General features: G+C 39.6%; 25 protein-coding genes, 1 long non-coding RNA gene and 1 pseudogene across 36 annotated transcripts; 15 read left to right on the top strand and 12 right to left on the bottom strand.

Moving 5' to 3' along the window:
• The first annotated feature begins 1,630 nt into the window (after positions 1 to 1,630).
• Positions 1,631 to 11,431, top strand: LOC110058338 (CD151 antigen-like). The gene is made up of 8 exons (XM_089288764.1): positions 1,631 to 1,771; positions 1,861 to 1,952; positions 4,665 to 4,856; positions 5,175 to 5,249; positions 6,591 to 6,695; positions 7,360 to 7,515; positions 8,244 to 8,327; positions 9,583 to 11,431. Exons 2-8 carry the CDS (start codon positions 1,884 to 1,886, stop codon positions 9,640 to 9,642), a joined length of 741 nt encoding a protein of 246 aa, XP_089144890.1. The 5' UTR covers positions 1,631 to 1,771; positions 1,861 to 1,883; the 3' UTR covers positions 9,643 to 11,431.
• Positions 11,432 to 12,838: 1,407 nt separating this feature from the next.
• Positions 12,839 to 64,722, bottom strand: LOC110058477 (TNF receptor-associated factor 6-like). Of its 2 annotated transcripts, none has more exons than XM_089288763.1 (8): positions 64,616 to 64,722; positions 44,363 to 44,414; positions 29,237 to 29,344; positions 28,635 to 28,796; positions 27,883 to 27,957; positions 26,249 to 26,326; positions 25,389 to 25,741; positions 12,839 to 22,068 (listed from the first exon to the last, which is right to left on the bottom strand). In XM_089288763.1, the coding sequence occupies exons 1-8, from the start codon at positions 64,705 to 64,707 to the stop codon at positions 21,561 to 21,563; spliced, it is 1,428 nt and encodes a 475-aa protein (XP_089144889.1). In that variant the 5' UTR covers positions 64,708 to 64,722; the 3' UTR covers positions 12,839 to 21,560. The 2 variants fall into 2 exon arrangements, with proteins under 2 accessions (XP_089144889.1, XP_089144888.1); XM_089288762.1 differs by lacking the exon at positions 64,616 to 64,722 and adding an exon at positions 46,720 to 47,056.
• On the top strand, positions 33,071 to 35,027 carry LOC149111614 (uncharacterized; annotated as a pseudogene).
• LOC149111613 (G2/M phase-specific E3 ubiquitin-protein ligase-like) lies at positions 35,031 to 36,343 on the bottom strand. The gene is made up of 2 exons (XM_089288766.1): positions 36,134 to 36,343; positions 35,031 to 35,772 (listed from the first exon to the last, which is right to left on the bottom strand). Exons 1-2 carry the CDS (start codon positions 36,249 to 36,251, stop codon positions 35,534 to 35,536), a joined length of 357 nt encoding a protein of 118 aa, XP_089144892.1. The 5' UTR covers positions 36,252 to 36,343; the 3' UTR covers positions 35,031 to 35,533.
• A 3,191-nt stretch (positions 64,723 to 67,913) lies between the features above and the next one.
• On the top strand, positions 67,914 to 78,052 carry LOC149111612 (uncharacterized). Its single transcript, XR_016207225.1, has 3 exons — positions 67,914 to 68,234; positions 72,061 to 72,140; positions 75,125 to 78,052. It is a non-coding gene; the product is annotated as an uncharacterized LOC149111612 (long non-coding RNA).
• Positions 78,053 to 82,117: 4,065 nt separating this feature from the next.
• On the bottom strand, positions 82,118 to 95,520 carry LOC110058478 (cytochrome P450 4F11-like). Its single transcript, XM_089289997.1, has 14 exons — positions 95,190 to 95,520; positions 92,363 to 92,552; positions 91,114 to 91,241; positions 90,338 to 90,456; positions 89,987 to 90,049; positions 89,006 to 89,138; positions 88,165 to 88,242; positions 87,751 to 87,838; positions 86,346 to 86,448; positions 85,712 to 85,842; positions 85,361 to 85,425; positions 84,754 to 84,836; positions 83,736 to 83,801; positions 82,118 to 83,208 (listed from the first exon to the last, which is right to left on the bottom strand). The coding sequence occupies exons 1-14, from the start codon at positions 95,346 to 95,348 to the stop codon at positions 83,091 to 83,093; spliced, it is 1,524 nt and encodes a 507-aa protein (XP_089146123.1). The 5' UTR covers positions 95,349 to 95,520; the 3' UTR covers positions 82,118 to 83,090.
• Positions 95,521 to 98,400: 2,880 nt separating this feature from the next.
• Positions 98,401 to 100,496, top strand: LOC110058385 (uncharacterized). Of its 2 annotated transcripts, XM_089290643.1 has the most exons (3): positions 98,401 to 98,524; positions 99,132 to 99,327; positions 100,298 to 100,496. In XM_089290643.1, exons 1-3 carry the CDS (start codon positions 98,486 to 98,488, stop codon positions 100,360 to 100,362), a joined length of 300 nt encoding a protein of 99 aa, XP_089146769.1. In that variant the 5' UTR covers positions 98,401 to 98,485; the 3' UTR covers positions 100,363 to 100,496. The 2 variants fall into 2 exon arrangements, with proteins under 2 accessions (XP_089146769.1, XP_020620693.2); XM_020765034.2 differs by lacking the exon at positions 100,298 to 100,496 and having other exon boundaries at positions 98,403 to 98,524; positions 99,132 to 100,106.
• A 2,406-nt stretch (positions 100,497 to 102,902) lies between these two features.
• Positions 102,903 to 106,387, bottom strand: LOC149111611 (uncharacterized). Of its 2 annotated transcripts, none has more exons than XM_089289208.1 (3): positions 106,157 to 106,387; positions 104,967 to 104,995; positions 102,903 to 104,298 (listed from the first exon to the last, which is right to left on the bottom strand). In XM_089289208.1, exons 1-3 carry the CDS (start codon positions 106,296 to 106,298, stop codon positions 104,140 to 104,142), a joined length of 330 nt encoding a protein of 109 aa, XP_089145334.1. In that variant the 5' UTR covers positions 106,299 to 106,387; the 3' UTR covers positions 102,903 to 104,139. The 2 variants fall into 2 exon arrangements, with proteins under 2 accessions (XP_089145334.1, XP_089145333.1); XM_089289207.1 differs by having other exon boundaries at positions 104,967 to 105,025; positions 106,157 to 106,379.
• Positions 106,355 to 111,701, top strand: LOC149111610 (thymidylate synthase-like). Its single transcript, XM_089289204.1, has 8 exons — positions 106,355 to 106,414; positions 107,407 to 107,591; positions 108,376 to 108,588; positions 109,014 to 109,205; positions 109,985 to 110,085; positions 110,817 to 110,891; positions 110,982 to 111,053; positions 111,377 to 111,701. Exons 2-8 carry the CDS (start codon positions 107,435 to 107,437, stop codon positions 111,512 to 111,514), a joined length of 948 nt encoding a protein of 315 aa, XP_089145330.1. The 5' UTR covers positions 106,355 to 106,414; positions 107,407 to 107,434; the 3' UTR covers positions 111,515 to 111,701.
• A 311-nt stretch (positions 111,702 to 112,012) lies between these two features.
• On the top strand, positions 112,013 to 116,003 carry LOC149111609 (electron transfer flavoprotein regulatory factor 1-like). 2 transcript variants are annotated; one of them, XM_089289206.1, is made up of 3 exons: positions 112,013 to 112,171; positions 113,627 to 113,699; positions 113,959 to 116,003. In XM_089289206.1, the coding sequence occupies exons 2-3, from the start codon at positions 113,649 to 113,651 to the stop codon at positions 114,172 to 114,174; spliced, it is 267 nt and encodes an 88-aa protein (XP_089145332.1). In that variant the 5' UTR covers positions 112,013 to 112,171; positions 113,627 to 113,648; the 3' UTR covers positions 114,175 to 116,003. The 2 variants fall into 2 exon arrangements, with proteins under 2 accessions (XP_089145332.1, XP_089145331.1); XM_089289205.1 differs by having other exon boundaries at positions 113,611 to 113,699.
• A 5,070-nt stretch (positions 116,004 to 121,073) lies between these two features.
• On the top strand, positions 121,074 to 123,881 carry LOC110058506 (uncharacterized). The gene is made up of 3 exons (XM_020765157.2): positions 121,074 to 122,229; positions 122,922 to 123,066; positions 123,387 to 123,881. The coding sequence occupies exons 1-3, from the start codon at positions 121,086 to 121,088 to the stop codon at positions 123,544 to 123,546; spliced, it is 1,449 nt and encodes a 482-aa protein (XP_020620816.2). The 5' UTR covers positions 121,074 to 121,085; the 3' UTR covers positions 123,547 to 123,881.
• Positions 123,882 to 125,404: 1,523 nt separating this feature from the next.
• LOC110058395 (uncharacterized) lies at positions 125,405 to 131,768 on the top strand. 2 transcript variants are annotated; one of them, XM_020765046.2, is made up of 5 exons: positions 125,405 to 126,364; positions 127,028 to 127,180; positions 129,206 to 130,358; positions 131,071 to 131,215; positions 131,290 to 131,768. In XM_020765046.2, the coding sequence occupies exons 2-5, from the start codon at positions 127,103 to 127,105 to the stop codon at positions 131,525 to 131,527; spliced, it is 1,614 nt and encodes a 537-aa protein (XP_020620705.1). In that variant the 5' UTR covers positions 125,405 to 126,364; positions 127,028 to 127,102; the 3' UTR covers positions 131,528 to 131,768. The 2 variants fall into 2 exon arrangements, with proteins under 2 accessions (XP_020620705.1, XP_089144867.1); XM_089288741.1 differs by lacking the exon at positions 125,405 to 126,364 and adding an exon at positions 128,445 to 128,619 and having other exon boundaries at positions 127,121 to 127,180.
• Positions 131,769 to 133,032: 1,264 nt separating this feature from the next.
• Positions 133,033 to 140,388, bottom strand: LOC110058309 (uncharacterized). Of its 3 annotated transcripts, none has more exons than XM_020764940.2 (3): positions 140,268 to 140,388; positions 136,726 to 138,084; positions 133,033 to 134,630 (listed from the first exon to the last, which is right to left on the bottom strand). In XM_020764940.2, exons 2-3 carry the CDS (start codon positions 138,057 to 138,059, stop codon positions 134,396 to 134,398), a joined length of 1,569 nt encoding a protein of 522 aa, XP_020620599.1. In that variant the 5' UTR covers positions 138,060 to 138,084; positions 140,268 to 140,388; the 3' UTR covers positions 133,033 to 134,395. The 3 variants fall into 3 exon arrangements, with proteins under 3 accessions (XP_020620599.1, XP_089144868.1, XP_020620600.1); XM_089288742.1 differs by having other exon boundaries at positions 140,297 to 140,375; XM_020764941.2 differs by having other exon boundaries at positions 140,201 to 140,275.
• Positions 140,389 to 144,226: 3,838 nt separating this feature from the next.
• Positions 144,227 to 152,945, bottom strand: LOC110058322 (protein kinase C and casein kinase substrate in neurons protein 2-like). Its single transcript, XM_020764962.2, has 4 exons — positions 152,015 to 152,945; positions 149,306 to 149,426; positions 146,427 to 146,560; positions 144,227 to 146,191 (listed from the first exon to the last, which is right to left on the bottom strand). Exons 1-4 carry the CDS (start codon positions 152,815 to 152,817, stop codon positions 145,918 to 145,920), a joined length of 1,332 nt encoding a protein of 443 aa, XP_020620621.2. The 5' UTR covers positions 152,818 to 152,945; the 3' UTR covers positions 144,227 to 145,917.
• Positions 146,571 to 149,299, bottom strand: LOC149111608 (uncharacterized). Its single transcript, XM_089288744.1, has one exon. The coding sequence runs from the start codon at positions 148,091 to 148,093 to the stop codon at positions 147,677 to 147,679; it is 417 nt and encodes a 138-aa protein (XP_089144870.1). The 5' UTR covers positions 148,094 to 149,299; the 3' UTR covers positions 146,571 to 147,676.
• A 1,031-nt stretch (positions 152,946 to 153,976) lies between the features above and the next one.
• LOC110058321 (uncharacterized) lies at positions 153,977 to 159,838 on the top strand. The gene has a single exon (XM_020764961.2). The coding sequence runs from the start codon at positions 154,249 to 154,251 to the stop codon at positions 157,066 to 157,068; it is 2,820 nt and encodes a 939-aa protein (XP_020620620.1). The 5' UTR covers positions 153,977 to 154,248; the 3' UTR covers positions 157,069 to 159,838.
• A 986-nt stretch (positions 159,839 to 160,824) lies between these two features.
• Positions 160,825 to 176,367, top strand: LOC110058482 (apoptotic protease-activating factor 1-like). The gene is made up of 21 exons (XM_089288739.1): positions 160,825 to 161,275; positions 162,327 to 162,650; positions 163,750 to 164,636; positions 165,126 to 165,318; positions 165,793 to 165,986; positions 166,384 to 166,568; positions 166,662 to 166,791; positions 167,077 to 167,202; positions 167,802 to 167,927; positions 168,077 to 168,202; positions 169,106 to 169,231; positions 169,626 to 169,748; positions 169,859 to 169,984; positions 170,184 to 170,303; positions 170,491 to 170,616; positions 171,129 to 171,254; positions 171,824 to 171,952; positions 172,115 to 172,243; positions 173,085 to 173,210; positions 173,323 to 173,442; positions 173,860 to 176,367. The coding sequence occupies exons 1-21, from the start codon at positions 160,954 to 160,956 to the stop codon at positions 174,010 to 174,012; spliced, it is 4,017 nt and encodes a 1,338-aa protein (XP_089144865.1). The 5' UTR covers positions 160,825 to 160,953; the 3' UTR covers positions 174,013 to 176,367.
• A 774-nt stretch (positions 176,368 to 177,141) lies between these two features.
• Positions 177,142 to 179,883, bottom strand: LOC110058353 (small ribosomal subunit protein eS10-like). The gene is made up of 6 exons (XM_089288743.1): positions 179,796 to 179,883; positions 179,351 to 179,495; positions 178,658 to 178,730; positions 178,322 to 178,423; positions 177,673 to 177,794; positions 177,142 to 177,277 (listed from the first exon to the last, which is right to left on the bottom strand). Exons 1-6 carry the CDS (start codon positions 179,858 to 179,860, stop codon positions 177,194 to 177,196), a joined length of 591 nt encoding a protein of 196 aa, XP_089144869.1. The 5' UTR covers positions 179,861 to 179,883; the 3' UTR covers positions 177,142 to 177,193.
• A 1,316-nt stretch (positions 179,884 to 181,199) lies between these two features.
• Positions 181,200 to 182,683, bottom strand: LOC110058307 (ARL14 effector protein-like). Its single transcript, XM_020764938.2, has one exon. It carries the CDS (start codon positions 182,375 to 182,377, stop codon positions 181,817 to 181,819), a length of 561 nt encoding a protein of 186 aa, XP_020620597.1. The 5' UTR covers positions 182,378 to 182,683; the 3' UTR covers positions 181,200 to 181,816.
• Positions 182,684 to 182,851: 168 nt separating this feature from the next.
• LOC110058308 (uncharacterized) lies at positions 182,852 to 184,200 on the top strand. Its single transcript, XM_020764939.2, has 3 exons — positions 182,852 to 183,013; positions 183,113 to 183,169; positions 183,304 to 184,200. The coding sequence occupies exons 1-3, from the start codon at positions 182,978 to 182,980 to the stop codon at positions 183,556 to 183,558; spliced, it is 348 nt and encodes a 115-aa protein (XP_020620598.1). The 5' UTR covers positions 182,852 to 182,977; the 3' UTR covers positions 183,559 to 184,200.
• Positions 184,201 to 185,826: 1,626 nt separating this feature from the next.
• LOC110058483 (condensin-2 complex subunit H2-like) lies at positions 185,827 to 196,713 on the bottom strand. The gene is made up of 23 exons (XM_089288740.1): positions 196,467 to 196,713; positions 196,121 to 196,222; positions 195,771 to 195,826; positions 195,567 to 195,642; positions 195,064 to 195,138; positions 194,752 to 194,828; positions 194,295 to 194,334; positions 193,829 to 193,943; positions 193,181 to 193,264; positions 192,853 to 192,965; positions 192,448 to 192,519; positions 191,750 to 191,819; positions 191,551 to 191,670; positions 191,293 to 191,349; positions 190,736 to 190,806; positions 190,228 to 190,312; positions 189,850 to 189,960; positions 189,158 to 189,222; positions 188,925 to 189,026; positions 188,375 to 188,435; positions 188,128 to 188,168; positions 187,796 to 187,840; positions 185,827 to 187,044 (listed from the first exon to the last, which is right to left on the bottom strand). Exons 1-23 carry the CDS (start codon positions 196,599 to 196,601, stop codon positions 186,910 to 186,912), a joined length of 1,908 nt encoding a protein of 635 aa, XP_089144866.1. The 5' UTR covers positions 196,602 to 196,713; the 3' UTR covers positions 185,827 to 186,909.
• Positions 196,714 to 197,640: 927 nt separating this feature from the next.
• On the bottom strand, positions 197,641 to 214,390 carry LOC110058342 (lipase maturation factor 2-like). Of its 4 annotated transcripts, none has more exons than XM_089289022.1 (23): positions 214,034 to 214,390; positions 212,991 to 213,041; positions 212,697 to 212,813; positions 211,888 to 212,093; positions 211,761 to 211,789; positions 211,353 to 211,466; positions 208,062 to 208,212; positions 207,452 to 207,525; positions 207,179 to 207,257; positions 206,545 to 206,713; positions 205,580 to 205,678; positions 205,409 to 205,492; positions 204,393 to 204,629; positions 204,016 to 204,121; positions 203,525 to 203,624; positions 202,874 to 202,989; positions 201,881 to 201,950; positions 201,737 to 201,791; positions 200,228 to 200,465; positions 199,596 to 199,710; positions 199,120 to 199,289; positions 198,412 to 198,691; positions 197,641 to 198,042 (listed from the first exon to the last, which is right to left on the bottom strand). In XM_089289022.1, exons 1-23 carry the CDS (start codon positions 214,143 to 214,145, stop codon positions 198,031 to 198,033), a joined length of 2,784 nt encoding a protein of 927 aa, XP_089145148.1. In that variant the 5' UTR covers positions 214,146 to 214,390; the 3' UTR covers positions 197,641 to 198,030. The 4 variants fall into 4 exon arrangements, with proteins under 4 accessions (XP_089145148.1, XP_089145149.1, XP_089145147.1 ...); XM_089289023.1 differs by having other exon boundaries at positions 205,409 to 205,498; positions 205,586 to 205,678; XM_089289021.1 differs by having other exon boundaries at positions 205,409 to 205,498; positions 214,034 to 214,387.
• On the top strand, positions 214,343 to 229,414 carry LOC110058344 (lipase maturation factor 2-like). Its single transcript, XM_020764989.2, has 18 exons — positions 214,343 to 214,510; positions 214,602 to 214,652; positions 215,355 to 215,557; positions 215,825 to 215,853; positions 216,092 to 216,175; positions 216,415 to 216,562; positions 216,821 to 216,894; positions 217,576 to 217,654; positions 218,458 to 218,581; positions 218,940 to 219,095; positions 219,880 to 219,985; positions 220,159 to 220,255; positions 222,065 to 222,180; positions 226,519 to 226,588; positions 227,013 to 227,067; positions 227,395 to 227,641; positions 228,001 to 228,109; positions 228,520 to 229,414. Exons 1-18 carry the CDS (start codon positions 214,378 to 214,380, stop codon positions 228,685 to 228,687), a joined length of 2,049 nt encoding a protein of 682 aa, XP_020620648.2. The 5' UTR covers positions 214,343 to 214,377; the 3' UTR covers positions 228,688 to 229,414.
• Positions 229,415 to 230,193: 779 nt separating this feature from the next.
• On the top strand, positions 230,194 to 245,144 carry LOC110058280 (tetratricopeptide repeat protein 17-like). The gene is made up of 15 exons (XM_020764901.2): positions 230,194 to 230,412; positions 232,368 to 232,630; positions 233,194 to 233,416; positions 234,226 to 234,335; positions 235,182 to 235,329; positions 235,816 to 235,955; positions 236,124 to 236,322; positions 236,643 to 238,384; positions 239,030 to 239,135; positions 240,043 to 240,096; positions 240,439 to 240,516; positions 241,310 to 241,429; positions 241,804 to 241,890; positions 242,197 to 242,253; positions 242,860 to 245,144. The coding sequence occupies exons 1-15, from the start codon at positions 230,296 to 230,298 to the stop codon at positions 243,025 to 243,027; spliced, it is 3,612 nt and encodes a 1,203-aa protein (XP_020620560.2). The 5' UTR covers positions 230,194 to 230,295; the 3' UTR covers positions 243,028 to 245,144.
• An 87-nt stretch (positions 245,145 to 245,231) lies between these two features.
• LOC110058281 (uncharacterized) lies at positions 245,232 to 249,253 on the top strand. The gene is made up of 2 exons (XM_020764902.2): positions 245,232 to 245,640; positions 246,465 to 249,253. The coding sequence occupies exons 1-2, from the start codon at positions 245,438 to 245,440 to the stop codon at positions 247,351 to 247,353; spliced, it is 1,092 nt and encodes a 363-aa protein (XP_020620561.2). The 5' UTR covers positions 245,232 to 245,437; the 3' UTR covers positions 247,354 to 249,253.
• Positions 249,254 to 250,405: 1,152 nt separating this feature from the next.
• On the top strand, positions 250,406 to 258,003 carry LOC110058282 (uncharacterized). Its single transcript, XM_020764903.2, has 2 exons — positions 250,406 to 250,902; positions 257,041 to 258,003. Exons 1-2 carry the CDS (start codon positions 250,700 to 250,702, stop codon positions 257,858 to 257,860), a joined length of 1,023 nt encoding a protein of 340 aa, XP_020620562.2. The 5' UTR covers positions 250,406 to 250,699; the 3' UTR covers positions 257,861 to 258,003.
• Positions 258,004 to 258,651: 648 nt separating this feature from the next.
• LOC110058323 (uncharacterized) lies at positions 258,652 to 274,713 on the bottom strand. Its single transcript, XM_020764963.2, has 9 exons — positions 273,457 to 274,713; positions 272,511 to 273,179; positions 265,790 to 265,909; positions 265,107 to 265,232; positions 263,539 to 264,003; positions 262,648 to 262,809; positions 261,908 to 262,261; positions 260,872 to 260,951; positions 258,652 to 260,539 (listed from the first exon to the last, which is right to left on the bottom strand). Exons 1-9 carry the CDS (start codon positions 273,515 to 273,517, stop codon positions 260,378 to 260,380), a joined length of 2,199 nt encoding a protein of 732 aa, XP_020620622.1. The 5' UTR covers positions 273,518 to 274,713; the 3' UTR covers positions 258,652 to 260,377.
• Positions 274,714 to 282,479: the final 7,766 nt, after the last annotated feature.

Raw genomic sequence — 282,479 nt, 5'->3', positions numbered from 1 at the left:
TGGAAGCCTCAAGAGTTGAAGAATACACCGACGAGTAATTAACACAAATTCTATTAAGCCATTACGTATGTCAAGTAGTGTCTCAACTGGAGTGCGCTCCATAAAGCCTGGCATAAAGGAAACTAAGAGCTTTGGAGAAGCTTTATACTGTACTGTAAATTTTCGGACGCTTAAAATTTCGGACGGTTTTATTTTCGGACACTTATTTTGTCCGAAATTAAAATCGTCCGAAATTTGTTGTTAGTGATGTATCTAGTACCTAACTTACATCTGCCACAGGGTGTTAAGCAGAAGGGTCTGACCTTCGCGTTTCTTGGTGCTTAAAATTCCAGTTCCAACCCCGTCCTCAGTGGCTCTCACCTTGGAGTGCTTTTCTGTTGCAAAATGTTCCTTTACTTCTCCCTGTTCCCGCACCTTGGAAATCCTGCTTTCCGCTCTATCTTCTTCCACCGCCAATAGAATTCCCCTACCCTTACCACCGGATGTCTGAGCAAACGTCCTGTTTTCTAAGAGTATAATGGGGTAATCAGGATCAGTTCATTAGAATTCTTAAAAAAAGAGATATTGCCGGTAATGGTGGTTTCAATCAGGACATTGTCTCTCCTTGATCTAGTTTTTCTTCTTACTCGTACGTACAGGAATTACGTCCGGGCACAGTAGAACCTTTTTAGAGGTAGGAACGGGGCACAAGCGCGACAAGACAACCGTACAAAATCAATACATGGTCAGACAGACAGTTGATGAAAAGAAAGAAAATCAACAACTAAAGGAAACTATCCTCGCGTACCAACAAATTTTTAGAACTAACTTTAAAAACAGAAATATAATATTTAGCGAACCGATAATAATTACATGTATTTTGCAGTCGCTATCATTACAATACCAAGGAAACTCTTTATTTCCTCCGACATTGTGTACTTTTGAACTAGAATCGGATGTTTGTGTCAAAGAAAACCATCTGATTTAGCCATTATTCTTTTAAATCTTTCACCTTGCCTGAGATAAGCTAGAACAGGATTCCCGCGCGAAAATAAATAAACAGCCGAACAACGAACTTTTTGTCATGGAACAGAACATGTTCAGAAGCTTGTTCAGGCAGTGTTTACATTCTCACTTGTTAGCTAGCTACTAATCGAGACACAAGTTTATCTTAATATTGACCTCGTAACGCTGATAAAATTAAAGCAAAATTTTCGTAAGCTGAATTAACCCACAAGTTATTTCTGATATGATTAAAAGATGTCTCAATGTGGCTTGAATCGCGCTGTGTAAACACACATGAAACCTTGCGACCGCTTGAGGTGATAATAAGTGATCGAAAATCAGTGCTTTTTCTATCCGCATGTCGTTTTCTTTTCTTTGAACAAATCTTCAGCTTAAAATTGCTGTTAAAGAAATAGCATGCCCGCAGAGTGCTAGCTTTGAACCTTAATTCAGTTTCACCTGCCCTGGCCATTCGCCTCACTAATAGCCGGCCATCTGTCAAATGAGAAAAGAGTAGAAGCAGGCCTGCTGTCAACACATCATTGTCATGAAGTGATTTGATTGGTCGAGAAGTAAACCAAATGTTAAGATCAGACGATTGTCAATCAAATAGTATGTTAATTTCCACTTTGTACAGAAGACGAAAATTTATGCAGGTTCGAAAGGAAAAAAAGAAAACATCCACTGAACGTAATCTTTCTCTGAAGCTGGGAGGTGGCCGTGACGAGAAGGCGAGAGACTGCGAGTGAGAGAGATCGCGTTTGTGGTATTTAGAGTTAGTTGAAAGGTAAAACATCACAGATTATTTATGTCATCTGTGGTCCGATTGGGAGAGATCGATCGCTTGTATCTCATTTGATCTTTATTTTGTTTAAGGGTTAAAAAAGAACCGTCTTAAAATGGCGGGGCTCGATTGCGGCAGAAATTGTCTGAAGTTCCTGCTCTGTGTCTTCAACTTAGTGTTTTGGGTAAGTAAAGCATCTAATTTTTTGGACCTTTTTTCACTTCTTAACTGACTTGACTTTTTGTCTAAGTAATAACGTTTTGTTTTCATTTCTGAAAATCGAACAAAAAAACCTGGTTTCGGCTTTTGCATCGCTGTATGCGGCACTAACCACTCATTAATGTTTAAGCGTCTTGCCACCCGACGTAAATTTCTACGGCCTCTACTTAATTGAGATCAACGCTGTGACTGTATTTCAACGGCAATATGGATGAAGGGCAAACTTTTCTTGAAAATTTCTATATTTTTTTTTTCTGAGGAAACAATTATTTCTAGGTGTTGTGATTTGCTTCACTGGGTAAATTATAGTAGTTCAAGTATTCAAAATTTGGCATTTTATTTCTTTTGAAGTAATTTTAAGCTTTTAATCAGACAAGAAGAAGCTCGGCGCTGACTTTTACCTTTTACCTTGGAGAGAACTCATCGGCAAATTTGCGGCTTAAAAAATAAATTATACCTAGGAGATTTGCAAGTTCATGATCTTAAGCCATAAATTTTTGCTTTCCATTTTAATTTTATTATAGAGAGGTTCCTTGCCGCTTTGCTGTTACGCGCAAAGAAATAGGAAAGGGAGCTCAGCCGCCATATTTAATTTTTGCTTCCTTCTTTCAAGAAACGACATATGTTTTTATTTCCGGCCTTGAATAGAATTTAAATTTTTTTTTTCAAGCAAGAAAATACATTTAGAATTTTATCAGCGATAAAGGTCAATGAAAAGGGGAAGAGTTTCGTCCTGCTCGTCGGAAAAGGTGCAATTTTTACAAGGAAATAAAGTGAGTTCTCGAAAGCTTCCCTTTTAAGCTTTTTGACAAGTGCGAGCGATAAAGAATAGGGAAGTGTCATGGAGGCTTCTTATTTTCTTTTAAAAATAGGTAGTGATTGAAAACACATGAAAAAGGACGAGACTACAAAAGAATCTTTAAGCATCTAACGCAAAAAACCTGAAGTTCATGACCCAGTAGACAAATCCCGTATTGCAGACTGACAGGGAGTATATTCAGCGGTCAAGATATTTCATTAATTATCCTGCTAGCGGCAGTGACCAGGACAGCGAGTTACTTCAAGAAAAATGTCAACTTCAGTTACACTCGAGAAAATTTTTTTTCTTATTGCCTCAATTGTTTTAAATGGTTGGGGTTTTTTCAGTATCTTTTTCTTTACTGTCTACTGTCCAGATATTCTTTTGTAGCAGGAGCCCATGATGGGCTTCTGTTTGTAGGCAATGTCCCTATCGAAAAGCCAATGAAACTTTAAGCTTTGAATTTCTGTATGTGTGATTCATTATAGATTCGTTTATATGAATCAAAATAGATGGAAAAATTGAAACAACAACGGTAAATAAGTGCCAGATCACATTTTTGTTATAATTATATTCATATTTTGTATTCTATTTGATCTCGGTGGTCGGGAAAATGAGCGATAAGCAATCTCAAACAAGGCTGATATTTGCTCAGGGTTTCTACATTAGAATTATTAGCAATAATACTCTTGTGCTCGTGTTGTCGCCCAGATGTTCATTTCCTGCTTGGGCTCTAATTATTATTTTACCGGCCGCAAATTTTTGTATCTATCTCTAAGCTACCCTCAAAACGCCGTTGTCATTTAGTGCATCAAAAGATAGATTTCCCAGATATGGAATTGTTGTAAAGAAGGGATTAGCGACTTTTCTCGCCGTCAAAGGCTTAGATCTGTCGTCATCCAATCTTAGGGCTGTGCAATCTCACTCCCAGGGAACGCGATCCGTTCCGTCGGCTGGATAAATGCGTAAGTGTGCCCTGGACACAAGTTTGAGGTGGAGCTATGGAATCACAAGGCACTTGTGTAGGTTGCAAAAAGCGATTAAAGATAAAAAAAAATCCATTAGACTTTGTACGTATAACGGAAAAGAATGCATGTGACAACCAAAAACAATATATGTTTTATCTTATCATCGATTTCGGTTTGTGGTTGGAGAGAAAAAAAAATATGATTATGAGTGTGTAATGTATTGTGACTTTAGAATCCTGCTCAAAAATTAATTTTATTTTTATCGAAGATATTTTCTTCTTTTGGTCGTTTTTCGCTTTTACTGTTTTTAAACTGTAATTAGCCTTGAAAAACCGACTGAAGGAGAACGGAATATAACTGGTTAGTCCCGTTTTGGAATTTTACCATTGTCGAACAACCCCTGTCCTCGGCATTTTTAGCCATCTTGTTAAAGTATTATTTCGAGCGCAAATTTATCGTCGTTAATGTAGCTACTAATGATCCCAGATACTTAACACCGCAAATTAGGCCGGTCCAGGTTGTGCTCGTAAAATGTTGGAAGGTTGCTCACTGGAATGTCAAAAAGGTGGCTACCTAAATTTCGTGATGTTTTTATATAAACGTTAATTAAAACTTTATTTTTTGTTCTTCACAATAATTGCTAACATCCGTCAAGAAAAATAGTTTGAAACTTAGCTTTAAAGAGTTGCTCGTAAACATGGCTGAAAATGTTTAAGGGTACTCTTAAGTCCAACGGAACAAACCACATGATTCATTTGATGTTTTGCCGAACGTTGTTGAGTGACAGGTCATGTGTTCAACTTCAAAAAGTTGATAAACAGTCAAGAAATTCGAATTTGTTAAAGTATATCCAAGCAAAGAAGAGCCCAGTTTTTTGACGATAAAACTCTTTGGTTATTCTTGTTTCCAGGCCGCAGGTATTGCAGTCATGTCTGTGGGGATCTTTGCACGAGTAAGTGCCAATAACTACGAGGGACTGATGGACCAAACTGGCTTCAAGTCTGCCGCCAACATTCTGATAGCCGCGGGAGCCCTGGTAATGATCATCGGAGCTATCGGATGTTGTGGAGTGATGAAAGAGAATAAATGGCTGCTTCTTTTGGTAAGATGTAAATTAGCTTAGGTTTAGATTTGGCTTATAATAGACGGATCGAAACTTATTACAACCGACCAATGATTGCTAACAAACTTTACACGAGTCTTACAGCCGATAACATCATGGCTAAACTGACCAATCACTTTCAACGGACCAAATTTATAACATCATCCACTAACTAACACAATCCATTCACTTGATTCTGAAGACGACCATGGACGATCATACAAGATGAACTACGGTTTATAACATTGTTGGGCTTCTTGTTTTGTTTGTTGTCCTGTTTTGATTCTTTGTGCTCTTTTTCTTTAATATTTAATGCAGTATTCGTTCCTGGTGCTGATGATTTTCATTTTGGAGATCGCGTCTGGAATCATGGCCTATGCTCAAAGAGACAAGGTAATCACAAACCCTAGATGCACCTTTTAACTATCAAAACCGAAATGTTATTTTTCACAAGTACATATATGAAGTCATATCAAGAGATAGTGATATCTTCCGAGTGCGGGTCGATAAATATATGCTGCCCGAGGCGGCCTCGGGCAGCATTTTCAAGACCTCGGTCACAGTTTTTCACTCTACGGACCGACCCTAAGCCGGCAAATAACATGTTTATTTTTTTTCCTGCAGTGAATTGGTTTTACAGATTACAAATGGGTTTGTTTACGCAACTTTGTCATTGAATCGGCTTGCGCGCCGTCTACTAACGATTTGTATAAAGCTCCTGGCAACGATCGAATAACTCAGATAGTAGACAGAGAAAGATGTATTAAAGAACAGATTTTTTTCGAACTACTTTATGTTAGTTGCATTTATTTCACCAGTTAAGTTCTCCAGAATTGTTTTTGCGGTGTGAAATTTCGTGCGAAGTTTGAAGTTTTACTACAAAAACAATTTCTGTCAGTAGTTGCAATTGAATGGCAGAAAGCGAGGAAATTCGTTAAGTGTATTCCACAGAAATTCTCCTAAATACAGCAACGATCAGAGAGGTAAACTCGCCATTACAGCGCCAAGCTACAAACAACCAAGCAAACTCTCAAAACTTCAAAACACTCAATTGAATTTACTTACAGTGACTTTCCTTGCCATTCTAAAGTGAACAAAGATAAACTTGCGTTGACTAATCGTCGATGGACGTGTAAAAAAGGCAAAAGATTAACGATTACCGCTAACTTTTAGGAGCGAAATTTAGGCAGCGAAGAAAAAATCCGGCCCGTGGGCCGTATCGTAAAAAGCTGGACCGGTCACGTGCGTATGATTAGCCAATCAAATTCGAGGATTTAGGGATCCGGCCGGCTCAGATGCTTGAGAAAAAAATAACATTTATACCATGCCATAGAAAATACAGCCAATCAGAATACAAAAAAGCCGTTGTATTCTTGACGGTTTTACACCGAACCTTCCCATCATGCACTGCGTTGATAGTGTTGGCCACTGTATTTTCAATGGCAAGGTATGAAATAGTTATGAAATACTTCCTCGTGGTATATCATGGAATATCCCACTTGTCACTTGTAATTTCTTAATTGGTGTGCACACTCGCCTAAAGGCTCGTGTGTATAGCGAGAAAATATTAGTGACTGGTGCGATATTCCATGGTATACCACTCGACAGAGTTGAATAACTAGTATGTATTTCATGGAAAAAACTATTCAACACCGTTCAAATGACGAGCTCTGATTGGTATTAGACAATCTCTCACTTCAGCGCTTACATAACGACTTATTATGGTTGTTTTAGGTTATCAGCAAGATAGAAAGCATGGTGAACAGCGCTATCACGAAGGACTACGGACAGACAGATCACGAGAAATTAACCAAGGCCATTGATAAGGCACAACAAGATGTGAGCGGTCAAGTTGTACTTTAAAATTAATTGATAATAAATGAGCAGGTAGATTATTTCAGCCGTGTAAATATCTGAGAAGATGATTTTTCTGCCATAAGAATTCCGAAGAATTCCGATTTCTCCAAGCTGGAGAATTGCTTACCATGTATGCCTGTGTCTCTGAACAGAAGAAGCATCCCCTATACTGAAATTAATTTGTGGTTAAAATGAAGATCGTCTGGTATACAGGTTAAATTCTGTATATTCTGACTGAAACGTGGAGGCGCAGTGACCTCATGGTTAGTACGCTCGACTCCGGATCGAGCGGTCCGGGTTCGTGCCCTGGTCGGAGACATTGTGCTGTGTTCTCGGGCAAGACACGTAACTCTCACAGTGCCTCTCTCCACCCGGGTGTATAAATGGGTACCAGCGAATTTAATGCTGGGGGCAACCCTGCGATGAACTACTCAGCTCGTATCCAGACTTCACCTTACAATCACAATATTCTTATTATTTCATTTCTTACCCATAGAGTTTATAGTTTCGTTCTTGATACTAAATTTCGGTAGTTCGATGTGTCCCGATATTGAAAAGATGGAGAGACCGGCCCTTTCACAAAGCAGAAAGATGGCTAAAGATGTTTTAACAAGATAATGATGATTTTTTGTTCTTTGCTGGACAGTTGAAGTGCTGTGGTGTTTCGGGTCCGTCTGACTGGAAAAACTCATCATGGTACAAGAACAGTGAAAAAAAATCTGAACTTTACCCCGAGTCCTGCTGCAAAAACCAAGTTCCAAATTGTAGTGCGTCGCCCAAAAGTGAAGACATCTATCAAGAAGTGAGTATGACAACAATTATTTCCTCCGTTGCAGACTACGGTGAAACGGCCACTCGTGAAAGCTGCTTGCATAGTCTACACTCCTACAGAACATAGAAATGATATCATAAAATGCGTAAATAGTGATACAGTAAAATCCGTGTATAAGAACCTGTTAGGCTAAAATTTCCCAGTTTAGCATCCCTCACATAAAAACCATGCTAGGCTAAAATCTCAATACAGGTTCTTATTCTCAAAATATAGAGTTTTAAATATAAAATATAACTCAGATTACTGTTAATTTGTGAGGCATCAGGGTGGAGTTATTTTCTGACTGTGGCTTCTGCGTGTCAAGAGAAATGTGTGAAAGATTCAATATAAAGGCTACACAGATGAATACAAGTTGTTGCTTTTTTTAAAAAAAATTAAGAACCTGATTAAGAACCTTAGCCTAATTTCACAGTAAGCACCATTTATATGAGGAACTATGAGGGCTAACTAGAAAAAACTTAGGTCTATGGACTTTAGGGGTGCATATGATAGAAACAATGTTGTCAGCACGCAAAGTTTGACCTGGTCTGCCATCTACAGCGTCATCAGTTTTTGTTTGCTTATTTGAGCAGACCTTGGGAAAGGTTTGTATTAAGATCTATTCCACTCACCTTTCTTTGGTGCACAGGAAAGAATTTTATTAATTTAACGTTCAACATAAACTGGAGAGCAAAATCTTCTAATTTGTTTGCTTTTAGGGTTGTTCCAAAGCACTACAAGATTTTGTGAAAGGGAAAATGGCTGTCATTGGAGGAATAGGTGTTGGAATCGCCATTTTGCAGGTAGGTTTGCCATCCTTTTTAGCCTAACTAGCATTTTATTTTTTCTGTTTCAGTTACCTCGAAGCTGAAATCAAATCAGTCGCATTGTAGATAAGGAGCCAATAATAAGCATAAGACTAAGAATGAGACCGAGACTAAGACAAAAACTGAGCATGAGAATGAGAATAAGAATGCAAATGACACTAAGCATGAGATTGAGGCTGAGCCCGAGAATGAAAATGAGGATGAGACTGAGCATAAGACTAAGAAAGTTAGCACGAGACTGAGACCAAGACTGGGCATGAGACTGAGACTGATAATGAGCCTGAGAATGAGACCAGGACTAAGAATGAGCCTGAGAATGAGACCAACACTGAGAATGAGCCTGACAATGAGACCAAGACTGATAATGAGCCTGAAAATAAGACCAAGACTAAGAATGAGCCTGAGAATGAGACCGAGAATGAGACCAAGACTGAGAATGATCCTGAGAATGAGACCAAGACTGAGAATGATCCTGAGAATGAGACCAAGACTGAGAATGAGCCTGAGAATGAGACCAAGACTGATAATGAGCCTGAGAATGAGGAGACTGAGAATGAGACCAAGCCTGAGAATGAGCCTGAGAATGAGACCAAGACTGAGAAGGAGACTGAGACCGGGATTGAGCATGGGACTGAGAATAAGAATGAAGACAAATTCAGACATTGCAATATCAAAATAAAACGATTTATGCAAAATCCAAATTTTGCAACTGTTTTTGACTGAGTATATGGAGGGCCTCCAGGGGTTTTAGAGAACAAGGGGACATGATCATTTATTTCATGGGACAAAGGGATATTTATGGGGTTAATTTGAGGAAACAAGGAATATCTCTACTATTATAGGGAACTTTGACAAAACATTTTAGGGAAGAACGGAATTTATTATTAGGGGACAACGGAGAAAAATAAAATTTTCATGGAATCAAGGGAATATACATTACTATGGCATAAATCCAAGGGCAGCACTGGAACCGTTTATGTGAAAAATTAGTAACGACGCTTCACAGAGAAACACGTACAGATGGATCTATGAAAAAGTGAAACCTTGGCCAGATCTTATGCAGAAGAGCTACAAGATTAAAATTATTTCCCTGATATCCCAAGTTAACAATTCACGATGATCCAGTTTTTTGATATCCAAAACTGTTTCCCCAAATGTCTCCCCAAATTCAATCTGGTGGCAGGAAAACTTGGTCACTCTGTTGACAGTTTCTTCTTTCTTATCTTTGCAGATTCTCGGTGTTGTGTTTGCCATTTGTCTGTTCCGCTCCATTGGCTACGAGAAGATATAATTTAAGATCGTTTATTAGGGATAGGTGACATATCTGAAGAGGTAATATGGGGAAATTTGTCTGTTGCCGGATAACAGGCACGGAAGTTATTTTGTTTTTGGCCGAGTGTGGCTGTAATGAATTAGAAAAGCGTTTGACCTGTTTTAATCGTGTTAACCCTTTCTACGATACCTCAGTACCTTTATGCTGCCTCAGTGCCTGCTTTACTCTGAATGAACATCAGTCCACGCCTAGTACCCAGGGGTTTTCTATCCTGGCTGGTCATGACGTCAAGAATATTTGTGACGGCGCACGACTAACTCGTTTCCCGGATCTTGTTCGCCAAAGAGAAAATGCCAAGGGTCTAGGCCGGACATTAATAAAATCTTGCATGATGAATGTGAAGTGCCTGTTCAAAAGGGATTTTTAAAATTTATTTATTTTATTTTTTTTTCGAGGCTTTCCCCTTGTACTTCAAGGGGAGCTCTTTAATTCTTAAATACTGTAGTAAAACTCAAATGGCAAAATGAAGACTGTATCATTTCCTAAACGCTATTCCCAGTCGGGGTAACAAGTGCCGGATTAAAACCCCTCGAGCCGTCCACGATAATAACATTCATTGAAGCTTTAATCGATTTGACCCACCAACCAACGAGGCAGCAGAATCATTCTGCCTTGAGCTGACCGATGTGTTGACCCACTTGTGTTGTAAGTGTGCCTTCTTTAACAAGACTTAATTATCGCATGTTCAACTGAATAACACCTGTTCTATGCAACATAATGCATGCTGGTGAGGCAGTTTTCGGTGACTGTTCTCGTTAGCTTAATGGCACTTCTTTCCCCGATTGCAGCTAATGAAGGGTATGGGGTGGGGGAGGGGGGGGTTGTAGGGGACATTGGAAAGATTTGTTTTCAGTCCACTGAGGTGACTGAAAATCGGTCATTAATGGAAGAGAACTGGGAACTAAAATTCTGGACAAGCTTACTATAGTTCATTTTCTTCCCCTCAAGAAATAACCTTCTATTAAGTTTTAATTTCTTGAAATATCTTTTCAACAGTTGCAACAGTTGTAACTCGTCCCCAAGCTCCTTCCTATCACATGAGGAAGGACAGGGGACTGAAGCGTCCTGGACACGACTCTGTAGGGTGTCATGTTCAGTTCATTGAAAAAAATCCTAGACGAGCAACTTTCTATCTGTATGTGACACAAAGGAATTGCGTTTCTTTTACCTTCAGAAACTACGTATTTAAAAGCTGTACACTAGTTGATCTTTACTTCTTTTGATTTCTACGGCTGCACTGTGAATGCAAGACGAAGGACAGATGCAAATACTGTAATATTGACAGGTTAAAATTGACCGTATAAATCAAACTTAGCTGGGCATTCACGCTGGTCCTCTTTGGAACACAGAGTAAAGTAGAGGAAGAGGATCCTTAGTGTTTTAGTGTTTGCCATCAACAAGCGCTGCGATTTTGATTTTCCCTTATGGTTGTCGTTATCTCGTAGTATTGCAGTAGAACTCGGCTGTCTCGAACTCAAACCAATCTTGGACATACTTTTTCAGTCACTATCAGCTATCTCGAACCTCGCCATTCGTTTCCCCCTTAACTTCAGAGTTCGAGGTAGCGGAGTTTTCATCGCATCCTAAATCGTTACAGAAAGTATGGAGCTTTTTTCAAGTGCACTGTAACCTCGCAAAGTAGGCGTCCAACCGTTGTCCGTTGCACCTTGCCTATTTTGGTGAATTTCTCCTGCCTAGAAACATCACAAATTTAATAAAGCACTAACCGTATGTGTAGGGCAAACAAGTGTTGTCACTGTTTCAAGACTACTGTAACTGTTAAATTATAATTAATACCCGCAAGCGCGGGCACGAGCTATTTACATTTTTTTTTTTTACAATAACCCAAATACCTGGTTACACCGTTTCCTACAATAAATCTCTTCACTTCGGTCACAGTAGTTAAAACCAGCCTCGATTGTGGCGTCTACCTACGACAAAACTAAAATACATACCAGTTACGCAACGCTTTCGAGTGGTATACCACGCATAGGCGTGCGGACAACTTCGGACTTGGGGGTGCGGTGACCTTATTGCCCGAAAAATTTACGCAATGCCCGAATGCGTGAGTGTTGAAATAGGGATGCAAACGCAGTCAAATTGAATGAAAAACAAAAACGTTCACAATTCCCACATCTAATGAAACTGCTATAATTCCAAAACTAATTATATTCAAAGCTTACAGAATCAATCAATCAAACTGATCATACTCTATCATGATCTATCACCAGTCTCAATCCGAGTAAAATCTAAAACTTATTAAAAAGAAAAGTTGTAAAAAGGTAACCAACTACAGTCGAACCTCCCGTGGTCGCTTACGAGAGCTTAGACCAAAATGGGTCAAAATTTTTCCTCATTAGAATATGGTAACTGCCGAGGCTTAACCCATGCACCATTGTCGATGCAATGTTTTTTCGTGTAAAAGTCAATTTCGAGAAAAAAATCTGGTTCTTCCCACTGAGAAATTTCGGTTTTTTGTACTAACCAGGAATACGATGTTACGCCACCTTATTATCCATTTTTCGCTCCATTATCTGTCAAGTGGTTGCTTACAGGAGGTTAAAAACAAAGGAAAATTTCAAACTTTTAGCTCTAAAAGTGGTCGCGGTCGCTTATGACAGGTGGTCGCTTACAAGAGGTTCCAAATATGGTATTTGACTTGGAAACTTTTGGTATTTGGGAAAACTGGTTGCTGAGGAGAGGCGGTCGCAACCGGAGGTTCAACTGTAGAAACTTAATTTACGCGTTTTGGAAATCACGCCAACAGCAACACTTTGTAATGTTTTCTCTCAAGTGTCGTTGCCCGAATCATGAGCGTTTTACCCGAAAAATCACACCATTTCCATAGCTGGGGGGACTGCAGCCCCCCTCTCCCTCCCCCCTCCAGCTCGTACGCCTATGGTAGATACCATGGAATATCCCATGAGTCACTTGAATTTTCACGGTCTTCACGAAATTGCACCGATAGTCAGATACTCCAGCAAGTGCTGATCGGGAAAAACTACCGAAATAAATCTGAGAGCGAGGCGTCCGGAGAAGCACCAGATTTTGGGTCGGTAGTTTTTCTAAAGGGTCCTTTTCACTTCTCGCTCGAAGACGAGGAAAGGTGGGAGTGCTGTAAGTATAAACAGCAATGAAAAGGAAGCACACAGAGTACACTGACAGTGCATCATTTGTATTTTTAAACATTACACACAATCAGTACACTGTATTTTTAAACATTACACACAAACAGTGCATTGTATTTTAAAACATTACACACAAACAGTCCATTGTATTTTTAAACGTTACACAGAAGCCAATCTAGAGCATGGTCGGAAAAATAAAGAAACTTTTACAAAGACTAAGGTCCACTGTTAAAGACTAAAGGTCACGTAAAATATATAATCACAATGCGTCACATAAACTGACATACCTATAACTAGCAATGCGCATGCCACAATACTTATTTTTGGATATCGTTAAAACATTCGAAACGTCACGTTATTTTACACTGTACAAAATACTGTTAAGTCTGTTTAATTAATGTGGAGAAAAGTTCCTCCTGGTAGGACAGTTATCCACCTCCCGTGAGTTATGTTTGGCCCAGCATTACACACAAACAGTGCATTGTACTTTTAAACGTTACATAGAAGCCAATCTAGAGCATGGTTGGAAAAATAAAGAAACGTTTACAAAGACTAAGGTCTACGGTTAAAGACTAAGGTTCCGTAAAATATATAATTACAATGCATCACATATACTGCCATACCTATAACTAGTAATGCGCATACTACTATACATATTGATATAGTGAATATATTCAGTCCCGTTATTTTATACTGCACAAAACGCTAAATTCTGTAATGTGGAGAAAAGTTCCCCTTGAACGGTTATCCACCCCCCAGTGAGCTATGTTTCGCCGAGCGTTTACTTGACCGAAAACCTTGTCCGTCGTGACCGAACTCGTGCTGTTGTCCCGACTTGGAACTGTTAGGCGAGTGCTTACACGGATAAACCTTGGCATTACCCCCAAGGTCACCTGCCTCCAAAAGGAGTTTTTACGATAACTGCAGAAATTCTCGCGCACTCATTGGCTAATTTTCATTCTCAATAATCGGACAGACACATGAATTCATTACTTCTGCGATGCGACGAGCGAGAGCTGACAGTTTGACAATTTGTTATCGTAAACTGAAAAACAAATTGATGTCCGTTTTTCATGCGTTTGTCCTATCATGAATTTCGCCAGAATATCGTCAGAGTATCGCGTCGTGGATCCACAACCTATGACGAAATTCATGATCAATAACAAGAGAGACGCATGAAAAACTGACGTCAATTTGTTAAATTGAAGCCAACTTTGTAATTTTTACTGCAACAGTTTTCTGCTAATAACATGGAAATGAATAAGACGTTTCTCGTCCGGGGAAGCTGCGTATATACCCTCCACCAAGGACAACTTTTCTCCATATAAAAAGCATTAAATCAACAGGTTCGTCTTTCTCTTTAGATTGATTCGCTCTTTGTAATCACGAAGTTATTCATTCATTTTTTTGTGTCCTTTGTTCTTGTTGTCTTTTTTCTTGTGTGGCTTTCTTTTTTGTCACTTGTAGTATAACGCAAGCTACTGATTTAAACTTGATTGCCATTTACTACTTTATATCCAATTTTTTTTGTTTTTCCACAAATTGATGGAAGCCGTCGATTGGAAATAGCAATGTGAAAGAAAAAAAATTGTTTTACATTACAGGAATAACATTCACTTATATTTATAACGACAATAAAAAGTCGTGAATCTACATCTCACCGCAGGGTCTTCAAGACGCGCGGTGGGTTAATGTTAGAGCACTGGACACCGGATCCAGCGGTCGGGGTCCAAACCCTGGCACGGTCATTGCGTTCTGTTCTCGAGCGAGACATTCTCAAAACTTTCCGTGGCTCTGTCCACATATTTATATAAATGGGTACCGGCGAATTATATGCTGGGTTAACCCTGCGATGGAGTAGAATTCTCTTATAGACTTCATATTGTTTCTTAGCAAACGATAGTGTAATAATGAATAAAACGCACGCATTAGCACCTAGCATCAACTTACTCATTTACAGCACAACACTAACACAATGGTTCACAACACAACGATCTTTGACATTTTGCTGTTCATGTGTGGCGTATATGTCAGAGCGTTCTGCGGGAGGCTCCATTTTGCACCATTGGCACCTGCTTGGATTTTGCACAAGGTTGCAATTCTCCAACGACAAACGTATAATTATACATACTGTGATACAAAACGGTAACTGTTTTAAACCATTCAAACACTAAATCGTTCCGAAGAAATGTGTTACTATATGTTCATAAATTATTCTTTTTAAGTACTAACAATAAGCCCACGAACGGGCTAAACTCACTAAGGGGAAATTCTGCTACACTAAGACTCTTCTATTATTTAGGTTTTTGTTTAAATTGAGCAAAACAATGCTACACTACATGTACTTTTCACTTTCCATTACGCCAAATTACAACTAAGATTTCTTAAATTACTGAAACGAAAGAAAAAAATTAAGGTTAGTAATATTAAAAAAAGTACATTTTGTCGAACAACTGCAATGAATTAAGGTTGAATATCTGAATCCGATTCCAGATAATACGAACTATATAGGATCTCGCATAAGTGTGACCATCAGAAAACCAGGCAGCTCAAATCATCGATTTCGCTCTAACTTGGCACAAATGTTGGGTTTGGCGAGTGAATGTGGCAAAAACGTAGGTCAAAACATTTTATTCCCTTCAAACGGGGGATCCCCTGCAAAAATGCCATTTGACACTGATTTATACATACTTAGTTAGCCATCTTTGGTTTGGTATTTCCACCACAACAAAAGCCTTGTGAAAATGAAATCCACTGGGTCAGGTTCAACAGCTATCAGGGTTCTGTCCTCGTGTACCGGTTCACAAGAACCGATACAAAAGACCCAACAATGTTCAGCAGCTAAACAAAGGTTCGCAAAGAAAGGAGTACAATGGTTATTCCCTCTGTGTACCGGTACACCAGGACACAACCGCTATCAGTCTAAAAGCACAGATATTCATGTCAACTAGACGAGTTGATTTCTGTCCGTGGCTTCATCCTATGTAAGGTGCATATTTCGTAGTGTTGTGAATAGCCTTTAATTAATTGATGGCAAATATCTGCAATGGGCCCTGAAAACCACATACACATTATTCTAATAAGGAAAGTGAAAGAAATCAGTAAAGATCTAAAGAAAAAAGCCATAAGACATTTGGGGACTTCAATATTTTTTCTGTTCTGACTTGCTGTTTACATAGTAGGTTTTTCTTGTTTCCATTCTATTTACACCTGAAGACATAAGTTGAGGGAGCTTGTGAGTTGAATATTCGGCCGCAGTACTTATATCGATATCGAGAGAATGCCTCAAGATATTGCTCCGAAAATATTTGAAAGAGGTGTCTCAAGTGCTTTTTTTCGCCGAATTTTTACTCGTAATCGCCACAATCATTCACTCATCAAACCCAACATTTGTGCCAAGTTTGAGCGAAATCGGTCATTTGAACCGTTTCACCTCCTGCCTGGTCCTCTCGTGGAAACTCTTAAAAGCTCTATTTTTAACACTACGATTCTGCATTTTATTAATGTTAAATAAAATTCCCTTCGTCTATTTTCCTTACAAAAGCCTTTTGGCACTCAAATGTTGATCATTCAATTGCAGGTTGCCAGTTTGAAACAGGACCGAAATTTCTTTTTTTACATCTAGAATACCGTTGGTGAACTATCGTAGCGAACCTTGTTTAAAGTTCCAACGAGTTCGATTTTCTTTGAAACATAGGAAGTTCGAGATCCCGATCGATGGAGTTAACGAAAACTGAACGCAATTTTAATAGGCCAGTGGCCTTTGTTTCATTTTAATTTGCACATTTTGTAATCTATGCGTCAGTCATCTGTTCGAGCTAAATGTCATCTTGGAATACGTTTTATTACTGATTTGATAGGATCACCAGCACCTAGGAAAGCACTATGAATTATTGTTGCAGCGTAATGTTTTCCCCGTCTCCTGAACAAGTTCTTGACTAGATCTTTTGTTTGTTAGCTCATGGAACCCTCATTCCATTGTACACATTCACACTGCATCGGCAATTATAAACAGCCTCTTGTTAAACACCCGACAATTTTAAGAATACTACGCACGTCCTTCTCCAGCCAGTTCTTTCGCAATACCAAGACTTTGGTTGTGGTACTTTATAGCTCTTTCAAATCATCAAGACTATCAAAAACGTTGCCAATATTGCCATAAACAGCTACTTCTCCTGCCCTGCTCCCCAGTTCTTTGGCAATAATAAGACTTTGGTTGTGGTACTTCTTATACCTCATTTAGACTCTGGTATTGCATTGCCAAGACTACCATAAGCACGTCCTTCTCCAGCCCTGTTGTCAATGCTAAGACTGCATTTCTTTGGGATGATCTGGTTCAGGATCAGTGATCCAAGATAACTCGGATCATGGTGCATCAAAGGAACCGATGAATCCGTGACCAGAGATTCTTCTGTTTCTTTGATGGATCATGATCTGAGTGATCTTGGATCAATGATCTGGATCCAGATCACTCCAAAGGAACGTACTCCAAGACTTTGGTTATGGTACTTCATGGCTCGTTTTAAATCACCCAGACTCCAAAAAGCATTGCGGAGACTGTCATTAGAAAGTCCTTCTTCAGCCCTGTCCCCCAGTTCTCTGGCGATGTTAAGATCTTTGTTGTGGTACTTTTGGCTTTTAGAATCTACCCCGGCTGAAATAAATACGAATCCTAACCTCCCAGCTGTAATTGTTAAATGAACTTTTTCCAGTGACAAAAGGCTCATTGTTGAAGCTAAAATTCCGCGCTTGACAAAAACGGCTCATGGTGTGTAAGTTTCATGTGTACATTTTATGTTTGCGCAACATCACAAGCTCACTTCCCCCCGCCGGGGGAGGGGGGGAGGGTTACATATGAAAGAGTCGGGGATGCTTGTTGGAAAATTTGAATTAAACCCCTAAGAGATCGATCTGGGCGTGGCCAAAGGTTTTTTTTGTACCCCTAAAAGATACCATGTTAAACACAGACAAATGAAAAATACAGTGATTTAAAGACGAACTCTTGAAACTCCGTATTAGAGCAAGAATCAAATAACAAGCTTGTGAATATTTTTAGCCGTGATCAAATAATCGTTTTGTGTCACCCGCCAAGTTTCGTCTTACACTCTTGTAAAACAATGGACAAAGACATTTTGTTAGTCTTCTTTAGGTATTGATGTTATAGAAAACTTTGATTATATGAATCGAGTAACTAACTTACGTTGCGTTAAGTTGTTTTCTGTAAACAGTGTGCAATAATAAAAACCTGAAAATTGAAACGAATTAAAAATATACATATTTTTAACTCTATATTTTTCTATTTCTTCGTGTACAACCCTAAACGAGACCTTCACGGCTAAATATAATGGCGTTTTGCCTAGAACACCCTACGTGAGACTAAATTCCGAAATTTACACCCCTAAGCGAAACGACGAGCATCCCCACCCCTTTCATATGCGAGTCACCTCCCCTCGGGCACTTTCCATCGTGGTCCAATTGACAGAGTTGGTAATGTAGACTCCCAGGCAGATATTTCTGGAACGTGATCCCCTTCAGAAAGGTGATGCACAATGTGTACGGGTAAGATGGCGGCTGGGACGTGGACATCATGTAGCAGATGTAGCTTTTATTTGATTTGTTTTCCTCAAGGTGTTGCTTTTCTTTTATTTACACTCCAGAGGAACTTGACAGCAACAGGGTATATTTGAGCCTTGTTCATCCGGTATGTGAATACGGAACCGCTGCCTGGTCCCCTCACAAGCAGAAAGACATCAACTGTGTGGAGTCTGGTCAGCGTCGCGCGGCACGTTTTATGATGATAACAATCCTGGGGTTGCAAGACTTAGTGACGTAGAAGGATCTCTGACTTGACAATGTTTTTTTAAGATCAAGATCGGCAATGTTAGGATCCCATTCCCAAATGACTTAAGCGGGTCCGACTTTAATACGCTCATAATACGACCATAATACGCGAGCTAATATGCAGCATCCATTCCAAATGAAGTCCAACGTTTTTCGTCTCGTGTTAATGCTCATAGGTACTCTTTTTTGTTCAGAACTGTCCCGGCTGTTCAGAACTGTGATTGGCTGCTTCTGAGATGACGTTCTACTCTAGAACACACCCTTTCAGTTTCATAACGATCTGGGATGTTTTGGTTCCTGATTTTGCAGTTTACACCCCGCTAACGTTGGCGAATCCGAAAAAACAAAACAAAACAAAACAACACTTCCTGCTTTCATCGCGTCTGTGAAGATTTAATGGTATTTTGTGAACGCCTATGAATCGCAATACAATGAATTCTGAAATTTATATGAATGAAGCCGGAAAAATATACTATAATGTAAATGTAGACTGAAAAAAAAAAAAAAAAAACCGAAAAATGTTCCAAAAGTGCCGCGACAATCGTTCCAAATCGAGGTTGTGATTGGCAACTTATGAAAAAACGGCAAAAAAAAAAGGGAAAAGGGAAAAAGTATTACCCTCTACATTTCGAGTGTTCCCTTGTAAGAAGTAGGTCACAGTGGCCAATTATCATGATTGCAATCAACTAGATAGCAAAAGCTTCGCAAAGATTATCATAACGTCCTTCTTAAGACATGTACCCATTTCATTTCTGTGGCTACTTTACGATAAGGGATGTACCAGAAAATCAAGACCTTGACAAACACTGGAAATCACTTTGTATTACGCTTCCTTCAGTTGGCAATTTGAAGATGTAGAATGTGACAATGGCTTGAAGTCACTGAGGCTGTGGAATTAACTGCTAAGCAAGCAGGTGCAGAATTGTTTCCAACTTCTTCGGCAATTCTTAGACCAGGGCTGAGCATGTTTTACCGAGATTACAAAGAATTCCACGACATCCGGACCTGAATATCAACAAGAATTTCGCAAGCACTGGGAAGATTTCCATACGATCTCCCTTCCTCAACTTTGTCTCCCATTCATTTGGCAATTCTTTTTTCCGTGTCTTGCTTGAAATTACTTCGGTTGTCACCTGTCTTTCACTTTCTGTGTCAGTTGTCAAATGCAGGTTTCGTCAAAATCACTGGTTGGGAAATGCATTGAATTTCTCACCGTATAATATATTTTCTCACTTGGTGGATTGGTGATAGTAGCTCCTATCAATCAGCAGCTGTTACGTATCAGGCTGGATTATTTTTCATTTCGTGACTAACCGTGTATCAAGGAAAGTACTGAAGAATGCAAACCAGATTAATTCACTTGAGGCGACTTATACCCAGGAAATTTGGTGTGTACAATTTCTTCTTGTCTTAGGTCATAGGTTATGCTATTTTGTAGTTCACGTACGTTAGACCGGAATTTCTACTATGTTTAGTCTTTGTAACCTTCTCGTGCATGCTATCGTTCCAGTAATAAGTTTTAATTTAAGTCGACCGCACTTTCTACGCTATGGCCGGGGAAGTAAACTTAACAAATCGAATGTGGTTTAGCGTGGTCTGTACCCTTATCGACAACGATACGCGTCATCAAAGAGGTCACTCGTGAGTCCACAACATTTTGACCACTGTGATGACGCGTATCGTTGTCGATAAGAGTACAGACCACGCTAAACCACATTTCGATTTGTTTTTTACCACAATGACAACGTCAAAGAAAATGTTTTTTTCAGAGCGCGAGCAGAAAAAGGCATTGCGTGACACATTGACGCGAGCAGCGTTGTCCGGACACTTATCGACAACGGCAACTTAGCCAATCAGATTGCGAGATTAGTAGCAATTGTGGTAAAAAAAAGTTATTAACTAGTGGCAGAGACTAGGTCATCTTTCTAGGTAATATAGTGATGTGTATAAAAACGATAACTTCACCGATTAATTATCAGATTAATTAAGACTCGCGCGTGGTCTAGCATTTACAGTCATTTTACTTTGACTCCGCAGGAGTAGAACAATTCCTCTTTGTTATCTCGATTGCCATCACAATTTCCCCAAACCCAAACTAGTATTGACTTTTAGGTAGCTAGTCTCTTACGTAATCAGCATTTAAAGGACAAAAATTCAAAATTCTTGAACAACGAAGAAAAACAAAAAAGGTGATAAGTAAACAGCGACAGCCTGGGCGGGTGTGGCGGCTGAAAACTTAATTTGCTACGTTGAAAAGACAACTGGAAAGGAAATATATTTCCTTTCAAGTCATCTTCGCCTTGTGTCATAACGCTACCTCTGCCGCTTAATCGGAACACTTTTCCGACTTCTTTCAATTCAAAAGTTAGCGTTAACCTCTTTGATTTAAATTTGAATCATTATTTTTACTAGCGACCTGCACTTCACGTTCTCGTCACCTACAAAAGTCGCTTTAATTTGTCATAACGCTACCTCTGCCGCTTAAACGGAACACTTTTCCGACTTCTTTCAATTCAAAAATTAGCGTTAACCTCTTTGATTTAAATTTGCATCATTATTTTTACTAGCGACCTGCACTTCACGTTCTCGTCACCAACAAAAGTCGCTTTAATTCTCGCTGGTCCCAGGCGATCACTGTTCTTTAACGTAAACAATTAAACGTTATGACTAGCTACAAGTCAAAACATAATTAGCATTATAATTCCACTAAATAACAAACCTTAAATTAATTGTATTCTTATGTGGATGGAGAAATGATCATTTATGACAAGAAGAGTAGAGTGTAGACCAGAATGAGGAAATCCACTCGTAAACACGTTTTGATAACAAACATAACAAACACGCTGTGATGACAAGGACGCCATCCTTGTCATGAAGGGTCCTCTCTGCATCCGCACCAGAACATAATTAATGAAAGATCTGTATGCGGACCAACATGGTATTGTTCTTCACATACTGCGGCTCACGGATCTGTTCTATTGGAGCAAATTCTACATACCCATAACCTTTGTAATTACGTGGGGCTGTTGGCCTTTGAAATGCCAAGAGGTTGGGTTTAGCTACAAGGGTTTCACTGATGTGTTGGCGGTACTCAGCACCATCAGACTGATCCATGATGGACAGAGCAATCCTTCCAGTGAAGGGCCATTCCAAGATGGTATCGTAATCACCCTGCATCATATGAACAAAGAGTGCAACGTGTTTACCCACTCCGCTGTCCACGCCATTCAGATTGATCCGCATACAGAGCTTGTACCCATACAGGTTGGTGTAGAAGGCAGGGCTATGTATTGCTGTCATGACTCCATTGATAGCATCTTGGCGGCACTGTCGATAATTTTCTATCCTCCATATGTATGATCCGTTGCAGACACGTCCCTCGTACTCCAACAGTCTGGTTTCATAGCGGTTAAACCTGAGAAATGACAAAGCCAAAAACATTACATACCACTTCGTGCTCAACATTTGGTCAACTGTTTGACCAAATGTCACCAAGATTAACATGATACCAAACCACTGTTTATGATTTGATCGACATCACCGAGGCGTTTTCTACCTCTGTGGTCTTAGTGGTTTCGTTTTATGTGACAGTTAAATGCATGGCTTTGGCTTTTCTGCTTCTGAGACCAACGAGATCGCATACTAAGATCGACTTGGTCAGCCTGGGTGATTCTATTCTCCCAAAAACTTACTTCAGTTCAGTCCGACCGAAATTTCACCAGTCCGCGTCTAATCAGTCCATGTTTTACGAGTCCACGTTTCACTAGTACGCGTTTTACCAGTCCGCGTTTTATTAGTCCGTGCTTTACTAGTCCTCGTTTTATTAGTCCGCATATTACCAGTCCATGTTTTACCAGCCCGCGTTTTACTAGTCCGCGCTTAACCAGTGCGTGTTTTACTAGTCCTCGTTTTATTAGTCCTCATTTTACTAGTCCGCGTTTCACTAGTCCTCGTTTTACTAGTCCGTGTTTTACTAGTCCGTGTTTACTAGTCCTCGTTCTACTAGTCCGTGTTTGACCGGTCCGCGTTTAACCAGTCCGTATTTTACTAGTCCGCGTTTTAGTAGTCCGTATTTTACTAGTCCGCGTTTTACTAGTCCGCGTTTTACTAATCCGCGTTTCACTACTCCGCGTTTTACTAGTCCGTGTTTTACTAGTCCGTGTTTACTAGTCCTCGTTTTACTAGTCCGCGTTTGACCGGTCCGCGTTTAACCAGTCCGTATTTTCGCAGTCCGTATTTTACTAGTCCGCGTTTTAGTAGTCCGTATTTCACTAGTCCGCGTTTTACTAGTCCGCGTTTGACCGGTCCGCGTTTAACCAGTCCGTATTTTCGCAGTCCATATTTTACTAGTCCGCGTTTTAGTAGCCCGTATTTTACTAGTCCGCGTTTTAGTAGTCCGTATTTCACTAGTCCGCGTTTCACTAGTCCTCGTTTTACTAGTCCATATTTTACTAGTCTGTGTTTTACTAGTCCGCGTTTTACCAGTTCATGTTTTACTAGTCCACGTCTTACCAGTCCGTGTTTTATTAGTCCGCATTTTACTAGTCCGTGTTTTACTAGTCCTCATTTTACTAGTCCATGTTTTACTAGTCCGTGTTTTACCAGTCCGCGTTTTACTAGTCCTCATTTTACTAGTCCGTGTTTTACTAGTCCGTGTTTTACCAGTCCGCGTTTTACCAGTCCTCGTTTTACTAGTCCGCGTTTTAGTAGTCCGTGTCTTACTAGTCCTCGTTTTACCAGTCCTCATTTTACTAGTCCGCGTTTTAGTAGTCCATGTTTTACTAGTCCTCATTTTACCAGTCCATATTTTATCAGTCCCGTTTTACTATTCTTCATTTCACCAGTCCGTGTTTTACTAGTCCGTGTTTTACCAGTCCTCATTTTACTAGTTCTCTTTTTATTAGTCCTCATTTTACTAGTCCGCGTTTTACCAGTGCGTGTCTTATTACCCCGAGTTTTACTAGTCCAGTCCAGTCCAGTCCAGTTTAGTCTGCAAAATACAGTATGTGTTTGGTTTCCCTTAGGAAACCAGCCAAAGATGTTTGTCTGATTAACATGATTTTTTTTTCGTTTCACTTACAAATGCAGAACAAAGATATTTCTTTGACTCAGACGTGGGTTTCCTGTTTTAATCTGTTTTGGTAATTGTGCAGCAACGTCTCTTGCACACATCATGCTCATACTACAGCTACATGTACCTACCTTGATGGACATCTTTACTCTACTGCATGTAAACTGAGGTCATGTCCAGCAGCGATGCAAATTTATTGGAACAGAAGAAAGTGTTTGCACAACTTCCACAGGATTGGTTTGGTACCCCCAACATGGCCGCCGTTTCATTGTTTTGGAACACCAATATGGCTGCCGTGACGTCATGTGCATACATTCTATTCTTACGTGAAACCTTTTACCATGCAAACTTCAATAAAACACAAAACCAATATAGAGTGGATGTTTTCATCAAAGCGAAAGAAGATGGCCACTAGTGAACGGCCTTGTCTGTCTTCTGTTCAGAACTATGGTTGAGTAAACTTGTGTTATTTCTTGCTTGATATGGAATGATTATCTTCCAAATATTTTTCGTTTGGAAACTTCTTCCTTTCCTTTTTCATTGTTATACACGTAATACGCTACCGGGTCATTGACCCGAGACCCGTCGCTTATTTGGAACACTGTTTCACTCTGACTGGTATCACGTTTTATGGGTTATTAGACATCAATCAGATTAAAAATCGGAATCTGAAGAACTAGTTGTTTTCTCTCATCAAGATGGTTGCTTTAAAGGACTAAACGAGTGTACATCCATCCAAGGGTAGGATCAGAGTATTCCACCTGTCTGTCTTGCAAGGGCTATCACACCTATCTGCCCCTGACCGAGTAAATGAATTGAGCAAGTTTGGAGACGAGCACCAAATGCTTCTTACGTGACAATACAAGTGAATATATGAAAGATCATATATTTGAACTGCGGAGAAAGATATGAAGACACGATTGACCATCGCAGTAAGTGACAATGTTGTTAACTCGTCCCCTTACCACGTCCTCTCTTGGAAAGCGGTTTCTTGAATAATTATTTTCTAATGCAGTTTCGAAAGTCACTTGCCCAAAAGCAAATTCTTAGTGCTGTCAAATGTCGTTTTTACAATAACTGTCTACTTTCTCGCGCGCTGATTGGCTCATTTTTATCATCAATAAAAGTACAGACAGATAACATTTTAATTCATGCAAACTTTCAAGTTCAACTTTCAACCGTCAAACTATGGACTTTTTTAAGTAGCCAATCGAAATGGGAGAAAAGCTATTGACAATGTTCGCATCATTTTGAATAAAATTCACATATCTTTGTTTACGGCAAGTTTACGGCGTCTTTCCCCCTCATTTATTCCCGGCATTTGACCATTTCGGGGTCTTGTTGTTGTTGCTGTTTTTTTTTTTTTTTTTTTAAATACACACCACTTACATATACAATTTACAGGGGTCTTGTTGTTGTAAAAAACAAATTGATGTCAGTATTTTATGAGTCTGTCCTCTTATTGATGATAAATTTCGTCAAAACATTGTCCAAGTTTACCGCGGAGCCACTTTGAAAATGTTATGCCGCAATTTATCATCAATAAGAGGACAGGCGTATAAAAAAACTGAAGTCAATTTGTTAAATAATGACACGATGATTGTTTACCTTTTTACTTCGCCAAAGCAACATGCATTCCTGTCCTAATTATAGACTGGACTTACCGAAGGGTGAGTTCTTGTACTGGTCTCTCTTGCCTGATACGTGCTTCCTCTACCTGACGCTCCAGATGATTTACTGTATTACTAAGAACAGTGATAATACGTCTCAGCTCGTCTATTTCATTTCGCTGATGCTGGGTCCTGGTTGACAACTCATTGAAAAATCCTTCCTGGCTGGCTTGCTCTTGAGGAGAAGATTCTATTCCACCCCTTACACGTCTTACTGGAGCACCTCTGTGCCTTGGAGCCTCTTCATCTCCTGACTCAGGTAACATGTTACCAAGTTTCTTTGCCATGTCCATGACATGGCTGGCCATTTTCTCCTGAACATGTTTGTTGACGTCCGATCGCAATCCCTAACAAAGTCAATGAAAAGATGCCTTTAGGGCCAATTTAGATGGTACAACGTCAGCGTATGTAACAAGTTAAGGACAACTCTGCCTGTTAAACTGAAAGAAACAAAGATATCAAATAAACATAATACGATTAAATATCCATTGAACTTGTGCGAGGCAGACCAGTTGGATATTTACAAGCATGACCGAGCAATTGAAATAGGGTCTACTAAGAAACAACTCTAACTTAGTGGTCAGAGCAGGACTTGAACCCGAAACCTCGGGATTTCAAGTCCAACGACCTAACCACTTGGCCACGCTGACTCCCTGTACTTTTCTTGTACGACAAGAAGAGCGTAATACGAATCTGAAAATATTTCAAACAAGATTTGGAACTCTTCATACACAGTATTAAATCATTGTATGCTACGAGTCTTTACAGATCGGTTTGCATCTCACTGAAAAATTCATACACGTTTAGGTTTGCACACCTCACTCTACAAAGTACAGTCAATATAAACGGCTTACCTCAAATCTACATCCCACTATGACAAATGGACATTTGATTTCCACCACTGGGCATTCTTTCTCCAAATGCTCCTTCAGCTAAAAAAACATAAGGTAACATGTGTCACAATTTTAAAGTCACCAATCTCTGCAAGTCTCATGACTTCCAAGATCAAGTCTGCATACAAGCCAAGTGGCCCAAACGGCCGGCGCTTATCTCCGGTTTCAGTAACATGAAGTGACCAGGAGTATTTCTACTCCCCCTGGATGGGATGCTAGACAATTGCAGGGTTACCCCCAGCACTGAAATCGCTGTTACCCATTTATTCACCTGGGTGAAGAGAGGCACTATGAGAGTAACATGGCTTGCCCAACAACACAACAAGATGACCCTGGCCAGGGCTCAAACCCGGAGGTGAGTGCACTAACAATGAGCTACCACTCTGCCACCATGACTTGCAAGGAATACAGCAAACTATCAATTATGGGATATACAGTGAACTAAATATCATGCAACACACCGATTTGTCACACCCATTATTGAAACACTATTCTGATCACATAGGGTTGTATTATATGATTATTCTCACACACTGCTGGGAGCCATGCCAAGCTGAACCAAGCAGCCTGACCTTTATTAACATAACAACATAGCTGACTTACAACGACAAACGGCACAAAAAAGGTGGCTAGATAATAAATTCACTGCAAATTAATACACTCTAAAAATACTTCACAGGTGGGCGGGTGAGGCATGTCAAGCAATGGCGGCTGGCAAAACAAAAACTGAACCTTGTACAAGCCAAGTGACCCAAAACCCCCCTACACTTGTACTCAGACTCCCAGCCGTATGCGAGAAAAACGTTTTCCACTTCATTCGTTCCTCAACCAGCAAAAGCCACACTTTTCTTTAATTATATATATCAACTTAGTTATTTGTCTTCCCCTTTTGTCTCTCTCTCTTTTTTTTTTTCTTCTGCTGTTGCTTTTCTTTTGTACAATCCAATTTTAGCGTAATCTTCTCCTTGTTTTATCTGCAAATTAATATTTTTGCATTGCAGGTGAATTTATAGCCAATCTTAAATGTAAGTAAACTCTTGACCAATTTTTGTATAGCTAGTAGTGATGTAAATAGGAGTGTAAAGTAGGAGTTATAGCCCCAGTTAATGGTACATGTTAATTTCACTATTTGTTTTGTTTTGTTTGTTTGTTTGCTGTACATCAGAACATAATAAATAAATAAGTAAATAAATTAAGAAGGGAAAAAAGTAAAACAATGTAAGTACTTAATTATATTATAAGTAGAATATTGTGCATTTATTAGTGAAAGTAACCTGTAGAGTAGGCAATATAAGGTATGAAATTGTAAGCGACTAGTATTGCAAGGATGTAAATAGTGTACTGTAAATCAAGTATTGCAATGTGAGTGGTGTAAATAATGTAATTTTGTAGAGTAAATCATGTGATTAGCTATACTTATGCTGTATAAGTTGGTTGGATTTTAGGATTCCATACAATTTTTCTTCTTTTTTTGCATCATTTTAAATAACTGAAATTTGAATTTTTTGACTGAATTTGGAACCTAACATTTTCACAGGGGAAAGGGTTTAAGTCTCTAATATACCAGTAAATATAAAGATGACCCAAAAACTTGCCTTATCTCTTGGTATGTTCTCTTTTCCACACTTGTCACATTGCTGTGGGTATTTGGGACAGTCTTGATAGTGATTCTAATAGATAAGGACCATTCAACAAAATCCAATTTTAGGGTAAATTTAAAATGGCAACACAGCACTTTTACAACTACAGTAGTAACTTGCATGGGAAAGTGAACTTGGGTAGCTTAAAGGTAAATGTAGTGACTGATGATTTTTCCTATCCTGCTATGATGACTGGATTTCTGAAACCGTTGTTAATGAAAAGTTCCTTCCTTTGCATAATGTGAGTAGCCGACCTTGATTTGACACACATAGAAGCCTTAAAACCACTCTAAGCAATGAAAAAAAGTAAAAGGGTACAAAAAAGAAAATCTATAAGAGAGAGGAAAGAAGACAGATATTCCTTTTCAGTTGCACTACCTACTTTGGAGTATTTGATGACAAAAAGCAATTGCCCACCAGCAGAAGCAGTGTTACAAAAGCTTGATCCTCAATCACAAAGATCTAACATTGAAGACTGAACGCCTGGAAGAGGCTAAACATTACCTTGTTCCTTGTACAAGTTGTCATACATTTCTTTTATGTCAAATCTGAAAATCTGGTGATACATCAAGACAACATCTTCTTGAAACAGATGATTATTATTCTCAATTGTTGTCTTCTTCACAAGGTAGTGATATTGTATGGAGAGACTTGATGTTGATTACTCTCAAGACCCAAACGGTTATTATAAAAAATTTAACACAAACCTCCAGTGCATTCCAAAGCTCAAGTTCCTTGCAATATTTACAAGGAACTCTCCTGAGAGGGCAATCCTTTTCCATATGTCGTTGAAGATCTTTCCTCTGTAGTTGCTTTCCACACTTATTGGGGCAGTCTTCATCAACAAATGGACACTCATTCACATGATCCTATATCATGAAAATGTCTACTCTTAGTACAGTATTATCACTTTGAATAGCATTAATTAACTCTGAAGATAAAAATGAAATGAAGATGTTATTATTGGAGTTTTACATGCACACTGTAAAGGCAATTTAATCAATTACAAATTAAGCCCCCAAAAAAAGACTTCAGGGCTTCAATGTTCAGGATTTCAACCTGTGAGCACTTTAACTGCAATGTTCTAACAACTGAGTTACAGTGTCAAGGCCCATACAGCAAGAGCAGGCCAAGTTATTGAGTTCATCTTTACTCATGTATGGAATGAATTATAGAATGAATGATGCGAACTGCGAACGTTCAAAATTATGAAGCAAGCATGTGACCATTGCAAACAATTGTAAATAGACATTGCTATTACAACTGTGATGGTCACATATACTTAAGGTTCCACTTTTATGATTTTTACCTCTAACTTGCTAAGGGGTCCCTTCCACAGGCAGCCATGCTGTTTCTTCATGCGACAAAAAACTTCGTGAGACAACATTTCGCGTTTTGCAAAATTATCTGGATAGAGCTATAATTGGAAAAAGACATCAAATAGGTCAAAGAAACCATGCAGATGATGAGATAATGTTTCCTGAATGAATTTGCAAGTTACATGTATTACCTCATTGACACCTGTGTCAGCTGTAACCAGCTGCGCAAAACACCCCAAACACCCTGCCATAGCTGGCTGTAAAAAGCACACGTTGACAAATGCCCTTTCACTCTCGCCTTGGAGAGTTTGTGGTGTTCCTATTGTTCTACTGTTAATAAGAGCAAATAAACCAATCAAAATATGTTTTGTGTGCATATTTTAAGAGACTTCTAGGGTTCCTAGAAAGCAAGGTTTTGTCTATATCTTGTGTGATCAAATTGTGCAAGACATGATGGCACATCGTTGCCCAAATCCTTCAAGTTTCCAAGGTATTGTTTTTGTTCATAATGCAGAAAATTACAACTTCTGGGCTTAAGGTCATTCCCCAGTACTGCATTGCGCATCCTTACTGTGCATAATTTATGGCATCATTAGCGCGCGTTCGTGTACATGCACATTGAAAACATGCCGGATTTGCCTTGATATTGAGTTCTGTCAGTTGAAAAATGGCTATAGCTCACTAACGAACTCGGGCACCCCAAATTTTTTTCCAGTCATTTTAATCAACTAATCATTAGCTTTGCGTGACAAAAGACTGATCTGATTTCTATGTTGAAAATTGAATAAATAATGAAAATGGCAGCTGCACTGTAGTCTTTTCTATTTTAAAGTTTGATAGCCGTGGCAAGCAATTTGGTTCCAATATTTTAACAAGGATTCAGCTGTCTGTCAAAATCAAACTTCAAAAAGTTTATTTGTGTCCAACACAAGTATTGACTGTAGTTTGAGGCGTGTTTTCATGTGTCTGGGCTCACAAAGAGTTTACAATAACTTGGAATGCGTTCTTGTAATTAGCATTAAATAACGCTAAAATGGGACATTTTCAATGCCTCACTGCTCCTTGAAGAGCGTGGGCACCCCCCTGTTTTATTGTTTGTAATTAAAGTTCTCATATGATAAATATTGACTGGATGAAGTTTGAACAAAAATCTATGTGCAGTTTTATTTCAGGGGAATTACCTTAAAATGGAAAGAAGAAACACCATGAAACAAGGTTTAAGAGACACTAAACAGGACACAATGGGGTAGAGAGTAATATAAAAACCTTGCTACATGTAGTAAAGAATACCTGGAGGATTTTTGGTGTACTTTCAACTCTCATCTGGGGTGGGGTGTGTGCAATTACCGATATGGGCAACACCATAAAGTAACTTACAAAAGGCAAAAATTTTTGCAGCATTTGCTATTGTTCTATAACATTTAGTAATGTTTTATTTTGGTTGCAATGGTCACAAAAAGAATATGTTCAAAGTCTTTTAGTACTATTTGCTGAACCAGGAAAAAATTGCATGACAATAGGAAATTAAGTTAAAAAATAAATTACTTGTGGGTATTTTATCCTTTATCATATAACTGAGCACAATACTTCATTGTGATTGGCTGAGTGTAAGCCACTTTTTCATTCATTTTAAATTTGCACTACAGTGTAAATTGATGCTCCATTCATAATTTTCTCAGTCACAAAGTAAAGGAATAATCACATGAAAGCTCGAGCAATTGAAGTGCTACCACGATCAAATTTTCATCCCTTGAATTCTTAGGCGTATCACAGAGAATTCCACGAAAGATTAGAAATGCCATAATTTTACCACTTGCATTCCAGAGATATTTAAGTTTATTATTATATCCTTGTTGGATCATGCCGATGAGGAATGTCTCAACCACTGGCAAGTATCAAAATGAAACACCAAAGGTGGCCAGAAAACCTTTAATATTGTTGCTTGATGTCATCACTTGGCTAATTTGCATAGTTTAAAAAATTGAATATTTATCTCTGAAACGAAAAGAAATACCGTAAACCACTCTATACAACTTCGTAAGAGGATTTGAATGGGCTAATAGAAGGAGAGCTGGAACTTATATCAGGGGGGAATTATGAGCAGAATGAAAAGACCGTTTTGAAATGAGCTAAAGCAGCGTTGATCAAAATACATTTTTCGTATACTGGTTTTCAATGAAGTGTTAAAACATCATGTAGTAAACCAAATTCATTTCATTTTAAACTAGAGGGGTTTATGTTTGGAAGGGCTTATAATCAGAAGTAATACTTTGTTTAGGCTAGAAGGGGCTATAAGCGGGGGGCTTATAAGTAGGAGGGGCTTATAAGCAGCAGTTTATGGTATTTGAAAATAGTAAACAGCATTTTTCTTCTCGCACAGTATACCTGTTTGTGTTTAAAATTTCTTAGATAAGAAAGATGTAAATTTCATGATAGTAGCACTTAAAAGATTTATACTACTTGAGGTATTTGAAATTTTTTTTGACTTACACTCACCTCAAGGCTCATGCCATTTTTGAGAGAAATTTCAAATATCACTTGCAGTGTAAATCTGTAATAATATTGCATTTGCAATCATACAATTACCAATACCAATCAAATCAGCAGGATAACCTTTGTTGGGACGCATAATCATTCAGCTGCAGGAGATCAAAATCTCACAATTCTAATATTAAATGTGTTTTTGACTATTTTTATAGAAAATACGCAATATGAGTAATAAATGTTGTAAAATGTTGTTAAATAATCATACTTCTACAAATGACTAACAAAGTACCATGTCTTTGCCTAATGAATGAGTAATTTTGCAACAAATTTGAACATAACAAATATGTGATTACAAGTTCATAATGAATAAGTGCATAATGGATCTCACAAATGAAACCTGGTTTAATCAACAAATCTGCGTTGCAGATAACTAGCAGCAACAAATTTTCATGATACAGTACCGCTCAGAAGCGCACCAAAATTTGCGCTAGCATGAAGGGGTTAACGTGCGCGCACGTTTTGCTACGCTTTGACTTCATCTTGTAGCGCGTTAAAGTAAACGCATTAGTATGTATGAGCTTGGTTACTTTGTGAAAGAAAGTTAACGACCTTTTCTAAAGACATTCGGTATGAATATGATGTGTTTTCAAGGAGCAGACAAGTCTTATTTCTTTCACACCAACTGAATATTGCGGCGGTTACATACATACAATTTTATTCTGAGTCATTCAACCACGAATAAAGTGATTTGTATTTCGAGAAATCAGCTTATAAAGATAACCAGATAATTATGGGGCGCCGTTTGTAAAAAAATTATTTAGCTTAATTTTATCATTTGTTTTCGTTGTTTACTAAATAAAGTTTTGTGATATGAAATCATGTACTTATGATTTGATATAATAAATTACTATTTTAAATCATGGGTTTATGATTTGATATAATAAATCCTGATTTCAAATCATGTGTTCATGGTTTGATATAATAAATCCTGGTTTCATATCATGCATCTATGATTTGATATAATAAATTCTGATTTCAAATCATGTGTTCATGGTTTGATATAATAAATCCTGGTTTCATATCATGCGTCTATGATTTGATATAATAAATTCTGATTTCAAATCATGTGTTCATGGTTTGATATAATAAATCCTGGTTTCATATCATGCGTCTATGATTTGAAATCACGACTTCATGATTTAAATTAAACTTTCACATTTGATATCAGTGAAATCATGATTTAACTTAATAAGTATGATTTAACTTAATACATAATCCGCGCGAGCGAGGACATGTGACAAGTCACATGATCATCTGTTGCGCGGGAAAACACAAACATGTCGGATGAACTTTCAAGGTCAAAAACTTCTGCCGTACCCCAGGCAGTTCAAAGGGCCGTCGATGAGGCTCTATCGCGTCTTCCAAGTCAGGCAGTCACTTCAACAAGTTCAAGCTCCACCTCAAGCTCGACCTCGATCTCCACATCGAGCTCAAATTCAAATTCTCAAGAGGTACGTACATGTGCTGGCCGGCAAACAGTCATTGTGTTCCTCTGAAATCTAGTGTGTTATTTAATACTGAATATTTAGCCATTTTCAATTTTCCTGACTTACTGTATTTTTTGATGCTGGTTCCTGTGGTTTGCATGTTGTTCCAGCAGCTCTATAAAAGTTGCGTTTTGAACAGAAATCCCCCGTCTTTTACACATTGTATTTTCTCACCGCTGCGTGACTTTGTTGATAGTCGCTTCAACCACCTGAAACGAAACCTTAGCTTGTCATATCGAACTTCCGGTTTCACTTTATTTAGTGTTTATTTATATGGGGAAAGCTTACAAGGTAGATCAGTAACAATTGTTTACCACCGTTTCAGGACATGGTACCTTGTTCTGTGTCAACGGCTAGTCATGGAGAGCAACCTCATTCGTTAAATGAAGGCACCAGGTGAAATATCTTTCATTAATGAACACTGTTTAATGTACATGTATACGATATAAAAATGTAAGTATGAAATTGGACACTGCTGGACTCCACTTTGAAGAAATTACGTAACAACAGGTATCTACTGAGTAACTATGGATACCGATTTCGGTTCTCACCCAGTGAACGCTTTCAGCGCTCTAAGTGTGCCTTTTGTAATCTTTTATTACAGCCATCAGAGAAGAGCTGGTAGGCCACAAAAGACAATATCCAAGGAACTCTTGGAGAATCGTCTGATGTTGAAAGTCCCCATTTCGGGAGTGGCAAGTTTTTTTGAGGTATCGCGGCCATTCGTTTACAAAGCAATTCGGGATTACGGCATAGAGTATAGAAAATTTACCGATTTATCGGATTCTCGACTGGAGGAGATAGTGGCGTCCATTGAAGAGAATCATCCACGTGCTGGTGAAGTGATGTTACAGGGTCATTTACGAGCGCAGGGTTTGCATGTACAGCTATACATCAGAGTGATCCCATGGGTGCAGAGGCAAGATGAAGACCACCCATTTGTCGACGTGTCTATTCAGTTCCATGCCCAAATTATTTATGGCACATAGACGGTAATCATAAGCTAATTAGGTGGCGAATGGTTCTCCATCATGCCGTCGATGGCTTCAGTCGCCTCATTGTTTTTTCCCGCTGTTCAGCAAATAACAGGGCTGCAACCGTGCTATCTCTATACCAAGATGCAATACGACAATACCGACGTCCGTTCAGAGTCAGAACAGATCATGGGGGGGGGAAATGTCGCTCTCTGGAACGACATGGTAAATGCCTGGGGCGAAGAAGCCAGACCCGTTGTCGTCGGCAGCTCCGTACATAACCAGCGCATCGAACGCCACAATCGAGCTGTTAACGAGCAAGTGTTTAATGGATTCAAACAAGAATTTTATGACCTAGAGAGGGAGGGAATTTTGGATCCTTTAAACGAGACAGACATGTTTTGTCTACAGTACATATACCTGCCAAGAATAAACAGGAGACTGACAGAATTCACTGATGCTCATAACAATCATGCCGTGTCAACAGAGAGGAACAATTCTCCGGCTCAGTTGTTTTGGTTAAATCTCCATCTTACTGCCTTCAGAGGAGGCAGGTCTTCTGACGATGCTTGGTGTGGTATGAACGTCCGAGATTTGATGTCAAGTCAAACTCTTCCACACGTGCAAGTTCCTGATACAAGTAATCCTCTTAGCAACGATTCTTACCTTCGACTGCAGCGTAATGTGGACCCTCTCTCCTCAGCAAAGAACTATACCGCTGTGCTGTGCAAATGGTGGGAGAAATGATGCAACAACAAGACAGCAATGACTAAACGTGATTTAGATAACAATTTATTTTACTGTGCATTTTTATTCTGGGTTGTAACAGAGCAAACCCGAGGTGACCATTAGTCAAAGCTCGTAGCATTAACTTCACTATAACTGAAGCTTTAAAACCAACTGCAAACCGAACGCCATCAAGGGCAAGTGTTTCTGAGACTTAGCAGGGGGTAGGAGAGGGGAAAAAGTCTCCCCAATTAATGGTTACGTCTAATGTCCCTAGTTAAAGAATTCGCGTCCCTCCCTCCCTCCCCCTCACAGCCCTCTGGGCTCAATAGCATTAAAAACAGCAATTTTCTATAATAAAGCTTAATTTCAGGTGCCGTAAAAACAGCTCCGCAAAACTGACACTTGTCACAAGAATGAACTCAACATAGTAAATTCATAACAGTGATACAACAATTAACTGCAATTATTACATATATCAAAATATTATTTCAAATTTAAACACGCACATTTCTTGTTGATTAATAAAAATAATATAACCAAAGTGTACTGTTCAAGCGTATCCAAAGCATGGGGAATTTTTAATCGCAAAATCCATCTTTCGTTTGAATTCTTCATACTCTGAATAGCAGACAGGAATCCTAATAGTATTGGCGCACGTATTGGCCATTGCAAAGGGCTCATCATCTAAGAACGTTATGGTGGTGGGTTCATCAAATCCCAGTGGTGGTGGTCTGCTTGCCCCAGTCACGAACACCAGCACTTCTTCGATGGAAGCTTCCGCGTCGTTAGCTGCAGGAAAGTAATTCATTAGAAGGGATTGTATATTGTTCGTTAATAACAGAATGGGGAAATTGTCAAGGAAACAACTTTTCCGGGGCTGGGTATTCCCCTGTGTAAGTCTTTTAGGTATGTGTCGCCCCAAAGGGTATGGGCTTTTGAACCGTTTTGGTCTGAAGACGGATATAAATTTAGACCATTATGGTCTCAACGTTCAACGGAACGAGAGCGAACTAGTGCTCACTAGTGTAACTGCAAACATATCTCTTCACTTAGGCTAAGTAAGGAGAAAGAATGCATAATTTGTAGTAATAATTTAATTTAGGTGTATTGCAACGTTGCAAGCAATTTACTATATTGTGTGGTAACTTACCTTCACAGTCTTGGAGATAATCTCTCCAGTACACAATTGCCCTCTGCTGGGCTATGTAACGGTTTGACCTTGGTTCGGCATATTCGATGTGGAACAAGGCGTCCACCATAGCCGCCATTAGGAGTTTGTCGGAGCGACACAGGCACTTTGTGAATTCTTTGGGATTTTATTTTATTTTTTCGTATACCCCCAGTGTGCACAAACCATTTATCAGTTCTTCCAAAAGGTATCGCGAACTATCCAAAAGGACGTGGCGAGAAATTATTTTTGCGAAGTGGTCCTTTTCACCGGTGTTTGTTGCTTGTGTCTTGGACCCTAGCGCAAGCAAAATTTCCTGAACATGGACATCCTGTAAAACTGCGTTGAGCTCTTCTATGTCGTTTGCGGTTGCTATCTAAAAAGTGAATAGAACCAAAGCTGTTACTTAATCATAATTTCAAGAGTAATAGTGGTCCTTTGCTTCAAAGAGTGCCAATTAAGTGTCACAAGTGGTGCTTTGCGGAGACAGTTCGATATTGTAGTTGTACAGCATTAGTTAACCTTTGACAGGGAGTCCGACAACCGATCGTCATGGATGTCGTTGACGTCTGCCTTAGTGAAGTCGACACCGTGTGCTATGGCGTGGTACAGAGTTGGGCTCAGGAAGCTGCCACCGGGGCCCCCGTGTACAAGTGACCAGGCCAAAATTACACCCACAAGGCGATAGTGTCCCTTTTCCCTTGCTAGAAAAATGGGTTAATTAGTTACCTTCACGCAATACATGCATATAAAGCCAAAGTAGTAGAACTACTTGTACGTTGTGATTTACCGTTTGAGTTGGGCACGAGAACGCATCTATCTGCTGGTCCACCAAAAACCCCTGAATGTTCATTTGCTGCCTTTACCAGCAAACGATGAAATTCCCTGCGAGGTCCACCGATGTCAACGGCACCTTCGCTGTTCCCAAAATCGTCCGCGAAACAGACGGAAATGATTGCGCCTGGACTGAAACGTTTCCTCTGCAAACATCGGCAGGAATCTTCCCAGATGTGACCGTGCCTAACATTGACTATGGTTCTCCCCTCATTATTGACTCGAGCTGTTCTTAACTCCTGCAGTATTTCCTCCAGGTCTCGTCCAGGATTGCTGTCTCTGTGACGTATTGAAAGACCAGCCATGATAATTATCACATTAATCACGAAAATAATCAACATGAAAAAAATCACCAGGCATACATAATAGCCATTTGTAGTCAAAATATCAAATGTAATATAATCACGGACTTCAGTCTCCATAATAACGACATGGTCCGTATGTTAAGAGAATTACCTTGCGCTGAGCTCCCGTGCAAGCAGTACGTCCCATTGGTACTCCTCTTCCTCGTCACTGAGGTTTGGAAAAGGGTCGTCGTTCAGTAGTGTGACATAAGAGCTGCGTTAACAAAAGCAACATTTACCAAAGTAAATCGATAGGCGCACAAAAAAACTACCTCGTTTTATCGTCGCTTAACTACCTAGGAGTGTCAAAAATAGATCGATGCCCAATTGTGAGTGGCGGCAAAGAAATTCGATGATACCTATTTGCTAATTGTACAGAGATCGAACGCTGTTTCAATTTTGTAATGTTTGAATGAAGAACCACTTTCCGTGCCAGTCAGAAAAGGTGGAACAATAGAATTATTTCGGTGTATTTTTCCTTGAAAAAAAAATTCAAACAGAGGAAGGGGGAGAAGCGTTGCGTGACGACCGTAATAATGGCTGTGGAGGAGACTAATTAATCTCAGGTTTGATTGGTTTTCTCTCATGGGCAAATACAAGACCCAGAAATAATTGTGCAATAATCCTACGCATTTGCGCGTGTTTGAAAATGATATATTTACCTGTAAGAACCCGGCTCACTTTGACTTGTAGTGCTTGTAGTGCTTCCGCCTCCTGTGGTACTTGTTGTGTCTAAAGTACTTTCAGTACGTGCATCACTTATCGTGCTCATAGAACTTGAAGTGCTTGCAGGGCTTGCTGTGCTTGTGGTACCGGAAGTGTCCCGTGTACTTGTCGTATCTGAAATTTCCAACTGAGATGGCAAATCAGGCATACTGTTGTATATGGTAAGCTGGTATGGGTCATCCTAAAGTTGAGAAAAGGAGAAACGTGGTAAGAAACCATAGTGTTTGATATGGACATTCCAGGTATACTACTTAGTACAAGAGAGTGTTTACTACCTTCTTTTCTATTTATTTTTGGGTTTTGTGTCAAGTATGACAGGAACATTACTGAAACTCTTTTACCTAAAATCGCCATGCTCAAAAACACAATACAATTTGTTTCCGGGTGGAGTCAAAGAAGAAAGAAGTAAGAATAGTAACCTACATTTTCACCTGGCCACATCAATGGAAGTCTCTTTGCCATTATGTATAGAGATCCCTGTGAGCACAGAGAGACAACCTCGGGAGCATTCCATTGAAAAGAACTCGACGTTTGTGGGACTGTTAACTTTTTGGTTCCTGCCATAGTACTGAGGGAAAAGAAAAACGGTGAACAAAGCCATCAGTCAATTAGACACACATCTGACAGTTGTTAAGAACACCAAACCTAGTCTGCGAACGCAGACGGATTCCCGGTCGTTGTTTCACACAACCACAGTAAATCCGTCTACTTTCGCAGGCTACACAAAACCTAGTGAGTGTGGTACCTCAAATAGATATAAGGCAATACTTCGCCCTGAGACAGGCCAAACGCAGAGGCGAAAACGCTGCTGACTTCTGCCTCTACTTGTGCAGCTTGCCATACAGAGTGTAATGCTATTTTCCCAATAAGGCCCATTTCCGCTAGTTTCGACCTTTTCTCTCCGCGAGGAATCGGAATGAGGACATTGTCGCCCAGTTCATGAGGAAGGCAGATGATGTCCTTGTTATAAATTTTCACTGGCCTCGGTGTATTACTCTTTTTTCGTTTAGTTGGTGGCGGCAGACATCCTCACGCGCCACGAAAAACGGTCGGTAGTGGAGATCGTCTCTCCAATGCTGTAGTCCTCCCATTCTACAGATGAACAACCTAAATGTCATTCGCCTTTTTAAACATGCAATGAAACCTTTGTTCACCTTATGTGTGACGTAATTCAAAACAGCAAGACAGTTTCTTTAAGAGTAACCTAATATCATCAATGGTTGCTGTGAGGGTTCGTTTCAACTCGTCGAAGAGCGATAACCTGGCGACTATCAACAAAGTCACGCAACGGTGAGAAAATACAATGTGTAAAAGACGGGGGATTTCTGTTCAAAACGCAGCTTTTATAGAGCTGCTGGAACAACATGCAAACCACAGGAACCAGCATCAAAAAATACAGTAAGTCAGGAAAATTGAAAATGGTTAAATATTCAGTATTGAATAACACACTAGATTTCAGAGGAACACAATGACTGTTTGCCGGCCAGCACATGTACGTACCTCTTGAGAATTTGAATTTGAGCTCGATGTGGAGATCGAGGTCGAGCTTGAGGTGGAGCTTGAACTTGTTGAAGTGACTCCCTGACTTGGAAGATGCGATAGAGCCTCATCGACGGCCCTTTGAACTGCCTGGGATACGGCAGAAGCAATTGACCTTGAAAGTTCATCCGACATGTTTGTGTTTTCCCGCGCAATAGATGATCATGTGACTTGTCACATGTCCTCGCTCGCGCGGATTATGTATTAAGTTAAATCATACTTATTAAGTTAAATCATGATTTCACTGATATCAAATGCGAAAGTTTAATTTAAATCATGAAGTCGTGATTTCAAATCATAGACGCATGATATGAAACCAGGATTTATTATATCAAACCATGAACACATGATTTGAAATCAGAATTTATTATATCAAATCATAGACGCATGATATGAAACCAGGATTTATTATATCAAACCATGAACACATGATTTGAAATCAGGATTTATTATATCAAATCATAAACCCATGATTTAAAATAGTAATTTATTATATCAAATCATAAATACATGATTTCATATCACAAAACTTTATTTAGTAAATAACGAAAACAAATGATAAAATTAAACTAAATAATTTTTTTACAAACGACGTCCTATAGATAATGGGGCTTTCAAACGGCGCTGTAAAAGAGACAACAATCAGACGACACCGGGAAGTTTCTAATTCTTTTGTACTGGATCAAGATCATAGAATCGATCGTTATCGTTACTTACCATCTCGCTTTAACTCATTCATTCGTGAAAATATGTTCTGCAGTTTCGAATAAAACAACATTATTAGAAATAACGCTTTCAAACAATGCGGTAGGATGAATTTTTTTTTACCGACACCAGACAAGACAACTGACGAGACCAACAAATGTTTACTCCTCTCGTGCAGCTGTTATCAACTTCCATGATGTTCGCACAAACTAGAGTCGTTACACACGCGATTTGTTCTGATGCATTCCATCACTAATAAGATATTTCATCCTTTCAAACAAACAGGCCCTTCAAGTTCGAGGTATCTAGTAGGCGGTGTGATAAAGAAGTTTTCGCGACGCTTGAAATTAGGCCGTAAAATGCCGCGTAAACAAGTTATTTCAAGATGAAAATTCAAAATAAAAACTTGGCGCATCATTGGAAGCAACGCAACAATAATATTCCAATTCCAATCTTGTTTATTTATTTTGCCGCTTTTGTCGCTCGTCTGGCGGAAAGTAAAATTCAACGGTTGGTTTATGATATCTCCTCTCAAAGCGCGCGTGTCCCCAAGTCCCAGATAAGCTAGAAAACAGCTGGTGGAACAAAATTGTTTTGAATCCTTGTGCTCTACAATAACGCTGAAAAAAAGGAAATATCAAGGCATCAAACATCTCCTGTAAAACTATCCGCCTTCACATTTGCAAGAGACGCTGTGTATAAACACTGCAATGGACGTTACAATTTTCGTTCACGGCTATTTTAATCCTGGAAAGAAATTTGATCGGGGTAGACTTTGATCACGTGCCAGGTAACCACTTCTAAACTGTGAGTCACGCGTCACGCAATCAACAAAACAACGCTTAAAAATTATAATTTTCGTCAAACTTGATTACCCATGTGCCTAAAATTTACTCGTTTCAATCTTTATCAAAACTTAAGTTGGAGGACGGCTTACCTGGACTCTTGCCCGTGGGCAAGTGTGGAGAGAAAGTTTATTCTTCCCCAAGAGGAAAATCTACTTGTCCTGGACGACCGGACGGTGTTTTTTTTTTTAGCCCTGTCTTTTCCTCCTCACGTAAGTTATAACTATCCAGTTTTTGAGTGCCGGGTTAAGTGAAATCGTCTAGCTTTCAATCTGTTGTTTATTTTGTTGACGTATATGTCGTTATTTCCATCCAATACGAAGACATTTTTTGGTGAGTATGAATGCCACGCTTGGTTTGAAAACAGAGCTTATACGCGTGAACGAGTTCAAATTTTCACGCGAACTAGCGATAGTTTGATGCAAAAGTGTTCGAATTTGTTGTCATCTTGTCAACATCAGAGCGCCTTATTTCCCTAGAAAAGGTACAAAGCTGTATTTTCCAACTGCGCTTGTTAATTCGCCGTGTTTTGATTTGAATTTCGCTTAGCATGAAATTAACATAAACTAGTAGTAATCAAAGATTATGAGAGTGCGTTCGACGCCTTCACTTTAATATATATACCTTAAATAAACGGTTTCACTAGCTGACTTTCAACCTCTGTCTATTGCTAAAATCAACGTTTTACATCAACAACCGAGGTTTTACAGACAGATATACTGTATATATTGCAATTTTTAATGTAAACGTTTACTATATATATCTTCTTGTTTCTTTTGTTTTTTGTTTTTGTTTTTTTAAGTACAATTTTATGAATAGCTGTATTTTATATGTAAATGCTGATCGCCAGTTAATACCAGTGATCCAGTGATCACTGATTGGCCTTTCAGGATAAATAAAGTCTTTTATTTTATTTATCTATATACCATAGTGTCAAAGTCCAAGGTACTAACTATGATTTGTTGATTCGTTGCATGACAGCGCCAGTTTCCGTACACTTCGTGCTACATAGTCTCGCATTAACTGGTAATGTTTAAGCGCAATAGTTAATTTGAAAAAGTATATTTTATATACATTATGCTAAGCTGGAAGTAGCCTCTTCCAGGCGTTCAGTTAGTTGGGGCGCAGCACGAAAATCAGCGCGCAGCGTGCGGTGATGAAGCGAAAGAACGCCTGTGGGCAAACTTAACAAAAGGTCCTTCCGCCAACTTATAGACCGCCTACAGTACTTAGAGACTTTAAAACATATCTTGCAATAGACATGAGTCTTAACAACGTATAAACACCGCATGGCAAATCACAGAGGTGTCAAACTCTACAAAGCGAAAGGTCGATATACCGAAAACAGAACGGCAAATGTACAGATGTCACGAACTGTATTTACACACAATCTCTCACTTTCCGGTTCTTTACGGCTTTTTCGTCAATACCTATTGCCGTTCTTGCAACTCTAAATTTGTTCAACTGTTCAACTTGGTCTTTGATTATGGCCTGGAGAGCTAGACAAACCACTATGATCGTGGAGACGGCGCCGGGCCCTTCGCGCTCGTTCTCGCGCTTCGCGCGCACTCGTGTATATGTATCGCGCTAGAGCCCGCTAATCCACCTGTTCCGCAGCTAGTAGCTTTTCCATTCATAGGAGAGCGTGCTGTTTATCACAGATTTGCACACCGCGTCACTCGTTGAAAGGCCTCTGACCGCCGCCATATCGCATATCTCATCTGCGTCAGTAATGCTCGAGTGTTGACGAAATCTGTCAAAATACACCAATCAATTCCCTCAGATTTCGATAATTGCTACCATCGATGCGTTTATATTCACCAATATCCAACGCTGAGAGCACAAAATAGCGAAGCCCACGGCGACTGAATGGAAAGAAGTCAACGAAAGATACAGCGCAAAGACGAGCTTACATGCTCACATGTTCACCACGTCTTATCACATGTCATCACGTCTTAGTATTAAACAGTACCAGTTTACTGGCCGTGACATGACCCTGCAAAAATCAAGCGGGGTGGCCATTTTGGTGTCCTTTACAGGAGTTTTTCTGCATATAACCGTGCACAGGCAAACCAACTCTGGAAAGCCACAGGCCAAAATTAGGCTTGCGTTCCTCGAACGCAATCACGCATTTGTTTGAGCTGGAGTCCTGCTTTGTTCGCCATAGCAATGCATCACAAAAGAATATTGTTATGAAGAGCAAAGGCTAACACATTGGCAAAAGATGCGCAGGCCATTTTAACGTGTTAAGGGTGCGTTAAGAACGCGCGTGCGATGTTCGCTTAGTTCTCAGCGCTACTGTACGTAAAAAATTTGTTCAATGTTTTGACTAGACTGACAGGGAGTGAGCAGCCAAAAATTTGGAATATTTTTCTTCAAACAGTATTACTACTCAAGTTAGGAATTACAGAGGGTGGGTTACACTTAACAAAATATAGAATTTTCAACTTGGGTTTCAAATCTAGTGTCTTCTAGCATCTTCCATAATTCTTTGTAGTTAATCAAGACCTGTCTAATAATTTTAATATATTATAACTTTTACAAGTACAGTGTACTGTCTAACACGGATCACAAAAAAGTTGACCCAAAATGTCCCGGCCTGATCAATCAAACGTTTGGTAATCAAATCCAATCAAACTTCAATCATTTGATTGATTTCAATTGGGTTCAGCACTCAGACACAATGAAACACACCAAAACACCTAGCCAAGCAAGCACAATCAAATATTTCTGATAATCAAACCCTTATTCACTTGAATACTTTCAGACTCTTGCAGTTTAATTGGGTTCGATTACCAAACATTCGATACGCTAAGACTGCACACATCAAAATGCAGTCTTAATGGAGGTTTCAGTTGTCCGGTAGTTTTGTGACATTATTTGCATCACAAAAGCAGTTTCATTTGCTATGCTTTCAATGCTTTGTGGTATTATCTTCTACCTCTTATAAATCAAATTTTCAATTTCTTACAACAACGAAGATCACCTTTAATGAAATGTACACAGCTTATCAATATTTTTCCTTTTTTTTGTTGAACAAAATTGAACCAATTGAGTTTTAGTGCTTCGATTGAGTCCTGTAATTTATTGAACCCACCAAAACGTTTGAGTTCAATTGTGTAGGATTGCTGAACCAATCACAAAACAATCAAATGATTCAAGTTTGACTGATTTGTTGTTCAGTTTAGTTTGAATTAGGCCAAGAAAAGTTTACTAACCTGTGATTCACTTAAACGCTCATTATCTACTGGGCACTTAGGACCAGCATCCCTAAAGAAGTTTAATAAAAAGTAAATATTACCAGGTGAGCGTAGAGGAAGGTATCTGAAAAATATAACCCTTATAAGCCATAACAAATATGATCAACATCTAAAAAAAACAATGTGAAGATGTGTAAATAGATATTTTGTCTGGCAGCTTTCCCTGTATGCAGCTTATTTGGTAGGAAAATGATTTTTACTTTCTTGCCTCCCTGTAGCGCACCCGAAACTGAAAAATAAAATCTCCTTCAGTTTCTAGGCCGGGGAAAGGGCTGGATAAACAAGAGTAAGCACTGTAACAGCATGTGTAGCCCTCAGTTTGTTTTCTATTTTACTTTTATATAATCAGTCAAATTGTTCTCACATTTTGATCACAAAAACTACAATTTTGAGAAAACATTTTCAGTTTCAAGAGCTGCATGCAAGTGATCACTGCCTATTTACAATTAGTAGAATTCTACTAGTATACTAATGGAAATGCTGCAATCTGATTGACTGAGCTACTCATATACTATCAGTCATTAGAGTGCAGTGGCTGTCGGTCGTCCACAAAATGCAATGTTTTTATAGTTTTTCTGAAGTTTTGGGACAAAGTTTACATGTAAATGAATAATTAAATTCCTAAGACTAAAAGAAGCACATTAGCGGTTTCTTGACTTTAAAAACTTGAAATTATTGAAACAATTGAAAATTTACCAAGGACAATTCAATGCGCACGATTGTGTTAAAGCGTAAAGTTCAATAATTCGTAGAAAAATAATTAGAAACCATTATTTGCGTTTATTTCAGTCAGAAGTCTACTAAAACAATTAGATTATTCGTTCTCGATTTCTATGAGGCGATAGTTGATTCAGCCTGCGGCCTCATCAACTATCACCTCATATAAATCTCGAGCTCATAATCTAATTGTTAAATAGAAAACAATTATAGAACCAATCAGATTTGCGGATCTACAACAGAAGAAAGCTGAGTGGCTACTAAAAACAGATAGCTTCCCTGTTACTGGGCATCTGTTCAGTAATACATCACAGAAAACATCAAATGTGATCAATTACTGAACAGATGCATGGCAAAATGGAATCTATTTGTTAAGCTGATGTTCTTGTTCTTTAACTGCTGCCACCAAAAAAGGACAAAAATGAGACTGCTGTTTCAAAGGAATGCTGTTTGAATGACAATAGCATACTTTTGACTTAGAATACTTAGAATTTTTTCTGCATCAGGAAATATTTTGGTTTGGGGCCCTTTTCGTATTATTCTCCAGGTTTCTTAACAATGAAGGCTGTAAACCAACCCATTGTAGTTCCAAGGGTCCGTGACCTTAAAATGTCAAAAACATACCAGTATGTCAAGAACACTACACAGCAAGCTTGCAAGTGATAGTTACCTTCAGATGCATCTAAGCATGAACAAGTCACCAAAACACAACCTTATTGGGTATTAAACATCACACAATTTGTCATCCATCATTTGAAGTTTGGCTGATAAGTTTGGCAGTTGGTATTGTTTCATGGAGTGGTCAAAATGTTTTCATTATCACATTCAAAATTTCAAACCAGAAACATGGAAAAAGAAAATCCTTCTTTGAGCATTCATTCACTTACATGTATTTGCTGCAACCATTTTGAAAATAATGTAAATGACACATTTGTGTGACTTGATTCTGTTTTAATGCATTACTGCTTTTTATAAACACTTCTTTAGTAAAGGCTTTTATAACCAACAGCAAGGGGGACAGATGACGAAGCCTTGCCAAACAAGGACAGTGCAGATTGCAGCAATCTCTAGATCCATGGTTTCTCACTTGTGATTGAGCCTTTATTACACAACCATACCTTGTTTTACAAACCATATTCAAGCTGTCATGAAATAACGAGCTTCAGAGAAAGCCTGACATGACAAGGTAATAACGGGCTGGGACGTGTGTACTTACACCTTAATAACGATGTAGGCATGCACTATGTTTCAAACACAGAAGCATGCTTTCTGCACACCATAAGGTAGAAAATTCTATGTTCGAAACATGTTTAAGCTTACTTTAAGCTCGTATCTGTTAAAAGTGAAAGTAGTCTGGAGTGTGGATGTATAACATGGATAAAAGGAAGCACGAACAAATCTAGTCGTATTCAGAACTTTTCAACATCTTTCTTTTAAGTTTGCTCTTGACAACATCTACAAGTGAGTTTTCAAATTAAACTGATCCAGTAGACCAACGCTCACAAGACTTTTATGTGAAAATTCAATATGCGGTAATGCGTGGGTGGTTTCTGAGAAAGACTCAAATTCCGGTTAATCTTTCTACGTCTAAAACTTACCTTATAGAACGTACAATGCAGCCTCTACAGAATCTGTGGCCGCAACTCGTTTGCACGGGTTCTCGCAGCCCCAGAAGACAAATAGGACATTCATATTTACTTTCCAACGGTGGATCAAAGTACTCGTCGTAACCTTCAGACCGTGGTTCTTCGTGTGATGAAAAATGAAGCTCACTTGTTAATAGACTTATAGAACTTGGGTCGAGTGAGCTTTCACGTGAAAAAGGAGAGGACTGTTCTCCCAGAGAGAAAGAACGAGACATAGTTATAGTTCATAATAACGTGCACAATAAAACGCAGGTAACAACTGTAAAAGAGTCGAAAAGGGACAGTCCCCTATCCCAGCATGCACTACTGCGCGTTTACCCACAGTTCCTCAATCGAAACCGAAAGTGCTTCGTAAGCGGGAAAAACCCCACGGGATGAGGTGGTATTAAAACGTTTTTTTGTTCATTATTCCCGATTAACAACGTGACAAAGAAGTAATAAATCTACATTATAAAAGTTTGTATATATAAAAGATTTGTGTATATCAAAAGATTTGTAAAAGTGAAAGTTCTCGAGCGTCATCATCATAAGCTTTATATTTATACACGGTATAAAATTCATACAAAATATGCTTTTCCATCAAGCCGTGTCTCCTAGATATAAAAGTTACAATTTATGAGTAATCTACCACGAGCACTATTTCTACTAATAGAACTTATACAACTTATACTAATACTAAAACTAGTACTACTAATTACACATTTATAGAGAGCGGCGAAAATCGAGCCTATCACATAATAGCCAGATATTAAAAAAGATCACGTACATATGTAGTCTCCTCCGCAGCCGTTATTAGGGTTGTCACGGAGAAGCGTTGCGTGACGACCCTAATAACGGCTGCAGAGGAGACTAGTACATGTGTTTTGTGGTAAATACCAGAAGCACCTGGCTAACGTCGACATATGCAAAGTGTATAAAAGTATGTTATCCCATTTCATGTTTTTCAGTTTTTACCGAGATGCCAACCTAGCTAAATAAATCGAAATCCAGGAGATCGCCAATTTTACCTTCTGGACCCTACAATTCTGATCATATACATGTAGTGGCCATCTTAACAATAACTGTTCTCTTTGGTAACAACACACGACGCAGAAAATCTTCGATCTACATAAACGAAAAAAAAAAAAAATTCGGCAAGCGAAGATAGTCGAGCGTGGTGGGATACCCTTTTTTACCTCCCCTGACCGCTCTTGGCTAGCTCTGCCAACCTGTTTTCCCTTCCGCCCATAACTGAATCGGGAGCCTGTTCACAGGCTAACGCAGACATTCCCATGGCTACGAAAGATTGCAGGTGAGTTAACGATTGTGGGTTGAATGTATTCTCGTTCCCAGAGCCGCCTGTCTATCTGAGCCGGCGAGGCCTTGGTACGAGGAAGAGATGGCTCTTAGGAAAAAGTACAGTTTTCAGGAAGTTTAAAACCGGCTTAAGGGGAAAAGGATGAAATTGTCTATAACGAAACGCTTGTATGCTACTTCCGTCCAGAATTTTTTTTAATATCTGTAAGTGTTGTAATCGAACGATTTTAGCTAAAAATCAGAAATCAACCCCCGTTAAGGCCGCCGCACACTAGTCGATTTTTTGTCGGCCGACAAAAAATCTTCACTTCGGGTAGTGTGCGGTGAATTCAGACAAGTCTGCGACAAGATCAGGGCTTGTCGGGCGATATCTGACGGTGCTAGAACTCAAAACGTCTTGTCGGGCCTTGTCGGCTAGTCAGTGCGGTGGACAAAGACAATTTGTCGGGGCTCGCGCGCGTCTCAACCAATTAGGAAATGTCAAGAGTCACGTCAGTGCAATAGGCGCCATCTTGATTTTGGATGACTCGGCCCCAAGCCTCAACGCGATTAGTGGCGATAAAAAATCGGCAGTGAGCGGCAAGCTGATTGCCCGATAAATTTTAACCCGATTTGACCCCGAAAAAAAATCGGCTAGTGTGCGGCAGCCTTTAGTGGGTTGAGCGTAGCTGGTTGCGGGACGTCCCAAAAAACGGCTGCGTAGGAGAGCGACTAGACAGACTAAGGCCATGCGGACTGTTAAACTAGAATGGGTTGAAAGTTTGTTTCAAAATGAATGTGTTTTGCAAAAAGAGACAGGACGACTGCGAAACAGCAAATAAAATTTTCACAGCTTGTTCTATGATCAGTTTTGATTCCCGTCGGGGAACAAGAAGAAACAAAACTCACAGTTTCCCTTGTTGTTGTGCACACGATAAAATGTTGAACGCATTTGTTTTGTTTTAAGCTTGTTTAAGACATTGCGTTGCAATGATGTCAAGAACGAAGTCACGCTTTCATTTTAGCCACAAACAGCATTTACTATTCTATTGTGAAGTCAGCATTTTTTGCCTGTTATATTTGGTTTGAATGAAAATTTTAGACGCCACGACGGCGGAAAACGGATGTTCTGTTGAGTCAGATGTCAGAGAAAAGACGTAAAAGAACTACTTGGTGTTTTACCCACGCTTATTGGCAGCTTCGCCCACTTGAATTTTATCACGTCGCATTAAGTCATTCAGCGCGACAGAGATGGTCAAACACTTACGGGGCAATGTAATTCAGCATTTGCGCACGTACTGATGTATAAAATATAAATACTTATTTTACGTGCGAGAGCGGCTTTGCGGCTCACAAATAAATATATCCGGACGGATTGCGTATGTAGGCAAGTTCAACTTGGCAATTGTTTTTAAAATTCACGTTCGTTCGGCCGTAAAAATTTAGTGTCACTAGAGAAAGCACACTGTCATGAAGACTGTGCTAGAAATCATGCACACTCGCGTAATTAATTAAAAACTTCTTAGTATATTCAAGAGGCGTCTATTCAAGTTACTTACATTGCGCTATATCTATCACCAGTAATTCATTTTAACTAAACTGATTAAATTACATGTAAGCTAATAACCTTTATGTGTATTATCTATGTTTTAGAATTTAATACATGTGTTTTTAAGTTCTTCCCTGTTGGCACCCTATTTGCATGTAGATATTTATATATTTTTGATGCAAATAAAGTTGTTATAAATTAAAAAGATTATTACCTGCAGTTAGGGCTTGTGTACCTTTTGCTATCGGTTTATACTCAGCTTCTGAGTCATACATGAGTCAAGATCCCACTGCGGAAAGCCACTTCAATTTCTTATTACGCAAAATCTATGACCCGAACGGATGAAATAGTAACATTCGACTTTCCCGGTTTCGAAATAAAAACACCTTGAGTTCGAAGCATCATTTTCTTAATAAATCTTTAATTTTTCCCTTTTTAAATATGAAACATGTAAAGCCCGGTCCAAGATGTGGATGTTACATGTAAAGATAGTGAAAAAATATCACGATTTTATTTTCAAAAACTCTGTATGCGATAGAATATAAGCGTTCTTTATGGGTTAAGTGATGTTTTGGGGGACTATAAATAAGGTCAACAAACCGTGGTTAGTGAAACTGGGTAACTTTCGGTTGGTTGGGTTCTAACTGAATTAACAGTTAGTTATCTTCTCGGCCTTTAAAACTAAACTAATTCAGTTTTATATGGGACAAATAATATAAATTTCAAGATTCTCAGTAGGCCTTTCCAAAAATATCTGGATATTTTTGGGGGATATTTAGAAGTTTCTGAGATACTTAGAAAATATTAAGATATATAAACAATAGCCTCCATTTGGGGCGAAAATAGGCTTGGATATTTGTCCGTGGACATTATCTGTTCCCAGAAGCGAACAGTGAGCTTCGAGGAACAGATAATGTCTAAGGACAAATATCCGAGCATATTTTCGCCCCAAATGGAGGTTAGTGTGTTTGTTATCCTTCAAATATTTTTCGCAATACGCGCAGTTTCGAAAATTGGGAAATATTCTCGGATATTCCCCAGTTTTGGCTCGGGAATATTCGGTTACGTGACGCGTTTAGACCAATCGCGCGCGAGCGAAAATATTTGATGGATTATTATTAGAAATATTTAGGGGTATTGAGAAATATTTATAGTTTTTTGGTTTAGCCCTGTGTTTTCCTCGCTATTTTCTTAAAACAATACTCAGTTCTATGCCAGAAACAATCTAATTCAGTGATCGATTTCCCACTTGAAAAATGTTTTTCATATATATCACAAAAAGCGCTAAACCAGCAATTATTTCCCAAAATTGCAGCTATTGGTAATGTCGAAATGCCTGAATCTTCCTCCCCGACTCCTACTACTGCAAGAAAATTTTGGCCTCAGGGATTCAAAGTCGGTTTATTTTTAAAACAATCATGAGTAAGAGATATTTAGAGGGCTTTCCGAGATATTTAGAAATGTTTGAGTGACGTATTTAGACTTTTCTTTTGGAGAATTTCCGCCGGAAAGATGTTTAGGTGATTTCACGTGATCTTTGTGGAGGGGCCTATAATTCTCAGATTCTGATAAGCCACCATGTCCGGAGAAACTATGCAGCTGTCTCCAGCCGTGGGTGTTTCGGTGCGCCCGCGATCGGAGAGGATCATGGGCGCACCGAAACACCCACGGCTGGAGACTGAGCCTATTGTTGTAGAGCCTCCCACGCAGACGTCTGGCAAGACTGACTAACATTGTAAGGAGACCTTGTTTATTCAGCAGTTGCAGCCAGCATTAAGTGCCAATGTCAGCAGCGAAAAGCCCTTACTTAATATATTAGGAAAGCTTTTCCATTGTGTCACTTTACAGACAGTTTCCGTTTGAAACGTCTTAAATTTCTACTGCAAATGTTTTCTCTCTAGGTTCCAGACCCCCATTGATACAGTATAAATAGCTTTCCAAAAAAATTTAACGGTTATACTTTTAAAAATGTATGTCGACTAGCATACGAAACGTCAAGTTCATAAAATGCATGTTTTTAAAATGTTTATCACCACTGTTTGTTTTATATTTTTAATCACGCTACGGTGGCCGAAGACCAAGAGTTTATTCAGGGTTTCTAAAGCTCACCTTGTAGAGCGTAAAAGTTTTCTCTTTCAAGTCTGCACTCGCCAAAATTTAACAAGAGAGCTAAAAAATCCAGTATCACGATTCCACCACAATAATTATGTGAATAAATACGCGTGGGCGGTTGGCATTTCTGAGTGACCTGGGTGTAAAATCAAATTCTGGTTAATCTTTCTACTTTTAAAATTTACCTTATAGAACGTACAATGTAGCCTCTACAGAATCTGCAACTCTTTTGCATGGGTTCTCGCAGCCCCAAAGGTCAAATTCACACTTGCTTTCCAACGGCAGATCAAAGTATTTATCATATAGCCCTCAGTCCTTGGTTGTTCTATTGGTTTAGTAACAAGTGAGCTTCGTTTATTGTCGATAATAAAAGAAATTCACCTGCTACCAACCCAACAGAGCTTGGGTCGAATGAGCCTTCAAGTGAAAGCAGAGAAGGCTGTTCCTCCAACGAATACTGCACTAGACATCACTTAACAGTTGAGTTTTAAGATACATTGTGCTGACTCATCACATTATTTAAACCCACGCTATAGATTCTGCCGGAAGTGTTCCACAAGCAACAAAATGTTAGGAGGACAGGCCCCTCTCCCATAATGCAAACTACGAAAAAACGAGACAGAGTACGTCAGCTCGTCATTGCCCATATATGGTCAGTACTAGATCCATGGTTTCTCATTTGTGATTGAACCTTAGTTTATTGCACAACTTTACCACAGAGTTCCTTGCTACCAAAGTAGCATTTCCTTGTCCGCAAGCCTTATCATTGACGCTGCCATGAAATAATGAGCTGACATGACATGGTAACAACGGCCTGGGACGTGTATACTTACACCTTAATAACAATGTACGCATGCACTATGTTTCAAAAACAGAATCGTGCTTTCCCTATGTCACCGATGTGAAAAATATGCGTGGGCGGTTACAAATGAAAGGCTCAAATTAATCTTTCTACTTCTAAAACGTACGTTATAAGAACGTACAACGCAGCGTCTACAGAATCTGTGGCCGCAACTTACAACATGCATGGATAAACACAGAAGTACAAGTACGAACAAAGCTAGTCATGTTCACAATTTTTCAATATCTTTCTTTAAAGTTTGCACTTGATAACATCTACTAGTGAGTTGTCAAATTAAACTGATCCAGTAGACCAACGCTCACAAGACTTTTATGTGAATAAATATGCGCGGGCGGTTGGAAATTCTGAGAAAATACCCAAATTCTGATTCCGGTTAATCTTTCTACTTTTAAAACTTACCTTATAGAACGTACAAGCAGCCTCCACAGATTTCTGTGGCTGCGACTTGTTTGCATGGGGTTCTCACGGGGCCAGATGACAAATAGGACATTCATATACGTCCTCAGGAACTCTCAGACCTTGGTTCTTCGTGTGACAATAAACGAAGCTCACTTGTTAATGGACTGATATAACTTGGGTCGAATGAGCCTTCACGTGAAATCAGAGAAGACTGTTCCTCCAACGAAAAGAAACTAGACATCAGTTAAGAGTTAAGATGCATTGCGCTGCCCTCATCACCTTATTTAAACCCACGCCTTTAGATTCTCCTGAAAGTGCCACAAGGGGCACAAGTTAGGGACAGTACGGAAAAAAGCATGAGGCCAAGTACGTCAGAGTTGCCCCAGAGGAGGTCTGTCACCAATCCCATAATACCACGTTTTCGCTTATTTTCGGCTTGTTTTTCAAGATGGCCGCCGAATAGTAGGCTATATTTTTCCACTTTGCGGCACTTTTCACGGTGAGACAAGGCTTTTTTCTGTCTTTCTTATTCCCAGTGCATGCAGGTTTGCATTGAGGTGGTTAGACTGGGCTAGAGTGCCCATTGTGATGTGGTCACGGATTGTTGTGATTCTCTAGCCTGCGTGTAGCCGTACCCACCCCCCAACGGAAGGGAGGGAACGTCTACCGTTCCCTCCTTTCAGTTTTTCCTCAGGGGGTGGGTTAGGCTACACGTAGGCTAGTGATTCTCTTGTTACACAAAGATGCATGCTTTCAAAACAGACACTTTGACTGAACAGGGGTTTGAGCAAGCAGGAAGTTTAAATATTCTACTTGAAAAAGGTACTATTTTTTAAGAGAACATTTATGAGGAAGGTCTGAAGGAATATTACTATCTTTAGTTTCTAATAACTCATGTAGCCCCACAAAATTAGAAAAACTATAACAGTTGGATCTCAAGTAATAATTATTAATAACATCGTTCCCAAATTGCAAACATCGTAATGTTCAGCAATTGATGGAAGACAGTCACTGACCTGGGCTTCACTTAAATGCTCCTTATCTTGTACGCGGGACATTTGGAACCAGCTCACCTTACTGCAAGGCATGTTTAAAAAAACAATGTACGTGGAAAAATTTTCGGCGCGAACGGTAATGCGGGTCGGTACATTTCGCTGACATCTAGTCCTTGGACTACCCCGATGGACCTGGTCCATGGACTACTTGAATGGACTACCCATTGACTACCCAAAATGAATCACCCTGAAGTTTGTGGCAAACATAAATGTAACGATGTTAGAACGCGAACAAAAGATGTGATCGATTGACAAACGCAATTACGGAACACTTGCGATGAAACAGATTTAATCCCCAACTGGACCTTTGTCACAAAATATTACAACCGAAATAAAGGAAATGAGTTGCTTTTCTCGTTCGGGACCGCAAATGATCCCGGACCGCAAATGATCCCGACCAAATATATGGAATGGCATGGATTTATTTGAGAGGAAGGTGAAAACATATTTTTAAAAAAAGTCACACACAAAAAAATGTTTTATCATGTTAAAAGAAATATTCCACACTTGCTATTTTTGGTTTTCGAAGGCTATTGACTTAGAAAAACAGTCTACGTTTCTCCCCGAGAAGTTCGGGGGAGGAGCGCGGGCTCTTTTCCCGAACAGCGGCTGGTAATAGAGCCTACAGTGTGTGGGGTTATGTGAATGTGGTGCGCCGAAATTTTGCCTTTACGAGTTCTCCTTCCTTCTCTCCCAGAGAAATAACGTGACTTGAGCCCACGATCCAACCGTTAAACCAGTAACTGGTCAGTGGTCAACTTTGAATAACACGCAACCTCGGTGATCTCTAAACCTAAGCCTGCGATATAGTCACGCGATACTGGTAAGCGGATAGCTTATGACAGCTGTCAATTAACAATAGCGTGGACGCCCAAAATCAGACATGTAGCTATGGTAATGGTGCTACTTACTTAGTTTTCAAGGTATTGGCGTACGGCGTACGGACGGACGGACGAACGGACAGTCACGTGACAACCAAAATTTTTCAGATGGATGGGTTACCAAATTTTCTAAGGTATGGGGCACCGCTCACGCGCCTTCGACGCGCAGGAGCTCCGCTATAAGACTCTAGTTTCTAGAAAGCTGGAATAGACGATGTTGGGGACAAACTACATTCAAGTCAGTTTGATTACTGCAACAGGATTGAAAACTCCAAGATTGTATTTTTCACAATACAGCTATTTCGCTGCAATACAGTGAAATATACTCGCAGTTGCTCTAAATTTTAGTCCAGTAAAAGTAAGATTAAATCCTAAGCGATTTTTCATCAGCAAATCGAATGTTAACTAGGTGACTGACAATCAAGCAACAAAAATCGAGTACCATCGACTTATCTTGCCTAGTTCCTGTGCGGTTTTCTCTCATGATCAGGCCTTCGTGGTCAATTGATCTCGTTGACGTAGGCAACAACTTATCGACAAGCTTTCCAATGACCGATTTGTAATCGATCCGCCCTGGTGAAAAGCAACTAATAGACACAAGACTTATGTGATTTGTGAATTTCTGGAAGAAAATCGTTAAAAGTAGCTTAAAGTAAGTTTACATGTGAGATGTGAATTTTGTCAAAATTTAAGCGAGAAACCGGATCACAACTCTTCGCCCATCCCCCTCTTATTAGCCTCTGCTTTCAAAATGTACCACACAACATGCTATTGATTGAAAGAGCGGCACTGCTTACATCCGCTTTCAGTGTTACGTCCATAGCGTGTTACGTGTTACAGTGCATCTCTAATGAACTAGTTGTACCTATCAGTAAGTGCCAACGAGTGAATTGAGTTAGTAAACAAGAGTCGATTGAATTTTGTAATATTTATTTGGGATACTTCTAGAATAACAGGTGTTAAAATCAATTTCTTTTAGTTAATGTTTCAACTTATTGCTGTAATTGAACACAAGATTGCTTATTTTTCAACTCGGTGAGTGAACAAAACGCTAAACAATTTTTTCTGTATTTTTAAAAATTCATACTTGTCACACTTCCAGTTTATCAGGTGTTAAAATCAATTTCTTTTCCTTCGTTAAGCGACTATTTTGGTAAGTACTTAAGTAATTTGCCTACCATTCTGCTTTATGAGGCGTATACATCTTGTATTTGTTGTGAGTGAATCGTGCAATTGTTAAAGCTGAACAAGACCCGAGTTGTTTCCTGGAATAAATTCGAGTGTTGTTTATTTGATTCCGGGTAACGCTCAGGATCTGTTCGCCATCCGTTCGACGAATTATTTCGGTAAGTAGTTTGTCTGACATTCTGCTTTTTGAAGGTGAATGTAACTTGAATTTGCTGCGATTGAATCGCATAATTGGAAAGCCTCATTCAGGTGTTTATTCGAGCGAAAGCGCTCTTTGAGAGTAAATTTCAATCCACGTGTTGACAGAGCCAAAGACGCCCAAATCGAACCAACGAGTTCACTTCTGACGACCTCTGAGCAAAGTTCTTGAAATTAAAAGAAAGTTCAAACCAAACATATACCATTAATCACTCAAAAACTTACCGCGACTCACGGAATTGATTTCAAATAATCCTTTAAAAACACGTTCAAATTAAACAAACAACATTGATAATCTTCGTCATATTACATGCAAGCTTGTTTTACACTGTTCTCTGCTCAACACTTTTGTCTCCGTGAAAACGCGTTAAATCGAAGTTACATGCACCTCATCGATCCTTTACTAACTTATTTCAATTTACATTCACCTTTAAAAAGCAGACGCTATGTCTCTATGTCCGGCAGCCGGACAGGTTTTTCAAATAATCTGTGTCCGAATCCGGAAGGCCGCCGGCCGATTGCCGTGGCGCAGTGGTAATAGGTATCGCTTGCCAGCCGGTGACCCGGGTTCGATTCCTCTTGGGGTCGCCTGTCATAGAGTTCTTTTTACGTTGTTTTACTTTTCAAAAAAACAGTCTCACTGTCGGACACAGAGTATTTTAAAAAACCTGTCCGGCTGCCGGACATGTAGCCACAGCGAAAAGCAGAATGTCAAACAAACTACTTACCGAAACAATTCGTCGAACGGATGGCCAACAAATCCTGAGCGTTACTCTGGATCAAATAAACAACACTCGAATTCATTCCAGAAAACAACTCGGGTCTTGTTCAGCTTTAACAATTGTACGATTCAATCACAACAAATCGAAGATGTATACGCCTCAAAAACCAAACTGGTAGTCAAAATAGTCGCTCAACGAGGTTCCGCACGCAGGAGAGCTGGACAAATATCGAAGCCTCGCACGTCACAAAGAAAAATAGTGTTCTGATTGGTTCGCATCCAAACGTTATCTTGATTTCAATAAACTTTCTCTCAATATGTGTAATAAACTATTGGATACTCTATTTCAACCCATACTTTTATACGGATCCGAAATCTGGGGAGCATATGATAGCATAAACCTCAAAAAATGGGAAAAAGACCCTGTGGAAAGACTTCATACACAGTTTTACAAATATTACATCGGCCGCAACAGAAGAGCACCAAATATTGCTGCTCGAAACGAAACAGGACGGTTGTCATAAAAATTTAATATTCTTCCAAGAATTATTAAATTTTGGCTACATCTTGTCTCTCTCCCAGAAGATAGCGTTGCCAAACAATTTGCCAATCAACTGGCAAATGAAGCAAAGTCCTCTTTCATGTTAACAGTCAATGAAATCATCAAAAATTATTTAGATGACCAAAACCATCGGCATAATATAAACACACACAATTACAATGAACAAATCATCAAACATAATTTACAAAAACTAAAATGTCACATCTCAAATGATATGAAAAGACACCAAATGGAGATAATTCGGTCTAACAGAAAGTTGAATTTCTACTGTTGTAATTTGTTTCGTTTTTTAAATTTTTTTTTATTTAGCGATTCTGTATTTAGGTAACACCATCTATATGGGAATACCAATAAATTGTTGTTGTTGTTGTTGTTGTTGTTGTTGTTGTTGGTTCCTGCGATATATCGACAACATCCGGCTACATCCTAGCCTGCGAACGCAGACGTATTTCCGGCAGTCACTTGCGGAACCAAGTGACAGCCGGAAATACGTCTGCGTTCGCAGGCTAGCTACATCCTAATATGGCCAAAAAAATATCACTGACGGAACCGAATTACACGAAAATCGAATTGAAAGATCTGAGAATTTTTTTGCATAGCCATCAAACTACGCACGGCTCTATATCCTGCCGCCTCGACAGGCTCGCGTTTTTCGCTCGTCTGTCTCGTTGGCAATGAGTAATTCCACAGAGAATTTGAACATAACAAATATGTGATTGTTCATGATGAATAAATGCAATATGGATCTCGCAAATGAAACCTGTGTTTCTAATCAACAAATTTGCATTGCAGATAACTAGCAGCAACATATTTTATATGATACGTAAAAAATTTGTTCAATGTTTTGACTAGACAGGGTGTGAGCAGCCAAATATTTGGAATATTTTCCTTCAAACAGTATTATTACTTAAGTTAGGAAATTACAGAGGGATGGTTACACTTAACAAAATATAGAATTTTCAACTGGGGTTTCAACTATGGTGTCTTCTAGCGTCTTCCATAATTTGTTCTTAATCAAGACTTGACTCATAGTAATAACCTAAACTATATGCTAATGCTAATGCCTAGGTTTAGCCGGGGGAAGGGGAGGGGATGGGCTGTGCTAGAATTGACTGATGCATTACCACGAGAATTATCAAATCCAGTATCACGATTCCACCACAATGAATGGAAAAATTATGTGAATAAATACGCCTTGGCAGTTGGCATTTTCTGAGTGTAAAATCAAATTCTGGTTAATCTTGTTCTACCTCTAAAACTTACCCCATAGAACATACAATGCAGCCTTTACAGAATCTGTGCCATAACTCGTTTGCATGGGTTCTCGCAACCCCAGAGGGCAAATAGGACATTCATATTTACTTCCCAACGGCGGATAAAAGTATTCGTCATAACCGTCAGACCTTGGTTCTTCTATTAGTTTAATAACAAGTGAGCTTCGTTTATTGTCGATAATATACGAAGCTCGCTTGTTACTAAACCAATAAAGCTTGGGTCGAATGAGCCTTCACGTGAAAACAGAGGAGCCTGTTCCTCAACGAAAACTGAGCGAGACATCAGTTAGGATGCATTGAGCTGACTCATCACATTAGTTAAGCCCACGCCTTTAGATTCTGCCGAAAGTTCTTCAACAAGCTAAGCAACAAAATGTTAGGAGGACAGTCATCTATCCCATAATGCAAATTAAACAGTGTTTAACTGGAAAATACACCACCCGTAAAATTCATACGAAACCACATCCGGGACTTTTCCATATCCTCACCAGTGAAGATATCTATTACTTCGCTCTATCATGTTTGACCCTTCAACTGTACTTAAATTTGTTGGTGTATGATCGAAACATCTTTGGATCTTCCTCGAAAGTCTTCGGCAATCTTCGGTATCAATTTGAGGAAATTGTTCGGAAACGCTTCTACTTCATCAAGGAGGCTGAATAGATGACTTACAATAATCTCATCAACAGCTTGTCGGCTAAAGTTATGGGAGAAAGGAGCAGCGCTGAGAAAGGCCGAAGCGAGAAACATATATATCTTATTGCGGCCTGCAGAACATGATAGGTGGTTTTCCGAACTGCAGCAAATGGGAGAGTTTGAAATTAAATTGAAAAAGCTCGAAGTGTGAATTTAATATTCACTTGAAATGTTTTGATTCAGTCTCTCAACAACCCGCAAATTTGACATAAACCCGCGTTGCACCGTAAGATTTTAAACTTTCTCCGTTATTTTTCACTCTTTTTATAAACTAACTTTGCTTATGTCTGCCATCATTTCTCATTCATTTCACTTTAACATGCAGCCCATTGTATTAACAATGTGTTTAGATCTTGATGTGCTTTTAAACTACGCTACGTTTTAACTATGCTGCGTTTCCGTCATGATCCGGCGCTCCACAGTGCGGGATCTCGAAGAATAAGTCCCGCGAACCAGTAAATAAACCTTTGCGCAAACTTCGTCTGGTTTGGTTACGCTGACTGTACCATAAAATTCAGACGTTTGATTTCAGCCTGACAGCTTTTGGGCAACTTTGTAGCAATTTTGGTCAAAATCAAACAGAATTGATGACGCCAAAAACTACATGTATTTTCGAAATGGACCGTAGTACATTGCTAGGTTCTAAGAAATTCGTCCGTCGTTTTCCGAGAATTCGTCGTCGTTTTCCGGGTGTCAGTAACCCCTCAGGCTGAATATTGCATATATTCCGTCTCGCTAGAATGCTTTTTAACACATGGATAAGTTTATGCAGCAAACAGCATACAATTAGTTTGCGTTTGTTTTATGAATAAATCTGAAGTGGCCCTAAGAAAATTTGCTGTTGCAGAAACAAAGTTATCACAAATACTCTCTTGAAATTATATTACATCACATCTTTCAGAACACACACTTAATTGACTCAACAGGGGTTTGAGCAAACAGTAAGTTTGAATATTCACCTCCAAAAAGGTACGAGTTTTCAAGAGAAAATTTATGAGGGAGGTCTAATATTTAAGAAAATAAGAAACATTCATATCAGTTAAGTTTCCAATAACTCATCTAGCACCACAAAATTTGACTGAAAAACTAGAACTGTTGGATCTCAAGTAACAATTATTATAATATCGTTTCCAAATTACATACATCCTAACGTTTAACGCTAGTTATCTTTTACGCGGGACATTTGGAACCAACTTCCTGAAAAAGTGCAGGAAGGACAATGCAGCAATGTTAAAAGAAGGCCTCGCCATCTAAAATTAATGTACGCAATCCCAAAAGACATTGATAAAACATTCATACTTGCTTTCCAACGGCGGATCAAAGGATTCAGAAAAAAACGTTATTTACTTAAAGTTATTTAAACTATTGTCAACAACTAAATTCAAGGCAATTCAATTCTTTTATTTACACTATATAGGACATTTAGCTACATTTTATAGGTAAAGTAATGACAATAGAAAAAAAAGTTAATAAATCTAAAGCCATAAGAAGATAAAATTTATATGTGAGCGGTGGCTAAAGTAGCAAAAGCTTTCTGGTTGGCGATGGCCATGGCCAAGTAAATGGCAGCAAGAAAGTTAATTCAGTGAAGCTCTGTATAGATCTACATACACTACATAACAACATACATGCACTACATTCACACTAACAGTTACCTTACAGAACGTACAATGCAGCCTCCACAGGATCTGTGGCCACAACTTGTTTGCACTGGCTCTCACAGCCCCAGAAGACAAATCGGGCACTCGTATTTACTTCCCAACGGCAGATCAAACTATTCGTCATAACCCTCAGACCTTGGTTCTTCTATTAGTTTAGCAACAAGTGAGCTTCTTTTATTGTCGATAATAAACGAAGCTCACTTCTTACTAAACCAATAAAGCCTGGGTCGAATGAAAACAGAGAAGGCTGTTCCTCCAACGAAAAGAAACGAGACATAGTTCTCATGCATCGTTCTGATTAATCATTTTCTTCTAGCCGTTGTTCAAGCTCAAGCACGCTTTTGAGATTCCGAAACTTCCCGCAATGGGACAGTCCCCTATCCCACAATGCAAAGCAGCACGGAGCAATTTCCTCTAAGAGACGCAGCTGCATGGAATGATGATACAGTAATAACCGATTTGCCGGTTGTCGTCATTTGACTACAACTACTAGAATTCCTTTCGTTTTCCCTTTATTACTTAAATTTTGAATTCCCAGTGGGGCTTAAATAACAATTGCCCTAATTAGCACAAGAAACAGAAATAGTGAAGAGTTCTGGGAGTTGTAGTCAAATGACGCCATCATGCAAATCGCCTGTTGTATCATCAGAACAAGACAGTTGGTGTAGGCGCAGGCGCGATGCTTACGGCGCGCCCTCTGGCAATTGCAGCCGGTTTGCTTTGCCCGAAAGTGTATTAGTAGTACAACGAAATTCGTACAATTCTCAGCTTTTCAACTTTTCTCTTTAATTTTTTGCACTCGCCAAAATTTACCAAGAGAGTTATGAAATTCAGTATCGCGATTCCTCCACAATAAATGGAAAAATTATGTGAATAAATACGCGTGGGCGGTTGGCATTCGTGAGTGATCTAAGTGTAAAATCAAATTCTGGTTAATCTTTCTACTTCCAAAACTTACCTCATAGAACGTACAAAGCAGCCTCTACAGAATCTGTGGCCAGGAGACATGGAAAAAGAAAGTCCTTCTTTGAACATCCATTCACACTTGCTTGTATTTGTTGCAACCATTTTGAAAATACTGTAAATGACATATTTGTGTGACTAATGGCTTGTCTCTGCTTTTAACCAATAGCAGAGGAGACAGATGATAACAAAAATGCCACTTCATGATATGTACTCGTCAAAGTGCAATATACTACACTCAAATCATCCCAATTTGAATTCCGTGGGTCACACTTACAATATAGAAAGACGACCATACTCCTTGCCAGCCACACCACTTTGTGAACATTAAAACACAAACACCCTCCATCATCCACACAATCATGTAATGACGCTCAGATGGGACAGTGTAGATTGCAATTTCTAGATCCGTGGTTTCTTATTCGTATCATTCTCTAGGTTTCTTAACAATAAGGTCTGTGAACCAACCTAGTTCCCAGGCTCTGTGAACTTAAAATGTCAAAAACATGCCGGTATATCAAGAGCACTATACAGCTGAAGATACCTTTAGATGCATCTAAGCATGAAAATGTCACCAAAACATTACCTTCTTTGGTATTAAAATCACACGATTTGTCATCCATCATTTGAGGTTTGGCTGATCATAACTTTGGCAGTTGGTATTGTTTCATCGAGTGGTCAAATTGTTTTCAATAATCACAGTCAATTGCCACGATAACAAAAGACACTCATCACTACATGTATCTTCGAAATAGACCGTAGTACATTGTTAGTTTCTAAGAAGTTCGTCGTCATTTTCCGCGTGTCAGTAACCCCTCGGGCTAAATTTTGCATATATTCCGTCTCGCTAGAATGCTTAATAAAAAAAGGAAAAATTAATGCTGTGAACATCCATCCACACTTGCATGTATTTGTTGCAACCATTTTGAAAATACTGTAAAGACATATTTGTGCGACTGATGACTCATCTCTGCTTTAAACCAACAGCAGGAGACAGATGATGACTCAGCCTTACCAAACAAAACAATATAGATATGGACAGTATAGATTGCTGCAATCTCTAGATCCATGGTTTCTCATTTGTGATTGAACCTTTATTACACAATTTTACCACAAAGTTCCTTGCTAGCAAAGGGGTATTTCCTTGTCCACAAGCCATATTCAAGCTGTCACGAAATAACGAGCTGTACACTTACACCTTAATAACAACGTACGCATGCACTATGTTTCAACACATGCTTTCCCTATGTTACTGATGTGAAAAATATGCGTGGGCGTTTGGAATTGAAGGACTCAAATTCCGGTTAATCTTTCTAGTTCAAAAACTTACCTTATAAGAAAGAATAATGCAGCCTCTACAGAATCTGTGGCCGCAACTTACAACATGGATAAACACAGGAAGTACACGTACGAACAAAGCTAGTCGTATTCACAATTTTTCAACATCTTTCTTTAAAGTTTGCACTTGGCAACATCTACTGGTGAGTTATCAAATCAAACTGGTCCAGTAGACTAACGCTCACAAGACTTTTATGTCAATAAATATGCGTGGGCGCTTAGAATAACTGAGTGACCTATCTGTAAAATCAAATTCTGGTTAATCTTTCTACTTCAAAAACTTACCTCATAGATTGTACAATGCAGCCTCTACAGAATCTGTGGCCAGAAACATGAAAAAAGAAAGTCCTTCTTTGAACATCCATTCACACTTGCTTGTATTTGTTGCAACCATTTTGAAAGTACTGCAAAGACATATCTGTGTGACTAATGGCTCATCTCCGCTTTTAACCAACAGCAGAGGAGACGGAGGACGACGCAGCCTTACCAAACAAAGCAATATAGATGGGGACTGTGTAGATTGCTGCAATCTCTAGATCCATAGTTCCTCATTTGTGATTGAACCTTTATTAATCAACTTTACCACAGAGTCCCTTGCTACCAAAGGGGCATTTCCTTGTCCACAAGCTATGTTCAAGCTGTCATGAAATAACGAGCTGACATGACATGGTAACAACGGTCTGGGACGTGTGTACTTAATAACAATGTACGTATGCACTATGTTTCAAACACAGAAGCATAGTTTCCCTATGTCACTGATGTGAAAAACATGCGTGGGCGGTTGGAATCGAAAGACTCATATCCCGGTTAATCTTTCTACTTCTAAAACGTACGTTATAAAAACATACAATGCAGCCTCTACAGAATCTGTGGCCGGAAGTTACAACATGGATAAAAGGAAGTACACGTACGAATAAAGCTAGTTGTATTCACAATTTTTCAACATCTTTCTTTACAGCTTGCACTTGACAACATCTACTAGTGAGTTATCAAATTAAACTGATCAGGTAGACCAACGCTCACAAGACTTTTATGTGAATAAATATGCGTGGGTGGTTGGAACTTCTGAGAAAATGCTCAAATTCCCGTTAATCTTTCTACTTTTAAGACTTACCTTATAGAACGTACAATGCAGCCTCTACAGAATCTGTGGCCCCAACCAGGAGCCATAATGGCTCCTGTTTGAGGGCCAAAAGCATCAAGCATTTCGGGAATTTCGGACGCCTTTTCCCCGCGCTACATCCGCAAAAATCCTCGCAGCATGTACGCGCGTGTGCCGCACATGATGGCGTAATTTGTTCTAAAAATAGAAAAATTGTCCCATATCGTAGGGACAGCTCAAATACTAGAAGTAGCGCGCGCTTACGGTCTCCGTCCCCGATTATAGCTCCTGCCCCAACTCGTTTGCACGAATTCTCGCAGCCCTAAAAGACAAATAGGATATTTATATTTACTTTCCAACGATGGATCAAAATATTCATCATAACCCTCAGTCCTTGTTTAATCTATTAGTTTAGTAACAGGTGAGCAGAGCTTCGTTTATCGTCGATAACAAACGACGCTCACTTGCTACCAAACCAATAGAGCTTGGGTAGAGTGAAAACAGAGAAGTTTGTTCGTCCGACAAAAGGGAACGAGACATCTCGTGCATTGTGCTGATTAAGATGATTTCCGCAGAACATTCGAGCAATAATGGAAAAAATTAGGTTACCAAAAAAACCTCATGGCATGGTAATATTTTGAATACAGTTACTGAAGAAGAACTCATCGAGACTTAAGCTCTCAAGCTGACCACTTGAACGCTACAAAAACGGATTTTATGTTGATCGGCTCCAGGCAAAGTTTCCTCTGTTTCCTCTGAAATCACTTGAAGAATGTATCAATGAAAATCTAACGTGGCATTCCCACATTGATAAACTGTGTAAAACGTTTGCCTCTGCAATTGGAGCCATAAAGCGAGTTAAGCCATTTGTGCCTCGATCTACCCTACTCTGCATATACAATTCACTAGTTCAACCTCACTTTGATTACTGCAGCCTAGTCTGGGGTAATTGTGGCAAAACATTATCTAACAAGCTACAAAAACTACAAAACCACGCTGCACGAGTAATCTAGATTTAGGCCAGCCTAAAAGCGTAGCTCCTGGGTCGGATTGTTCAGAGCCCGATTAAGCTAACAACCCAGGAAAAGGTAGAATTTTGATTTGAGTTTTGAAACTTTGCGGTGAGGTTTTGTGTATATTGTTTGGCCTTCTGTTTTGAGTTTTTATAATCACCATATACACTAAACAAAGATGCAAAAAACATTTGTATAAAAAAAAGTTATAATTCGGTTAACTTTTAATCCTAGGTTAGCGTTAACCGGCTTCCGAACAATTCTGCCCTGTTTTCAACAAGTTAACCTGATATGAGCCCGCGATCCAATCGAAAATTAGCACTTGTTCAGCGGTCAACTTCAAAAAAACACGTGATCTCGATAAGCTGTAAACTTGAGCCCGCGATATGGTCACGTGATACTGGTCAGCGGATACCTTGATTTGACAGGTGTCAGTTTATTATAACATGGATGACCAGTATTAAAGAAGTACACGGTAAACCAAGGCTGCATGTTTCTGTCAACCTAAAAGCCGAGCTCCAGCGGCCCGAAGGGCCGCCAAGCGGAACCCCATACTCATATAGGAGAGAAAAGGAAACCCATGAGTTGATTTTCTCATGGTTATCATGGCTAGCGGTATTGCTCGTGGGCGCGTGCGCACGACGGCGGCGACGGTGGCGCGCAACACGGCGGCCATACTCCAAATAATCTTCATCGGGCTATGACGCTGACGTCGATTCCTTGTTTCACAAACTCAGCTGAAAAGACTTGCAATCTCAATCTCAATCTCAATCTCTAGTTCCCGAATATCTCACTTCTAAATTTGTAATGCGAAATGAATCAAATTATGCTATGAGGGACTCGGTTAACAAACTTGTTGTCCCCTTTCCGAGAACTAACTAAATAAAAATAGTTTTAGTTACTGCGGCGCAACCCTTTGGAACAGCTGACCCTGTGACATTAGAGAGTTTGGTTCATTAAATCAATTTAAACGCTTTCTCTGGCATTCATGGAAATCAGGTTTATAAGTAGAATATTGTTGCAAGTTAATATAATATTAGGATTAGAATTTTAGGTTTAGGATCTTAGACACTTTATTGGAATTTATTGTACCTGATAAATTTTCACCGTGTATAAATAATGATTCAAGATTAAAAGAAGATACTCAAATTCCGGTTAATCTTTCTACTTATAAACCTTACCTTACAGAACTTACAATGCAGCCTCTAAAGAATCTGTGACCACAACTCGTTTGCACGGGTTCTCGCAGCCCCAGAAGACAAATAGGACATTCATACTTTCTTTCCAACGGCGGATCAAAGTATTCGTCATAACCCTCAGACCTTGGTTCTTCCATTAGTTTAAAAACAAGTGAGCTTCGTTTATTGTCGATAACGATAATAAACGACGCTCACCTGCTACCAAACCAATAGAGCTTGGGTAGAATGAAAACAGAGAAGTTTGTTCCTCCAACGAAAAGGAACGCGGACATAGCTGTCGTGCATTGTTCTGATTAATCATTTTCTTTCAGCCGTTGTTCAAGCTCAGTCAAGCACGCTTTTCACTCGTGAAGGGAAGTATAAACGTTAGAACCCGGTAATACTATGCTATTTGTCTTTAATTACAGTGTTAAGGGAGGCTTGAAATTATTCGTTTTCGTTAGCCTCTTCCGTCAGGGACCGGACTTGATCTAGCTTCTGGGATATATTGTATTTATATTATTTTTTGTTGTCCCTTTTCCTTTTACAAAACTCGTTTATCTACCGTAGTTACGGCGGTTATATTTATCAATTATGCTCGATCCAACAACATACAAATTTCTATCGTTAAATGTGAGAGGTTTAAAAAATATCTTTCTTTAAAGCTTTCACTTAGCAACATCTACTTGTGAGTTATCAAATTACACTGATCTTAGTGATCTAGTAAACCAACGCTCACAAGACTTTTATGTGAATAAATATGCGTTGCCGTTGGAATTTCTGAGAAACAATCAAATTAATTCCGGTTACTTTCTTCTTCTAAAACTTACCTTATAGAAGGTACAATACAGCATCTACAGAATGTGTGGCCCCAACTCGTTTGCACGCGTTCACGCAGCCCCAAAAGCCCCAACGGTGGATCAAAGTATTCGGCATAACCTTCAGACAGTGTGATAAGAAACGAAGCTCACTTGTCAATGGACCGATAGAACTTGGGTCGAATGAGCCTTCACGTACAAACAGAGAAGGCTGTTCTTCCAACGAAATAGTTAAAAGATCAATTCTATTTCCAACAGGTTGACGAAAAGACAACCTCCTGACCAGCCTCCTAGCACATGGCAACGTGGCAGTCAATGCGCATGCTTGGCTTAAACTCTTGTCTTCTTTTTTTTTTTCAGCTGTAACATGGCAGACGAAGTTGTGTGAAATATGTCGGCTGCTGACAGTCGGAGAAAATTTCTGGGTGTTCTGAGGCATGATAGACCTTCGGACATCATGTTTTGGGCGAACGAACGAAAACTGCCTGCTCCTGAACCGGGTCCTGAATCGAAAATATGCGTTTACAGCAAAATTCATCTAACTTACTCGTGATTGGAATTGTTGGTCATTGCTTTCGGCAAGTAAATCAAGAGAAAAATACGAGACCACACAACACCAAAGGTAAGGAAGTGGTATTTTCTTTAAGGTGGCCGAACACAGTTTTTGATACCTGTGTTTCATTTACCTTTATCTCTAAAACCCTTGATCCTTTGGTCGCCAAAAATAGTAGCAAGCATGTTAACAACGCAAGCTTCGGTTTTTGGACAGTTAAGCTGACGTATATGCCGTTGCCATGGCAACATGAATAAATATAAACAGGCCTGTAAAATCGGTTTTGTTTATTTGCAGAAAATCAAGGCAGTAGATTTTCTTTATAATTTGCATGCAACAAGCTTGTAACAATGCTCACAAGCTAACACTATTTTAATAATAATTCAACAGACAGATCTTAAATTATCCCTTGTTGAAGGCTGACTGGAATATCTAGAATTTCCTCTGTTAAAGTTCAAATTTTTTTCAATACTCCAGTTACTTATTTCCTAAAATATTTTTGTGCGAAATTTCGTGAAATTCTAATGAGTGGTTCTTAAGAGATAGGTGTATTTCCGAGAAAACTATTCCGCATTCAATCGCACTTTTTCAACTTACCAAGCATGCACTGCATTTAACTGGTAAAAAAGAAAAATCTGAGAATTGCAGGGTTCTTGGCATGGTTTGCTTTTCTAACATACCTTTGTAATAAAAGACTAACGCCATCAATACACTGCGTTTAATTATGAAGAAAAATAGTACAGATAGTGCGGGCTTTGATCAAATAAAATGATTGCTGTACTGATGCCATGTTTGGTTTTTGTGATCCTTGTGCGTGCGCTGAATTGCATCAGCAAGAGCGCGGGCGAAAACTGTGTTTGGCCACCTTAATTTACAGAATCATAATACTCGCTGACCCTAACAACATCTTGATTTTACAATACTGGGCCACTTAGCTTATTAACACCCTTAACACTTCTAAGAACGAAACTTGTAGAAACAAAAGGAACCATTTAAATTTAATGAGATGCAAATGAGTAACCCGGTATTCTGCTTTTTTTTCTACTTTTTAAAATTGTGATTCACACTACTTACAACACTGGTACATCTACTTACCCAATTTACAACAGTAATACAACTACTTACACTACTTACACTTCTTAACAATACAATGCAATTACAGATGCTAATTACAATACTACAATTTGCACAACTTACTCTACAAAACAAAACAATTACCTCTTTATCTTACAATACTAACGCTTACACTACTTACAATATAATACTATTACTGATGCTTCCTACATTCGTATTAAAACCATAGTAGTAAAACACTAATAACTGATTTTGCCACTGAGACTGATTATATATGTTAAATTGAATCAAATTAATTCAAATTTCACATTTTTCAGCCTTTCATTACAAAGATAGCACTGACTTCAATTCAAGAAAATTGAAAGTTTTTTCCAACATTTTGCAAGAATAATAATATTTTTGAGTTTGCACAACTAAAATCCTAAACTTCTGGGTTAGGTTTGGGCTTGTATTTGGGGGAAGATCATAGTCCTTAAATAGTAGCTGTATGCTCATTGTTGAACCATGCAGGAACTTTTTTGAAAGACGTTTAGGCCAGCAGGACACTCCAGAAATGCATGTTCCAAGGAATCAGGGTATTTACAGAAAAAACAATCTTCATTATCGGATATTTTGAACCTCTTAAGCTCCTTTTTGGTCACTAAAATACAGTGTAATAATTTAAAGGAGAATTGTCTAAATTTGTTGTCGCCCGAGAGGTGAGGTATATTTTTGAATAAGTTTTTTCATTAATCTTCTTCGCCAGAGTAATGTTTGACCCAAGACTTGACGGGTCAAGGTGTAACCTCTGATTTTTCTTGGAACTGAAGGTAGTAGTCTTTACATTTCATTTTAGAAATTAAGAAGAACCAATTTTTCAGTCGAAAAGTAAAAATTGTCAGAATTATCGGGAACAGAATCGTAGCATAGAAGCGTAGAAGCCACCTTGGATTTGAGGTTTGGTGGAATGGATGCAAGGATTTGAAATATTGTAGATTAGATTTTGACCATAACCCTAACTGGGTATAGGGCCAGAAGATTATCATTAGGAGTTAGGCAAGCAGTTGTGCTGTTCCCCATGTAACATTGCTTGTTAGAATTTCCGGTTTCCGTAATCGATAATTTTTTACGGGATGGGGGGATTGGCCCCATGCCCAAACCCCAACCTGGAGGGCCTGGGTTTTCTGTCAGGGTGTCCTTCCCTTAGCCACAATATCCTGTTATTTGAAAGGCGCCGGATACCCGCCTTTTGCCGTTGTCGCTCTGCTGCAGTACAACTGCATTACTGGGGTTATGACGAGGACATGCGACAGCCGACTTGGTGGCAGAGCCTTTGACATGGTGGGCATTTCCTGGCATTTGCGAAGTACACCTGGTGGCCCCAGTGCACTCCACCAGGGCCCCTTACCACCCTTCAACCCTGCTGACATATTGTACCTTTGATTAAATTCTTTAAAAGTAAGAAATTTACCATTTTCGTTTAAAATATCTTGAATGTAATAAATTCCATTTTTGGGCCACCTCTTCCAAAAAAGCAATTTGCCTTCAATGGTTATGTCTTGGTTATTCCAAAGAATAAGGTCACTTTTGTAGCCATCTTGGTTGACCTGGAGTAATTCCTTAAAGTAATCTAGCTTTTCTAAGTAGGATAACGATACACTTTTGTCTAACTTCTTTGTATTGTAACTGCACTTGAGTAAGAAGTTGAGAGCTCCATACTTTTCGAAAAAAGCATTTGGAATACATGTAGCTTTCCAAGCATCACTGGAGAGTTTTTTTTCTAACAGTCTACTGATCCAGCTTAAACGGAGTGCTTTAACTGTTATGTCAAAATTTGGACAATTAAGACCACCTTTTCTCATTTCTTGAAAAAGAACATCTCTTTTAATTTTATCTTTTTTGTTTTGCCATAAAAAATTAAAAAGTTTCGTTTGGACTCTTTAAATACAGTGGAACCCCAGTAATACGGACACCAAAGGGACACACAGAAGTGTCCGCATTATCTGGGTGTCCGCATTAAGCGGGCTAATTTAAGAGAAAATATATGACCTTTTTAGTGTTCAGGACAGAAAAAACTGTCCATTAAAAGCAAGTCTCCTTATTAAGCGGGTGTCCTTAGAGCAGGGTTGTACTGTAACTTCTTGTGGAACACTTAACATCAAGGCTGTATATACCAATTTTGAGATTCCTAACGTTTTAGCAAGTAGGGTTCTTCCCATGAGAGTGAGGTCATGAGACAACCAAATGTTTAATTTGGTTTCCATCTTTTGGATTTCTAGGAAGAAATTTAGGTTATTGCTTTTATCACTGACATGTAAAATGTGTGTTCCTAAGATTTTAACTGGATCAATGGAAACATTCATTTCAAGGGGTTTAGTTTTACTGTTTTTCAATGAGCCTATCCATAGAGCCTTTGTCTTTTCGCTGTTTAGCTTTAAACCTGAGATATCGCCAAACTTCCCCAATACCGACATACTTTCATGCAAAGACGAGATGTCCTCACATATTAATGTAGTGTCATCAGCGAATTGACTTAGTTTAGCTTCACAAGAATAAGGTAGTTCAATAGCTGTAATTTTAGCATTTTGATGTATTTTTTGTGCCAGAATTTCTACGCATAGGATGAATAATAAGGGACTCAGAGGGCATCCTTGCTTTACGCCTCTTGACACCCGCAAATAGTTAGTAGGCCCGGTATCCTACAATCTAGCCCAACATTTTATATAATAGCTAACCGCAAGCCTAAATTGCTATTTTTAAGCAGTTTTAAGCCTGCACTCAATTTAAAAGTACAGTAAATGTGCCAAAAAATGATATTTTGTTCTTGTTTTTCATATTTCAGACCAAAAATCAAAAATGTTTTCCAAGTCTTAAAGAATAAGAGACTTTAAAAATGGAAAATTTTATACTTATTGAAAGCGGGTAAGTCTCAAAGGGATTATATTGTTTCGGCTATTGTTTAGTTAAACAAAGAACTCTATGCATAATAAATGTATGCATGTTGTACGGAAATCTTGCCTTGTCGTTAATATTCCTAAGTCCACTGTGGAATGTAGTTTACTGAAATGTTTTAGTACTTACACTGTGTCCCTGTACCTGTTATAAAGGATTTGGCTAATTATCTCTCATGCTCATGTCTTGTGTCATTGAGGTGATTCCTCAGTATTACATTGCGCATCCCTACTGTGCACGATTTTTGTGTCATTAGTGTGTCCACGTGAACACACAAAGTAAGAGATTTCCATCAAGCTAAGCCCGACAGCGAAATAAATTCTTGTTTTCTCTTAAACAACAATAATTCATTGCCTTTCCTCTGAATGAGTAAGAAAATTTTAACGTTAGGTAAAAAAATACTGCCAAAAATGTTTACTTACCCTTTCACTCGTAACTGAACCTTACCACCCCTAGAAGACATACGCTAGAAAGACTTTTTGTTAACTCTGATCCAAGATGTACATTTTTGCCAAGAAACACATTATTATCAAATTGTTCCTTTTAGGCCCAGTTCAGACATCGTGCTTTTGCCGTGCCAAACTAAATTCAGGAATTAAGTTCGACGAAAGCACGGCAGAAGCACGGAATCTGAATCAAACTTTTGAATTAAGTGCGGCAAGCAATTAAGTTCAACAAACTCTGCCGTGCTACATGACTCTGGCACAGCAGCGATTCAAACATCGTGCTTCTGCCGCGCCAAACAAAATTCATAAATTACATTAATGTATTTTGGCAAGATTGCGTTACCATGGGGAGTTAGGAGGAGAACTGTTACGAGGCATCAGTATAACCTGAATTTGGTTTGAATCTGGCACGACGTCTGAATCAGAGTTGTCTTTCTGCCGTGCCATAGTCAAACCTAATTGCAATTTAGTTCGGCACGACAGAAGCACGATGTCTGAACTGGGCCTAAGATGCTGCAATGTATCTATTGGGACTTTTTAATATTAACTCCATGTGTTTGGCCACTGATACCCCGAAATGTAGCGGCATTCAGAAAAAGAAAAATGCACTTAATGGGTACCATTGCACAGATATTTAACGCACCTTTGACGAGCTATGACTCCTAAACAAGCACCACACCAGATGTTTTTTATCACACATTTCAAATACCTGCATTATTAGGAACAACCACAAAAATTTTGAAAAAATTCTAACATCAAGTGTTATTTCTAGGGCATCACCTTAACAGGTTCGAGCTTGCTGACTACGACTTGTTACAAAAAACTTAGGAGATCTGCATCTATTAAAGACTCTCTGTTGACCAGTATGCATTCTGCGTCTCGGCTTGAATTTTGTATGATATGAAAACCTCCAGTTTGCAATGTATTATAGTAGCTGTTTCAAACTGTGATAATCTGATTGATGCAACTTGATTTTTAAACAGCTATCGTTCTTCATTGACAGTTTCGACTTTGCATCTTTTAGACAGGGTGATTATTTTAGGAGAACATGTGGTAGTAAATTGTCTGTTGTGTATTCTAGAAGGTAAACAACAGCCAATATGATAACAGTAGCAAAGCAACAGCTGGTATGATGTGATGTGCAAAGAACCCCGGTGGGAGGTTTAGACTGTACCTCCAGCTCTTTAAGAGAATTACCTGAGACAATCTGTCCAGGATCGGTGGAGAAACAGTAGGGAGGATGTACTTGGATACAAGACAAAGTACTCCTGCCTGCTGCAGCAAGGGACAGTGATTTGATTTTATTTTCCTTTGCATTGTTAACTTCACAAAAAGCTGTTGCATTGCTTTTAAATTCATCCTATTTTAGGTTAATGTTGGCAAGATGTCTTGAAATTCATATTAATGGAAAGTTCTTTCTTTGCCGTGTTTTTTTTTAATGACTGTATTCTAAGCAAAGTAAGTACATATATATGCTTGTGAAAGAAAATAGAAAATAGAAAAGTTGTTTCAATTCTCAGTATGGCACCAACAATGTACAGAGGCAGGAACTTTTGTCGCCTCAAGACGCGAGGTCAGAATTTCAAAATACATTAGTTCTAAGCCAAATAGCATCTGAAGCAAACATATTATACCTGTTTTTACCAGTAAATTAAATTTGAGGCCGCCAAATGCCCCAAATCTTTCCATTTTTCTGATGCTTTGTTCAGCAACAAAATCAAAACAAAAACAAACACTTGTAATGCATGCCATTCAACAGAGTTCATAAGAATTAGACAATCTGATGATGATGAGGGTAAACAAACGTTTTTATTTTTTTGTTGCGTGAGAATCCTCAAGCACAGGCAGACCCCTCTATGTGTTCATGCTTAATAGTATTTGTTTATATGAGATAAACAGAATCTATGAGGGTTATGAGTAAAGCTCTGAAAATTGCATATCTATAAAATTATTTTTGCCTTCCTGGGCCATCTGAAGTGTCTTTTTACAAAATTACTTTTGGCTGGAGACCGGTAAGACGAGAGAGGGAGTCGATTATTGTTTCGTTTAACTTTATTGGGATATTCAGACTGAGATGTGATTTAGATATGCAATTTTCAGAGTGTCATTCATAACCCTCATAGATTCTGTTCGTTTCATGTAAACAGTTATAAACCACGAACACAAAGAGTGGTCTGCCTGTGCCTCAAGTGGCAAGAATCTTCTTGTTGTACTTCCATGATTTAAATTTCCCAGAACTTTACAACGCTGGCAAAGTGGTTTTAAGAGGTATTCACAATGAGATTGGGGTCTCCTTCAGATGGTTGAAAGAAGTTTTATAGTCTTGAATGCTCTACACAGTGTTGTATACATTAATATAAACAGGGATACCAAGTTAATAACATTGCTTCTTGCAATGTTGTGGGCATTGAAAGGGTGAAGCCAAAGTATAGCTTATTTTTAGTTAGCATTTTCCCCTCTTTTTACACAGTTAGGTTTCAGATTTTCATCGCTCTCCTCTCTTTTCAGGATTCAATACTCTCTGGCTGGGTACAGTGTGGCCATGTGCGTCAACTTGAAGAACTTTTTTTCATGGATGAAATGAATGTCATGATCCTCTTTTGAGAGGATACTAAATGGTGTGTCCCCTTTCATAGAAAGAATTCAAATAAGACAGATTAAATAATATTCACATAATTAAGGTACTGAATGCATGGAACAAGTATTCCAGGATCCCCTAGTAATAAATAAAAGAAAATGTTCGCAGACAGAAAGGGAAAACTACCCTGATAAAATATTTGACAAAATTTATCTATAATGGTGTTACTGAGTCAATTTATCATAGCCTGTGTATCTTTTACAATCATTGACAAGATAACAAGAACAGAAACAACTGGCAGAAACATTTTGGGCTTTACAACTTTCTTTGTTAGTTTATGACACCGGAAGAAGCTAAGCCCAGAGTAGCAGCATAAAACCCTCGAGATCCAGTCTTATTGTAGCGTCGGCATTATGATGAAGGGAAATAAACAACAGAGTCAGTGTTCTAGTAATTTCAATTATTTGTATTAGAAAACAAACATAAGAATAGATCTCGGGAGTAGGCCAAAAGGAAAATATAATCTAGCTAGCATGCTGAAGATGAACATCTCGTGTTATTCCAGGTATTGTTTTACACAATAACAGAGCCATCATTGAATAGTCTAGGTGGCTATTGTCAATTTTTTTAAAATTGATAACAACTGGTATTCCTGAAGACAGGAATTATCCATTGTTATCAATTTTTGCCAATCGATAGCAATCAATAAAGAAATGTTTCTGTGAAGGGATTGAATAATGCTCATTATAATCCATCAAATATTTTCACTCAGGCATGATTGGTCTAAATGCGTCACGTGACTGAATATTTCCCAACTAAAACTGGGGAATATCCAAGAGATATTCCCCAATTTTCAAAACAGCGTGTGTTGTGAAAAATATTTGAATGATAATTAATACATTAGCCTCTATTTGGAGCAAAAACATGCTCGCATATTTGTCCTTGGAGTTTATGTGTTCCTCAAAGCTCACAGTTTTCCTCAAGATATGCTCTTGGAAAACTGTTTGCTTCTCGGAACAGAATCTCTGCGGACAAATACCCAAGCATATTTTTGTGCCAAATGGAAGCTATTGTTTATTTAGGGAGAGATAATGAAACACCAAGATCACTGAGTGTGTATATACTAAAACCAGTTATCCTTGTTATAAGTAGTTATAATTTTGGAGCTTCAAATCTCTAAGTTAAGTTTCACTCAGATAAACATTTTGCTGAGACATGTCTGATCTGAATAATTTACCAAAATGTGAATTGTGGTGCCAGAAAATAACCATATCCACCTCAAGGGAGGTCAATGGAAACTCTGAAGGCAAAGTTGGGTGAGGTAGGAATTCAAAGATTAAAATTTTGAAAAGGAAAGTATGAAGGTGAACTGGGATTTTCAGTGGGGTGTTTGGAGGGAGGGGTTCAATCCAAATGCTTCATCCTGCTGCTATGAGCCCTTGTTACTTCAGCGATGTTGATAGAGATTTGAATGTCTTCCATTTCTGTAACAGTCTTAATTTTTAAGGTAGTGGGCTATCAGCCCACAGCCCAACACCCAACCTGAAGGACAAGGTGGTCACACTTTGTCTGGTCCTTACCCATTAACCTGCTCCACATGGGTGACCCTATCAGAAGAACGAGACTTTGGCTAAAGTAGCTTAAAGGGTCATGGAGACAAACCATCCCACCACAATAAGATGGTGAACCCTTATGATGGTTGGAGGGATTGGAGTAAAAAAAATTGGTGACAGGGTCTGCAAGGGTGTGGATTTCATCTGGAACAGCACTGTATGAAAAAGTAGTATTCCATTGAGGTGTAGGCTACTGTACCTTCTAATACAGTACTCACCTAGTATCTAGGAGAGATGATGGATGGCAGACAGTCAGGCTTTTAGCCAGATGGGTGTCCAGGCGTTCTGTGGACAGCCACTTTGTAAAGAAAATTGTTTTATTTTTCATATGTTGCCTTATAAATTGCTTATTTGAGCAGGCCCAAAGCATATTTAGATGCCCACTTTTCAATTTCTGGCTAAAGGCCTGTATACAGTATTTGCTTGGAACAAGACTTACCCTGTTTCAGACCTGCCTTAAGATATATAGATTTAGCCAAGCCTAAAAGCAGAGCTCCTGAACCTGGCTTGAGCCTGCAATCCAATCAAAAACCTGTACCTGGGTGGCGGTCAACTTCAAAAAAACATAAGACCTCGATGAGCTCTGAACATGAGCCCGCAATATGGTCACGTGATACTGGTCAGCAGATACCTTGTTTTGACAGGTATCAACTGAATGTAACATGGATGCTCAATATCAAAGATGTACGCTGTAAACACCCCCCAAATTCTGAGGGAAAAGCCTTGGGAAGTAGGTTGTTGCAGGGTGGAAATGTCTAAGTGACTTAGCTCCTTCATATTTATCGGATTATTTTATTACAAATCGCACTATTCACACTTATAAGACAAGACAAAGGAACAACATTCGCCTACTGAACCCTAAGTTAGCGTTAGGGAAAAACACTTTTAGATTTTCAGGCATGGTTCTTTTTAATGATTTACCCACATCAGTAAAAGAAGCCACGTCGCTTTCCATTTTTAAGAACTCTCTTAGTTTTCATTTTAGCCATTAGTTTTCTACCAATATAATACTTAGATATACTTTGATTGTTCTCTTTTATTGTATCGATCTAGAAAAATTGTTCTTCATAGATATGTAATTTCCTTTTTATTTAATTTTTAAACTTCTTGTACAATACTTTGCGGTAATTTTTAAATTCTGAATTTTTTATCATGTAGTCTTAATTTTACGCAGGGCCCCTTTGATACCAGACTATGGCTGGTAGGGCTACCCTGCTTAAATAAAGATGACTTCACTTGACTTTATCTGAGTGACATTTCACATTGATTTACATGAACGGAGCGAACGGACGTACGGACAGTCATGTGACAACCAAAATTTTTTAGATTGATAGGTTACCATATGTTCTAAGGTATGAGGCTCCGTTCGCATGCCTTCGGCGCGCAGGAGGGTAAAGTCAACACACGAGCCAAGTGGCCTATCAGGCCGGAGCTTATCCCAGTTTCCTTAGCATGAAGCGACCTGGGGCCCGCTTTTTGAAACTCTGGAAACGTTTCGGCCTCGCAAAGGCAGTTTTAGTTAATCGGTATTTGTAGACAGAGAGGTGTACACGCCTGAAACTTCTTGTATGAAGAGAACCTCCGCTCATATTAGGACTATGTACATTAAACAGCTCTTTAGTCATAAGGTGTGAGATTTTGCTACGGCCAGTTTTCGGGACCTTTGAGAAACGGGCCCCAGGAGTATTTCTACTCCCCCCTGGATGGGATGCCAGTCCATCGCAGAGTTACCCCCAGCATTGAGTTCGCCGGTACCCATTTATACACCTGGGTGGAAAGAGGTACTGTGAGAGTAAAGTGTTTTGCCCAATAACACAACGCAATGTCCCCAGCCAGGGCTCGAACCTGGGCCGCTCGATCCGGAGACAAGCGCACCAACCATGAGGCCGGCGCACAGGACCTTCGCTATAATTAGTTCCCTAGTTCAGACCAATGTTAAATTGCCGTAAACATATAGGCTTTTGTTGACGGTGTTATCGAAAATGATGAAAAAGTAGCGACTTCTTTAAAACACACCCAATCTGCCCAATTCAAGACGAGTGGGCAAAAACCATACCCCATTTATGACCAAAATGGCCAAAATCGATACCACATTTATGACCAGAACGGTTGAAAAACCATACCCTCTGAGGCCGCTCATACTTACATAGCCCATATTATATAGGTCTAGCCAAGCCTAAAAGCGGAGCTCCTAGGCCGGGTTGTTCAGAGCCAGATATTTAAGATAAGCCAGAAGCTTGATTTGAGTGTTGTTACTTTGCGGTGAGGTCTTCTGTATATTGTTTGGCCTTCTGTTTTGAGTCTGAATAATCTCAAACTACATGAAACAACAGCAGTGAAAAACATTTGTATACAAGAAAAATTTATATTTTGGTTAAAATCCTGGGTTAGCGTTAACTACTTGCGAACAACCAAGGCCTGAGCCCGCGATCCGATCGAAAACCAGCACTCAGACAACGGTCAACTTCAAAAACACATGACCTGAGTTCTAAACTTGAGCACGCGATATGGTCACGTGATACTGGTCAGCGGATACCTGAGAGGTATCAGTTGACTACAACATGGCTGTCCAAGATCAAAGAAGGACACTATAAACCCAGGCTGCGTGTCTCTGTCAACCTATTAGCTGGAGTATGGCCGCGGCTCGTGTTTTCTATATTTCCCTCGCGTTCTCAAATGCCCATCATGCGTTATCACAGTGTAATACACGGCTTAGGCTTCTTTATTTGTTAAATAAAGCCCTGGCCAAACGGACTCGCAAGTAGACGCAAGTTGAAAACTTGGGTCTACTTGCGACTGCCTTGTAGACTATTGTGTGAAATTGCATTGTCTTAGACTCACTTTGGTTGAGATCAAATTTGCACGCAAGTCGACGCAAGGTTTTCACCGTATTGGCTACCCAGCCAAAGTCAACGAAAGTTGAGTGACGTCCATTAATCTTTTATTAGCCAATGAAATACAGGATAAGTGTATCTTGAAATGGTTTTTTGCGACTTGCGTGTACTAGCGAGGAAAATTGCGAGTTCGTTTGGCCAGTAGGAATAAACAAGCTAAAAAAATGTGCGTTTGAAAACCTTAGTGGACTTAACACGACCTAAGAGAAGGAAAACGGTATCTTGGGTGAAAAAGCTGAAAGTTTGTTCTCGGAAGAGGTGTCTTTATCTCCTGACAAATAATGCCCGCTGTCGACTGATACGACCAAGAAAGCGAGAATGAACAGCTCGGAAGGGACGCAGACTTCCCAGCTATTTGGCTTAATAGAAGGTCTTGGGGAAAGACTAGAAAACAGGCTGCAAGAAATTCGGATAAACATGGATACTTTTAGACAAGAAATCAAAGATGAAATTAAAGGCATGAAGACGACAGTTACAGAGTCGCTAGAGGAGGTTTGGTCACATATTGTTGACAGGTTTCCGGTCACCTCGCCACCAAGCGAAGTCTCCTCGCCACCAAATTACTAACGATCTAATAATGAGACTGAAATTCGTTCCACTTTGTAACTCGCACAGCTCGTGTAAGGTTGAAGTTGTTTGATCATTTATTTCAGCCGAAGCCTTTTATGAGAAACGTATGTAGGCTTAAAGGGGCTCAGTCACGGCATTTTGAGTTATTTTGGCCACATACAGAAATTACCTTTAAATGGTAGGAAACCTGAAAATAACAGTTTAATAAGACAGAAAAACACCAAAGAGATAATGATAAATCATAAAAAAACAAGGATGGCTAAGGATGGAGAAGATTAACACGGATTGCAAACGACGAATTTGAAAAATTGAGGCTAAACTTTTCGATATGCGCAAACCGTGACTGAGCTCCTTTAAATGCGAACGCAACAGCGAAGCAACTGAGCAATAACAGCACTGTCAATTCTCGAAGAAATATACATGTAGTTAAATTCTAGAAAGCTATGGTTTCTCGTTAGACAACGGAACACATATCGTATCATCTCAAGTATTGGAAAGTTTCAGGAACAGTATCTGGACTGAAGCTGAACATTAAAAAAACTGAAGTACTTCGGATTGGAGCAAACACTCGAAGGGATGAAATACTCTGCCCTGAAAAAATTTGAAATGGGTAAAGAACAAAGTAAAGGCCTTAGGCGTCTGGTTTTCAACCGACCCGAAAATAACTATGGAGGCAAACTACTCTGATAGATTGGCAAAAGTCAATCAGTGCTTAGGCAGCTGGGAATGCGCCGGTGATTGAGTCTTCTTGGAAAGATAACAAAACTGGTTTATATCCTGTCACCGTTATCAACAAATTACCATTGAGCAAATCTTTCTTCAATTTTGTATGGGGCGGCAAGGGGACAAAATCAAGAGACATGTGATGATCGCCGACTATTTAGACAGAGGTCTAAAGATGATTGATTTACAATCATTTAAGAAAGTTCTCAAATCTACCTGGGTCAAAACATACCTTGACCCAGAAAATCATGGTAAATGGAAGTACTTTTTTGACTCTGAATTGCAATATTTTGCTGGGCCTGCCATCTTTTAGAGGCAACCTCAAAAAAGACGACTTGCCAAAATACAACATCTCGGATCTCTTCACCGAAATATTGCAAACCTGGTCCGCCAGAAGTAAGCTTTAATCCTTGCGTGGTCTCTGTTGATCACTACCTTTCATCTAGTCTTTGGCGTAACTCTCTCATAAAAATCGACAATGGACCAGTTTTTTTATAAATCATGGTACTCTAAAGGCGTTGAAAATGTCGCTCATCTAGTGAAAGATTCGACCACGTTAATTTCTTATCACGAGTTTGAAGAACGCTTCGCTATCAAAACAAATTTCGTTGCTTTTCAAGGCCTTATATTAGCATTAAAATCTCTAAAAAAATTAAATAGAGGTTGTCTTCTAAGTAGGTTCGTAAATTGTCTCTTGAGCCTCTTTCCACTCTCCTTTGACTGAAACAGCCTTCAGTAGGTTAAAATTAAAAGCCATGTAGTTGTATATTTTTATTTTCCTTTTCGTCTCCTTTAATGTTGTTTTTTTCTTTAGCTTTTGTAGTTTTAATAACAATAACAGTACCGATCAATTTACATGTCTGTATAATGTAACTGTAATTGTAAAAACCGTAATTGTGGAGTTTTGTAAGACTAGCATCGCATCCAGTGGCGAGTGACAATATTCCTAGCCGCCTCGTGCTGCAGAAACCGGAGATAAGTGCCGACAGCTGTGAGTCAGTCGGGCTGAAGAGACTTTACTATTGGGGACTGATAAACTCAAACTCTGTGGCGGAAGACGGGAAACAGAAAGGAAGGTCAAATTACGGGGTTAAACACACAAAACTGTTCTATCAGTCAAATGTACTTTTCACTGCGAGTGTTGTTCAGACACTCCAAGCACTTTATTGAACCAGAAAACCATAGAAATATTGTAGCGAAAGTTACAGAGTACATTTGTGTCTGACCCTACCCCCCTTACAGTAGATATTGTCACGTGGTTTTGTTGGATGTGCATTAAACATGGCCGCTCATTGTTAGTTTGGTTGAGTTCTGAAGCGTAAGAAATGGCAACATCACAATATGTGATGTATATTGTTTTCATATTTCAGTGCTATTTCAAGGTAATGATATATAACAACGTCTGCCTAGCTTTAATAATCGCATTGCGAACAAGAGATGATCAAGGTAAGAGAGTGAATCCCCCATATAGGCCTTAGACCCAAGGTAATCCTTTTAAAGTTATTTTTAGACATGGTATCCAGTTTTTCCGCGGATGTTACTCGCGAGTTCCATGGATGTTTTCGTGGAGGATTTAAAATGTTTCGTTTCGTTTCAAAGCGAAAGAATTGAGCCCCAATGTTGTGGGGATGTCGTCTTTAAAATTTTAATATCAAAGAAGAATAGGAGCTTCGGCCCTTGCCGAACATGTTTAAAAATAACTTAAGAGGGATTACCTTGAGTAAAAGGATTCGCTCGTTTACCTTTATTTTCTGTTGATTTCAAACTTTAGTATATCTTCTCCGTTATTCTTACACCTTATCGTAATTTAAGAGGTTGGGACAGCTATGGAACTTTAGGAGTCCTGGCACTTGGCCGACAAACCATGCGGGTCTTCATCAATTTGTTTAAATCTACGGACCAGAGTGAAAGAGATGGCGCTTAATTAATTAAAGACAACCTCAGTCCCAGCCTCCCTCACCTTTCCCTCGAGGAAATATGGACTACGAAAAAATTATTAGGTGATTTTATAGAGATAAATGTTTAGTGAAGTACATGTAATTCTAGCTAATATAATTAGTCGTTTTTATCATCGATTTATCTCTTTCCTTCTTCTTTTAAGTGTTGGGCAGTGGTGAAATGTTAACCATAATGCCATTTTTCGTTCGAAGAACTAGGTGAGATTGAAGATCTTCGTCTGGTACGATGTTCTGAGGCGCGACTCTCAACTGAAACCTATATCAACAAGAAGAGAGATACGTTTAAGAAACAACCCCTTCACGACTTTTCGCGTTGTATTGGTGAGGGGTCTGTTCCAGGCAGCTATTGTAGTTTAGGTCCCGACGTTTCGTTGCTCTAGGTCACCAATATGGCTGCCGTGACGTCATTTGAAAACACTCTTCTGCGGTTAAAAGTGTCGAGACATTCTAAGAAACAGAACGGTTTCTAACAAAGAACCATCATTCCCTCAATGAAGAAAAGTGTCTTTGTCGATAGCCAACCCCGCTACCTCCTCCCTCATAATAAATGTTGAAACACCGTCACCTTGTAACAACACTGGAAAGGGGAGAGGGGGGAGAGGTATAAAAAGGAAGGGGAAAATATAAAACTTTAAGGTAAAGAGATTTTTACCTTAAAGTTTTATATTTTACTTTTATCGGCGAAATGTATATATAAGAAGGGGACGTCGGACAAATCACGCTTATAAAGGGAAAAGGATGCACGGTGAACAAAGAAAAATATACTAAATCACCATCACTTACTTGCGAAGGATCATTGCTATTGCAGTTTTGACCTCAGCAAGGGCAAAACTTTGACCGATGCAGTTCCTGTAAACACAAAGCGCGAATCTTCAGTAATCTGCAACTGTATCCTGCCTCTGACTCGTCCCCATTCTTTCTCATATATCTTCATACCGCCCGTGGAACCTCTAGACTTTCTACAAGTCCTTTCTAATAATTCTTCCCTGGCCTGTTGGTTTCGACTTACGTCGCTCGCACTCGCCCTCGCGACTTCGTCGCACGAAGATTACCCTCTCGCTTCGCTCGAGGAAGATAAATAAGTCGAGGTTTAAGAAAAGGTGGACTTGTGGAAAGTCTAGTGGAACCTCTTGCTCTCCAACCTCGGGTCCAAGCCTCGCGCATCTCACCTTGCGTCTTGCCGCGCGCTGAATGCAGACGGCTGAGGACGAGTCAGGTTCGGTCTGTTTCGTGTTCCTAATGTTCGTGATAAACCGAATCAGGAGCCCATCACTAGGAGCGTGAAACTCCCATAGTAAGTCTGTCACGGCATTTTTACAGAGCAGTCTATATTTAGGCTTCTTTTCCCGCGAAACAGGTCAGTTCCTGTCTACATGAGCGCGCATCGGTAAGGAAAAAAAATGGCTGTTTTTCTTTTTAATCTTCCGGTGAAATGGTGACGTCAGTTAAAAATTAAGGCCGTGCTTATGATTGGCCCTGAGGTTTCTGCGGGGGTCTGAATTCGCGTTAGATTCAAACTAAAAATAAATAGGTCTGTGAAAACGCCGTGACAAGAATTTGGGGTAGTTGCTCGCTCCTAGTGATGGGCTCCTGACTGAGTGCAGTTGAGGAACAACACCCGCGTAAACAGTCTGCATCTCTGACCTTGAGGGGAGCCGAATCTATGATCATGTGCCCATCGCAGTGCTGTAAACCGATTGTTTTGATTTGTTTGGCTCGTTTAATAGAATATAAGTATATTGGAAAAACGTCATAAATGCCATTAGGAGAAGTTTGAAAAAGAAGTGTAAAATTATTTTACCTTGGACCGGCAGAGAAAGGAACGTACGCATATGGCGACTTTCCTTCCATATTTTCATTCGTGAAACGAAGAGGGTCAAATTTCTGCGAAAAGGAACGGAAATAATTAACAAATCGGTAAATACTTAATCAATCGATTGATCAATCAATCTATCTATTTATCATGGGCTAGTGTATTGTAGTGTGGAAAGGTGCGGTGTGGCAAGGTGTGGTGTGGAGTGCTGTTGTAGACAGTGTAATGCAATATAGGGTAAAATAAAGTAGGTTTGGGTAGGGTTGGGTAGGCTAGGGCAGGGTAGGGCAGGGCAGGGGAGGGGAGGGTAGGGTAAGGTTAGGTAGGGTTGGGTAAGATTGGATATGCTTGGGTATGGTTTGGTATGGTTGGGTAGGGTAGAGTAAGATAAGGAAGGGTAGGGTAGCGTGGGGTTGTTAGGGTAGGGTAGAGTAGGGTAGGGTTGGGTAAGGCCGGGTAGGGTAGGGTCGGGTAGGGTAGAATAGGGTAGGATAGGGTGGGTCGGATAGGATAGGGCCGTGTTGAGTTAGGTAGGGTAGTGTAAGTGTACTTACTGGTCGATGAAGTAGCCTGGACGTTACACATTTCATCTCACCTCAGGATCCTGCCATATATGTGGATTACGGTGCAAAGCAAAGATTTGAGATACTACCACTGTTCCTACAAGATACGATTAATAACGTTTAGAAAAGACAAACAAAGTCATAATAACTCCTTGTATAAAGAAATGTATGCCAGGGGCAAGGGCGTGCCCAACTGGCGTACATTTCTTTGTAACAATTGCAAATTCGTCGTCCCATATTTCAATGCGTTTCCAACAGATTCTACTGAAACCTCACACATATACTAAATTCGGCATGATAATATAAATGGAAGGCTTAAATAATTTTGTTTGAATTAAAAAATCCGAAAGGCATGACAAATTTGAAGTATATCAACAACTTACCTTCATCTACCATTTTTCCATCAATCTCGTACGGTTTTTCCAACACACGGCTGATCTGGGGGACAACAGAGTACAATCTGTTGCTTTCCTTGATGCAGAGAAGGACGTATTTTAATTTTCCAAGATCGTTCCTGAAAAACAGAAAAGAAGGGTTTCATATCTTGCCTACTGAATAAGTGAAATCATTGGCCAATAAATGAGCTTCCGAGAGCAACGTTCATAATGCTTGATGTACTTTCGTGATCCGTAAATACTTCCCTTATTTTATGACTGAGAAAATTACTTCATTGTGATTGGCGTAGAGCAGGTCAATTTATCGTTAAGTTATCTGTATTCAGTGCAAATTAGCGGGCGTGTTCCTAATTTTCTCAGTCACATAATAAATGAGTAATTTATGAAAGAATTTTCAAATATCACTCGTAATGTAAATCTTGAATTGCGCTCGCATTCATACGATTACCTATACTAACTCTACTTCATTAAAGGGTAATGATGATGACGTTGGCATCAAAGATTTGCACTTAAATACTCAAACTCCCCAAACATTCAGTTCTTGGCTTATTCCCAGATGGTGTACCATTGCAATAGTCAATAGTTACTAACCCATCAGAGCATGCGCACTGACATATCTCACCATTCCAGCTCTTCCTTACTCCCAAGCACTTCCTCAATTTCCTCGCGGCATTTGTCTTGGTGTTCAGGAAATCTTGCCAAGTTGTACAATGTCCACGAGATGGCTTCGATTTGAAAAGAAAATCAATTAGCTCTTATTAACCGAGCTTAGTCGGTCTGTATGGGAGAATCTTGACTGAGGTCGTGAGTATAGACCGAACGCAGTGAGGTCTGTACACACGACCGAGGTCAAGATTCTCCCATACAGACCGACTAAGCTCGGTTAATAAGATGTTTATTATATGGCGCAAACAAAAGTAATTTAATTCGTAATGTAACTGGTTTGTACTAACCGTCATTTTGCTCGCGAACGGCGATGAGCTGAATTTAACCCTACTAAAGTTTGCTCGTCCTCTTTACATTTTTTTTTCTCATCAGGCTTTTTGGCACTTCCATAAATAAATATTGTTAGATGAAAACAGTCAATGACTTTGCAATTTTGTTTGCAACTTTTTTACGGCAAAACATTACCGGTCTAGATGCCGGTCTAGATGCGAAAATCTAGACCGCTTTCAATATCGATTTCAGCCAATCAAATTCGTGATTTCGGTAGTTCCCAGTCCTTGTGAGACAGAGCCATATAATAAACCTGATTAATAACGCGGTATATAAGAACCTAGTGATTAAAAACCCGTAGGGTAATGTTTTGGCATTTACACCTGCATTATATAAAAACTTGTTGAGCGTAAAAATTGAAGCAGGCTGTTAATTGGAGAATAAACTGTAACGGTATTGAGCATAGAGAACTAAGAATTAATGTACATGCTGTCTCCAGTCTACGAGCAAAGCGTCAGTTTTGTAACGGTTTCTTAAGTCGGAATTGAAATCTCGTTCTCCCGGGTTGTTTGCACGCGCAGTCGAAACTCCTTAGAACACCAAGCCAGTATAGGAGAACAATCTTTACTTTATTGTCTTTAATCCTAATCTTGTGGTCTCAGGGCGTTTTCATACGAATCGAAACAAAGCGGTCAACTGAAACCATTACATCAAGAAATCACTAAATATCGTTGCGTTTCTGACTTAGAAAGTAATCACAATGATTATGCCATGTGCTCATGCTAATAGAGAGCCTTGAGAGCGGTTGAAATCTAAGTATAGCTCTCACTGGAGTCAGAAATTTACTTAACAATGTAAATATCAACATCAGTAGATTGTAGCTTACCAACGTTCGCGGGTCTTGATTTTCCTATGAGAATTTCGTTCTAACTTGTTTTACGACCTGAACAGAAGGGGTCTTAGCTTGAACTGAATTTGGGCTATGTTTGGTAAGCATTTAATGCATCAATCATGGTAACGTCAATCAAATGGGAAAATATTTCTCAACTTTACCGGAAGCGGTTACAAGTTTAAAAAATTGTGTTACTTACACCAAGCAGTTGTGTCATGCCCAGCAAACATAAATGTCATCACTTCTGATGTAATTTCTTCCTCAGACAAGCTCTTTCCAGTTTCATCCTGATAAAAAACCGTATAAAATGTCCTGAATACAAAGCCCCTTTAAGAAATGAACTTCGGTATATTCATAATACTGAAGAGGAGAAGCCAGTGAACCCGCGCGATCACTCAAAATTGTTTCTAGTATGTGTTTTTGTTTGTGTGCGTTGCTTGAAAAGAGAAGCAAGACAAATCTACTGAAAGTCCTGGAACATCAAGCTGCGTGAAAGGTTTTCATTAGTCCTGGAAGCAAATTTTTCTTCTTCTTCCTCTTTCAAAACAAACACTAAATTTTCTTCCAAGCATTTGCGTTGATGTTGCTTAAAATATAAAGGAAGTTCAAGTACAGTTTCTATTTCCCTTGCCGCAAGCAAAATATCAAGGAAATCAAAGCGCTTCTTTTTCTTGAACTTTTCTTGTTCGTCCTGCAAAAGAAACAACATGAATGAGGACAACGAATACAGCGCTCCAAGATGTTATAAAAAAACTTAATGACCCTCAGACGAAGTCAACTGCGACAAGAACCCTCGTTCATTCTTAGGGTTTCATATATATCTAAGAAGACTAACCCCGAGTACCGTTTAGGCTCGATTTCCGCCTTCCTCTCGAATTCAGTCCCCGAAGAGCGAACAGCGGCTGGTAATCGAGCCTATGGGCTGTTTGGAAAGAACTTTGAATTGGCCATTTAATGGTTTCGCATTTAGAGTCGTTTTGAAACGGAGGCACGAGGGAACTCGGAAATGGCCTATTGGATTAACCTGAATCACAAACAGTCTACATCGCTTGTTTCATGATATCGAGGACAACTATTAGAAACCATCTGTGCGCATAATAGAACCGCCAAACGTGTCGCTTTTTCCACTTTTTATTATATGGCTAGCTCCGTGAGCGGGCACGATGAAATGAATCCTGTGCTGTGATTGGCTACCTGAGTGAGCAAGATGGCACTATCTCACCCGCTCGGGATCACCCGCTGAGTCCCGCAAGAACATAGTGTTCTTTTTCCATATAATTAATCATTTATTGACCAGCGTTGTTCGGTCAAGATGGCTGGATATTGGCCTCGTTCTTTTTTTTGCGTGCTCGTCTTGGTCCATAAACACGCAAAAAACGGTTGGCCAATATCCAGCCATCTTGACCTCATGCTTGGTCAATAACCCATGGATAAAAGATGCTTGGAACACTTACAGTATCTTGTAAAGCAGTCCTTCTTTCTTTGATGACTTCTTTTGCCTTGGCCTGTGTGATTGCGCAGTCTTCAGCGAATTTTCGTCCTTCAGGCGTCATGCGGTAAATTTCATCTGAATGTAAAAGAGGGTTCCTAGATAGTGAAGAAATGTGTAAAGAAAACGAACAGTTTAGACGGAGCAATAATTTACTTGCTAGCAGTTCAATGGTTTAGGTTAGCATAACGAACTTCATAGGAACTTATGGCACGGGTGGGTAATCAAAATAGACTGACACAGGGTGAGCACGTATAAGTAGCCGGCGAACAGGCTTCTTTTCCTCTGTTCGTCTCCTCGAAAAAATAAAACCTCTCCATTGCAGGTAAGCGCGAGTGAATGAGAGCGTTGTCGAGTGAGCACGTGGGTGAGAAAGCGAGTGAACGAGCATGTGAGCGACCCGCACGTTTTCTCAAAGGACACCCGCGAAGGTGAGAAACTAAACTTAATTAGTAGCACCCAACTAGTGGACTAATGCAAATCCTGCATTTTAATTGGTTACGCTACTAGAGGATTATTAGTAATAGTCCTCGAGTAGCGAAATAGGCGCAATCGAGCGTGACGCTTCCTTTCGTGTTATTCCCAAATAAATATTTCTTCAACGTGCATTTGCTAACTTTATTATTGCCTTTTCTGTCCGACTAAAACAATTAGATACTAAAACAATCAGACCCTTCGCCCTCAAGGGCCACGGGTCCAATTGTTAAGTAGATGATATTAATAACGCAGTAAGTGATTGAGAGAGAAAAAATAACAAGGTAAACAAATAGCCTGCGTGGCAGGTTGTAGAAGGGAAGGGAAAGGGTCAAAATTGAGCGAGGGAGGATCACGCTTTGAGGAGGGACAGCGTCCACTACCACCACGCGCTTCGCGCGCTCGTTTTATCCCACTTTCCTCCCCTTCGGATGCCTGCCACGCAGGCTAGTAAACAAAAACAAATACCTACATGATTCTGCTTACGATCTCGTCAGTTGCCTCATAAACTGCTTTGATGTAAGGATTCTTTTTACTGTAAAGTAGATGATAATTTATGTCAATTTAATTATTGTGAACGTGATAGGACACCGCTGACTGAAGCTATCAGCCCATGCACGCTCACATTACAATAGTCTGAACACTAACAGTCAGTTATAATCCCTTTGTAGTTAACTGTCTTTGTAAGAATGTTAGATTTTTCTTCCTATAGTCGTGCCACATCTTAACTTCACTACTGCTCTTGTAACCAATCAAAATTGACTAGAGAATTGCTTTTTATCTGAAAAGGCGCAAACAAGCAATTCTGGATTTATTCACTTACTCTTGAATCTGACAGTTACTATTGTAACTGAGCGCACACTTGAGGATGGAATCCAACGTCATCAGACTCACATAATGGAACAGCTCCACCTCACCTCTCCCCTGAGCAGACCACTTCTCCTAGAGAACAAAAAAGATTGGTTGTCCTTTGTTAAGCTGTAGAGCAGATTTTTAAGATGTGTTACTCTTACCCTAGACTGCTTGCAGCTGGCCCAGGGGTACTTCCTATAAAGGCATATAAGAGGAGGCTCCACCCGAAAGGGGTATTTTTTTCGGACTTCAGGTATATAAAAGGGCACGGATTTTACAAGGTTAAGTATATGAAACGGTTGGGAAATCTGTCATTTAGTTATTTAAAAGGGCCTCTAATTAAAATACTTTGGACAGACGCAACTTATGTGTTTGAATCATCTAATTTATTAGGCACTGCATGAAAATGACAAGACGACTTTCCTTTCTGGTTATTCATTCATAATACAGGTCAGTTATGAAAGCATGTACAAAGAGTACCTTCACCCTCAAAATGGTATACAAAAGGGTAAGAGGTTTGACATAGGGGCAGAGCCTTCCCATCTAAATCTTTGTAGAGTAGCCTCTCCCCACCAAAACCCCTCTCCGGGGCAGCCGGTCCCCTCTCTTAGGGTCCAACGAGTGTTTATTCCCGTGAGTGTGAACGTAAAGGGGCGGTATGAATGAGGAGGAGACAAAAGAAAAACACATATTATATCTCGCCTAACCATATCCTGATGGAAGACAAACATTTTAAGTTTTACTTACTAGGAGAACATTAGTGGAATCTTGGAAAACTTGGACGTATGATCTGAGGATCTCGAAGTGGAAAGCTGGGGTAAGAAGTCTTCTCATCCGGAACCACTTGTCTCCATTTGAAGCTATCAGTCCATCTCCTGAAAAAACAGAAATACTGTATTTATCCCTTGCCTTGATAAATACAGCCAATACGAACCCTTCAAAGTTGTCCATATGCCAGATTTAACGATATGAGTTTCGAATAAAACTAATCTAGGATATGGTTGAAACACCTAAGGATGTTCTTCAGAAAGTCTTCAGAAATGTTTAGTAAATTTCTTTCTCTGTGTCTGCGTTTTTGGTAATTGCCAAATTTATCTTCAGATTTGAGATTTTCAGATTTTTTTATTGCTTTGCACTGTTTACATTTTTTAACAAGCGATCTAATATATTGATCTAATACATTGATCTAATACAGTAGAACCTCCGGTTACAACCACCTCTCGTAAGCGACCTCTCCTTAGTGACCAGTTTTCCAAAATACCAAACGTTTCCAAGTCAAATCACCATATTTGGAACTTCTTATAAGCAACCACCTCTTGAAAGCGACCGCGACCACTTTTAGAGCTAAAATTTTGAAATTTTCCTTTGTTTTTAACCTTCCGTTAGCGACCACAGGACAGATAATGGAGCGAAAAATGGCTAATAAGGTGTTGTAACATCGTTTTCCTGGCTAGTACAAGCAACCAAAATTTCACACTGGGAAGAACCAGATTTTTTTCTCGAAATTGACTTTTACACGAAAAAACATTGCATCGACATTGGTGCATGGGTTAAGCCTCGGCAGTTAACCTCTTGTAAGCGACCATTTGACAGATAACAGAGCAGAAATTGGATAATAAGGTGTTGCAATATTATCGCAATCCTGGATAGTACAAGGGACGGAAATTTCTCAATGCAAAGTACCAGATTTTTTCTCGAAATTGACTTTTCACATGAAAAAAAATTTAAAACATGGGGTAAGTCTCTGCAGTTACCTTATGCTAATGAGATGACATTTTGACCTAACATGGTCTAAGCCCTCGTAAACGACCGCCTCCCATAAGCGACCACCTAGGCTTGGTCGCTTATGGGAGGTTTGACTGTATATCTACTATATCCTCCTTAATATGTTGGTCCATCCCTAATTTGTTGCTACAGCGCGATTGTCACGCGACATGCTAGAAACATCTATAAGGGAAAAGCCTTGGGAACGAGGTTGCAGAGAACCATGACTCACCAAAGAAGGGCCTGGAAAATCGGTATGTGTATGATTTTGGAGCATTACTAGACTGACTGACCTTGATCGTGTCTGGATGACAGAGTGCTAAGACACCAGTCGTAGGAGTTCTCCAAATGATATAACATTTTTTGAATTCAGTTGCACATTTGACATGCCACTGAAGAGCCACCCCATCGTGGTTCTTTATCTGAAGAGAGAAAAAAAAGAAAAAACCACAATCAAGTACATCAATGAAGAGAAGAGAGGGGCTGCTGAAAGGAGCCTTATTGACGAGGAGGGTAAAAAGGAAATGTATGAACTGAGAATCAGAACTACTCGTGTGATAGCCAAAGGTATCAATCTCAGATTCCTTGTGCCGAGATTGCGTGACCATTGTTATTAGATATCACGAAACAATATGCAAGCTCTACGGGAATGTAGCGCACATATTCCATGATGAGAGGGTCGTATTTTGAAATACGCTACTGGCTGCATCAGAGGCAGCCAAAGCTCGAAAGTTATGAGCAATGACCGTCTTTCTTAATAACGTTCAGGGCAAATAAGAAAACTTTATTATGCGCGGATTGCTCACAGCCTTTGATGATCATAAACTTACACTGCCAGTGGCTGCACGCCCTGGCTGCACACCCTGGCTGCACACCCTGGCTGCCCACTCAAAAAATATCAGGAAGTACGAACATACCTTTCCTTGGTATTCCCCTTAACATATAGTCAAAAGAAGGGAATCTATTCCTCTCCAAGTTTATCTCACTTGCAAAAGGATTTCTTTTGTCTTTCCTCCCGTGACAGACCCTGTTCACAAGCTGAAAAAGATGTGGACAGACACCAATGTTCTGGCATTGGCTTAGCGCCAAAGAGGGCAGCGTAAGGCTAATCTATGGAACTGCAGACCGGGGAACCACGGAACATGCGGAACCTGCTAAACCTAGAGAAATGACTGTTTTTACGGCACCTAGTCGACTCAACTACTCACTAAGTTGAATAATCACTAGAAACGATTACGTTAACAGTGACAATCCAGTGATTCCATATTTCCGGTAATTTTCCATTTTCGGGAGACTTCTTGACAACCTGAGTCACGTGCTATTGCTAATTGAGCGATTGAGCTAACCATAAAAGTTTCTTTGCTGTGTTACGATGCAGGGCTTTGTAGAGTTTTTGTTTCGAATTAAATTGAAAACAATTTTAACTTTATGTAGATAAGGTATATTTAATATGTAAATAGTGTTCCCAATTAGCTTCTTTTTTTTTCATTCAATCATTCATTCACGTCAATCAATACCTTTGTTTGCCTTTCTTGTGACAGGACGAAAAAGATGGTGAATTTAAAATGGAAGGAGAAAGCTATGATTTTATCGGTTAGATGTTTTCCTTCTGTGAATAAGTTCATCTTTTCTGACGTTTAAATTCTTAATAGTTTACTTTATTTGATTATGAAAAATAAAAGTGACCTTAATAACATTAACAAATAAATGCTATGTGTACGGTTATGATGCAAGTGTATGCAAGCGGAAAAACAAGATCACTGGAACGCCCTTAATTCCACCACATCAACTAGCCACCAAAATTTGCTCATCTAAACCGGGTGGTAGAACTAAAGGGTTTCATAAATAAGTCGAAATGACTGGCAGAAATTTAGTTGCGTGAGGAATTTTTCCCCGGGGGAGGTACTCCTTATATGGGATATATTGATAGGTATGTGCGGCCCCAATTTTTCACAGAATGCGTGACGAACTAAAACCCCTAAGAAAGAAAGATCAAGAAGTCTATCTGAGGCCGATGTCAAAAGTAAACGCAAGCGCAACAAATGGAAATGTTTCATTCTCTTAGATTTAGCAATTGAAAGTATAATATATGCTATAAAGATCAGCGTAGAACTGTTGCTTTTCTCTTCAGTCGATCGAATGGAAGAAAAGAGAAGTTAGTGATATCACAACTCGTTCAGGTTTTCAAGGGATATAAACAAACGATAACAAATAAAAGAACGCAACCAAGGGCAGAAAATACATTCTTAAACAACTTACGGTACTATTTCTAAAGCACAAATCAAACAAATCTACTCTGAAAGTGTTGTCAACATTCGATATGGCGATTTACACACGAACATATATTTTCTGTCCGACTAGTTGGGTGATACTAAAACAATTAGACCCTTCGCCCTCAAGAGCCACGGGTCAATAGCCCATTTGGCTTCGCCTCATGAGCTATTGACCCGTAGCCCTTGCGGGCTACGGGTCTAATTGTTAAGTAAACATGACCGAATCAGAGATACGACTACCAAGCCGCTAATGCGAGAGTTAACTCCATAGAATTTATGCTTCTGTTAGTGCGAGAGCATCCGGTTTTTGTTCGATTTTCGTGAATCAAAATTAGTCCATCATCTTACGACTGCCACTGACAAATGTAAGAAACGGGACGCCACTGAAGGACAGTGGAAACAGGGAAATCACAGCTGAAAATGGCACCTGAAAGGCGGAAATCAGCAGATATCAATATTCGGCAGATATAGTCGAGTCCCTACCAGAAAGATTTTAACCAATATCAATGTAAATTTCATTGTTCCAACTAATTGTTGCATATTTTTTCTATCTTTAACCTTATACCTCGAAAGCCAATGAAAACAGTATTTCTCTAGGTTCCGCAGGTTCCGCGGTTCCGCGGTCTACACGAGTTCCGAAGATTGATCTACTTGATTTTATAGTCTTACCCAAGAGTGCGTGATTGCAAAATGTATGGCCAATACGATATAGAAGCGATTGGCCAAGCCTATATGTTGCTTTCTTTGCGAATCTGCTAAAGAAAGCTCGTTAGATTAGCAGCTTACGTGTTTAAGGTGCCCTGTAAACCAGCTGCTTGGCGCTGAAGGAAACGAGGCAAGCCGTCTTACGATGCGAATTTTCTTCACAAGGTAGATGATCAGGTTACAGATAAGGACTACTCCTGTGGCTGATGCAACAAGAAGCCATAAAGAGTTTGAATCCATCGCACATCCTTTGAAATACAGCTTCACTTTGCAAAACTATCGCTAGCTTAAAGTGTTTAAACGGTGAACATTCTCAACCATTTGGAAAGCGCGAATAGGCCTAATGGCACTGGCAAGGTCAATGGCAGAGAGTACACATTGCATTTGTGGTCACGAGGTCAGTTTATGCAGAACGTGTGTGTGACTCCACTAATGTTACTACAGTATTGTGACCTAATTTGGTCACAGCGTCAAGATCGCTGATTCAGTAAATTACAGAAGCACTGTTTAAAGCTTTTTGTTCAAGGCATTCCCTCTCTCGTTTCCTCACAGGCAGCCTAAACTCGGAAACCGAAGTTACGCATCGGTCGAAATATTAAGATTTGTATAAAGGATAAAAGGGTTCCATTCTCAAGCCTTAAAACTACAAATGCGTAGAAATGAAAACAGACCTACCCATGACCTATCCTGTTTCAGGTGTCTGTTGCCAGGCTCCCGACGAGCGCGAAATAATGAATTCGACGAGGGAAGCGAGCAGGGCGAGGTGGAGGAACCTGTCCCAGGGGGGACACTAGGGCGGGAAGGCCACAACGGGAACGGGAGTGCACGCGGGAAACTTTCTCGGGTCCCGTCGTGTCCCCAAAGACAAAATAATTAGATGGGTATTTTCGCAAAGGACGGCGACGTAAATAATCAACTTGAACATCGTAAAAGCTATTCACAAAAGCAATGACATCTTTTAGACTAAAGAGATGGTAGAAATCTTATCCTATTAAGCTTAAACGATGGTGAACATTTCACTCGGCTTTCAGTGGAGAAAGACATACATTCATTCAAACTTAAAAAAGAAAAGCAAAATAAATAACTCAGTATTAAAAATATAGAATTGGAAGTCTGAAAAAGCCTTGACTTGGAACAACTGTCTGAGACAAATTCACTACAAAAAGCTGGCCTGAATACACATGAAGGGCTTAAGTTCAGATTAGGAATTTAAATAATTTCAGTCAGAGACCAGATGACAGAGCGGTTCTCAATAATAACCACTTACAACAGACTCAGATCACTTTCAAGGGCTCATCAAGGTCGCCATTTTTTGAAGAAGACCGCTGCCGAAGTACTGGTTTTCGATTGGATGGCAAGTTTAGCCAGGTTATTACTCTGGGGGAGAAGGAGGGGGTACGCACAAAAGGCAAAATTGTGGCGCGAATTAACCCCTGGCGCATTGTTGACTTTTATTCCGAAATATTCCTTGCCCAATCTCAGTTATTGTAATCAGGAGCTCCGCTTTTAGGCTCGGCTAAATCTATATATTAATAGCCTGCAGAACAGGCGGATTAGCGTGGCAGAAAGCGAAACGCGATACACGAGCGCGAACTGGGGCAGAGAACGAAACGGTCGCGTTCTCCGCTCATGTATCGCGTTTCGCTCTCTGCCCCGCTAATCCGCGTGTTCTGCAGGCTAATATATTAATGACAGCCGCCCACTTTGCGGCTGCACCTTCTGAAACCCAAACTGAGCTTAACAGCTTTTTTCATTTTTTGAAAATTGACAACTTCGGGCATAGCACTTCACCTTCCAATTTGTTTATTTCCCGCAGGATGACGGTTTCACAGTGTTAATACCACGCAATGAGCCTTTCAGCGTTTCTTGCATTAGACCCCAGTGATAAAACATAAAAATTGTCCGCGTTTCTACTATTTTCAACCCACCTTTACCAAATCCTTTTGGAATCCTCGAGTTCCTGATGGTGCAGGGGCATCAGTTGAAAGTTTCAGTGAAGCTTGAAGGATTCAAGGCTAGTGAGGCAAGGATCGGTTTTCTAACAAGTAACCTCTTGAAGATAATTGCAGTCATGTCGCGACATGACTATAATTTCAGCCCTTGTAGCAAGCCTTGATCCTTAAGCTACATTCACTCTTAGTAACTTTATATTTTATCAACCGGTCGTTTTACGTCTCTTTAAAATAAGTATAAAAGAACCTTGGTTGATTTATATGTTCTGGTTCCAGATTCGCGTTCAAATTAACGTCGAGTTGTTTAATCCTCGCAACTTGCACCATTTCAGTATCGATTTGGACACGGAATCGCTGCCTCAATTAAACATCCGATCACAAACATTTTAATGTATTATATTTTACATTAACATTTTACCATTTTAATGTAAACTGATCGCTTTTTAATAGCCATTATAGTAAATTTTAAAGTTATTGCTCCTGAAAAGCCCCACGGGGAGGTTCGATGAAGTATCTATATATATCAGCGTATGATTCTTATTTCAGATGCGGTGAGACGCAAACAAGCTGCAACTTTCTGTTCGAAAATGGTGTTTATTGATTCAGAAACAGGAATATTTGCTTTCAATCTTTAACCTCTGTTTGCGCCATACTTAAAGCCCTCTTTACCCAGAAGATCCGGGTTTTGTTTTTCAGAAAATGAACGAATTGGTTGTTTTCAGACAAAGTTAAGTCACAGGCCAAGCTAGTTTCGATGAGCTTTAATTAAGTAGAAAAAGCAATAAAGCTTTACTTTTTTGATAATTCCAGCCGCCCGCTTTACGGCTTTACCCTTTGAAACCCGAACTGAGCTTGACAGCTTTTTAACACATGTTTAATTTTTACATTCAGCGTTAAGTAGATCTCTTTGAAAAGTAGACAGCTTTAGACATAACACTTCACTTTCGACTTGGTTTATTTCCCGCAGGATGACGATTTCACAGTGTTAATCCTACGCAATGCTCCTTTCAGCATTTGTTTTAATTGAGATCCCATTGAAAAAATCATCGAATTTAAGAGACAAAAACATAGAAATTATCCCGGTTCCGGCTATTTTCAGCCCACCTTTACCAAATCCTTTTAAAATTCTCGAGTTTTGATGATGCAGGGGCATAAAGTTGAAGGATTCAAGGCTAGGTAAGGATCGATTTTCTTAAAATAGACCACTTAAAGGAAATTGAAGTCATGTCGCGACACGACCATAATTTCAGCCCTTGTAGCAAGCATTGATGCTTAAGCTATTTTCACTCTTAGTAACTTCATATTTTATCAACCTGCCGTTTTACAACTCTTTAAAATAAGTATAAAAGTACCTTGGTTATCGTCGAAACGAGGTCACATTCTTTTGCCGACGAGAGAGGAAGAACGTTTCTGCGAAGACAGAACATGAAGCTGGTAAAGTTCGCGTTGTATTTGGCAATACTGGTGAGCAATTGTATCGTTAATTTACTATTCATTTGCTAGATGCAGAATGGATAAATGATTGTGATTGCCATGACTTACCAGCGCATTTATCAATTTGACTTCGACCTTCCCGACAGTTTTTGAGAAATGAGGCATAGCCCAGTTTTACTAAATCAAGCCTATTTAGAGCGGGCTTTATTTAGCCTTCTGGGATCGGGTCTTGTGAGTGCATCGCCATGTAAATCTTAGAGTATCAAAGATATGACAATAAAACTTGGAAGATTTATTGCAGGCCCAAAATATTTCTTTTGAGCTCTCCGTAGCATAATGACGTCATTATTTCCAACGAGTTGCAATCATAGATCAATAATCTAGGTTTCACGAGTTTTTCATACAAGAGAACAATATTAGCCTTCTTTAAAAGCAAAAGTTCAATTTACTATTTCAAGATAAAGAAAGTTATCCCTTCCATGCATTTTCCTCTCTATTCAAGGCGCATTCGCGAATACAAAGTAACATAGAAATTCACTGCGACATGAGAAAATTCTTAGTTCTACTAAGTCCCCTCCCCTACCCCCAGCCCCTCCAAAAATAAATTGAAATTTACTCTATCGTGTTTATTTCTTAGATTGCTCTGACAAAGAACGGATATTCGGCAGACCCAGCGCGGAAAACGCTGTCAGATCCACGTGACGGCAATGCAGACGAAGATGCTGCAGATAGTCTACATGTTAAACCAGCAACATGGCGGGCAAGCTGGTATGACGTTGGGTCTTTGCCCCATCCATGCGTGAAAGGAGAGCCGACACCAGTAGTTTACCAAGGTAATAAGATGTACATGCACTATGAATGCAAGACTCACAGTGAACTATGCAGCGGGCCTGGATACCTTAGGAAAAGATGTGAGCCTAGTGGTTATAATTACATTCCTGTCCTGAACAAGTCCGTAGTATCCGGTTGTAGGTGTAAGGCTGATTGATCTGGGCGAAAATTGATGCTGAAGCGTAAAGATGCCCTTTGAAAGAAACGAACAAAAACAATAACAAAAGTAATATTAAAAATTTCAACGTTATGTTACATAAAAGGGACTTTTAAAACGGAACCTCCCGTTTTGCTCATTTCCATTGACACGACTTGACATCAACTGTGGTAAAATCAAGAAATATTGCTAGGACATTTTGAACTCGTGGAAAACAGATTTTCGTGCGCAGCCTGGTTGCTTCTAGACACTCGATCAGCCCTTACATAATGTATGTAAATATTCTATCGCGTGCAGTCTTCCTAATACGAAAGATAGAATGTTTGAAAGAAAAGAAATAATTTTTTGACGCACCCTATAACATCTACACCTTAGTGTTTCTGTTGAATTTTAACTGAGAGTTAAAACAGATTTATGTTGATAATGTTAAAAAAAGAGCGTTGCTCAGGAATATTCTAAGATAAAGTGAATTTTTTAAAAAATGTTATTTTCGTCATAAGAATTTGTAACCGTCCTCAATGTGACTGTCAACGACAGACAAAAAGTTAAGTAGTACTTACACAAAAATTGTATCTTTGTAGTACGCCCTCTAAGTATTTCAATAAAGTTTCACCAGTTGCGCGACTCTTACGGGTCATATACCGCAGTTGACTTGATCCTTTGATTATCCCTCAAAGTGTTTGTAAAACAGATAAATAGCATGAATTACTGATTCATTTTATCTCACTGAAATGTGTGACATTAAGAGACAATTGAAGGGTGGGAGTGTTAATTCCCCATATAGGCCTTATTCTCAAGTTAAAAATTGTTTTTAGATATGGTATCCAGTTCCCCCACGGACACTGTTGCCACGCACGTTGCGTTCAAGACCGAGAGTTGAGATTTTTGGGCCTGGGGCGCGTTTCTTGAATGCCCCGGAAACTTTTCGGGCACGTAAAGCCATTTTTAGTTCATCTGTATCTAAAAACGAAGAACTGTATACGCCTGAAACTTCTTGTATGAAGGGAACCTCTGTTCGAATTAAGAATATGTGAATAAAACAGTTCTGTAATCATAAGGTTTGATATTTTGCTACGGCTTTGCGGGTGCGAAAACTTTTCGGGACATTCGAGAAACTGGCCCCTGGTACTGGACGTCTCCTGTCCCAAGAAAGTTTGTCACGTGACTTTGGTCATCAAAGACCATGTGTATCATTTTAGAAAACAGCCCTAAGAAAATACGCGCGGTGATTGGTCAAAAATCGTGTTTCTATTAAGCAATTAGATTATGAGCTCACGATTTCTATCACGCATAGAAATCGAGAGCGAATAATCTAATTGTTTTAGTGTAAGTCTACTAGTCGTTCAAAACTTTATCTAAATCCTCTTCACAGACACTTCGAAAGTGCCAAGAAGCGGCCGTCATTTTGCTAACAAGCGCACACTGCTACGCTACTATCTATCACAGAATAGATAGTGAGTGGGGTAGCCAATCAGAGAACAGCATTCGTGATAGAGCGCTATTAGATTTATTCTAAAACTCGATAGAAACACGGTACATGTTTTCTATTTCTTAAGTACTTCATATGCTAGTTCTCCGAGCGGCGCATTTCTATGCCGTCGATTCATTATAGTTTTTACCACACCTCTCTGGTCAAAGGAATGGATTGCCGTGGTATGCAAATCGCTAATAAAACCCTTCTGTTCTCTAGTACTGGCGTTTTAGCTTCGCGTGGTCCCTTTTCAATTTTTTAATTTTCATTGTCATGACTTGATTTTCTAAACATTGCACTTCATCCCCCACTAGTTATGATCGATGTTACTCTCTGATCGATCTTCCCTTGAAACGTTTTGCACAAAGTGCCGACTTCTTTTTACTTCATTAGCGATCAATTGTTGACCATCGCCATGCATTATGGTATTGGTCTAAGAAAAACTCTCGTAACAATTGGCCATATTCGTATTCTCAGTATTGGATTGTAACTAGCTCGGAATGGAGGCTCAAGCGGGAAATTTCATTAAAAAAAAGAAGAATGTCATTTGCATTTCAAAAGTTAAGATTCCCCTCAGTTGCAAGCTAGTTCCAGTCCAATCCCGAGAATACGACTATGGCATATTGGGAACAATGACTACCATTATAATATATCCCTTCCGCCCCCCAACCCCCCTCCTCCCCCTGTTAGTTTTGAAACGCCGATCATTTATCAATTTCCTCTGCAACTTCCTACTGATTTATTATCAGTTATTATTCAAGCCAAGTACGTGATTTCAAAATCAAAGCTTTCATAATCGTGATTTTCACACGTATGTAATAGTGCCGCCAGGAAGTTGTCTTTATTGTGGGCGCCACGTTTCTCACAGCGCCCTAGTTTTTTCACGTAGCATAGGCAGTAGAAGACGACGCGCAACTTCTTTTAGTCAGAGATTGTTAGTAAAGTTACACCGCTACCGTGCTACGATCAGAGGATCAAAGTTACCGCTATTTCACGTGTATTTCGCTGTCTCTCTGCCACCTACTGGGGTTGTGCTCCGGATAATAAAAACCTCGCTGTCATCTTAACTGTCCTAGCAGACAAGCAAGAGAAAATACTGGCTCCCGCTGCTTGTAAAGTCGACGTGAAAACGGGATGGTACAGTCTGCAAGGTTACACCTCCTCGTCCCCCGTACTCGTGTTCTGCGTCCCCAAGAAACGTGGCGCGGAGGGGGGGGGGGGGGGGGGGGGCGGTCATGATTAGAAGTGGCCTGCGACTGTGGTACGGAGAAGATTTGAAGGGCTACACCGAGAGCGACAACGGTGGTAGAACTTGCGCAGATGTGTATGGCCTTCTGGCTTAAATCAACCAATACTAAACCGATTGCTGCCCCTATCTTGACACCTCGAACAGTGCAATAAAAGTAGTGAAAAGACATATTGTAGTTGCTTGTTTGACAATAAAGTTACTCGAGGTGGAGAAAGCAGTGTTGTGTTGGCTCCGGGATTTAAATTCTTTAAAACGGTTTGTAACCGTCTATCCTAGCGCTCCTTGAAGAAACCTGTACCCAGTATAAAATTAAGGGGCCAGCCTACCTTTCATTGTTTTTCTTCTAATCCTTTCTTTTGAGCAGAATTTCGGGGTAAGTTAGAGCTTCAAAAAGACACCCTATTTTAGAATATTTCTGGTTTAATAATGAGAAATAATAATCCCTCGCACACTGGTCGGGAAAGCAATCTGGACTTTAAATTTTTCTAATTAGTCTGGAAAAATAATCTGACTTTTGACAAATCATTGCATGCGAACTGAATCAAGGATGTCTCAAACTATCTCTCATCAGGTCTAGGACGGGTCCTCCCCAACCACAGGTTACTATCCCACTCCCTGTTGTACCACAGTCTACAACTCTGTAATTTGTAGTACAACAGGAGTATGAAACTCTTTGTGGCGATTAAGAAAAGTCACTGTATCGCAACATAGATCTAGAGGTTTATGGAGTCAACACTCTTATCGTTAGAATTTGTTTATCAATACAATATAGCACACATCTCTATCACTTCCAAATAACTCATTTAGGAACAATTATTTGAATATACAAATCACTTGTGTTCGGCTCGTGTTTTATAATTCAATTTTCTCCCTTCCAATTCCAACTTTCCAACTGTGTTGATTCTCGGTAAAGCAATAAACAATATGAAATAGTATGAAGACATGATTGATCATCGCAGTTATAAACACAACTTAATGCAGTTATGAAATAAGTCCGGTTGGTAGAGCAATGCACCGTTATGGTCGTTATGGTCATGGGTTTGAGTCCCGTTTAATTTCACAACTGCTTAAGTTGTATATATAACTGTGATTATCAATCATGTCTTCTTATCTTTCTCTACAGTTCAGATATATGATCTTTCATATACTCACTTGGAGTTGAACATGAAAACGTGTAAAATGAGGTTTTTAATAGTTCACATATCTTTTAAAACTTTCAGCAAAGGTCTCCTTAAGAATCTGGAGACGAGCCAGAGGATGCGTAAACTAACAAAAGAATCCTGAAATAATACTATACTTCAGTAAATTTAATGAGGAATTAATCTGCTGTATTTACTATTTCATATAAAACTTAGGAAAGTCTATTTCCTGACTCTTCAAGCTAACATAATTTTTGTCAACATATTTTCCACTCTTCCACCACCGTGAGAATAAGGCCTCCTGATCTTAGATTAATTTTCAAATCAACCTGTGCCAGTACAACAGATAGCGTAACACCCTTGTTGTCAATGATAGAAAGATTTAAATGACTTACAAGAGGCTTTTAGCACATGTCTCTGAAATGAAAGAAAAATTGGTGTCCCGAGCAGGATTTTAACGTGCATCTCCCTGCATACTGGTATGCACTGACTAGTATGTGGGGAGATGCTGGTTCAAACCCTCCTCGGGACACGAAGTTTTTCTTTCATTTCAGAGACATGTGTCGAAAGCTGCTTGGAAGTTATTTACATCTTTCTATCATTGTTTCTAAGGCTTTCCTGGCTCAAATAATTTCTGGTCTACCTTTGTTGTCCTTCAACAATAAACAATCTGACTGTTATTGCTGAGTTGCTTGTAAAACTGTCTAGGTGATCACACATTCCATTATCACAGTAAAACCACTTGTTCAAGATGGAACATTCTGATGACATGATGTCAAGGCTGGACAGTACAATTTCTTAGGACTTCGCAGTTTTCTTTTCTTTATCTTGAACTGTTTGTTTTGTCCCCATTTCAACTTTTGCAGCAAGCTCTGCAGTCCGCTGTTTCACATACTCTTCATCCTCAGGTCTTATTCTTAGTAACTTTCCTTTCTGTTCATGAACCCAGTTACGAATCTAAACAAGTAAACAGAAGAGCTGTGAAGCAGGGATGTAACTTACAGTTCTGGTAATTTTTCAGAAATTCTACCTCATTTGACACACCCTAAGAACCAAAAGTCTGCACACATCAGCCCAACTAAAGGTTAACAGGGATTGAGCTTATAGTAATACTCTGGAAATTGCAAAATGCAAGTGGTTTGTAAGTAATATATCAAACACAAAAGAACATGTTTGACTACACTTCTTAAACACTGAAAAGAGAGTTGAAACTACCATGCATGCCATAGCGAGATACTATGTTTGACAATCTTTGAGGTGTGTTGAAATGTGGTTGAACACTGTCTTGAGTGTGTTATATATGTTCTGAATGAGAACTAAAACTAAGCAGAAAACAGAGATTTAAAATTATTATAATCCATACATATTAAGATCATATTTCCAACCACTATCACAGTTGCCAAAGGTTTTTAAAGGAAAATATGAAACTAAAGTTGAATTTCCAGTGGGGCAGGAGGGTTAAAATATTAAAAAAAAAACCTTCAAGGGAGGGTTATAAACATTTTCTGGGACAAAATAACAAAACAAAACAATCAACCATAGAAAAAGAAGCAATTTCTTCAATGTCTGTGAAATGTGGGAGACAGAGGGATGAAACCAGTACAAATTACAGAGAATTAACTTACTGGTATGAAGCAATGGTCTCCTTTATACTCTGGAATGAATATACAGTAAAGTCCAGCAGCTTGGAAATAAAACCAGTATTAGTAAACCTCAAACACTACATTTTAAGACCTGGACAAATGGATAGTAACTTGAGAGTAAGCTAAACCTACTATTCAATGTTACAAATTTAATTAATTAAATGATGGGGATAGGCACTGCTAGAATTGACTGATGCATTATTCCATTCTAATAGTGACACTTTCATTGTCAGACTCATGTACCTGGTTAGTATCCGGGGAGGGGGGACTTCTATACAAAAGGACAGGGATCCTCGTCGTACCTTTTACGGGCTGTTTTGGTACCTCTTAGGGTGCTCAGCCTCAAGAGGTCCATAGCGGGAGCTTTTGCGGTACCTTATAGGATATTGAGCCAAAAAAAATGACAGGAGATATGTGTTATGTTAGAGAAGAAAATTTCAAGCCATACCCACAAAACAGGATCTTGGTACCTCTTAGGGGTTCTTTTCAAGAGTCCTCCTCCCTGAGTTAGTATTATCCAGATTTAACACAATTTTGTAAGTGACAATGACAGAAGTTTCAGTTGAAAACATGTCTTAAAAATAACTTAAAAACATTGTTCTTTTTCCTTTTGCTTTAATAACATTAATTGTAGAAATGACATAAACCTGGAAAAAAACCTGAGTTCCAGATGGGATTTGAGTTCATATGAACCTAGTCATCATTTGGCTGTGTGACAGCACAATGCAGTTCCAGTCAAAGACCCACATTTCACCCTTACTCACCATAGAGTCTCCGGTAGCTCAGTGGCTAGAGCGTCTGGCTAGATCATGGAGGGTCATGGGTTCAAATCCCATCTGGAACTCGGATTTTTTTCCAAGTTGATGTCATTTCTACCTTAAACATTCTTTGTAATACTCACTTTCAAGCTTCAATAAGGATGCCTAATATTGTAAGACTTAACAGTTAAAATGTTGTACAATGAGGCCATTGCAGCAAATGACTGGCACCTCTTCGTACTGATTAAGCTTACGCCTTTTTACGCTGAAGATTGTATCGTTTTGTAAGCGCATCTTGCGCTTGATATCGGGGGCCGGGGTGATGCTGGGTGATGATATTGCTGGAAGTTCAGCTAGAACAGCTGAACTACTGACTAAAAAGCACTAATTCGTATTCGCCCTCATTGTACTAACCTATAGTGACAGCATAAATAAATATTTTGAATCCACGTTGGCTATTTGGAAAAATCAACGGTTTCATAAGCTCATTTCTGTTTGGAACTCCCGGGATCTCCGGGAAAGATCTTTCCTTACGAATATCATTTGGATCTGCCATCTTGAATCATCCAACCTCTATCTCAAGCTCTCTCGACTTCAGGTCGAGGCAGCAGCTATAATCCCGCCAAATTACAATTCTGCAGAATTCTACCTGTGGTGCATCGACGTAGTCAGGTAAACAGACTGATTTCTCAATATTCTTCTTACTTAACACTCACCAAGGAGCTTTAGAAATGTATGGTAACATGAAGGAGATATCTCATTATGGTTTGTGAACTTTGTCGTCCAAATCGATGATGGCAATTCGCTCCGAATGTTCGTTCTAGAAGCACTCGTGGCCGTGGCGCCCAATTCCAGAACTCGACAGAACTAGGCCAACATTTGCAGTCGTGATTGACTTGAGATCAAAAATTTGTGATGCATCTTCATGCAAGATGTTTATCGTCGCTTATTTATCAATGCTTTCTTGTAGACAGTCCATGTCCGTACGTACAAGTGATTTGACTGGTGTTGTCATAATTCATTGCATAATTAAGCTTACACTTGGTATAATTTATGATTTATTAACTATTAATAATTAGCTCTTATCAACCGAGCAGGAGGTCTGTATCGGAGAATCTTGACTGAGGTCGGGAGTACAGACCGAACGCAGTCAGGTCTGTACACACGACCGAGGCCAAGATTCTCTCATACAGACCGACTAAGCTCAGTTAAAAAGATGTTTATTATATGGCAAATAAGAAAAAAATTAATTCGTTTAATGTAACTGGTTTGTACTAGCTGACATTTTGCTTGCAAATGGCGATGAACTGAACTTAATTCTGCCAAAGTTTGCTCGTCCTGTTTACTTTTTTTTCCTCATCAGGCTTGGCACATTCATAATATGAATATTTTCTGGCAATACTATTTTGGGAGAAAATAGTCAAAATTTTTGTATTTTGTTTGCAACTTTTTCACAGCAAAATGTAATTGGTCAAGATGCTGGTCTAGATGGGAAAATCTAGACCACAGTCAATATCGATTTCAGCCAATCAAATTCGTGAATTTGGTAGTTCCCAGTCCTTGTGAGGCACAGCCATATAATAATGATAAATAATAAGCTCTGGAAGAATAAATGCCTCCATTTGATTTGACATACTCTAATTAATATGCCAACTCATTTGCAGGAGATAGTAATTTGTTACACCAATAAAGATGTTGTCCGTAGATAATACGCAAAGTAATAATTCTGAAACCTGCTCGCTGGTAAGTAAAGAAGGAACAACAAAAGCAAGCAATCATGATGAACTGCAATACTTGAAGTTGATTCAAAACATCCTTGACAATGGCACAAGAAAAGAGGACAGAACGGGTAAATTGTCAAACACGTTTTTTCTCAGAGATTAAATAGCAGGAGTGATCCGGATCTAATTTCTTTTAACAATATAAATACAATTCCAGCAGACAGGTTATGAGAATAAACAATATGGTACAGACATTGTCTTAATGTATCTGCAAATGTTGACAACTCATTAAGGAAATCATATACCTTTCAATTTCGTTAATAGATCTTAATTTTAATTAATGTAGACTCTGACTTTGATATTAAATCTACAAGGATGTCTACAAATGACACATCAGGGCAGGGAACATCAATCCAGCAGGCTGGGTGGCAGTGGCTGAAGACTACGCGGTGATTGGAGAGGGACCATAAAGGCATACATCCAGAGGAGAGAACACAGATAGCAGAGGGCAGATTCCATGTCCTCAGCCAGGCACCTGCGACAACTGCAACAGAGCCTGCCGACCTAGATTTGACCTATACAGTCGCAGCAGGCACTGCCACTCAACCACAAACTGAATCATAGCTCAGAGTTCCATTGTATCCCAAGAAAGAGGGATACCAACAATACAATACAATTAACTCTGTTCCAAAAGCTTTTTTCATTTTTAAGAGGGCTTATTTGTTATGGGGGGTTGAGGCTTGTTCTTAAACGGATTAATAATAAATCATTAGGTTTTAATATACTGGCTTGATTTTATGCTTTAACATAATGTTATGGTGTTGAGGATTATTTATTTCCTTTTCTAAAGGCTTGATTTTGAAGAAAAATAAATGGAAATCATTGATTAGGGTTAATTATTTTTATTTCTAGGTACAGGAACAATCTCCATCTTTGGTGCTCAAATGAGATTTAGCCTGCGCAGCAACAACTTTCCTCTCCTTACAACAAAGCGTGTGTTTTGGCGTGGCGTAGCCGAGGAGCTGCTGTGGTTTGTGAGGGGTTGTACTAATGCAAAAGAGTTGAGTAATAAGGGAGTTCATATCTGGGATGCTAATGGTTCACGAGATTTTCTTGATAAGCAAGGTAATTTCTCCTGTTTTCTGATACTGACATTAAAACAATCAAAATATTTCTTCCGTTAGGCCTACCGTCCACACTAATCCATCACAAAAACAGAGGTTTTCGAAAATGCTCTTCAAACAATAGGAATTTGAAAACGCCAGCTTTTCGTTTTCCTGTGGATAAAAAACATTTGAAAATGAAGCTTTTCAAAAATGATGAGGTTACAATAATCATATTTCCCTGCGCGAGTTTTATCCTCTGCCAAAGGCCTATTCTAACCTAAATTTTTCAACCAGAGAACATTTTAATTGTTTTAATATGCTTAACTCTGGTTGCTTGTCTATTTTTAACTGACATTGTAGTTAACCAATATCAAATTTAACTTCTAATAAATTATATTTCACATGAAAGCTTGCTTATAGTGGATCCATTTTTTTTAATTTAAGGTTTGCAACACAGAGAGGAGGGAGATCTTGGCCCAGTGTATGGATTTCAGTGGCGTCACTTTGGCGCTAAATACATCAACATGCACACAAACTATGAAGGTCAAGGAGTGGATCAGTTAGCATGTGTGATTGACAAGATCAAAAATAATCCTGATGACAGGCGAATCATCATGTCTGCTTGGAACCCTGTTGGTAATAATGTTATCTTATTTGAATCGTCACCTAGTATCGTCTAGAGGCCAAACTGTTAGTGCACTAGACTACAGATCAAGAGGCCAGGGTCTGTCCTGGCTACCAATCTCAATACCTCTCTCCACCTTGCCTATTCTTAAGGCTTTCTCCCAAGCCCTTTACAATCAACTGATTTCAGTGACCTAACCAAGACGGACGTGGAGGCGCGATGGCCTCATGGTTAGCACGCTTGACTTCGGATCAAGCAGTCTGGGTTCAAGCCCTGGTTAGGGACATTGTTTTGCGTTCCTATTATGCTAGGTACTGATAATTATTTTAAACAATTTTCACTAGATTTTTAACGATGAGCAATATAAATATGCAATCAAAATGAAAAATATTATTTTCTTGCTCTGGAATCGTTATTCAAATATCAAATAATTTCCTGTAACTGGAGCGTAATAAATTCAGATATTTTGTTCAGCTAAACCAAACTTCATTAGCCACAATAAAAATGTTATGTTCAATGTTCATTGAGAGGGCGTAAATAGTGTCGTAGATGTTAGCTAATTTGTAGCTATTGTCTTAGTTGTCTCAAGCGGCTCTCATTTGCCTCCCTTATGCGACATTTGTACATCGAATATAACTATGGTTAAATAAAGATCATGAAAGTCTATTGGAATGGTGCAATAATAAATTACAAAATAAATTCTTAAATAATCTTAAGATTACTCTGAGTAACTGCCACTGGCAATACTATCCTCACATTCCATGTCAGTCTTGTCAATTCTTCCTGACAGACTTGCCTTCCATGGCTCTTCCTCCATGCCACTCATTTGTTCAGTTTTATGTCGTCAATGGAGAGCTTTCTTGTCAGCTCTATCAAAGATCTGGGGACGTGGTATGTAAAAATAAACGAGTTATTAGTTTCGTGTGCTTCTTAACCTAATACCTAACCTACTTGATCAATTGACCATTGGTTGATGGGATCATGTGTACTAAAGACATCTGCGGTTGAGTGTTCATCGATACCTTGGATTGACCCGCAATTGGCACTCAATAGACACCTCAATCAACATTCCTATCAATACCCAGTCAATACCCGGTCAACACTTGATCAGCATTATAGACTGACACTCAATCGACACTCGATCAACAGTCATTCAGTAGTTCTCCTGAGTGTTGACCAACTCATGCATGGATCGAAAATTAGTCGACTCTCAAGCTACTGTGGATCGAGGGTCAACCAAGGTGTCGATCGAGTATCAATGGAGGGTCAATCGAGGGTCAATGGAGGTTATCAATCAAGGGTATCAGTCGATAATATTCATTAGTACAGATGATCTGGTTCATCTACTGTCTAATCAACCAACCAACTGATTGACTCACCATGGCTGACTGAACTGACTCACTCAGTCACTCAGTCACTCACTGATTGGCTGACTAACCCAGGAGACTGTCTGATTGATTGATTGATTGATTGATTGATTGATTGATTGATTGATTGATTAAAGGCAAGTTGGAAATCATGAACTAGAGATGTAGTACATGTTTGATCTAACTTTAAGATAATTCAAACTACGTTTAAAGTGATGTGGATTTAATCATTGTATTTTTCAATTTATTCCTCAGGGCCTGGGAGTACCCTTTAACATTGCCAGTTATTCTCTTCTGACTTTCATGATAGCACATGTGTGTGGGTTAAAGGTGAGGTCTTGTTCTGTTTCTCCTTGAAAAATAGCTTAAATGTGCAACTAGATGTCTGTAGACCAAGTTTTTTTGGTTGTTTCTTTCCAGCCTGGTGACTTTGTTCATACACTGGGAGATGCACATGTTTATTTAAATCACATTGAAGCCTTGAAACTCCAGGTGAGGAAATTTTAAGAGAATTGAATGAGTTTTAACTTTGGTCCAGAGACTTTGAAGAGCTGATCTATACCATCTCCTTTACAGTGTAAATTGTTCCTTCTATAATTAAATTGTTGTATGTGCTGCTATAGGTAACAAGTAGATATCCCATTTCTCCTAAAATTGTAACAGGAGCTTATCCAGTTCAATTTAATAACAATCTGATCTTTTTATCTATCCAATCTTTGCTTACTGGTATACGTCCCACAGATCAGCACCAAACACTGTCACTACCAAACAGAATTTGACCTCTTTTTTTTTTCGTATCTTTATTGTGTTCACAGCTTAAAAGAGAGCCACTCCCATTTCCAACCCTGAAGATAAAGCGTGATGTTCCAGATATTGATAGCTTCAAGTTTGAGGATTTTGAGATCATTGGATACAAGCCACACCCTACAATTAAAATGAAAATGGCTGTCTAAGGATAAGATGTTTTGTAGATATAAAGCTTCACAATGGAACCATGTCCCAATTGTCATGTCAAACAAGAATACAGTAGCATGTAAAGTTTAAGTTTTGTGTGAATTATTGATGTAGTAACTCAGCCATGGCTTTCAATACAGACGGCACATGCAATACAAATGTTAATAAAACTACTTCATATTTCAATTGGCTAGATTTTAACATACCATTGGTACTTATAAGACTGCAGTCAGATCCCCTGCCCCCACCGCTACCCCCACCACTTCTTACCCAGCAGGCTCACCATAAGCAGTCACCGGCATGATAAATGTATCTAGGCTATGGTAAAGACGATATAAGACTCAGGCATGAAAATTTGGTTTCATGTTCCCAGACCAACAGTAGTGGTTCATGCCAACTGCACGCCCACCCCCATCCTCCCATACCTCGGGGCTGGTATTGTCACGCACCAGTTGGTCACGCACGTTGATACGTGACCGATTGAGATTTGGCCGCGGAAGACTAGACTGGAATCACGTACTATCGTCGGCCATTTTGTCTTTCAGTCAAGTCGGCGGTGTAAGAAATGAATGCTGACTTTTAAGATAGCTTCTCTTCCATGCTAAAAAAAATTGGCCTTTTCAAAGTACATTCATCTGGGCTTTATCATTCTAGAGGTGAGTACACTGTAAACAGTATATTATTATCGCAAACGTGTTTGTCGGTAGTGTTATGTAACGATTCACTTTGTTCCGTTTCATCTGTTTTAGAGCGGTTTTCATTTGAGTGTCGAAAGTAAGTAGACAATTACTTTGGTTTTGGTTTTGGTTTTACTACGGTTTGAGATTGGCTGAGTAGTCTAATTGGTATGTAATTGGTTTGGTTTAGGTATTACGACACTCAATTGAAAACCGCTCTAAAAGCTAAACACATGAACACTTAAACCTCTGAGTCATTTAAACGATCGATATTTAAAATTTTGCAGAAAACAAAAGCATCCTTTTCAAAGGTTTGTTTAATTTCGTATACTTTTAGTGCATACAAAATACGTGAATAGATATATATTAAGCCACCATGGGTGACCCCCTTCTAGAGTTCAACGGGTGCGCCCTCCTCCAAAACAGTGCCTTTATTTGACTCTTGTTATAGTGTTTCCAACAATTATCACATTGTTTAGATGTATTTTGTACTGAGACTTTCAAGTTGAGGAGCCTCTTATCACTCGAAATCAATTGGGCACACTATATGCAATATCTTGTAGCAAACAGAAAAGTGAACAGATGCACCACCAGGACTAAAGAGGTTGACATGAGGTGGTTCAGCATCTCACACCTCGGAGCTTACAATAAAGTCAATTTATAGGAGGTAGAATAGTTATTAAATGGGTGGCGAATGGTTCTTCAAAAACCATGGGTCTTAGAAAATTCTCGTTGAATTTCATGGGTCTCACAACTTTTGGCGGCCATGTGCATCTCGCAGTATTGATTTTTTTCATAAAGCATTCTCGGAGTCTTGATTTTTTGTAAGGCTAAGAAGGTCTTGTAAATGACAAGGGCATCTTAGAATCTGAATGTTTTACGCTTGCACTTAAACACTTTGTGGTTTCAGTCTCCAATTTGAAAAGTCAAAATGTCTTTGCTCACAAAGAATAACGCTAGTCCCTCCCCACCTCCCCCCCCCCCCCCCCCATCCGAGGGACTCCCATATGAAAAGGACGGGGGAGCTCATCGGAAATTTTGGAAAGAACCCCTAAGACCAAGATCCTGGTTTTTTCTCCCCTAAGAGGTACAAATTCTATCATAACACATCTTTCATATTGTTTTGGCTTATTACCCTAAAAGTTATTGCAAAAGCCCCTGCTGCAGACCTGAGGTTGAACACCCTAAAAGGTACCAAAACTGCATAATTTTTTTACCCCCTAAAAAAAAAAACCAGCCCCCCCCCATCCTTTTTTATATGGGAGTCCCCACCCCCACCCCCCTGGGTCTTGTCTTCTTGCAAAATCTTGCATTTACCATTCACCACCCTTATTATCATTCATCCAAGAAAGTACCAGCCCACATTCAATTTCCAGGGTATAGGTTTTAGTTTTTAGTTTCACTTTGTACCCTCAAAGATCTCTCTGATTTCAGCCTTGATGTATTGAAGACAAAAATGTCAAGTTCCAGCAACTTAAGATTTGCTGTTAAACATCTGTACAAACAGGTCAGTCTGAAAACTTGTTGCATCTTTAAAGCTCTTAATAATATTATAATGTCAGTGTTGACCATTCAGTGATAACTATTAATAAAGTTTAGAACAGAATACTCACTTAAAGTCTTGTTTGTTCTCAAAATGTTCAAGCCTGATAAAGAGAGACATCTCTCTTTTGTTCAATATATCCAGGCACATCATAGCAAAGGATTGAGTACTGTAATTGTTGTATGGCTACAAGTCTGATTGGAATTTTTTCTTTCCTCCATAGTTACTGTATCTTGGAAAAGATTATCCAGCCGGAGAACAATACTTCAAATCCAAACTTAAAAATGCTTTCATGAAACACAGAAACGAAACAGATCCTGAGAAGATCAAAATGTTGATAGCCAGAGGAGAATATGTCATCAAAGAAGTAGAAGCTTTGTACATGTTACGGAAGTATAGGACTTTAAAGCAACGTTACTACCAGGATGAAAGCAAATGACAAAGGAGGGCATTAAATTCAAAACTAAAGGATTATCTGCAAGTCTGGAGAAATCAACATGGCTGACCAACCCCAGCGGTGGTAAAAGGCCCTCAAAAAAAATGTGTCTTGTGGTGAAATTGAGTGAAAATGGGTCTCTGCATCTAAACGTTTTTGTGACACATTTACTACAAAATTTTTATTAATACACAGAGTGTAAATTTCAGTGTTATTTGTTTCCCAAGCCTAAGAAAGTCTCAGGTTCACAGTAAAGTTATTTGTCTCTGTCTCACAAACTCTCAAGACCACACTCAATTTAGTGACTTTTTGCAGTGGTTTGTTCTTCCCAGATTTTGCTAGTCATTGAAGAATTAGGAAACAAATCCGGCTGTAACAAATAAGTGGTGTGCTTGTACCTACATTTTCCATTACTTTGTGTTAAAGTCAAACATTTCTGTAATCACCGTTCTTAGCATTGTCAGATTTGTCAGCTGTAGTTACAGTGAAACACCATTGATCCGGTCACCAACGGGCCACAAAAATCTGGCTGTATTAAGAGGTTGGCTGTATCAAAGAGGTTCTTTAAACAAGAAAATGACTGAATGTGCTTTTGTGAGGGCCAGAATAAAGTGGCTGTAATAACAGGGTGACTGTATTAACGAGGTGAACATAAGGCAGGGTTCCATTGTAATGTAAAATATTATTAGCTATACTGCCTTTGCTTGTTTTTCGCAGTTTGAAAACTCAGTTATGCAGTGACTGGTGTTAGAATCACAAATTTTCCTCGTGCTCCATTCATCAAAACTTGTCACAAGAGATGTTTCATCTGTACAATTATCACAGGATATTTGCCCTATTCAAGATATACTATTGCATAACTCTGTAATGTGTCTAGCAAATTTCCCATCCCAAAGTGGGTTTCTGGAAATTCCAAGGGGAGGGGGAGTTTCAAAAGCCATTTTTAAATGAAAGTATGAACCAAAACTGAAATTAACAGTGGGATTGGGGGATTATGGGGGGAAGAGGGGGGGAGTCAAACTAATAAATCTTCCATGGGAGGGTATGGATATTTTTTTATGGAACAACATAATGGAAAAAAATGTGCACATGGGATTTGCTGTTCATGTGGATTAGACCAATGAAACACACCAAACTTTTACCTAAACAATATTTTTTCTTGCAGTCAGCTACAATTGGTCTTCTACCGAACACAAAATTATATTTTGTTGAAAAGTGATCACAAAAATGATCACTCACTTAATTTGCAGTAAATATTTCTGCCACATGGTCTTGACATTGATCTCAGCTATCAGCATAAACCAGTAGATGGCTCTTAGCAAATGATCTAAGAACTTAGTGTGCTTAATTATAGTTTTGGTGCTTTATAATCATTCTTCTCGACATTTCTCCATATTTATAATGCTAATTCAATTAAACAGAGTTCTTTCTCACAACATCTGTGGGTCAATAGACATGTTTGCCTCACAGTCTTAGTGTTCAGTGAAACACCCTCTAAGACGGCTTTGTTGCTATGTGCAAGGCATATTCTTTGGGAGTAAATTTTTTTCCATGAGTATTTATAATTTTCAAGTCTTATTATTTTGTACCCTTAACTCCAATTGTGTATAATTTCAGTGTCAATATCATAAATTATTGGTCAAAATTCAATACAATTTTGTGACGTTAATTCTAATATATGAAAAATATGATGTAAACTGGGTGGTCAAAACCATAGGGATTCATACAAAGTAAAACCATTGTTGGTGTCAAGTAAGTAGCTTTTCACAGTTTTGTATCGATTACTTCACTCACGATTGCCATTTTCATTTAATAAATTATTTTTTTGGAAATTCTGGTTGGCTGATATATCGCATGAAAATGTTTATGCTTCCCCATGTGACTGCCACAGGCAGCCCAGCTGTTTTATTAATTTCAGTCGTTTGAGACAAATTATGTATGAGAATACTTCGAAGATTGCTCTAAATGCCCCATGTAGATCAGAATTTAAATATAAACACGTTTTTCCTATTTTCTCTTTTTGCACGTAGCGTTTAGAGCAATTTTTGAAGCATTCTATTACATTGTCTTAAACAACTGAATTCGTAACGCAATCACCAACAGAATAATGTCACGTAGTCTGGGCTATCTTTGCAACTGCTGTCACCAATCCCATATCAGCCTCGTCCCCAGGCGTCGTTGCAGTTCGGAAAAAGGCGGGAAGCCGAGCGCGGGGGTTTATGGGGTATGTACAGAGCAGCTCTGTTCTCGGTTTATGGTGGGTCTATTCTGGTTCCTTCGAAACCGAAGATCGCTTTCGTTTTCTCCAAAAAACCGATACCGCCGTACTAGTAGGACAATTATCATTATAACCGGTATTTTACAAGTAACAGTGCGTAAAAGATTCTTTACGATATGTTAGCTTAATAATCGTATTTCTCCTCACAAATACCGCAAGGTCAAGAGCATAGTTAGTAGACGTGACAAGGCAAAACTCAAAACAAAGACATTGGTTTCTAAAGCTTGCCGACTTTCATAGCCAGTCCCCTCTACTAGCTATGTTAAGAGCAACAAATTGTTTTTAACTCCATTCAGTAAGCAGCAAAAAAAGAATCAGTTTTGACGTCTAAAGGGCTGTTCACAAACGCAAAGATTGCTCGAGGTGTTTTAATGTAACAAAAACCGCAAAAACCGAGAACCGCGAGCTAACTTAAGATTCCCAGCAACCGCGCTATAATTTCTTAACCGTAAACCGCCAGATAAATGCGAATTGTATCCGCAAACCGCACTCAAAATTGGCTTAAGCCGCCAGAGTATAATAGACTCTCTTCTCAGTGAGGAGATTTGCGCGGGCGAAACCCAGGAAATTCAAGGACGTCGCGGCAGGCGTATGCCCAACCCCTTCCCTCCCTTTCCCAGGAAGATACTCTGTGTTGTCATTGATGAGTTAACTGACAGATTGTCAACGTTCGCGTACTTGCGCCACGACGACAGTTCGTGAATCTCTCTATTTACCAGATATTGCCTCAGCGTTGGGTTTTTGCATGTCTATGGCTTGGTTTGTTGACTGACAGGGAGAAGCTCGCTAAAACCTTTGGCTCGTCGTTTAGCACCTTAATTGAAACCGGACATAGAATACTCCAAGCTGCTCCAGTTGGACAGCAAGCACACTACAAATAACAAAATCACACATGTACATTTTTCCCTAATACGTATAGGTAATCGTATGAAATGTGAATGCGAGTGCAATTAAGGAATTACACCATGAGCGATCAGTGTGAAAATTCTCTCAAAATTTCACGAGCCTTCAGGCGAGTGCAATTTGAAAGAATTTTGAAATTTCACGAGTAGTGTAATCCTTAATTGCTCGAGCTTTCATATACGATTACTCAAATTGCGAACGCACGCGTTAATTAATTTGCATGGCAAATTAAGAATTCACGATAAATTGACCTGATCTCAGCCAATCACAATGAAGTAATTTTCTCAGTCATGTAATAAATTACTTTAACATCTGGGTTTATGTCATTTATTCCAAATGGACTGAAATCGTTTGCTTGAAGGAATATGAACGGCTTTTTCTATAAAATCAATCTTTGATATTCTCTGCAAACACTCTTTTTAACAGGGTATTTATATGAACGTTGAAGTTGAAGGAAGGTAAATCGTTTAACTGGAACAGTGGAACTTGCTGAGAACTACCCAAAAGGAATGTGAATAAGAGTTTTCTTTATTTTTCTATTTTGCCATCATAATAAAATGTTTTACATCATCCTTATTGTCGGTCGTTCGAAGATAAAGCGCCTTGTTTTCAAAACAGAAAAATAGAAAGCGCATAAGCATAAAAGAAGCTTAAGCACTAGTAGGGACGGCCGCGACAGAAGCAGAAACGTTCTTCTTATGCTTATGCTTATGTTGGTGTTGTGTTCATTGAGGACTGCATGGTTGGCATAAGTCAATAAAGTCTATAAAGTGCTCCCTGATTGGTTGAAAGTCTTTCGCTTACGCTTATACTTATGCTTATGCTTATACTTATGTTTATGTTTATGCCATCATGTTCCCACTGGGCACAACAGCGACATAAGCTTAAAGGAGCTATGTCACGGTTTGCGCATATTGAAAAGTTTAGCCTCAATTATTCAAATTCGTCGTTTGCAATCCGTGTCAATCTTCTCCATCCTTAGTCATCCTTGTTCCTTTATGGTTTATCATTATCTCTTTGGTGTTTTTCTATCTTATTAAACTGTTATTTTCAGGTTTCCTACCATTTAAAGGTAATTTTGTATGTGGCCAAAATAACTCAAAATACCGTGACTGAGCTCCTTTAAGCATAAAAAGAACGCAAGGTTTTGATATTCTTATGCTTATGCTTGTGTCCGGCCGTCCCCACTGCGCTTCAATTATGCTTTCGGTTATGCTTTTAATAATTAAATATGCGTATGTTTGCGTCGTAAGGCCGTAACGCGGCGAGCCGTTTGGCTTTTTTTATCGTGGGAAAGCGAAAAATGTCGACAGATCGGTCAGGGAGGAAAAGTTTATAAAAGGCATTATAGAGGATTAACGGTAACTACGGAAGCCCAATATATAGCTAATTTTCAACGCTAAATTACAGTTTTATTGCGAGTTGAACGCCAATTCATCAAATATGAAGAATTCATCTTTCGGAAACTTTATAATTACTTTTAAATGGTTTCCATTTAGTGACTTTTTGTACAACATTTTAAAGACTTCAAGTCCACTATAATTCATACTGTGGGGCATGCATAAAAGTCATTTTTGTCAGTATTTAATCCACACTCAACAAATTTCGGGTAATTATTGTAAGTTATAATTATCGGGTTTTTTTTCCTCCACGAAAACCAAATTTAGTGAGGGCTGAGTCGCTCATTATTGAACGCTACAAACTGTACTAGTTTAGTCTTTACCCAAAACGGATTGCGATGATGAATGAGGTAAGTCTTAGCAGGTTGCTTGTTGTCATCTTGTACAAAATTAAACTTTGTAACTTTTAGTCTTCGGATGAAACCCCAATGTGTAACCATTCAAATGAAAGCTATTGAGCGGTACTTTCATGTGGTACTGTTTATTATGCTGTACAAAGGGGTTCCAACTTTTAAGTCTGTGGATGAGACCCTAGTGTGTGACCATTCAAATGAAAGCTATTGAGCAGTACTTTCATGTGGTACTGTTTATTACGCTGTACAAGGTGGTTCTAACTTTTAAGTCTGTGGATGAGACCCTAGTGTGTGACCATCCAAATGAGAGCTATTGAGCAGTACTTTCATGTGGTACTGTTTATTATGCTGTACGAGGTAGTTCTAACTCTCCTAAGTCTGTGGATGAGACCCTAGTGTGTGACCATTCAAATGAAAGCTATTGAGCAGTACTTTCATGTGGTACTGCTTATTATGCCGTACAAACTGGTTCTAATTTTAAATAAAAGCTATTCAGCATTATGTTCATATGGTAATGTTTACCATGCGGTACAAGATTCTTTGTTTCTGTTGGGAAAACTCGTGTGTGAGGCGACGCAAATGAAATCTAATGACAGTACTATCCGTGTCGAACTTGCCATTAGAACCAACAAGTTGGTTCTAATTTTAACATGAGTGAAGTCCGCATAAAACTCTATTTTTCGACCGATACCAACTTTCTTTCATCTGGTTCGTGAGTATCAAAAATTAGATGGCAGCTGAACACGTCTTGTTTCAAGTAAAAATGAAATAGAGAATGTTTTATAGCCTTGACAAGTCGCTGTTAAGAAATTTAAATCACATCATGTAAAACAACCAACTGAAAAGTCTGAAATAAAAATGTTAAAAGTCGGGGATATAAGCAAGAGCTATTGTATAAGATATCGTCAATAATAAGCGCGCGAACTGTAGCTAGGGCAGAATCACTCCAGTTATACCCAGAGCGCTTTACATCTGCCCGGAAAAACCGGTGAAAATTTTCTGCCAATGGGAACAGTGCAAATTTTCAACTAACAAAATGAAAACCTTTAAGGACCTTTTAGTGAAAACCCTTCAGAAGGATTGACTGTTCCATTTAAATTCCCTCCGAAACTACTGCGTGTTTCATCAAGGGGCACTGGAAGAGCGTGAAAAGGCAAACGGTACAGTGATTTTCTGATCATTCAGGTAAAAACTAGGAATAAAGAGGAATACCCCTGAAGGTATTCAAATTTTTCGAAAAACTTTCCAGTTGAAAGTCTTGTTCCATTTGGTTTCTCAACGGAAAAACGGTTTTTCCAGACAAATGGAAAGCACCCCCAGTCCTTTTAGTGCCTACTTTTTTGACTCGACCCAGTTCTCCCCGTTTCACTCTGAATCAGGGCACACCGGACACCAGGTTCTCAGGAGGTCTTCAGAGTATTTGAAGGCCTGGCTGCTTAGGTTCAATACTGGTTCCATGTGTAATACCCTAGCTTCAATAACCTAGAGAGTCCGTGCAGGTTTTACCGCCCGAAGGGGTGAGGTTACAACCAGAAAAAATTGGGTGGGGGTGGGGGTGTGCGGCCCGCCTCCCAAAACGCTAACCCTATTTAAGAGCAAAATCTGCGATTTTCCTTACCCTATTTTTGACCTAACCAAAAATTCGACACCTTATTTTACCTTATCTTAAAATCAAAGACCGATGTTAGAGGCATTATGAAGAGCAAAGTGAAGGGCTTTTGTTGATGTTCTTATCGATAATGATAAAAAAAAGTAGCTTTTTCTAAAAGAAACGTACCCAATTCAAGACTAGAGTGCAAAAACCGTACCATATTTAAGATCAAAATGACCAAAATCGATACCCTATTTCTGAGCAATGGCTAAAAACAAAACTATTTCCTGGGGCCGCACATACCTAAATGGCCCATATGAGGGGGTACCCCCCCCTGTTTATTTCGTTTTATTCTGTTTTTATCATCTACTTTGCAGGATTCCTTTTCCATGGAGTTAACTGAACACAACTACGAAACGTTTTTTGAGCCATTCCGTATCAAAGCAGTTGAGAGGATACAACACACAACTAGAGCACAACGTATCCAACGTCTTCAAGAAGCAAACTACAATCCGTTTATGTTGAACTCCGAAGACATCATCATTGACTTGTTGACAGATTCTGGCACCGGCGCCATGAGCTCTGACCAGTGGGCCGCCATTATGAAAGGTGACGAGTCATACGCTGGCTCGCCGAGCTACCGGAAATTTGAGAGAGTCGTAAAAGACATCTTCGGCTTCCGGCACGTAATTCCCACGCACCAAGGTCGTGCTGCGGAGCGCATTTTATTTCAGTGCAGCCTCAAAGACGGTGACTTGGTCCCAAACAACGCACACTTCGACACGACCCGAGCAAACGTGGAAAAACGAGGAGCAAAAGCGGTGAATTTTCCAGTTCCCGAAGCCTTGGATTCTAACGCAAAAGCATTGCCATTCACAGGAGATATGGATGTCAGCAGACTAGCAGAACTGTTGTCAAGCAAACTTAAAGAAAAGGTTCCCATAGTTATGATCACAATAACAAACAACACCATCGGTGGATACCCTGTCAGCATGGAGAACATTAAAATGGTCTCCAAGCTTTGCCATCGTCATGGAATCCCGCTTTTCTTCGACGCCTGCCGTTTCGCGGAGAACGTGTGGTTTATCAAAACGCGCGAGGAAGGTTACGCGCATCGCACGCCGCTTCAGATCGCGCGCGAGATGTTTTCCTACGCCGATGGTTGTACTATGTCTGCCAAGAAAGATGGTCTCGTGAATATTGGCGGATTCCTGGCTATGAACGACGAAGATCTTGCAGATAAGTGCCGTCGGGAGTTGATCATATCTGAAGGATTTGTCACCTACGGTGGGTTGGCCGGGAGAGATCTGGAGGCGATGGCAGTGGGGTTACGCGAGGTTCTAGAGGAAGACTATCTCCGATATCAAGTGGGGTTTGTCAAAATGCTTGTAGATTTGCTGAAGGAGCGCCGCATTCCTGTTTTGACTCCTCCAGGGGGACATGCGGTGTACATTGATGCAGCCGCCATGTTGCCGCAAATTCCCAAGGAGCAGTTCCCTGCATGGGCTCTTGGCTGTGCCCTTTATGTGGAAGGTAAAATCAGATAATAATGTAAGAAACTTTGGGGACGGCGTAATGTATGAAGTTGTGGTACATTTTTACGAGCCATGCCCTCCTCCTCCTAAAACGAGCAAAAATTTAATTTAATGATCAAGATCATAGTCTCTTATATACAATGCTATGTGTGCTAGCATTTCATGGCTATATTTTTCTTTATCCTTCCTCTCCCTGTTTCTCCTTATGCCAACAGAACTAACACAGAACAATAAATCAAGGTCGACGAAAGTTTATTTTTCTCTTAAAGGTTATTAAGTTTCTGATCAATTCTGAAAGTTCTCAGAAGATTAGCGAAGAATAATAAACATTTCAGAGGAAATTTCAAGGCTAAAGAGATTTTAGTTATATCCTGAATCCATTTTAACCTCAGACCACCAACTCAAATCATGAGACCCTCTACCGAGGGCCCAAGAAATAACTGTTTCATAACCCGTGAAATATACAATGTCTGAACCTGATTCTCAGACGGTCCAAATCGCTCACGGCCATGCGCTCTCTTCCCGTTCTCCGTCGGGGGAATGGGGAGAAAGCGCTTGGCTGCTAGCGACCTGGACAGTCTGAGAATCAGGCTCAGACAGTGTCTTTGCAGGCTCTTAATTGGCCGTCGGTTTCAATTTTAATACTAGATTTCCTTATTTACCCTGGGCCTACCTCTGTTAATTCGTCAGGTGGAATCCGCTGTGGTGAAATTGGCGGTGTGATGCATGGTAAAGCTTCTGAGAATCTGGAAAATGGCAACGAGTTTGAACACGAGAATCGAGAGCTTCTTCGCCTTGCACTACCACGAAGGACATATACTGAATCACACATGAAGTATGTGCAATGCCGTGGTATTATGTAATGAGTAAAGTTATTATTAGCTCCAACCTACTGTAGCTTCATTTTAAACGCTTTTGTTTAGCTTGGAATCAAAAGTGATACTTACAAGAAAAAGAAAACAAAGCTTTCCAAAATGCCAGAGTACTCGTTTATTGGCAGGAGAAAACTTGTAAGTGACAGTCGTGAACAAATCTTGTAAGCTGAGGAGAGAGTGTCACGTTAAGGCACACTTCTTTACACTCGAACCCAGACCTCTAAGTAACTAGCGACTAGGCCACAGCGCCTCTCACATGAAGCAATCTATTATTTCATAGGTACGTCGCCGAAGTGTTGGAATACGTTAACAGACACAAAAAGGCGGTCAGCGGATATAGAATCACGTGGGCCCCTGCTGTGTTACGTCATTTTAGCGCTCACCTGGAACCCATTCTCCCACTGCAAAGGAGGGGTAAAAGGAGACTGGAGGAGGATTAGATGACTAGAGGAATTCTTATAGAGCATGCGCGAGAGATTGTACATACATACATACATACATATGATTAAATTTCTTTAGGTCTTCGTCAGAATTAGCCGTTTAATTACTGCTTCGTTGTCTGTACATATATCAGCCTTGTGTGTCGAGAAGCTGTCGCCTGTCATCCTGTACAAATTTGTTTAGTATAATACATTTCCTCAGATCGAAACAGCACCTTGAGTTCAGCCCGCTAAAATAACACAAAGATCAGTTTGGTTGAATATTTAGCTGTGATCGCCAAGCTTTCTGTCATGTGATGGGTAAATAAAAATTAAAAAACCTACATTAAAAAGGGTCTTCGTCTATAAATGTGTTGTAACTTAAAATAAACTTGAAAGTGCCAAAATTATCCTTTAACGAATGTTTCTCCAGCTCTTCCAACATCCTCGTGTGCCCGAGCCCCTCTGCAGACCACAGAAATGCATTCTCCATTGCTTTTGTAAACCTTAAAGATAACTCAACATCATCTTGTCACAGGTGCAATTTGCCCACGGAATTTGTCAGTTCACTCAGTATCAACTTAAGGATAACTAAAGAATGTATTGCATAGCACGTGAAGCTGGTAACAATTCTTGTGCTTGAAAAAGAAGATCCTTTCCTTTGAGTGAAGCGGGAGGGGAGGGGAGAACAGGGATGTGATCCGAACTTCCCGTACCCTTTGTGAACAAACCTTGAAGTTGTTGCACTGGTAACAATGCTCGTGCTCCACTTGAATTAGAAGATACCGTTGTTCTTTTGAACGAGGAGGGTGGGGAGGGGGGAAAAGTGATGTCCTTTCCTTCGTGACGGCTACTGCCTCTTTCTGTGCTGTTTCTGTGGCAACGCCTTGTTGCAAAATGTGTTCCAATCTCTCCATGTTCCCAACAACCACGTGCACACCACGTTAAATCCCGTTTCTCGCCAGGAGCAATTTAATTTTTTTCCCAACCTTTCGGGGATCTCCTTTCTTCCGAGCCGCTTTCCCCATGTCTCTTATTCTTCCGAGTTTCCTCATCCCCCCCCCCCCCCCCTTCCCTCCTCTCCCTGTTTCCACTTTGTCCTCAGTCTGTTAATAACCTGGGTACTGGGTACTGGGTACTGGGTACATAAAAAACACGTCCCCAATGTTAAATTCTCATTGTACCTGAAGAAGGCTGGTTTGGTCAGCCGAAATATAGTACACCTTCAAAAAATCATCCTACGTTGTGTCGGTTTTTGCTTTTGTATTCTTCATTTTATATGTGAAGCCGATTAGATCACTATTGATCCAACGTATACCAGCAGGATCATCGTTCAGGTTTATAAACCTGAACGTATACCATTTATAACTACCTTCAATCCATCACTTCCTCACATCTCTAACATCATCAAAAAAACATTACAATTTGTTGCTCTCTTCTAACCGCTGCAAAAACGTTTTTCAGCATTTGCCTGTTGTAGCCTTCAGACGCTCCCCTAGCCTTCGTGACTTACTAGTTACAGCTAAACTCTCTTCTAATTCTTCTAATCCCCAACTCCCTTCTGGTTCTTTCTGTTGAGGCAAAAACCGTGCTACTTGTCCCTACATTTCTCACGGACTTACTACATATACCTTTTCTACCGGGGGAACGCGCCCCATCTTGAAAATCTAACCTGACCTGTGACACTAAAAACCTCATCTACATGATTCAATGTAATCACTGTAATTTACAATACATAGGAGAGACGAAACGAAAATTAAAAGAACGATTTAATGAACACCGCCGTACCATAGATAACCCCAACAACAAATCTAAACCTACTACAGCCGCCGAACATTTTCTGTTCTCCTCTAACCACACTGCTAACGACATGCAATTAATTCTCATCGAAGAAATCTTTTCGAACCGAGACTCTATTCGTGTAAGGCCAGGGAAGCTTTTTAATTCAAAAAGGCAGAACAATTGAGCCTGATGGTCTTAACATCGGTGAGGAAACATATTAATTGTTTCCATTTGTTTTCTTTTATTGTGTTCTTTTATTATATTCTTTTATTTTACCGTATGCTTATCTTTAATTTACACTGTCGGTTAGTTTTACGTATTTCCGGTATTACGAAAATATCGGCTACATAAAAAACACGTCCCAAAGTAAAATTCTCATTGTACCTGAAGAAGGCTGATTTGGCCAGCCGAAATATAGTACACCTTCAAAAAAATCATCCTACGTTGTGTCGCTTTTTGCGTTCGTATTCTCCACTAATTTTAGGATGTACGTTACACAGTAAAAGAGATGTATGCTCTTTCTCTTAAAAAGGAGTCGGTTTGTTTTTTGTTCTTAATATTAAGTTCTAAATAGCTTTAATTTGTCTTCCTTTGATTCGAAATTCCTAGAAAGTTCTTGGACAGTGAGAGATTTATGAGAAGCACTCTGTAATTAATTTACTACTTGACTTGAATTGGAATAAACCAAAGACGAGGCGTGCTTTAAAAACTTCCTTTTGACAGTCTAAGAAAACTTCCGCCGCTCTGCTGGACCCGCAAACGTTTCTTGAGCTTTCAAGTTGAGCAATTGCAATGAAAAGCAAATAAATGACAAAAGACTTCGTCTTAGGTGTTGTGCAAACGCAAACAGAAAAATTAACGTGTCGTGTGTACCTTTCCCTGGCGGTGATCTTACGCAAGCTTCCTGTTTGAGTGTTGAGTAATATTTTGACAAGGGAAACGCTCTATTGTCAAGAGAAGTGTTTAAAATTGCTACAACAAGGCGCGGTGGATTCTTAGTGACAACGTCGTGGTGTTCAGTTGGTTCTTGGTTGTCAGGAAAACGCACTTACAACAGGTACTAACTGAAAATGTTCTTTTACCTTAAAATAAGTTGCAAATTCGACATGAAGGATTATGCTCGCTCAAGTTTAAGAGTGAGCTACCTTAAAGTCGTGGATGTTAAATAACCTAACTTGAGTGACAGATTGTAGTTTTTAAGCTATCTGCAACATACAGTGATTGAAAATGGAAACTTACGCGCCCTCAAAAGCTTCCTTTTCTTAGAAACACCAAAGTATTAGTTTGCATTTTGTCTTCCGGATAAAGTTATTCTGAAGCAAAATGAGTCGCGTTGCATGCATGCAATGTATAAATATTTCTCTCAAACCACTTTGCTTACAGTTTCTCTTGATCTATGAGAATGAAATGTGAAGTAAAAATATCGCGTTAACATTTCACCGAAATTAACATGATTTGTTACGCAGTGTAAAAGTTGGTGTATTAGCGTAATATTTGTAAAACGTTCATTCAAAATCGTCTTGAAATCGCTAATAATTACATGAAAGTTGTTACGTAATCTTTTAGAGCTTTTTAAACCTCGCTGAACGCACCTGGTGCAAAACTTTATTATTACCGTGAAAATAACAAATAAGTTATGAAATATCCCTGTGACAATCTCGTTCATTTTTCCGTCTATTAGTGAATTTAAAGAACAACATTAATTATTTTCCCTTAACAGAATTCTTCCGGTGTTTAACTAAGGCTGGGACAGAGCTGCAAGCAAATATATTGACAACCAGCAGAAGAAAAAAAAATGCGAGAACTCATTTTGCAGGGTGGAGACGTATTGAAGTTTGAGGAGGAAAATCGCAGCGGAAAAACAGATACAGAGGTAAGCGATGCTTTTCAGTTACATGGCGTTAAAGTTTACCGTTTACAATCTTTTCTGTTATGTAAGAATATTGTTTTCCCTGCCCAAGCTGAATATTCTTAATATTCTTATCTTTCTGCCAATTTTAGGCTGAAAATATTCTTGTGAATAACCTTAGATTATAGCGTATGACATTTTCGTTTATCTTTCCTATCATGGCTTTGCAGAGACGCACATAACTTCTTGCAGAAATGTTATTAGCATTGAACATAGGGGTAGTGCTGCTGTCGTTCTGTTTTTTCTGTTTTGCCGTTTAGAGAAAAGAAGATTATTATGCGGTTTAGTTAAAAAAATATAATTGTATTGTATTTACAAATTTTCAACACACAAAATTACATTCTGTTCTAAATCTCAGCCTTAGGTTTACTGATATTTCTTAAAGTATTCATAACATTTCACAAATTTCAGCCTCGTTATTCATATAACATATATTCCTATAAAAAAGAGTATGTAATGCGTAGAGTCCAAAGAGATTAATGTCTTCCTGCACTCTCTGACAGGCTAAGCACCTTTTTTGAACTTGGTGATATTCTGTTATTCAATGATTTGTAAATCACTTCAGAATTGTCTTCCTTCCTTTCCAGTTTCCAGTTGCGCTTCACTTTACTAAAAGAAATACACTTTTTTGCTCTAGCTTTTTCACTGCTGTAAAACGGTAATCATGGTGGGCAAAAAAGCGGACTGCTTTGATGAATAATTGCAAAATGTTTCAAAGTTTCCTCTATTTGGCTGAGAACAAACATTTACGTAATTCAAACGAAAACGAAGACCTTAGAAATTTGGGTTTGGGCCAATCCGTTAGTGCAACTTAAAGTTTAAGTTCTGCTGTTTTTTTTTCCAATGACAATTGGGCCTACCATTTGCATTGGTCTTCCAGACGTTTTTTTTTGTGCGTGTCAAATGAATTTATCCGAAATATACACATATTTATTTTTCTTTAGGAAAACCAACATGACCAACATCGACGTTACTAAAAAGACTTTGCAAAGTTGAGCTTAATTTGAACCAGCTACTTAAATTGTAAGGACCAGGGATTTTAGGAGAAAAAAAATTCTACAAAAGGTATATGTTGTCGATCAGTCTTCACTTTTCTTCACTGCCCTAAATCACTGTTCGGTTTCAATCTAAGTTTGCCTACATGTGATTACCTAAATGTGCCAATAATTTGTAAAATCATTTTTTGTTTACTTGGCTTTGCATTTTATTTGACTTTTTTATTGGTTAGAAAAACTCGTGCAACGTGCTGCCAATCAATTCCAAGATGTCCAAGTTGTTGCCTCTCCGGCCCTGAAACAGGTGCAAAACTCGTGCAAAACTAGATCTGTATGAAGCAGCAACTAGGATGTTTCAATTCTTCTCGCGTCTGCCACCGGCCACACAGTTCCCGCGCTATTTTTCAGGTACATGTTTACCCGCACCTTCCGCTTTCCCGCGCTTTCCAACTCTTAATCGTTTTCCCATGAAAGAGATTGGTCGTTTGGCCACACGCGCGCGTGCTTAACTGGTTGCACGTTATCCCGCACGTGTCGCCGCTTGCACGTTTCTCTATTTACCAAGGCAGCGTCCACACGACGCCGGAGAAATTTGAAAACGCAGCTTTATTTCAACGACTAGGCCTACCGTCCACACTAATCCGTCACGAAAACGGAGCCTTACGAAAGTGTTTTTCAAACCGGAGAAATTCGAAAACGCCGTCTTTGCGTTTTAATGTGGACAGAAAACATTTTGAATAGGAAACTTTTCGAAAACGACTAGACTACGATAATTGGGATATTTTCCTGTCCGGGTTTTCCTCAAACACAGATCCAAAATGAGCGGTGATTGTTGCGTTCTTAAATTCCTCCGTCGTAGTGTGTGTGGAAAACATTTGATGCGTTTTTAGAGTGAAACCTCAGTTTTCAAATTCCTCCGGCGTAGTGTGGACGAGGTCTCACACCAAATCATCCCCTGTTAAAATTAATACCTCGGTTTTTATGTACCTGATAGAATTCATTACCGATGGAGTTAAAAGAGCACAGCTTCAAAACGTTTTTTGAGCCATTCAGAATCAAAGCCGTTGAGAGGATACAACACACAACTAGAGCACAACGTATCCAACGTCTTCAAGAAGCAAACTACAATCCGTTTATGTTGAACTCCGAAGACATCATCATTGACTTGTTGACAGATTCTGGCACCGGCGCCATGAGCTCTGACCAGTGGGCCGCCATTATGATAGGTGACGAGTCATATGCTGGCTCGCCAAGCTACCGGAAGTTGGAGAGAGTCGTAAAGGATATCTTCGGCTTCCGGCACGTGATTCCCACGCACCAAGGCCGTGCTGCAGAGCGCATTTTATTTCAGTGCAGCCTAAAAGAAGGTGACTTGGTGCCAAACAACGCACACTTTGACACAACTCAAGCAAACGTGGAAAAATGTGGAGCAAAAGCGGTGAATTTTCCAGTTCCTGAAGCTCTGGATCCTAGCAAAAGGGTTCCATTCAGGGGAAACATGGATGTTAATAAACTGAAAGAGCTGCTGTTGAGCGAACGAAAAGACAATGTTACCATGGTTATGATCACGATAACAAATAACGCCATTGGAGGAGAGCCTGTCAGTATGGAGAACATTAAAATGGTCTCCAAGCTTTGCCATCATCATGGAATTCCGCTTTTCCTTGATGCCTGCCGTTTTGCGGAGAACGCGTGGTTTATCAAAACGCGCGAGGAAGGCTACGCGCATCGCACGCCGCTCCAAATCGCGCGCGAGATGTTTTCCTACGCCGACGGCTGTACTATGTCTGCCAAGAAAGATGGTCTCGTGAATATTGGCGGATTCCTGGCCATGAACGACGAAGATCTCGCAGATAAGTGCCGTCGGGAGTTGATCATATCCGAGGGGTTTCTCACTTACGGTGGGTTGGCCGGGAGAGATCTGGAGGCGATGGCAGTGGGATTGCGCGAGGTTTTAGAGGAAGACTATCTCCGATATCAAGTAGGGTTTGTCAAAATGCTTGCAGATTTGCTGAGGGAGCACCGCATTCCTGCTTTAACTCCTCCAGGTGGGCATGCAGTGTACATTGATGCAGCCGCCATGTTGCCGCACATTCCCAAGGAGCAGTTCCCTGCATGGGCTCTTGGTTGTGCCCTTTATGTAGAAGGTAAGATGATAAAGACTGTGGTGTAAAGGCTTGATCATGAGCTGTACAATTTCTTTAAATGTTGAGTGGTAAAACTGAGGCCTTCTTTCTTCCTCTTACACCTTACCTTACTTCGTGAGCGCGTCATGTTATAATTGATTTTTTCGAACAATTTCTTTTCCTCCTGAAGATATATCAATTCTAAAAAGACAAAAGTTTCGGTGATCTTGTAAAAATCACATTCGCAAAATGTGTACATTTGAACTTGCAAAAGTTTAAGTGTTCTGTGTTTTTTTAGTTGCTATTTACATTGAGCACTTAATGACTGGCCCCAAGGGAAACAGTGAGTTTTGTTTCCCTGAGACCCTCAATATTCCCCGCGGCGAAGCCCGCTGACACACAAATTTGGCGCGGTTTCAAGGAGCACGACCTGGTCACGTGCGAATCGTAAGTTTAAGTTGTTGTTTCCCTAGGGTGTTAGTGAGTTTTGACCAAAGGCACGTGACACGTTCTCCTCCGATCGAAAAACGTATTTGAGTTGGGAGGTACAACAACAGAAATTGTTACCTACCTCTGAAAACATAACTTTGAAGACGACATTATGACACTTGAAAAGAAAAGTAATTTCAATGCGCGCATATTGCTACCAGCGTCGGTAGAACATTTTCTGAAATACTTATGAAATTAATGATAATTTTTCTAGCAAAATATGCTGTTACTTCTTCTTTTCCAGGTGGAATCCGCTGTGGTGAGTTGGGGGGTGTGATGCACGGCAAAGACCCTCAGAATCTGGAAGACGACAACGAATTTGAAGATGAAAACGGAGAGCTTCTTCGCCTTGCAATTCCACGAAGGACATATACTGAATCACACATGAAGTAGGTACTTCATAAGCCAATCCAAGTATCCTTGGTATATGTCAATCAGCTGACCATCATGTCTTTTTTCACAGGTACGTTGCCGAAGTTTTGGAGTACGTTTACAGGCACAAAAAGAAGGTCAGCGGATATAGGATCACGTGGGCCCCTGCTGTGTTACGTCATTTCAGCGCTCATCTGGAACCCATTCCCCTGAGTGAAACCAAAGAGGAGGTGGGACGAGAAGACGAGGACGAGATCGACGACATGGAAGACTTCATTTCGCGCGTGCGTGGAATGTCGTTCCGTCGGCAGTCATTTCAGTTTCTTTGACATTATAAGAAAGCGTGTATATAATACAGGGATTACTGCCAACATATACAACAATCAGTAAAAAACACTCTCGAGTGTAGCCTTCAAACAATTCAGTGCGAGGCTAGTAGTAGAAAAGTGACTTGTGCACATCAGTCACCGCAGTTTACTTTAATCTTTCTTTGCTTTGAGCTGTACGTAAACGCTCAAATTAAACAACAAACTACTTATTTAATAAACCTCTTACGTTTCATTCGCGTCACACTGAATAATATCTTTGAAATAACTTGACGGGTTGAGGCAAGTCGTTTAATTGGTTCCCTACTGGTGTATGTATCGAATCAGTAGAGCCAAGTGAAATCCAATCTTTGAAATAACTTGACGGTTTGAGGTGAGTCGCTTGATTGGGTCCCTGCTGGTGTATAAATCGAATCAGTAGGACCAACTGAAATACGATTTCCTCTGCTTATCGTCAGCACCGCCCATGCCCTGGGTCGTAAGGTTTTGTCAAGTCAGTAAATATTGTTGTGCTCGTTAGCGACGGGACAACCGAAGAAACTCGCCGATTTACGACAATGCTTTATCAAACTTTTTAAGTAGTATTTACGCGAACTACGATTGGTTTGCAAACCAAATAGAATTTGTCTCTCTTTAGCACAGGCTTTTCGCTTCTATATATACCGTTACCTAGAAAGTTCCCGCGAGGTTAGAGTGGAATAAAGGCACTCCCATAGAAGTTTCGGGGGATTCTGGCCGCAAATTTGATAGAACCCCTAACTGGTTGCACAATTATGTTTTTTTGTGGGTGTGTATTGAAGACTGCTGACCAAGCAAAGACCCTACGACCCGAGCCCTACGATGTGTCCAAAATGTTGCAACTGCAAACACTTGAAATGGAAGAGCCAAAACGGTATCAAAACAGGATGTTTGATCCCTAAAAGGTTCCACAAGCGTCCTTGTTTCTGTGATATAGAGAGTTGAACTCTGAGGTACATATATACCGGATCAGTTTCACACTTTCCACATCTTCGTCAAAGCAAATCGTTCTTTACAGTTCAGTCTATAGAGAGGCCCCATTAGGGGCTTGAGGACCCGAGCATCCCACATCCCGTTATTTTCATTATTTTTTTAAATTTTTTTTGGCCTAAATATCCCTAAATATTCATTAAAGATGATTTCCAGTCCCTATTGCGCACTCTCGAGAATTTGTTTACGTTTTTTTGTTTTGTTTCACGTATGACTTCACAAAATGTGAACATTTCGCAACTACTTACATGAAGTAAATTCAAAGTTTCTAACTTAATATCCCGTTTTATCCTGGTTTTATCTGATCTAAATATCCCATATTCCATTATTTTTCCCCTAACATCCCATCTCTCGTCTATTTTTTACCTTAATATCCCGTATCCCGAAGTCCCTAATAGGGCCTCTATAGAATTATCATCCTTCCCAAAGGTTGATGGTTAATTGACATTTCTTGGTAATAGCTTATTCATGGTTCGCTTCCAAATCCAAGTTAAAACAAATCAAATGGAACAATTTATTTCATTTATAAAAATCATCTTTAAAAATATATTATTTCTAATGTCTTTAATTCTTCTTGGTGTCCTGGCCTTTTCCTTGCATGTTAGCTGCGCGAGGACTGCGCTTTTCAGCGTATCATTTTGATCAGTTATGTATGCTACCAAAGCCTGATTTAACCCTTAGGTAGGATGACGCACGTTTAAATAAATCAAAAACGTGCATCGCGTCAGCTCAAAAGTAACGCATTCTCTTACCAAGAACTGACCACCTGTCCTTTTTAGCCGGCGGAGCACTGGCACGAGATAAAGGTGGCTCTGGAGACCCATAATAGGATTGGTTAGATTCTTAGACTAATATTAAAGCTGGTTTCCTTCCTGACAGTATCGCTGCTTGATATATGACTGAAAACGTTTGATCACAGGCTCACAGAACCTTCAGGTACCGTAAAATCCTGGGCTTAGAAAACTTCATAGGGGGTTTTGGGTGGGCTTCTATCTGGGGGCGCATATAAGCGGAATACAAAAAATGTTTCGCAACGACGGGATAAAACGTATGTGAGAAACGAATTAAAGCTAACATGCCATTACATTTAGAGCTATTACCCTATTACCCTATAACTTTCGATTAAAAAGTTTGATGTTCGTAAAGAAAACGCAAAAGGAACGCAGGGAGTGTTATATCCGGCATAATATCTTTGTTAACAAATATAAGGGCTTATATCCGGGGGGGGCTTGTGACCAGGGGGGGCTATAACGTGGGATTTTACGGTAGTTTAAAACCGGTTTTCGAGGAGTATTTTTTTTTTTAGTAAAGTTCAATAAAGTCAATCACACTTCCGGCCAAAATTTTAATTATTCTTAAAATTCCGTTTGTCGAAATGGTAGGAAGGTGCTGTAATCAAACAGTTTTGATTAGAGACCAACCATTTCATAAGTTCGACAAAGAAACCAGCGTTGAATTAGTGAAAATCTCAGTCCAAAAATGAAGCCAATCAACTTAATGTGTCTCCAGAGTAACCTTTTCCTCGTGCCAAAGCCTTGGCAGCTAACAGCTCGTGCCAAGGCCTTTTCGGCTAACAGGGACAGGGGGACCCTGGGGAAGAGAATGAAGAGTAACCATTTTCATGACTGCTAGCAAAAGTTATTCACAGTCAAAACATCGATCTCATCTTTCTCTTTGTTTCCTTTCGCAGCGGTTATTCTTTTCCTCAGAACTGTTGCTAACAGAACTATTCAAATAACAGCAACGGAGACGACACTTTATCTGGCACGGTTTTCTTTTGGACTTTAACCGAGCTTATACACAACAACGTAAGAAAAAGATGACAGCCTAGGACTCTTTTGTAATTGATTCCTCTTAAATTAATTAACTAAATTGCATTGCAGAGTTTTTTCTACTGCGTAGCACCTGACCGCTGGATACCTTTACAGCTGACGGATGGCGTTCTCGATTCGCTTCCTCCACGGAAGGCCTTGACGGGGTAGGAATGGGCTCCAGATGAGCAGTGAAGTGACGTAGCATGGCCGGTTCCCACGTGATTTGATAACCACAAACTTTTGACCGGTTCTTGTACAAATGCGCACAGACTTCCGCAACGTACCTAAAAATAGTATGCAATAGTTATTTTTAATTTTGACTGGAATAGATGTACCAAATTTTGGTCAGAGATTGAGGGGCGAAAGTAATGAAGAGATTACTTTGGTTTTGGTTTAGGTTTTGGCTTTGCCACGGTTTGAGATTGGCTGAGTAGTCTAGTTGGTAAGTAGAGCGGTTTTAAGTTAAGTGTGGTAAAACCAATACCAAAGTAATCACTTTAGCCAATCACAAAGGACATAGAAAATACAGTGAACCAATCAAAGCTCGAAGTAATTATATGTAGCTAACGCAAAGCGCGGGAAAACGTGTGTGAGCGAGTTACCATTGATTTTGGTTTTACTTCTGATTAGATGAAAAAGTGGCGCGAGTTTTTTAAGCCATTCGTGTAGCGCAGTAAAGGACGGTGTCTACTAACTACAAAGGTTTTTGCGCCAGGTTAGGACCACGCGGAAAAAGTAGATCTTTGCAAGGGCTATTGGAATCCACAAAGAAAAAAGGGGGTAGCCACACTTTTTTTCGAGATAATTAGCCTTGAATCTCAACAAAAATGCTGACATTAGCATTTTCTGAAAAAAAGATGGAAAGGATATTTCTTCACAGATTTCCTTTGAATTCGCCTTTACAAACAGAAAAGCAAACACGTTTATCAAGATCTTAAACCTGCATGGTAAATGGTAACATAAAAACCATTTTTGGTTTGTTTTTAATAACAAAATCGTTGCAACAGCGCTTTTAGCGTCTCTGACAGCCTTCCTCTGGTTCAGCCAAAATACAGTCTAAATACCTTTTGCTCACAACCGGAAACTAGTCACGTGTTGAACAGGCTTGCCACTTCCATTTCATAACATAAAATGTGGGGGTAACCACGCGTTTTTTAAAGTTATTGATCTTTTTTGAAAACTTTTACGGTGCCCGCTACATTTTTTTCTGTCACCTCCCCTGTAAGTAAAACATTTGCGTTTTTCGCGCTTGTTTTGTGCGCGCACTTCGCCATCTGCAGGTACATGTTTACAGTTGGATTTCAGTGTAATTTTCGACAGATTACAGATAGGTTTTCAGCTGGAAGACGTTAACATTAAGTGGTTTGCGATACGCTGCTATCTTGGTGTTCCTGGTTTAAGTACGGGTTCATTAAACTTGATTTGGTCACAGTAGAAAAAATTTTGCTTTCTAAACTATTACTTTTCGACACTCAGATGAAAACCGCTCTAATTGGTTTGGTTTTGGTTTTACGACACTCAATTGAAGTTAAATTAAATCTTAGAATAAAATACATATAGTCGAACCCGAGGCCTTGGCACTATCGAAAGACTAACAACCAGAAACAGTGGGTATTTTTTTAGAATATATGCTGATTTTCAAAACAGTTACTGGAAATTAACCATTTCATATATGCCCTGTGGAATAGATTGCGCTGCAGTTTTAGAGTTTGCTTTATGATACACAAAAGAACGTCCCACAGAAAAGAAAACCTTTTCGGTCAATCACCTATCCGCCAGTCTGAAACCACAGTCGAATAATTTTTAACGTCTAATTCGATTACGTGGTTTACAACTGTATATTGCGTTGTTTTATATCAATTTCATAGTGAATAACTTGCTACATTTATCGATTACTAGTGTTACGTTGCATCCCAATTGTTAAAATAAGATCCCCCAAAACACACAAACTGAAATCGTCAATCCATAAAATTAAACCCCCTCAAAAACTCTTTTTACCACGCGATACTCGGTATATACTAGTTATCCGGCAACGCTTTCGAGTGGTATACCATTGAACATCCCACGAGTCAATTGTATTTTCTCGATAAACACACGGGCCTTTCGGCGAGTGTGCATACCAGTAAAATAGAAGTGGCAAGTGGGATATTCCATGATATACAACTCGAAAGTGTTGAATAACTATTTTGTACCACGCCAAAGAAAATACAGTGGAAACCCAATAAATGCGACACACGCGTGGCGCACGATGTAAAGGTTGGGTGTAATACCATCGAATATACAACGGCTTTCCTGTATTCTGATTGGCCGTATTTTCTATGGCATGGTATAAATCACAGTATGTTGAGAGCAGATTACTCAGTGTTCACTGCAACTAACCTCATGTGAGATTCAGTGTAGGTACGACGAGGAATAGCCAAGCGAAACAACTCCTCATGTTCCTCTTCTTCAGATTCAAACACCTCATCATTCTCAACAGTATCATCTTCGTTTTCCGCATTTTCTCCCTCAGAGGAGGTCCCCACGCCATTTCCGGGCCTTCCTAACATCACCCCACCAACTTCCGCCCCTCGAATGCCACCCTCGACATAAAGAGCGCAGCCGAGAGCCCACGCGGGAAACTTTTCCCGGGGTATGTGAGGAAGCATCGCGCCAGCGTCGATGTACACCGCGTGACCGCCGGGTGGCGTGACAATTGGGACTTGGTTCTGCACGAGTAAGTCCGCCAAAAATTTGACGAATCCGACTTGATACCTTAAGTACTCCTCTTCTACGACCTCGTTCAATCCGACGGCGATCGCTTCAAGATCCCTCCCGGCAAGCCCGCCATAAGTTGTAAACCCCTCGGTGATCAAGAGTTCCTTGCGGCATTTCGCGGCGAGTTCGCCGTCGTTCATTGCCAAAAATCCCCCGATGTTAGCCAGCCCGTCTTTTTTAGCTGACATGGTGCAGCCGTCACCGTAGGAGAAAATTTCTCGCGCAATCTCTTTAGGCGTGCGATTGGCGTATCCCTCTTCTTTGATCTTGATGAACCAGGCGTTTTCAGCAAAACGGCAAGCATCGAAGAAAAGTGGAATTCCATGAGCTCGGCAGAGTTTTGAAACCGCTTTGATGTTCTCCATGCTCACGGGCTCGCCTCCCACCATGTTATTTGTTATGGTGATCATGACCAGCGGAATCCTGGCTCGACAAGTGGACAGTTTTTCCTCAAGCTTCTCGACATTCATGTTCCCTTTAAATGGAACATCTTTACTTGGCTCCATTGCTTCAGGTGTCAAAAAATTGATTGCCTTGCCTCCTTGCGCTTCAATGTTGGCCAAAGTGGTGGCAAAATGGGCGTTGTTAGGCACCATATCTCCTTCTGTCACAGAGCACCGGAAAAGAATGCGCTCAGCGGCGCGACCCTGGTGTGTAGGGATCACGTGACGGTATCCAAAGATCTCCTTGACAACTTGCTCAAACTTCCGGTAACTCGGGGAGCCTGCGTACGATTCGTCCCCAAGCATGACGGCGGCCCATTGTTGCGAACTCATCGCCCCAGTCCCCGAATCTGTTAGCAGGTCAATCATGATGTTCTCCGAGTCCAAGAGGTACAAGTTGTAGTTGGCTTGTTTCAGGCACTTGATTCTCTCGTCTCGCGTTGTTTGTTTGATTTTCTCCACAGATTTGATCCTGAACGGCTCGTAAAACGTCGTAAATTTGTGCTCTTGCATGATGCTGAAGGATGCTTTCTTCAAACTGAAACAAAATAAATAATAAACTGCTTAAGTTGTGTGTATAACTGCGATGATCAGTCACGTCTTAATGAAAATAAATAAAATTACATACAGTCAAACCTCCCGGAAGCGACCACCCAAAATGTCAAGCTGAGGTGGTCGCTTAGGAGAGATGGTCGCTTACGAGAGCTTAGACCATTTTGGCACAAAATTTTGCCTCATTAGCATATGGTAACTGCAGAGACTTACCATATGTTTTAAACGTTTTAATTCACAAGCCAATTTCAAGAAAAACATTTGATACTTTCCATTGCGAAATTTCCGTTTCCTGCACTATCCAGGAATGCGATAATGTTACAACACTTTAAATCCAATTTCCACTCTATTATCTGTCAAGGGGTCGCTTACAGGAGGTTAAAAACAGAAGACCATTTCAAACTTTTAGTTCTGAAAGTGGTCGCAGTCGCTTACGAGAGGGGTCGCTTACAAGAGATTCCAAATATAGTGATTTGACTTGAAAACTTTTGTTATTTTGGAAAACTGGTCGCTGAGGAGAGGTGGTCGCTTACGAGAGGTGGTCGCAACCGGAGGTTGGACTGTATGGATCGATCTTCACTGATATTGAAATGTCAGTGCTTTGTGACTACAGTGCCAGCCTGTTAGGTTTTCAATGATTCCAAACTAGCTTTCGAAAACCTCACAAAATTATGTCATGACGTCACTGTTAACGATAGAGTCCAGGCTACCCTTCCACGCCAGAGAACGCTTAGGGCCCAAGTTGAAATGTTCTCAGTCTTAGAGAAAAGAGACTATGATCACAGTTTCTTGTTAGAGCCAAGACTGACGAAGTTGAAGAATGGATTGTGGCACCGAACCGAGGCTTGAGCGTAATGTTAGTTAATGTTCTTTGCGACAGGCATTTCCCTCACTCTACTGGTTGAACATGCGCAGAAAAGATGGCGTGAACTTTGTGGGTCCAGAATGCAAGAGGTAATAAATAATCATGTTATTTGGCTCCTATTTTGACCATTCAGTGACACGTACTCTATAACTGGGTAGTTTTGTATTTGGTCTATCTTGTTTACATTGTCTCGTGTAATTTCATGGAAGATTTTTTGAACTGTTTCCTTTTTGAATACTGAACGAGGTAAGGCTTCGCGCCTCAACGAGGGTAGAGTGGATGAAACGAGGGTAGGGTGGGTGAAACGAACACTAGTACAAGAGGTAAACAGGTTTATTTCGTCAAAAGCTTTATAATATAGCTGATTAATACTGCTTTTTATCTATAGATATTTGGTTTTTTATTGCTTTTACTAGACTCCATTTAAGAAGAGGTATGCAAACAAACAAACAAAAAACAAGAAACTCAACTCAAACCCTGGACTGAAACCAAACAAAACAAATTAAAAAAAAGAAATTTCACAGCGAGTTGGTCATTTTGGGGTTAAGCATTTGAAGTATTTGCTGGAGGTCAAGAATTATTACCGAATCTGCTTATACAGCTTATCGAATGGCATCCTTTTATCAGAAAATCTTTTTCTTTTGCATTTTACCTGCAGAATTCTCAGAACGAAAGCTAAACAAGAGTCATTTCAAAAGAACGGAAGTGGACCTATCCCAGTTGGGTTCCAATTAGAGACAATGCCATACCATGCATTTATGTCTTTGTAATGATTGTCATTTGTGAGGGTTAAAGCAAACAATGGCTCTTGTTGCCGATGAAAAGCACACCGCCGCTGTTTTTTCAACTTTCACTTACCGGTAGCTTTTACGACATTGCGCAATAATTACTGGATAGTTTCGAACGTTATTGTTTTAAAAGCATGACACTGGCAAGTTCTTTGTATCTCTTCAAAGAGTGATCCACTGTTGAAATATTGGGAAGGTTTACAAACCGGGACCGAAGAAGATGTCTACTTCATCGAACTCCCGGGATTCAACTCTATATGTTGTCTTTCTGAACTGATTTTTGCGTCTTCATAGAAACCCTTCATAGTTACAGTATTACGTCATCTATATGTCAAATTGGAAGGAGCAGTAAAGCTTATAATGTTTCAGCTGCATTGATAGAATGGTGTTTATATAAAAAGGACAAACAAGTAAATACAACAGTATATATGAACGTAAAAGGCATATACCGTGTTTCGGGGGGTCGTCGATCTCAGCGGAGGACAATCAAAATTATGATATTAGAAGTTTTCCTACCTTGGTACAAGCTACAACGCTAGCTTTACCTTCAATGACCTGGCTAGTTTCTTTCCAAACCGGAATCTCTTTCACAATACCGCTTGTCTGTAAATTGAGCGCGCATTGAGTGTATTTATAAATATCACATGTGGCTCACATGACGAAAACCAGTCTTCTGGGAATACCGTTCATTTATCATCCTGTTGCGATTACGTCGACAGAGTCACGCACGAGTAGTACGAGTAACCACCGGGTGAAATTTCAGGGGTAGTTGTGACTCGCTTTCCCTGAGGGATACTCCTTTATATGGGCTATATTTGGGTGTGTGGGACCCCAAAGGATACGGTTAATCTTTTGAGCTTTTTTTGGTCAGAAAAAGCGCCTAGATTTTGATGTTTTTCACTCTAGCCTGGCATTGGGTGTGTTGTCTACAAGGAACTATTTTTTCCGCGTCAACATTGGCAAATTTGTAGCCCTTCTCAAATGTTACGCTAATGAAAGCCAGTTATGGTTAGCAGCGGTCATGCACAAGAGCAGCGTTCTAGTTTTAAAGTTCTAAAATTGGGTATTAATTTTTTTGCTCAGGTCTCAAATAGGGTACGTGCTTCAAGGTTTGGGCCGCACACCGTGGTCCAACAAAACTTTGGCAAGTACTCTCTCCCCCCTGAACGAAGTATGATTTTCTTTACCCCGAAAAATTCCTCTACTAAGCCTTTGTCCAGGAGGCTTTTTTAGTAACCTTATTTTCGATTCAAAAGTATATGGGTTCCCTTACCTGCAAAAGTCTGGCGCTCGTTGAGCGAGGTGAGAATCGCGGGAAAGGCTGACTACGTTTTTATTATCTACACGAGCATAAACTATCTTCCGAGCATAACTTTCTTAGGACCCTCTTAGCAAAGCTGGCTGGCATTAATAGCTATATTTAAATATATTTATCAGGAACATAACTTGTCCAAGCGCCCGACGATCGGTAATGACGAGAGCAAGGAGTCCATTTATATTTGTGGACTCCACTCCTGCAAGAGAGCAGTCCTTGGCTGGCACCTAACGTTCGACGCAGGCAAACAAGGTCATATGAAAAGAAGAGCGATTCGTCGTCGCTGTGTTTTCACGTCGAGTCTTCAACCAAGAGCCTGAACACACAGTGATCCAACAGACAATACTCCTTACCTCATACTCAAGGCAAAAACAGGCAGAGGCGGGAAGAGGGTTTGCAAAAGCCCATACCCTCGCACCCCGTATCCTACCGCGTAACGAGGTTCCCAATAGGTCCTAATAGGGAGTTAAGAAACCAGGACGCGACACCGACGACAACGTCGATTGAAAATGATATTATATTTTATAATTACCTACGAATCTCGCGATACTCTAAAGTCATTTTCCATCACGATATTGAATCTCGGACAGGGCGAAACATTTGAAATAAAAATTAAAAAATTATCCTTCGCGGTTCACATTCTCTGGACAACGAAGAATTTGGTCATTTCACCAGGTTGTTGTTTTGTAGAGGACGGTAAAGAAATGTACCAAGAATTATAACGCACGTGCACAGCCATTGTTCATCATTAAACCTTTGGTTTAGCGACGTTCCCGTTGCCGTTGCCGTTACCGTCGTGGTTTTCGTAAACTCCCTATTAATAAACTCTACCTAGAGTAAATTTGCCAGCCGCAAAGTAACGGAATCCCCAATATTTGATACGCCCAACAATTTGCACCGCCCTGCTGTTTTATTCTTGTGTAGCTCCTTATTGTGAGAAGAGAAAAACTTCGGAAGTGTCTTTGCTAAAACTCGACATTAACACTCCTATACTAATACTTACACTATAAGTATTCTGGAGTATCAAGCCATTAGTACAAGCAGGTCTACTTCACTACGAAATCTTTGTACAATTTTGTGTATCATTTTGAGTATTATTAGTATTTTTTTCACTTCTTTCCAGCAATGATCAGCCACCAACACCATGTATTTTTCAAGAGGACACATATTACTTCACTTAAAGGACGTTCGCGCGGAAACTTTCCAGTCGATAGATTTTTTTTTGAATTTTTACTGCAGTCAGTCAAAAATTGGGGGTCACCGACTTCGGTTGAGACGGAGATAAAGCGTGTGGAGAACTTCCCTGATTTTGAAAAATTGTTGCATGTAATTCAGCATGGTCTATAGGGGTTTATACTTAAAAATATCGAAGGTGAGTCAACTGAGGGAAACTATCTTACTCATACTTTGTAGAAGTGGGTCTGTTTCGTAAATAATTCCAAACGATGCCAACGTTTCCACAAAACTTAACCCTTCAAGAGAAATTTGAAACCGCCGCACAGATAAACGAAGAGCTAAAAATAACGGAATTCGATGGAGCATTTTGCAAAAAATTCAAACTTCTAATCCATAGATTTTCTTCATTTTTTCGCTAAACGTAGAAAATCGGTAGAGAAAATGATCCATCGAAAGAAAAATAGGGGTCACCGAACGTCCAAGATCGTTAAATCCAGGTAAAGCTATAGAAATGGCCATCTGCCCTAGCGTTGTTGATTTAACTTTTTTTTAAATACAAGGCTGCTATTGGAAAGCTTGCTTAAGTATACACTTGAAATGTTAATTTTAGCTGCAGAACTTGCAAAAATGTGTCAAATCATTATGTTTAGAACAGACAAACAAACAAACAAGTCCAATTAGTTTTTGGAATGAAAGATTCTCTCTCATCATAACGACCCCCTAATCTTGCACCCAGAACTCACTTTGTTTGATGCTTGGCTGCGCATCTTGTAGTGCGATTTTGATCATTGAATGTTAAAAAGCGCAATATAAATTAATAAATTATTATCATTGTTATTACTATTATTAGTATTATTATTTTTTATTATCAACAGCGAAGCGCATCGTTCGAATTCTCCTCAATTCTCCATTCCGTTTCTCGTCTAAAAATCTTGTGATTTTCAGTATCTTATTTTTCGGCAGTCAAGTGCAGTCAGACCTGTATTAAGCGGACACCTTCGGGAATAATTATAATAATTGATGTAATGATAATTAATATTAGTATAAATCTACTAGCGTTCTATCACGAATGTCGTTCTCCGATTGGCTAGGCTACTCTCTATCTATTCTGTGATAGATAGTGAGTAGCACAGCAGTGTACCCTTGTTAACAAAATGACGGCCGCTTCTCGGCGTTTTCGAAATGTTTGTGAATAGGATTTAGATAAAGTTTTGTACGGCTAGTAGATTTATAATGGTAATTGAACTGAGTGAAGTGCACATACGAGAGATTTCAAAATCGAACGAGCGCGTAGCGCGAGTTCGATTTGAAATCGCTACGACTGCGAAAGCATTATACTTTGGTCAGCGGATTCACAGAGTCTAGCTCTCATCCCAGTCCATCCCAGTGAGTAAACTACGAGTGGTCCCTCTTTCACTTAGTCCGTCGTGCGTGACGCGAAAGAAAACCGCGAGAAAAAATTGACCGCATGAAATCCTGGGGCGAGACGTGCTTCTCGCTTCCAGGAGTTCGCCCGGCCACTTTTTTTATTGCAGTTTTCTTTCGTGTCACGCACGACGGACTAAGCGAAAGAGAGTGAGGGACTCCCATATAAAAAGAACAGGGGTGCTCGTGAATTTTAAAACGAACCCCTTAGAGGTACCAAGGTCCTGTTTAGTGGGCGTGGCCTGACATATTTTTGTCCACCCCTAAGAGGAAGGTCTTTTATCGATGAGTTTTGGATTCGCGGTGTAAATGAGACACATTATGACTCAGCTGATTGTCAAATATCTCTCGTCATAGCTTTTTCGTCTCAGGTACAGCGAAAGTCCCGCTGTGGAAATTTTGGGGCTGAACACCCTAAGGGATACCAAAAATGCTTTTTTAATCCTAAAAGATACGGCAAGCACCCCTGTCCTTTTTTATGGGAGTTCCCTTGGTTTCTCATCCCTCATCCATAACTACAACTTGGATTTTCCAATTTAAAAAGAAACCAATCAAAGAATATCAGTGCAGGACTTGTTATTCTACGGTACTCAATAACCAGTACATGATTTACATTTCAGAAGCTTGTTCATGTGGGGTTCCAAATCACAAATAAACAAATTACAGAAAAATCACATTTTCAGCATAGCCCATTAAACTCTAATCAACACCAAATGTATTTCAAGTTTCTTACAAGCTTCTACGCTGCAGCTATAGTCTCTTTTAAATTTCATTTCACTTGAATAATGTAACATGGTGCTGCTCAAAACAACACAGTTGTATAAAAAACTATATTTCTATAATACTGTATATATATTTATGTATTGATCCATCTAGTGGAGCAAAAATAACAGAGGACACTTGGTTAATTATCAACTTGAAGCTGTCAAAGGAGGTCATTCCAAAAAGCTTACTTTTTTGTCTTCGCCTAAAGCAAGTTAACATTAAGCTTTTCCACTCACCGCAGTTTCAGCCTCTGAAGTGCCACTATCCTGAAGAAATTCGTGTCGAAAGAAGCCATTTTGGAGACCGCCATTTTGAACTGTGCTTGGCAGCCAGGCTGTGTTTATGTGACGTCATTCCATCCTACTTGAAATTGGCAGGAAGGAGAAAAACCTGCAAATGGCTTTGCATCCCTCTCAAGGTCAGAAAAACGTATTTTTTTACTATCTTCACTGCTATCATTTTCGGAGTTGGAGCATGTTTGGCTCAAAATAATACGGACCAAGAGCAGCCATAATCCAGAGTGGTAGTTAAAAGGCTTGTCGGAGGCCATTTGGACAAAATCTGTTGGACAGAATGACGTCACGAAAACGCAGCCTGGCTGCAGAGTACTGTTCAAAATGGCGGCAACAATGTCGAAATTTGGGCTCCTTTGGAGACGTATTTCATAAGGAAAACCTGCACTTTAGAGGCTGAAACTTTGGTGAGTGGCTAAACTTAGTGTGAGGTTTTTATCAGCGTTGACAAAACCTATACGGTTTTTGGAGTGACCTTTTCCTTTAAAGGTATGTTAACTACCATAGTGAATTTGAAAAAATTTGCAAAAACTTTTGCTTCATAGACACCCAAAACTTCAGCTTTATAATTCATTACCATAATAATTATTAATTTACCTTTATCAATTTCAAGTTGTAAATAATATACATGACCAAAGTATTTCACTTGCCCTCTACTGAAGCACAACAGTTTCACCAGAAACCAACATTGTCTCAGGGCTCTGCTGATGCATAACCCTACACATGGAGTGAATTTTGAAATATTGGCAGAATTTTCCCTTATGCTCCTGGAAACAAGACTGTTCCTTAACTTAGTTCCCCAAAATGGAGGATTGTTTTGAATCTCTTATTTGTAATCTAGATTTCTAACATAGAACCTAATAATATTTACAAGCTAGCAAATTCGTTCTTGCACCCAAATTAATTTCAAATATGTTCCTTTTCATATGACCACTACAGTGTACATTGGTCATATAGATTTATCGACTATTCACTACGATTTGTCCAATCAATCAAGTTTTTCTGATTCCGTCAGAGACTTGATACTTAAACTGTATACACCTTAACTAAATTAATGGCTTTGACCTACGCTACCAGGATTACATCATTGAAGGGTGGAATCACTTGGTCATCAGCCAAGACTAAGCTTACAAGCTAAGTTAAACTTCAGCCTTGGAGAACAAGACCACAGTGCCAGCAAAAGAACTGCTTTCTATAGTGGTTCCACATACGACCCTGGAAAATGTCCAACTCTACCCTGAAATCTTCCCTGACACCACCCTTGGTCATCCTGCGAAGATAGCTGCGTGAGAACGTCCCCTTCTTTGAAGTTGAGTTCATCCTCTTCCACTCCCTGAAAGTCGTACAAAGCCCTGACGGGAATGCCAGCATCCTCAATTGGAGGAGGCTCAATATCCCACTCATCTTTTGCTGATGGATCACTAAAGTCTTCACTTGTTGTTGTAGTGTAATTGTTGAATGGATTACTATAAATGGAAACAGAGACAATGACAATGAAAAGTTGTGCTGCTCAATGAAGCTTTGTAAACAAACATCTTATCTCTCTCATCTTGATCTAACAGTGGAGTTTACTTTGATTCTACAGAAAGTTATTTGTAAAGAGTTGCAAGTCCTTTCTAGGCATCTTTTTAATAACGATAATGTGTATTTCATCATAAACTTAAGTTGGATTATTGGTAGGTTCTGTTTAAATAAACTTACATCTCATTTTGATGAGAGTAGTCAGTGTTGTCGTCAACATGATTCTCATTAGCTGGATAACTGGGTGGTGCTGATGCTTGCTCATGGCTGCGTGAGGACAATGTCCGTTTGACAGGTGGAATCTCATTGTACTCCTGAAAAACAGGTTAAATTGTTGCAATTAATGTGTATCATGTAAGACATTGGGAGCATCATAAATGATAATGGTTAGAATTGTTTTAAACCAACTCTAGCAAACAAACAAACACACAAACAAGCAGGCAGGCATACAAACACAAACATAGTATTACTTCAACATGGCAGGGTTATAAAGTCCTGTACAGGAAATACCCAGGGGCAAACTTCAGAATGATGGTTGAAAAGAACAGCTAAGGTTAAACTACCAGGACAGGCAGGTTTGAAAAATGACCAGTTTTGAATGTGCAATGCATTTATCATTATTTTCTTGATTAAATGTTTGGTCTCCAAGAAGGAGCAGAAAATGGTCGTCTCAAATATGTATTTAATGCATAATAAGCTGAAGGCAATAACACCAGGGTGTATGGCTGCCAACAATAATAAATGAAAACCCTCGCTTAACAAAATTAGGTGCTTAAATAGGTCCTGCAAAAGTCAAATAAATGCGAGGTCCACCTGACTGAGTTTTAAATCTATGCGAGGAGCATTTAACGGATAAGACAAGTAAGGGAGGTTCCCTGCAGGACCACGAGAAATTCTGTTGCAAAGTGGTAGAAGTCAACTTATCCAGTGACAATAACACTGTCAGTGGTTTCAGTGAGAGCCAGGCACCATGAAAATGGACTGCCTGTAAGGATGATTTTGCCTACCTGGGGCTCCTTTCTCGAAAGCCCCAGAAACTTTTTGGGTGCGCAAAGCCATTTTTGTTAATCCATATTTAAAGACAGAGAGGTGTATATACCTGAAACTTCTTGTATGAAGAGAACCTCTGTTCATATTAAGAATATGTGCATAAAACAGCTCTGAAGACATGAGGTTTGAGATTTTGCCAAGGCTTTTCAGGTGCGAAAACTTTTCGGGACCTTCGAGAAACAGGCCCCTTGTTTGACCATCTAGAGAAAGGTTTTTCTTGAAAAGAAGTTCAGTTCAAAAAGGTTTCCCTGCCTGTGAAAACCAGTTGCCTTCCCTCTAAAATCATTTATGACACACCTTCACTATCAGTAATGAATAAAATTCAACCTAATCTAAAAGTATGCACTTCCTTCTCCCTATTTTACTGTAGTAAACTTACTCTACCAGTCTCTCACCTGGCCTAACTCTGTGTGCCTGCTATTCTCCACTTTACCAAATTCTAACACTCCATTACTCTGTGAACTCTGGTCTAACAGTTGGTTTTCCTGTGAGCTAAAATCACTAGCTATCTGGTTTCTGACTGACACATCCAGTATTTCATAGTAAACTACCTCTGTGCTACTGTTACTACGTATACTTTCTACAGGTTCCATGGTGGGTGAAAAGTTTCCATCTTGTGGTTGCTGTCCAGTATTCACAACATTGTTAATCCCCGCATTGCAACTAACTCTTGAATCAATGCTATAGTATAAAACTCTTTCATCAAGGCAGTCATCTGGGTTAAAACTAATAAGACTATCAGCATCAGCAGTTTCACTCTTCCTGACAGAGTGATGTTCCACATCAAAATGCACCATTTCTAATTTATTAAATGGTTCTGCAGAGCTTGGCACTCCAGCCAGAAACAATGTGTCAAGTTTTGTTTGTTCTGCTGGACTTTTTCCGAACAGTGCTTTTCTCTTACGTAACTTTTGATTTGCATGTTTCCTTGCCTACACATGGATAAAGCAATAACAATGGTAATCGTTATGGGTAAAGGAATAAGAAAAGTAACAAGGTAATTTTAAAATCTGTACCGTAAAGAACTCTTTTAATTTTAAAGTGAGCGGTCTTGGGAAACGTTTGGTCAAAATCTCATCATCTGGCTCAACATTTCAATGGCTCCTACTATGAGGAAGCACTGATAAGTGGCCTATCAAGGCTGTTCCAATAACTTGTCACCAAAGCCTCTTGCATTGAGCTTGCTGACAGCTGGCTTATTTGCTTGTTCAATCTTCCCACTAGGACTGTATTATGATACTAAATACTAATTAACCTCTACATATAACGTCCATGCTACTACAGTCATAAACTGACAACTGCCTGATTTTAAACTAGACTAATTTTAACTTCTAATGTCATGCAAATATAGTGTAATTCAACTTAGTGACATACAATGTCACAACTCTCTCAAACTATCAGCATTAAGATCAAAAGAAACCTAGCATTTCCAAATGGGTTTGTAGTCAATTAAATTTCAAATATCTTAATTCCAACTGCAGTGTCTTGCAGGCTTGATTTGAATCAAAGGATGCCTTGCTGACAGTAGTATAATGAAAATCAATATAATCTATCAATAAGGTGATATTCAGCTGTAACTGCCATTTTAGTCTTAATTCCCATATCAACAGTGCTTTTGGAACAGCAGTGTAAAACCCTTAACAATGCTGTTGAATTGATCATTGCTAAAAATGGCAACAACATGATAAAATAAGTAAGATTGCCCAGTTTGAGACCACTGCTGTCAAACTGGAAAATAATATGTAAATACATTTCTGAATCGTATATCACAAGCCTTGCTATCAAGTTTATTTTTCCTCTACATGTATGCTCTTCCATTTCTGGCATTTCTTTTATTCCATGACCTAATTTTATAATAATTATTGACAAGGTCATGTGACATGTCCAGTTGATTGCAGCTGGTACATTATTCTAAAGCGGTTGAAGATAAAAGTCCAGAATTAAAATGTTGAATTTAAACCTGGAAACAAAGGAAAGGTGATTAGTCAAAATAGAAGACATTCATGTACCTCAAACATAGGCCAATTCTGAGGCATGCCTGTGCCATGGTGACGTGACCACCAGTCCAGATCAGATTGTGCGTCTGCTTTCTGGAATGTTAGGCCCATGCTGACAAAAATACCTGAAAATCTGCAATTTAAGACAAGGGCATTATACCATGACTTATTAACCAAGTGAGAAGGAAAGATGTGAAAATATTTACCACAAGGTCTGATGTGCCTACCAGGGGCAGCAAAGTCCTTGAGCCAAGACAATTCTTGTCCAGAGCGACCTTACTCAGTCAATAAGCAATTTGTCATAAAATCTTTGCTGAGCTTGATCTGGATGGAAGTAGCATTTTTTTGTGAAAATGTTTTGGTGAAGGCTCTGAACTGCAGACACTAAATGAATTTTCAATGTGTACGGGGCTGGGTGGCGTTTCCAGGCCAGCTAATGTCAACCTGTCTGGGCCTATATGCATCAATTCACATAATGTTTTTGTATGAGTTTGTGTGGGTGGGACTGAATGGTCACTACTAATAATTCATATAACTCATTTAGCCCAAATAGTAGGTTGAAATCCTCAATGGATATTTGGGTGCTCAACAGTTAAACTACAGCAGTGGATAATAACAGAAGTAAAGAACTGGATTCTAAGTTGCTCAAAAATAAGGATCAACTAACCCAGTTCTTAACTTCTATTATGTTTAAGCCCATATATATGTACAGTACTTTCAGTAAGAACTGGCATCTGGCAGAGCTTTGGCAGGAATTTTGTTACAAATCACAAGGTATATCATGTTTCCAGAATGGTGTTGTGTTCTTTTGTTAACCACGTGGCCATGGGCCGAGCGCGGTTCATAATCTACCTGTGCTTTATTATTTTTTATTTTTTATTTTTTTGTCGGTGACCAGACCCAAGCTCCCTCTCGGCCAAATTTTGAGTCACCCAACGTGTGATGTTTATTTGCTAAAAGCTGTTAAAACATTAATACACGGACAATTTTACGGATATTGTTTTCTTTGTTGTGGGTAAAATATATCTTCTTTTGGTTTTATCGAAGCGTTGGATTCAAACGGAATAATAAATACGCTAAAAAAGGTATTACATCACCCATGGAATGTGTTGATGTTGCAGCTTTCACTTTCGATAGGTGACAAATAAGATTGTGTTTACTTTGCAAGTTTATTTCGCCAGAGGTGACGGTCATTAATTTATTTGCAATTTTGTGAGTATTTCTTGTGGTTTTAGGCAAATGAAGGAAATTCTTTGGCTGTTTCATCACAGCGAGGTCATAAATTGGGAGGAAAATTAAATATTTGCAAGCCAAGTAAAGAACTTGTCAGAACTCGCAAGGGTTATGTCATTGGTAGGGAAATAACCACCGTACTAAAGATAGCCGTGGACAACGCAATTCTTGAATTATGTGACTTGTGTGACTTTTTTGCTAGCCCTTTACTCAAGGGAAAAAACAATTAAATTTAATCGTGACTTTTAAGAAAGAAAGCCGTTGTTAATAGTGTTCGTATCTTCATGGCCATACATATCCCGAAGAAAGTTTCTGATTAAGACTATTACGTCATCGGAGATTTCACAACAGCTACGACTGATGGTGCAATAATACAGTTTGTGTTGATCAAGTGATGTGGTGTCTACAGTAATTAATGAATCATCAAGGATTGCTTTTGAATGTGTACTGCGTTGCGACTGTAGTGCTAAGAAAACAGTTAAATTTAAAAGCGCGGTTATAAGATCTAACAGATCTTCTTGTTTCCACCTGGGCCTCATAACATCCTCACATACATTTCCAATTTTAGGAGCTACCTCCCTTAAAATTATATAATAATTGAGACAGAATATCAAATGTTCTACAACTTAAAAGGCACTTCAGTAATCTTCAGAACATCTTTGGAGTTCTCCAGGTATAGTTCGGTCTTTCCCTAATGCAGCATTCATCAGAGAGAAAGGAGAGGGCTATAACAGCTTGCTATCTAGAAGGCCAATTTTGAAAAACTGTGAACATTAGGCTGATTTAGCAAGAGAACGGCAACGTCACTTGATGACGGCACGTGCAGTACAAATACCCAAATATGGTCAAATTAGAACAGAATCCAGGTTATTTCGCGCACCCTGCAGTCGTCATCTGACCATATTTGGGTATTTGTACTGCACGTGCCGTCGTCAAGTGATGTTCCTGTTCTCTTGCTAAATCAGCCTATTATTGAATCGAATACCTGCTGCAACTCTGGGCAGGGGCCAGATTTCAATGAAAGCACTGTGTGTACAGTAATCTGATTGGTCAGTTTTGTTTAAGCGGGCCCAGTTACTGTTGTAGCTACACTGTAATTTCTTCTTAAAGGTTAAATAGAGGAGGGGATTATTAACTAAAGAATTAACCTTATAGATAGTCATTTTTAGCATTTTACTTATCAGCGCTGAATAAACTGTACTTCAATAGATTCATTCATGCAGAAACGCGAAAAAAAAAAAATCAAACTTGATGTTTGAAACCTTTTTTGAGCCTCTGCTTTACAGGGGAACATTTGCTAATTGTTTGTACAATAATCAGGTCGTAAAACAGATTAACGACACTTGTAAAACATGTATGAAAATTGAATTAAAAGTACATCATTAATACAAAGCGTGCAGGATCATCCAAACATGACAAATGATCCGACACATTCCTAAAATAAACGAAAATTTGACAATAGGAAATTGCTTTTGTTCAAATACTTACTCAGGGCTTTGCGATATATCCAGGCATCTGTGATATTGAACAAGCGTTTCTCTAAAAAACACAAGTCGTTTGTCTTCGTTTTCCTGGCACTTCTCGAACTCTTGGATCATATCCCGTTCATATTGAGGATTGTAACCAGTTATTTCGTCTAGACGTAATTCGTACTTTTCCCTGCATTTTTCCATTTCTCGTTTCGCTTTTTCCGTAGCGTCTTGCAGCTTTTTCAGTTTTTCAGCTATTTTCGGATCTGTGTCGTTATTACTCGCTTCGCTCTCCAACCTCTGAGCCTGTTCTGTGTTTCGCGAGGCATTATGAAATGCCTTTTTCGACCGTTCGACCTTGGCCAGTCGCTTTGCCCAAGACTTTTGAGCCTTTGCAAATCCTTCTTCAGCCTCTTTCGTTTCCTTCCACTGAAAGATTCCCTTGTGGTAATTTTCATTCTTCCACTTTTTTATGGCCTCGTGCACTTCATCCATGAGTTTATCACGACACAGTATGTGAATCTCTGCTCTTGACTCCGCTTCGGTCACAGTGCCTCGCATGGCAGCTTCCATCGTACCATATTCTGGACCGTTTCTTATACACTCTTCCCATTTCTTGGACCAAGCCTTCAATTTGAACGCGTATTTTGCTTCAATTTCGGCTCTTTCCGTCACAAGTTTCATGAATTCGTCGCATAATTTTGCACCATCGTCTATGCGCTTGACTGTTCGCTTGAAATTTCCCACGTCCCAGAAACTATCACTAGCAGCGCTGTACTGAAGGTTCTCGTCGGAACCTCGAGGAGTTCCTCTCATAGACATAGCAGTCCTTAAAACACGAATTTCACTATCTCGAGCTCACGTATACACTCACATTTTCAGTTTATTCAACGAATAGTTTGTATTTTGAAGGTGTGGAGAAGTGTGATTTGCATCCGCATGGATCCGCATGCGCAAAAGTTTGTTTGTAACGCTGGCAAGGAAACGCGGGCATTTTGGCTATTCAAGCACTTTGAAAATTCCCGGCTCTAAATAAATTTTTGGTTTTACGCCAGCAAGGAGGAATACCTAAAGTAAAAGTGTCAACTGGAAAAACTGGATGATTTTAAGAGAGCGTAGAAATATGGTGGGAAGGGAACTGTGAAGAAGGGGTTGGGGTAAGGGGGGAGGGGGCTTCCTAAGTTATCCAGTGAGAGGACCTATAAAGGTGCTTTATCCCAAGGTTTTGGGGAGATTTCGCTGCATAAATCCAAGCCGATATAAAATGCCGGCAAGATTTTTTCTTCCAATGATTGCCAACACATTTAAGTTTGTGATTTCTATCTTTGATATTGAACCTCATGTCATGACCCGGCCAGTTGGCTATTGGTTCTCACTTTCTGAGGACGCTCACGGCAAGCGGCTTGTGATACCTGATATAACCGCCATCGATAAAACGTTTCCATTCATAACGAAACTCAGATAGAAAACAAAGACAATCAACCGCACATTAATATGCGTGAACTTTTTATTGAGCTGCCGTAGCCCGAGGGAATCAAGGTTTGGAAATTTCATGCAGTTACAAACGATCACAGACATTGCTCTGGTCTGCTCTCTGCATTGAGCTTCTGGAAAGAGATATCGCAAAAGATCACGCAAAATCGCATTATCATGATCGAAGTATGTGAACATCCGGTCCGGGCGAGCTGATAACAAATAGTTCGTTACTTCGGGATGTCAAAGCAGTCATCCAAGTGGAAAATATCACGCTCCAACGTCACATAACTTCGGCACGTTTGATTCGCTTACAAGAAATTCGAGCGATCGATGAAAAAGTTATGATTCCTATGACGAGAGAAAACATAAACTTAAAAAAACACTGAGACGACAGCAGGTTACAAAAAAATATTTTTCATAACCAGTTTTCCTGTTACATTACATTTCTTAGACATGTGACAGAACCACTGCCAGTCAACAAGCCCGTCACACCCGGTATGAAAGCGAGGCTCGTCTCTTCCCGAGGTTTCAAAAGTTTGATTGACTGATTCCCAATATGGCCACCTAGACGCCAAAATCGTCTGTTTTCAAGTCCTTTGTACTTCGAATTCGCACCCAATAAGCAAACAGCAGTTCTTCAAAGATTTGTCTTTTGATTTGTACGAATAAGAAACGCGTAAGTTTGGTCGAAAGACCTTTAGTTTATCGCGTGACGTAGTCCTGCTTTCTGGCGTGTTTATACTTTGGATGGTTTGATATGCGATATCTTGTGCAAAAATGAATAGCGAAGCTAATGACAGTACGGATGCAACAGTGAGTAACGAGGAGACAGACACACTGGAATCCATCGCAGAAACATCGGGGGAGAGTCGAACTGAAAGAATTCGAAGATTGAACAGAGAAAGACAGCGACGAAGGCGCGAAAAACTAAGGATGTCACGCCAGAGTGAAGCGCCATCGACAACCAGTAACGACGTGGACCCAAACCATGATCTTGAGTTGCTGTCTGAGGGATGTGCGATTGTAGAAGTGACGCTACCACTGAAAGTCGAGACAGAAATACCAGAAGAATTCGATAGAGAAACTTCCAAGGTAACAAGACCGAAAAGATCAACGCGAACGCGACAAAAATCGAGAAAAGAAGGGGCAGCCGAGCAAATTTCATCGGACACCGTCTCTTCAGCAAACAACGCCATTTCGCCACCATGTCACGACAATGGCTCAAAATTTGATGGCGCTTCAGATGAGAGTAGTGTTCTGGTTGTTGCCAGTGAAGTAGAAGTGGTCGATGAAAAACCCCAAGAAAACGGTACCGTAGAGCCAACAGAAACTACAGAAAACAAGGCAGAGGGAAAGAAGCGCCGAACTCGAGACTCGAAGAGACAAACTGACAAATCACCCGAAGACGTCGCGACAAAGCGAGTATTTAGAGAGCGTGAAAAGAAGAAAATGCACGGTTCTAACGATGAGGTCACGGCGAGAAGAGAAAAACAACGGGAGTTGAAAAGAAAGCAAAAAGAACGGATGAGTAGCGATCAAATTGAAGCACTGAGGGCGAGATATCGCGAATGGAGACGAAAACGAAAGGAAACCATGACAAACGAGCAACTGGAGATAATTCGTAAAGGAAATCGTGAACGACAGCGAAGACGGCGTGAGCGATTAGGTATCAGAAAGCGGTCAACAACCCCTCAGGCAAAAGGAGTAAGCGAAGCGGTAATACAAGGCATCAAAAACAAGCAAGCACAAGTTTTAAAACCTTTGGAATCGAGTCTAAGTCCAGAAGCGAGCCTTGTAGCTGCCGTGAATCAGGTCGCATCGCTAAACAGTGTTGAAGCAGCCGCAGCGGCCGCCGCTCTTATGCCAAATAGTTCTCGCATCGAAGGTCCAGTTGCTGTCACAGTGGAAGTGAATCCAGCCGCTTCTGGAATGGCACCAAGTGCTATCCAAAACACACAGACCCTAGTGCAGCCGTCATCTTCGACACCTCAGCTCGTAAGTCTTCCTGTCACATCAACAAATGTAACACAAGGGTCTTTGCCTCCCGGAATGCCTGTCCTTGGCCCTCAGGGAACTATTCTTCAAGGACTGCCTCCAGGATCTGGTACACTGTACAGCATGACAATGCCAGGAATTCAAGGTGCTTTACTTCCCGGGATTCCTGTAACTGCTGGCCAAACTTTACCTGGGGTACAAGGAAACCCTGTCGGTGGAATGCCTTTCTCTGGCATGCAGGGACTCATGCCTGGCATGTCTCCTCAGGGTGCATTTTTGTCAGCATCCCAAGCTGGGGTCCTTCCTGGGATGCAGACGTTTAGTAGCATGGCTCCTACTATGACCAAGGACGGCCAGATCTTACACAGCATTTCAACCCTTCTTCCCATTGCGCCAATGCAAGGTATTCAGGGAACAGGCCAGGGTGTAGCATTCCTTGCACCCATGCCTATGACAGGGCCAGCTGGTCAAGTTCAAGCCTTTCCAGATATGAGGGGTACAGTGGCCACTCCAGTTAGAGCACCAAGTCCTGGCGTCAGTACAGTGGTAGCTTCAGTTCCAATAGCAGAAAGTGTGACGGCTGAAACAGTTGCTGTTGTTTCCCCTGGGGATGGAAGTGATGCAAGTGGTGCTGACTCCAAAGGTAAAAATGCAGCTTCACCTAAACCTAGAGGAAGAAGAGGGCGGAAAAGAACTACCTCTGCCGCTGAAATGCTAGCAAACCTCAGCAACCTTCCTCCAACCAGCACCCCTATGTCTTCCATGCTATCAGCATTGGCTTCCCAGGTCAGAGGTAATGCAGAGAAGGAGGGAGAGCCACCTGCCAAGAGAGCAACAGTGGAAGTAACTCAGGTTGCTACAGTGCAGAGAGCACCGGCTCCACAAGATTCAAGTCAAATAACAGTTGTTGCTGGGGGCGAGGCCACTGTCAGACCTAATGTAGTCAGCCATCCAGAAATGCTACCAACAGTTCCTGCTTCAAACTCCAGTGCTAAGATTCCGCACATGAGTACCTTCCTCAATACCATGGGTGGCAGTCCAATTCCTAGCATGAGCATGCCGTTTGCAACTGCTGCAGGTTTAGCAAGGCCTATGAACACATTTCCTCCTGGTCTACAAGCAGTGCCTGGTCAGTTCTTCCCACCTAGGGTTTCGGTTGGTGTGGAAACAGAGGAGATTAGGAAAACAACAGTCGGCACAAACACTGAAAACAACCAGCAGATACCAGCTGGTTGTACTGACCAGTCTGCAGTGATGTCGTCAGTAGGCACTATGACTGACTCCTTGTACAAAGTGTCTGTTGGTACCGGAACTGCTGGGACAGCGCAGCAGAGTGATGGACAATCACATGACGTCAGTGCAACAGATGGAACTACTGCAAGTGTTGTGGAAGAAAGTGTAACATTACAGATGGAAATAAGCCAGGAGAAAGTGAGTCAAGAAGTGGCAGAAGTGCAAGAAATCAACCCAGTGGAAATAATACAAGAGGCATTAAACCAGGAGCAGATAGAGCCAACTGTGGTAATACAGGAAGAAGTTGTAGAAGAAGTGGTCGGAGTAACTGAAGTTGCAAAGATTACACCTATAGGAGATGGTATATAATCTTGACATAAACTTAGCTCTTAAGGAACGATAGTTAAGACTTCATCGTAAACAAGTTTAATATGTATAATACTTACGTAAGCATGGTTTTCCCTTTAAAATAGGGCTTGCATCTATGTGAGAATAGAAAACACCCTGACAAATCACTAGAAATTCTTGAAACCTCAAGTCTAGGGTTGTTTCCTTTGAAAAAGACTGTTGCAGGCAATGAAGTTGTTCCCAAGCTTTTGGAAGTTACTGGTTGGGCCCCTCCCCCCAAAAAGAGAAACCTTGTATAATAGTAGAACTACACAGCTGTTTTCCTTATCCATTCACTCTTATGAGTCCCGTCATTCCATGCACTGTTTGTTATCTCGAGTAACTGTTCTTGCACTAATCTTTCATTAACATTTCTTTATCTCTTACCTAATAGCTATTTGCTGTTGAGGCCTTCTCGACCTTGCTTTCATTAATATAATGTTATATTATGGACTATGACTTAACAAATACCAGAAAACAAGCATGATGAATTTAACAACATGGTAATGTTTGAGGCCCCGGGCTTCAAGAGTGAAATTTTATGGTGGGTTGAATGTTTGGGCAATGTTTTACAAATTCTCATGACCATCTTGGTTATCTCATCTTGGTCTTTCTATTTTCTCAAAGTTGTGGTCTATGAAGTAAATAAAAAATTTACAACAACATTGATAGAAAATAAGTGAACAGTGACGTGACCTCAAGCTGTAAAGAGCGTACTGTACTTTCTTAAAAAACAGGTGAAAAATGTCATATAAGTATTGTTGAATGTAAATTTGGGACTCAGAGAGACAGATAGAGTCTAGATTTTTCCTAACCTAAAAAACAGCAGGAAGTTATTTTCACTGTTACAACTTCTTATTAGTAATGAACTTGTTCAAGTTGCCCGACTCAAAGAGGTGGAACACTAGCTGTTTCTGTAAGTTAGAGAACTTACTTTAATTTTCCTATTATGTAGTGAGCACTTTTAATATTCGTTACCCGGAGGTATAAAACGTACATGTCTGCAAAAATATATGTTTTACTTTCAAAATCTAGTGGCATAGGGTTTTCAACAATAAGCATGTTGTAACAGAGCTCAAAATCTGATACTGTATGCTGTTCCATCTTCAAAGAACATATTAAGCGATAATGATAATTTTATTATGTTATTTGCCTACCTTCATTAAGGCTTCAATGATATTGATGAGTTAGCAAAGAATTATGTTGTGTTAGGCTAAAGTATCTGATTTAGAAAAAAATAGTCAACACTGAAAAGTTTTAAGAAACAAATTAAAATACCTGTATGAATCAGGTTGTGGAAAGCAAAGTACTAGTGTTGCAGGTTATGTGCCAAAAAAAAAACTTTGTCTTGGTTAAGGCAACCAACTACAAGTCAGTCTATGATTGGTTCTCTGTCATTTAATGCATGTTTTGCAAGAAGACAGAAAGGTTTTCTTTGCTATCATAAAGTGTTCTTAATTGAAGCCTTTTTCATTGCTGCCATCTACTGTATCGATATATACATATATGTAGCTTGCGATAAGCATACTTAGATTCCATTTCGTGTTCATATATCCAGATTTTTTAAAAAACCTTTATTAGTCATAACTTGGGTTGATTGGAGTAGTTTTATAGCTCACTACTGTTGTGGTCACAAGATCTAAGGGGATATTTGTATATTTTATTGTGTAAGTATGGTAACCTACAGTGACATCATTAATCTTATAGGTTTGGTAGCGTGAAGATCAAACACTGATCAAGTTTTAAAGCTTCTTTAATCATTACTAAGTAAGGTGATTTCTTGTGGCAAGGTGTTATAACACATTTTGAAGTGCAATGAAACAGAAAGAAAGTCAAAAGGTTTTATTTTGGTACAGGCAAAGCCACATATAGTTGATATTATCTTTAATCAGGAATTTAAACAAGTTGATCGTGCATGGTTGTAATTATTATAATTATTATTACTAATGATTGTAGTGCTTTTATTAGGTAGTTGGTACATACAGAGAACAGCCTGACAACTGGAAAACGCTATGATGCTTTTGTTATAGTTTAACTATCATCATTTGCATCAGTTATATTCAGTGGGATATTTTAAAACAGTTTGCTGGTTCTTAATACAATAGTTTTAAATTTCTTTGAGAAATCGAAGGAAGTTTTTTAACCATGGCTTTCATTTAAATAACATACAAATTGCCGTAATTTATTGGAATTAAGTTGCCAGTTGCACTATTGTTGATGTCATAATAGCCTGTTTAGCTGGCAGTCTTTGTTGTGTGATTCAAGGAGGTGTTGGAAAAAAAAAAATCGGCCATAATTTATTTCAAGCCATTCATGGCTGTCCTTGTTCATTTTCGGTTTATTACATGTAGTATACAAATTGGTGTTTTGTACCTTAGAGAACGGTTAGAAGTTTGAAGTTTCAATCAATTTGAAATTAATTTCAAACATTAGAAAAGTGACAAATTATCATAACTAATTTCCTGAAAGTACTGATTGCAAAGCTGTTGGAATATACAGTGAGGGGAACAGCGAGGGAGAACGAATGTGCTGTTTCCTTTTTAATTCTTCCATTGACTGCCAGTTACACAAGCTATCATATGGCCTAATTCAATGTTCTTGATGCCTTTATAGTGGTATAAAAAGGACTTAAAACAAAACATATTGCTTTCTAGTATGACGGTTGCAGAAGACGTGGACAGGATTGTTTGTCTGACATTATGTGATTTATTTTAGACACGCCTATGATTTAAGTAAACAAAATAATATTAAATGCTGGTGTTTTCTCTGTGTGTAAATGTGGGGATTTATGCAATGTAGTTGCACCTGGAGCTGCTGTAGAGAGATGGCCATTGCAGGGAGATTTTGAGAAGTTAACTTATTGGTAGGCTGTTAGGATGAAGAAACCTTGACCATCACAGTCTTTCACCCGGAGCTATTGCTGTTTTGGTCAGTGGTGACCAAGTGCTCTATGATATGCCCTGGGTAGAATAAGAAAGTCCTGCTCGCAGTTTTATTGTGCTCGTGTGAATAGTGCTCTCTCATCTTTTGATTCTGTCTAGAGATCTGTGACTCTTGGTGCTGACCAACAGGGTCATGACCTCTGACTGGGGGCCTGTACTCCAAGAAAAAGTAGGGGGATGTGCGGCCCGCTTCTATAAACCCTTACCCTTAGGCTAGCAAGTGTGATGGAACTGTTTTGGAACCAGTCTATCCGGAGCTGAGTGCCACTTCGACTCCATGCTGTGCTACTAGGCTAATTTTGATATGTTAAAATTCTAACTTGTCTTGGAGGCTTGGATGGGGGAATAAAACAAAAGAAGTTAATTATTCATTCCTTGACCTCGGTGTAATTTGTTTTGTCTTTTTCCCCCAATCCTTGGTGCCAAGTCAGAATTTTAATATATCAATGGTCTATTGGGACACTATAAATAGAGGAATTAACTGTTTGAACTATGTCAGAGGTACCTTCGAACATCTCTGAGTAGCATCCTGTCAATTTTCACGGAATTAGAGCAACTCCCCAGTGATCAACTCCCGTCCTACATCACAGTGGAGTGGGTAACCCCCTTAAAAAGCCCTCAGCACTAATTTTAAGGAACTAACAATACATTGTGACGAAAATAAAACAAAATCATCAGAAATAGAAAATAAAAGTAGAAAATAATATAAAGTTACAGTAGTACTTGAAAAGTATTGAAAGGCGTGCCCGGGGGAGAGCCCGCGCTTTCGGTCGTGGTTTAATTGTCATGCGCCGAATGCGCCATCAAGTGGAAGAATTTCCCGTCAAAATGGCAGGAAGTGAGAACACCAGAGAAGTTAGTTGCTATTTTTGTCAATATTATAGCAATTGGTTTTTAAGAAACACGTAAAACTCTTCCTGGCAAGATGCTTGAGAAGCACAGGCATTTGTTGCTGAAGTTTCGTCGCGAAATCGTGGAAGACTTGCTAGTAGATGATGTGGTCGTGTTCTTGCAGAGCAAATTCGTGCTGGACTCCGATGACACCGAGGTCATTCGAAGCGAACAAACTTCCCGTAGACAAGCAGAGATGCTCTTGGACATTCTTCCAAAGAAGGGATACGAATCGTTTGAACACTTTTTCACCGCTCTTAGCGAGAAATACCCTCATCTAGCGCGGCTGTTAGAGAGTGGTGTCAGTGAAGACGGGCACAACAATGTTTTTGAAGGAATCGACTCTCCTTTACAGCGTGAGTACATAATCTTAATGCTAAGTTGATCTGTTATTCTCAAGTTTTGTTTTTCACGCGCTTTCCCTGGAATTTAGAAAGGCGAGATGCAATCGCTATTCAATTCTCTCGTGCAAACTGAGTGAGGCCATCACTTATTCCGTTAAGTATTGTTATGTTTTGGTCCGCCTACTATACAAGGTGACAACTTGTTCTGACTTATTTTGGGCCCATGAATTGATACTGTGCTAAACGGCTTCCAGGGACAAGCTAATGGAGGCATGTCTGCACCCGCTGTTCTCTCGAGATTTAAATCGCATATCTTTCAGCCTTATGGCTCGGCCTAAATAAGTCATATTAAATATGCTATGGTATATTAAACTGATTAATATTGCATCAATATAATATACATACTATATCCGAATCGGTAAATCAAAACATGTAAACATGTTGTAGTGGTGCTTAGCATTTCATGGACTGACGGTTTTATCATTGCTAGAAACTTGGTGACATTTTCCATTTTGGTACAAAACAAATCTCTAATGTTTCTAGTAAAAATTAATGTCATGAATTCTTTTCTGTGTTCAATTAAGATAAATAGGTACAGTCGAACCTCCGCTAATAGCCACCTTTCTGCAACAGCCAATTTGTTGTGTTTTGTTGACAGCCAATACATTTAATCTTAATGTAACCTCTCCACAACAGCAGCAGCCTCTAAAATCCGTCCTGACTTCCAAAATATCTTCCTGACAACAGACATTTTAAAATCAATGACTGATAAATGGTGTATACAAAACCCATTTTTTATTGTAATAGGTTACCAAACTTGATCTGTACCACATGTCGTTGGTCTCTGTTTCTTGATGTATTTTGATTGTGTTAAGTATTTATATGCTACATGTAAAAGAAGCATTTTCTAAGAAAAGAAATGTTGTACCCCAGAAAAAAAAAAAAGGTGTCGTGTTACACCTCTAACTACCCTTAACAACCACTTTCCTCTGTTCCAAAAGTAGCGGTTGTAGGGAGGTTCAACTGTAATAATACTTTTGTTTTTTCCTTTTTATACCAACAGTAGAAATGATGACTCCCGAACACAATGATCTCCTAACTGTAAACCGAGTTGAGATTGTCGAAGATCTTCTGGTCGATGATGTTCTAAATTTTCTTCAGAGTAAAATGGTGTTTGATGGCCATGATGCTGAGCTTATAAAAGCTGAGAAAACTTCAAGAAGGCAAGCTGAGAAGCTGCTGGATCTGTTGTCAACTAAGAGTGATGCAGCATTCTATTGTTTCCGTGAGTCACTAGAGGAGCCATACCCTCATCTGGTGGAACTTCTCCAAGAAGATGTCAAGAGTCCAAGGAAGATCTCAGATGCCAAAGATTTGTTAGAAAGAGGTAAATAGGTTATGAAACCAGTTGAGAGTAACGAGGTATAGTGTAAAGGTTAGTAGGGTTTAGGTCCAGAATCTGTTAGGATTTGCTTCTGCAAAGCAGCCAGTTATCTACAGCAATCAAAGGGCAATGTGGCATCTAATACACACAAAACCTGGCTGAAACCCCATAGGGTGCTCCCTGCAGGTTAAGGCAGGGGCCCCTGTCTGTATTTGCTTGAGAGTAACCTTGTTTAAATTAATTTTAGCCACATTTAACACCTGATAGGAATTTGTAGGACTAATGTTTAAAAACTCTAATCTACAGCTGTTTGCATTTTAAGGACGTTTGCACGAAAATTTTCTAACATTGATTTTTTTCTGAGACTTTTACCACTGTAAGATGATGAGTTAGGTATGTCAGAAATGTAAAAAAAATCAGGGGTCAGCGACTTCGTTTTGGAGAGAACATGCATGGAAGAACACCCTAAATCTGAAAAAATCAGGCTTCGTTAGCGAATAAGGCCAGAAAACTTTTACTTAACTTCCCAGATTGATTTTTTGTTCATTTTTGGACAATGTGGAGATAATTGTGAATAAAATCTGTTTCTGGAAAGAAAAGTAGGGGTCACTGAATGTTTAAGATTGTTAAATCCAGGCAAAGTTATAGCAATGGCCATCTGCCCTACCACTGTTCATTTTATTACTTAGTGCGCACTCTCATGCATGACGTGGGGTGTGAATTTGTATGCGTAATAAGGATGGGCAGAAACAGTTAGTGCGAACATCCTTAATGAAGATGTAATGCAGCAAGGGGTAAACGATCCTTAACTTGGTATTATATAATAACTGTAGATTGTCCATGTCTACTGTAGGATGCTGCATTAATGAATATTGAACTGAATTGTAGTTTCAGAAAATATCCATACCTCCCCCAAGGAAGGGGTTTTTCCATTGATCTTAGAGAACCCCCCACCCCCTGGAAATTCCAATCCTTTCTGAAGGGGAGAGTGTGGATATTTTCTGGAGCTGCACATTGCGGATTGCAGCTCAAATAGCTTAAGGCATTAGGTAAAATTGTCAATCTGATTTCATTACTTAATCTTTTTTTTTTCTTTGCATAGTTGAGAATATTCTTCTGGAGGGTGGAGTGCCACAGCGACCAACAGTTTTTGCTCATCGAGGAAAAGATGTTCACAAGATTCATTCTGCCTTGAGATCTCTACAGAAAAAAGATGGTTGGGTCATCTTGCATGGAATGGCTGGCTGTGGCAAGACTGTTTTAGCCTCTGAAGCTCTCAGAAGTGCGGGGCTCTTAAATGAATGCTTTCCTGGTGGTGTGCATTGGATACGAATTGGCCCTGTTGACCAGTCAAAACTTCTAATGTTAATGCAAAATCTTTGTGCTAGGCTTGATCCCGATCACAGCAGACAACCTCCAAGAAATATAGAAGAGGCAAAGGACAGGCTAAGAATGCTCTTTGCACACCAGCACCCACGTTCTTTGCTAGTTTTAGATGATTTGTGGAATTCTAGTGATGTTAAATTCTTTGACATTCGTTGCCGTATTATGGTAACTACTCGTGATGCAGCAATCACAAACTTGGTTGGTGGAGCAAAAGCTAAGGTCCGCATCAGTGAGGGCTTCACGGAAAGTGAATCACTGCAAATTCTTGCTCAGTGGACAAAACAGCCAATAGTACATCTTCCACCAGAAGCCAAAGAAATGTTTCATCTTACAAATGGCTTTCCCTTGGCCATAAGCATGATTGGAGCTCTGCTCCGCAGTCATCCAAAGAGATGGCAGTATTATGTTAGCCAGCTAAAGAAGAAAAACGTCAGCAAGCTAAAAACAAAGTTTGAGTATGAATATCCAACACTTACTGAAGCAATTCGAATGAGCATCAACAACTTGCCTGATGAGCTGAGAGAGATTTACGAAGATTTTGCAGTGTTTCACGAAGAGTCCAAAGTCCCTGCTCAGGTTCTTTGTATCCTCTGGAATGAGGAGGTAGGCTGTGTAGATTAAGATGTCCAGTAGCAATACATATTTTGTAGTTGAATAATGGCAGTTAGTCACTAATAACATTCAATTGTATGTGTGAGAAAGCATAGTTAGTCAGTCAGCAGGTCAGTACGTCAGTTGGTCAGTCAGTCGGTTGGTCAGGTGGTTGGTGAATCAGTGGGTCAGTGGGTCAGGCAGTCAGCCGGTCAGCCAGTCAGCCGGTCAGCCGGCCAGTCAGCCTGTCAGCTGGCCAGTCAGTCAGTCTGTCAGTCGGTCAGTTGGTCAGTAAATGAAATTAATTTAGATGTTCAGGATAGGAAACATTGTGTAATAATTATATAAGGTTCACACTGATTCCATCAGCGCAGAAAAGTCCATTGGGGGAGTAGTCAATTAGGAAATGTTTGTTTATTTATTTATTTATTTATTTATTTATTTTATTTTATTTCTTTTATTTATTTAAAAACCAACCTTGTCATTCATATATTTCTCTAGTTTGAAGTTGTGGAAGACTGGATGGAAGACTTGGTTAATAAATCCTTAGCAAGAAGAACAGTGACATCTGATGACATAACAGGAACCTGGTACAGTGTTCATAACCTGCAACTAACTTTCCTTCAAGAACAAGCTACAGACTTGCAAGCTTTGCACAAGAAACTAGTTGACAGATACCGGAAGGTGTACAGTGGTGAGTCAAGTAAAGCCTGGTTTTCAGCCCCTGATCCATTTCAGTTAACTCTAGTTTCTGCAAAAGTATGTCAGTTGCTATATATAACCCATTGGTTGTGATGTTAGTCCATTACAGTTGTACTTAAAGCATTTTGTCAGGTTTTGCTAGCAATTTACGAGAACTTATTTGTACTCAATTCTGGCAAGAGAGGCACTGAGAAGGCTTGGGGGTATCAGGAAAGGCTGGATGAGACGATTGAAGTCGATTTGAATTTGTCCCCCTCCTCTAATAATCTTCATATTTCCATATGATAACCCTCCTTTTCGGCACTCCAAAAAGTATCTACCAACTTTTTCAACAACAATCCCTGTAACTACGGGGTCCTAATAAGTGGCTTTGAATGTGTGGAGTCTTGTTGTCAGTGCTTGGTGCAAAGTATAATTTCTTGATTTTAAAATGAGCTGCCTGTGTTGTTGCATTCATGGATTTCAGCGAAGTTTGGTGACATGGTTAATGATGGTTATATTCATTGGAATCTTCTGCGACACATGCTCCGGGCTGGTCTGATTGGAGAGGCACAGAAACTCATTACAGATCTTAAGTGGCTCGCAGCCAAACTTGACGTCACTGGTCCTGCTGATCTACTAAATGACTACCTGTCAATCAAAGGGCATGTTGATAGCAAGGTAAATTTATTTGACTATCCAAAGTTATTAGTTTGAATATTGAACAAGACGTACGGAAATTCAGTTACAGTAAATTGTTTAATATTAAGTTTTATTTCCATTGCTTACCATCTAAGAGAGGAAAAGGGAGCTGTCTTCATAGGGACCTTTTGGGAGCAGTAACAAGGGGAGAAGAGGGAGGGGAGACTAGTTCTAGCCATAGGATACCAGTCAAGGGAAAGGGACTATTTTCAGGGGCATCTCTGTGGGGGGATTATTTTGAGGAGGGATTTTCTATAGACTGGAGGGGACTCTCTAGTTAAGAGATTATAGTTATAGTGTAGGACTTGTTTACTAAGCATCATTAGTAGTCAGTCTCATCATGCATAACTTTGACACTACTTTTTGTGTTTTTAAGGATTTAAAGGTCATAGGAGATTTCCATCACTTTGCAAGTGTCAATGCACATCAATTTGTGGAAAAACCACTTCCTGACTTAATCCAGATGGGTCTGAGTGAATCCACAGACTCAGAAGTCTACAAACAAGCACAACAGAAAGCCAGCCAATTGGCAGGTGAAGGGAAGTTGTATCTTGATTGGAGGTGAGAAGTAAGGCCATCAATGTGGTCACTAATATTAATTAAATGTATTTACAGACTTTAGTGAACATGACTCTGCAATTGTTTGATTGTTAGTAATCAGAGAGAGGAATCACAAGACACACTACTGATAACAGTGAAAATTCACCAAGGAGCTGTATACTGCTGCCAGTTTTCACAAGATACCAGTAAAGTGGTTTCCTGTGGCGCAGACAAAGCTGTCAAGGTACGGTGTTACTCCCTTGGTACTATTTTATGACAAGGTGACTGACAGAAAGCATGAACATTCGTTCAGTTAACACTCAATGCATGCATCTACATGTACGTTGGTTAATGAGTCATTGTTTGTGGACAGTCTTTATTCAAGTTGGTCTCTGAGTCCCGGAAATCAAATTTAATACTCAGCAAAAAAGTCAAGGAGAAATGTCAGAAAGCTTAACAAAACTTTAGTGAGAGTGTCATTGTGATAAATATGTTCTGCCATTAGATTGTTATTCACATTTCTTTCAAGGTATGGGAGAGTCAGTCTGGCAAGGAGCTGCTGTCTTTGACAGGCCATTCTGATGCAGTGTACTGTTGTGCCTTCTCCAGTAATGATGCTAAAATTGTTTCGTGTTCTGCTGACCACACTGTTAAGGTATGGATTTGTTATTAAAGAGTGGCCAAAGGGATATTTTGCAACTTCTATAAACTGTCACCTTTACAGGACTTGAAAAAAAATTGAATTCCAGCTTGCCCTTGGGACAAGTAGCTCTAAAATGTTTCTCGTGCTGGGCAAGTCTTTGTTTGCTCTTTTAATGGTTTAATCAGCAGATAGCTGTCCTGATCCCTTGCCCATCATGCAGGTGAGAATGAAAAGTTTCTTGCCCAGAAGGAAAATCTATTTGTCCAGGACAATGGGACAGCACTTTTTTCAAGCCCTGCTTTATTACCCATAATGTTAGGCTTGACAACCTATTTGTTACTGCTTTGAAATCTCAATTAATGTCTTGAGCTTGGCTTTGACTGTGCTTCTCTCCATCCAGGAGTATGAAATTAATGGTCTCTTGTCAGTATAGTTATTGTGACTTGACACTGTGCAGGGAAATCTGTAACAGATGAGCACCCTATCCAGGGGAAGTTTCAAATTGCTACTAGCTGCTACTGCAATAACATGTTACAGAAACCTGCCCTTTGAGTAACTAGCAACTAATGTATATGTTTACTAATGGCTCTATTCTCATCTATTTTGTTCAGGTTTGGGACAGTAGTAGTGGAAGAGAACTGTTGAGTTTCAAAGGCCATGATCAAGAGGTGTTTTCATGTATGTTTTCACCAGATGACATAAACATTGTCTCCTGTTCTGCTGACAAAACTGTCCAGGTACTTTCTCAAGTTAATGTTGAAATGCGACCCTGCTGGGCAAAAAAGGAGAAAATTAGCCTTTGGCCTTTCAGTAGCCTGTAGCAGATGGGATTTGAGATAAACATTTGTCAATAATTTTATTGTTTTTGATTTCATGGAATTTACAGGTTTGGAATAGTGACAATGGAGCGCTTTGTGTCACCTATACTGGGCATGCTGATATTGTTCGCTGCTGCTGTTATTCACCTGATGGTTTGAGGATTGTGTCTTGCTCTGATGACACTCTTGTCAAGGTAATGCGTCAGACAGGTCTTGCTGAATCTCTGACTACTAAGTGATTTCAGCAAAACCTGTTGACTAGTAGTGTCTAAGGGCAGGCAATGAGGCTTTATGATTTTAATGTCTTGCGTATGAAATCATGGGTATCTACAGCAAATCTGGCAAAGTGCTGGGGGTAAGCCAGGTTGAATTAGCATTAGATTCCACTTATCATACAGTGTAGAAACTGGACTTAAATGTTGGTAGTGTGTGCTACTTGGTCAAGCTACATGCAGACTTGAGAGAAATAGAGAAAGTCTTGACTACCACATTTTATGCCGACTCCTGATTTTACACTTGACTATAGATGTCTGTATAATGAAAACTGCTTTCTAGAAGCTAGAATATGACAAATTTATAAGACTGGAGAGTCTTTAATTATGGATTTTGTTGCCAAAGTGTCTACCCTGTTTTGGTCAGTTCAGGAGCTCAGTCACGGTATTTTGAGTTATTTTGGCCACATGCAAAATTACCTTTAAGTGGTAGGAAACCTGAAAATAACAGTTTAATAAGATAGAAAAACACCAAAGAGATAATGATAAACCATTAAGGAACAACAATGGCTAAGGATGGAGAAGATTGACACAGATTACAACCAACGGAATTGAAAAATTGATGCTAAACTTTTCAATATGCATAAACCGTGACTGAGCCCCTTTAAGCTTATGTATACAGTTTGATTGTGTGAGTCTATTGCAGGACTTGGAAATTATCTACATGACTGTATAAGAAAGTGGCCTGTTTACTGGCACTTATACAAAACATTGTGGTAATGGAGGTTTTCTCTGTAATAAAATAATACAATTCAGCTGGTCTCTAACATTTTGTGTTAAATAATTCACCGACAGCTAATTAATATCTTTTTGCCACCTGACCAGGTGTGGGATTCTTGTTCAGGACAAGAGTTGCTTACGCTGGAAGGAGGAACAAACTCTGCTGTAACATTTTGCTGTTTCAAGCCAACTGGATGCAATATAGTTGGTGTCTCTGACACTTTTGTAAAGGTGTGAAGGACATAATACATTTTGATCATTAAATAATACAGTACTAGTTTTGCTCTTTGGTAGATCTTCAAGGCAATTAATGGCCACTGAAAAGCTCAACGATTTGTAGTGTAAACAGTGCAAAAAAGTAAAGGTTTCAAGGGCCTTTTCTCAAGCCTCTTGTGCCTCGCTTCAGTTTCGAGGGGAAACCTTGTCACAGAGTGCATGTGGAACTGAAATTACTATATTCACATCTTTATTGGTTGCATATGGAGAGAGAGAGACAGTTTTTGAAGCCTTATTGCATAAAAAAGTCCATGTTATTTTATTACATAGAAAATACACGTGTACACAACCTCAATACAAGGGCATTTGTCATGGGCTGAAATAGTTAATGATTGTTTTTCTCTTTTAGATCTGGGATTCCAAAACTGGTCAAGAAATAAAGAACATTCATACATCCTCTACAACTCTGTCACTGGCTTACTCACGGGATGACAGTATTTTGGCTGTGGGCCTTTCTGACACTACTATACAGGTACAGTGAGTTCATCTCAGTCTGATTTAACCCATTATTTTGTGTATGTATGTACATAAAGTCAAGAAAAAGAAATGATAGAAAAATGCTTGTTTATTGTTAAATTTCAGCTGTGGAATGCTGTTAGTGAAGGCAGCATAGGTGTGTACAGAGGACACTCGGGTTGGGTGCACTGTGTTGCCTTTTCACAGGATTCCTGCAAGTTGGTATCATCTTCTGATGATGAAACTGTGAAGGTATAGTTAGAGGATGTGTGGATGACTTTCTGAATATTATTCAGGCGGATGGAAGCATGCAGAAAAAGTTGTTATCCTTTTATTCCACAGGGAAATATTTCTTAGATTTGAGCCCATAACGACACCATGTATGACTTCTTATCCTCCCAGACTAGTAATAAAGTTTATTTATGTATGTCAAACGTATCCTTCCATATAGATTTGGGCTGTTGACATGAACAATGTTCAAGAATCAAGCAAGCTGAGAATGGTGTTTGATGTGATGTTCTTGGGGGATTCCTTGACAATTGCCATAACTGACACTTGCAACAGGCTAATGGTAAAGAGCAACTTATATTTTGTTATATGCAAATGTAAGATCATACCCTTTTTTAGTTGACTCTGTGTTCCAAGGAAACATTTCTTTAAATCCAGTGCTCATTATATTGAGAGTCTGAAATACTAGGTCACTCTATGAATAAACATCTGACACAAGGCTTGTAAGAAATCTTGACCTTGTCTTTCAGATATTTGAAGGTGAGGACACCAAGTTATTGTCACAAAGTGAAGGAAACAAGTCTAGAATAACAAGCATTAGTTTTAACAGTGATGGAAGACAGGTTGCCATTGGTTTAGATGATGGTGTGGTTAAGGTACAACATTAGTTAGTGAACAATTCACCTCACTCACACCCGAATAATCATAGGATGCCATGACTCATTCTTAGTGTTCTTGACCAAATGAAGCCAGTGTAGCAATTCTTCTTAGCAACATATCTTTCATGAACCCAAAACCAAAGAAGTCACTTTGGCTAATAGCAAAGGACAGAGACACTGACTCTAGTGAACTAGTCAGGAATCAAGTAGATACATGTAGCTGACTTGAGGCGTGGGAAAATCTGTATGTGTAAGGCACAATAATACTTCTGACTGGAGGCAAAAGCAAGTCAAATGTGAATTATTGACACTCAGGTGAAAACCAATCATTTTTTCACATCATAATATATACATTTACTCATATCTTGTATGTAAAACTTTATAAATTTACAGTTTAAAAAGATTTTCTGATTTTTTACTATATGTTTAAGAGATTATTTGGAATGAATTGATAGTTATTTGCTTGTCAGGTCAGACAGTGTATAATCTGCCTTCTGTTGCACCTGCAGATTTTAGAGAGCTCAACTTGTAAAGTGATCCAAGAATTCAAGAGTCATTCTAGCCGTGTCAAGTGGTGCGTTTTCACTAAATGTTCCCAAGTTTTAGTATCAGTCTCGGAGGATTGCACTGCAAAGGTGATAATACTATTATTGTCTTCGTGAATGAATCAGCTTCTATCAGTTTTGTCTTTCTGTGGTACATTCTATTAGCTCACAGGGATCTGGAATTGGGGCCAGGGAGAGGGTATGTTATGAGGGGAGTGGGAACTTGTACAAAAAGGAGATGGGTTGGGAAGACACTGGTGGGACACAGATCTTGTCAGAAGAAGGAGGGAAGGATAAAAGAAAATGGGAAAGATTATGGCATTTTCTGATGCCCCCAGCTGGACCTTTACTGTTGTGTCATTTTGAAACTTCATACTATAGCAGCATGTCACTTGCAGTAGTAGCTTGTTTACATTGCAGGCCTGGGTTGTTTGAAAGGTAGATAATGCTATCCACTTGATGAATCAACATCCAGTGGATAGCACAGTTTTTTTTGTCAGCACTTATCCACTGAAAAGCAGTTTATCCAGCGGATAGCATTATCCACCTTTCGAACAGCTGGGGCCAGAATTATTGGATGTTTTGAATTTGATAACTTTAGGAACCATATTGAACACGTTTTTATTGAGTAATGCTGTGAAATATTTACTTGTTTAAAGGTTTACCACTGTGTGGACGGCAGATTAATGTTCTCTTTGGAAGGTCACACAGCAAGTATACAAAGATGCATGTTCTTTAACCAGAACCAACATCTATTGCTAACGGCATCCTTAGATGGGACACTGAAGGTACAGTGTATGCTGCTGTTCAAGAATTACTTTAATTCTATTCTGCAAAGTTTGAATATTTGGGATAGTGATCTCCACTGCTGTAAGTAAACAATAAAAGCGATTTAAGCTACATGTAAAGAGATGGCTTTTGCTGAAATAATTTTTGTTGTAATTTTGTAGGTGTGGAATGTACAGAATGGATCGCTTGAGTTGTCTTGCCCTCACAGCAGTAGTGAGTATGTTCTGTCATGTGATGTTTCTCAAGACGACAAGAGACTGCTTTCAGCCTCAGTGGACAGACATGCCAAGGTAACCAAGAAAACTGCAAACTTTTCAACAAATAGCTATTCTGAATAATATGAAATATTTGTTAAAAAAAACCCACTTCTTTTAATTTAGCACTGAAGGAAACCATCTTTCTTGATTGCTATTTCACATTTTTTACATCTTTTTCTAACAAAAACTCCATAGGAAATTAACTTGATGTTAGTCATAGTGATGATGTTGTGCTTGAGCTAACTGTAATTACAGTACGTCAAATGATACACCAAATGGCCTCATGTCATGGGGGTGGATTTAATTTCATGACTGTAAAGGGCTGGGTGCTAATACAAGGGATGGTGCTTATTATTATTTATCGCAGACGTTCGTTGAAATTACTTTTTTTTCAGGCCAGTGCATGCACTGTTGATTTCATTCATGGAATTAAAAAAGTGATCATGTGATGACAAATGTCATGATCATGTGATGAGGGAATCTCTTGTCGTCGGAGAAAGTGCTTCACAGTTTGTTTGTAAGTTTGTTGAGTTTAGCACTTTCTAACAAGGTACAATTCAAGATATGCTGCAGAGAAGAGTTTGAATGATCTAAAATCTATTGCATGGACAAGATTTGCCTCAAACTTGATACTTTTGAGGAATTTGCAACAGCTGTGCATCAAACTGTAGTGGAGAGATGGTTGTCATCACTTGTTCAAACCAACGGTGTGTGAAACGGCCTATAAAAGAAAAAGCCATTTCAACAGACGTCTGGGATCAATAGTAAGCGTGTCTCGGCAAGTTCCCTTTCATATTGGTTTTGCTTTTGTATACTGTGAATTGTTTAAAATGTTCTTTGAATCACTCCTTTTGCTATAATTTGATAATTTTAGGTCTGGGATTCTTCTACTGGAAGTATTTGTTACTCCCTTGGGCCTCACCCTGATGTTGTGAGATCTGCATCATTCTCACAAGACAACAAATTTATCTGTACTGGCTGTGATGACGGAACAGTGCGCGTGAGTATTGCTTGGAATCATAGGACTGTGATGTTAAATCAAGCAGCTGTTTTTGAAGTTTGAAAAATGGTAAATATTAGTAAACTTAATCTTGCTGTAATTCTTACCGTAGGTGTGGAACATGGCTGATGGAAGGGAACTTGCAGTCTGTAGTAAACATGATGGTTGGGTTGCCAGCTGCTGGTTCTCAAGTGACAGCGACATGCTGGTCTCTGTCAGCAACAACATTAAGGTACATGTATACATCATGTATACACCATGTATACACCATGTGTACACCTTATTGTACTTAGTCCAAATTAAGGACATCATATAAAAAGTGTAATCCCAGTCAGAATTTTTAAAACCACCTTTTTGAGTTTAGGGCAGGGTTGGGGGAGGGGAAGTTGGTTGCAGGGAGTGGCACGGGAAGGTATTGACAAATTCTCCTTTGTGTTGCCAATTTTTTTCAATGTCATTTCTGGGAATTAGTAGAACAGCATGGTATCTATTAACTGGATTCAGTTTTACAAAGGAAATATTTGGCACAAGGGGTCCAATAATTTACACAAATGTTGCTACATTAAGAACTGATGCAGATTGAAAAATCGTATTCTTCCATGATCATAAAATTAAATGGTGTTAATTTTTTTTTTCTGTTGCTACACAGTGGTGGAAAAGAGATGGCACATTGTGCCAACAATTTAACCTGAAGGGAGTCCAAGCAAAAAGCATCCATATCTCACCAGATTTCAAGACGTTTGTATCAGTGGACAATGTAGGCACGATTTATGTCCTGAAGAGAATCAACGGGGTAACATAAAAGTCACTGGAGTGCCTGTAGTGATGATAAATTTACCATTGTAGTCTTAGGCTGTGTTCACATTAAATAGTGCTTGAAGACTAGAACAAAATAGTGTTACGTGCACACACTGGGTACTCCAAGTACCCAAGTACCATTTAGTACCCAAGTACAAGGTTGAGACTTGCACCCAGGCACAGGCACTGTACCTTAATTCTGGTGTACGTACTTGGAGAAAAGGTGTGTTCACATTAGTGCCCGAGAGAATTGTGCTCTGGCAGCATGCTTGGACACCAAGTTTGAACATAGCCTTAGTAATCACATAGGGTCAAGTGGAATGAAGCAAATTTCATGCATGTTTTCTTAAGGTGTATGCCGTTGAAGGCAAATCTTTAGAAGTACTTGGATTATCTTCAGAAATTTTTTTAATAGAATTCTGAAGTAAATTGTTTTGCCGTGGGAGTGATGACCAGAGAAAGGCTAACACTAAGGAGTTTAATAAAATGAAGAAGCTTGATTTTGCTAGGCATCAGAAAGCTATTATGTTAGAGAAAGAAAAATATCTTCATTGGAAATTGGATCTCTGTGTTAGATGTAACTGCAAAACAAAAAAAATCAACTAAAATTTTTGAAAGCTTTATTAAATACAGTATGAAAGGATCAATTGGAATCTGGAAATACAAAGTACAAAACAAATTGTATCTAGATAGTTACTCTAAGTTATATTTTTGTATTAGAAAATAAGACATCATGTAGTTATGAACCTTTTTTCTTCCTGAAGTTTGATCATGGTTCTATAAAATTTCTCAAACTCATTAATAACTTGTTAAATCATGACCGTGATGGTGTTTGGATATGTGATCTTAATTAACATAGATATTTATAATTTTATTTCTCTGTTTTCTCCTTAGTTTTAGTATCGATTGAGAAGATAATTATATCAAACACTCAAGACAGTGTTTGACCACATTTCCAAACATTTCTAAGTTTTCTCGATGTTTGGAAATGTGGTCAAACACAGTCTTGAGTGTTTGATATTATTACATTCACACCCCAATCTCAAAAATGCTTTTCTTTCTAATTCCCTGTCTTCTCAGTTACCCCTTGCTCTCTCCTCCCCAACCAGAAATATAAAATATATTAATAAATAGGACAGGATTTTTGGAAAATTTTAAAATAGTGTTTGTTTTTCTTGCAACCACGACACAGCCTGACACCCAGATTAAGGTCAACCTTTCTGGCACTCTGCGACTACAGAGCACATGTCATACAGTGAGAAAAGGTTCTGCTTGCAGGGTGCCTTTTTGGCATTTAGGTTACACAACAAAGCACAAAGAATAATATATGTTTTCAAACTTGCTGATGAGTTATTGTGAGACTAATGAAATAAAAAAAATAATTTGGTAAACCCTTTTCAGTTCAATGGTCTTTAAATTGTCTTTACTGGACATTATACTTCCTTTATGTTAGGTGAGGATAATCTTTGTTTTAATTACCTGTTTACTTGATAATCTTATGGATATTGCAAGGAGAAAGATCCCTGTTGAGAATTTCAGGTTTAAGTCTTGTTAGGTTTTCTACAAAGTTTATATACCATAGAATTCAGGATGAAAATAACTTGCCAATAAAAATCACAAAGAATACTATATCAGCAGGGTTTAAATTTTGTGAATGTGTTATAAAAAAATGTGACCAATTGAGTATCAAAATAATATAAAGCGATTTTTCATTAGAAACATGAAGTTTGGTGGATTATGACGCAAACTTTCACATGCAAAGAACCACTTTGTTGAGTTGAATTTTAAAATGTTTTCAATAAATAAGTCCAACCAAACAAGTTTCTTTGTCCAAGGAAATCCTGATTTGAAGTTTTGTCTGTACTTATACATTGAAAACATTAAGTATTTGCTCCTCTTCTAACCTGCTACCAGAAGCTCTTTTTGTTAGTTTGCGTTAAACTTTACATTGGTCTAACTGCTTATCAAGAGACCTTGTTGTATTGACTGAGCAAAAGTGAGGTCAATAAAGCAGGGCTAAGGTTTGAGATTTTCCCGGAAGGACTGGATGTTTGAGGTTAATAAGATGTTTATTATATGGCTTTTTGCTTTGTTGTTGCAGGCCTGCAATTGGCCCATGGGCATTATGGCAGAATAATGCCCTAGAATTAGCCAATCAGAGAGCACATCATTGGCTACAAACAAAAGCCATATAATAATGCTAGTCAATGCTTTGCATTGTGCAGCAGTTTTAAAACAATTTATTACAAGCTAAAGAAATCTTTAAGATATAGCAGTGTGAACGATTATAATTATTTAGAGTTCAGTACCAAAGAAAACAAGTTAAACTTGAAATAAAAATAATTTCTTATGATGCAAAGGTGTTACTGGTGTTCAAACATTCCCAGCCTATCCCATGATTTTGTAGCTGTATGGAAATCAAGAGCAAAATGTGTTTCCCTGCTTTAGTAAACAAGCAACTTGACTTGGTTTCTTGAAGTCTCAAAGCAACTTAAAGTGGACAATATTCAGGTGTTCAAGCGGGTAAATAAAATTAATGCAGGGTCTCATGGAATGTTCTTTCCAGTATTGAACAGGTGTGCAAAATTAGTTTTCAAACTGATTGATAATTCATTTTGTTTAAACAAAGAAACTCATGCCTGTGATGTGTTTGGAAGCCTGATCTTAATTTGGATACATTTTCAAGATTTCCATTTCTCTGCTTCTGTTTAGTTTTAGTTGGAATTGAGAAATTATATCAAACACGAGACAGTACTTGACAACATTTCCAAATACCTTAAAGTTTATCAAAAAATACTGTGCTACATTACTTCATGTGTTTTCAACTTTCTTCCGGAAGTTTGGTAATGTGCTTAGACACAGTCTTCTGCGTCATAGTCATGTAGTTAGATCAAAAACTTGGTTTTCAACTATGTTACCAATCCTCGGACTCGTCTTGTGTAAGTTATATTTGAAACTGTCGAATGGTGCTGGATTGACAGTCTTCTGTGTTTTAGTTTTGTACTCAAAGATATTGAATACTCCAATAAGTAGCCAGCGATTTTGCTTGCACTTGTGGCCCAGATGTGACGAAGCTACTCATTTTAAAATGTTTGAAGAATGCTTTATCAAGAAGTGATGGCTACAACAAAGATTTATTTCACTGATGTTTATTTTTCATGCTATTAACGATATTGTTCACTGGTTCACTGTGAAGGGGGAGCTCCAAATCCACCTCCGCCTCCGCCACCACCACCACCACCGCCTCGACCACGACCAAAACCAGCTCTCTGCAGAACACAAACAACAAAATAAACCAAATTAACTTCAGGAAATTGCACAGAATGACAGTTCTACTGAATATATACACTCAGGTAGAGGGTAAATTAAATAGAATTACTAAACAAGGATGAAAATTTATTCTGTTTTGTATAAATGTCAACCTGTTTAGAACCATGTCTTCAGTTGATTCAACTTTCAGTAACACGCTGCTCTTGCTACTATTCTACCAGTGTGTGATGTTGTGAAATGTTAATGTGCTTTGATTTAACAAGGAAACCATTAATTTCCAGTTTAAATCACTAACTTTGTGGCTAAATTTCATTTCAATGACTAGTGCAAACACATTTCATTCTGTGAATCTTGCAGAGTATCATTACAGATCAACAAGACATGTAAAACTTACAAATTCAGGTCTGAAGTCTGATCCTGCTCCACCTTTAGGCTCCATGCCTGGTGCAGGTCCACGTCTGTATGCCTCACGGTCAGCCGAGTCTCCAGAGGGAGGGCCACGAGGTTGGTCAGGACCTAAACATGTATAGTAATTAAGTTACGGAGTGGGGTTGTAGTGCCTTTTTCCTTGGGGAAAGCGGGGGCGACTTCTAATCTACAACCTTGGTTATAAGGGTTGGAAAAATTCATTCTAAATGCATTTTGCCCCTCCCCACCCCTGTGCAATGTAGACAAAACACTTTCCTCTAACACAAGTTTGCATTTTACTGTTTCTAACCACAAAAAGGAGAATGAGGGTACTGACACTTTATCTGTAAGTGTTACAGTATTACAATTTCATGTTCTTGCACATTTTCCAACACAATTTGTCCACGGTAGTAGGTTACAGCAACAACCGAAAATGAAAAACCAGTCCCAGAAGACTTCTGACCAAGGCCTGTCAGACTAAAATACAACAATACCGTTGTAGAATGAATTATTGAGACTGCTAAATCACTCCAAGATCCATTTTTAGTAAATTGTTTAAGAAATCACATTTTGCATGTGATAAACGAGTAACTTTTTTGACACAAATTACAGGGGCAGTCCTGCTCTGCACCTACCTTTAGGCCGTGGTCTAGCTGTCTCAGTCCTGGCCTGCCGGCGAAGGGTGGCTGGAACAATTTCAGGAGGAAGGTGAAGGAAATCTCTGAGATATGTTATACCTGAAAAGCACACCAACTCAAACATTAGTTTTATAAATACAGAATGTTAACATTTGGGAACTTAAGCACTTGTAGATGTTTAAGGGAGTTGGAGGTGAACTGGAAGTCAAATTTTCTCCTCCCTTGCACATAGTTATAACTGTGCTCTGAATACCTTCACCATATGTAACCTAACGTCATTCCAAAACTAGAGCTCTTTAGTGATATATATATAAAAAAGAAAACAAGAATTACCTTCATTTGTGAGGTAGTAGTAATGGTGCTTCCATGCAAACTTTTCTTTGATGTATCCACGAGACTTCAAAGACTTCAAGAAAAAGTAAAATAAATGACAAATAGGAAAATAAAAAGCACTATTGCTGTCAATCACTCAAAGGCATGTGCTGTGTAGGCATTACTAGTAAGATATGAGTGAGCCAAAGAGGGTGAGAAAAACTAATCCACTACAACTATCTAATACAGTTGAACCTACTGTAAGTGGACACCCATGCCACGAGTAAGTGTCCACTCAAGAGGTGTCTACTTATGGGAACAATGTAGCGTCTGTATGTGGCTGGGACCATTACTAAGTGTCCACTTACACGAGGTGTCTATTAGCGAAAGTTTGACTATATTACATCCCCGTGAACATCTAAAAACAACATTTTCACAGACAAATTCTATAAAGGAACCACACTTGAGATGTGACATCCTTAAACAATTAGTACCTGAGCAAAAGTTCTTAACACTAATTAAACCCAGTCCACATGTAAATTCAACAAGTATCTTATTATATCCTATTTGTAAGTCACTTGATTACCTCTTACTTATTACTCATTGTTAACTGCATGAAAGACTAGTTACGTTGGAAATGAAGCACCGAACCTGTACGTTGTAAAGATTACATTCTATTAAGTGTAAGTATCCTCTGGGGTTGCTATTACACACCTGTGCGGCTTTGACAACTTGCAGATTTGGAACTCCCTCAATACTAAGATGTTTTGGGGCATTGTCATCCTTCTTAGCCACCATGACTCCCTCTTTGAAGAGGTACTCGTAGATGGCTATCCGATTTTTCTTGGGAATCAACATCCTAAAAACGAACACATGGCGAGAGTGATTTTTCGACTCATAAAATATAGAAATCACCGCAATAGTGATTGCCGAATGTTTTGCTTCATGGCTACTGTTTCACAGGAAAGCAAGCATCACAATCGTATCGCGTTGATATCATTTATTTACGATCTTTCTTCACTCATTTCCTTTGGTCTTTCTGAAAAAATGTAAACAACTATCAGTTGTCTGGTATTTTTGCTTTATCATTTTTTCAAAAGATTGTCGAATGACCGAGCGATGGTTTAGAAATTCGGAGGATTGTATGAACATTACTCACTTAAATTCTTCAAGATGGCGACCGCAGCAAAAGAGAACGGAAAAGGCATGCGTGACGTCTGACATACTTCGTAACCAGGCCTTATTTTTGAAACGCAAAGAGCTGGGCTGGTGAAAAGAGAGACCTGGTTTGTTCAGTAGATGTCCTTGCAGGTGATGATCTCAAAATTATCGACAATTTAGAGTCATCAAAATGGAAAAACAACATATAACATTTAGAGACGAACTGTAATTACTATTCTGAAAGCCCACTTGGTTTTATAAAGTAACTGAGATACTACGTGTGCTCTCATTGGTCGAGAGGTGTGTTTAGATGAGACTATGTAAACAGGGCTGTGACGTTTTAGATTCGCACGTTTCAGTTTTGAGAAACATTTTATCAAAGCAATAGAGTAAGTAAGTAAGTAAGTAAGGAAGTAAGTTAGACTTTATTTTACGAGGGTAACATTTGACAGTAATAAAACTGATAACCTAATGGCCCTCAAAAATTAAAATTTGAAAAAGAAAGAAATAGTAACAATCGTAACAATATTAAAAATAATTAAAATAAAATAATTAAGCCTATATACATTTTTCCATGTCTACATAGCCTCATCTAAACACTTGGGGGTTGGGAGAATCCCCGAAAGTTATTACATAGTATAACTGTCTCAAATTCTCTGAACTCCCCTCATGTTTTGATGAGGCTATATAACATGAAAAAGTGCTTTAGTGCTTAAATATCCATTACATGGTTTTATTGGTAAATTTCTTAGACAAGTAGGGGAAAATAATTCAGTTCTGGCCCTCTCTCTGTCAAGCAACACTGTGCCCTTGAGGGACCCTCTTCCAAGGGGTGAGCGAGACAGGGCCAGATATGGACCAGGGCATAAACTGCACCTATCAATGCTAAGCTGTACTTTCTAACATTTTTTTCAATCTTTAGTGACAGTCTTTTGGCTATCTATGAAATAAAGCAAAAACTTCTTAAAAAGTTGTTCTTCAGTTTATTTTTGAAACTTTCAACAGACTGAGTATTCCCTTTCTTAATAATGTGGTATCAAGTTCCATAATTTTGGTGTGGCAAAAGAAAAGGCTCTCCATCTATGCCTGGTCCCCCCCTGATAAAGCATTGTTAGACGCATAATGTTCTGCAATTTTATAAAACTACTCAGCTGTCTAGGTTCCAATTAAACCACTAGGGTGCCACTAGGTGCCAACTAACTAAACAGCTTCATTTCAGGGGTTTCTCTTCTCTTGTTGGTGGTAATAAAATTAACAAGAAAGACCCTTGGAAAATCAAAACGGTCCACAGACTTGCGCGTGAACACCTACTTTTGCAGTTCCAGAACGAACAAACTGGAAGGACAAAAAAGCTCGTAATAATTATGTGCATATTATGTTCTTGACACAACAATAAACCACATTTTACTGGTTTAACCAAACTTATATTCAAAATTATTGTTAAGTATCAAGATAACATAATTTCACAACTCTTCTTAAGACCTGAAAATATACAGTTGAATCTTGTTTGATAAAACTTGGTTCATTGTGAACTTCCTGCTATTTTAAACTTAAATAATTATATTATTTTCCCTTGGATACTTAATTTTTTTTGGCAATGAACTTATATTGACTTTCTTAAACCGCTGCCATCTCATACCTTTTCATATCCCATGAGAGTTTGGCATAGTGGAGTTCAGCTATAAGATATTTTCTAACATATTTTCATGAACAGACAACTATTATTGCTATACCCTACAAATTAAATGTATTTTTTTCATTCTAAACTGGAGACGAAATTCTATAAATACACTCTATTTATGCCACATTTACCGGAATGATTTAAAAATAAAAGAGGATGATCTTTCTCACTTGTAGCGTGTAAACATTCGTATGTTTTGTTTCCTCGACATTTCTGAATCTGCACCTGTTTCCTTTGCTGGTTTTAATACTTATTACATGAACTTATTTAAGTTTAACAGTTCCGGTTTCAATATTAAAAGCCAAGCTTTTAGCCTGTCTTGGGCTTAGTCTTGGATTTTATCGATTTCCCAATCTCCGAGATACACTCGGTAGGGGATTCTCAATTTCCACATCTTTCAAATAAGTCCATTGTCGATCACAGCGGCATTCAACACCGCACTTTTCCGATCCACAAGATGGACAAGGAAAATGGCAACCGGGACAGTTAGTGTCTTGACAGTCACACACATCTCTTCCATCGGACATTCGAACTCCCGAACGGTCGTGAAATATTTGTTTTTGCGGTCTTCTTCTCTGTCTTTGTCTCCTTTTATTTCGATTGGCAGGGTCCTTCTGCGCGAGTCTTTTCAACTTCCGCATTTCACGGCGACTTGTGTCAGGGTTAAACTCCTCTAACATTGGCCCGGGATTCTTAAACTTTAGTGCATTCCTCAGTTTCTCTGTCCTAGAGCTTTCGGAGCTAGTAGACCCTGTCCGACTGACTTTTGCAGGGTCATTCAAAGAAAATCCGCAAAGTAAGGGAACTTCGTCCGTAACAGTCGCTTCTCCGACGGTCGGAAAAATTGGAAACTTGATAATTTTTTTCTCACTTTCTCTTTGTGAGTCAACAGAAGACATAGCAGGATCAACTTTGAAACTTCGAAGAGCTAGATTCGTCCCATAAATAAGCCAGAATTTGACAAAAAGTCCGCCCAAAAAGTAACAAATAATTCCACCATCTTTGATACAATGACTCTTTTCCAGTCCCACTGCGATGTTCAGAATTACATATCATTACATGTAACTTTTATTTCCGGTGAGAGAGTTCAATCACTTTCCGGTACAAGCAAAATATTTTCACGAGGAGCTGCGTAAAGATTCTGAGATTAAAAAAATTGCCTAGAGAAAGAAAAATAGAAAAAAAAGAAGCCTATTATTACATAGCGGTGTGATCATAATTTTTTATAATGCTCTCCCTCACAATTCCGCGGTCTTCTTTCGGATATTTTTTATTTGCTATTAAAATAACAAATAATGCGGTTATTTTTTATTTTTTTGCGGTTAAAAAATTCATGATACATTTAGCAGAAAGTGAAAGACCGGGATTTCTCGTTCGAAGTTTAAAAGAGCCACGATTGGCCGGATTGGCTGGCAAACAATGGCTACCTTGTTATAACTCATTTCCGGAATATTGTTGCCTAGTTGTGAAGAAACTCGTTTGTTAAAAATTTATTTCCAATGGTGTCCGACGATAGCACCCAACAGCAAAGCGTGGTACGGTGAACTCCTTTGTGTTTACTTTTGGACATTACTACGTCAGGCCCTTCTTGAATAATTTTAAATTTGTGTAAATCCACGTTTCTTGTTTTGCAGGTTCGGCGCACGAACTCGTCATCAGACAGTGGCGATAAAAACCACGCCATGAAAGAGGTTCGTTGTTTATCGTCTAAATGGTTTTTATGGCATCTTTATCAGCCATTAATTCGTTTAGTAGTGGCTCTTATAATGTGCGGCGCTGTGGTTAAGTTGCTCTTATCAAGTCGTGTTGTCTTTTCTGTGTTTAGAGAGACGAAAATCTGAAGGAAATGGACGTGAAAGGGGATACCGTTAAAGAAGAAACGCCACAAGTACCAGCGGAACAACAACCGGGCTTTTTGTCGAAAATATCAGGTGGTGTGTACAGCAAGGCAGCGACAGTTGTTGGAGGAGTTGGTTGGGTAGCAGGGACAGCCTTATCAACCACTTACACGGCGGTCTCAGCTGTCGGAGGAGTTGCGTTGAATCCATTCAGGAAATCCCAAAAAGACAAGTCCGATTGAAAGACATGTGTTTGGTTGTCCCTTGACAAGAAACTTAAAATTTTCTAACCCAAAATGACTAATGGCCTGCTATTAGATATGTTATCGACGAAGGCCTTTAATACTTTCATGGACAGGAAAATGAGGTAACATTTTATTGTATCTTGTTGATGTAAAGGACACTTATCGCCAAATGGAATGGGATACAAACAACCTACGCAAGTTCATCGGATACATTTGCCATTTCAATGTTTCCTTTTCACGCGAAAGCCGTCTTTCAGCCTTAATCTGTTTCTTTTTCTCGTATAGAAGTATAAATATACAAAATATATTTGAAAAGAACGGAGTAGTAATCTTAGTAATGAATTAACATTTAGCGTTTCAAATTTTTGCTAGTTCAGCTGTTTGTCCCAAATTAGTATTTTGAACACTATTTTGTAAATTCGCTTAAGATTCTGTGAGCTTTTTAAAAAGTTTTTTTGGTTTATACAATGGTTTGTAGTTAGTATTACATAAAGCATCGGATTTTATAGTGAACTGATTCGTGTTGGAAATTGTAAATAGAAAATGGTTCTTTCAGAGAGAGGAATATAAAATAGTTAATATATTCAATGGGACTGTGATTAAGGTCCGCAGCTCAGAATAAATTAAAATTAAAGACAATTGTAAATGCCTGTTACGTTTTCCAAATTTCTGTGGTAAAATCAAGTATCAGTATGGTGAATTTTTGACTCCTTTCAATAACTTGAGATTTTAAAGCCCAAAACATAATAGTAATTTAAAGTCAATTAATGGCCTACTTGCACCACCTGCAAGAGTTTGGACGTGCATGGCATTTTCTGTAGTCAGCCATGAAAATTATTTTTGTGAAATTGCCAGTTTGAGTTTCTGGTCAGGCATTTTTGATCCAATTTCCAGAAAACTGTGATCAAATCTTACCAAACAATCCACACCTCAATTGAGAACAATTATTTTTGAACTAGATATGTTTTATAATTAAAATTTATAGTGTTGCCCTTAACTACAAATGAAAGCTAGACTAACTGGATTGCTAATCAGTAATTTCACTAATCAAAGTGCTATTCTAGCTAAAATTTTACTCAACGTGACAACTCAAACTCAAACTCGAACTCAATATATGAAAAATCCCTGAGACAGTAGTGCCAAAATTTCCTTGAAGTCAGGTGTTGATGTATTATATAAGGTAAGTGTTGCCATCATCAAGTTACCTTATTAATTTTACAAAATAGTATAGCTGTAATGGGAGAATAATGGCCCATGGAGCCCAGTGGTTTCCTTACAGAAAGGGCTGAGGACCAATATTCTCCTAGATGGTCCTTAGCAGAAGCAGGTAGTGAGAGATTTAGCATCAAATATCTGAAATATGCCTTTATGATTGAAAAAGAGCTGCAGAAACTTTACTCAGTCCTGCCCCTGGAAATTATTAGGCTGGTAACCGACATATTCTAGTTAGTGGTCCTCTTTAGCTGGTTTTTTTTATGTCAGATAATAAATTTATTTGTAACGTATAGGATGAGATGCAAACCTAAAAATAATGAAAACTGGGAGATTGCTTTTTTCCCTTCGTGCCCCTAAAAACATTGTTAAAAGTAGAACTCCACCGATACAACCACAAAAATGCATCAAATATTCCCAAATTTTCCTCTGAAAATGCCAGAAATATTGCCCAAGGTCTGAAATATGTACTTTAAGAGCTTTTCTTTGTATCTGGAAGATTTGGTGACCAGTACAGGAGAGTGCAAGATTTGGTCTGTATCCATATAATGGGAGAGTTGGCAAAGATGTATAGTGCATGAAAGGATTCTAACTATGGTAGGTCTAATATAGCAAAGAGAAATAAAAATGGACAATTGCATGGTAGAAGTCCAATTTGATTTATTATGGGTAAGACTTAATTTGAAGTGGATGCCATGAAGTTCTGTCAAAAGCCATTATGCAGTATACTGAGAAATTCAGTTGGAAATCAAGGCAAAGCCAAGAACTGTCTATTATTTTCTCAACATGCCAATTTGCCGGGGAAAGAATGTTCCAGTAATATAAAGGAAATTAGTTTCTCTGCATGGCGTACAGATTTGCCAAATCATGCTCTGAATACCGAAAGTGCTGGTAGCTCTGGGCCACTCGGCCCATAACAACAGGCAAGATGCCTTTCATTACAGGCAGTCATGTTAGATTTACCAACTGCTACTTCTTATATAGATGAAAAACTGCAGTTACATGCATACAAGGCTCAAAAAGAGTATTCTTACACATTTAAACAGGCAAGTATTATCAGTAATCTTTTAGTTTATTTCACTGCTGTGTTGAGGTGGCTTGGTAATACCTACAACAGTGGTACATGTATGAAGCTTACAAACACGAGATCATTCTGATTCTAAGTCAGTAAAGTTCTTCCAGATCTTATGTTCATGTCCTTGTATTTGCCAAGCAAATAGTGAGTGAAAAGGTTGGAAGTCTGTACTTACATAAACACTGTACATGTATTTACACAGAAGCTAATCACTGTGAATGGGTGATAAGCTTCTGATTTACAATATAAGCTCCTTTTACCCTGTTATCACAAATCAACATGATCAAATGTACCATGCCACTGATCTTGGGAAGAAGTACCTCTACTCACAGGGTAGGTTTGCCTGCTATAGAGAAAACCAAGTTTCCCTGACTAAAACTTGCAAAATGAAGAGTGGAGTGACCTCTTTCCATTAATTTTCCTTTCACAGGGTCTCACTTTAAATATATTTCATGAGAACATTGTTGACAGTGCAGTTTGTAAGTGAGACCTTCATGTGATACATCAGTGATTTGTGATATTACTGTGGCATGCTGGTGCACATTAGAACATGAATGTTAGATGTAAAACTTCTATTACAAGAGCCAGAAACTTTTATTACAAGAGCCACCAAGTCACTTTAGAGTAAAAACAAAACATTTGAACGCAACCCAGTTGAATCTGACTCTATAGCACAAGCTTGACACTATCTAATTCACAGTCTCACACAGAAGTTGTTTTAAATTAATAAAATCAAATTTTCTTGGATCTATTTGTTGATTTGATCCCGATTAATGTATGTAAAAGTAAGAATCATTGGTTTAAATTAAAAATATGAATGTGGACAGGAGAAATTGAAAGTAGTTTTAAAACCAACAAGCTTGATGCATGCAACTCAAGTGATCAGTCTTAAACTACTGGATAAAAGTAATAACCACTGTTAAAACAGACTAATTGTAACTGTTATTGAAGTGAAGGGATAAGGAAAGTTGTAGTAGAATTTCCTTCATAGCACTACTTTGTCCATATCAAATCACTTCAATTATTACAGTATTTTAAAAATATCCTAGATTTGACAAATATCATGTTGAAGTGTATCCTCCAAAAGTAGCAATAGCCTGATTTCCTGGAGTTGTTTTTAAAAGTTTTAGTCTCATAGTGTCAACTGCTTCTTCTCCAACTCCATCAGCTGAAATCTCCACATTGTAATTGTTTGCCTGTAAGGAAAAATGTCCAAAATTTGTTTATTCATTACAGAGAAAACAGTTCAAGTGTGGATCAAGTCTTGTTTTGAATTTTCTACTCTTCACTTGAATAACGGACTATTGAAACGAGTAATGATATCAAATTTTCGATAATGAACTCATTCATTCACCCTTGGCAGGAACGCTTGAGCTGTTTTCACTGTAATAGATTACGACAATCAAACCTTCCCTTAGCACACCTCTCCTGAATTAAGTTCATCCCCTTTGGTTACACCACCCTCTGTCTATCTTTTGTGGGTTACGTTTTCCTCTGCCCATCCACAATGAGCTACATATTTTTTAGCTTAATCAACCCCTTGGGATGGATCTCCCTCCGCCACCCACCCTTAGATTGCACCTTCCCTTGTTTAACCACCTTGGATGGCGTCTCCTTCAGCTGATCCTACTCAACTGCACTTCTCTCAGCACAACTTCCGTGGATAGTGCCCCCATCAACTCATTTTCCTTTGGAAGTGACTCCCTCAGTATATCCTGCTTGGGCTGTATTTATCTTAAGTTAATGATCCCTCTGAGTGCACCTCCCCCCACCCATAAACCTTCCTAAGCCACCATCTGAGTCTATCCCCCTGGGTACATCTTAGCTACTCCCTGGAATTGAACCGCTCCCAGTTAATCGCCACTTGAGAGAGTGGTGGAAATCAAGCCTGTGTGAGTTAGAAGGAACACTTTTACCAACTTACTATCAGTCATACAGGAAACCTACCAGCTGTAATGTGGCTAAAAACAACCTGCAGATCTCAAATGGTTCCTGCAAAGAAAAAAGTCTGTCATAAATTGCAGGAACAATTACCGGTAAACAATGTTTCATTTTTTGTACAATTTCTTTGTTTGATTTCCTGTGAAAATCTGGCTGTTGCTAAAGATACCTAGTCAAGATGAAAAAGGTGACATTGTCAAAAATCTCTCAGAGGAATTTGTCTGAATGCTCTGAGATTTATAAGTTAGACTTTCCCCTCATTATAAATTTCTTTTATCATAAATCATAGTCTTACAGCAAAGCAATCATTATCTTAAAAAAAATGATTTGCATATTACCTTTTTATTGGCTAGTGCTTTGAAATCTTGATTACATTTTCCTGTAAAAAAATCATCTGCTCATAAGATTTTTTTATATTTTATTTTAATGACTAATCACTCCAGATTGTTGAGATGCTATCAGGTAACTCATACTTTTCCAACCCAGATTTTCTTGCCATGATGTTTGCAAGGTGGTTTATTGATCACACACTATCAATGGCATAATATTGTGGACATAAAGGGACTAAGGAATAAAATTGCATACCTTTAAATGAGTGTAGTATTTCTTCACCGTACTTATGAATATCAAATGGCCTATGGGTATCCTGCAAATAAATTGAGCAGTTCACCATTATTGATTAGTAAATTGCCTAATCAAAGAGTTTTCACCACAGCCTTCCAGTTGTGAATACTTGAATATATTCATGATGTAGGTGTTATTTAAATTTTTCAGTATAGTGGAACCCTTTAATCTGATCACCAACAGGCCACAAAAAGATCGCCGTATAAAATGGAGTAGCTGTATTAAAGAGGTGCTTAAAGTAAGAAAATGAGGAGCTGGACCGGAATAAGGTAGCCTTACTAACAAGGTGGATGTATTAACAGCATGGCCGTAAGGTGGGGTTCCACTGTACCTCTGTGAAACGGGGGAGAAAAGGGGAGCACTGCAATGCACTACCATGCCATCTAAGTGGAGTACAAATGTTGCAAAAGTATAGCTCTGTTACTCATGACTCAACTAATACCGGATCACAAATGGTACTTATTTATAAGTTTTTCTCTTTTTTTTTTATGATAAGTCTGTTTACATGTACCTCTTGTGCTAACACTGGAACAATTCTTTCTTCCCAATCTCTGACTCTCCTGCTTAATTCTGTCTCCTGTGCATACTGTTGTGCTTCTGTAAGGTAACCTTCCTGTGTCACAGGATCATTCAGTAACAAATTAATAATTATTAGTTTGATGCAACAATTTTTCAGTTCTGATAAGATCATGAGAACTGTTCACCAGTCCAAGGCTTAGCACAGACAACAAGTCAAAAACTCACCACATATTGTCGAACCATTTCTTCATAACTTGAAATAACTACACCTTCTGCAGGACCATCTAATGCTGTGGAACACAAGTGTGACTTTTTAGAGTTCATCATTACTACATTATTTTGTACGTCAACCAAAATCGGCCCAGTGGTCGGCATTGAGTTAAGCATTCCATTCCTATAGACCTGTTTGTCATAATTTGCACAATAAAAGGGGCCAGTGAATGAATTGTTGGCCCACAAAATTCCTTTATAACCACTGTCCAGAACTGACCCACACAAAGATACCCATGAACTGTTCCGACTGAGCTAATACTGAGAGCAGACAGGTCATTAATCTGAGTGAACAGTCTACCTGTACCTACTACCTGGACGACAGTTAACTAAGCCTAAACACAGGGATGTGAATCGAGACCGGGGTCTTTACTGTATGTGTACAGTGCCTGCCATTGTTGCTGGTGCTTTTTGGCCTTACTTTTGTTGATTTGCACATTATATTGTATGATTGTGTCATGTGCTCCATACCCATTGGCTCAATAGTCTCCTGGACGACAATTAACTAAGCCTAAACACAGGGATGTGAATCGAGACCGGGGTCTTTACTGTATGTGTACAGTGCCTGCCATTGTTGCTGGTGCTTTTTGGCCTTACTTTTGTTGATTTGCACATTATATTGTATGATTGTGTCATGTGCTCCATACCCATTGGCTCAATAGTCTCCGGCATGTCAGCATCACCAGGGAACATGTCATCATCTACTCCGCCTCCAAAATCATCATCATCGTCATCACTGCCAACTTTGTCATCATTATCTGAGGAACAAGTAACAATGACATTGACAAACTGAAATGTTCATTATGTTACGAGCATTGGACAAAGATATAATCCGAGATCCTGGCGGGATTCCAACCCACCACCACAAAGATACTAGTCTGGTTTGACAGAACCAGTGTGGTTATTTTGGGATGTAAGCTTAATAAGGGAAACAGACAGAGGTTTATCAACTGTTTTGTGCTTGAGTCACCTAAAGAAAGGCATCATAGATTAATTTTCACCACAGCTGTTCAATCAGCTCTTACCATAGTCTTGGGCTGCTTCATTTTTGTCTGTGTTGACAACAATGGATTTTAATTCCTCAATTTCTTCCTTGACTGCAAGCTGGGACTGGAAAGATAAATGGATATTTAAAGCAAAATTAAAACAGAAATGGGCATAACAGGATATATGCATTCCTTTTTAGTGTTTGCTAATATGGTCTCTTTGATTCACTATTTTGTTTTTTGAAGTAACTGCTCAAAGTTGCGAACTCATTGCCAACATTTGGTGACAACCATGAAGGTTGAATCTGGGCAGTGTAATTACACACAATTGACAACTTTTAACATCCTTCAGTTGGTTAATTCCAAACTACGAGGCCAATAAGGAGCAAACAACTGCAAGCAGAATCAATTCAATTTGACACCTGCATTGTCAAGAGGGCAGCTTTGCCTCCAGTTTACCAGAGTGACATTACAGCACTGTACAGTCTGTGGTACACAGTTGAACAAACTGTTATGTTACATAAAATATTCAAGTTTCAGGACTTACCAACAACTTTTTCTGTTTGACTTGCACTGTCTGCTGTCTTCTGAACTCAATCCAGTACAAGTATTCAAACTCTGTTAAGTTAAAAAAGTATCAATTTTTACAAGAATATTAAGTATTTTTAATTGTTTCAAATATAATGATATCATAAGTTATACACACCATTTCATTGCTAGCTGATCAAAACTCCTGAAGATCCTCTTATGTTTTACATTATTTTTGGATCATGTGTACTTAAGGCATCTGCAGTCGAGTGTCAATAGACAATCCAATGACATCTCGATCAACAGTCAGTTGACAGTCAACTAATTTTCGATGGATGCATATGAGTTGGTTGACACTCGGCCGACCATCGACTGACTGTTGATCACGTGTCGATTGAGTATCCACTGAGTATCAATCGGGATACCAATATACAAGTACCAATCAAGTACCAATCAAGACGTTGATCGAGGGTATCGATTGAGGAGTTTCATTGACACTCCACCCTGGATGCGTTTACTCCTTTAGTACACATAATCCCATATATTTAACTTTTAAATTTAAATAAGTTAGCGCACCTGGAAATGAAGGTGTTTTGAGATGGTTTTTTGACATCTTTGTTGCGTGTGAATAAACTGCAAAAACAAACAAAAAATTGAAATTATGACCAACTTAAAATGAGACACTTAGTGTTTCCAGAGGTAATACTAGTCATTTCATTTCTTTTCCCTTTTGTGTAAAAAAGTCATTTACAAAATAGAATCAGGAACGTTAAGGCAATGGGAACATTTGCAACTTCTTAACATAGCAAAAGAATGTCAACAGACTCCACTTACATGCTTGAGATATAAACTGATTAATGGGAATAAGAGATGGTTCACTGCTTTGTTCTTGACGTTTCCTCTTCTTCTTTTGTTTTTGTGATGTCGCAGACAAAGGCTTCTTAAACGGCTTACCTATAAAAAAGAATCCAGTTTTCAGTGATATATTACGCTTTCTAGCCTCTGTAACTGCAGATAATAAAGTATTACACACCTTTCTTAAATGGTATATCTTTCCCAGAACATGGGTCATGAGGATCCAACATTTTCCATGGATCTTTGAACTGCGGAATAAAACAAGAAAAGAACAGAAATTCGAACCTTTATAAAACTTTTTTAACGTTACAAATTTCCAATGAATATTGGAGGTCCTGGTTGTTCAAAATGTGATTAAAGAGTAGTTTTTTGCTTTTAATCGGTTTACATTATTTTGTTTTGTCTGATTATTCTCATTCCTAAATCCACACACTTCTTTTCAGTTCTGATAATATTTTGATCCAAATATTTTCAATAATTATTGATGGGGTGCACAGAAAAAGACCTTAAGTGACATCTGATAGACTGCAAGATTCTCCTAGCAAATTGCTTTTCACTTTCTTGTACAGAAAAGGAGAATTTGACATGAGATCAAGAGTCACTTAAAGCTTTTTTCCACACACCCCTTCGATTGAAAATATTTATATATTGAAAATATTTATTTAAATACCACCAATTATTGGTGGTACATTCAGATGTGATAAATAAATCTGCAAAATTTGACAGCCTGTATCACATATCTCCATATTAGCTGTAAGTCAAAAGAACTGCAATTCAAGTTCTTTAGAGGTTTCTGTTTCGTTGGTACTAATACTGCATCTTAATGTTTTATGAAACCAAATAACCAAATTATGGACTGAATAATACTGAACTCACAGCTAACTGTTGTACTTGTTTGGTTTGCTGCGTGTCTTTTGCTCTCAGTGCTCTTCTTTCTTCATTAAATTGCTAAACATTTTTGAAAATAATACAGTAGTTATAGGCATGTGTCTATTTTGTAAACTGTAGAGCTCATTCTGCAGCTCACAGTGTGTAGATTAATGTCAGAGTACATACTTTTGAATGGGTCATTCACATTACACACATGGCAGAGAGACAATTTTATGCTTTTATGGACACAGTTTTGAGAGACTCTTTGGGACCAGAATGGATCATAACACTTGCTGAGCAAATACTGGATTTGTGGCATAATGCGTCATAATATGCTCCGCTGGTAATGTGCATGAAATGGTTAATATCATTAATAAATATTTACTAAATTATTAGTTTGGACCACTTCACCTCTGCCTCCTCAGCAACATTATTTCCATCATCATTGTCATCATTATCATTACAATCATCAACAGCATTATCATCATCCATTAATTCAGGAGCATCAAAATTGTCATCCATCTCTATAAAAGGGAAACACAAAATGTTAAAAGGAGAACTTAAAAATTCAGTATCATTAACATCAATAAGCTGACTACACAATCCATGTTTACTTGTCACCTTGGTGATATACCATGTTACCTAGCAACCTATTGTTAAAAGCTTGGACCAGTCTGCCAGTGTTTATAAGTTCTTGCATTAAAGATATTTTTTCGAAGAAAAGAACAACTATCCTCACCAGGTAGATTCAAATCGTCAGCATTTGCCACAGCATCTGTAACGACTTGATTAGATCTTTGATCATTAGTTCCAGGTTGAGGATCTGACCAAAAAAGCACAATCACAATCACAAAATCACTTGGAAAAAATTATCATGTTGTTTTGCTTCCCTAACATGGAATCTGCTACACTGTACATGTGTTAAAGGTACCAAAAAACCTGTTCCAATTCAAAATTTTACATGAGCCAGATGTGCTCTGATATCTTAACCACTAGGCAACCACACCTCTCAAAGACAGCCAGAAATAGGCCAACCTTGATGTTTGAAAATTTTAATGACACTTAAGGGCAAAGGTTTCATTAACGTTTTCAGCAGAAGGGCAAGCAGTTTTCACGGGCAAGCAAAACTATTAGGACTGAACTTCTTTGTAAGAAAAACTTTTCACTAGATGGTCAAACCAGCCGGGCAAAATAGTCCTCACAGCTGGTCAATTTGCCCAATGCGCAGCCCTCAAAGAAACCCCTAAAAAGGGACTAAAATAAAGAAATTATATTGTGGCTGAGATATGAATAAACAATAATTGTTTTGCTTTAGTTGACCACTCCCCTGTGCCTTAGCACCACAAATTTTAAAATATTGAAACTGGCCTTATAATTGCCAACTAACCTTGCATAGCTGCGGGAGTAGAAGTCATCAGCCGTTTAAAGGAGCCGTCTAACAATGACAGGTGTGTCAAGTCAAGAAGAAGGGTCCCCGATGCATGGATGGCACATGTGTTCATCTAGAACATTGAAAAAATATTTTTGGTTAACAATACAAGGTGAGCTGAAAATTGTTTACATGTGATAAAAAATTGTCAAACTACACCAAATTACTGACCATCCCAGAACTAAACTATAATGGTTATAGCAAAAATTATTTTAACCAATTATATTTAGTAATAGATAGCGCACAAAATTGGTCTGAAGACTCTGATCGTAAAGATCTCCTATGGGCAGTCTAGACCCCGTAAGATTCCAAAGTTGATCTGAAGACTTTCTGAATATAACCCAGAAACTTCTAAACTCTTCTACGACCAGATAACTTCCCTCAAGATTTTGGAATGAGGTTAGGAAATGTTTGAAAGCCTTACCTTAAAATCATTCCGACTTCCAAGGACTTCGCCAGTGCGGCTAAGAATAAAAAAAATCATGTATCAATATTGGTATCCATAATAGCAAGTAGCAACTGGTGACCTGGATGGATTGATATTGATAGTCCATAATAGGTATCCTCTGCAAAGAATTTTAATCAGGCTGCCACAATCAATAGCTGAGAGGAGGGGGAAACGTTATACTCATGGTTGGAGGTAGGCACTTTAAAAGTGAGGTAGCTTCCATGGAATCACCAAACGATGAGCCTGGCCAGGTTCAATCCAGAATTACTTTTGGCAGAATCCACCACACGACCAGGCAACCACACTCCTCACAAATTAAGTGAGCTCCAGTAGTCTTTGAAATGTTTATAGACTGACAGCCCTGATCCTGTTATGAACATCAGGGAATAATCACAAACATTGTTAATATTGAGTGTTCATGTATGTATAGTACCTTAACAGCACATCTTCCTTGTCCTTCTCTCCCAAGGGAACTAAAGCCAGAGGAGTCCTGGGCACAATATTTGAGGCCTAACAATGTGGAATTTACAAGTTTTGTTTTAAAATAATTATGTTAAAATTCAAAGCAGACAATATGGAAAAAATGCTTGCAGCAAGACAAATTAAATGTTTTGCAGTGACCCAAAAATGGCTGCAAGGAAGACTGACAAGATAAAACAGTGCTCATGTCTTTATTTTTTTAGTTTGTTAGTCAACTTGGCTTTGCCACAATGACTATCTGCCCACATAAAACTCATAACAATACCTCTCTTTGAGGGTCATCTTCATCTTCCTTCAAGTCAATATTTTTAGCTTCTTTTATGTCATCTAGCAAGAGAAACTGAAAAGTACAAATGGAAGCTCAGATCAATACAAAATAACCTGCTAAAAAGAGATATCCATAGCTGCTAGGCCTTGACATCTTTCTAAAATGGCCTTACTTCACCTGCCAGCTAAAATGTTTCTCATGCATTGGGCAACTGATGGACTAAATCTACTAGTCTGACAGAAAAATCCAAGAGCCCTCTGCTATTGTACAGGACTCCTTTTGTACATTGTTAAACTCTAGCCAATTGAAATATTGGAGGGTAGATGAGCAAGACACTGCAATACAAAGCACTCCTCCCGGTACCCTCTTCCCCTTCCCCCACATATCAGATAGTGCGCTGGCCAGCACTGACTTGATTTTAACTTTGCCTAAATTCCATTTAGCCTCATTAACTTGAAAATATATTTGTGTTATTTTGTTTCACTGAGTGTGATGGTTACCTCAGCGGCATCATCTGTGAAAGATGCATCTTTGTCTTTTCCCTGATCATCAACTGAAGATGCTTGCTGAAGTCGTCTGTTGAGGAAACACAAAATAAAACATACACAAACAAACAAACATTTTGTCAGGCTAGTGCTGAAAGACAGCTGGTTTTGAAAGTAACAATCACCTTGCCAACTGAACAGCTGTAACTAGTAACTTACTTTTTACTTGCTATGAGATCCAGTGTCTGATATACCAGTGTGTACAAATACTCCACCTAAAATGACAAATTGCATTGTAAGTGTGTACGAACTCAAAATTAATTTTGCAAGATGTCAACAATTTAATCAGAAAATGTGTGTAAAAACACGCTTACTCATAAGTCATAAGGTAAGTTCATTTAGAGGTACTTCCTATTATGCTAACAACTGTCATCTATAGAGACTTTTGGCGATCAGCACGTGCTGAATATTTGCTTTGAAATTTGCTATTGCTAAATATTATAAATACTGAGACAAACTCTTGACCTTCGATAAACAGACAGCTCAATAGTAGCTGTTAGTTTTTATACCTTCTTACTGTAGACACAAGCTGATCCTTGGATCACCAGAGCAGCCTCAGCAAAATTCATAGTTGTCTTTCCTCCATCAAAAGATATTTTGATCCTTTCGATCTGAAACAAACAACACTGCCACTGTAATCTGGAAGCATTTTCAACATCTCATGGGACTCGAAGGCAAGCATAGCTTAGCGATTCAGTGGAAGTGCGTTTATCGATCTCGAGCTAGTGAGGCGCAAAGAATATTTTACGTTTCTTGTTATCAAGCTACTTAGACAGTTAAACGACTATAGAATAAAATTTTTAAGCTTAAGCTTAGCCTATATTTAAAATTTCAAGTGGAATAATCAATTTTCACCTCTGCCAGATACTCCTCGAGTTGAGCCGCGACATCTACGTCCCAGTTCTTGGTCAGATCACGGATCGGCTGGAGCAAATGGCTATACTTGCTACCAACATCGCTTGAATCACTACTGGCTGCTTGAGCGGGCATGATTAACGGAACAAATTCAGCCAAAACTCAACCAAAACATGACTACCGAAGTTTCAAGAAGCAAACGAAGAAGTTTCCCGCCATTTTACAGAATTGAGAGCATACGCCAATTTTAAGGCCGCTGGCACGCAGTCGACTAATCTCGCTCCCAGAGCTCCCGCACTTTAGTTAGGCAACAAGCAGGGGCAACAAGTGAACAAGTGCTCAAGATTAACGTAACATGCCATCAGGCGTCATTTTACTTTTTGTTTGAAATGGTATTGTATTGGTATACGCCTGCACTGCAAGCTAAGGTCACTTCAAATGTATCGACGTAATTTACTGTGATTTTCTTAGCGCAACGTTGGGCCGGGGTGGCGCTGGTAACATGTATTAACATGTAGATCATTGTCATGACAATTCCTGCAAAGTTTCATCTTCAAGAGAACGAGCTACATTTGGAATGTCCCCTCATACGTTTTGTATATGTCCTCTTAGTTACGAAAACATCCTAAATATAAGGCAAAAGACCTGACTGATTCCACAATGACAAGTGAAGATATAACTGACGAAGAATAGCATACAAGGAAACAGGAAACGTAGGGTGTTTACCATTTGTCAGAATAAACCGGTTGGGATGACCGTTAAATAATGGTTAGGGTTTTTCCATAATCAACAAACCAACCGAACGAGATGGTAAGGAAAAAAGAGGACTACGTCTGGAGGTATTCCACAATTTCCGAACGGATTTTTCGGAAAATTACTGTTCCATTTGACTTTCAACCGAAATTTCCGGATTTTTCAGTTTGCTAAATCGCTCTTTGGGCTCGTCACGCTCGGGGAGGAAGATTGCGTTTCGTGCTCAAAGCGTAAAACGAGGAGAGAAATGGGAAAACGACAAACAGGAAAGAGAAATGAGATGCATAAAAGACACTTATAGAAGGGAAAACTACAACAAAAAAAATAAGAAAAATTTTTTGTCGCATTTTCTTTCCATTTTGTACAGAAGATTTATTTTTTAATTTCCATTCACTTTGTTTTTAAATAAAAATTCAAATACTATGAATAAATAAATTAAATTGTTATTGGTGTTTTATGCATTTATAAGAGGCATTTGTTTTCTGCGCTCACAAGATGAGCCCTAGTAGATGGGTCTCTAATCAGCAAATGGTTTCTTGTTCTCTTGATCTTGTTCTTGTGACTGATCAAGTCAAGTATGTTGTGAAAGGAGTGAGGACCACTTTGTTTCTTGCACCTTCTTGGATGTGGGTAGTCTGGAGCTTTGTCGACTCAAGAGAACACCATACTTCACATTATCTTGTTGCCGAGGATGATTAATGCCTGTAATGGTAGATTGGTTGTCGCCATTTACTGTGCAACGGAAGACGGCACGGATGCTTAGCCCTGGCGAATTCTTGAGAGGAAAACGAGGTTCAGTGCTTCTTTCAATCTAGGCTTTTTTCTGCAAGAGATACAACATGAACAGTCAATGAACTGGATGACAAAGGAAGGACAACAACGTGAAACAGAAAATGAGAAAGAAAAAATAAGTGGGGAGCGACAGTTTTGGTGGGAACTGCACGCGCGCAAGCCGATCGTTAGCCTGTTTCAGACTCTCGGAAGCGCCCTCTCCTTTTCTATACCAGACCCCGCTGGTCGCCCGCCCGCTTTTTCCATCGTCCTGGGAACACAGGCTAGTCGATCGCTTGACAGATGTTCAGAGACAAGGAAAGTGTAGAATACCTCGAGAGCGGAAAACCTGAAGGTATATGGCTTTAACGTTTAATTGGTCTAATTTACGCTGCTGTTTTCAGCAGTTTACTTAGCGTACCTTAACAGAAGGCATTCTACTCTTCCACAGAGCCTTGAATCTTTGGTAATTTTCCTGAAGTTTACAGTACACAAGCCCACACCAAATCGCAATTTCCTTACGCGCTTCCTTGAACATCGCACGCAATTTATCCATGTAGCTAACACAATGGACACATTTACCACAAGTTGCCTTGCTGTTCTTGGATTCTACCAAACCCTCTTGCTCATTCTGTTCAGCGTTTCTCGAAGGTGGCTTGCTCTTGTCTCTCTTGTCTTGAACGCTTGTTAAGGAAAGAGAGCTGAGGGAGAAAATGAGTTGATAAGACTGAAACTTTGATTCACCAAAACTGAGGTTCAAACTAATTACACTGAAAACATAGCAATTCAGGTTCAAACTATTTAAACTGAAAACATAGCAATTTACAGCCCCATTTCTTCGGTAATTAATATGATAGAGTAAATGCTCTGTGAGAAAAAAGCTTTCCAAAATAAAATTATTCCATCTCGCCCTTGCCTCGTCCTTAGGCGCATGGGCTCAAGGCAGCTTTCTGTGTCTTGTCAAAGCCAATGCTTTCTCAACCGTTTCAACCTGGGTTGAGGCCGGTTGAAAAAGTTGATCAACCAAACTAACCGAAAACGGGTTTCTCCAAAAGAAGACAAAACGACTCAACAAACCCAACCAAACAGAGACGGTTGATCCCAATAGAATACGACCTAAGTGTCTCACCAAAACTTCCTTCCAGTCCTCCTCCACCAAACCTTCAGCACAAGACACGTGACCACTGTGAAGAGAAGAGCATTGATGAGAGTGGTCGGGGCCACTCGTCTGTGAGCTTTTCTCAAGTCCCGGATGAACGGGTACAGAAAGCCCCACGTGACCTCTGGCTTGAAATTAGGCTGAAAGTAAAATCATGAAAATTATAATCTAGACCTTCAAGCGAGCTAATGCAATAAATTGACAGGTTTCTAATAAAATACTTTTCATGCCGACTTACGGTGACTGCTGTGTTTCTGCAGAGAAATATTTACCATTGATTGATTGATCGATCGATAATCGATCGATTTACCGAGAGCAATTTAGCTTCTTAGTGTCCGGTTATATGGTCGGTCGTTCATTTCAACCAACTGTAAGTTATTTACATTAGACAAAGAGTTTTATCTGAAATCCCGACACTGAATGATTTTCTCGTTAGGACTCATTACCCTATAAATTGCTTGCTTCTGTAACATGCCTTCCAAAGTTGACAACGAGCTGTTACTGACGACGAACGGCAAGTATTCTCTTGTAAACTCACGGGTCCACCAAGTTTTTTCACCACTGTTGAGGATAACATTAACAAAGAAGTTAACAGTCGCCTGCGCACGAATGAGAGTTTGTGAGCCCCGTCCACACTACGCCGCGGAAATTTGAAAACACAGCTTTATTTCTCTCGTTAGGCCTACCGTCCACACTAATCCGTCACGAAAACGGAGCTTTTCGAAAACGCTCTTCAAACAGAAGGAATTTGAAAATGACCGCTTTGCGTTTTTAAGTGGACGGAAAACATTTTGAAAACGGAGCTTTTCAAAAACGACGACATCACAATAAGATTGTGATTTCCCTACCCGAATTTTCCTCAACCATAAATCCAAAATGACCGGTGATTGTTGCGTTTTTAAATTCCTCCGGCATCGTGTGGACGGAAAACATTTGATGCGTTTTCAGAGTGAAACCTTCGTTTTCAACTTCTCCGCCGTAGTGTGGACGAGGCCTTAGTTGATTTTCGTCTTGATTTTAAGAACAAGCTTAATTAGTTTGTCAGTAAGAACGAAAAAAACTGTCGCACCATGATTACCTTGGATGGAATAAAACTTGCCATAAACTGGAGGTATTTTGTGTGTAATGGTACAAGTACAATTGAGTGCGGATGAACCTTGGGGGAGTTTCACCAAAATGGCTTTTTCCCATAAGATGTAAGACATCTGGTTGTCCTAACAAAAGCTTATGAAGCAGGCTAAGAAACCAAGGATTTTCACTGTACGACTCCAAGGCTGCAAACCACATCTGCCAGTCCAAGCGAGGCTGATGCGGTGCTGGAGGGAGAAAAAAGGGAAAACAAGAAATTCGAAATTCATTGTAGACAGGCATTATTGTCGTCGCGAACGCTTTTGAAACACACACCTATCGAAGGCTTGTCAGAATCAGGAATTTATTTAAACCAAAACGGAGCCAACGAAGCGAGGCGGTAAAAGATGAATGTAACGACACGATAGACGAAAAGAAACTAAAATCGAACCGCTAACTTTAACAAACAAATGGCCCGGAACTCGGCCACCAGAACATTGCTGAACTACACTAAATTTTACGTGGAAAGTATTTATTTACAATATGCAGAATAAAAACTAAGAAAAAAGTACAATAAAAGACAAAATACAAAGAACACTAATTACAAGAAACAAAAACAAAAGATCTAAAACAAGCGAAATTCTTGCGCTTACAATTATGTTGTAATGTAATGCTTGTTAGAACGCCCGTCTGACTCGTTTGACGTCACTCACGTCAGTGCTTTCTCATTGGTTCACAGGCTTTGCCTTTGTTCTTTCGCTTTAAAAGCGCGATACCACCCGAATGGTTGGGCGGTTCGTTCACTCTACCACAGCACACACTTCTCCCTTCTCTCTTACAACACATACTTCTCTCTCAACAGTCATGCATCCATGACTAATTATTCTCCCTCAAAATCCCTCCTTTATTTACATGATATGCATCTCATTAAACCAGTTCTGGATTCATAGTACATTAATTCAGTGCTTCTCACTTCATATAAAACCTGAAGTTAAAATTTACATGCAGCGTGGCCCAGGGCACAGGCTATTTGTCAACCTATGTAAGATTAAAACCTCTCTGTTCACGGAAAACTCGAAAACTCTTAGCCATGTTAGAAATGCAGAAAACATCTCTCTTCTCAGTTTTGGCTCAAGTCTCGTATTCTAGAAAACTCTTAGCTACGTTAGAAATGCAGAAAAAAGTAAAATAAGGATTAAGTTTGAACACGAGCCAAGTGGCCCATTAGGCCGAAGCCTATCTCCAGTTTCCGTAGCACGAAGCGACTAGGAGTATTTCTACTAACCCCTGGATGGGATGCTAGTCCATCGCAGGTTATCTCCCAGCATTAAATTTGTCGGTACCCATTTATTCACCTGGGTGGAGAGAGGCACTGTGAGAGTAAAGTGACTTGCCCAAGAACACAACACAATGTCCCTGGCCACTGAGGACTCGAGCCTGGACCTGTCGCTTCCCGCGCTTCAGACAAACTTCTAAACCCTAGCGCAGTAACCAAGTGACAATCTTGCATAATACTTACCAACAAAAGGGGGCGGTTGATAAATATTCCCGGGCTTGTATAAGAAGTTGTATTCCTGAAATAGGGAATCAAATCAACTTAAAAATTTTTCGGACAAAACAGAATAGTATTTTGAAATGTACCCTGAAATGTACCGAATCCTACCTTCCACGGACCATCTAATGAATTGCTGCCTAAGATGATAAGCTCTGGGCGACCACCAACCCCAGTCATGCTAAAACACAACACAGAAATCAACAGTAAGTAAGTAAGTAAGTAAGTAAGTAAGTAAGTAAGTAAGTAAGTAAGTAAGTAAGTAAGTAAGTAAGTAAGTAAGTAAGTAAGTAAGTAAGTAAGTAAGTAAGTAAGTAAGTAAGTAAGTAAGTAAGTAAGTAAGTAAGTAAGTAAGTAAGTAAGTAAGTAAGTAAGTAAGTAAGTAAGTAAGTAAGTAAGTAAGTAAGTAAGTAAGTAAGTAAGTAAGTAAGTAAGTAAGTAAGTAAGTAAGTAAGTAAGTAAGTAAGTAAGTAAGTAAGTAAGTAAGTAAGTAAGTAAGTAAGTAAGTAAGTAAGTAAGTAAGTAAGTAAGTAAGTAAGTAAGTAAGTAAGTAAGTAAGTAAGTAAGTAAGTAAGTAAGTAAGTAAGTAAGTAAGTAAGTAAGTAAGTAAGTAAGTAAGTAAGTAAGTAAGTAAGTAAGTAGGCTGTCAGAATAGAAACAAAGGAAATAGTAAAGTCGTCTGCACGTAGGCTGAAGTCGGCAGTAGAGCTCGACTCTTGTCAAGTCTTTACAGGTTATGACTGTACGGTCAGATCCGGTCAGTCCGCAACTGGTTCCACATCAGTTAGTTAGAACTGGTTCTTGCCGAACTCGGCCTTACTATTGGAGCAGTGCTAGGACTAGTCAATTTTCTCCTTTAGGCGCGGAACGCAAAAAGATCGGGAATTTGACATGATGAAGGTCGATTGCCTAATGAAAAGCGCGGGAAATATTGTGCTACAGTGGCTTTGAATTACAACATGACTGGTTAAAAAAGAGAACATCTTCGCTTGGCTCTGATTGGCTAGGTCACTTCAAGTGAACTGACTTCGAACACCTTTCAAGAAGCAACCACCAGCTCAGCGGTCAAATAGCAATGAAGTATTATATAACAGGGCTACTTACCTCCTGAAAAGGCCGTACGCATTGGTCAATTCGAGGTAAGCAGTATCTCGATACAGATGAACAAATGTCTTAGGAAGGCTCCGCTGGACAACACGATCGACTGCTGTGAAGGAATACTACGGGTGGAATAAATAACAAAACTTTGTTGACAATAATGATAGAGCTCAAGGTGATTGTACATCAACAACAATGATGATGTTTTTACTTGGCTAGACAAACAAAACACGTTTCAAAACAACAACAAAAATAGGCTCAATAGGTATGACAGTTATTGTGGACCTAAGTTCTGCCATAATTCTTCAAAATCGTCCAGTTAAACGCTTGTTTCGCCAAGTCTTCAGTGCGCTCTCGAAGCGTTTCAGTCAGACTCGCTCAATTTGCTGTAATAGTTGAACGCCATCTTGCCGAACCTGGACACAAAGTTGAAAAATTGTAAACTTGTTTCTTGTCATTCGTAGTTTACTAAAAGCAACTCAGGACGTAAATCAATAATGAGATAACATTTCAGTTATTTAACAGTTATTGCTCAAAATAGAGAAAAAAAGTTAAGACCTTCACTAGCAGTTCTTGGTCACCAAAAACCTGAAAAGTACTCTATTTATTTTGAACTAAAGCGCTAACACAGTCAATCAAAGCTAATCGATCACTCACCAAGCTAACGGCAAACATTAATAAAGCGACAGCAGAGAAGACAACACACTGGAACAACTGCCATAATTTGACGCGTCTACCACACTGCTCCAATAGACACCTAAAACACGAAACGAGACAAATCCAGCTCTGAAAATGTCTAGCTCTGTTGGTTATAGCGCGTCATTGCTAATGTATGCTGGGAAGTAAAGCTGTAGGCAAGTCTATTTCACAAGGATAGGCATTCTATTTGTCGCGCACCTTTCCAATAACACTGACTGTGGAAACTGATTTGGAGTGAAGGGTTCATTTCTTTTCTGAAGTGAAGACAGATAGTATACTCCCTATCGAACTAAAACGTTGTTCTGAAATTGAGAGAAAAACTCTCTGGGAACAAGAAGGACGAACACGCACTGGCTTCCAGTCTCCGCGTGCCGCACGTCTTACATGTTGCCAACACGTGTGCATCACGTGTGACACGGAGTAGAGAATGGAGCCGGCGTAGTCCTTACCTAATGATGGCTCCCAGTATTTCAACGAGAAGAGACAAAAAGCCTATCCACATTGCAAACTGTGTGGCGATTTGAACGGCGTTTACAAGCTGCTCCGCAGTAAATGCTGAAAAATTGAATACAGTTTGGTTCAGCGAAAACTTAAGAAAGAAAGTAGAGGGAGAAGCAGAAGCAGAAGGAGAAGAAGAAGAAGAAGAACAACAACAACCAATACTACCACCACCACAACAACAAAAACAACAATAAAAAAAGGTCAGCAAAAAAGTAATTTCGTAATTCCTGACAAATTTTCAAGTAAATTTTATTTGGCGATCTTTCACTGATTACCCCCATACACTGCTAGGTTAAATTACAGCAGGGAATTATAAAATAGTTACCTGTTTCACAGTGGACTGGCTCCTGTTTTGTGACCTTAATACCAAACCACTTGACAGTACAGACTATAATAACTATCAACACAGCGAGGAAAGAGATTGAGATGGCGGCCATCTTGATCCAGCCAAACATCTTGCTATGCAGGAATTCTCTCGCTTGAGTGAATTTGGAATTCTCGTGACGCGTATTCATCCAATCTAGGACGTATTCTACGAGCTGGGAGGCTGTTGAAGTTTCTTCTAAGGAAGGAATGAGCGAGAGAAAAAATGTTAAACTTAGAGGAAAAGAAAACCGCCCGACTAGAGAACCGTTTATTTTTAATCGTTGCAGTACAACATAAGGAGCTCAGTCACGGTATTTTGAGCTATTTTGGCGGCGCACAGAATTACCTTCACTTGAAGGAAAGCTGAAAATACTTGTTTACTAGGATGGAAAAACACCAAAGACATAATAATAAACCATAAGGGAACAAGGATGGTTAAGGATGGAGAAGACTGAAAACGGATTACAGACGACGAACTTGAGAAATTAAGGCCAAACTTTTCAAGATGCACAAGCCGTGACGTAACTCCCTTAAGCAACAAACTCCCAGAGTATGAAAACAGGGCGGGTTTAATTGTTTCTCTCAAAAAGAAAAGCTAAGTATCCGACCCAGTTATTTGACCAGCCCGGCATACCAAACGCAAACTGTAATTCCATGAACCAATAAAAACTAAAAAAAAAACAAAAAAACATGTAACCTGGCCAGAAACGCGGCGCATGAGCCAAATTGCTCTTGATTGGTTAATAAACCCAGCTTGTTTGCTCTGGTTGCTCGGGCATTGCTGAACGCGGCAAAACTCAGCTAAGCAAGCACAAGCAAGCACAATGAAACTACCCGAAGCTTAGATTAACTGCCCCAAAATTTCAGGAGATAAAACGTTGCTAATGCTAGCTAAGCTTCCTCTTATTGCTGGCGGGAAAAAAGGCAGACGACGGGCTACAGAGCCCAGAATTTAATATGACACTCAAATCTAACCTGGGCCAGTTTTATCTTTCGTTTGAGAGGTCGCGTCCATAGAACTTGCTCTCTTAGAAACACTGTTCCTCGCCTCCTCGACATCTGCAACTGAAAGAAATAACTCAGTACGTGTCATACAGTGCCTCTCTCACAACAAGAATTTAGCGGAAAGACCCGACTGAATTTTACCTCTACTTTTTTTCAAGTCTGGTTTTTCCTCCGCGACGTCATCCATGCTGTCGTCTTGTTTGACTTCTGTATATTCAGGGTGAGCCTTGGTTTTTGTCCCTGAAAAACAATAATTGTGAAAAGAAAAATACTATAGTGTTAGGCAGCCTCCACATTACGCAGGAGAAATTTGAAAACGCAGTTTTATTTCTACGGTTTGGTCTACCGTCCACACTAATCTGTCACGAAAACGGAGCTTTTCGAAAACGCTCTCTAAACCAGAGGAATTTGAAAATGTCAGCTTTTCGTTTTCGTGTGGACGGAAAACATTTTGAAAACGGAGATTTTCGAAAACGATGACGTCACGATAATCACGCCATTTCCGTGACCGAGTTTTCCGTAAACACAAATCCAAAATAACCAGTGATCTTTGATTGTTGCGTTTTTATACTTCTCCGTCGTAGTGTGGACGGAAAACATTTGCTGTGTTTTCAGAGTGAAACCTCCGTTTTCAAATTTCTCCGGCGTAGTGTGGACGGGCCTAAAAAGGCTTTAAAGATCGCACGCAAGGCTCAAAATAACTGAAACAAGAATCGAGAATTCAAAGGCAACTTGTATTGAAGTTTTGTTGCGTTGCGACAATTCACTTCCATGTGAAAATGCGCTCTCGTTTTGCAACATTTTTATTGCGTTAAGAGTTCACAAAGTAGATTGTAATAATCTGACCTCTTCTGAATTTTTACAGGCATTTTCAACGAACGGTATTTTGAATTATTTTGCCCACGTACAAAATTACCTTTAAACTGAAAAAACACCCTGAAAATAATAGTTTACTAAGATAGAAAAACACTAAATAGATGATAATAAACCCATAAAGGAACAAGAATGGTTAAGGATGGAGAAGATTGACTCGGATTACAAACGATGACTTTGAAAAGTTTAGGCTAAACTTTTAGAGATGCACAAACCGTGACATAGTTACTTACGCTGATTTGCCGCCTTCAAACAACTGGAACGCACGCATCTTTTGCAGAGGAAACATTGGATGCGAGAAAGAATACACTTGTCGTCCAATAATGATACACACAGGACGATCGTCAGCAAATTGAAGAAGTTGTAATTGCCAGTGAGAAGGATTAGCAGCTGCAGGAACACCTGAAATTGTACTAGGGATCAGTGACAGCTGCAAAAAATGACAAGACCAACATGAAGCAAAGATTCCAAAGAGCAAGATCGGCTTCGGAAGGAAGGATTAATGACCTGCTGCTCTGGGCTACACAGTAATTTTGGGGGGAGAAAGTAACGGGACAGTCTTTTTTAACTGCCACCTCTATATTTGCAATCTTTTTTCCCACTATTAAACTTTTTGCCTTCTTTCCCAAACCCCCCTTTCCCAAAAACGTCCGTACAATACTGAACTTCACCGCTATTTGACCACTAAGCTCCCTGGTTTCATGAAAGTTGTTCGAAGTGACCTAGCCAATCAGTGCGAAGGTGTTCTGTTTCAGTTTAACCAATCAGGTTGTTATTCAAAGCCACCATAACGTGAGGTAACGCGACATTTCCCGCGCTTTTCACTGGTTATTGCGGTCACAGTTTTTGTAAGTGAATCTTTCTTACCTCGCTACAATAAACAAACACACGAAGAATTCGTACAGGAGCAAACGCCAGGAAAGGGATTCCGATCTCAATGACATATCTAGGAAAAAGAAAACTGTGAGAACAGCGGATGGGATTTGAGCCGACAAAAACTCAAAATCAAAAGCAGCCAATTGGAGAAAAAAAGGGTATGTTTCTGGTGAATTTTAGCTTTTAAAAGAAGTTTTGTAGCTCTGAGACATCAACAGAGGTGAAAACACAAATGTGTAAAGAGGTTATTACAAGTACGCTTACGTCAAGACAACGCTGAGCCTGTGAAACCAAGCGGGAAGTTTCTGGAAATACCAAGCAACTGGAGTGGGGATGCACTGTAAATTAGACAGAACATATCTTTGTCAACATTGCAAGTAAATAACACGTCGTAACGCAGAGAGCCTGCACGCACAATTTGTTGTAACACAAGTTGCAAGCGAAATTGCTTAACAACGTGACATAAATTTATGAAATGTACGTCATTTACGTCGTGTAACATTTTCTTAACAGTATGAATTGCTCGGAGTAGTATCAAACTTTCCTATGTTCGGAAAGATTGTGGCAATCCTCTTCGAAACGTTTTGAGTTACCTGGCTAGTATTTAATCATACTTGGCAACGAATCGTGAAAGTTTGTAGCAAGTCTAACGGTGCAACAAAGCTACGAAGTTGACAACATTATAAAAACATGAATCGATAGCGCGCATTTAACCATTAGAAAATGAGTATTATCAGTGATGGAGAGGATGAAAAAGGATTTATTTTACTCTTTTATATTGTATTCCATTCCCTTCCCACAGCGTCTGTGTAAGTCAGTGTTGAACTGTTTGAATTCTGTAATTAGTAAAGTTCTTTCGTTCGTTCATTCCCACCTGTGACTCGTAATGCCAGTTGAGTGCACTGAGATCCCACCATGTTGTGTCCATGTATGTCAGCTTAACAACTCCTGAGGCAAACATCAAACGAAATAAAAGCCACTTCACCAACCACAGGTTGACACTGTCATGATGCCTTGAGGTGTTTCTGCAGGGAGTAAAGCTAAGCACTTCTGTCATTGTTGCAATAGACACAGAAATGACAAACGAGAGCTGACAAAATCATGAATCAACCGCAGCGAAATAAAAAGTTTGCAACCGATCGTCTGCCCAATAGACCATGAACCATCTGAGCCCCTAAGTGAGAGAATGACAACCTAACTGACCCATTCATTGGCTGACGGACTGAGGAACTGAGTGACTGACTATGGACTACGGACTACGGACTAGTACGTTGGACAACGGACGTTGGACAACGGACATTGAACAACGGACAACGGACCACGGACCACGGACCACGGACCACGGACTACGGACTACGGACTACGGACTACGGACTACGGACTACGGACTACGGACTACGGACTACGGACTACGGACTACGGACTACGGACTACGGACTACGGACTACGGACTACGAAAAACGGACCACGGACCATTGATGACGGACTACGGACTACGGACTACGGACTACGGACTACTGACTACTGACTACTGACTACTGAATACTGAATACTGACTACTGACTATGGACCACTGACAACTGACAACCGACTACTGACTGCTGACTACTGACTGTGGTACAGGACCCCTAAGGAGACTAGCATTAGAGCTGAATGAGCTACCCTGTCTAAATTAAGTTTACTTCCTTCCTTTCTTCCGTCTGTCCGTCTGTCCATCTTTCCTTCTTTCCTTCCTTCCTTCCTTTCTTCCTTCTTTACTACTGACCACTGACTACTGACCACTGACTACTGACTACTGACTAATGACTGACTGCCTGTTTGACTGACCCCTGACCAGTGAACACTGACAACTGACCACTGCCTGCCCGCTTGCCTACTTCTACATGCCTGACGGACTTATTGACTGATGCATCAATGGATGGACATACAGACAGACTTTAGGGACCGTTCATTTTTTATAAGGTAGGGGGGGCTGGTGGGATTTGGGGGGGGGGGCCATGCGAAAAAAAATGGCTTTCGAGGGGGGGCCATCCCAAAAAAATAAGGGAAAAAGGGGGGGTCACGTGAAATATTTTAGTAAAACTTTAAAATGGCATAATGTTTGAATATCAAAAAAATTGCTATAGAATAAACATAGAAGGCAGGATACAAATTTATTACAAACTTTCCTTCTGCTTTAAAAAAACGTTTGGCGACAAAAAGCATTTGTAGCTACTGAAAATTTAAGACTGTTATTTTCGAATGCAACTTTCACTGGCACTCATCTTCATCTCCGCTGTCGTCGAGTTCTTCGTCGCCGCTTGTGCTGCTATGGGAGTCTCTTTCACCAATGCTGCAAGAAGCAGCAATGCTTTCCGTCAGAGTGTACTCTTCAGGATACATGAAGGTGTAAACATAATCTCTGACTTCCCGCTCAAGGTTGGTGGTGATTCTGCTTCTTGCAGCATTGGTGAAATAATTCCCTTCCAAGAGCTGTGCGATGTATGGCCCATCTCTTCTAAATATCGACGTGGCAACATCCTCAACTTTAAGACACTCTACCGGGACGGCCGTTCTAGGAGGGTACACAAGGCATTGTGGAAGATCATTTCCTAGCAGGTTTCCAACACAGATTCCTTAAACTCGTTGGACGTTGTTTTCAGTCCGCTTCCTCTTTCTTTCATTTGACTTTCTGCGGTTTTCTTTTTTCCTTCTCCTTTTGTTGATGTGCTGTTTGAGTATGCCTTTGAATATGCTGTTATAATTGCTCTTCTTATTTTCTAGTGCTTCCATGTCCTGCGTGACCTTCGTCAACTTAGCTTCTGTACATTTGATCTGTTTTACATTAAAACTGTGGGCAAATTCTTCGCCCTGCTTTAAAGCAAGCCCATTGGACTGAAAGAGTGTCGAATCGTGTTCCTTTACATCTTTCAATATGACATTCAACTTTTCCACCATTGCTCTGTGCTCTTTGATGGAGAAGTTCAGTTTTCTTCCATCACTGGGCTTCAACTGGTACCCTTGCATGGAAAACTCACTCGCCCTTCTGAACAGCCATCCGCACCTAGAAAAATTGCTTCTTTTGCTTGTAAGATGTCAAACTGCCTGGATCGTTCAGCTGTAAACCTTTTCTTAAACGACTCGTCGCTTTCGCCATTATTGCGCATTTTGGAATGAGCCTCTTTCATGATGCTCATGTAGTAATGCGCTCTTTCCCCGATTGGATTAACAATATAAAGAAGAAAGAACATGGAAGTAGCAGGCTGGTTTTATCTGACCCAGAGAGCGTTGCTCTATTTGCAGATAAGTTTATTGTCAAATCGAAGTTTGTGGTGGATTATCTTCAGCATCTTGAAGTGCTGGAATTTAAAAGGAAAAAGAGAGCAGAAGAAAAGGCAAAGTTAAGTAGGGAGGAGGATTATCCTTGGACTGAGTTGTGCGAAGATCTAACCAAGCTTAAAAAGCTACATGTTCCAGAACTAAACAAGTACTCAAACCACCACGGGCTGAAGCAGCATTTGAAAAGCAGCAAGAGTGAGAAAGTAAAGGCAATTGTAAGACATTCATGCTTGCAGCAGAAGAGTCCTCTCAGAGCTGGCCAACCAACACTGAGAAATGCCAGGACATTGACACAAAATGACAACAGGGCAAGTGCTGACAGCAGTGAAACGGATGAAAGTGACACTGATGAGTATGACAGTGATGCCATTGACTCTGGGGGAGAAGATGACTCAAGTGACGTCATTCTTGCATTCATCAATTCAGATGAGGAAGATGCCAATTAGAGGCCAAATGCCACACGCTCAGGGCGAGCCATAACTAGGAGATCCGAAATTGACTTCTCTTTCTTTTGATTTGTTTTTTAAACAACAGCTCTCTGTCGTATAGAGATTGTAAATATTGTCTTCATAGTGAGCACAATAACGTGAAGTAGGGGGATAAAAGAGAAATATTAAAAAAGTTGAAATCTAAATATTGTTTGTTCAATTTTTTTTTGGGGGGGGGTCATCCCAAAAAATGTCCGCTATAAGGGGGGGCCATGTGAAAAAATTGGTAAGCTGAGGGGGGGGGGCCATGCGATTTTTAAATGGTGCTTCCCAAATCCCACCAGCCCCCCCTCCCTCATAAAAAATGAACGGTCCCTTAAGAATGATTATTTATCTATGAGTAAATACTCCCACTGTACCTGAAGCGCCTCCACTTAAATAACGTGTATTTGCCACATTTCCAGGGAAGCAGAACAATGTTCCAAGGGGCAACCAAGAAGGCCAGAAAACCTGATTCCCATAGCAGTGCATCCCTAAACAACAGTTTGGAAAATTGACAGTACTGAGAGTTTGGTAGAAGGCCTTGTAGCTTGAAGGCCAGCATTAGACAGTGTAGTTCAAAAACCATTCTCACTAGCTCCAGAGAAAGTTAATCTCTTAGAGTACTTCTGTCATTTGAATTTCCATAAAATTTTCCTGAGACACTTCTGTAATTGCTTATCAGGCACAAGCTCTGGGCTATGGGATAAGACAGGAGGGTAAGCCCAAAAATTTAGTTTTCTTGTGCCCTGAGTTTACATGTACAATACAATTTAAGTTTTATTTACCATTGATATCGTAGGAATATCTGGCCAACCTATCAAAAAGGTCATAAATGAAATCTTTTTAGTTACATCATAAACTGTGCATTCCATTACAGCAGTCAAAATCAAGACTTAACAAAACAAAACTTACAGGTAGCATGGAGTAGTAAAGAAACCATAGCGTCAGGTATCCCAAACAGTCCCTGCATCTCTGGGACACAAGCAGAATAATTGACAGTGCAATGCCAATGACACATAAGAACTCCATTCCAGTGGGCGTGTCCAAGCCTAGGTATGGGGTCATCCATAAAAGCGTGGGTGTGTTTCTAAACAGCGAGCTGAATGATGTGTCTAAAACTAAGGAAAAACAACCAATAACAACTCAAGTTTCAAACTGCCGTCATTTACATTTTGGCAAATCAATACTTAAGTGTCCATTTACTAGGTAAAGGAGCCAGCCAAGAACTTGCTGAAGTGTTGATAGGCATTGGGTTACTAGACAAAAAAACCCTTTTCATTGTGGAGAAAGATCATGCGCACTAAAGGCAACCACAGTCCAGCGCCGATCAATACCCTTGATCAACCTTTGATCGGCACTCCGTTGACATCTTGATCAACACTCAATCAACATCTACATCGATATTCGGTCAACAGTTAATCAGCATCTTGGTTGACGGTCAACTATTGAATGTCGATGTTGATAGAGTGTCAATCCAGGGTATCTATCAACACTCGAACAAAGATGCCTTTAGTACACATGATCCATAGAGACTTGGTGTCACTTTGGAGAGGTGGCCATCGGTTGACTTTTGCCATAAGTGATCTTCTTATAATAACAATTTTATTGAGATGACAGTCAGCGGAATGTGCAGAAACATTTCGAGTTGGTTAGTGTCTAGTTACTGCACTGACAAACTAATTACTGGTAGGTGATACATACAGCTACAATGAGCAAGTTACCATGGCAACTGTTACAGGACTTCATACAGTTCTCTGTCATCCATCTTATATTCCTGTCGCACTCTCCTGAAGAAGCCCACAAAGAACATGAGGCACTCTTATCTGTACATGATGATACTGAAATATAAAGCAAGGACACTTATGGAAATGTAACTTGGTAACTCTGTCATGTTTTTCTTAATAAAGTAAGCATCTTTGTGGGTTTATTACTATTATTTTCAACAATATTTCATTATGGTTAACAAATGCATGTGAAAACATCATAAAAGTACTATTTGTAACCTGTGAACTTACAGTCGTGCAATATGTAACTTGCAGGGAGAATTCCATTTTTTCCATAAAGACCTGTGTAATATAATAGCATTATTATATGGCTTGTGTTTGTAGCTGATCTAATGTGTGCTCTAACTGGCTAACTGTAGGGCACTATTCTCCCATAATGACAATGGGCCAATTATTACAGGCCTGCAAAGGCAGAGCAAAAAGCCATATAATAAACAACTTATTAACCTCAAACGTTTGGTCTTTATGGGAAAATCCCAAACCTCAGTCTTGCAGCATTGACCTCGCTATCACTCGGTCAATATGGCATGGTCTTGGTTTGAGATTTTCCTGTAAAGACCTCACTCTCAGTTAATAAGTAGTTAATAAACCACATTTGGAAGGACAAGACTATACTTTTTCCTTTCACATGATGATCCATCAAGACCTGACAGCCCTCAAATCTTTTCTAGGTTTTCAATGACTGGGAATCAGATTGACAAAGTAGGTAAACGGACAAAAAACAAGGGGCTCCAGAAGAGATAAACTTTCTCTCCCAGGCCCTCCTTGTATTTCTTCCACTTGCCCACTTTTTCACTCGTCATCATTCACTGAGCCTGGGACAGGCTAGATGGTGCCAAAGGTGAGAGCTGGAGGAATTAGCAGAAATGGTATTATAATTTTAACGTGGGGGGGGGGGGGGGGGAAGTATCAGAAGGCGAGTAAACAGATTTTTCTCTCTGTGTACTTGACACTCGGAGATTGATCTGTACCCTCTGGTAAGTTGTTAGTCCATGCAAAAAAACAACAACAACAACTGACAACAACGAAAAAAACCCACTGAGTTGGAGCTACATACATATAACTATGGAACATTCCAGAGCGGTTGGATCGTGGATGTCTAGGAAGTGCTAGTGGGGGAGCAACATAAACCCTCGCCTAGACCCGAACACCCCCTCCCTAGCGCACACCAGCGCCACTGCATTTTGAGTTTACACTGTCACCTTATAAGGTCAATATCTCAGATATCTACGGACTGATGTACAACAAATACTCTTATCAACAAATCTACTGACCTGGTATTTGCACGTACAGTGACGTAAAAGCAAATAAATAAATGGCTGCCATACACCACAGAAAACTTTGTCGAACAACCTCTTGGGTCTGCTTCGTACCTGCAGCCGCCATACATTTCTCGATCTCGCTCGAAGCCAAGATATCATGGATCCGATTTGGGTTTTCTATCTGTCTTTCTACTCAAAGATTATTTCACTTGTCTTCTATGCAACAGAACACGACTAAATATCAAAGTAGTCATCTCAAATTGGGCGCCAAAGATTATTGTTTAGAGAAGTCAAAGAACAATGAAAGTGACATTCAGCTGTTTCTTGTTCATGCTTACATGAAGTGACTTGTGAATATGCCCCCAGTGACTCAGGGGAAATCCAAAATGGCGGGCTACGGCAAGCAAGTGCTCGTAAGAGATGCATTTTTGTGGTTTATGTCTGCGATATATCTGTTCGCTTTTTCTTCTCTGTACGTTCAGATACCAGGTTAGTGCTTTTTACTTTGGTCTCTAAGTTTTCGTTACTCTTTTTAAAGATGAGAAATTAAATTAATTTTTTATGCGCGACAACAATGCAGGTCTCTATGGTCGAAACGGAGTTCTTCCCGCCAAACTTGCCCTGAGAGAAGGTAAGAAATGACGACGCGTGATAGTTCCTGCTGTTGTTATATCTCATTTTTTACAGCCGTCTGAAAAAAAGTGAAGTGCTATGCTTAAGTAGCTGGAGGCCAGCTGTTCAAGCAAGCTTAGAATGCACGCTTTCTTTTGGGATGAATAGACTGTTGTTTTGTTTTTCAAAGTGGATCATTGTAATTGACACGTGGGACGTGTTAACTACGACGAATGATTGCTTCTCTTTTAATGGCTTTTAAAGTCTCAGTCTAGCTAGCCAGAAACATATACTTTCCTTAAGACATATTTAAAATATTTATTTTAATGTTTGGTCTTGGAAATTGGGACATTCAATAATGGGACATTCCATTTTTTTGTGTCTGCACCCCCCGTCCCCTCCCTGTGGAGGGCAGATTCCAGCAGCCTAGTTTTTTGTGGTCAGCACCTCTGAAGTTTGCATTCAAGAGATTCAAAATTTCAGCTCCTTTGAGAAATTTTCTGATGGGCTTGGTCCAGAGGTTACCCTCCATAAGGGGTGTGGGGTGGGGAAGGTGCACATAAGAAATGGAATGTCCCAATTTTTGATATGTACAACCCTCCTCCCCCTACCCCTTCCTTATCCAAAAAGAGGACATAATTTTCCTCACATGGGTAGAAGGTCTTCAGACAATAACTTAAATATGTTTCATTTAGACTAAACATTTGAAACATTTCTTTAGTGAGCTCATCAATGGAGGAAAACTTCTGGAGCAAGCCTACACTACTATGGTTTACACCAAGGCTTGGACTGGACACAGAAACAGGAATGGAGTTGCTGTGCTTGGTTGGAATGCTCCTCTCGTTACTGGCCATGTCACTGAAGGCCTTTAGAGGTTCAATCACCTTTTCTCTTCTTTGGTTTCTCTACTTTTCCTTGTATCAGGTAAAAGAAATTTATCTCTCTAAAGAAAGTTTCAATATTAACTAAATAACCTAGTAGGCTAATAGTTGCAGCTCATGTGATTTGCTGGGCTGGATGTCTGCTGCTCTCTTGTGTCCGTTCTATGTTCCTCCCTGAGAAGAGTCGACTGGACACGTGAGTGGCAAAGCTGAATGTCTGTGGCATAAATTCATAATTTAATTCATGCAAGAGCGTGGGCATCAAATAAAGGTATCACATTAGATAATAAAAGTCTTCCTTTATTTTCAGGTTGGACAGACATTTGTGTATTTTCAATGGTATGTTATGCTTCTGAAAACTACTAATTCTCCTTACTGGTCATCTTGCCTTTTTTTATTGTTAGTTATGCGCAGTTGGTGGTACATCGCAAATGATTGTGAACTGTCTCTTGACAGTTTTTCCGTGGTGTTGTTAGAAGAGATTTGGTAGATTTGGTAGATTTGGATCTCATTTAGAAAGTAAAGAAACATTAGTATTTGTTTTACTTGAAAAATCTTAAACTTAATTTTTTTTCAGGGATATTCTTCTCATGGAGACAGGATTTTTGACAATCCTTGTATCTCCTCTGAATCTGAATCTATTCAAGTCACATAATAGCAAGTAAGTCTTGATTACTTTGAGTCTGGTAATAAATTCAAAAAAAAATGTTAAGCTTATAAAATAGTTAGAGACATTGACAGAAAGCTACAAGTTCTTTTAGCCATAGTATATGGGGTAGTCAATGAACAAAAAAGCATAAAAAATATGGTTTCAGCACTTAATGCTGGTTGAGCTGGGTCTTTTTCAGTGTTGAAATTAACCTGATTGCAGTGATGTTGATGCTGAGTTTACTGTTTCAGATTTCAGCGACACCATGATAATATCACTCTGTGGTTAGTGAAATGGTTGGCATTCAGGTTGATGTTCTGTTCTGGAGTTGTTAAACTTTCCAGTAGATGTCACACATGGTGGGGATTGACTGCTCTGGACTGGCATTACGAGTCACAGGTATATTGTGATTCAGTTTTGTACTCGGTTCAGTGACTTTTTCCCTTTAACCAAGATTATTTTTGCTTTAAACTAACACTAGAAAGTTCCTTGTTTATTCTGATGTTCACTGTGACAAAGACGTTTGCTAACACCTTCAGCCTTGTTGAATAATTTTGAAAAGAGTGTACATTATTGTTTGATTTCTTTATTTCCTGAAAGTATTGCAAGACAGAAAAAATGGTCTTAAAAACTTTAAGCATTTCCCTTTGCTTGCAGTGTATTCCCACACCACTGGCTTGGTATGCTCATCAGCTTCCAAAATGGTTTCAAAGACTCAGCGTAGTACTCACGTGAGTAGGCATCAGTTAGGGCTTATCAGTTCTGGTAACATGGCTGCACTATTTGTAGTACTAGTCTATTAAGTAAAGGTTATCTTCAGCAATCAAGGTAGATCAAAGTATAGAGGATAACATAGTCCACAAACTCAAATGTGATCTCTCATATTGTTATCACAGTCAACTTGAGTTTTTGTCCATTTGATAGACAGATAATACCAACTCTTACGTACTTTCTTACTCTGCTGTCGGCTCGCTGCCCACTTGCTGATGATGATACTGTTAATGACAGTTGAAGAAACCTTAAACTCTTTTGATTTTGTTCTGGTTTGATCTAGTCTTTTTAATGTGTCGTTGCAGAAAATATTCATACCTCCCCCAGGGAAGGGATTTTTTTTTCTAAGGGCTCCCCTCCCAGCCCTCTGGAAATTCCAAGACTTAGTAAGCTTCATACATTTCTTTAAATTGTTTGGTCCTACAGATTTCCCTCCCCCCTCCCGCTCCCAACCAACCCCAGGAAATTCCAATCCCTTCTGTGGGGAAAGTATCAACATACAATGTGTAGTCCCCCAATTTTTTTTTTTTCTGCTGACAATACAGAATTAATTGTGTCCTTTTGTTCAAAAGATAATTAAAGCTTCTGCAATGAGCTTTATTTTTTGTGTGTTTTTTTGTTATTATTTTTTTTAATTTCAGATATGTAATTTTAATGGCATTGTCTTGGTTGTTTTTTGTTCCTGTGCGATCCTTGAGGATCTTTTCATTTTATTCACAGGTATTTTAATACCATGTTAGCATTATCAAGCAAAAAAATATCAGTAAAATTATTATTGATAGTGGGTGACTTTAAATATGTGCATGGTGGTTAATATCACTTGGTCCTGTAATATAAATAAGTATGTACATGTTGTCAGACTGAGTGTACAATTTAGGCTCTAACCAAGTTAACTGGTAGTCTTCTCATAGCATAGTACAGTCAACTGTCATGTTAGGCTGCCCTGTTTGATTTGGAAAAGCTTAATCAGAGCATAACGGCTCTGTTCCCTAAAGTGCCAAGGAACAGTCAAACTTTAGACACTTAGAGGATAATTTCTCCAGTGCATGTTATTGTGAACCCAAAGGTATTATGTGATGTTGGTATAATTCCCCTTATAATTAGAGCTCTATTCTTTATATATGACAGTTGGTCAGGAGTCATTTGTTGTGTTACTATTACTAGCTAGAAATGTCAGAGCCACCAAACTCTGGCCATATAAACACCTGAACTGGGATGTTTGAAAGCCACTTAACACTAACCCAGGATTACATGTTAACTAAAGTATCAATTTTTCTTGCATGAAAATATGTTTGTCACTTCTAGTGTTTTGTGCAGTTTTAGATTACTCAAGCTCAAAACTGAAGGAAAAAAATATAAACAGAAAACATCACCAAAAAAATACAAAACTGAAATCAAAATTTGTGTTAATCCACTATAAATAGATGGTTAAATTAATAATACCTATAGGTGTCTATAAAAATGAATTCAACTGCAAATTACATTATGAATTGTCATGTTGTTTTCTTTTTTGCTTTCATCAGATCTTCTTTCAAGTCTTGATCATTCTTACTGGGAACTACAACTTCTTTAACCTTCTGGCAATTGCCCTTTTGTTGGCAATTCTTGATGATGAGCATTTGGTCACAATTCTGCCATCATGGCTTGGTGAGAAAACTTGCATTCACTTTATTAAGGCCTTTCAAAGTCACCAGGCTATTAGTTTATTATTTTCAGTTGGAGTTATATTTTTTGGCTGTCAGATGCCTCTAATCTTAAACACATCTTTGGCTGGTTTCAAAACCGTTCATCTGTATGTTAAAGCAATTATATAACTATGTTAGGAGAAAATCAATCTGTTGGGAGAACAGGAAATTATAGGCACTTGTCTTGGCTACTTATTGAGCAAGTAGAGTGAAATCCAACATGTGGTGAATGAGTGTTTTATGATAGTCAGGTATCAATGTAACATTGTTCATTGTGAATAAATCTCTTTCTGCCTACATTGTCTCTCTTTCTCCTAAAGTTGGAAGCTCCTATGTTGAATCAGCCCAAAGAAGTAAAGTGACAAAGGTGATCAGGAGAATTGTCACATTTGGAACACTAGGAACTGTAATCTACTGGACAGTCAAATTATTTGCATTAGAGCTTTCTCCCAAACATGTTTTAAAGTCAAAGATAAGTAAGTACAACATTTGTTTGTGTTTATAATTTGCACCCAGTAGCTCTGTCAAAATGTGCCAGCAGCTTGTCGTACCTTTTAGCAGTTGAAAAAACAGGTTTGGTACCTCATAGAGTGTTAAGCCTCACGAGGTCCACAGCTGGAGCTTTTGCGTTACCTTTTAAGGTATTGAGCCGAAAAAATATGACGGGAGATAAATGTGTTATGTAAGAATTGATACCTCTTAGGGGGGGAAAAAAAGCCACGCCCACAAAACAGAATCTTGGTACTTCTTAGGGGTTCTTTTCAAAATTTCGACAACCAGCCCATCGTTTTTATATGAGAGTGCCCCCACCTCAGGGGCAGCAGCCAATTTTACGGCCCTACCCTACAGTTGTAGAGGCACAGTGGCCTCATGGTTGGTGTGCTTGTCTCTGAAGCCAGGGAGTAGAAATTAACCTAGTTGCTTCATGCTACAGAAACCTGGATAAGCTCTGTCTTGCTGGGCCACTTGGCTCGTATGTAGACTTTAATTTTACCCTACAGTACGTTACTTGCCGTCTGCCACTTCTGTTATTATGCTTCCTACTAAATGACAGAGCTGCTGTACATGCAATTGGCTATTTCTAATCTCACTTTTTCCTTTTTTACACTAATTCACTTCAGCTGGTCACAAAAATACAGCAACTTTTACAGTGTACACTGTTAATTGGTCAAATTATTTTTACATGGTTTTAGTTACATGTAGACTCCCTGATTCTTCAAAACTGAGGTATAAATTGTGCTCAGTTTGTTTGTTTGTCAGCTTTTTCACAGGGTGCATTCTTCAGAGCTGTAGATCAAGCTGTCCCACTCACCATATGGCTTGGCATTTTATCTTTGAGTGTAGAAATTATTGCTTCAATGATTGGGTGAGCTGTCATCTTAACCTCTTTTTATTTTGTATCATTTTGTCAAAGATATTCAAATTTAAATATTTTAAACATATGCCATCCAGTATCTAGGTTTTGTCTAAATGTATTTCAGTTGGACTGTGTTTTGAGGGGTTCATTCACTCTTAATCATATGTGCCATTTTTTCACAGATGCATAATGGAGAAAGGCGTGTTCAATAAATTGTGGTCATTACTGCAGTGGGCAATCTTTAGTTTTGCAGCTCTTGGAATGTTTGCTATAAGCTTGGTAAGGATTAGAATCTAAAAGATCTAACAGTACTACATAAATTATCTCAACCTTTCCAATCCATATACTGTTTTCATTAACTACAGTCAAACCTGTATGAAGCGGACACCCTCGGGGCCCATGCTAATGTCCGCTTAATACAGGGCGACCGTTAAAAACAGGTGTCCTCAGAATGCGTCTTAAAAGGGTCATATTAATATTTGTCAGTATAGTTGAACCTCGATTATCCGGACTCGTTGGGACTAGACGAAATAGTTCGGATAATCAAGGGTCCTGATAATCGAAAATATGAATATTAATGAAGAACAAAGCTGTTTAAATAAAGCAACAGTTAATCGTGAAACAACACTTTTACAAATTGCTTGGAAAACAATATGGTCTACTGTACATTTTGAACCACTCAACTTTGAGCCAATCAGAACTCATTTGAGTGTTCTTGATTAGTTACGACATGTGCGTGTGCTGCTTTTGCTCTTTAAAAGCAAAGCAAACTCGCTTTTGACTGCACTTTTCAATGTTGTAGTTTTATAAAGAATATTGCCACGGATCTTGATCATGACTAATAAATATTCATGACAAAATTGGGACTAGAGAAAAAGTCCGGGTAATCGAGAAATCCGGATAATCAAGGTACGGATAATCGTAGTTCGACTGTATTAATAGACCTTGAAAGGGTCAAATAGCATTCTCGTGAACGGTCGAGAACTCTGAAATACCGTATTTCCATAAACAATGACAAGTATATGAGGTAAAGCGATTTAAGCATACAGTAACAGTATCTATATTGATCGAGTCATGTGAAGGTTCACAAAATCAAACAAGAAAAAAAGTTCTGTAAAAACAAAGCCGAATAGCAAAATATTGCATTTCTGTGACAGCTCAGTTTGTTGGCAAACTTAAATGAACGCTCTATCTATATACTAAAACGTGGACAAAAATATCATGCATTCTTTTTACAGTGTCCGTTTGATACAGGTTTCTAACAATAGACATGACCATAAAAGTCAAGTTTAAGGTGTCCGTTGAATACAGGTATTTTTACCGTGAATGTGGGAAAAGAAAAATGGGACTTGCACTGCTGTCCACCTAATAGAGGGTGTTCGCTTAATATGGGGTCCGCTTGATGCAGGTTTGACTGTACTTCTCCCTTATTACTGCTAAATGAGTATCGAAAGTAATTCATCATTGCTTTTGTTTGTTGGCTTTATTTCTTGCACTGTGGATCGAATTTTGCCAAAGGTTACTTCTTTTGAGCTGTTCTGTTTGATGTGGAAGGCGAAAAAGAGCGCTGCCGGTTTTTCATCAAGTGTTAGAAAACCAATAGACCTTTCCCGCATTCCACTTCAGTGCGTACGAACAATAGTACCAGAGCGAGACTGGGGTGGACATTCTCATACATTTGCTCTATTTTTGTCCACCTTGACCTCGACTCGGTGCCATTGTTTGGAATGCGAGAAAGGTCTATTCAAAGCAGTCACAATGGTCAAACGCTACAACCAACATAATGATAAACAAATGAGAACACGAGGCAGATACAAGTAAACCACACCCAGAAAACGCGGGAAAAGGTTGGTTACTGTTAATTCTGGATTTGAATCGGATTGGTTGAGTAGTTTATGTAAGATTTTCTTTACCAAATTATCATAGAGGGTGGTGTTACCTAAGTTAACTAGCTAAATCAATCGGCCAGTGTTCCAGAGTGTAACCAAGACATGATGTTATAACTGAATACCTTTTCCCTTTGTGTGGAAGATTTGCGAAAAGAAGTGATTTCCGTTAAAAATAAATAATAATGAAGCATTGTTTCAGGTTCCTTACACAGATATCAGCCACAATGCAAAGTCCAGTTTATGGCCTGTCATAGAAAGATGGCGTCAGAAGACAGATGCGTTTGAACTCGTCAATGCGTATGGATTATTCAGAAGGTGACTTGCTTTCTTGAAAAGATATTAAGCATTGTTCAAAAACTCATTCATAATTCATTGAGGAAATACAAAAGAAATGAATGCTTAATGAGTGTCTTTAATTTGATAAAGACACGGCTAAATTTTCCAGCCGACTTTCTCCAGAAAAATAATAATAGTCTCAGGGATTATTCTACAAATGAGTAGATCTACCACAAACGTTTTTGAAGCTGTTCATACGCCTCGTGTTCTAAATCCGATAAAATAATGCTGCTCGTTTTTTAGACATTACTTAACGGTGGCTTGGCCCTGTAATGAATCATACTGTTGTTTGGTGTCTTTTCTAACTTTTGCTCTTGAAAGAGGGTGGCAGAGGGTTTTTGCGTGACGCGTGATCGCCCCCAAATTAGCAGCGTGATGCGTGATTGAGACCAAATTAGCCGCGTGACGCGGGACAAGACATCATAACGTGATGCGTGATTTGCTATTTTACTAGCACGTGATGCGTGATTTACCAATAAGGTTTCCGTGATAAGTGAACGTTCTTTGAACTAGAAGGATAGCATACATTCAAAGTAAATAGTAAATAGAGTCTTTAAAACGATAATCAAATCGTGGCAGACGTGACACCATTTTCTGGTCCTTTTCGTCCTTTTCTTGACCTCTGATGTCTGAGATCTTCGTGGATCTCATGGTACTATAGGTCCAAACAATTGTGATACAAATTATAGGAATAAGTCAATTGAAAATAGTTAAACTTTGCACAGGGACTATGAGCTTCAGTGTTATTTTTGTCCATTTTGTCGACCGATCATTTTTGACATTGCATCAGACCAAGAGATATGACACACCATATCCGAATCCGACTATCGTATAAAAGGTCTGAACGAATTTCGTCCAAAACGGCTGAAACGATAACACACGTTAGAGATTGGTGTCATTTTATACCGCTCGAGGAGACAGTTGTGTAAGCAACGAGAGACTACACAAGGAAAACGTTTGTGTGATAAAGACCTAACTGAATTCAAAAGCCACGTTATATCCTTTACAGACATAAAAACTTTGCCGCACAGAAAAGGATTTGCAGGTGTAAAGCTTTGACACAAATATTGCCTGTATATTAGAGCATGGCAAAGGTAACGTAGACGTCTTGTCAATTCGTATTCAAGATCTCTGCTAACTTAGCCTGTGAAGAGGCGATTGTGTTATAGGGGAATAATATAACGAATATTAAACTTGATCGAGGTCCTTAAAGAGTTCCACTCCTAAATATTTATTTTGTTTACGGTGTTTATTCATGGTGCATTTCTCCTTTGCGCGGGACCTCCGATTTTTGTCTCTTTGGACTCATTGAAGAATGCCGTCTGATTTTTTACGATGACTGCAGAGGTTCTCGCGCTTTCATTGGCTAATTTTTATTGTCAATAAGCGGACAGACACATGAATTTATAATTTATGCGATGCGTCAACGAGCGAGAGCGGACAATTTGACAATTTGTTATCGTAAAAAACAAATTGACGTCAGTTTTTAATGCGTCTGTCCTGTTATTGACAATGAATTTCGTCATAACATAGTCAAAGTAGTCTGCGGATCCACTCGGCTATCGCCTCGTAGATCCACAGCCACTTTGACAATGTTAGGACGAAATTCATGATCAAAAACCGGACAGACGCATGAAAAACTGACGTCAATTTGTTAAATTGACTTCATTAGGAGCCTAGGAAGCTTAGGCCCGGGAATTTAAAAACGCAGCAATCGCCGGTCGTTTTATATTTTTGTTTCAGGAAATCTCGGACAGGGAAATCACGTGGTTCTCCTGACCCTGTTCGAAAAGGTCCGTTTTAAAATGTTTTCCGTCTACACGAAAACCCAAAGCCGGCGTTTTCAAATTCCTCTGGTTTGAAAAGCGTTTTCGAAAAGCTCCGTTTTCGTGACGGATTACTCTGGACCGTAGGTCTAACCGTAGAAGTAAAGCTGTCGGCGTTTTTAAATTCCTCCGGCGTAGTGTGGACGGAGTCTGGAGCAAACCACGATGTCAATGAGCACTACCAAACAAAAGGTTTAATGAGCAAAACAAAGGCTGCACAAGTGTGTTCAGTAAACGTTTGTACATTTCATAGCAGTCTGCGAAACAACAACGCAAAATGACCGCGAACGCGAACGATGAGTTGAACTGCTAATTTGTCGTATTTCCATTTAGAATTGAACGCTGTCATTACATATTTAGCCTGAGCGAGGTTTTAAAGCCATAAGCATCCTGGACAAATTCAGTTTTATAAGGCGTTGTCCTCGGCGTCGCCGTCGTCATTGTAAAGATCCCTATATTTGTATCTCGGATGCTGGAATGTCGATACACTTGTTTAACGGGGGCTCTGTCATTCTTTGTGGCTGCTTTGTGCTTTGCTCATGTTTTATCCCAAGACCAATCGAACGCAGATGAGAGTATCGTGTAAAAACCGTAAAAAATCACAAATTGTAGTGCTTTGCCAAGGTTCCTTTTAATTCAGCGATTAAGTTGTCGAGCGTTTCTGTAGGAAGTTTTTCCCTTCTGCTGAAATAACCTCGTTTATGTTACTTCGCCGATGCAATACCTTTTCATCTTCCCTACACGGCATTCGTTTGCATATTCTTTTTCAGTGCAGCTTAAGGCTTTGGACACTTAAAGGCCATCGTCATCAATAACGTCCTTGAACATGGCGAGTAGATAATCGGGGCCTTCCCGCTCTAAACCAAGTAATTGTTACAGTATTTCTCTTGCCAAATCTAAATGTTGCGGAGGCAATGATATCTGGTGGAATAACATTGAAAATTGTGATGCTTTAGGCGGCGAGGCACCAAAAGTTGTTTTCACTCATAGGCATTCGTAGACGGTAGACGTCGACGAATTTGAACTACCCTTTCGTTGCAACGTGTCACATTAGATGACAGAGATAACCTTAAACGAACGTCTTTAATAAAGGCTTAATCCGGCTACTGTAACTCAGGATACACAAGGTGAACGCTTATTTTAATATATAACTGTATGTATAGCATAAATTACAAAGCGTTACAGAACATAAGCGTGCATGTAAAGAATGTTTGGCAAATTAGCATATTATAACCTTAAATTAATGTATGTCCGCCATTTTGAATAATCAAATCCAGCCAGTGTCAGAAACTCGTTTGTCCAGTTTGACTATGACGTCAGTGCTTTCTCACTGGCTCACAGCCAAGCCTTTTGTTCTTTCGCTCTATAAGTGCGACACCACCCGGATGGTTGGGCGGCTACTTAACTCCATTGCAATGTACAGATCTCTCTTAATCTCTCTTAAAGCAATACCTCCTGGATATATAATCAAGTGTTCTTCCTCAACCACCCCCCCCCCCCCCCTAAATATCCCCCAATATCCCCTCACAGCCTGCATTTCATTAATCCCCTATATATGCCGGGCAACTTTTTGGGAAATCTCGAGCAACTTGTGGCAAACCCTATCCGTGATGCGTGATTTAATAGAAAAATTCAGCGTGATGCGTGATTGGTACCCCACCTTTGCCACCCTCTTGAAAAATCACAGGTTTCATTAAGGGACGGGCACCAGGCAAATTTGCTGGCTTTGAGGATGCTTTCGGCCGGCTGTGAAAACAAGGGGTTTTCGGGATACAACAGCAACAACCCGTACAACAACAACAGCCCGTCCCTTGTTTTCACAGCCGGCCGAAATCATCCTCAAAGCCAGTAAATTTGCCTGGTGCCCGCCCCTTAATGAAACCTCTGGGTGGCAAAGGTGGGGTACCAATCACGCATCACGGAGAATTTTTTTCACCAATCAGTAAGTAGTCGTAAGTACGTCGCCAATTTTACTTTGCCGATTCAACCATAAAAATGCATCGGCAAATATGTGACCTCTCACGCGAAAACGCGGCTTACAGTATCCGTTGGAACGGCTGAACGCACGGCAAGTGAACTAGCCTGCGAATAGGCTCCCGGCGAGAGCGGGTAAAAAAATCAGGCTAGCGAAGCGAGCCGTTAAGCGCGGAAAAAGCGTCAACCAACCATTTTACTTTGTCAGGTTTACAGGAAAAGAAACAAAAACCCCATAAAATACCGGATATTTAGGTTAAAATATTAAGGGAATGCACGATATCTGTGAGGGGAAGAGAATTAATGGGACATCGGTTATTTAAATCAGATAAAACGGGTTATGAATAGTCATTATTTTTTGCGTTTGAATTAACAGGATGCAGGGTAGTTAGGCTAAAAATTAACGGGATGTGGGATACACAGATCCCCCTTAAAGGGGACTCATGTCTTGTTGAAAACACTAATGAAACCCCTGGAGCAATAACTTCACGTATCGTTTCTTTATCTTGTCTACTAGTATGACTGGTGTTGGTGGACGACCGGAAGTCATCATAGAAGGCAGCAACGATCGTGACGGACCATGGATGGTAGAGTTTTAATTCTTATTTGTCTACCTAACTTTCATGTTGCACCTGAAGGTTTGTGGCATTCATAAAACAGGAACATTGGCATTGTAGTCGTTTCAGTTTAATATGAAGATGCCGTCCCAAAATGCCATAATAAACGAATCTGAACTGTGTAACCAATGAAAAAATGGCAGTCGCAGTTTATTTCTTTACTTTTTCCATCAGTTAACAGACAAGTGTAAAAATAGAATTGCATCTTATTCACCGGCACGAAGTAAGCGAACTTAATAGTTCTAAGCTTTTGACTGAGAACGGTATATTGGTTTACAAACTGAACTACATTTGAAAATCTTTGGAAACCAACTCTAACCCACTTTAGTATTAAGATTTTATTTACGTGACTCTTACGTTGTTGTTGTTGTTGTTGTTTTTTTTCGTTTTTTAGGAATACAACTTTCATTACAAACCTGGTAATGTTTCAGAGCCTCCACCAATAGTTGGTAAGTTTTGTTTTTTTTGTGGCGTTGTTTGTTTTCACGCCAAGCTCGGGAAAACGTCAAGCCCTGGGAACGAAGTTGGGGAAACCGTGAAGCCGGCGACAAGCGCGGGAAAACGAGCAGCCGGTTCCAAGGGCGGGATACGTGCAACCGGTGCCAAGGGCGGGAAAGTCACCGTAGTCCAGTGTAGACTACACATTTGTTCTGATTGGCTAACGAGAGCGTGTTTCACGAGTGTTATGAGCCAATCATCGGAAAGCACCAAAGTAAGAACAGTTACTGCTAGTGTAATTCTTGTGGAAAGTATTCTCCTGTTTTGTCCCTTTTCAGCCCCTCACCAGCCTCGGCTTGACTGGCAGATATGGTTTGCAGCGCTCGGAAGCTATGAATACAACCCCTGGTTCGTTCATCTTGTCTTCAGGCTGCTCCAGGGACAACAAGACGTGCTGGATCTCTTGGCTAAAAACCCTTTTCCTCATAGAGCCCCTATCTACATTAGAGCGTGGCTTTACAAGTACCATTACACGGAGTTACCAAGAAATATTACCTCGCTGTCTGATGTCGTACATAACAACAGGTTAGTCGATAGTGCAGAGACGTAAATCATCATGTACAACTGGCTTTATTACAATAAGAGGTATTATTATTATAATTATTATTATAATTAATGACGGCTCGCCAGTGTGTTTTGTCAAGCCGACATGGCAAACGAAAATAGAACTGAGGACATTGTGTTGATGTGCTACCAATTTCTCAAAACTAACATACATAAAGCGTTGTGCAGCCCTTAAGGAGAATTTGGACGGTAGGGAAGTAATGACGTTCACCTTCTGCTACTGAACTTCATTTCCAAGCGGCGTTGCCCACCTAGCACCTATCTAGTTGTAAAAGGTTCTAATTCTGTGTTGTTTTCTGTTTCTTGTGTTTTCCGTGCAGACTGGTAAAGACTTGGTGGTTTAGAGAAAGTGTTAGAGAGTACTTGCCAATCGTGGCTGTGAATGATCTTTCACTGATCAGGTGGCTCAATCAGTATGGTTGGGCCAAGGTTCGTAAAGTTCAGTGCTATGTCGATGGACGGATGGACGGACTGAGGAACGGAAGGACTTGTCTGACTGACCGACCGACCGACCGACCGACCGACCGACTGACTGACTGACTGACTGACTGACTGACTGACTGACTGACTGACGGACTGACTGTCTGACTGTCTGACTATCTTACTGACTGATTGACGGACGGACGAACGAACAGACGGTAACTCAGCAGCTGACTGACCGACCGTTTGATTAATTGATTGATTGAATACAATAGGCATATAATGACCTTTAAACGGTAATTCTGAAAACAACTTAGGAGCGACAGATTGTTTTACGTTTTACGCGTTCTTTTTTTACTCTACTCATTCTCAACTCATTCTCATCCTATTTCTGAAGTATCTGTTTATTTTTCTCATAGAATGATCCTTGGCCCGAACGCCCATCAGGACGACTGTACAAAGCAATCAAATACCTTCGTTCAATCGTCCGAACACTGGATGCTTTTCGATTCATGATGTCACTGTTTGCGTGTGGAGTTCTTATGGGAGTTTTCAACCGACATCTGTCTCGAAAGCAACAATTATGAATTAGGAAGGGACTGGACAGTTTACTCCTTATGATTAAAGAAGAGTTGGTTTCGATAGAAACCTAACTCTCGTTACATCTCCATAGTAAACCAAGGCCCCGTCTATAATACGCTGAGGAATACAATTTGAAAACGGAGGTTTCAGTCTGAAAACGTATCAAATGTTTTCCGTCCACACTATGCCGGAGAAATTTGAAAACGTAACAATCAATGGTCATTTTAGATTTGTGTTTGAGGAAAACTCACATAATTTTCGTGACGCCATCGTTTTCGAAAAGCTCCGTTTTCAAAATGTTTTCCGTCCACACGGAAACGAAAAGCTGACGTTTTTAAATTCCTCCGGTTTGAATAGCGTTTTCGAAAAGCTCCGTTTTCGTGACGGATTAGTGTGGACGGTAGGTCAAACCGTAGAAATAAAGCGGCTTAGTGTGGACGCTGCCTAAGACAACTGAGACAAATCCTCGAACGTCTTTGAGATGAAACAACGGACGCAAGATACATAGATTGTACACAATATCATGGTTGTCAGGAAAAGTACATACATTCTCATTGAGAGCGAGGAAGTCTACAAAGGGTAATTTAAAAAAAAAATTGATATATATAATTTATGGCTTCTCTCGAAGAACTGAGGTTAGTGATAGTCTAGATGGGGAACTATATAGCAGTGACGTCAGCGTGTGTTATAGATCAGGAATGGTACGCAATAAAAAAATACGTGTGTTGGAAACGCGGAGTACAGCTATTGTTTGGCAGAAAATACGCTTTAAATTGGTAGTGTGATCGTCTGGCTTAGGGTGGTTCAGAAAGAACTGTTTTCGGTGACTGACTTTTCGGCAGCTGTTAACAACAACTTTGTGATACTACACAGTTTGATCCTTTATTGTTCAGGAATTCCGGAAGTACTTGACTAGGCATACAGTGGGTTACATGTCGCGCAGCAGATACACGGCAATCGTCAGAGTGGCAGGTTCGAATCGCGCTATAAAAAAAGACAGTATTCTCAACATTGCGTCAGCCGCTAACATCCCCTGGGGCTGACTTCCTGGGGAACTCCACCGGAAAGGGGTTCTTTTTCAGGCTGGAGGTACACGAAAGGGGAGGGTTTCCGTAGGCTCCTTTTCGCCGCTCTCTCGAGGGTTACTGTTCCGAACAGCGAGAGCACTCAAATGAATCGGCAAATTTTGTAGGTAAGGTTTGTAGGTAGGCATTTTCTATGAACGGTATATGAAGATGTTACCTTTTCTACGTCCCCGTTAAAACTTGTTGAGTTACCCTCCTCCCTCCTCCCCCCTCCCGCCGCCCCCCCCCCCCCCCCCCCACCACTTACGGGCCAACACCAAAATTTCAAATTACTGGGAATAAGACGTTTTGAATTACTTCCTCCACGGAATGTCTGCAAGTTTTGTGTGCCATATATATATTTTTTGTTGGAATCAAGCCTAAAATTGTAAGGCATGGCATGTTATGCGGAAAAAACGCCAGTGCGGTAACGCGACACTCTGGCCTCGTTCTCGAGCTCCAGTGCATAATGTAGAAGGGATTGGGTTCTAGCAAACAGAACGTCTTCGAAAATGGTGGAAGCGTCTGCAGATAGAAGCAATTTAGAAAATGTATGATTTTAGTTCACTAATTTATTATATTTCCCTTGGAATTTTATGGTCACAACCACTCTGCAAAGGAGCAACACACTGGATCGTTACGGAGGATGGAAGAATTCAACAACAGGTACAACACTTAAACAATTATCTATTAAATTATTCACGAGTTTTACCCGTATTCGCCGTTCATGTAGTTTGAATAAATAACCTTAAGCTATAATTACCCCAGTTTTTTAATTGAGTTGTCGTTGTACGTGTCTTTGATTTCACTTTCTGCGGGCAGCCTGACGTTTAACCAAAAGATCGTGTACGTAATTTGATTTTTATTGTGACTGATCGTATGTTCTATGACAGGACGTGTAAAAGCTGGTCAGGCAGATGTGATCGTGTGTATTTAAAACCAAGCTAGCTAAATTCATGCTCTCAACTTAGGTTAACAGTGAACACTGTTTTTTTTTCTTTTTTTAACTGAATGAATCAGAAGTATGAATTATTTATCTCTGTTGATAAAGAATATTTTCAAGGAAACGTGGCAAACATTCTCGGTAGCTTTCTAGATTATGTTAGAAATGCTACCCTGCAGAGAAATATTAAGCTTTGTGTATGAATAGTATGAACAGAGAACCTCCACCTGGTGTGTGTAAAATAATGATTACTCGAAAAGGGGACAATAGCCTAAATTTTTAAGAAATTAAAAACTGAAATATTAAGTACAGTGTATGTTGTTATTTTGTTATTTTCATTAAGAAGTTCATTCCAAACATTATAATAAGGAACTATTACACTTATTAAACCCACAAAAGAAAATTCTTCACTAAAATTAAGCGATATAAAATTTGTTAACATTATCTTCCACTGGGTTACTGTTAATGTGCATCAAACAATGCCAAAAATAATTCTCAGTTGCTTGGTCTCATCAGAAATCAGTCTAGGAATAGAAAGTGAAATAAAGACTTGTATAGTAGGAGCTTTGTTGAATCTAATGTGCACTCTTATTGCTTGATTGATGGTCACATGGCAGTGGCTAAATCCAAGTGTGGCCCGCTGGGCAACAATTAAGCAATTCCTGCTGCTCTCCCACTATTTAGAGGTTACTTTGACATCTTCTTGCCTAATTACTTTACACTTAACTCCAAAACACTTAGACATTGGTCTCTTGAGAAACAGTTACCTTTGTTTTCCCTCAAATCTTAATATTTCCTTCAATTTGGTATAAGAAAACATCAAGATTCTTGGGAAAACAAAAGTAAGTGTCTTCCTCAGGACCAGTAGTTAAGTGTGTACTGTTCATCAGTTAGTGATCAAAGCTATTCAGGAAAAATTTCTGAGTTTCCCAACAAGAAGGCTATTGTATTAAGTTTTTTTTCAACATTGTCATAAAAATAAAGAGTGTGTGTAAAGGCTTTGTAGCCTAACATTTGGCACATTAGATAATTTCCAATTAAACTGTCAAAGTGGAAATGCTAGATAGGGCGATTGCATAAAGTTTTTGAACAAGACACTTTACTCTTGCAGCACCCCTCTCCAAGGGGTATGACTGTGTACCAGTTAAGGGTACATCATCTGGAAAAAGGCTACAGGGGAGATATCTAACTAATATGTTCCACCCAGGGGCAGTACTGTAGGTTCTAGCTGAGTGGTTCAGCTTGGCCCAAATGCAACCTTCTACCTAACTATCTTAATTAAAACTCTCCCAGCTGAAGTCAAACTTGTAACCTCATCTACTGGCATCCAGAAACTGCCTGTTGAAAGATTAAACTGTAGCCATGAATATGGGGAGCACGGATGGTGCAGGGGTGAGAGCACTTGTCTCCCACCAGTGTGGTCCCAGTTCGATTCCATCCCGGTGTCATATGTGGGTTGAGTTTATTTGTTGTTGGTTCTCTCCTTGCTGCGAGGGTTTTTCTCTGGTTTCTCCTGTCTTAATTCCTCCCTCCACGAAAACCAACATCTCCAAATTCTGATCCAATCAGGTTAGAGGACCTACATGACAACCTACTAAGGCTGATATGGCTTCCTCTCTAAATATTGCAATTTTGTAGTTTTGATATTGTGCTGACTTTGTGCTTAACTTGTTTTTAGGTTGACTCCATCTTCAATCTCAAACGACCATATGACCTTGTCACCTTTATTCAACAACAGACTGCATCTGACAGGTTGAAGATTTTACGAGAAGAGTATCTAGAAGAAAAAAGAAAATTGATAGAGGCACGAGAGAAAGAGAGAATAGAAATGAAAAAATCATTTTACAAAGTGGATCCAGACTGTGTCGATGCAGGAAGACACATTTCTGAGTTTGAGTTGCATTTGGACATGACTCTTCCATTTTCCAAGAAAGGCATCAAGTAAGTAATAAGCTAGCACTCTATCACTGAGCTGTGAAGCCCCTTGAAACTATAAGTTGTAGGTTATAAAAAAACAATACTTCTAATTATTTATTGTTTTTCTGATTTGACATCGATTGTTGGCCCAGTGTCGGCTGAGTATCATTCAGGATATCGATCAAGTGTCAATCAACATGTCAATCTAGTGTCGATTGCAGGTCCATCGAGGGTATCAATTGACACTCAACCACGGATGCCTTCAGTAAACATGATCCCAAACCCGTTGAACCACCATCTAGAAATTATATAACATACAGAATGAATGGGTATGTCAAGTATTTTGACATTTTATGGCAGATGCTGTATTGTTTGTTTGTTGCATTTGTTTGTCAATGCCAATTGCTGGAGGAACTGCAACATTTAAAACAAACTTGAACCACCAATTAGAAATTACAATATAATATGGTATGAATGGGCATTTTGTCAAACTAAAGATTAATTTTGAGGGGGATTAGTTCATGCATTGAAGGGTATTTACAAATAAGAGCAGGTTAATAATGACTGTTGTTTGTTAATCATGTCAGCATACCAGACCATCTCAACCTTTGTGAGTCGCTGCCTTCAAATGTTGAACCACCGATCTGCCGTGCTGATTTACCCACTGTTATATTCAGCTATGACCATCTTGAGGGTGTCAATTGTCGACATCAGCTGAATGCCACCACAGAGACAACACTGTTGACAGTCTTGTCTTATTTTAAAACTGTGGAAGAGTTGGGAGGTCAAGTGAGTTTGGCATTACAAAAGGTAAATATAAATTTCAGGGTTAGATTTTACTGTACATGTGTAAAGGCACTTGAACCACGAACACTTAACATTGAGTATTTTTTGTACAATTTTTTAGTGATGAGAAAATGAGGGCTCTTCATATATTAGTAGCATTTAGCATATTTATACTCGTCTGTAAAAATGCTTGTCTTGTACATTATATGAATAGCCTTCATTCTATAGTCTGCATACAAGTGGCCCATCAGGCTGGAGCTTATCCCGGTTTCTGTAGCATGAAGCCACTAGGAGTATTTCTATTTATTTTACCCCCCCCCCCCCCCCCCCAGCATTAAATTTGCCAGTATGCACTCATACACCTGGGTGGAGAGAGGCACTGTGAGAGTAAAGTGTCTTGCCCAAGAACACATCACAATGTCCCTGGCCAAGGCCTGAACCCAGATCACTCGACCCGAAGGTGGGCGCACTAACCATGAGGCTGCTGCGCCTCCACTAAAAAATTATATAGGAAAAAGTGTCAAGTGTTCATAGCTCAAGTGTCCATACTAAAAAAACTCTTGAATATTCTACAAGTGAGACAATTTCATGCTGGCACTTCCCTCCCCTGTGGTCAATGAATGCATTTTTTATGCCAGCAAATAACAGAATTAACTGCCACTATGGTCTCATTACAAACCTTTGTTGTTAGAAAGTTGTTACATACACTGTAGGTCATCTGTTGGAACTGCCTAAAGATTTTTTAGGATTCAACCTCTAAAGCCTTTTTTATCCTGCCCTTTGCCACCATTTCTTGACATTTAATACTGATCATTTTGGTTTCTTTCCAACAGAACTCCAGCTCTTGGGTTCTACTCAATCTTGCTGCATATTACTGGAGAATTAAAGGAAATGCTCCACAAGCTGTTGAGTGTTTAAGACAGGCTTTGTATTTCTCGCCCAGGTGAGGCAAACATAAAGGAATGTTAACAATAAAAGCTAATCATTAACAACAGAATTTAAGACCAATGCATGTACTTCACTTGCACTAAGATGTAAATAAGGATGCAATATTCCAGTGATAGAAAAGGAAAGTAAATGAGTTGAAAAAGTTATAGTGTTTGAATTTTCAAATCCAGAATGTCCATAGACCCTATTCATAAATGGCTGCCAATTACAAATTATTTTGTAAGTATTAAAATTAGCCCAACTAACCTCGTTTTTGAGTTGATAATTCAAAGTATTTTTACTCTCAAACGAGGCTAGTTGGGCTAATTTCAATGCCTTTTATGATTAGGGTCTATTGGATTGGATGGAAAAGTTGCAAGGTGGCATACCTTCACCCGCAACGAGTTCCCCGCCGGGGGGAGGGGCACCCATATAAAAGGAACGGTGATGCTTGCCAGTAATTGTACCAAGATCCTGCTTTGTGGGTGTGGCTTGACATTTTCATCCCTAAGAGGTACCAATTCTAAAACAAACATTTATCTCCTGTCATATTTTTTGGGCTCAGTACCCTAAAAGGTACTGCAAACGCTCCCTCTCTGGACCTTTTGAGGTTGAACACCCTGAGAGATACCAAAACTGCTTTTTTAACCCCTAAAAGGTATGAAGAGCAGCTCAGCCCTTTTTATATGAAAGACCCCCACCAGGCTAATTATTCCTCTTATTCGTTTTACAGTTTTTATGTACATATAAAACAAAGCACAGGGTGTGAATCCAGACTCAGTGTAGACTGCTGTTACTCATTAATTACTGCAGATCCTAAACATTATCTTTATATATCACATCATCTTATTTTTCCTCTCAGGGAACATAAAGATCGTGCGCTGATGAGTCTTGCCGCAGTCCTTCACCATGCAAACCACACCCTTGACTCGATAGTTCTCCTTCACACTGCTATGGACACTTGTGAGGAATATTCTGTCTATCACTTCCTACTGGGAAATCTCTACGCTGTGAGTGCATCTTTCTTTTCATTTCCATTTTTTCCTTACGTGTGCATTACATTCGATGCTCAGTCGTTTAGCAGGCTGATAGATAAGACCATATTGATAAAATGTTTGTAGGGCTCCTGGGTACCAGAGTGCTACAAGAAGACGTCTCTCTTTGATTTTTTTCCTCCGCTTAGAAGGCATCTGAAATTCAACCTGAAAATTTCCATACTGATGAAGCAGCTATACAAAGATTGGTTGTTTCTCTCACACAAAAAAAGGCAAACCAAATAATAAATATTCAGAGGCACTCTTACATGTATGTTGGATCTTTTGGAAGCAATATTCAAAGCAAGTTTTCATTTTTGTTGTTGTTGTTGTTGTTTTTGGCTTTTTTTCAAACTTAACATGATAGCTAGAATACATACCTGTTTTCACTTATGATATTTTTTTCCGTCAGAGTGGCAAACAAGGCGAACATAATTTCTTTTTAATTTGTTTTTTCTACAGTCTTTGAAACTGCATGAAATGGCTGAATTGTGCTACAAGTTTACAATGGTTGTATCACCAGACACGGAATTGCTGTGTGAGCGCTTGAAATCGGTCAGATGTGAGCTGAAACTGAAAGAGCTTTTACAGGAACGACAATTGTGAGTCTGTCTTTCATTTCGATCTAAGTTTGGCCTAATTCTCTGCAAAAAAACTTGTGCTAAAATTCTTGATGCTTCAAACTCGTAGCCACTCGTAGATAAAGCTCGCTGTTGTTTGTTTGGTGTTTTTTTTTTCCTATAAAAAAAATAAACATTGTTTCTTTGTAGAGTGTTTGATGAGAGCTTGGATAGCCTTACAACGCCTGAGCTGGATGAACCGAAAGAATCAAACAGTGAAGCAGCCGAAAAGAAACTCGCTCTTCCTCTAGAAACGTTTAAGCGGCAACTCAATCGACTATACCTGCTAACAGAGGGGCTGCCTAAGAACCCTGACGCCTGTAAGAGCAGATCTGTTCCCGTCAACCAGGTAAGGCTTTGTTATTTTACCCTCAGTGAATAAACGTCTTTCTTGATGAAATAGTATGAAGTTCTGAAGGGTAGGAGCCCCGAAAATAACTCCTTTACGGAAACAGCAAAAAAATTGAAATGATTGTTAGCAATTCGCGAAAGTGGCGACTCTCTGGAAAGTAACGACCCTTGGAAAGTATTGCAAAGAGTGGCAGTCATTTAAAAGCAGCAATAAGCGATAAAAAAAAAGATTGCTAAATCACAACGCTTGTAACTTAACGGTGTTTCATTGTTCACCGATGAAAACCTTACTGAAATTCAGTTCTTTTCACCTTTTAGGAAGTGCATATGTCTCCTGAACTTAATAGTAAAGCAAAGCAACATGCAAGTCAGGCGAAAACTTCAGAAGCTGGGAAGTCAACTCATACTCAACAAGATTCTAACCACGGAAAAGAAAATGTTAGCACGGACCAGCAGGTTAAATCACTAGAAAAAGAGAAGTCACCGAGTGAAGCTTTCAAGGGTTCCCCTGACTTTAGAACAAATCTGAAAAACAGCGGCACAAAAGATGAAAAAAGCGAGAAGTCGACGAGCAAAACGAGTGAAACGCTCGAAGCAACAAATTCTCAGTCAGATAATTCTAATGTTTCTGCGGAGGAGAAAAATATGGATGATCTTGAAGTGGCCCGACTCGCGTTGAGTCGCTTAAAGAACGTCATCAAAACTGTCACACGTGTCAATTCTGCATCGCAAACTGTGGATGTCGCTGAGGATAAAGGAAAACAAGCCGAGAAGGAGAAGCAAACGGTGTCAAACAAACCGATTTTAGATGAAGGCTCGTCAATAACACACGAGAAAAAAAGCGGTCTTAAAAATGCTGAACTTAGGAAAGTAAACGCTGGTCGAAGAGGCGAGAGTGGAACAAAAGTGTTGAAGCGTGAAGCTGGTGTTGAAACTCGTAATAACGAAGATACCGCCAAAAGTGTTACTGTTGAAGATGCTAAACTTGCCAAGCAAAAAGGAGAGTCTATCTTAATGAGTAAGAACGGGCCGGGATCAAATTTTGCTTCCAAAAACACAAGAGAAATGGCCTCCGCTGAGTTACTGTTTGAGCATCAACAAATCAAAGCAACTCTTCCTACAGGTCCTAAACATACACCACCTGTAAAAGAGAAAGAGTTTCTTGTCCAAGTGAAGAACTGTGAGAATATTGGAAGGAAGAAGCGCAAAGGCGAGGCATTCACTGTGGATTGCGTTACTCAAGATACGAGCAAACAAGTACCGAGCTCGAGCAAGGATATTCCGCCATTTGATTCGGATAGCGAAGCAGTTTCAATGAAGCAAACTTCGATAGATGAAATTTCAGCGACAACATCGTCAGATTCTGCCGCGAGCGAACGCACGTCAGAAGCGAAGGTACCTGAAGAAAGCCAAAATAAAACTAACTCTGCTGAAGATGTTGTTAAAAGTGAAACCAGCGTAAAGAAAGGCGTCGATAAACCGAGCACATATGAAAACAAAAACTCTGAAATAAAGGCAGCTGAGGATGTTTCCGCGAAAAGTAAAGCTAGCGATGGCAAACAACATGAACAGGCGGCGACGAGTGGTAGTGAAAACCCTGAAACTAACGTACTTGAAAATGGCGGAGGGAACATTGCTGAAGCAAATGCAGCAAAAAGTAAATCCAGCGACAAAAAATTTGACAACGCAAATGATCATATCGGGGCGACCACTGTTATTACTGAAACTCCTGAAAATTCTAGCGATGGACGAGAATCGGTTGTTTCAGCGTCTTCAAAAGTAAATCAAGAACTGCCTACAGCGGATTACAAAGCTCGCCAAGTACTCGACGCCAAAAAAGCGTCGCAAAATATCAAGGAACAAGTCAAAAATGCAGAATTTCTTCACAGTGTTGGCGCAGGTTCGAGTGTGTTTGAGACAAGCTTCATGAACGTACATACAGACGGTTCTCTTCAAGACCTGAGTGATGAGGAGTGTAGGCATATTGAAGGCGTGGAGGCGCTTATTGTCAGGAACAAACAGTTTAGTGCGTGGCTTTCACTGGACACGAAAAATATTGAGTAAGTTATTTACTGCTACTGTTGTTTAACTTGGTGTGGTGTCAGTGGTTGTTTTGCCTGTATTTTTATTTCAGCCTTGTATTATTAATGTAGCACAATATTTACAACTGTCCTTTCCTCAATGTTGACAGGTAATACGTTTATCCGTTCTAATTTTCCCACGAACGCCTCGGACTGTTACATGCTTTTGTTCTTTTCCCGCGCTTTGTACATTTGACATGACTTCAGCTTTTTCTACGCATTATACACGTGACGTGATTTTAGCTTTTCCCGCGCTTTATGCAGATTACATGTGTTATAATTTTTCCGCGCTTTGCTCCAGTTACTTTTCTTGGCTTTTCCCGCGCTTTGCATGTGTACCATGTTTTCAGCTTTTCGTGCGTTTTGCACGTGTACTATGTTTTCAGCGTTTCCCGCGCTTTATTTGCACGTGTACCTTGTTTTCAGCTTTTCCCACGCTTTGCTCGTGTACCGTCTTTTCAGCTTTTCCCGCTCTTTGCGTAGGATACATATCATTTCGTTTCCCGCGCTTTGCAGTCGGTTACATGCTTCGAGCCCAGATTTATTAGTGTGTTACTGTCGTCTCTACTATTCAGTCAGTTTAAAAATCGCTTTTCGATTTAACCTTCTTTTTCTTCCGCTTAGTGTGCGGGCACATATCGACTTCTTAAGTGACGTGGACGATTCTCCCAAGAGGCCCCGCTGTACTGCAAAGATAAAGAACAACTTGCATACGTTCAGCAGCCTGCAGGTATATATGGGTTATTGACCAAGCGTGAGGTCAAGATGGCTGGATATTTGCCAAGTTCTTCTTTTTTGCGTGTTTATAAACTAAGACGGAGTCGAGGTCCATAAACACGCAAAAAAAGAACGAGGCCAATATCCAGCCATCTTGACGGTACAAGCTTGGTCAATAAAGGATTTATTGTGTGGAAAGAGCACACTATTTTCTTGCGGGACACAGCGGGTAATCCCGAGCCAGCAATCTCGGTTCATCTTTATCTTTAATCTTAAATCTTAAATCTTAAATCTTTAATCTTTAATCTTTAATCTTTAATCTTTAATCTTTAATCTTTAATCTTTAATCTTTAATCTTTAATCTTTAATCTTTAATCTTCAATCTTTAATACAAATTCCAAATAACATTACATTGAACAAGTTAATCCAATGAATTTGAGGACAGCTTAAAACAGAATACAAGGTTTCCGCCTTAGTGTATCATTGTATGATTGTATACCTAGTTAAAAATTACTCTAAACTCATATTAAAAAATAAGGTAATCACGATAAAAAAAATTAGCACTGAACTTATCGTAAAAATAAGCAAACAATTTCTTGCGGAAGACTGACAAGGTGTTAGACTCTCTGATCTTGCCCTCTTACAGAACTAGCCAAGTGAACTAGCCAAGTAAACTAGCCATATAACATAGAATATTTATGTCTTTGTTTTATGCTGCTCAAGGTGTTAAGTCAGGTCTTTCCCCAACCCACTCAATCTCGACTGCTGGGCAATTATTTTGTTACGTAGAAAACTTCTAGTCGGCCTTGAATGTGTCTTTTATTATTGGACATGGCGGCAGGTTGCGGGAGAGAGTGGTAGCGCAATAATATTCTCAATTTGGTTGTATACGAGGATTGTTGTGTTCTGTTTTCAATTAGGGCGTGGTTAATGCTGCTAATCTTGATCAAGTGGCTGAAGCTGGTCTCACCCAGGTTTGCTAATTTTGTTTGTTTGTTTTAGAGCTGTTTGTTCTCTGCGTATCATTTTGTGTTTCGTTGTGTTTCGTTTCATTCAATCGTCACTCTCTGTCAGACTCCTGTTACCGAAAAGTGAGCCTTTCGTTTTCTTTGTCAGAGACGTTGCTAGGTGACATGCTTTCTTTTTATTTTTTTGTTTTTTTTGACTTGACATGAATACGTAACCGTCAACATTGATTATGTCGTAATTTCTTTCCAGTGACATGTCCAATTAAAATGTTTAAGCCAGTCGAACATCATAGAATGCTCAATCTATACCTTTTGCTTGAAATGTCGCACTTTTTTCTTTTTTCTCAGACGCTATTGACAATGGGAAGAACAATTCAAGACAGTGTTGATGAAATGGGGACGCGTATTTACACCGCTTTGAAAAAGGTGATCTGTAGCTTTATTTGGGAGAACCATGGTTGATTCTTTCCACTGCAATTGTAGGTCTTCGCTACAACTGTAACTTTCGAGATTTGGACGAAACGTAAACCAGTAGGGTCCGCCAGTTTCTTCTATATTTTCGCGTGTTGTCGATTATCCTTTAAGTGTGCTTACTAATGTTAAGAACGTCCTTTTGACACTCATGCCCTAAGAAACTAAAAAAAGGCTAATTTCGCATTGCGCATGCGCAGTAAGTAAACCCGCGTTCATGTACTTGTTGGTCGTAGTTTTGCGATGTTAAAGTAGCTTGGAAGTTTTGAGAAACGTAATACTCCTAATAAGAACTTTGTAGTGAAATACCAGCAAAAACGTTTTCTTTGTGTATCCCATATGGATGAGGTACAAGTCCTATATATATTTATGGTAGACCAACATAGTCTCCGATTTCACCGCTCGTTCCTAGTCTAGGGGTAGGTCGCCCTATGATCGTTTTGAGAGGGGACCGATTACGCTGGACACGATCGGCACATCCTAAGGATGGACCCTTCCGGGCCATGAAGTCAAACTGGTCAGGTGGTCGGAGCTTTAGCGCATTTCTGACCCAATTTTTGGACCATATCCGCGCTCCTAGCTTGAGCGCACTTGCGCAACGACTTAAAACTCATAACGCTCGTGTCACGTTGATTAATTCACCATCACAACTTAGAACCGGGTAGTAAATTTGTACGGCTAATGATAGTGACTTTTCTATGTTACACAGACTGAAACAGACATGTTTATTATCATTTTCTGGGTCTAGAATTCTTCATCCTGGGTATTGTTAAATGTTGCTTCGCTTTACTGGAGAGTGCAAGGTGACACTGTGGAGGCCATTAAGTGTTTACGGCAAGCTCTTTACCACTCTCCTTGGAATGCTAGGGTAGGTAGTTTTCTGATCGATTTAATTGTAATGTGACCATTCACACAGACTTATATAAATGTGAAAGTTGTCAAGAATTTAAGATCACGTCAAATACCGTTTTCCCGGTTTTATTAGCGATTTAAACAGGTTTTGTACCTACTATGAACAACAAATCTTTAACGCAAAAAAAAAAAGATCGACTGTTTTACTGGGTTTTTAGTTGGATTTCACAATAACTCAGCTTTCTATTGCAATGTTTAATTGTTGATATATTTAATTACTTAATAAGTGGCTGAAGGATAAATGGATGCTTTTGTAGCTGTAGAGAGTTTATCGTTTAATAACGAATGTTTGTTTGCCTAACTAACGTGAGTCAATTGTTGTTATAACAGGATGTCGCTCATGTCGGCCTTGCCAGTATTCTGCTACGAGAAAGCCAGTTAGATGACACTGCTGTAGTGATTAAGAAGGCTTTAGAGGTGAGCAATTCATGAAATGACCTGTCCGTGACGTATTGATTGTGTTACAGGCGTCGTGGACGAAAAGAACTTGCGTGACGAACGAGTGGAGCACGTGAGTCGCGCTTTTTGCGCTTGTCACCGTTTTCCTTGCAAGAATTTAGGGTACATTAAGACAATATCCTCTATTTGATAATCTCCTATATTCTCAGCACCTGTCTTGTTGTCAATGTATTGGTATTGCAAGGAGAAATAAGTTGATGATCAGTGGTCTTAGAAACTGAGGTAAAACAGGAGTACCTGGCTAAAGTCTCTTCTTTTTTCCAGATTTCTCCCAGTCTCGCTCTTGGTCATTTCATTCTTGGCAATGTTTTTGGAGCCCAGGTGAGCACAGCGTGATCTGACTAGAAATTAGTGTCCTTCGCAGCCGTTATTAGGATCGTCACGCAATGGTTGGGGAGAAGCGTTGCGTGACGACCCTAATATAGTAACTAGAAATTACAATAGGAACTGTTTGCTGATTAATGTAGACATCAATTAGACCTCAGTTTTATTGGACAGTGAAAACACCAGTGAAAATCAAAAAAATTGCTTGAGTGTTCAAAAGTTACCATGTCATGTTGACAACAGGAAACGCCATTTTACGTGCAGCAAATTTCCTTTCGTTCACCCATAAAGATTGAATCCCCAATCGAAATACGAACTTTTGAAGAGCCTACCCCAAGTAGAGACTTCAGATAGCTCTTTGGTTGGACGTGGAGTGTCGAAAACGGGGATTTTCAACTGAAAATGCTGCCTTCCCACTCAGTAGTCAGAAATTTATTAGGCGTGGGTCGTTGACAATTTTACGCTGACCCCCCCTCCCCCCCCCCCCGCTCCCCATTAGGGTAGCGTAGACGGCAATATTATACTTCGTTTTGGGGGCGATCGAAATCGGAAACCGGAGAGAAAAATGAAGTTAATATGTTTCTTTGTATTTTTCCATGATAGAACAATATTCCTGAGGCCATCCAGCATTACTTGCTGGCCCTACAGCTTGAACCAGGCTTCACTCCTGCCGTTGAACGGTTGAAGATTATTCAGTGCGTGTTGTGGAAGCAGCAGAAAGCTTTAGAAAAGGAAGCCGCTGACCTGAAGAAACTTCTCACTCCAAACTGAACTCCAGCTGGTCCTCGTCACCAGGGTCTTCTCCGTCACTTAAAGATCACTCGAGATCACTCAAGATCGTAACTTAACATCGGAGGATCTGGCGTGGTACTCTAGTGAATATAATGTATTATTAATAATAGATCTATTTTGTTAAGGCTTTGTTAAGTCGCTTTGCTTGAAAAGCCTCTAAAACTATAGAGACAAGTATTGAAACGTGAACTTAATTTCAATCGTTTAAAATGAGTGGAGGAAAATTAGGAAAGAATTATTTTCCTTCAAAAAAGTTTTTTATCAATATAGGAGCTATTACAAATGAATTGTAATTTCGCCGTCCCGCTGACGGAAATTAACTTGGATTTTGATGTTCAGTATTCTGTTGAACATTCAATATTCTTTTTGTTTGTTCAGTTGTTATATCCCGTAAAGGAAAAATATGAATTCTTAATATATTATTTTGGTAGACAGCAAAAGCTGTATTGTTTTCGGAGATTCGTTGTTTACAATTTCGAAAAACGTCTACTCGTAAAGGTATATGGTAATCTTGTAGGTAAACTGTAGTAAATGGTACATAGTGTCAAGCTGGTAGAGAAAATTTTCAAGTTTTGGGAAATTGGAGTATAAATTCTTTCTCAACTAGGCTTTCTACACAGTGAATTATAAGAACTAAATTTATAAGAAATGTATGGAATTCAATCAGGAGGAAAGACTTATGGACGCAGATTTTATCGTAACTGTCGCCTGCATCTAAGCGTAAACACGTTACGAAAAGTCCGTAATCTAGCATTGGATATTAATTGCGGTATGAATCGTGACCAATTACTTGAAGTATGTTACGGACCAACAAGTTCAACATAGTTGGTATCCTTTAATCGAACTGAGAAAGTGTTTTGAAATGTATATGGACAAAACTTTAAATCAAGACTCCCTAGACTTTGTGAATTCTTTGTTAGAGAAAAAGAAGACAAGACTATTGTGAGTAGTTCACAATATGTTTTGTGTCCTTTTAGGAGGGCCGTAACCAAGCCGTCCCTATGGCTCGTCACGCAATCTTTACAGGAGGAAAGATTGCCTGACGAGTCATAATAGCGTCTGCGCAGGAGGCCATCCGTGACCCTCCGCTGAACAATTTGCTGGCGCTGATGGTTACATTTGGTTGCCTTTTCACTAAAGCTACATTTTTCTAAAAGGTATTCAATTCGACTGCAATTAAAACTGTTAAAAAGGAAACCTTTTTTAAAAAATAAGATGAAATTTTGAGGCGCACAGCAGTCAAAAAGCGTGTGTCGCTTTGTTTAATAGGAGCACTTAAGAGCAATTCTAAGTGTTTTCGCTAGTTCTGCGAAATTGTCTTGGAAAACCTCTAACTGGCGGTTTATTGGACTGTAATTTACGAGCAATAGAGCCTGTTGACCATCCTGAACGCAAAAGAGGATGCAATGTGCCTGCCTTTCCCACTGGTAACTGGGAAATTTGTTTGCGTCGCTGGTCTTTCATGGAGCGCTATACCAAAAAAAAAATAGCGAAGATAGCGGTGACGTCATTAATGTGCCAACTAGAGTAGCCTGCGTAGTTCAAGAGCACGCGAAAGGAACGAAACTGGGAGCGAGTGTGAAAAAATGATGAGCAGGGAGAGGGGGTGGGGCAAACAATGAATTCCTATGCTTCCCACGCCTACCCCTTCTCCTAATTTTTTTGCTCACCCCCTCCCCACCTCTCCCATTTTTTTGCTCACCCCAAGTGCGCCCGTTTGCTCGCCTTCCCCGCCTGGAAAATGGAAAGGAAACGTCTGCTTCGCAGGCTACAACAAGAGAACTATTGGCTGCTGGAGCAAAGAGTTTTTTTGTTTCGCGGTCTGTAATTTGGAACAACAAAATCAATGTTTGTAAACACGTATCTTCCGTAGTGAAAAAGTCGTGAACACGCGAGACACTAATGTGAAATGGTTAATATATTTTTAAAATCAAACTAAGAATGAACTACGACTCCCCTGGGTCCGGAATGCAAATATAAAATTCAAAGTAAAACATTTTACGTACTCCTTAAATAAAAATGAAAATGCTATTTTTAACCTGTTGGATAACTTAGATTCCCTATTCTATTTTGAAATAAAGTTCTAGAAACTTAAATTGACTTTTATTTGTTATTTCAAGCTTTTCGCGACCACTTTTATATTCCCAATTTTCTCATCTCCCACCCTCTACCATCCCCTTCCGTCGCCCGGTCCTGATTTCATCATTGCGTTCCATATTTTCATCGTCTTCTAATTCTAGCAAACTGAAAAGGATTCGAGGTTTACGAAATAATTCTTACGAACAGTTGACTGTGTCATGGAAGGATTGTGCTACTGTCACGCGCTGTGAACTCGTGCCCGTGCCTTACCCAAAGGAGTGCGTGACCGAACACGATTTCTCAATCCAAAATGGCGGGTGTCTGGTTGGTTTGGCTGGCTCTCGTTGTAGTTCAGCTGGGATTTGGGGCTTATGGAGTCATTGTTTCCAAATTCGCTAAAGAAAGCAAAGCAGATCCCCTAATCTTCAGCTTGATTCGGGATGCGGGCTGTTTTCCCGTTCTTCTGATGGCAGCTTTTGTCTCTGAGAAGAAAATTCAAATTCCGTCACTGAGGTAAGAGTTCATACGTCTTGTGAAATGAATATGTAATACTTACTTTTAATCAGTAATTTAAGAAATCTGGACGCTTCCATTAGGTTAGTAAAATTCAATGACCTTTATAATCGTTTTGGGTCGAAATTTTATAGCTAATAAAGCGAAATGCCGCCTGCTATTTCAATTTCAATCACGACATTTACACTTTACTGAACAAATATTCACGTGACTTTAATTTTCCGGATGAAGTTGTCAGAGTTTTATTAAACTTGGAGCGAAATATTTCTATCATCTATTTATTGTTTCCCTGATGTTGATGTTAGGTTAACCATGAGTGTACAGTCGTTTATTATTACCGAATGATAAAGATGTATTAAAATAAATTACTGGTACCTGTAGAACAGTGACCCCTCGACAGTTGTTTTAAATAGTTTTCCTGTTTTCAACACGCATGAATTGGCAGGTTATCAGACCTTAAGACAAAATTTATACAGACCTATCGGGCCGGCCAAAATTATTGCGGCAATATCACTAACATTCCGCAATAAATTGTCCACGCTCGCTCCATGAGAGACATCGGTCGAGAACAAATTACCAGCTTTTGTCTTGTCACGCAATCTGTCCTCCGTGACGGATACTTGCTTTATAATAGGGAACAGCTGTAAATGCCGGTTATGATAAACCCCTAATCCCCCGCAACTCTCCCCTCCCGCCCCCTACATGCACACACACCTTTAGCTACTTCCTGACACTTATGTACTATTTCTCAAATAAAACAAACCAAGTATCTAATCTGGTTAGTATTGGGTCCGTGACGATCTAACATTATGTTTCTTTCCCAGGGAACTTCCTCTATTCATCATTCTGGGCTTAACAGGAATGTTTGGAAATCAATTACTGTACCTTCTTGGCATCTACTACACCAACGCTAACATAGCCTCCATTTTTCAACCTGCGATCCCAGTGTGGACAGCTTTACTCGCTATCATAGTGCGCATAGAGCCGTATCCAGACTTCCGTACCTTGCGCGGCTGGGGAAAGTGCTTTGGCATTCTCTTAGCTGCGGCTGGAGCTATAGTTATGACTATAGAAAAGAAATCTGATCAAGCTGCAGACCATGGGGGGTCCAGCTCCTCTGGTAACATCCAGTTTGTGGGGTACATATTTCTTCTCGGAAACACACTCTCCATGTCGGTGTACATCCTCCTTCAGAAAAAATTCATCTTCGACAAAGAGGATTCGTGTTGGAAAACAAAACCCGTGAATGTTACAGCGTGGAGTTATCTATTTGGCGCCATGTTTATGGCCTTGGCTTCTCTTTATTACGTCAATAAGCCAGAAAAATTCACGTACTTTCCTAAGGAAGAAATCTACCCCATTCTCTACGCCATATTCATCGCCTCTGGGTTATGCTACTTGTTAATTTCGTGGTGTAACATGCAGATATCTGCGTCACTTGTCACAGCGACCTGGCCTCTTCAGGTCTTGTTCTGCGCCATCTTGTCGTATTTCGTTTTAGGGGAGGTCCTGAAGACGTTGGAATATTTGGGGGGTGTGCTCATCGTCGTGGGCCTAATGGCGGTGGTGTGGTCAAAGTATGCGGAAGAAAAACGAAGGAAAGAAGAGGAAGAAGAGGACTCGATGAATAACTCTTACGGCTATGTTAAAGTTTCGCAGTATGACGACTTTGTTCCAGAAGGTCGGGCTGGAGAAAAAGGCGGAGTGAACTAGAGATTTGATTAGTGCAGCTAAACTACACCATAATCCCTTTAATTCCAAAGTAAGTTATGAGTCACAGGATAGTAAGATAAAAATCAATACATTCGCTGGTAAACAACGTATTGATATATGTACATCATGTAAGATAAAGGAAAAATACCGAGACATTTTCCGGCGCCAATTTAAGGACGGTGCCTACTTTTGCTAGTGCGCACACGTTCTGCGCATCACGCAAACCATGGTGGGTTGACGTTGACGCAATCAACTATGTTACCAAGTACACGACTAAAAAGCAAAATTTTCCAACTGTGGCCAAATCAAGTTTAATGAACCTGTACTTAAACCAGGAACACCAGAATAGCAGCATATTGCTAACCACTAACTGTTAACGTCTTCCAGCTGAAAACCTATCTGTTATCTGCCCAAACTTATACTGAAATACAACTGTAAATATGTAACTGCAGATGGCGTAGTGCGCGCGCGAAAAAAGTACGAGATACGCAAATGTCTTACTTACTGGGGAGGTGACAGGAAAAAATGTAATGGGCACCGTAAAAGTTTTCAAAAAAGATCAATAACTTTAAAAAAACGCGTGGTTACCCCTACATTTTATGTTACGAAATGGAAGTGGCAAGCCTATTCAACACGTGATTAGTTTCTGGTTGTGAGCAAAAGGTATTTAGACTATATTTTAGCTGAACCAGAGTAAGGCTGTTAGAGACGCTAAAAGCGCTGTTGCAACGATTTTGTCATTAAAAACATACCAAAAATGGTCTTCATGTTACCAATTGCCATGTAGTTTAAAGATCTTTTCAAATGTGTTTGCTTTTCTGTTTGTAAAGGCGAATTCTAAGGAAATCTGTAAAGAAATATCCTTTCCTTCTTTTTTCAGAAAAATGCTGATGTCGGCATTTTTGTTGAGATTCAAGGCTAATTATCTCGAAAAAATGCATGGCTACCCCCTTTTTTCTTTGTGGATTCCAATAGCCCTTGCAAAGATCTACTTTTTCCGCGTGGTCCTAATCTGGCGCAAAAACCTTTGTATTTAGTAGGCACCGTCCTTAAGTATAAGATAGTCCTGGGTTAGTTACACGGCAGTTTGATATTCAGTTAAGTGCGCCGGCTTTCGATAACAAGCTAAATTAGTTTTGAGCATTTGAAGCGAGACTTGTTTTAGCCTTAAGACGTCGAATGGTGTTTAGGAGAGAAAAGAATCTCACATGTGCAGTGGTCAACTCTCAAAGTTATTTCGACCCTCTCAGGGATGGTGCTTCGTTCTGTTAGTGCGCGCACACACGTTCCACTGAAAGGAATCACCGCGTATTTTCTGTAATTTCATTAAAATGAATGTAGCATTATGCTTTCTCTGTCTCACGGTCTCTTACCGTATACGCAGACTTTAAGCAATAGATGATAAAGGGTAAGCGAGAGTGTAATCCTCCATTTAAGCTTTAGTCTCATGGTTAAAAGCTAATGTGCGGATTTCGCTGACTTGGACATCCGCATCGCGCTTTGTAATATTATCCTTGGAGGAACTGGGTACCATGTGTAATAAATTGAGAGGGATTACCTTGGTAATAAAGCCTATATGTATACATAAACAATAGCCTCCACTTGGCGCGAAAATACGCTTGGATATTTTTCCGCGGACAATATCTGTTCCGAGAAGCGAGCAGTTTTCCGAGAGCAAAGCTTTAATGTTCAAGGACAACTATCCGATCGGCATCTTATTTAAGCTAATGTGTCGATTATCATTCAAATATTTTTCGCAACACGGGATCATAGGTTAGATTAGATTGATTATGAGGAGGATTAACTCTCTTAGCTTACCCCAGCTTCACCTTCTCTTTCTTTTAGCAACCATAATGACAATAATAAAAAACGAATATAGTAAAATCATCTGCAGCAGTAATTTAACCTGTCTAGATGTCATTTATAAATTCAGTAAGGATATCGGAAGGTATAGAAAACATGATCCTCCCGCGGGACTATCCCGTAATACCGTGGCAGAACGTGTGCACTCCAACTAAAGGAGGCACCGTAGGAAAGATTAGGTACAAAAAGCACCAAGGAATATAACGCACGTAAAGAAATCCTCGCGAAGGCACTCTTAGAAAAATAGGGTGGGGTTGTGCGGCCCCCTTCCCAAAACCCTTACCTAAAGCTAAAGCAGCGTCTTCTAGAAAACATATCCAATTCAAAACTAGAGTGCAAAAACCATACCCTATTTATAACCAAAACGGCTAAAAAACCATACCGTTTGGGGACGCACATACCTATATAGCCCATCAAGAGAAAATGAGGGTCATTTTCTCCTGAGCCCATATAAGGGAGTACCCCCCCCCCCCCCAGGGAAGAAATCTCTCTCTTCACCTCTCGCCACGCATCCCCGTGCGTGTTCATCATTTAGAACTTTCTTTGGTTGAGCAAACTGAACAGATTTATTCAAAATATAATTAATTACGTTGAAACCGTTTTTCGATCTCGCAAAACGGAAATAATTCAAGTTGTGTCACAACTAACCATGTTTTGAAAACCACCTCGTCTTGTGTGTCAAGCCTCGCACAAATTAGTCGGGTTACACGTGTTCTTGATCGTAAACAATTAATTGGTGACAGTAATAAACGCCTCAGTCATCAGTAAATTACTCTACCGTTTCACAGTGTGGTCAAACACCTTGAACAAAAATATCTGTAGACTACAGTCCGTGCAGAACTTTGCCGCGCGTATTATTACAGTAACCAGGAAGTTTGATCATATAACCCCCGCATTAAGAGATCTACGTTGGCTTCCAATTAAACAAAATCTGTTCTTCCGTGACGCTGTCATAGCATTTAAATGTATGTCTGGTCAAGCGCCCCGTTACTTCAGTGATCAGTTAGCGTATGACCCGAAGTTGTCAACCATTAAACATCCCTTTGTATAAGTCTAATGCCGGACAGAGCTAGAACATTTTACTACCGCATGGCGCACATCTGAAACAATCTAGACAATACTCTTATAACCGCAAAATCGATTTCTACTTTTAAACTTTACCTGAAAAACAAATTGATTACTGACTTTTTAAATAGCACGTCATGATGGTATGTCACGACATTTTAGTATTTGTTGTATGATGAATTGTATGTTGTATGATTATTGTTTAATGTTCATCGCATTCGTTCCCTTTTAATTGAATTGTAAACCCCTTCTTTTAACTTAATTAGTTTAGTTCTCTTGTATTGTCACTGAAAAGCCTCAAGGGGAGGGGAGTAGGAGAGTGTCAATAGGGGACTGTCAATAAATTATTGTTGTTGTCGTCACGCTGACTTCATACGACCAGCATGTGCACAAGGGTGACACGATAAATCAATCCAAGATGGCGGTTGTCTGGTTGGTTTGGTTGGCTCTCGTTGTAGTCCAGCTGGGATTTGGGGCTTTTGGAGTCGTAATTTCCAAATTTGCTAAAGAGAACCAAGCAGATCCTTTAATCTTTTGCTTGATTCGGGATGCGGGCAGTTTCCCGGTGCTAGTGTTGGTGGCTTTGGTCTCTGAGAAGAAATTTCAAATTCCTTCACTGAGGTAAGCGTTTACTGTCTTTACTGTACACGTCCTAGACGTCAAATGCAATATTTATCCAATACAGTAAATTGATAGTCGGACCTCGTTTAAGAAGTTTGGTAAAATTTAAACATCTATTTTAATTTAGAAATGAAAATGGTTTAGAATCTTTTCTCTTTCTACTGAGAAAGCCATATTTCAGACATAACTATTCAGTAGCATCAATGATTAATCAATGGGTAATCAATGAGTAATCCATGCCGCCACAGGTAGCCCAAGCTCGATATATGAGAAGCTCAATTTTTTGTTGACCTCTGTACTGTCACGTAATTTGCGTGATTTGCATATTTACAAGGGTTTGCATGCGGAGAGAAATAGAGCCGAAAATTGCGAAAAATTACTGTTGAATTTTTGATAAAAATTGCTTACCTGAACTCCAGTGGTGGTTCTTTCGCGTTCTGTGTGGTTTTCTAGCGGATTTGTTGCGTTGCCATCGAGTTATAGTTTAACCATTTGCTCTCTCTTTCGAGCTAAATGGATAGTAGAACTGTCGTTCGTGTTCTACGTGAAATTTGGAGGGGATCAGAATCCTTGAGGGGATTTTAGGGCCGCTTTCCGTCAGGCGGTCCGCTCGGCTTTCGGCTCGAGTACCCAACCTTAGTAAAATTTTAAAAGAGAGACCAAATCACGCAAATTACGTGATAGTAACGCGGTCAAAACAAAATTGAGCTTCCCATCTATCAAGCTTGGGCTACCTGTGATGCCCCACAAAAGTTTTAATCATTGCTTAGTCCGCATTTAAAATTAGTCATCGGGAGTTTTGAATGGCATAAAATACATAAAATCCACAAAAAAATGCATACCGTAAATCCTCGAAAAATGAAAGGAAAAGGAAAAAGAAAAAACAGGCGGGTAGAGATAGCCTAGAGTGGTCTGGAGAGGGAAAAATTCCAACTCAGGGCAAGGGTTGAAAAGAAAAATTCTTACCCGGGACCGCCAGGCTCGCTTCGGTCGCCCTATTTTTTTTTTTTTTTTTTTGCGCTCGTCAGAAGCCTGTTCACTTACAGACGGTGAAAACTCTCCCAGATTATCCAGGTGCCTCATTGATACAGACCGAATCTCCCGGTCTCCCGTACGGGTCACCACTTTTTGTTTTCGGGGGAAAATTATTGGAATAATTAATATTATGATCACGGTGTCAAAAGCTTTACCTAAGCCGAGAAAAACAACGGATGTGACAAGGCCATTATCGATGTTGATGTACCATTGATTGGTAGCGTCAAGCAAAGCTGTGGTGGTTAAATGTAACTATCGAAAGCCTGATTGACATTTGTTTAGCAATTTGTTATCCGAAAGGTATAACCAGAACAAGCCTTGCCATAATCCTCCGTAGGAAAAAAGATGGCGACTGGTACATTTACCCATAGTTCTTAGTGCACGAAAAACATACAGAAACGTTATAAAATCTTCAAACCTAGGCTACTTAATATCCTTTGTACAGGGACAAATAACGTAAAAATTTGGCTTTCTTTGTGCCTTTTAGGCTGTGTTAGGTTCGCGAGGCATTGTGGTAAAATGTACAGACGCCATCTTTTTTCGTACGGTGGATTGCCTTCGACAGAACGCATTTCTAATCGCGTAATGCATTAAAATTCGAGACCTGTGAACCTATCTATCTATCTATCTACGAGTTTGAATTACCCTTTCGCTGCAACGTGTCATATTAAATGGCAGAGAAAACATTAAACGAACGTCTTTAATAAAGGCTTAATCCGGCATACACATAAATGTGAGGGATTCATGGGATGTGGGCTGTGTAGGTATATGTGTAGACTACGAGTAGTCCCTCTTTCGCTTAGTCCGTCGTGCGTGACGCGAAAGAAAACCGCGAGAAAAAAATGGCCGCGCGAAATCCTGGGGGCTAGGAGCGCGCGAAAGGAGGGGCTACCGCCTAAGCCCAAGAGTTTGCCCTTTCACGGCCGAATGATTTTTCGGTGTAGGATTTCTCATCTTGACGTCCTCTTATTATCGCCTGTTATCAATAGCCCCGGGAGATCTGAATAAAATTGTTCTACTCTACTCTTCAAGTAGCCAGGCAAAAACATATGCCGTGAGAAGTATATCTTCGTTCAGTGTTCGTTCAGCGAAACTGTCAAAGAAGTTTTAAAAAGAAGACGGCGAATGAGGCCTCTTGTAACGATTTTCGCTGCGTCTAAAAGTTATTGCGAAAATTTCAACAGAGTTTCAACCGAGAATTTACATTATACATTATACATTATACATTATACATTATACATTATACATAGGAGATCATCCAACTGCGGTGAAATGTTTGCCGATAGCAGCGGAAAATTCCAGGTGAATGTCCGGTGTCAAGTGAGAGTCCGGTTCAATCTTTCAAATGGACGGCAGAAAGGCCAAGCTCAGTGAATTTATATTCGCTGACTTAGACGATGCTGTTGAGCGACGAAATCACTAACACGCTCGCAGTCGGGGTGGAGGCAGAAAGCTTTGCCAAACAAAACACTGGATAAATTTAAATCTTTCCAAAGCGCCTGTTGGCAGATTCGCAAGAACATCACGGCTTGCGAAGCGCGATTCCAACGCTTCGATTTGCTCCGGTTCCAAAACATTCCTGCAAGACGTCACAGGTATCTCGAATGTTGAAAACACGTTGTCAACGCTCCTAACATAAGCCAATCATATTTTTGCGTTGTGAGAGCAACGCATAATTCAAACTCTTGGGCTTAGGCGGTGTCACAGTGATATGTGTATCCCCGTGATATGTGTATCCCCGCACACATATCACTAGTGATATGTGTATCCCCCGTGGGGATACACAAAACACTGATACGCGCCTGGGCATTCAACGAACAAAATGGCGACTCGGTTGCGAGGTTCCAACGAGCGCTGTAAAGAGTAGGAGAAACCAGAAATGAATTCGCGCCCAACGGAGCAGATTAGGATTTCTTGAGTTTGGTTGAGTTGCAACCGACTCGATTGTATATCTGACTAAAACTTCGAACAGCGGATACACATATCACTAATTATTTCATGGCGCAGTGATCTCAGTGTGTATCCCCTAAACACAGCCTTTAGATTAGCTATCTTAATCTACCTGATCGAAGAAAATGGCCAATTATTGCCGAAACGTGCTGGCTGCTTACCCGCGACGACGTTTATACCAAGGTTGAGGTTTGCGGCGTTTGCAATTCGAATGTCTAAATATCTAAACTGAAATCGCGTGCAGGGGATACACATATCACTAATTATTTCATGGCGCAGTGATATGTGTATCCCCATAAACACAACTGTTATAATATAGCGCATCAACGTTGTCAATACTGCAGGCAATATTAGCACCCGACGTTTTTACACGGCTTGGGTTTACTAGAGTTTGAAACTCGACAATTCAACTAAAAACGCTGCACGCGTGCACGGGATGAAAGGGATACACATATCACTGATTATTTCATGAACTAGTGATATGTGTATCCCCATGGACACAGCTGTTATGCTGGCTTTCTACCCAAGAAGAAAAATGTCCATTACATTTGCATTGTCAAAACTGGCTTGCTAGAAATATTCACACTCGGCATTTATTCATAGCTTGGGATTTCTGGAGTTTCACTGACCTCGGTTGTACACGACCGCATGCAGGGGATACACATATCACTAATTATTACATGGCGCAGTGATATGTGTATCCCCTGAAGACAGCCGTTATCTAGGCTAACTGCCGAAGAATAAACGTCGATTGTTATGAAACTTGTTAGCAATGTTCGCAGTATAGCAATGTATACAGCTTGAGACTTACCATATCTTACAAAAAGTCGAACTGAAAAGCGGGTGCAAGGGATACACGAGTGCCAATAATCATTTTATGGCGAGCGGGTCGAAGCAGTGATATGTGTTTCACTCCACGAATAATTCAGATGCAAACAAGGCGATGAACAGTGGAGAATATGCGTTACTCGATGGGTGAGAATGCACCGCGCAATTAATATCGTCCTAGAAATCCCGTGCCGTGAAACTCAAATTGAAATATACCTAGATCCATTTGGTGTTCAACTTTAAATTCATTATATCCTGCTTGCAGAAAACCAGTTAGGATCAAGAACACAATTCCAGCAGCAGATACGTATGCTTTTTCAACTACAAAAATTGAGATTTGTGTTTTAAGTCTGTTTGGGTTAGTAGTTCGTCCAGTAAGCGACCGGACGACGAGAGCGCTTTCAAGAAGGATATTGCTATTTCAAGTAGAGGGGAGGGGGGTGGGGGATACACATATCACTGGTCGCCATCTTGGAGGGGATACACATATCACTAGTGATATGTGTGCGGGGATACACATATCACGGGGATACACATATCACTGTGACAGCGGTAGTCCCTCCTTTCGCGTGCTCCTCGCCTCCAGGATTTCGCGCGGCCATTTTTCTCTCGCGGTTTTCTTTCGCGTCACGCACGACGGACTAAGCGAAAGAGGGACTACTCGTAGTCTACACATATACCTACACAGCCCACATCCCATGAATCCCTCACATTTATCTTTACAGTTTGCATTTCATTAAAACGTTTCCAGAGTCAATACTCGTTATATTCAGTGGTTATCAACTCATGTAGAACCAAGTGGTCTTAAGATATCTTGGAACAAGTAAATTGACTATCACTATTCAAATTATTCGTTGACTTGTAGCTTGCGAACAGGCTCCCAGTTGGGTTAATGGGTTTAGTGCGAGCTAGCCAAGGGTGGTCTAGGGCGAGCGGGGAGAGCCGAGAGCAGAATGGTGACGAGGGGGAGGGCAATTCGCGAAATTCCTTTTTTCGCGCTTAATGGCTCGCGTCGCTCGCCGGATTATTTTTTCCGCCCCCGCCGGGTTTTTTCCCGCCCCCGCTGGGAGCCTGTTCGCAGGCTAGTTCACTTGCCGTACGTTCAGCCGTTCCAGCGGATACTGCATGGAACGTTTTCGCGTGAGAGGTCACATATTTATTTGCCGATGCATTTTTGTGGTTGAATCAGCAAAGTTCCTCTTTTAACGACGCTTTTAGGATCGAGAAAGCAAAATTGGTTGTGTACTTACTTCTCTTTACGTGACGCGTGATTGGTGAAAAAATTTCTCCGTGATGCGTGATTTAATAGAAAAATTCACCCCACCTTTGCTGTTTTCTGTTGTTAAACCTAACTTTTACTATTCTTGAATCAAGTGTTTTTCCTTGTAGCAAATTCTTCTGTTACACCTGGTGAAGGGTTTCTTGATTCCTTGAACAACGCTTCAAGCGCCAATCTCTGCAGATCGGAATATTAGTCCGGGTTGTAATTACAGAGGCAGCAAATGACTTATCAAGGATAATCCCCGGGGGGGAGGGGAGTCCCATATGGAATGGACGGGGATGCTCGTCGTCTCGCTTAGGGGTGTAAATTTCGGATTTTGGTCTCGCTTAGGGTGTTCTGGGCAAAATGTCATTATTTTTAGCCGTCAAGGTCTCGTTAAGGGTTACACGCGAAAAAATAACAAAACAGAAAGAATTTTGATTCTTTATATTTACTCAATTCATATAAACAAATTCGCCATCATTAGAAGTCACTGTATTTTTTATTTGTCTGTTTTATAAACTGGTTTCTTTTAGGGGTCTGCATAAGCTTCGGCCACGCCCAGATTGGTCTCTTTTAGGGGTTAAATTCAAAATTTCCGACGAGCATCCTCGTCCACTCCATATGGGAGTCCCCCCCCGTTCGGGGGATGATCAATGGTATGAATGAGAAATCACTGGATCAATGAGCAGTAATCGATGCTCCACAAAATGTTTGGTGTTCGATTTAATAATAGTCCGCATTGATTACTCATCGAGTATTGGCAATATTCCATGAGAAATTAATTACTCATTGATTACTCACCTCGAATGTTATTTATCATTGATCAGTTATACCTGACATATTCCATGAAAACAGGGTTTAGTTGTCAAACAAAACCTGTTACCAAGGGCTTCTTTGATAAGCCTGCGAAGTCTCCTTTTTGCACCGTCGAACCCTGTTAGCTCCATCACGAAACAATTCTCTTCGTACCCTCGAGAACCAGTTCCGACGATTATTTCACAGCTATAACGGACATGAAAAAGTTGACGGCACGAATGACGTTTTCAATGTTTCCTCCCCAGGGAGCTCCCTCTATTCACAATTCTTGGCTTAACTGGAATATTTGGGAGTCAGCTTCTTTACCTCCTTGGACTTTATTACACCAACGCTAACATAGCCTCCATTTTTCAACCTGCGATCCCAGTGTGGACAGCTTTAATCGCCATTATAGTGCGCATGGAGCCGTATCCAGACTTCAGTACTTTGCGAGGCTGGGGAAAGTGTTTGGGCATTCTCTTAGCTGTGGCTGGAGCTATAGTCATGACCATAGAGAAGAAATCTGGTCAAGTCGCAGACCATGAGGGGTCCAGCTCCTCTATTAACATCCAGTTTGTGGGGTACATATTTCTCCTGGGAAACACACTCTCCATGTCGGTGTACATCCTCTTTCAGAAAAAACTCATCTTCGACAAAGAGGATTCGTGTTGGAAAACAAAACCCGTGAATGTTACGGCATGGAGTTATCTATTTGGCGCCATGTTTATGGCCTTGGCTTCTCTTTATTACGTCAATAAGCCAGAAAAATTCACGTACTTTCCTAAGGAAGAAATCTACCCTGTTCTTTACGCCATATTTATCACCTCCGTGTTATGCTACTTGTTAATTTCGTGGTGTAACATGCATTTATCTGCGTCACTTGTCACAGCGACCTGGCCTCTTCAGGTCTTGTCCTGCGCCATCTTGTCATATTTCGTTTTAGGGGAGGTCCTGAAGACATTGGAATGTTTGGGGGGTGTGCTAATCGCCGTGGGCCTAATGGCAGTGGTGTGGTCAAATTACGTGGAGGAAAAACGAAAACTGAATGAAGAAGGAATAAGAGGAAGAATAGAACTCGATGAATAACTCTTATGGCTATGTACTCTATGTTAAAGTTTCAAAGTAACATATCGAGAAGGTCGTGATGAGGGAAATAAGTGAACTAGAAATAGGTAAATCAGAACGGCTTACTGGATATTAATATTAGAATAGAAAACTTGGTTCAAGTAGATTGTCTTATCTCTTTCTGTAGCTATAATTGGTTGGCGGAGGGAGAACAGAGGGTGTGAATCGGGAACTAGCTTATTTGAGAAATGAACTCCCCGGGTAGTGCAGAAAAAGAATGCGGAAAATTGCTCACAAATCTCGTAATTGCACTGCCTAGTTCATAGGCCAAGATATTATTTCCTTGGTCAATCCGTTTCGAGTCACGTAATCCTAGCAAAAAGCAAGGCCTTTACATTAATGAAATTTGAGGTGCAGCGGCCTCATGGTTAGTGTGCCCGCCTCCGGATCGAGCGGTCCGGGTTCGAGCCCTGGCCGGAGACATTTTGTTGTGTTCTTGGGCAAGGCACTTTACTCTCACCGTGTCTCTTTCCACCCAGGTGTGTAAATCGGTACTTGCGAACTTAATGCTGGGGGTTACCTGCGATGGTCTAGCATCCCATCCAAGGGGAGTAGAAATACTCCCAGTCGCTTCAGGCTACAGAAACCGGAGATAAGCGCCGTCCTGATGGGCCGCCGGCCGTTGGCCCATATGCAGATTTTACTTACATTACTAAAATAAAATGGCAGTGGAGACCTGGGGGAAACCTTAAGGCAACTAGGCAAGTAACGCAGTGAAACGATTAGTCACTGTAGATCTGAAAAACAGCACATAGTTTCTTTTGTCACTTTATTTCTAAATATATATTTTTCATATCTTCTTATATCTATACAAGTTTAATCTTACGAGTAGAGTTAATTGTGCAAGTCTTGATATTAACATATAAAATCTTGTTTAGTCTATCTACACATTTCTTATAGTAGTTTCTCATCAACACAATTGCTCCTTTGGGATCATCTTTTGTTTTCTCAATACCCGGTTTGCCTGTCTTTGTGTGGCCATTGTAAGGGGAAATAAACTATTGATCACTGTTTAGTAAGGACTAACAGGTTGGTCTTTGGAAATGTAAAAGAGCGAATACAATATTGGTTTGTAAATCATGTCTTAACAAAGAACTAAACAGTGCAGGCAGTCAACGAAACCTCTATATCGTTTGTTTTGTTTTGAGAACTTCGTTTTGAAAATTAACAAAAACTAGCAAGCACAATTGCATATTGAGAGGCGAAACTTTTACGCACACAAACATCTGTTAACGGGAAGACGTCACTCCATGACGGATGCGTCAGTGTCTCAAGGACATTGTCGTCAACATAAACGTTACCAACTGTGTCCAGTACACTATTCTGTAATTGGGCCAGTTCCATGATTCGTCTCTAAGTAATGCTCTATCTCACATTATTACATAATGTATCACTAATACCTATGTTACTTACAGTACAAGCAAATAAAATAAGTCGTGAATTCTTGATACCTTATATGCTTCCGCTTTTTACTTTGCGCAAACACGTTAGCGCAAAATAAATCAAAACATTAACATCGCAAAAAAGAACATTCAGGTTACTTGAAATTCAGTTCCAACACTTAGCCTTGAACCCTGAATTCCGCGCACGCCCTGAACTACGAGTAGGTGTAGAGAAAACTACCATTCTCGACCCCAGAACTTCGCTTTCTGGACTAAGCGAGTTGCGCCTTCAGTCATGCTCAAAACGGAATGGCTCTGGGGCTCAGAATGAGAAAACTACAGGTCGCTACCTGGAATTGTACATAACACTCTCGAAAATTTCTTCACAGATGTTACTAACCTCTTCAAAAGCGTTGTAATATTTCAAAATTCCTTTACATACCCAACTTGTTCAAAAACGGAATATCGTCTTTCTAATTAACAATTAGATTATGAGTTCGAGATTTCTATGAGGTGATAGCTCATGAGGCCGAAGGCCGAATCAACTATCACCTCATAGAAATCGAGAGCGAATAATCTAATTGTTTTAGTAGAATTCTAGCTGAAATTTACTTCAAATAACGATTTCCAATTATTTTCTTGACGTATTATTAAACTTTGCGCCTGAAAAAGATCGCTCGGATTGACTTGTCATTTAAAATTGAAGTTGTGTGTTCGCGCGCATCAGTTTTTTTAATAATTTCCACCTTTTTAAAAGTCAAGAAACCGTAAATGTCCTTCGTTTAGACTTCTCGGGAATTTAATTATCCATCTGCATCGAAATTTTCCTCTAAAACGTCGGAAGAACGAAAAAACGTCGTCATTTCCTAGACGACCTCCAGCCACTGCACACTAATGGCTGATAGTGTTCAATGGCTCAGCCAATCAGATTACAGCATTTGCATTAGTGTACTAATAGAATTCTACTAATACATTATATTAGTCTATATCCTATAATACATGCCTGCTCTCTATTGGTTTGCTGGCAGGGTTTCAATCCTTTCAAAGAATTTTCTCTTCAATGGTGTGTTTTTTTGTTGTTGACAAGTATCCACGCTCACTTCCGGTCGTAAGGTCTGATATCAAAGAATTCCGTAACCTTTTTCTCGACGAAGGCGTAAAATTCCGGAAGTTTGTTCTGTGCTCTTGTGGGCTCATATTCAAAAAACTTCTGGGGGTCCACCATGATATCAAGGATTCGAGTAATAAGATTCTCATCCTGATAAAGAGACAAAAGAAAAATACATCGGTTATCTCAAGATCAGTCTGCCCATGATCTACACACCCACAGTGTTCTATTTGTTTGGGACATCTTGGCACTAGAAGTTCTCTTGCAATAAAACAATCCCTCCTGGAAGCATAGATTTCTAAAGACTTTTAAAAGTTGCAGCTGGATAAGTAGCTAGCTACAACCTGCAAAGTAGCGACCGTTAGCTCTAGGTAGGAGAGAGATTGGGAACGAGTACAACTTTTCAAACCAAGGTCTTACACTTTGGTTTATCGCCATTTACACTGATTATCTTGTTTGCTAAGAAACCTGTCATCACTTACCTGTAATATTCTCCGGAGACTACTGTTTCCATACAAGTCGCCATCTTGAACAATTGCTGACACCAAATCTCGCCATTTCTCTGTTAAAGAAGAGATTTGATAAATGACGACCCAAAACTTTACTATTGTGACTTCATCGGGTAATAATCATAAGTGTAAGTAAAAGCACAATGCTTCCACAAAGATACTCTAGTCGATACATCTAATTACGTCGATTGTTAAATTCTATAACGTTGTTAAATTTAGTTTCAGAGCTCTAGAATAATAGTTTGGACCAAACGAAACGAATGAATAACTTATAATTATCTTGTCTTAATATCGGCAACCTATGTTCCTTGGGATCATCCCGCACGGCCATCCCGCGATGCACAAAATGCGTGTGGGCTAAGTAGAGGAGGCAATGGAGGTTCTTACAAGGTCTGAAAATTCTTGAAAAAAGTATAGAAATCTTCAAACTAGTTTCAGACCTGGAAAAAGTGTGGAAAATAGAGAAAAAGTCTGGAAAAATAGAAAAAAGTATCTTTTTTTCAAGCTGCAACAATGCTTAATTGTTGAGTGATCGGCCAAGCGAGTAAGCAAACGAGCGCGCCTGGAGTGAGCAAAAAAGTTGGGTGAGGTGAGAAGGGGTGAGCAAATAACGAGGGGAAGGGGGAGGGGTAGGGAGGAAAGAAATTATTTTTTGCCCCACCGCCTCCCCCTGCTCCTTATTTTTCCGCACTCGCTCGCAGTTTCGTTCCCTTTGCGTGACTGAGTGAAATCGTTACCTGCGAATCAAATTTCATGCAAATGTTGCCTTAGCCAAAACCTTTAATTGGAGCATCTCTTGAGCCCCCTCCACCCTATAACCTGTCATTACTGTCGCGTATCGCATTGCGCCACTTTTACCCTGCGGTCGCAGTGCATCATGGTTATAAATGGGTTACATTTTTAGAAATGCTCTTGTTTTGAGTCTAAAATAAATAGTATGGGAAAAGTCTTTTTTATACAAAAAACGTGTACGAACGCTGGATTATATATCAAAATAAAAACTGCTTACCTTCGAATGTAACGTAGAAAATTTTAAAGCCCTCCGCCATTGCGTTGCTGCTTTTCGAAGTAAACTTGATGTAAAGATCTTTGCTTCTCGAAATAAGAGACAGTGGATCGGTGAAAGACTCGCATACGTAGTGGGTAGTCTTGGAGAAAGGACTGGCATTCTCGCGCATGATCAGGTGATCCGAACAATCTGTGGTCAGCGGTAATGATATATTTGGTATAAGAAGGAGTAAACCTCGGCCTTCTGGGCATTTTATGTGCCAGACACACTCGATCCCTTTGGGGTAGGGGTCAGGATGATTTGGCGATGTGATGTTGCCTGTCATCGAGGTTAAATTTCCGCCGCAATATGTTTCTGAAAAATAAGTGGTCATTATTTATGTTGTTCTTCTGAAGGCGCGGTGGCCGCATGGTTAGTGCGCTCATCTCCGGATCGAGCGGTCGGGGTTCGAGCCCTGGCCGGGGACATTGCGTTGTGTTCTTGGGCAAGAAACTTTACACTCACAGTGCTTCTTTCAACCCAGGTGAATAAATGGGTACCAGCGAATTTAACGCTGAGGGTAACCCTGTGATGGACTAGCATCCCATCCCGGGGGAGTGGAAATATTCCTTATCGCTTTATTCCACAGAAACCGGGATAAGGGGCCTCTTGACCCGTATGCAGATTTACTTATGATTTTCTTGTATTATAGAACATGCATCAAAATACGACAGGTTTCGGTAAATATGAGTCATATTTACCTAAACACTCGGAGATATCAGTGGCACCTGTATCCAGTGTAGTCTTGTTGTCAGGGCAACGGAAACAGAAGTTCTCAGATCTGTTAGGCTGATAGGATCCCCGAGAGCAGTTCATACATTTGCGTAGGTAAACATCAAAGTATTTGCCAGGCTGGCAGCGATCTGTCGATGAAAATGTATGTGAAGGTGAGTTTCACCGTGCTTAAACGTCGAGGAACGATTGAACTGCCTTTCAACATATAGGGTTAGTTTACATGATCACTGCTACATGTCAAAGGAGGTTTCCTGCGAGCTTAAGCGTCGATTTGAAGGGTGCAATAAATGAAAATTCATCTGTCAATCGACAAGCAGTGAGGAGTATTTTATCCTTTAACCAACAAGGGTCTCAAAGGTCTTCACATAGAACTCATTCAGCGAGTTCACAATCATATGCAACGATTATAAACCAGGTTATCATGAAGGTCTCAAGAGTGCAGTGGATAAATTTAGATGTCAGTCGGTATGGGTGTAATGTTACAGGTCAGAGAAGGACTTAATGGGCGTAATGGTCAAGCGCCTGTCTGAAAATTGAACCCGTCAAGTGGCAAATAAAGATCTTTTTGAGCTTAATTAAGCATCAAAGAGTGAGGTGGATGACACAGGGAGTTCTTAGTGGGCTTAAGTATTTATCAAAGCTAAAATTGACCCTGCAACCGACACTCAAGGACGAGAGTTCCCGTCAATCGATAGAGAAGAGCCGAAGCAGGGGTGGGGTGGGGGAGAAAGTATGAATGGTCCACCTGGAAGCCTGTTCAAGACCCCTCCCAGCTTGTACTAAAATCACTCTCCCTGGGCTCCCATCCAATTTTTGTTTTTCTTGTCCAGACATCATGGGACTCTGACTCTACTCACCTTGCCACTTAATCTTTCGTTTCGACCTGTCTTTGTCTCCGAAGCACTGATCACTCTCCTTGGTAACTCTCAGTGTTCGTTTGGTGACGGTGAATGTCTCCCCAGACAGCGTCACGTTCAACCTGTTGTTATCAGTGAGTATGCGTAAGCCAGAGATCAATTTCTGCAGTCGTTCCTCCATCTGGCACCGCGCGCACGTGTTGTTGCAAAACTTCGACGTGGATATCACGTTCTGATTCATCTGTATGTCAAAATTCACCGACGCCACGAATTTGTCGACCCGCTTCAAATGGCGACAGCGCAAGTAAGGCTTGGGGATTTTGCAGGGGAAGTTACACACATCCTGGCTCAGCACAATCGTTTGAAGTTTGGAGAGTATTTGATCGGTTATGTCTTGGGATTTTGATTTGCACGGTGAAACTTGAGTCAGTCGGACACGGAAGCGTTTGCTGACTTCCCCTCTAGCTGCGAAAGACAAGCAATAATAAAACAGCCCTAGTTAAGCACAAGAGTTCGAACTCAGATTTTCCATTGGTTGTCCTTATAAATAACTACGTTTGTTTCGATGAATTGTTCACCTCTTTTGCTCACCTTTCTCCTAATACATATATCTTATTAGATGTTTTGGTGTGTAGTATCGCTGTATATTTTCACGAGTTATGCTGTATTTACGAGTTGTGCTGTAAATACAAACAACGAGTAAAAAGATAAAGCGATACTACACACCAAAACATCTAATAAGACATTTATTATCAAACTGCTATATTCAATAAATTTATCAATGAAAGACGGAAAGTGTGACAGTTTTGCGTGCGCGTCGACCTGTACGGCAAACAGGTTTTCTACTGTACAAATAACTGTACAATATCGCTGTATGTTTGTACTGTTATTTAGACGGTATTTGCTGCAGTTGGATAATAAGTGTAAATAAAGGAGTTACAGGATGGTAAATCAAATTCTTTCGCGATGTAATAATAAAACAAAAAGACTAGCTAATTTGAAAATTTTAGGTTGAATTTTTTCAAGGTTCGTTATCAGTGATATAACTTCTTTAAACAAGTGGATTTTTTCTAGGGGTCTCTCCTGTACTTTTTAATACCGTTAAGTTACTTAAGTAATGTATATTGCACAAAGATGAGGTCTGTATTTGGGATTACCGTAACCGAATTCGCAATTAGCCAATCAGAAGCCGTGTCTACTGTGCTGATATCCTGCGATATCAAGTCACTGACCTGATATGGCTACGATATCATGCTCACTTGGCCGAATTTGGTTACGGTAAATACCTAATCGTACGTTTTTGGTAGGCTTCGGCGGCTTATCCGGCTCGCTTGGTCTCGCCATGGGTATTTTGGCGAGACGTGGTTGAGCCAAAATACCAACCATGGATCGACCACTCTCTCCTGCTATGCCGCCGAAGTGTACCAAAAAGGTCTGATTAGGTATAAATATTTTAATCTTGAAATTAAGTGGGCAAAGCCGGAAGCTTTTCCCCAAAGAGAGAGAGAGAAAAAAATTAACCAAAGAGTCATTGTTAAAGAAATTTATTAATCATCTACTAAGCTTACCCATGCAATCTCTCTTGTTCGGGTGTAGTTCGAATCCTTCATAGCAGCTGCAGGAGAAGTGTCCCCCTATACTGTGACGACACACGTGTTGGCATCCTCCATTGTCAACAGAACAAGGATCATATTCTGAGATAAGAAAAGGAAAATAAATTCCCCAGCAGAAAGAAATGAACAGTTCAGGAAAACTCCTTATCGATTCTTGTCGTGTCTGTGGTTGGTTCTTAACATTCAAACCCGGACAAGAGCCAATTACAGAGCCTATATTCAGCTACGTCATCAACTGCAATTTTTCGAGGTCGAATCCTAGACGTTTTCTTCCGGAGAATGATCATGAAATGAGCGATCTTTTGTTTACACAGGCTGGAATCGGATTAACAGAGGTAAACAGAGTTAAAGGTATTAGTCATGGAATAATCACAGGTGTGTTTGAAACGGAACTATTTCGTATAAGCGACTGTTAATAAATCTTAATAACCTCCAGAATACAAATATTAAGAAAAGGACTATCTACTTTGTAGCTTTTCTGTCCGATGACCTTTGCTAAACCTGTTAAGCCGGTCATCTAGCTCAATATCCTGAAAATTCTGTGAAGGCTGGTTTAAGGCACGCTCGGCACAGACAAACATGCAAACTGGCATACTACATTTCATGCACGTGCGATCATTGTATACGAAGATATTGACCTATACACTTTCTTCCGTCTCCGCGATAACCGGGCTTGCAAACGCACTTGAAAGAACGTTTGGTTGGTCTGCATTTGGCGTTCTTGTCGCAGTCGTTCGAGCCAGTGGCACAAGATGAATCTGCAAGAAGTAAAAGAGGAACGATTTTTTAAATGGTTGTCTATAATGTACTGGAAAGTGCGCAACTGCTATGTAATAAAGGGCTGGTTTATTATCACGCAACACTTCTACCCACTTAGGGAAGCGTCACGCATATGTCTATATAACCGTTCCTTAGGGAACTATATGCGTTTTGGCCGAGGTGTATGGGCACTGGGCTCGAACTCCAGACGTCCCGAGTCCTACCCCTTCTCCCTGTAACATGGATCGATGCTACTCTGGTTCAATAGCCAGTTGGACTCCTTAACAAGCGTATTTCACAATTAGTAATCTAAACTCAGTGGTAAAACTGCCCTAGAACATTTAAATTCGAAGCGCTTCGATTCGTAGTACAGGATCTGAACAAATGGTATCAACCTCGTTCCCAGGGTTTTCTCCTCGACGGTTTTAAAGTGGAGCAGATCCTGGAGACGAGGTTGCGAGGTTCAACCGCTTCACGTTGCGGGTGTCTCGTCAGCGAAGCTGTGATTTTTTACGCTTACTCCATGGCCACGTTAACACCGTTTTTCTCTATTATAGGATGAACGACAATAGCGCGGTCTAACCATGCAACAGGGTCGGAAAACTCACGCTATGTATTCAACATTGAAGAAAAGGACGTTCTTTCTGATTCTAAAGAGATCCATTCTGTTTTGTAACAAGGTGTACGCGAAACCGGGGGGGGGGGTACTTCCAGAAAAATTGAGTGGGGGTGTGCGGCCCGCTTCCCAAAACCCTTATCCTATTTATGACCAAAATCTGCGATATTCCCTACCCTATTTATGACCTGACCAAAAATTCGAAACCCTATGTATGACCTGACCCTTAAATCAAAACCCTGTTTCAGACCTGCGTTATGATTGGTTCCCTATTTCAGACCAATGTTAAGTTACCATAAACATAATTTGTGAAGGGCTTTTGTTGTTTTTCTTTTCGATAATGATGAAAAAGTGGCGTCTTCTTAAAAACGTAACCATATGAAGGCTAGAGTGCAAAAACCATGCCCTATTTATAACCAAAATCAGTTAAAATCTATACCCTATTTATGACCAGAACGGCTGAAAAACCATACCCTTTGGGGCCGCACATACCTATATAGCCCGTATAAGGGAGTACCCCCCGGGACGCAAAAGTCATGCAGCTTTATAGCTCTTTATGTTGGCTTCCTTGATCAATAAATAGTATCCACGTGACAAAAGTTTTTAATTCACGTGATGGAGATTGACACAGCACCAGACTTTAATTTATCGATCTAATAATGATTTCCGTAGTATTCCATGAGCTCACGTTGGTAGGAGATGATAAAAAAACGTTTCACGATAACCTAAATTATTAACTCGCTGAACGAGTTCCATTTGAAATGTTTAAGTTCCGAAGTTGTTTCAAAAATTTGACTTTGCGCGTATAATTTATTCTTGAACGATGACATAACTGGATTGGCAGCTGTTAAACGTGTTTGTGTTCTATTTCAATTTACATTGCTTGGCCATGCGACTGTTAATCTGGCAGTGCTCGTGCTAAAAATTCGAAACTTTTAAGGTCTAACCGAGAAAGTCTGTTCGTAATGAGCTTCTAACAATGCCAAGTTTAAGAGGCTTTCTACGTTGGAGAATACAAAAACACGCAAGAAGAAAATGCTAGATCAAACACGCATGCTGAAGTGCAGGTTAAGGTTTTTGAAAGGGTAAGGTCAAGATATTTAAGGAAATTTTCCAGGGCACAGAATTTGACAAGATTTAGCAGTTATACACGTACTGTGGTTAGCATTCGTAATGTGATTTTCCTTTATGTCTGGCCGACAAAAATGTAAAAATAAAGACAGTTTGTGTGTAATTTTCATTGAGAAACCCAGTTGGCTTCGCTATCGTTTAAACCTGGTTTGCAAGGACCAAGAAAGCAGGAACATTCTGTCCGATAGGGCCATCAAAACACAGGCGAGAGTATGACACAAGGGCAAAATTGTACTTATTGTTGAGCCGTTACGTTTTTTATGCAAAGAGGAATAATGCAGCTAAGCACAGGCAGTGTCCTTTCAAATCTCTAGACGACATCTTGAAATCAAAATGGGAAACGTTTTACACAGCATAACGATATCTAACAAGGATTGTTGGTGCTTTTTATCACTGGCAACAGCCTCTGAAAATCTATGGGGAAATAAAGTAAGAAAAGGACGAGGCAGCCAAACAGGCAGGCAGGCAGGCAAGAAAATGTTTTCACAACAGATTTATTCGTTCACACGACTGCATAGTTTTCAAATTAGTCTTGGCTTCCAATAATAATACCATTAGATAAGCTGGGAAAACATCGCCTACGGATACAGCACGCAAACCTTTGGTTTGCACTCCGGCGGCACCAGATTGTTAATGCAGTTTAAGTCAATTTAGTTGCAAAGCATGAATATAAACAACAATAGGTCTACATATACTATCGAAAGCAATTTCTTTGGAAAAAGGCACTCAATCAACAATGAACACATCAAAGAGATTATGTTCTTTCTTTTTGCAGAATAATAAGTGTTGTGTTTGTTCGTTTTCCTTGTCATACGGGTATTGCATTCTATTTAAAGTCACGATTTCTAAACTTCAGTATGAAAACGAAACAAGATTATCATTGTAAAAAGTCATAGCTGTGTAATTAAATAACAGGCTTTTTTTACCATTAAAGAGCAAATTATCAATTCCTTGACAGAAAGTAAATTAAGATTTTGAAATCCATCCATTGAATCACGTCCGATTTCATCTGGCAATTCTTCAAATAGCTCTTTAGTGATAAGCTTTGTCGTTTAAATCTCAGTGTAAAAGACGTCGTTCAGCGTACCTGATGGATAGTTTGTAAGCAACAGCTTTGTTTCTTGCGCGTGACGGACTTTAACTGAAACCCCCGAGGGTACACTCTAAGTCTAAAATTCCCTACCCTAACCCAGATAAGCTATTTTCCATGAAGAAACCTTATGACTATCGTAGTCCAGCATACGCCAACTAAACCAATATATTGCAAAGTCACTTCCGAGTTTCAATTTCTATTCTGTAACCCCCCGGGTACTAAAAGAACTCTGGTCTACACTAAATTATCTATACACTGGCCACTTTTCCGATAAATTGTACGGCCCTATTCTAGACCAAAACTGTCTGATTTCTATGCCCTATCCCAGACTAAACTGCCCGATAAACATACCATTCACATCGGCACAAACCTATATAACCTAAAAATGGAAGTACCCTCCTCCTCCGGGCTGAAACCCCTACAGGCTGGTCAGTTTTGAAGCAAGACCGGAACGAGAGAAGTTCCGTGTTAACAGGAGAAACCGGCAGCAGTGATGCTGAATGAAATGATAAGTAGACTTTCAATTCCTCCAGAGGGGATCAATTCACGAAAACAACACGCCAGGAAAAACCTTTGATTATCCATCTCGCGAACCGCGGTTTTTTTTTTCACAGCCTATGTCAGTTTTTTGCAAAATGTCATTCCCGGCGGCTTGTTCGCTCGCGCACAAAATTTTGTAAAGTAAGGGATTTCCATACTGGTGTTTTTCACAGTAAGAACTTAAAAAGAACACAGTTAAATCTTTCCTAGAGTGAAGAGTGTAAATTCCATTTCGTTCCAGTCTAATAACCTTTGTGGTCATGGCGAATTCGTCAAAAGACCGCAAAAAACCCCGCAACACTTGTAATTGAATTTTGGATTTTAAAATAAATAAATTAATTAACAGTACGTCTTTCTGCGGTTACTTTTTAAGCAGTAACTGCGTTTTTTTACAGACAAAATCACGCTATGTCTATTTTTTGAAATTATCTGCTTTAATTTTGAATTCCAAGCCAAGTAAAACTAACAATACAGAAAATATTCAGTCAATGCTAAGTGGATTTCAGGGACTGAAAGAAAATCTGGTTACCGTTTTGCAATCGTTTTCAATCTCGTTCAGCTCACATTTTTATCATGCGAGTTGAGCACTACCAGAGCCGTACCAGAACAAAATTATGACTGTGGTAATGTCCATGAAAAAATTATGACCGACGCAGTGTCCATGTCGGTCCATGATTGAATTCTCCTCCGAGGTATTTAGGGTGTTTGTGGTGACTATTAGTGACAAAAACGGTTTACCTGTTACTAGCTACGGCGTAACGGCCCTGACTGCAGCTTCCAGATATTTTTTATTGCCTATCTTTAACCTTTTAAAACAATTCTTTAGAGGTTTTTGAACTCGATTGTAAGACCTCACAGTGCGTGAGTTGCAGGAAAGCGAGACCTTGCCCAATTTAAAGGATTTCCTAAAATATCTCACCTTTGTAGAGGAAAGGCCGTGAACTGAAAGTATTGGCTGATAAAATCTTCTTTTTCCTATATAATATGAAGATATCGGGAAAAGCCGCTTGTTCCGAAATTCTTTTCCTACATTCGTTTGGAGGTCAAGCATGTTTAAAACCTGTGTTTTAAATCATGCATGAATGAAGTCACTGTCAGCGCTTGTCAATAAAAGTGTGCCAGTTTGGCAGCGAATAAGTTCAGCGAAATTAATTTAACTCTAAAGGCATAAAACGATAGTAAATGGTGCAACATTATACAAAATTTCTTTGCAAATAATTCTATTGAAGCGTCTTCGGTTAGTAGGGAATTTGGTGAGCCGACGGAAACTGAAAATTGACTTAAAATATGTTTTCAGCTTCTTAGTGTTTTCGTCTTGAGCTGCGGACTTCCACTGACTAGTACTGTGACATGAAAATAAAGTAGATAAAGATACGTGTACAAACGATCTGCATCTGTGGAAGAAGTTGAATCACATTTGAACACTTATTTTCTGCCCACGCAACTTGTCCAAACATTATCTCAAGCACGTAAAACATCTCACATGATTAATTGGAAAGCACTCGAAACAGAATTAGAAACCTCGTGAAAACGTTTCCAAGAAAGCTTTTTCTAGTAAAACAGCCACTTTTCAAACGAACAACACGGTAGCAAAAGGAAGACATTTATAAGAAAAGCTTGTATTACATAGCACATTAGCAGGTTCATAAAAGCCATTTCAATTCGTCGTTTGGGAGTTGTTCGGCTCACTATGTTGTCAACAATTTTGCAATTTTCTTGTCAGATTCCCTCGCTCAAAATCCGGGCTTTGTTCCGCCAGAGGGACCGGCGCCCAGTATTGCGGAACCCTTCATGTCAAAACTGGATTTCTACAAATTTCAGCTATGCAAAATACTCAATGGATGCGCGTAGAAAATGAGAATTCTCTAACTGTGAAATTGAGATTGAACACAGTAGGAAATCTATAGAGTCCTTTGTCGTAAAGGAGTTTGTTATGTCTTGGACGCGCGGCGAAACCCCATTATTTTCTGATGCCGGAATGCGGTTCTCTGTCATATTTCAAACTGACCTCGAACAATGAGATACCATTACGGCCACATGCACGAAATCAATGAAATAATTAGCCATGTCAACTTACAACATGATGTGTTTACAGGCGATACCGCTAAGTACTACATAATGGAAAAGAAAATATCGATTTAAAATGTAATTTTCTCGGCGGATTAGATTTCCTGAGTGTATGATCAAATAATGGAGCCTTTTATTAAGAAATTACTTGCTCTAAGCAAAACCTGCACCAGTTAAAAAGCAATATTGATAGTCTTGATTGAAATCGTCGAACAAAAATTTGTCATTGCAGCCATTTTCCGCTAGGACAAAGGGCCAGTTTCTGTCTACCCTGGTATTAATTTCTTACTTCATGTCACCCAGTTGGTCTTGAGATTCTATTTTTGCAGGCGGTTTCTTTGGCAAAATCTGTCGGAAATCTACACGCCAGAGAGAATGTTTGCTACCGGAAGTCAATTTGAAAGAAAACGACCTCGCTTGTGCAAAAACTGTCCAACAGTCTTTGTATCATCCTTCAAAAGTGATAATAGCCTTAAATGTTCAAGTGATCAGTAAATTTTGAGAGATAATTATGCGACATGGATTTGTCTGGAGGGAGTCATAATTTGCTGTCGTAACAAAAAACAGCATGAGAAAGCTCGCCTTTGCGTGAGGCAAGGTCACGAAGACATTTTTTTAAAATACCGCAAAAGAAAAAGCAAAACGAGAAGGCAAATGGGACCAATATGTTCTGTAACACTGGTGTGAAAATAATCCCTCAATTATCTTTCTAAAGCATCACCTTACTACCATGTTATCACCACAGTTATTTCGACAACAAGATTTATACATTTGAGTCAAGATACAATCGAAAAACCAACACAGCGCAAAAGGAAGCCAACATTACGCGCGGGAAATCAACACAACGCTGGGCTGCGTTAACAATATTAAGCGCGTGCAATGTGATGTGCGAGTTTCAATTGAAATGCTGAAAACTTGGAGTGGAGGAGTGCACACTAATCAATCGTTCCAAATTAGCACGTCCTTGCTAATGTAAATTCCTCCCACGCTAAATTTATCATCTCTCCTGCAGCAGCACTCCACGAAACGTTTTGTAAAGTAAACACAGACACCAGCAATTCAGTGATAATCCGCGATCGGGTAAACAAGGAAAAACACCCGCAAATTTGCAACCCTAAATTACAACAACAAAGTGGTGTCCGCTCTCTCTTACCTTTCCCAAGTTCCCGTTTGAATGTTATTCGCACTTTACAAAGGCCTGAGCCGTTGTGAAAATTTCCGTAAGGGACTCGGTTAAATGCCGCGTAGATAAAACTGTCTGTTGGGGGACCGAAAGCTGGTTCTTGTTCTGACAGCGTAAAAAGGTGCCGACTGTTTTTGATGTCATCCCAATAACGCTCCGAAGAGTTCACAAAGAACGTTTTCCAAGAGACAGCTTCATCTGTGATGTCAATTGTCATGTTCGCTCCCTTTTCCACAACTTCGTCTGCAACAGCCATGAGAGAGTTTCCGTCTGTTACGTGGTACATAAAACCAGGTAGCTTATTGCTGTAGACGCGAAATTGATCGTTGTACACTTCAGCAGCAGCACAGTTGCTCGAATAACCATAGTTCCATCCGAAGCCATAGGTTGTCGGAGCAGATGATATGCTCGCTGTCCACAGACGAGGCTCTTTGCCGTACATCAGCTCCATTTTGATCTTTTTGTACGGTCCACTGAAGTCCAGCCGCACAACCGCTTGGCCATCGCACCGATCAGGGGCAGAAGAAGAAGTTGGCCCATAGATGAAGCTAACATGAGTTTTAACTGCATCTGCTGATGGTATGACACGGCCTGACTGTAGATCTACCTCCACTTCTAACTTGTTGGCGCACTGCAGGACTGAATTACATTGCAGCGCGTTAGTATAGGATGTGACATGTAGCGTTATGAGTATAACTACACATTTCTCCATGCTACAGGCCTACGTGCTCTCATATCAGCAAGAAAAGTCAGATCGGAACCGAAGCTTGAAAATTGGTGCGCGGAACGTTCTTACGGAGCTCAAAACAGCTGTGCTCGTTCCGAATAAAAGCTAAGAAAGGCAACACAATAGAAGGCTTGTTAATGAGAATGTTGAAATGATTAGAAGCACCACTAAACAGAAGAACTTTCAAACCTTTTATGTGCAACAGCAGAAGAACAATACCGAGCGGTGATTGGAAATGAAAGACGGGCATTGTGTTTCTCAGTTGCTTTCAGCTTGTAAATGTTGGTTCTGTTGTCAGCTTTGGTCCAGAACGACGTGTTAACTGGAAACTAAAATGCAAATCTTGACTAGCAAGCAGCGACTCAATCTGCGGAAAAACTGAGTAGAAATCCAAGGCACCGCGTTTAATAGCAAGAGGGAGCAGTATTAAAATGCCAGATATGGGTTCACTGTCCGATCCGTCGGAGTTGATAATTAGCCAGTGAATTGCTATCTGTCGAATGCCGTTGATGTAGATCACTTAACGCTCTTCATAAGAGAATTTGTATATGCCCTTAATGAAGTGTAGACATTTCCTCTGGTGCGAGCGAAAAACGATGCTGCGGTCAGAGTCAACGAAGGGATCAAATGTCGACTTTTTTGGCGTCAACTTGTAAATTTCACACGATCCTAAGCAGTTTATTGGGTTTAGCTTGGAAGACTATGTAAACTGAGACCCCGACAATAATAGATTTACTCGCACGTTGCGTCAATTTAACGTTTATGAGATAAAAAGTGATATGGCTGTTTGCTAAGCTCACGCCCAATAAGCGGTCGTATATCGCAAGCAACAATAGAAAGGCAAACGGATATGACAAGTGTAGTTTTGGCAATTCGACGTTTTCATAGTTAAATTATTTTGTAGCAATCATTTCGCGTGGAGCACCTTAAGATGATAACCTCTCTTGTCCAACGATTTCTATGTCAAGAAACCAATGATATTCCTTTTTGGAATGTAGTCATAGCCATACACCATCTTTATCTGTCCACTCTCCCATTGGTCAAGGTCTTTGACATCAACTGTCAATCGCTAGTCTTTAAAGGTTTAATTTACGTCTAGAAGAATTTTCCCTGCCTTCAGCGCGTGTTAAAAAACAACCGTGTCTGCCGATGTTACGAAAACGTACGCAGTACTGTTTTGTTTGTTGCGATAACGATTTGCCGCCCAATAACATTGTTTACAACCTTGGCTGTCTTGTCCTGAATAAAGAGGACGGAAAAACATTTTATGAGAACGTGAGCGAATCGGCCTGTCATCTACTTAATTTCCTCTCTGATATCACGTCTCTCAACAGCACTTGAAACAAATTAAGTTTCCTTGGGCTCAGTTTTCTCTGGAAACCAATGAAAACAAATTTGCTTTTTCGTTCACGAGTAAAAAAAAGCGTGCTTTTTCCCCCTGTACTGTGGAATGCTTTTGGAAGCTGATAAAAAGAAAGATCTATTTATCGCTTTTGCATTCAATAAGGTAATGCCCCAGTTTTCATCGGTTTTTGCGTTTTTATACGCATTTCACAGCATGAAATCAAATTATCCGCGAAAATGAACAATTTTATTTATTGTGCTTTATGCTTATCTCACTGTCTGAGTTTGTAAGAACAGGAACAGAACTTTCTGTAAGCTTCTTTGTGATCTCATTCACCACGCAGCCAGTGTCCTTTGAGAGTGCCGATCAAATAACAAAGGTTAAAAATTTTGATACGAGATGAAATATAGCTTTGAAATGGTTATGATACTTCTCACAGCTTGACAGAAACTTTTATTAAAGAAGTCAAATAATGTGTGATGAGTGACTTAATATTGTCTGAACGTTTGAAATTCCACATCGATTAAATGGTTTTGGCTTTTGGCAAGATTGACCTAACCCTTGGGCGTGAATAACGCTGAGAAACAGCACGTATCTTATATCCAATATTTTTTTTCTAAAGTTATTTGCCAAAGACTATTTTTAGCCGTTCGAGAACTAGTTAAATAACAATGTACCGTCAAAAAAATCCATATCAAAGTCTGTGCTGGATTATTTCTTATCCTTTAATCGGATTTATTGTTAAATGCTATGTTTTCGATAGTACTTAGTTTTGCTAAGCCTTTTCGCTTTTTCTGTTTTTCTCGCAGTTCCTGAACCTTCTTCACCTTGCTTTTTTGTATCTTCAGGGCGAATCGGAAAGCCGGCTCAAACTTTGACTCGCAATTAACCGGCGCCCTTAGCCGGAAACAAAGTCATTGTTTTTTTTCGTTTACCAACCATTATCAGACGGAAAATGGTTTGAAAATGGCGATATTTTTACATAAGATAACATCAATTCTTATACTTCATTGGAAAATATATCTTTCTTATTAACTTTACGTGCTGATAAGTGAAGAAACACTCGTCGCCCGCTTGGGTCAGTGTTTTCTCCGCGGTGTGTGTGGCGGAATTTTAACCATATCTCAAAGATAATGGCCGGATAAACCTCAGTTATGCTTTTAATGGTAGATTCTGGCTTTTAATTTGTTTGCGCGTCAAAATGACCTGAATGAGCTATAAATGTTTAATCGTCAGCTAAGAGTCGGAGGTTTAAATACCGGCAGCTGGCGAACCGAGAAACTTCCTGCTAAAAAGAGGTGAAATTTTTCCCTCAAAGTGTCATGTGATGAACTGAAGTGGCAAAACGCACTGATTAGTTATTTGACTCAGCCGGTCAGATACCTGAAAACGGAGCTTGGAAAGTTCTTTATGGACTTGCTTATCACAAGTCAGATATTGGAAAGGTCTGTAGTTCTTTATGGACTACAAAAATGAAACACTGACAGTAAATCTCAAAGTGCGCTTTTTTATGGCACAGACAAAGTCAACAACTCTTCTCTTAATTCACTCTTCTTTGATAATTATTGCATAGTGAGAATTTATGATGTTTTTGTCAGGCATGTACCATGAAGATACTGCCAATATTTCGAGAAATTAGACACTGCTGTTATCGTCTTTTGAATATGAAACCAAAATATTTTCCATTGGCAGACGGAAGGCGACGGGCGGACTAGATTCTTGACAAAAGAATAACATCTTCATGGAAAAAGAAAACAAACACTTAAAAATTCAACTTTTTTTTTCCAGTTGAGCATTAACCGTGACCGATAAAATCTTCCCCAAGTTATCGTTGTTTGCATTATTTTATTCATGGGCAATCATGGTTACCTCGTTACTGTCGATTATTAAAAAATTCACATTACGTAACACATTTCGACAAAACATTTCATGACAAACTCCTAATTTCAAAACTGTTTCAAGAACCTTCAAACTCAAACATAGCGCAAAATCTTAAAAACGTTCCCAGGAGGATTAACAAATGAAACGTAAAACGCACTGCTAAAATAATATATTCTGTTCGGCATTTATTAAAAAAAGGCTATATATAAATATAGGTGAAACTGATAAGCTATACACATGAAACTCATTAATGGGGTCTTTAAATAGACTCAGGCCATGCCCTAAATTAATAAACTATCAAGGTTGATTAGATGAATTAATCATTCAGCATCTGATCAAGGACAAGACGTGAGAAATGTCGGGCATCTATTTTTTTTTTCACCCACTTATCATGTCGAAATCCTAGACTGAAAAAATAGCTGCAGATTCCTACCTCGCTAAATCAAAAAACTTTTGACCAAGAGCTAATGGAAACAAAACTTTCAATAAAGTACTTGTTTGGTAACTCTTGGGGTGTTCAGCCTAAAAAGGTCCACAGCGGGGGCTTTCGCGGTACTTTTTAGGATATTGAGCAGAAAAACAGTCAATGTCACTTAATCAAATGTTGTTTGAAACTTTCGGTACCTCCGACGAGCGCTAACGTCCTTTTTACATGGGAGCCTCCCCGGGCCGAGGATTTCCCCTCACCAACGAATATGCTGCTTGTATGAATATAGTCAGAACTGATCAGTTTCCACGGGTAATTAAATGCTTTGTTCGGTCCCTTCACTTTTCCAGGCTCCTGTGACAATAGCCGCCATGTTGAATTTGGCAGGGAAATGAGTTCGCGATCTTCCGGAAGGAATAAGACCGGGGATACCCTGCGAGCAGAGGTCCCTTCGATGAAGATCGAAGGGACCTCTGCTCGCAGGGTAGACAGGGGACAGCACTGGGTTCGATCACGAACGACCGAAAGAGCCGATTAGCCAAATGAATACTAAGATTTTCGTACTCATCTCACGCATAGTCGGCCAGCGGGATCTTAAATTTTGCGAATGACAGTACAAATAAATGAAACTTCTCTAGTGTTGCGCAAAACAGAATCACATTGTGAACAGTTGAAAAATGCAAAGCCTGAAAGGGCGGGTCAAAAATTAAAACAATTTGGAGAAAGACTCCTTTTAACGAATTTAACCACGCTGTTTGCTCTCGAAACAATTTCAACAAACGTTTTAATGATAGTTTTGAAACAACACAAACAAGAACTATTGGAAATCTACGGACCAATTTACGAATGGTCAAAAGACTGCGGCAAATTCATGCAGATTGCACGTCGACTGATTTCCGCGCTAAATGATTTCAAGAATTTTCATGATCACCAACGTATGCGAAAACTACATGTTCTACAATATTTGTTATGTATTTCAATCATCACTGCCTCATTATTAAACTTTGAAGGCGGCTCACTAGTGTAACGAATCCTATTAAAGCTTTCATCTCCCCGTCGACTGAGGACATTTTCATACGGTTCTCCATAACCTAATTTCCTCTGTCATCGAAAAAAGCTATCCAACTTTTCAAAGCTTGTATATTGGTTAGCTATAATTAACTAGATAGTTATCAAGGGCTTGGCTGTCACCAGTTACCAAGGTCGAATACTTAAAAATATAATTGGTTGTTAATTAGATTAAATGAATCATTTTAAATTGTGAACTTGTCAATTTACCCTTTTCAGATTAGATTAAATGATTCATTTTAAATTTGTGATCTTGTCAATTTACCTTTTTCAGAATGAAGGGCCGAACAATTTGATTCTGCAACTGTTGATGGAGTAATGTTTGAGGTTTCCTGTAAATTAATTCCCTTAGCCTACTCAGTGAAATCTAATTTTGACAACGCACTGTCTCAGGTACTAAGTCAGAAGTTCTTATGGTTGAATCCACTTTTTTCGTGCCAGAGCACAGGGATCCCAAGCCCACGTTTCGAGCGGTTGGTGGGTAATCGGTGTTGCGTGACCCTGACTACGTAATAAAAACACCGATTAACAAAATGAACTTTCTCACTTTTGTTATTTCCTGTGTCCTTTTGGTGATTTTTTTCGATCCTGTTTTTCCTTTCCTAGGAAGGAAAGAACAGGATAGAAAAAAAATCGGCTTATACTTCCTTATTACTTGAGACACTGAGCTGAATAGAACTGCACTGAGAAATCTTGAATTGATCAAAGAAAGCCAATTAACTGTTCAACTGCTCAACTGTCTTGCGGTTTAAAGTGTGGCTGGCATGTCTCGGAAATAACGGTGGTTTCACGGACGACACAATGAGATTAGAATTGAGAGGTTCTTCCTTCGCAAAGACGAATGCTTTTAGGTGGGTAAAAATATATCTAAGGCGTGATAACCACAAACCTGACGGAAAAAACATTAACTGATCGTGAATCTTTCTTGTAGCAATCTTCAACTTTTTAATCGAAATAAATTTTAGCGTCGACTCCAAAGAGGTCCCCATGTACGTTCTTTTTTTGTCTTTTTTTGAGTGTCTTTTTTTGATAGGTAAATCTAGGGAGAAGATTGTTTTGCTAGGATCTCAGACAGAGACAACCTGGAATGCGATGAAAACAAAGCACACTGTTGTTGATTTATTCAAAAAAGCCGCTAGATGATACAAACGTATACGAGGAAACCTCACGAAAGAAATTTAATCTGGTTACACAGAAAAAAGAAGCGATTAACACATAAAAGAAGAACAAAAGTCTCCAATAGAAGTTTTCTATATATATAATTTACGTAACACAAAAGTAACGGAAAGAAGCGTAAGGTGAAAATGCATGCGCAATTTCAGTTTTACTAGTTCTAGTCGCCTTCTGTTGAATGCCAACAAGAACATTTTATGAAGGGAGGAGACAATTCTATTAGAAGAAGGAACACTAACACACAAGATTAAGGCTCGAATACATTTTTATTTCCTATTGGGGATTTTGAGTTAGATGTGTTAATTTTGTGGCAGTGAAAACCAGTGAAAACTCAGCTGGATGGAGCCGGACCGAGTCAGCTATTACGGCGTACAGAAATCGAGAGCGAATAATCTAATTGTTTTAGTATAAATATATACTAGTCGTTTAAAACTATAACCAAATTCTCTTCACAGATACTTTGAAAACGCAAAGAAGCGGCCGTCACTTTATTATCAAGGGCACACTGTTGCGCTGCTCACTATCTGCAACAGAATAGATAGCGAGTAGCGTAGCCAATCAGAGAACGGCATTCGTGATAGAACGCTAATAGATGTATACTAAAATCCGATAGAAACGGGGTTCATGTTTTCTATTTCTCAAATATTGACTGAAACAAAGCCAGCTACAGAAAACTGCTTTCAATTTTAGATACCTCGGAAATTCAAGGAGGCGATAGATTTATTATACCTCATCTAACATCTGTTTGTTGTATTCAGTTATACTTCCAGAGAGTTGTTGACACAACGGTCATACCTACAAGCTCCAAAAGAACTCAAGGTGTGTGGTTTGCAGTTTTGTGTTGTTATTCCTGCCAAAATAAGGTCTGGCGTAATTTGATTACCACCTTGGAAAACTTTGTTCTGTTAAATTAGATCAAAATAATGTGATCACGGGCTTAAAAGAAAACAAAGTTCTTTTGTCAAAGGAGAAAGGCAAACGTACAAAGACGGCTTATCGTTATTTTCCGGTCATATATCAGCCACGAGACCCTGCCAAATTAAATTGCTTAATACCTTGAGAAAATATCGCACACACACAAGAAAGAATTTAAAGGTCATTGGACCTGGCATAGTTTGTTTCATGCAAACATGATAAAACTTTATTTCACCGTTGTCGACATCCGCCCTTTCGCAACAGACTGGAGCATAGGGCAGCGATAATCCGGACTTATTTAGTGTTTGTTTCCTCTCGAGGCCTGAGACGCCCCTTGTTAAGCTTTATTTCACTTCAGCTTTTCCAAATGAAGCTTCGTCTGGCGTGTGCCATTACGGGAAACGGAAAGCACCCTGGACAGCCATTTCCATCTTCAAATCTTGATTTTTCTGAATTTGATGTTCACCAAACACTGAATTCGCTCAATCAATTTACGGCGCTTATCAACAAGATTACTATGGCCGTCTATTTTTTGCGGGGTTTTTGTGGCATATATCAATTAGATCAACACTTATGTGGCACGTTCTCCGGCAATACCGGTAAAATGAATATTTTTTGCGGTTTTGGCAAAGGGAATTTTGATTTTCACTTGACCTGTCAAGGAACCGAGCCACGACCAATATTACAACGTCAAAAGGTAAATAACTGTTACAAATACCTCGAAGGAACACAGCTTTCAGCATTTATATGTTTTGCCTTTCTTACTGTTAACACGGAGACCCGAACTTGAAAACAAAGGGAAAGGGATATCTGTGGTGTAATAGTAAAAATCTTAGCTATGCAAAGAAACAAAACAAAGCGGATTTTCTGTATAGAACGCATTTCAATCTTGCCCAAATCTGCGAATTCTAGGCAGATCAGTTTTGTCTCATTTTGTTGAGGTTTCATTCTATGTTCAGATCAGTTTTTCTCGGACGGAATCACCCATTATGCAGCAAACAGGCCCTACGACTGTGAGAAACGAGACTCGGGTCTTTCTCCTTTAACCCGTTCTCTGGCTTGCGCTTATCTTCAAGGGCAATATAATCTAAATCAAAAGAAGCCGTATAGAGCTCGTATCGGATACACTGGTTCTTAGTGGAGTTACAATTATCTCGCTGTTAATTAATACTAATCAGTGAAGAATGTACGAACCTTCGCGTTCTTTCATTTTTGTGGTTTATCTCTAAATGGGTATCTTCATTTAATTCCAAAGCCGGTATGTTTATCGCTCTTTCTCGTAAGCACAACATGCAAACGGAAGATCGCTTCACGCATCCAAACCGTCTGGTTATTACAGGATGTCTTTGGTTAAGCGTGTCATGCTCTGAACAAGCTTTGTGCATGTGCAGTTCGCATAACGTTTTGAGTATTTTGATGTTTGTTTATAAGATTCCAGATTATTTCACAGAACTCAAGAGTGTTTACCATAAGCCTTTGCATGGATAGCAGCCCGAGTGGGGGAGGGGGGAGGGTACACCCTTATATGGGCTATATAGGTATGTGCGGCCCTAAAGGGTATGTTTTTTTAGTCGTTTTGGTTATAAATAGGGTATCGATTATTTGGCCATTTTGGTCTTAAATAGGGTATGGTTTTTGCACTCTAGTCTTGAATTGGGTATGTTTTTTAGAACATCAAGAAGCTACTTTTCCAACATTATCCATCAGACCATTAACCAAAGCCCTTCACAATACCTTGAGTATCGGTCTGAACTGGGTAACTAATTATAAGTAATGCCCAGTTCATACGTCGCATTTCTGCCGTGTCGAATTCAATTCAATTAAGTGCGGCAGAAATGCGACTGTGGATTCATACGTCGCACTTGTATCGCACTTAATTCAGAATTTATACTGTCGGGTATGTCGGCCAGCGGAATATGTTTTAAACGTAGAGTATGCAATATGGCGGACGAAAATACTGAGCGACGAAGGACTTTAATTTGGCAAAAATTGACTGCCAATGGAACGAGGAGAAGGCTGACAACGGAGCAGTATGTGTTGCAATATGTTCAGGTTGCATTGGGTCGAGAATGGCCAAGTTTCTTCTTTTTCTTTGACGAGAAAACATTTACGCATGCTCAATACAGTAACATAATGTATGCATTAGATTTGACACAGCAGAAATTCGACGTCTAAATCTCTGTCGGATAATGCGACAAGACCAGTCGAACGTGCGGCAGAAATGCGGCAGCCGATTCATACGTCGAATTTCTGTCGAATTTAATTCGTTGAAGAAATGCGACGTATGAACCGGGCCTAAGGCAGGTCTGAAACATGGAATTGATTCATTAAGATTTTATATAGGGTATCGAATTTTTGGTCAGGTCATAAATATAGGGAAGGCAAAATGTTTTGGTTTTGGGA

Source organism: Orbicella faveolata, unplaced genomic scaffold (genome assembly GCF_042242905.1).
Source record: "Orbicella faveolata isolate gen_17 unplaced genomic scaffold, um_ofav_v1 contig_2, whole genome shotgun sequence".
Lineage (NCBI taxonomy): Eukaryota > Metazoa > Cnidaria > Anthozoa > Scleractinia > Merulinidae > Orbicella > Orbicella faveolata.
The sequence above is the reverse complement of the archived record's forward strand: the minus strand, read 5'-3'. Positions and strand labels throughout refer to the sequence as shown.

Coding starts and splice junctions, on each gene's coding strand:
- LOC110058395 (XM_020765046.2), top strand. CDS start 127,103: ATGCGAGAACTCATTTTGCAGGGTGGAGACGTATTGAAGTTTGAGGAG. Junction 127,181..129,205: donor GCGGAAAAACAGATACAGAG/GTAAGCGATGCT, acceptor TGTACCTGATAG/AATTCATTACCGATGGAGTT. Junction 131,216..131,289: donor TATACTGAATCACACATGAA/GTAGGTACTTCA, acceptor CTTTTTTCACAG/GTACGTTGCCGAAGTTTTGG.
- LOC149111609 (XM_089289205.1), top strand. CDS start 112,114: ATGCTAAAAAAAATTGGCCTTTTCAAAGTACATTCATCTGGGCTTTAT. Junction 112,172..113,610: donor TGGGCTTTATCATTCTAGAG/GTGAGTACACTG, acceptor GTACCCTCAAAG/ATCTCTCTGATTTCAGCCTT. Junction 113,700..113,958: donor TTAAACATCTGTACAAACAG/GTCAGTCTGAAA, acceptor TTTCCTCCATAG/TTACTGTATCTTGGAAAAGA.
- LOC110058482 (XM_089288739.1), top strand. CDS start 160,954: ATGCTTGAGAAGCACAGGCATTTGTTGCTGAAGTTTCGTCGCGAAATC. Junction 164,637..165,125: donor GTATCCTCTGGAATGAGGAG/GTAGGCTGTGTA, acceptor ATATTTCTCTAG/TTTGAAGTTGTGGAAGACTG. Junction 173,443..173,859: donor CTGTCAGCAACAACATTAAG/GTACATGTATAC, acceptor GTTGCTACACAG/TGGTGGAAAAGAGATGGCAC.
- LOC110058483 (XM_089288740.1), bottom strand. CDS start 196,601: ATGCCCGCTCAAGCAGCCAGTAGTGATTCAAGCGATGTTGGTAGCAAG. Junction 192,966..193,180: donor TGACGATTTGAATCTACCTG/GTGAGGATAGTT, acceptor TCCCTTTTATAG/AGATGGATGACAATTTTGAT. Junction 188,436..188,924: donor TTCCAGTGTTAGCACAAGAG/GTACATGTAAAC, acceptor ATTTATTTGCAG/GATACCCATAGGCCATTTGA.
- LOC110058321 (XM_020764961.2), top strand. CDS start 154,249: ATGAATAGCGAAGCTAATGACAGTACGGATGCAACAGTGAGTAACGAG.
- LOC110058506 (XM_020765157.2), top strand. CDS start 121,086: ATGGAGTTAACTGAACACAACTACGAAACGTTTTTTGAGCCATTCCGT. Junction 122,230..122,921: donor CTGTGCCCTTTATGTGGAAG/GTAAAATCAGAT, acceptor TTAATTCGTCAG/GTGGAATCCGCTGTGGTGAA. Junction 123,067..123,386: donor TATACTGAATCACACATGAA/GTATGTGCAATG, acceptor ATTATTTCATAG/GTACGTCGCCGAAGTGTTGG.
- LOC110058323 (XM_020764963.2), bottom strand. CDS start 273,517: ATGCCCGTCTTTCATTTCCAATCACCGCTCGGTATTGTTCTTCTGCTG. Junction 264,004..265,106: donor GAACAAGAGAGATTGCATGG/GTAAGCTTAGTA, acceptor TGTCTTTCGCAG/CTAGAGGGGAAGTCAGCAAA. Junction 260,952..261,907: donor TTTCTACGTTACATTCGAAG/GTAAGCAGTTTT, acceptor CTTCTTTAACAG/AGAAATGGCGAGATTTGGTG.
- LOC149111610 (XM_089289204.1), top strand. CDS start 107,435: ATGTTGTCCGTAGATAATACGCAAAGTAATAATTCTGAAACCTGCTCG. Junction 109,206..109,984: donor GTCTGCTTGGAACCCTGTTG/GTAATAATGTTA, acceptor TCTTCCTGACAG/ACTTGCCTTCCATGGCTCTT. Junction 110,086..110,816: donor ATCAAAGATCTGGGGACGTG/GTATGTAAAAAT, acceptor TTTATTCCTCAG/GGCCTGGGAGTACCCTTTAA.
- LOC149111611 (XM_089289207.1), bottom strand. CDS start 106,298: ATGGCAGATCCAAATGATATTCGTAAGGAAAGATCTTTCCCGGAGATC. Junction 105,026..106,156: donor TATTTATGCTGTCACTATAG/GTTAGTACAATG, acceptor TTTATTTCCAAG/CTGCTGGACTTTACTGTATA. Junction 104,299..104,966: donor GAGACCATTGCTTCATACCA/GTAAGTTAATTC, acceptor TTACTTGTTTAG/ATTCGTAACTGGGTTCATGA.
- LOC110058342 (XM_089289021.1), bottom strand. CDS start 214,145: ATGGCGGCTGCAGGTACGAAGCAGACCCAAGAGGTTGTTCGACAAAGT. Junction 208,213..211,352: donor TTTAAGTGGAGGCGCTTCAG/GTACAGTGGGAG, acceptor TACTCCCTGCAG/AAACACCTCAAGGCATCATG. Junction 207,258..207,451: donor AGGCTCAGCGTTGTCTTGAC/GTAAGCGTACTT, acceptor TCTTTTTCCTAG/ATATGTCATTGAGATCGGAA.
- LOC110058281 (XM_020764902.2), top strand. CDS start 245,438: ATGGCGGGTGTCTGGTTGGTTTGGCTGGCTCTCGTTGTAGTTCAGCTG. Junction 245,641..246,464: donor ATTCAAATTCCGTCACTGAG/GTAAGAGTTCAT, acceptor TTTCTTTCCCAG/GGAACTTCCTCTATTCATCA.
- LOC110058338 (XM_089288764.1), top strand. CDS start 1,884: ATGGCGGGGCTCGATTGCGGCAGAAATTGTCTGAAGTTCCTGCTCTGT. Junction 1,953..4,664: donor TCTTCAACTTAGTGTTTTGG/GTAAGTAAAGCA, acceptor TCTTGTTTCCAG/GCCGCAGGTATTGCAGTCAT. Junction 6,696..7,359: donor TTGATAAGGCACAACAAGAT/GTGAGCGGTCAA, acceptor TTTGCTGGACAG/TTGAAGTGCTGTGGTGTTTC.
- LOC110058477 (XM_089288762.1), bottom strand. CDS start 46,982: ATGTCTCGTTCTTTCTCTCTGGGAGAACAGTCCTCTCCTTTTTCACGT. Junction 28,797..29,236: donor GACCCCTTAGCAAGTTAGAG/GTAAAAATCATA, acceptor TTCATGATATAG/GATCATGTGAATGAGTGTCC. Junction 25,742..26,248: donor TAGTGGGATGTAGATTTGAG/GTAAGCCGTTTA, acceptor TGACTTTGTTAG/GGATTGCGATCGGACGTCAA.
- LOC110058282 (XM_020764903.2), top strand. CDS start 250,700: ATGGCGGTTGTCTGGTTGGTTTGGTTGGCTCTCGTTGTAGTCCAGCTG. Junction 250,903..257,040: donor TTTCAAATTCCTTCACTGAG/GTAAGCGTTTAC, acceptor TTTCCTCCCCAG/GGAGCTCCCTCTATTCACAA.
- LOC149111608 (XM_089288744.1), bottom strand. CDS start 148,093: ATGGTGCATTTTGATGTGGAACATCACTCTGTCAGGAAGAGTGAAACT.
- LOC110058309 (XM_020764940.2), bottom strand. CDS start 138,059: ATGCAAGAGCACAAATTTACGACGTTTTACGAGCCGTTCAGGATCAAA. Junction 134,631..136,725: donor TACACTGAATCTCACATGAG/GTTAGTTGCAGT, acceptor TACTATTTTTAG/GTACGTTGCGGAAGTCTGTG.
- LOC110058322 (XM_020764962.2), bottom strand. CDS start 152,817: ATGTCTATGAGAGGAACTCCTCGAGGTTCCGACGAGAACCTTCAGTAC. Junction 149,427..152,014: donor GATATATCGCAAAGCCCTGA/GTAAGTATTTGA, acceptor CTTAAATTGCAG/ATTTTCAGGTATTTTTGTCA. Junction 146,561..149,305: donor AGAATTGGCCTATGTTTGAG/GTACATGAATGT, acceptor CCTGTTTTTCAG/GAGTACAATGAGATTCCACC.
- LOC110058478 (XM_089289997.1), bottom strand. CDS start 95,348: ATGGATTCAAACTCTTTATGGCTTCTTGTTGCATCAGCCACAGGAGTA. Junction 90,457..91,113: donor ATTCCACTAATGTTCTCCTA/GTAAGTAAAACT, acceptor TTTGTTCTCTAG/GAGAAGTGGTCTGCTCAGGG. Junction 87,839..88,164: donor CGGCAAGGGAAATAGAAACT/GTACTTGAACTT, acceptor GTTTTTTATCAG/GATGAAACTGGAAAGAGCTT.
- LOC110058280 (XM_020764901.2), top strand. CDS start 230,296: ATGTATGATTTTAGTTCACTAATTTATTATATTTCCCTTGGAATTTTA. Junction 239,136..240,042: donor ATACGTTCAGCAGCCTGCAG/GTATATATGGGT, acceptor GTTTTCAATTAG/GGCGTGGTTAATGCTGCTAA. Junction 241,430..241,803: donor ACTCTCCTTGGAATGCTAGG/GTAGGTAGTTTT, acceptor TTGTTATAACAG/GATGTCGCTCATGTCGGCCT.
- LOC110058353 (XM_089288743.1), bottom strand. CDS start 179,860: ATGTCAGACGTCACGCATGCCTTTTCCGTTCTCTTTTGCTGCGGTCGC. Junction 178,731..179,350: donor AAGTTGTCAAAGCCGCACAG/GTGTGTAATAGC, acceptor TTTTTCTTGAAG/TCTTTGAAGTCTCGTGGATA. Junction 177,795..178,321: donor AGCTAGACCACGGCCTAAAG/GTAGGTGCAGAG, acceptor ATACATGTTTAG/GTCCTGACCAACCTCGTGGC.
- LOC110058307 (XM_020764938.2), bottom strand. CDS start 182,377: ATGTCTTCTGTTGACTCACAAAGAGAAAGTGAGAAAAAAATTATCAAG.
- LOC149111613 (XM_089288766.1), bottom strand. CDS start 36,251: ATGGCGGCTATGGTGGACGCCTTGTTCCACATCGAATATGCCGAACCA. Junction 35,773..36,133: donor TTATCTCCAAGACTGTGAAG/GTAAGTTACCAC, acceptor ACTTTCCTGCAG/CTAACGACGCGGAAGCTTCC.
- LOC110058344 (XM_020764989.2), top strand. CDS start 214,378: ATGCCCCCAGTGACTCAGGGGAAATCCAAAATGGCGGGCTACGGCAAG. Junction 215,558..215,824: donor TCTACTTTTCCTTGTATCAG/GTAAAAGAAATT, acceptor CTTTATTTTCAG/GTTGGACAGACATTTGTGTA. Junction 219,096..219,879: donor TGTTTTAAAGTCAAAGATAA/GTAAGTACAACA, acceptor TTTGTTTGTCAG/CTTTTTCACAGGGTGCATTC.
- LOC110058308 (XM_020764939.2), top strand. CDS start 182,978: ATGGTGTCCGACGATAGCACCCAACAGCAAAGCGTG. Junction 183,014..183,112: donor GCACCCAACAGCAAAGCGTG/GTACGGTGAACT, acceptor CTTGTTTTGCAG/GTTCGGCGCACGAACTCGTC. Junction 183,170..183,303: donor AAAACCACGCCATGAAAGAG/GTTCGTTGTTTA, acceptor TTCTGTGTTTAG/AGAGACGAAAATCTGAAGGA.
- LOC110058385 (XM_020765034.2), top strand. CDS start 98,486: ATGAAGCTGGTAAAGTTCGCGTTGTATTTGGCAATACTG. Junction 98,525..99,131: donor CGTTGTATTTGGCAATACTG/GTGAGCAATTGT, acceptor TTTATTTCTTAG/ATTGCTCTGACAAAGAACGG.